The sequence below is a fragment of the Hippoglossus stenolepis genome, chromosome 14 (genome assembly GCF_022539355.2).
Source record: "Hippoglossus stenolepis isolate QCI-W04-F060 chromosome 14, HSTE1.2, whole genome shotgun sequence".
Taxonomy (NCBI): Eukaryota; Metazoa; Chordata; class Actinopteri; order Pleuronectiformes; family Pleuronectidae; genus Hippoglossus; species Hippoglossus stenolepis.
The window spans coordinates 7,779,722-8,051,551 of NC_061496.1; the positions used below are offsets into that span (position 1 = coordinate 7,779,722).

Here is a 271,830-nt window from a genome sequence, read left to right on the forward strand (position 1 = left end):
TTAAAGAAGATAAGACGTTTAGTTTTGGATTGATGTAATAGAAGATAAGTTGGTCTACATACGTTTTTTACATATATTCAAGTCTGATTCTGGGGGCCATTTTGATTTCCCATGTGTATCGTTTAACATTTACACTGTGTATTAACATTAAGGATCGAATAGAAAGGTTTTGCAGGTTCTGTTTCTTTCTTGTTTTTAAAGCAAAGGCTCCTGCGAGGAACACGAACAAGGAATTCTTTCTGTCTGTGCTGAATTTAGTCATGGGTCTGTGTCTAACTGAAAGTCAGCTGTTCACTCACGGGCATAGGAAATAACAGAGACATTTGTACTTCATTTGCTCAAAGTATAAGACTAAGCACAGTACTTGTGGATTTGGGGGTTGTGGAGGTCACACAGATCATCAGACCAGATCAGCATCGTGACTGCACGCAGGAGGGAAGACGACACTAATTCAAACAGGGCAATTTAATCCAATGAGATACTGGCTCGGCATGCGTCACACTAGCTGCTGGTCCAGTGGCCGGAGACACTGACATATAGAATAAACATACATTCACCTTTTACACTAGTTTTTCCATGCATTAATTACACTGTACACAGTAAATATATAATTTTAATCAAACCATCCACATTGTTATTATTATTCACTGTCTTACGTATGATTTGGCTTTAAAATGTACCAGTAAACAGTAACTGAGGGTTCACAGCAAACTTAAACAGATCTCTTGCAGTGCACTAATCCTCTTAGACTGCATTAATTTAATTAAATATCATGGGACTCACTTTGTGTCCAGCAGCTAAGTCACAGTGCAAAGACCAAAATCTGCACCGACGCTATTGTCTGCCGGAGAACAACAAAAATTGTAGGACCTTAATGGCGTTGTTGTTTTTTTATTTTAGAACTCATTATGCAAATCATGTCCAACTCCTTTAACTAATTCTCACCTTTGTCTAACAGGTAGCTAACCAGAAAAAATGACTGACAGGATGAGTGATTTGGATGCGAACGTGACCCACACAGGTGAGAAGAGGCTGCTCTTTTTAAATATCTCACAGCAACACAACCTGGTTTCTGTCGTCTGTGCTTGTTGGTCAGATCTGTTTTTCAGTTATTCAGGAGTGATTTGAAGCTTAAGTCAAAATGTGTTTATGAAAAGATATTTTTACTAGGAACAAAGCGCTGTTCACGGAGCAAACAGCTCTGAACAGATATCTGAAGAACCTAAACTGAGCAGAGAACAGACCTGATCTGTTTAACTGATGCTTTAATCTTCTTTCTCTTACGCAACACTGGTGCAGTTAGTGAACTTCTTAGAAGGTTGAGATTACGCTTTAATCCCCACAACAGGTCACTCAGTTTGAAGTCACATATACCTCTGACCAGTTTGTTTCTTAAGAGTAAAGTTTGAGAACTACGACCGACATGTCTCCATTAGTCTTTACTGTGACTTACTAAATCATTTGAGATATGAACTAACAATAAACCAATAAAAATAACCTTCTTTAGAGCTTTTACAGATTTAGAAATTGCTAATTTATTTTTGAATATTAGAAGAAGAATAGGAGTAAAATGATGAGGAACTTATGCAAATAAAAAAAAAAATGTAAATGCCTTTCAATGAATAAGTGCAAATTGCTTTTTACCTTTTGTCTATAGGTCCGAAAGGAGTCATCAATGACTGGAGGAGGTTTAAGCTGGAAAGTATGGACCAGGACAACTTGCCACCTGCAAAAAGGGAACTGCTCAGACAGATGTCTTCTCCTCACAAGGCAAGCGACGACACCAGATCAAATGTCAACCGCAAGGTAGAGCCCACACAAAGATAGACCTTTACTTTGAAGGGGAACAAATACTCTTCGATTCTGATCTGAGGACAGTGTGTTTGTGATACTGATGTGCAGTGTAGTGCTACTACAGATTCATACAAGAAAGAAGTCTGCTGATGAGCTTCTCCACCAACATTTGAAGTGAAAAATATTGTAGTTTCATCCCCATAAAGGATGGTGACAATTGGTCTAATTCTATTTTTATGTTTCCAGATGAGTGTCCAAGAGTACGAGCTGCTTAAGGAGGAGGATGAAGGCTGTCTAAAGAAATACAGACGGAGGTGCATGCAGGAGATGCACGATAAGCTCAGCTTTGGGCCCAGGTTTGAAGGTGTGCACGATCTGGACAGTGGAGAGGCCTTCCTAGAGGTCATCGAAAAGGAGCATCACACTACAGTTGTGGTTGTCCACATCTACAAGGTCGGGGTCAAAGGTTGTGAGGAGCTCAACAACTGCCTCGACTGCCTGGCCACCGAGTACCCCACTGTGAAGTTCTGCAGGATCGATGCTGTTTCGTCCGGTGCTGCCGAGCGGTTCTCAGACGAGGTTTTGCCTACCCTGCTGGTTTACAAGGCGGGAGAACTACTGGGGAACTTCCTGGCCTGCATGCAGCACCTAAGCGAGGAGTTCTTCGCCACTGATGTGGAGGCTTTCCTCAACAGCTATGGCCTGTTGCCAGAGAAAGAGATGCCTGGTGCGGAAGATGAAGAGGAAAACGATGTCGAATAAACAACGGGTTTTGGCTGCGGAGGAGGAAAGGAAACTGTCTGGGATAGAGAGCTATGACAGACAAGTTATTATCTCTACTAGTTCAATAGACTTTATATAAAAATGGACGACACTGCTACACACACACTGGCTCCAAATGTGCAAGATGGCAGAATTCAATATTTGGGATATTTTGGCTTCTTGGAGAAGTGGAGACACATCATCCATCTTCATACACAGTCTATGGCTCACTGGTGTTTTAGGGCTGTTCATTAAAGGAGACATTTTACATCCAGTTTATGATGGTGCTCTCAAATGTGGGTGTGGATAAGGTGAGGAGATTCAGAATTTATTTGTAAAAGAAACACAGTATATCACAAATCCCCCTCATCAGCACCAAAACAAAAACCAAACCAGCTGTAACTATAACAGAGATGTTTTATTTTGTAATGTTAGGAAACGTTGCCTGCTGTATGTACTTGTAAAAATTGTTTCATGGACTTTTTTTGTAGCGTTTGATTGGATCTGTACACAAGTTATTTACAAATGCAGAATTCGTATAAAGTGACAATGTCCTCGTGTGATAGAATATTAAAACATATGTATACTTAAGGTTATTTGCCAAAGTTTTAAGAAGTCGGTTAAAGAGGTTAATAGAACAGGGACTCGTAGGAGTGAAGAGGCCGAAACATCTGGAAACAATTTTGTGTAAACACATCTTCCAGCTGTTCGGTCCAACATAACCAACTCTAGCTTCCTCAGCCAATGTGGAAAAAAAACACTATTGAGCCTCTGCTATTTAAACATCATCAGAGAGAAGAGTTCAATAGACAGAAATGAAAACACGTGTTTTCTTAGTGTGATGTGACTCAGCAACAATTCCATGATGCTGCACAATGGTCAATATTGTTGTTATAAGGGTGGGTTACTATTAAACACTGTGTACTGGAATATGATGAATCATAGCCTAATATACATGTTGTCCACAATAGAAAAATAATAAAATTGTACAAAATAGATAAGTGTTGCATTGCATTTACTTAATTTACTAGAAGATCTGCTGATGAAACAAGGTGGCCAAGAAAGAACCCATTACATTGTGGTGCAGATCCAGATCCACGGGGCGGATCAAGGATTATTTTTTTTATCCTTTAACATCTCCAGATGGGGCCTTTTTTCAAATTCATGGGTCTTGATTTTAAAAAATCAGGCATGTTTAGGGGACTGGTATTTATGATAAGAATAAATATCTAGATCTAGTGTATTTAGAGGTAGTTTCATAAGGGAACTGTTGGGCCTTGGTACACACTCTACACTCTATAAAACTACAATGGCACATTTTTGTTTTATACAAGATGTAACGTGTTAATCCGTTTGAGATCCCTTTAACCACATTTTTGTCTATGGGCCTAAACAGGTGTAAAAGCACTCAGTCTATAATTTAGACTAAAAGTAAATAGTTTCTACCACCGAATTACCCTCATCTCCCCTTTGACCCCAGTGAGCTGCAGGCATGCCTTAACCACAATGTTAAAGTCAGCTAAGTTAAGACTTGTAGCCCTAATCCATAATTTGATATGTCATAAATTAAGTTGTGTAGAAACAGCCAAACACATTACCACACGAACACAACCACTGCTACGGGAATTACTACCAGCCTACCAGCAGCGATAAAGGTGCAGGTAGGTGGATTTTATTTTTGCCTGTCGAGTCACATAACTTTGCAATAAAGCTAATTTAGTTTATAGACACTTTTAATGTCGTTGCTTAATCTGTGATCCCCATATGGAGTGTGGAAAAATGTACCTTCTCCTCAATCAACACCACTGTGTCACCATTTATATCTTCAGAGGGTCTCAAATGACGGAGGCCCCACTATCTACATTTCACCAGCACCACCAGCATCCGGGTCCAGATGTAGGAATCCAAACACAAACACCCAAACTGCAAACATTCCCACATGCAGGGCTTCATACCATCGCAGAGGACTTCCCTCCTCTCTCCTGCTGGAGCAGGCTGTCACACGTTAAATAACCTCAACTGTTCGTCTTGTGGAATAGACTTGACTCCCCCGTGACCCCAGTTGGCTGCAGGCATTCCAAAACCACAACACAAAAGCCGATTCAGATTTTAAAGTGAAGACTTGCGGCACTAATCCACAATTTGATATGTCATGAATTAAATTAATTTCTGTAGAAACGGTCCAAAACAGATTACCACACAAACACAACCACCGCTACAGGGAACAGAGGCTCATAATTGTCTCTTACTAATTCTTATGAAGGTATGTGAACTTTTGCCATATTACTTTTCAACTTTTTTTAAAATTAAGTGTTTAGTCTCTTGAAAGTTCAGACAGCAACTGTTTAAGGGTTTGCTTTATGCTTTTATTTTGTTGTCAACTGAAAAACAGTCCCTACAGGAAGCAGCACCTTTTCTGTTTGAATACTCATAATATATAACCTTTGCATGTAATGCTGGATCATGAATATAACGAAGATGCATAGTCCACATATCTACTGTTTGATGAAGCCAGCTCTCCTACAAGATTAATGTTGTAGCAGCAGCAGTGTTTCAGAAAGGCTCAGTTTTATGGACTCTAAAAGTTTGTGAACGTTACTGTGGATGTAAATAGAAATGTTAGATTGAGTAATTTTACACTTTTCTAATTCCATTGACAAACAGGGCTATAATCATCTTGACTGTTAGATTGGTTAATATGGGATCACACACACCATGCCAGCTTTATACCTTTTCAAATGCAACTCTGAACATGTTTTCAGGTGATTACTTAATGGTTTCATATAAATAAGCCCCAATAATTTCTGACATATTGCCTGCAAAGGAGGCTCTTGACTTCTAATTAATCCAAATTCAAAAGCGGGTGAACTGTGATACGCTAACATATTTCTCTGAGGATATACATGTGTTTGTGTTTCCACAGTACCGCATCTGGCATGGTTTGCATAGCCTCTAGCAGGCAACACCTCGTTTTCACACGGTAGCGTGTCTAAGATTTATCAAAACATTTTTCTGAGACCTCCCACCGGAGCCTTCTGAGCAGCGAGAAGTTTTCACGAGGTGCCCAAACACGACCCGTGAGCTCAGCACAATGTGAGAAAGTGACAGCCAGCGTTTGCACCCCTCACACACTGCATGCGTGCCACTGCTGGCACACAAAGTTCACGCCGACTAAAGAAGCCTCCACATAGGAAAATGCCTCTGAGCTGCAGCCACCCATCATGTATATAATGTACATGTGGCATTATTCCAATATTATTCCAGCAGAGACCATGAGGGTTCAGCGAGTTCAGCTGAGGCCACTGAGAAGATTCACACACAATATGACTCAACTGTAAACTCAGAATTAAGAATAATAAACAGCTTGTAGTTGTATATGTGTATTTTCCACAATATTCTGCAGAAGCCATTTACTAAGTTGTCTGGTTAACTTTCTTGAGTAAGATACTGAGCAGCTTTTGATCAGTTTCTAATTTTGGGGGGTGTTGCAAAGTTGCGTCAGAAAAAGCAGTGAACTTGCTTGTTGGAACAGGCCCCAGCTCTTGATCTGACTCATCCCTCCCCTCAAACAAATGTTTACCTCAGTGTTTACCCCTTGTGATGGCCACCTGATCCCACCCCCGTTTCTGACGTTCTGATTCCGCTCTCCTCGTTTACACTGCCCCGCTAATTGGAGAACCTTTGTACTAATTGGCGTTTGGACTCTTGGAAAGCTCGGCTGCCATGCTCTAGTTCACCCACACAAAACAACAACAACTGAGGTGATGTCATGGACATGGCAGTGGAGACCTGGTTTGAGGCACTTTGGCCCTTCTGACCAAATATGGACAGCGGATGTAAGGGGTAGTGGGTGCACTATCTGGCTGTCATCATAAAACAAGGTTTATTTTAGTCCCTTTGTGTGGATATTTGTGACACAAGGTCCCCATGACTCACTATTTTCAGTAATGAAGTGATGAAGTAAATGTTATTGTATGAAGTATTTACTCGTGGTGAGATTTAACTTGCACGCACGTTGACAAAACAAACTACTACTGAATGGAAACACTGGAGATGAGGCAACCACTATTAACACCAACAACCAATGAGTTATTGCTAAAATAATAGATGACAGAATTATGTTAATGAGGAGGGAAGAAAAGCGAAGGATGACTGATATGAGGATGTGAAGATGGAGAAAAGCTGCAGATTAAAATACACATGCACCCCACATAACACAAGCCTTGGGTTGGTCTTACTGGTGTTTCTCACACTGGGCTGACTTCAGAAGGCCTTTGATGAATGGGAGATGCGAAGTGGAAGTAGGGGTGTGTGAATGGATAAAAGCACCTGAATCATTGCAACTTCAAAGCGCTTGTGAATTCCTTTCAAACTGAGAGAGAGACAAATCACCGTTGTATTTGTTCAGAGTTATGGAGGGCTTAGAATAGGAAATCGTTTTTTAAGACGAACCACACCTCACCTTGAAACACCTAAGATTGCAGGGTCCGTGCTCCCGGGTTTCACTCCCATGACAAGTGCTGACAACAACGAACACGGCTGACTCACATTAAAAAGTTTGTACGGCGAGGTTGCTGTAGGTTACTGTACATTGGTATCCAGGCGTGACAGATGAATGTGAATAAATATCTGCCGCCTGAGGGGAGCCTCATGCCTTACCTTGTGTACATGCCAAAAGTCTTTTGTTTCCCAGCATCACCTTGGTTATTAATCAATAAACCTCTGAAGTGTTTTTTAAAACTGGTCCAGACAGAATATACCTTCCAGGCATATGTCACAGGGGTCAGAGTTAATAAATAACTGAGATTGACACTGTTCAAAACAATACAAGCTAATAAAAACTTAATCCTGATTAAAGTTGCAGTACATTTAAAAGGAAACACGTTGTAACATTTCACACAGTCTGCTGCTACAAGCCATAAAGTAAAATGCGTATATATATATATATATATATATATATATATATATATATATATATATATATATATATATATATATATACGCATTTTACTTTACTATATATATTACTTTACTATATATATATATATATATATAGGGTTAGGGTTATATAAATATATAAAATATATTTATAGTTATATATAAATATATAAAACACAATTTTATACAATATAAATAGTAGGGGGTCCCTGCTCCATCTCTCCATCAGTTTGGGGGTCCTTGGCCTGAAGACCGTTGAAGACCCCTGCTCTAGAACATGACACAGGTGATGAACACATTGTCAATTGTTATTGAATATATATAATTCAAATATATATAGATAGCAAAAACTCTTTTTTTATTTTATTTTTTATTTCCTATCGTAAATATTCGTTAATTTTTATAAAAATGTTCTTCCTAAATCTCATTACAAAGCTTCCTCCATGTATTAAACCAGTATGTATTTCTGGTAGAGAACATTAAAGGCATTTTTATATATTTCATTTTAGCCTGAAATACATTTTAGGAAATTTTGCCTGAACAATATATGTGTGATTGTAAAACTAGTGTAAATTCGTCGTTATGTTGTTAAACCCTCACACATTCCCAGTACTGTTATAAAGAACAGGACATTGATGAGTGTGTTACTGTATACGATGCAGTCAGAGCGCCCCCTGCTGGACAAATGTGAAAACACAGTTTCTAACCTAACCTAGCAAATAATTCCTTGTTGTCAGTTTGCTTTAAAGTCACAGTGTCAGTGGTCATTGATTCATCTGATGTATTTGACTGTTGAAAGTTTTATACGAGCTGAAGTCAAAACAAGAGTGTTTTTGACCTGAACAGATCCATTAGTCTGTATGTTGTGACAGTGATAGCACCACCTGCTGCCAACAACTTTTACAACTTTAATTCGATTTACTTTACATTCTCACCGTGAAATGAATCTGTTTACCATTGTCACGTGACTTTATCATCAGCCCTCGACAGAAAACATCTTGAATCTTTTTTTTTGGTTCCAAACCTGAAGTCCACGTGAAAAGACAAAACTACATTTCCCACAATGCTCTCCGGGAGCCTTGGAAAACACAAATCCCAGACCGCGCATGCTCGCAGTTGCTGTCCGGGGTAAAAAAAATGGCGGCACTGTTGCTGCAGGAGCTGGGCGACTCGGAGATTTGTAAAATACCCAAACCCGTTCAGAACAAGCTCGAGAGGATTCTGTCCGATCAGCAATACGAGATCGACTCTCTGAAAGCGCAGCAGGAGCAGTTTCGAGTCGACAACGGTGAGTGGGTTCACGTTATTCCAGCTTGTTAGCGCCGGTCGGTGCTAACGCGTTCCACTCGCCGTGCCAGCGTGTTGTTGGACCGGACCAAAGTTTGAGTAAATATTTAGATTTTGAACGCACGTACACATCAACCCCACGTGTGCGATAGTTTCACACGTCTCTTAATGACAGTGTTACGCGTCTATTAGCGGCTCTGGCTGCGTTTAACTGCCGGTTGTCAGTTAACAACGACGTGAAGCTAGCTGATGCTAACGTGAAAGTGCAATCATCTACTGAGCTACTTTAACACGATTTAGTTTAGCTTTATTTTTGTCAGGGTAAAAACCCACGAATAACAAACTTAGTATAACACTTATAAGATTTTGATCAAGTAAATCACCAAAGTATGAGACTGTTGTTTCGGCCTCATGGACTCGGATGACACACCGAACGATAACTAATGCAAGTGAGCGTCCAAATGTGATATTCATGTCTTTGTTGACCTTCCTCCTTCAGAGCAACATTTCTTTGAAAAAGTGAAGCAGCTTGCCCAGTGTCAGGAGGAGTTTCGGTCCCAGACTCAAGACCATCTTAAACTCAAAGATGTGTTTACTAAGCTTGGTAAGAGTGAACTCATTGCAATGTCAAAACTGACTTAACCATAACTTACTCTAGAGTGAATTCAATCTACTTCATAATATTGTGTCTCTCTCTTGCAGAGGAGGATCTCAAAACTGTGCGTGAGAAGAACAGTGAATATGAGACTGTCCAAGAGAAGCTGTCGTCCGAGCAGGTGAAATAGTGACACAAACGAGAACATTAAGAATGGATCGTGTTTTTAATTGAACTGGGCTTGTCAGCACACCATTTGTAAACCGGCAATCGATATGGTTGTATGAATGTGGTTTTCATTTCAGACTCTGCTGTCAAAAGCCAAAGAGGAACTTGAGGCAGAAAAGCGAGATCTTGTGCGAACTCTGGAAAGGAGGTCGTTGGAAGTGGAGCATGTAAATGGTACCGACATTGTTTCAGTCTTTTGTTTGTATAAACTAACTTTTACTTTGACAGGGCACTTGAGTTATTTTCTGTTGCTCCACCAGATGACTTGAGGCAGCTCAATGATAAGCTGGTGGAAGTCAACACCTCTAAGATGGCCTTGCAGATGAAGCTAGATGAGCTCGAAGCTGCCGAAGTCAACATTAAAGTGAGACACACGTATATATCTTTATCTCACATTGATCGTATATCTTAAAAACACCTTTGTCTGCAGAGGAGGTGACACTGTAAACAATGATTGCCATTAATTGTACTTGGTTTGTCGTTACAGTACAAGGAAAAGCGAATGGAACAAGAGAAGGAGCTTCTGCATGGTCAGACATCTTGGCTGAATGAGGAGTTGAAGGCAAAGAGTGAGGAGCTTCTGTCTCTCTCCAGACAGAAGGGAAACAAGATCCTGGACTTGAAATGCTCCCTGGAGAACAAAGAAGATGAGGCAAGTCTCTTTTCTTTATTTACATATTGTTTACTTTATCTTGATCTCAATAGTTAATTTGTGAAACTGCATTACGTTATAGAGCTAGCATGCTTATAGCAGCTACATGTCAGTACAAGAGTAACAACACACATGAACAGAGCTGGTGTGTGTGGAAACTAGTTTACTCTGGTTTACTGTCATTGTCATCTCTTAAAAGCATAATTAATACCCTTTGTTTTTTGTTTTTTTTCCAGTTGAACCGCCTCCAAGACCAAATGGTTAGTTTGAAGACTTCAAATGAAAATCTTCAGAGACAGAGTGAGGACATGATCAGCAAACTGAAAGACGTATGTGGTATTTCTTACAGCCTACCTTGATTCTTGGCTGAATTTAAATTTGGCGTGTTTTGCATTTATTGTTTCTCTCTGTGGTAAGTTTAATAATGAATCTTTACTTATTTTAGGCCAAGGAACAACAAGCCAACATGGAGGAAAAGTTCAGAAATGAGTTGAATGCCAACATTAAGCTCTCCAATTTATATAAGGTATGTTCACGTGCGTCACAATGAGCCTGGATGGTCCAGTAATGTAGACAAACACAACATGTACTCCCAGCTCAGCACACTTTGCTTATTTGGGCTTTTATTTGCTCTGAATGTAGTTATACACATTTATTTATTCTGTGGTTTTAATATCAATGTTAATATTCAGAATAACTTGTACTTGCAGGGTGCAGCTGCAGATGCTGAGGCAAAAAGTGAAGAGTTGAGTCTGGCTGTGGAGGAGCTACATAAACTGTTAAAGGAGGCTGGAGAAGGTGTGAGGCCTCCACAGAATATCCACAACCACTAAGCAGAAATCATCACATAATACTTTAATTCTTCCTGGTTTGAATATGCTTTGTTTAGCATTGGGGTCCAACTACGATTTCCTTTGTTTCTCCCACAGCCAACAAGGTCCTTGAGGAGAAGTTACAGGAGAGTAATGGTGCCACAGACAAGACTGTCGCTGAACTAAATGAGAGGATCCAGAGTCTAGAGAAAGAGCTGGATAACGCCAATGATCTGCTGTCGAGCTCTAAACTTAGAGGTCTGTTTTTCTGACAGTTTTACAGTCTGGACATGTAACAAGTCCATGACAGAAATTCAATCTTGACTTTAAAATAAGCCAACCCAAAGAGACTTTCTAGGAAATAATGACCTGCGATGTGTCCTCTCCTTTTTCTCTCCAGGCCCACTTGGAACATCATCTGTGCTGACAGAAGAGCAAATGACAACAATGTCTCCAACAGCTGCTACTGTGTCCAAGATCAAACCTGGTGTGAAGCTCACTGAGGTATGTGCAGCGTAATTTCACTATTTATTAAAGATGTAAATTTCAGCAATAGCTGTAGTAGAACTTGGAAATGGGCTGGAGAGGATGGTTTGTAAGAAATAGATTGAAGGTCCTGTGAAGTGCCACAAACAGATTCCCAGTATCATGGTTAAAGGTGTTACTTCTGAATTTGGATATACCTCTGTTCTTGGACTGTGGTATGCATTCTCACACTGGTTGCTCCACTATGTGCTAATTGCCCAATAAATTTGTTTTTCCTTAAGAACTATCTTATTTTCTTATGATATGTAATCTGTGTTTTCAGTTGTATACTGCCTATGTGGAGAGCCAGGAGCAGCTGCAGTTGGAGCGCCTGGAGAACAAACGAGTCAACAAGTACCTGGATGACATAGTGCAGGAAGTGGAGGCAAAAGGCCCCATTCTTAAACGGCAACGTGATGAGCATGAGCGCATGCAGAAGTCAGTGGCCAGTCTTTCTGCCAAGCTGGAGCAGGCTTTCAAGGTGCATAATCCATGGATAATCTATTTTGCACTACATCAACACAATTTTTGAATTTTAAGTTACTAATCAATGTTTACATGTGCGTGTTTTTTTTAATTCAGGAGGTGCACCGCCTGCAGAGGGAGGCTGATGAGGCCAACAAGCATTCCTCAGTCTTAGAACGGGACAATCAGAGATGTGAACTGCAGCTGTCCGATATGGCTCAGCAGGTGGGTTCATTTTCTTCTTCCACCTTTTTACTTGTTTTTTTTTTATATTGAACATGTAAGCTATCTAATTTCTCCAAATGTATTGTTTTTTTAATTCATGTTTTTCTTTTCTTCCAGGTACGAGTGCTGCTCATCGAGCTTGAAGAGGCTCGTGGAAACCATATTGTTCTCGAGGAGGATGTGAGCTCAGCCGACATCAGCAGCACATCGGAGGTGATCAGCCAACATCTGGTGACCTTCCGCGGTGTGGAGGAGCTTCAGAAGCAAAACCAACGTCTCCTGGTGGCCCTCAGGGAGCTCAGTGAGGCCCAAGAGAAAGAGGAGTTTGAGGGCACTGTCAGCAGGTGTGTACAAATTAGTTTTCTTTTTGGTCCAACCAAATACATTAAGCTTACAGAGAGGGAAACGTTTAAACAAATGACATACTGTCTTTAACATTTGGTACAAAACACAAATATATGTTTTTCTGTCTCTAGCATCAGATTCTTGATGCACTCATTATCTCCCTCATAACATTACAGACATGGTGAGCTGGAGCAGAGTTTGGGGAAGGCTCAGGTGGAGCTGGAGTCCCTGAAGGAGCAGCGCAGTCAGCACAATAAAATGACCGAGTCCATCGTGAGGCAGAGGGACATGTACCGTGTGCTGCTGGCTCAGGCAACCGGAGTGAGCTTTCCTCAGCAAGGTAACACTGACAAGATATAAATGGGCTGCTCTGTAATGGACACAGCACAGGGACATCAGGAACATCCACATGTAGCAGCTTCTGTTATGATGCCAAGAAATTCAAAGTAGTTGGGAATTTCTAAGCATTTTTCCCCCCTCTTAAGATGCACTACCCGATGACTTCTCCCTGACCTCCACGCCTCGACGCTCACCTGCAGCCACTCCCACCACAGGAACGCCCACTGCTCTTGTCTCCATGGCAACAGAGTCTACTGAAGCTCTGGAGGCCAAGGCTGCCTTGCGACAGGTCAGTGCTACATTTAAACCATGTGTTCACAATTATAACTGGTTTAAATTTTCTGAAGCCCACGTCTGTTCCTCCAAAATATATGTAGTTTTATTATTTTCTCTATTCTTCCAAACCTGATTGTTATTGTTGAATAGTTTACTGTGAAGCAAAAGTACAGATTTGTTGTAGATTAGTATTTATAAAAATGTCCCCCATTGCCACCACCTCCTACACCCTGAGCTTTCTCATGACTGCCACTAGAGGGCAATATGTCTATATTGAGAAATCTGCATTTATTTAAATGGCCCTGACATGATTCTTGGCCTTTTTATTTTGTTTAATGATAAGAGAATAAGGGTGAAGGCAGGGTGAATGTAAACATTTATGTTGTCACCTAGTTAGTCTAGAAAATAGCACAAAAAAATGGGAAAGCAATTAAAGGGAAAAGTGACTCTTCCTAGTGGAAATAAATCAGAATGTGTATTTCAGTGTTCAGCCACGGTGTGAAAGGCCCTAAAGTTACAGATTTATTTTTCATTGATGACTGACTATTAACCTTTGGTATGACGCAGAAACGGCTCTTGCTGTGTTGATAGAAAATAATAATATCTCTTTGGATCTGCAGTTGCAGGAGGTGTTTACCACTTATAAAAAGGAGCGTTTGGAGGGTGACAAGGTGTCGACTGTGCAGAGCGAGAAGTTCCAAGAGCAGCTCTCTGACCTCCGCTCCCAGAATGCCAAAATATCCACCCAGTTGGAGTTTGCCTCCAAAAGGTAAGTTTGAAAAACATGAGCAGGAACAACACTGATGTAAATTGCTTTGGGGAAGAAAAGCAAAAGTTTGTCATCTCCGAGAGATGCATAGATCACTAAAAGTGACTTCCATCTCTACAACGCCAGGTATGAGATGCTTCAGGACAACGTTGAGGGCTACAGGAAGGAGATTGCCTCCCTAAGAGAGAAAGAACAGAAGATGATTGCTGCTACACAGAAGCAGGAGCAAACTATCCACACTTTGAATGAGGATCTGAGAGCTGCCAAAGAGAAACTCTCCATGGCGGAGGTTTGTCTTTATTCCACCATCCTTTTGCCTTTTCAAGTTGTCTTTTGTGGCTGTGTCTGTTTTTCTTGGAATTTTATCATCCCTCCGGGGAATTGTAGCAGTAGATTTGAGACCGTTCAAAAACAACCCGTCAGAGGGAATTGCTTATCTGCTCCTGTGTCTTAGGGCTGCGCTGAGGGCCTGCGTAAGGAGAGAGACTTGCTGAAGTTGGTGGAGTCCAGATTGATGCAGGAGAAAGAATCAATCCAGAGTCAACAACAGAGCCAGAACATGCTGCTGACCAACCTCCAGACAATTCAGGTAATCTTGAAGTGTAAATTCTGGTTTCTTGGACATCATGCAAGAACCTTTTAATAATCTTCCCCTGAAGCTCTCTTTCTGAGGCCTGTATGAAGTGTACCTTTTCTGATTCACTTTTTTTTTTATTTACTACACTAGTCCAACATAACTCTTTTCCAACACATGTTCACGAGGAAGTGTGTATTTGTGGAGTTTATTCATTGGTATAATCAATGCCCCTAACATTGTCATTTAAGGCTGTCTGTCTGTTTTGCTTGATTTGTGGGAAAGATTCAGTCACATAAATGTCATAAGAGCAAGCTTTAAGTCTTTTGTCTGCAGTCAGCAAATATAACACAACATTTAAGAAAAAGTTGGTTTTAGAGGACCCAAAACAAGTACAAAATATAAATAGTACACCTGACAGGGAATGGAATAAGAGGGAATGGTTTGGGCTACATGAAGTTTCATGCAGCTCATTCTCTCATACACACAAACATAGTTCATGCTGTTAACTGATGTGTTGTTCTAGGCGACTCTTGAGCGTTCAGAGACCGACACACGCCAGCGTCTTAACAACCAATTGGAGAAGCAGGAACGGGAGATCTCCCAGCTGCAGAAGCGGCTGGAGAACGAGGTGGAACAGCGCCACCTGCTCAGCAGAAACCAAGAAGTAAGCCTAGATTTCCTGATTTAATGTAACGGATTTTGGTGATTTTGGTGCAACTTAAAAACTGTAGGTCTTGTAGTACCTTCAGACAAGGGATATTTTATCTTTTACTCTTAGTTTCATTTTTTAATTGGTATGGGCGCGGTGGTCAAACATCATCTAAAGAAGTTTATCCTTAACATCACAGTCATAGCCTTTTAATAAGTTTCCGTTTGCCCTGTTCAGGCATCAGCAGAAGATGAACATTTCAGATGTTTCCACGGAGGACTTAAACCTATTTTATGAGTGATGGAAGTCTCCCCAGATATCCACACTCCATCTTCCTTAAAGCAAATAAACACGGATATCAAAGGGGGTAGAGAATTCAAATGTCTGGTTAGGGGATTTCTCAATGTCCCTGATTTCTCACGCACAGATCCAGTTAATGGAGACAAAGAGGCAAGTGGAGACGCAGGTGGCTTTATACCAGAAGACCAAAGAGCTGCTGAGTGCTGCTGAGTTGGAGCTCAACTCCCTCCGGCTGCAGCAAGGCAGCAGCGAAGCACATCATACCCTGAGTTGCCCCTCCACACCCACCACCAGAGGTTGGCACAAACACACACCCACTCACTAAAGAAAATATAACCACACAATGCACATATGAATCCATACATGTATTCGCTCCAAAATATTTTGTAATTCTCAGGGTTATGTCTTTGAAAGCTAAATCCTTTATTACTGCTGGTAAATGTATTGTCTGTGTTTTATAATTGTTCACTATAATGACCATTTACGAGCTAGTTTGTAGTTTAGGGAAGATAATACAACTCATGGAAATTGTACAGGTCCTGTCTTATTGCATTTTAGTAACCCAGATTTAAAATTGGCCCACATTTTTTCATGTATTCTTTATACTCATTAACTCGTGTTTTTCACAACAGTTTATATAAATCAAGATTCAGTAAAAAAAAAAGCCCAAATTAGGTCATTCTTTCTTTGGGTTTTCAGCCCAGCCTCATAACTATGTAATGGTATTTTATTAGTGCGTCCTTTCTCTGTAATGATAACACATTCATTGCACTGTTGTCAAGCTGCATCACTCACGTATGCTGCTGATTGTTTCCAGGCCTGCAGGTATCAGATCAAGACAGAGAGCACCTTCAGGGCCGCCTGAGGTTGGCTGAGACCCGCGTAGAGGAGCTGGCAGAGAGCCTGAAGGCAGTAACCTCCAGCATGGAGCAGTACAGAGCCATGGCTCAGAGCCTGGAGGAGTCCCTGGATAAAGAGAAGAAGGTGCAAAACAAACGCTGTCTGTCATTGTTTGACCTCGTAAATCCAATTGACTGCAAGCACATAAAAAGTAGATTTAAAAGTTGTATGCGCGCTGTAGGAGGCTGGTAAATATGTGTTGCACACCAGGTATTGGTCTGACAGTAAAGTTTTTCCTGCACAAAGTCAGCGTTAAGATTGTTGCCTCTTTAAGTAAATGTAATCCAGTATGTTAATGAAATGTTTATCAGTTAGTCATGAATGATTTTAGCATTTTAAAAAGTTAGTATTGCACATTGGGAAATTTTGCTGGTGATTATTGTTTTTTAAAAATTTGCAAATGTCCAGGTAACGGAGCAGGCACGCTCATCCATTGAAGCCCATATGAAGGAGGCTGAGATTCAGCACCGAAAGATTGAGGAGAAGCTTCTGGAAGCAGAGAAAGAGAAGCAAGGCCTAGAAGAGCAGAAGAAGATAGCTCTAGCTTCACTGGAGGAACAGGTAAAGTGATGTCCCATATTTAGTCATTCCAAACATTTGTTAAAAGTTTTCTTAAAGGTTTGTGACATTTTTCCATCACCACATTTGAATTTTGAGCCTTTTTGTTGTTGATTAAAAATATAAAATGTTACTTTCCATTGAAAATGGTTAATCTTTGTGTGTGTGTGTATCTCTTGTTAGATAAACAATCTAAGGAGAGGTTTATGCAACGCTCAGGCATCTCAACAGGCGGCACTACAGCAGGTAGCACTGGCTGAGGCTCAGCAGCAGAAAGCGGTTCAGGACAGCCAGGAGCATGTAAGCGCCTTTATAATAATGTGATGTGTATTGTCATGGAAACAAATCATTTTTGATATAAAGTTTCCTTTCCCATTTCCAAGGCTAAGCTGGCAGCAGAAGCACAGGATAAATATGAGCGGGAGATGATGCTGCATGCAGCAGATGTGGAGACTCTGCAGGCTGCAAAGGCTCAGGCGCGGCAGGCCGTCGAGCTCAAACACCAGTTGGAAGAGAAAGTACAGAGGGTCAACACTGAGCTCCTGGAGGCCAGAATCTCCTGGGAGGAGCAGGAAAAGATCCTCATGGTTGGTAGAGTGTATAATGTGATTTTAGTGAGGTTAACTTTGAGTTGGCACCGTGCAATCCTAACAATCATTTGTTTCGGGGCCAAATAAATCATCACCTTTTAATGTGCGACCGCTTATTTTATCATATTTCCCATTTGCCTATTTTTGATGGAAGTTTATTTCTTTCCTTATCATATAGGAGGAAATGACCAAGATTGAGAGTCGCTTTGAGGAATTGCAGAGACAGAATGTTCTCCTGCATGAGCAGATCCAGACAATGAGCAGCAAGATGGCCGAAAGCTTGCAGCGTGCCGCCAGCGAGAGTACTACGAACATTTACCTGAGTGAAGAGGGCAAATCTCAAGACCAAGTGCTTGAGATTCTCAGGTAATGCAGCCTAAATCACACTTGTGAATGAACCTGTCGGACAAAATGTATCCAACTTCATTACAGAACAAACATCCTGTAGAAATTTAGCAGCGTTTGACAACTGGTCACATTGCTGGTCTATTTTCTTCTATATTTTTTTTCAAATTTTGGCACCTTGATTTGTTCTCAATCTCAGGTTTGTGCGTCGGGAGAAGGAGATAGCAGAATCCCGTTATGAGGTTGCCCAAGGTGAGACTTTGCGTCATCGGCTGAGGGTGGCGCACCTGGAACGAGAGCTGAAGGAGATGCAGGACAGCTTGAGTGCTGCAAGGGAGAGGATGCAGGTGTGTTTTTATTCTTGTCAACACTCATTTCACAACACACATTTACCAGTAATGATGCTTATAACAGCTGCTTGTCTTAAACAAGGTTACATTGCTGCATTGCAGATTGGCAGACTCAGTTTGGTATGCACTTCACTCTTGTCAACTAAGAATTTATTCTGTTTGTTTTCTTCACTCGTTTATTTTATTAGAATTCTTTTCTTATGTTTTTTTATTAATGTGTGCAGCAAAATAGTCTTTTCTTATGTTTTTTTATTAATGTGTGCAGCAAAATAGTCTTCTTTTTTTTTTTTTACTCCATTTCCAACAACAAGAAGGTCAAAGAAATCTTACCTAAAGATTAACACTAATATAATTATATCTATCCTGGCCACTATAATTAATACCTAGATTTACCCTATATGACTAAAAGCCCAATGATGATATGACTCAGGTGACAGCAAAGACTCTGGCTCAGCACGACGAGCTGATGACCAAGACAGAAACTATGAGCATCCTGATGGAGACCAACAAGATGCTGAGAGGGGAAAAGGAAAATATGGAGCAGGAGCTGCAGCAAACCCAAGCTAAGGTATCAGTTCCATTTTATTCAGAAATTCCTTTAGAAGGCTGTTTTCCAATAATATACTCAGTGAACCTCCAAATAGACTTGGTTTCAGCTCCTCTTCTGTGTTTCAGTTGCAGAAGCTGGAGTCAGACCTCATGCCAATGCAGCAGGCCAACTCTGAGCTGAGTGAGAAGAGCGGCATGCTGCAGGCGGAGAAGAAGATCCTGGAAGAGGAGATCAAGCGCTGGAAAGCTCGAACGCAGGTCAGTGAAAATACTAAACTGATAGTGAGGCCTGTGTGCAAGGTGAAATTTACCATTCTCCATTAGAAAAGCATTTAATCTCATTAATGAAAATTCTACGACAACTTATTTTCTCATTACCACTAAATCCACTTTTTGTTCTTCTAGCATTTGGTGAGTCAACAGAAAGATTCAGACCCAGAGGAGTACAAGCGTCTGCACTCTGAGAAGGAGGCACATCTCAAACGCATCCAGCAGCTCTCTGAGGAGACGAACAGACTTAAAGCAGATGTGTCCAGGTATGGGAGAATGAATGTCACAACAACATGTCACATAATATTTCTGTTCCACCTTTCTTATTAATTTTCCAACTCTTCCCAATTTCTCTCAACAGGAGCAGTAACTTAACAACTACCCTACAAGGCCAGATACAGAACTTGCGTGACAGTATGAGTAAGATAACTGATGAGCGAAATTCACTGAAGAAGGAAGTGGAAATCAAGAACCAGGAAATCCTGGACAAGGTTCGAACTATCACGCAGGTCAAGAAGATCGGGCGTCGCTACAAGACTCAATATGATGAACTCAAGGTGGATCATGACAAGGTGAGAGTAGCTGTTGTCAGCACAGCCTTTAGACCAAAGCAATTTAAAAGCCCATGTATCTTTTAGTCCATCTTGAACTGTTGACCAACAGCATCTTTTCTGTGCTAGTTTAAACATGTCAATCCTTCATGCTGTTTCCTCCAGATGGTGGCTGAGGCCGCAGCAGGTCCCTCCCAAGAAGAAGAGGCTCGTCAGGCGTCAGTTCAGGAACTCCAGAGCCTCAGAGATTCTCTAAACCAGGCTGAAGCCAAGACCAAAGAGCTGGAAGGACAGCTGGAGAACATAAACAAGGTTAAACCTAACACACATGTTTTTCTTAGTCCTCCACAAGTTCCACCGTGAGCACACTGGCCTTTTTTACATTCATATAATTATTTGTATCCCATCTTTTTTGGCTTGCCACAGGTGGTCACAGAGCGGGAGACTGAAGTGCGTAACACCCAGGAACAGTCCTCCAGGCTGCAGACAGAGCTGACCAGGCTGAGGCAGGATTTGCAGGATAAGTCTTCACAGGAGGACACACTGAGGCAGCAGATGACCAACAAAGAGGAGAAGACCCGAAAGGCTCTTGTTTATGCCAGACAGAGGATCAACCAGCTCACTAGTGAGACTTTGTCCTTTAACCATTGGTCCTTCTGATATTGTGCCGTTGCTTGCTTTTTGGGGGTTGAGATCTCACAACTGAGAAATTTCTGTCCAGGCTCCAAAGACGCGCTGCAGAAGGAAAATGATGAGCTAAAGCAGCAGCGTGAGGAGCTGGAGGTTCGAGTGAGCGCTCTCAAGTCCCAATACGAGGGCCGCCTGAGTCGGCAGGAGAGAGAACTGAGAGACCTGCGAGGTCAACAGGAGCGACAAGAGCAAAGAGATGAGCCACCTGAGGCAGGTCCTAGCAAGGTGAGAGCCCGCTTCAAAGTTTTCACATAACAGACATTTTGTAATTAACCTCCCCATAAGCTTTCTGCCACTTTCAAATCTACCTGAACTTTCAAGGTTGTTTATAGAGCCATAGTAACTTGTAACTTTTATTCTTATATTTTATTTGAGCTGATGTTTGAAGCATTAAGAGTTTGGTGGTATAATGACTTTGCAGCTCGACCATAATGACTCCATCCTGATTTTCAGACCCAGGAGCAGCAGAGGAGCACAGAACAGAGGCAGATCAGTCTGAAGACAACTCCAGCTGCAGACAGGGGCAGGTAAGACTCAACCACTGAAACTACTGCAGTGAAACATGGACATAAAGAAATGAATCTACCACATGTTTCGTACAGTTCTGTGATGTTCGCGAGTACATTTCCTTTGACTTGTTCAAGTTTTACCTAAATAAATTGTGCATTAGAGGAATCTGTATTCATTGATCTTTATGTGTGTCAGTGCCAGCACCTCCGAACCTCCAACTGCCAACATTAAGCCAACGCCTGTAGTCGCAACAGCCGGCAAGCAGCCGGTCAACCCGGGGAACAAACCCACTCCAAGAGCAAGCATCCGGCCTATGATCACTCCAGCGACTGTACCCACACCAACGCCCACAGCTACAGTCATGCCCACCACTCAGGTGGAGACCCAGGAAGGTAAGTCAACAGCTCTAATCAGTCAAATTACTGTTGTTCCGAGATATTTGTCTCAGTTCGATTAAGAGCACGGCCAATTAGTTCCCACACAGGGAAGAAAGTTTGATACATTTTTCTGTATTTCTAACTTTTCTTTAGCTTTATGTGAATCTCCTTTCCACTAACTTGAATTTCTCTACAGCCATTCAGTCTACTGAAGGCCCACCAGTGGAGCATGTGACCGTGTATGGCAGCGCCAGTGGCTCTGTGCGCTCGTCCAGCCCCAATGTCCAGGCCTCTTTAGCCAGCCCCATGTTGACCGTTCAGCAGACCCAGACACAGACGACGGCATTTGTTCAACCAACGCAGCAACAGAGCGTGAGCCATGCAGAGCCAGCCAATCAGGAGCCACCACCTCTGGTCATTGAGGCCACACCCAGTTCACAGGTGGAATGGCCTTCGACTTCCTCCACCTCTATGTTTGCCACTGGTGAGAAGCTTTACGAATTGAAGATGAGTTAATCCATTTGCAAGTCATAGTGCTGTGTTTTTGGTTGGTACAAGGAGAAGAGATAAACATTTAAAAATAGTTTTAAATCCACAAAATGCCAGTTTTTTTAGAGATAATTTTTGAGCCACATTTATTTAGTTGCTCAGTTTTAAAATATATTCTTAATCTCTTTTTATTTTGGGCATTTCGAGTATCACTGTGAGGGAGAAGACTGAATAATCTCAATAATCTACAGTTTCAGGAACTTCCTCCATGTCCAAGAGGCCTCGAGAGGAGGAGGAAAGCAGCAGCATGGTCACTGACACAGAAGCCCCCCCGGAGGACACCTCCAGGGCTCCTATACCCAAGAAGCTACGCATCATCCAGAGAGTGGGTCCAGAGGTGAGGGAGCAGGTTACACAGAAACCTGTTGGACAACAGACATTTTCCTTGTTGTTAATGATGTGAAAAGAATTGGTGCAGCTCTGACAGTTTTCTCCTCAGGAGGAGGTGCTGGCTGAGGACAGTGCTGAGGCTGAGGGCGTCGTGCCAACAGACAGTCAAGACAGTGCAGAGGCAAGTCAGGTTGGTCATAGAGAGAATACGATTTTCCAAGATGTTATATGTATTTTAATCCGTCATCATCATATCATATTTTGATGCTATGAAAGCAAGCAGATAAGGACAGTGTTATCAACAACAGTCTTTGCAGTAATAAAACTGTCAAACCTACATTATCATCCTCACGGCTCCTGTTGTTTCTAGATGGAAAATGGATCATCAGTCACAATTGGCAGTTTTATTTTTATTTTCTAGAGGATAAATATGGTGCAAGTTTTTCCATGTGTTTTGCTCATGCTGGTCCTGGCCCACTGCAAGTTTTTTACCATAAGGCGATCTCTATAGCTAATGCTCATGGTAAACTCTTGTTACCACATATATTAGACGTTAGTCAACAATTACAATCAGAAAGAGTTTTAAATATTCATGATAAATGATGTAAATGTCTGTTGCGCACTCTGCAGACGGAGGAGTTTCAAGCACTGGAGGAAGGAGAGGACAGTGCCGCCTCACAGTCCATGACTTTGGACCAAGAGATGACGCTGACGCAGAGTGACGCCCCCGAACAACTGTCACAGGAAGTTATCGTCATAATAACAGACACTGAGAGTGAGGAGGAGCAGGAAGAGGAGGATGAGGAGGAAGACGAGCAGGTAGAAAGTGTTTTTTTTAAGGGCAAAGCTGCATTAGACACTAGCCACAGAATTTGTCTTTTAAAAATGTCCCTGTCTCTTGCCTAATGATTTGTTCACTGCTCATTGGTAGGAATGCGATGAGGAGGAAGAGGAGGAAGATGAAGACGAGGAGGAAGAAGAGGAAGAGGATGAAGAGGAAGATGAGGGAGGGATGGGGGAGGAAGGAGAGGAAAGCAATGAGGGGAGCGGAGATGGCAACGAGGCCTATGAAGAAGATGACACAGAGGTTTGATTGCTTATGACATATACAGACCTCTGTTACAACTTTGACCTTTTTATACGTCCTCACCCACACAGGCCTTAAGCACATTAACCCTTCCCCCTAATTGAACCCCCTTCCCACACAGAGATTTACGTTCCCATTCCAGCTCACACACTCAGTTTTTCCACAGCGCCCCTTAACTGTAACTTGAATTTTATCCCCGTGTCGTAACTCTCTGTCTGCGTGCAAGCTGTGAGTGTTGACTCTGATTGTTTACTTGTTCACACTGCACGTGGTTGCACATGTTGTGTGGGATGAGACAGTGTCTGCAAAGTGCAGTTAACAGTCTGTCACTTGTAATCTGCCCCAGTGAGAGATGTTCGAAGTTGGGAATCTGCAAAACACTGTTGTCCAGTGTGTTTATCTGTTTTTAACATGAAATAATAAATTGATTACTTGAGACGGCATTTACCAGCTGCAACATTCCCTCAAGTTTAAAGCCAAGGGATAAAAAAAATGCTTCATAATAAATATATATATATATATATATATATTATGAAGCATAATTTTCAGAGCATGACATTATTGTGCTTTTATTCTATATAAACAAACGTAACTCCAACCATACTTAATAAATAGTTCTTTCTTATTTAATTTATGTAGCTATAAAGTTTCAGTGTTTGCAGGATTCTGTACAGTTACTCACATACTTGTATATATGGATAGAATTAGTTTTTTTTAACTGTCCTTTTTGAAGCGCATCTTTGTTCCATATAGAGAGAAAATTAATCTGTATCTGGTTTTCTGCCATTTTATTCCTCGCATCTTTACTGTGTTTGGAAAGATCTCATAACGCATTTTCTCATTTTAACCAGCTTGTGTTCTGTACATTTTTATTTGACCCAATTAAACTTATAAAAATTCACTAGTGGTCTTGTTTCTTTTACCGTCCGTTTTCGTTTATTATTCCCCTTTGTCCTCTCCTTTCTCAGGGAGCTGACGTCACAGACCCGGGCACGGAGACTGAGGAGAGTTTGGGGGCGTTTGACTCCACCCAGAGACCAGCGGATTCCCAGACACCCTGCTGTAAGATCCAGGAAACGCTGTTAAACGCACATACGTACATCCACATGTTACTCACAAGATGTCCAGACATCCAATTAGTTATCTGACACTCGACACGATGACTGGGAAAGATGTAATATGTTGTCGTCTGTCTAAAAGGAAGCGTTGGTGCAACTGTTTGCCAAAATACAGGTCATTTTCATGACGGCTACAAAAGTGAAACTCATGATTCAAATCCTTTGGGTGTGTGTGTTGTAAGCCTGTATAGCTAATACATTGAAATTGATTTAATCCTAATTTAATAATATAATATAACAAAATCTGGATTAAATAAAGGAAAACTCAGAAGCACTTTTACTTGGCTAACAATAGATTTTATAGACTGAATAGATGAAGGCTGGAGATGCATCTTATAACACTTACTCTCTTCATTAATCTACCTATTTGATGTCAAACTAAAAATCTTTCATCATCCCAACATGTCAATCTGATTGTATCTTGTTATATTAGTCCATAATATATTTTCGAAATTTTGAGATTAAAATCTAACTGATGTTCTCTCATTTCAAAAATGTAATCATAATGTTATGAAATGGTAAATTTTTGACCTTCAACATGATTTGTGCTGTTAAAATCTAAGAAGATTGTTCGTTTAGGCTAGAATTTAATTAATAGATGATGCGTGTTTTCATTGGTCTTTGATAAGTAGCCTTAGTGTTTACATTTCTGATCCAGTGTCTGTGCTCCAAGTCAGATTGACCTCTGTTCCTCTGAACTCTTCTAGTCGAAAGCAGCGCGATGGAGATGTTTTCCTCCGATCAACCTATCACAAGCTCTGGTTCACGCATGCCCCAGTCGCCACGGAGACCAACGCAACAGCTGCAAACCCGCCCGAACATCCACCCTGCCCCATCATCAGAACTGGGACAGGTATGAAGGACGAGTAATCTATTCTGTAATAATAACGTTGATGAGATTAGTTACAATAAAGATCATTATATTGTGATATTTTGCATATTTTCACATACATTTTTTTGTATGTTTGTTTTTCCTCCTGTTTTCCAAATATAAATCAGACCTGTAAATTAATCGGTCAACAGAAAATTGATTACTTACCTTAATCAACTCATTTCTGTGATCAAATAATCGTTCATTTTTAAAAACAGTCTTTTAATGTCTGCATTTACAGCGCATGCCTGCTCGTCGTCAGACAGTGGGCAGAGTCCCTCAGCTCACTCCCGGGCTGCCGGTAAGAGCTTTAAGTCTCATCTATATTCTGAGAACATCATCAGACCTCGGTGTGAAACTTTTACTGTGTTCGTATCCCAACACTTCTTCACCGTCTGTTCCTCTGCAGCAGCACTTCTTCGACGACGACGACAGGATGGTTCCCAACGCTCCCACTCTGGTGGTGCCGCACCGCGACGGGTTCGACCAGGCCGTCCAGTACGTCTCACACACATGAACACAGACCTGGAAGTCAGAACTCTCAGGAGACATTTAATGTATCATGAATTATTTGTAACAGAAACATTGATTTAATATGGCTTCTGATCATATTCAACACATTTTTAACATTGATTTACTGTCTTAAAAAATTCTTTTAATATTTTTAATTTAATGAATTACTTTTATTTTATACTTTGAAGTATAATAAAGCTTAACATTTTTGCATCTTATCTTTTCCTATAAATAATAATACATTATTTTATCAAATGTATGCCCTTTGAAATGTATGAATAAGTTGTCAGATCTATATTTTGATATTTTTATTTGAGAAAAAAAAAGGGAGAGAAGTTAAAATTCCATGTAACCGTATTGCACTGAACGACTTCTGTGTGTCTGTGTGTTCCTCAGTTCTCCGCAGGTGGCCGGTGTGCCTCGCTTTCGGTTCGGCCCTTCGGACGACATGCCCCAGACCAGCTCGTCTTCACACTCTGATCTGGGACAACTGGCATCACAAGGAGGTACCTCACCGCTTTGTGTTGTAATAAGTAAAACAACGATAAGCTAACTGCAACAGAAAAAAGATATGATACTTGTTTTTAAAGCAAAACAATTCTTGTCTTCAGGTCTTGGGATATATGAAAGCCCCTTGTTCCTCACAACTCATGAAGAAGAGTCTGGTGGACGCAGTGTTCCTACCACCCCACTGCAAGTTACAGCCCCAGGTATCTGTCTGTCTGTCTGATATGAAGGGAGCAGCTCTCTCTTTATTAACATACTCAGCATATTTCAGTCTCTGTAAACTGTTTGGACATTTTTTTATCAGGTGCCAAGAACCCAAATCATTGAGTGAATCCACATCTTGTTTTTATGTCCTGTGCTTCCAGTAACCATCTTCTCAGAGGCGGCTCAGTCTGACAGCAGTGAGCACGCCTCGCAGTCGGTTCCCATGGTGAGCACGTCCACGCCAGGCCTGCTGGTGCCAGGAGCAGCCGGCACAGGGGAGGACAGAGATGATGTCTTCCTGGAGCCTGACACTGATAGGTGAGACTCACTCCTCTTTACTGTCTGTCAGTCGGTTTAAGTCTTTCACAGCTGTCGGAGCTCACAGACACTGACCAGAGACTGCAGCATCAAGTGTCTCATCATTTGTCATCAGTTTCCTTTTCCACTGCCCCTGTCCGTAGCTGCATCAACAATAAAACTTTCTGTAAAACTATAAAAGATGCGTTTCAGGATTGTTTTGTTCACGGAGGTTTTTGCAAATTGCATTGCTACGTATTTTTATATATTTATTGATTTTTTTCTCTGTTTTCTCTGTTTGTTCCAGGCCCAGTGCTGAAGCGTCGTCGGATCAGGTCGTGTCTCAGGGAGACATGGAGGAGCAAAGTCAGCTGTCTGACAAGGCCAGCCTCCCCTCCACCAGCCAGGAGCCCTCCTCCAGCTCCGCAGGTACACTGGAGCTTCATGACTGTGCAGCTTTTTTCCAGATGTGAATCTCTGTCATGTAATCTCCTTTTTTATGTAACTGTGATGTTCAGCTCTGATTGACACGTTGTGTTTTTGTGTGTAGATACAAGCAGCGTGCCGCCTAAACCCTCCAGACCTGGAACGAGCAGACAGCTGCAGCGCTGGCCGGAGAGCCGCGGCGGCCGGATGAAGAGAGGAGGTAACACCTTCAAAAGTAAACACACCTGATTGGTTATTTAGGACTTAACTGGTGTAGCTCCAGTATATAATATGTGGAACTGGGGGGGGGAAATGTTTCAGTATTAACAACAAATCCTAACTATTTTTATCTCCAAGAAAACATATCACAAATGTAATATAAACATTTGATAATGTCAATGATATTCTGACTGAAAAGTGAATGTGGTAGTTTAACTAAACTGTTCCCAGACCTGTGTATTGGTAAAGAAATTCCCAGGTTTACTACAGTGCAGAAAACTAAGCTGCTGCAGCATCTCACACTTTGTCCAGTCAGGGCTCAGCCGTGTGATTTGCAAAGCTCTGAGTACTCATGTTCATCAGCTTGTCTTCAAATGCCAGTATCCGTCGTATGTACGCTGCTTCAGTGGCTCAGGATGTTCCCATGAACCACAGGGTTCATTGTTCAAGTGTGATGAGGGATCTTTGTAAGTTAGAAAATCCAGAATCTGGTTGTATCACACTTGTCTGATTCTAACAAACAGGAGGCTTCCACACAGACTTTTACAACAACACTGATCTTTATTGTAAGTCAGAAATTAAGTCCCAGATTTTCTAGAAGTTCTTGCATGACTGAAAAGTGCGACTAAAGTAATTTAAACTAATCTCTCTGTCCCTCATTCTCTTATTTCTAATGCACATTAATTGCAGTGTAACATGTTTTTGGCTTTTATACATGTGCGTGTTCACAAGATTAACTTCCTGCATCATGACTAACTGTGCACACTAACCCTGTTTCATTTTAATTACAAGTCATAGCCTTTAATACACGTTGGGGTGTGTTGTTGAGTTTTTAATGTAGATTTAAAAAACACAGTACGTTCATTACAATGCAAATACAGAAGTTTTTCATCGGTGTTACAGGCTTTGTTTGAAATAATGTTTCATGTCAACAGGTCAGGCGTTTCCTTCTCGGGGAATACACGGGAGACGATTCGCCAGATGAAGCACTCATCCAGGAAACTTGACGACCACGACCGGACGACTTGTCATTCCCTCCAGAAGCATCCCACGTCCGTGTTCAGATTCTCGACTCAGTCCTGATAGTCGTTCACGTGCTCTGAAGCCTGTTGTTTTTATGTTCTGCTTTTGTTTTTAATGTACTTGCAAAAGTACCTTTTTTGTAATCACGCTCCATGCTGATGCAGTGGGTTTTAATAGGGATGTAATAAACGATAAGAAAATTGGTGAGAAAAAACAAACAGTCTCTGCTTTTCATGTCCTTGGGCATTTGATGAAGCTGCTGCTCTGAGGGGACACGCTGGCGGGCGCAGCAGCCATGACGGGACGTTCACCATCCAGCCTCACGTTGTAGGATTTGGCTGCAAAAGAAGCAAAATGGTTATTAGATGAGTTCATTGTGAATTTTAAATTCATGAAGGGCATTTTGGATGTTTTTTAAAATACATGTGCCAGTTTCAATTTCAGTGATGAATATCAAACAGTCCTGGCGATGGCGTTTTCGGGACATTAACTTGGGACAGTTTCTGGCGAATGCAGGGTTTGAATTTTAAGGTGTGTGTGATGTATCAGGAATGATTTAAAACACTAGACGGTAAAGTCGTCCAGACATAACGCAAACATAACACTTTAAACTCTTTATAAGGAACTATAGGATTGTTTAAAATAAAGGGGACATCGTGGAAACAGAACCTTTTCTTGTGGTTTCTCCGTGATAAACTTTTAGATGAATGGACACCTCCCTCAATGACCTTTACATCTGTCTAATCCTCCACTCCACCCTAACACACACCCACACACACATGGTTTCTGTTAGACGTCCCAGACATGATGGGAATGAAGTTAAATGTCTTTCAGGCTGAAACATGAAACATGATATTTAAATATAATGAACTCGGGAGAGATTTTAACAATAAAACAGTTTCTACTTCATTTCTGTAAATTGATAGGCTTATATTGAAAGCAGTGTTTTGAGGTTTTAATCTGAAGTACAAAGAGCTAAACTAACATTTTCCACTACGTTTTCCTTAACTCCAACAAGGAGGATCTATTTTTTCACCCCTGTCTGTCTGTTGGTTTGTAAAAACTACTTGATGGATGAGCATGAAACTGGGTGGAAGGATAAGAACCCATTAAATGTTGAAGTTACTTTAACTTTGTTAGAGAAGGTGTTTTGCAACATTTTTGTTGATTTTCTCAGAATAATTATTGGATCTTGCTGAAAAAAAGGCTGATATTTATGTGCAATTTTTTGCAGATCCAAATAAGAATCTATATCCAGTGAATTCTAATGTGGTTTCAAAAGGGGACTGTTGGTATTTGTATGCCTTCTCTTTCTCTGATGATTTTACAGAACGTATCTGTTGAGATGGGACCCACTGGCTCCTTTACTGGTGTTGACTGTATGTATTGTCTTACATTTGGAGAAGACGTAGTATTTGTATCCTTCTGGTTCCCTGGTGCTGGGCACGGACACAGCGGCTGTGACGGCGGTGGGGAAACCTCTCCAGGTCCGGATGGTGATGACTGGGCCGAGAGGAGACACTGGAAACACATCAGTGTAAAACGAGTGAGGAAACCACAATGGGTGTCAGTGTTTTCCTCATCCCAAGTGTTTTGGCATTGACAAAATCCTAACCCTGAAAATGTTACACATGCTGTTTGTTATTTACCACACTATTTGCAACATGGACCTTTCTGCCCTTTTCACCTTGTAAAAGCATGACTCACTCTTTCAGGGAACTGCACGTGCTGCAACACGGTCAACATGTTGATATACTCAGCAGAACACCCAGTGAGTCACCACAGCTACTGTTCTACAGATGAATTTTTATACCTGCTTGTCGAACCACCCGGTTGCGGACATTGTACACGGCGTATTGGACTTTCTTGCCACATGATGGACTGGTGCCAAACTGGTATGAGTATTTCTGGACCAGTCCCCCTGAAAGAACCAATAATAATCTCAGAATCGATTCAATAAAAAAGGGTTTTGTACAAATAATAAGTGTTTTGGTTAAATTAGGATGAAACACAGCGACAGTCATCACCTCTCTTGAAGAAGTAGACGGACTCTCTCCTCCTGTTGTACTGAGGCACAGACAGAGCAGCAGTGATGTGGCCCCGCAGCCCGCCGAAGCCTGTTTCAATTACTTGAGGATAACCAGGGTCCAAAACATCATTGTCAAATCTCCAGTACTGAGATCCCTGCAAACACCACAACATCATGTGAGCACAAACGAAAATGTTAGACCTTGAGGGTGTTCCTTGAATTTGAAGCAGCAGAATAAATTTATGACATCCATTAAATTCCTCAAATCCAGCAAAAGCCCACGTTAACTCCGATTAGGGGAAAAAGTTGACCTTGAACATGTATGTTTTGCCCTGACAGCTGCAGCGTGTGAACACAGTGTCAATGGGGGATGGGACTCCCCACACTTGTGTGATGCCTCTAGCCGGACCTGGCTCCCTGTGTCTGTTCAGGAGCCAGAAGTAGTGTCCTGTAAAAAAAAAAAGTGTGAATAAAACACATGAACACATCATTTGATATTGTGTAAATCAGGGGTCAGCAGTGAGGACCTTGGCACTGACCTCTGAAAACCACCACCGTGCCGTTCCTCAGGGTGGTAACTGCACCCACCGGCCGCCCGCTACACAGGTTTGTATCGTTGCTGTCATCTGGAAAAAAGGATTGATTGGATTGACGAGTAATAAGACTGAGAAAACATTTTTTGTTTCAGACTGCAAATAGTTGTGTAAAAGGAGCATCTTTGCATTTCTATCAAATTCATGTAAAACAGATTCCACACTGGAAACAGGAAACTGGAACTGGAGTCTAATGGTGAGAACAGTTCTCACCTGCCTGGTAGTCTCGTGGATTGTCTATGTTCAGAGTTTGTGCAGCGTCCACAGGTTTAGTCTCTGGGTCTTTGGGGGGGTCTTTGACCAGAATTGGTTTAGCTGGCAATGGCAAAGGTTTGCGCTGGGGTTGCTCTGTGGGTTTGGACGGTTGGGGTTGCTCGGTGGGTTTGGACGGTTGGGGTTGCTCGGTGGGTTTGGACGGTTGGGGTTGCTCGGTGGGTTTGGACGGTTGGGGTTCCTCGGTGGGTTTGGATTGGGGTTCCTCGGTGGGTTTGGACGGTTGGGGTTCCTCGATGGGTTTGGACGGTTGGGGTTCCTCGATGGGTTTGGACGGTTGGGGTTCCTCGATGGGTTTGGACGGTTGGGGTTCCTCGGTGGGTTTGGACGGTTGGGGTTCCTCGATGGGTTTGGACGGATCTGCAGTGGTTACTTGTGGTGTAACCTCATCTGTGGTATCGTCCTGTGCTTCAGATGTGGATGAGGGAACATGAGTCGTCGGGGCATCGAGCTCTGGGGAAACACTGGTGGACAGATCTTGAAGGCCTGTTGTTGAATCCTCTGAGCTGCTCTCAGTATTTAGGAGATCAGGGTTGGAAGTGGTTTCGTCAGGGATGGTTGTTAAGTCCAGCGTGGTGAACTGTGACGTATCCACGGTTGTGTCGTCCTGTGTGAGTTCTGTCGATGCTGAAGCTGCTGTGGTGAAGGGAAGTGTTGTGACCTCTGGATTATCAGTGGTGGCTTCCGGCAGAGCTGTCATCTGTGCTGCAGGAGAAACGTTGTCCTCCGGTTGGACGGTTCCCTGCCCTGCTGTCTCCGGCTCTGGGCTGCTGGCTGTAGCAGAAACCTCTGTCTGGGCTGCAGAGGTTGGTGTCGGCTGGTCGGAGACCTGCTCTGTCGTGGCCTGAGGGAGGGTTGTTCCTGGATCACTGGAATCTGGAGGTGAACATGATTATCAAATGTTAGGTTTGAATTAGATTAGAATTACCCAGTTGTATCAAGACTTATGTCTCCCCATCAGAGAATATCATGTGAAAGAGTGGTGTTCATCCTTCAGCAGAGTTCAGAGACATGGAGCATTGAGATGTGTTTCCTCTCCCTACCTGTGCTCTCTATGGGGGCTTCTCCACTGGCCATAGAAAGGGTGGTGAGGCTGTCGTCAGCCTGCGTGGGTTCATCGTCTGTCTGAGTGGTTTCTGTCTGAGAAATGACTGTGACCGTCTCTGTGCTGAACTCCAGAGTGTCCGGCTGCAGGGTGGGTTCAGTGGAGACATGATCCAGGGGATCAGCTGTGGACGACCCATAACCACTGGTGCCTTCTGGGACTGGACTGGTCTCCTCTTGTCCAGTGTTGGTGAATTCCTCGTCCGTAGGGAGCTGGTTGTTTGTATCTAGAGAGATGAAAAGCTGTGTGAACCCACAGTCATAAAAACAACTGGAGAAAGAGCTTTGATAGATTTATCATCACTGCCCACCATCACTGTAGTCATCTGGTAGATATGAGGTTAGACCAACCAGAGGAGTTGAATCTTCATCTGTGACAAAACAAATCAATGTTCAGTTTCAACACCACTATCTTTATTTCCCCTGTACTTGTTGGTTGCACATCACTGAGGCTGTGACTCTCCACATGGAAACATCACAACATGTCTTCCTCCTGAGAAGGAAGGTGACGAGGATGAAAGAAACTCCACCCTCTTGACTATTCCAGGCCAGCTCCTGAATTAAACCTATGGAGAAAGTGTTCTGTCTTGGTTTCTTGGCTTGGTTTGGTGCTTTCCTCTCTTGGGACTGAGCCTGTGCCGGTAACCCTCCCACACACTCATCACAACACTGCTGCCTTGTGTTTCTCTTGGCCGGAGCGCCTTGTTCTCTTGGCTTGTCCTGCTGAGACTTGGCCCCTCGAACGAACCACAACGACAGAGGTGTGGTGGTCAACGGTAAATGTCGTAAATCCTGTTAAATGAATCAGGTTCAGCTCATAATAATCAGTGATGATAATGTCACATGGGAAAGTAGAAAGGCAGTAGAGCACACACTGTACCTCCAACTAGAACCAATAATCCCCTTAAACTCAATCCAGCTCCACCAAATTGCTCACACTTATAGATATCAGTTCCCCAAACGTGCCTGACTTTTTCCATCAAGATCCATGAATCGTTCTGTGTGAAACGCATCGCAAAAGGTTAAAGAAAGGGAAAAGAAAGTCCTGGATCTGCCCCCTGATCCAGATCCACACCAACATTTGAATCCCTGACCCAGACTGCATCCTTCTGCCAAGTTTCACGATAATCAGTTCTGTAGTTTTTGTGTTATTTAGATTACAAACAAACAGAGATACAAAAGGTAATAGGTGATGAGCTAAATGAGTACATTTCAAATTGTCACCTGCTTTGTTTCCCTCACTGGATGTAGAAGGCAGCTCCTCTGGTCCCGTGAGAGGCGGCTCTGTGGGAATGTTTCATGAATAATAAAGATTAGCGAGTCCTAAAAATATTTTCTCTTGAATCCTAAAAAACTGAAAACGTACAAAAAATTAAACCTGTTGCCAAGAGATGTATACCTGTGGGTTTGTTATTGTTTACACTATCGCATGAACTAGTCTTCACTGGTGCTGTTGCACTGGCTGCTCCACTGATTTCCTCTGCACGAATTACCAGGACAGAAAATATGGTCAAATGGAAACCAATGCATCGGTGCAGATATCATTGCACGCTTCTCCATGCACGTGTACTAATCTCATGGTGCAGGTGAGAGAGGTGAGGGCTGATTTTAACATGCAGCCATGCTTTCACACAAGCATCCCTGTATTTGCTGGTCACGTATCAAAACGACCACCCAATGTCAACAGACGACACCAGACCAGACGATGAATGACCACTTAGTAATGACAGAAAATATTACGGTGATACCACAGAGTATGAAACGGCGAAAGGGGATGTGTGGACGTGAACATGCAGAAAATCACACGTGATGACGATCATGCTGAACGAGCTGGACGAGGCTCACCCTCTGCATCACACTGGCTCGTGTAATCTGGACAACACTGCTTGAACTTGAAGCAGTCAGAGTCGCAGGTGCACCGCCGGCCTCTCTTGAAGGATTCTCCACATCGACCTTTACATGAGCTTTCTGTCGCACACAAACAAAGCAGGGCTCAACACACTGTACAATAAGACTACACAATGCTGAATACGTTCATCACATTAATGAGTTTATGACACATTGCTCTCTTAGTAAAACATGAAAATCACAATTAAACATCTGATCAGTAAAAGCTTGCACAAACAATAAAAATATAGTTTTAATTATATCAGGAGAATAAAGACTCACTTGTGGTGCATTGAGATTCGTAGTCTTCGCAGCACTCTCCATAAAGCAGGCAGGTGTAATCACACTGGCACATGTAACCCCTGTAGTACTCACCACCGCATCGTCCTTTACAGCTCGCTGCAGAAAATCCATTGAAAGTCAAACGACACCCAGACTTTTAAATGTTCCATTATTTTTTCTCCAATAACAAAGTCTCTGCGAGGGAACAGGCTATTATTCCACCGGAGTGGGTCGACCCTCTGCTCTATCATTATTTGCAGGGTAAACATGAACGAGTGACAGCTCAGCAAACACACAACACCAGGAAATTGCTTCATCAAAAACAACTTGCTTCGTGTTTGTGACTCTCAGAACACAAGAAAATACACTTTTGGTCAAATATTCCCAGTGCCACACAAGTTATACTCACACTGAGCTGCACTAAGTGTCAAGGCACATGCCAACACAATACCAGCACAAAGCAAAGTGGAAGACATCTTCATTTCAACCTGTGAAATGAGACACAAAAATAATAAATGCATCAGATCTTTGTGTCAGTGGCAGATTTATGTAAATCCTGTGAGATCATATATAGAACTTTACTTTCAGGTTAAGAGAGAACATGAAAAGTATCTTACCTCTGTCTGCTGCTGCTGCTGCTGAAGTTCAGTCTCCTGCTGCTTTTAAAAGCCTTTGAAAGACCGGCCCGGCTGGACGTCCCTTTAATGGGCGAATCCGGTCTAATTAAAAGTCGTGGTGAGCTCACAGGCTGTGTAGGGAGGATCCTCCCGTCCAGACCGTATAGGTCCAGACATCATGATTCCCCGCAAACAGCTGGAGGCACGTCAACACACATCTGTGCCAGACAGGCGGCTGACCTCACACACGTCTGGGCGAAAGCAAAAGTGTGTGTGACCTGTTAGTCACACGTGGGTGGACGAGACACATGAAAATCATCATAAACGAATCAGGACCATGTCAAACAACTTAGATACAGTCAGTGGTCGAGAGCCATTTAATCCACAGCAGCCTCATTCTAATGTGATACATCATCATACATGAGAGCAACCAGTGGTGGAAAAAGTATTTTCTTAAGTAAAATTGGCAATACCACACTATAGAACCACAATTACACAATTAAATCTTGTATTCAAAATGTTATTTGTATAAAAGTACATATTTCAGCAAAATGTAATTAAATAATCAAAATTCAGTTGTCTATCTGGGTCATAAAATTTTCTGATATCTTATAAACTGTTCATGTAAATACAATCTTAGTCTCTAAAGTTGGAGCTGTGAAATAAATGTGTGAGAGTTAAATTATTGTACCTGAAATGTTGTGAAGTAGAAATGTAAAAAATATAGCCTGTACATAAATGTCCCCGTTTTTCCACCACTGTGAAGGACATTGTTTGTAAAGAGCCATAAATGTGGGTTTAACTATATTTGAGGTTTCTCTGAATGAGTATTTTCCATGGTGGTATATAGTCAGTGAGTTTACATGCACTGAGGTAACCTGCTCACTGTTCCCTCAGCACAGTGACAACTTGTTCGAGGACCGTTTGTCCTTGAATGCACCAACAACTACACTGTTTTAACTTTTAACTTCATAACAATAAATCAAATGGGACATTATTACTTATATATTTGAGCCTGTCTGGTATCCAGGGCTCAAAGCAAATACCATCTGTAATCTGTTTTATTTTTCTTACCATCGTAAAACACTTTGTAATGTGGATTTGTAAAATTTCTCTATAAATAAAGATTAGTATTATCATATTATCGTATACATTATTATTGTCATATTGTATTATAGTTTATTTATGTTATTATTATTATTATTATAGTTTAGTTTAGTTAATAATTTCCTAAATGGCATGCCATCTATCTATGTTTGAGGCGTTGATGGACCATATCAGGTCTGTGGTATTTTACAATCATGTCATGGTCCAATTAGAGGAGAAGGCCTCATTAGTGCACTAGTGTCAAGGAGATAATGACGACAGGGTCTGGACTCGGCCTCCTGGACACTCACGTCAACACAGAGAGACACAGTTCATCCACTGCAGCACCGTGAAAAGAGGAAGTATCGAGCCCCTGTCACATTCAGATGAATATCAATGACCTTCACACATCAACATCATGCCACTCTGAGAAGTGCACTGGGTTGGGTTGAAGTTTTAAAAGTAAAGTCAATGCGCCCCCTTGTGGATACAAGGTTGTCTGAGTGTATTTTCTGCTCTGCTCACGGTTCAAGGTGCAAAACTTTGCAGGTTCGCTGTCCTAATTAAAGTCTAGTAATTAAAGGTTTTGCAGTGTTGTCTCATTTTACTAGATTATTGCCTTCAGCCATTCATCCACCATCCATCCACACTGGAGGCACTGGGCAAGAGATGAGGTAAATCTATCACAGGACTATTTTTGTGTAATAATAATTAAGCAACAACAACAAGAAAAATACAAAGACATTGGATTGTATTGCTTTAATACGAACAACAACAGCACGGATGTTTTGCTTTGATTAAGATGTTTACAATATTTGTTCAATACTGCAGATAGCAGACTTAGCATTGATCAACATGTATGATATGTTTGATCGTCAGGGATTTTCTACTTGTCTTTACAGTACAAGGTGGCTGCTGCGACTTCCAGCCCACGGAGAGGCAGAGACCTGGCCCACAGTGACTGTCTCAATAAAAGCTGGTGACAGTGCAGACCGTCACAACAACACTCTCATTTCCACAGTTGGGTGTCGAACACAGGATCTCCTTGAGAATAGAAAGAGCCTGCCGAGAGGAAAGTCTGGATCCAAAGCGGTTCCTGTGTTCATGAACAGCGGAGGCCATCTTTTGTCTCGGCAGCTTTAATCCGCCGGTCTGTTATGTGGATGTGAAAGAAGCAGAAACGTGGAGACACACAGGAGCCGAGCGACAGGGTGAACACGTTAGTTCTCAGTTGAAAGAACCCCAATAATAGAAGCTCAGGAAATCCCTGGTTGCCTGCAAAATTAATATAATAATGTTTGACTTCTAAACAGGAAATAACACAACAATCTATCATTAGATTAAAAGCACAGTACTTTGTCGGGTACAAATTTGTACCTAGAAATCCATGATCTGGATCTGACAGCAGTGAAATGGCCTCCCCGACGACAGCTCTTCATCTGGCACCTGCAAAATCCAGCAGAAATAATGACACCGCCTGTCACGGTGTGTTTGTTTACAGTGTATTGATATGGAGATGAATGAGATCGTGATCAGAAAGGACCTTTAGAGGGAGACAAATGAGCGCGTTGGGCCGTCTGAAGCAACGCGTCTGGATAAGAATAGAAACGCCAACAGGTGGCAGGGGCTGATGATACATAATTAAATTCATCAGCTCGTTTCATTTTATTCGGGAGATTTCACTGCGGATTTAAACGCTCAAAAGATTATCTTCAATTTCATTTGTGTGCGCAGATGGAAGTGAAGGGAAGGGACACGGCCAACGAGACTGTTTACGAAGATTCAGGGTTTGTGTGTGACCACAGCTTTTCTATCTGTCGCACACTTGTCTGTCATCTCACACTGAACATATGGATAAGCTACATTACATGAGCTAAATCTTATGTGTTTTACGTCCAATGTCCTCACAGATATCTGAGATAACACGTTCTCCTCTCGGCTGCAGCTCAGTGTCAGTCTGAAGGGGGAAGTGATCTCAGTCACTGCACAGGAAATAGAAATTAACTCTAACCCTTTGACATTAAGTTGTGCTCCAGCCTGTATTGATTTGAACATCACGGAGCATCAGCAGCTCCAGCAGAGGAGTCTCACAGCTCTGGTGTTTGATGTGTAAGAGCACCTGAAAGGTCGTGTGGACTTTAGTCACAACAGCGTTGCATGTGGCAGGAGTCGCACTGTCAACCAAAACACTAAATAAATATAAATTATATATATTATCTCAGTCCCTCAAATATGCCTGAATGCCAAAACTGAATATCTTTTGGTTTTGCACTGTTGGTCAGACAAAACAAGATGTAAAAAGACATTTTATAGAGAAATTGTATCAGCTTAGAATGTAAAATACAATCTGCGGCTTAATCAGTAATGGAAATAATTGCTATTTTCAGCCTTATGAGTAATTTTTCAAGTTTCAAGACAAATTTCATTCATCTCTCTTATTCTGAAAAGATAAAAAACACTAATGGCACTCAGCAAACCTCTTCCAAGGCCCAACAGTCCCCTTGAAATCAATTAAGATGCAATATCACTTTAGATTTTTCATCAAGATTCATGTATTATTCCCTCGGAGTTGATGAAAAGGCCAAAACACGCCCCATCTTGCAAAGTTTAAGAATGTGATAAAAAGAATCTCGGATCCACCCCAAAATTTATTTTTTTTTAGATCAATGTCCCATCCTTCTACCTAATTGTGTGGAAATCTGTTTAGTAACTCTTTTACATATATGGTCCCACTGGTCCGTGTTACTTAGTCTACGAGATCCGCAGCAGTAACCTAGATGACAATCATATGAAGTGCCATTTTATTTTTTCATCACTATTCTCTATTTAACAACATATTGGCGAAGTGGACGGTTCTAGAATTAGGCTACAGCTGCAGGGTTGATGAGACCCTTCTGCTGCAAGAGCGATATGAAGCCAAATGTGTGGCATGACACTAGAGCATCAGTGGTTAGTTTCCCTTAACTGCCCCCACATCAGTACAAGCTGAGCTTTACATTTCAGACTCAAGGTTAAACTGCACTATATGTTACAGGCCTGACTGAGGACGGTTCTCCTATCTACAACCAGCATCTCACCAGAGCTACAGCCGTTGCTTCCCCAGGACGACTGTCACCAGCCCAGCCATGTTATCTGACATTGATAAGGAGGTTGACATAGAGATAAATATATTCCTGTCACTCAAACATATCCTGCACCGGCACGATAGACGTGATGTCTCATTACCCTTCAAGCTGAACTGCTGTCACACGCAGACGTTTGGTAATGTAGGTTGAACCTGTGCTAAAATTACATGTCAAAAGTCTAATCACAAGATAAGTTGATCTGTATTCCACCAAATCAGTCCTCATCAATATATTTATTTTGTAATATAATTTCTGCATGTAAACAACTGGGCACAAGAGAATGCTTATTTACTTGGCCAGTAAAATCAAGCTGTTCCTTCTCCATCTCTTATAATTAACTGTGCTGTGCAATTTAGATCATTCACTCTGATACTGATGCTAGAAAAGAAATTGATGCTGCAGCTGAATTCTAAAAACTTGAAAGATTCCGAATTAAAACATATTCCTACCGAGCCAGAAAAGGAGAAATGGATCAGTATCACTTTATGATATGATAAATTATTATTAAAACATAAAACTTTTCATGTTATAACATGATAACTCTCATTGATATGAGTGTAAGTTTTATGATTTCACAATAATTTATCAAGGTCAACACATTATGTCATAACATGATACTGATTAATATTTGCCTTTTCGATGCAAAGTGGCAGCAGTAGACTTCCATAAGGCCGTGTGGCACATGTCTTACACTGGACGCCTTGAAGCTATGATGGTTTGTTGACTGAAGGACGTCCGTCCCAAAGACACAAAACAACACAACCAAGAGTTTGTGTTTTGGCTCTGACTTGCACTTGTTGTGACTGTATGCAAAAGACAGTTTACGTGTACTGCTTTCCGTGTTGATGATAAATAACAGGAATCTAAATGACTCAACAGGCCTGACCACACTGGCTTTTGGAGGTCAATATAATAGATTAGTTTGAGGAGAACAAAGTTGAGGCTTGGTTTCTTCCGTGTGTTTCCCCTTATCTTAGACTCTCCTGACACTGTCTTTTTTTTAGCCTCTTAAACCTCCCAAACTGCTGCCAGTGCTGCTCATTACCTAAAGAGCTTTATGTTAAATTCCAGTAGATATCCCAGGTACTAAAAACAAGGTATCAGACAAACTTGTAGGCGTTATTATAAAACAAACCAACTGTATCATTTCAATTTGATTAAAGAAATGATGAACAAATGGAGTCTTCATGCATTTTATACACACTTACACATTGCACAAGTTTACCAGTTACCAGTTACTTCACCAGTTACTTCAATTGTATTGGATTTGGCTGCACTGCTGTTTACCCCTGAAACTCCAGAAGTGTTTTGTGGACTCAAACACTTCACCCACCACCTCCATCTGCACAGTGGTGAGTAGATAATGAGTGAATTTACATTTTTTGGGTGAACTATCCCTTTCATGCTACAGTATCTTAGTGTCCTAATCTTCAAATAAGTATTTATTATATTCAAAATGCTGCTGTAAAGCGGATCAAACGAGTTATCAAACCACCAAACCTTATTTTATCCCTTATTTTTAATTTTTGCAGCACAAACGTCCTTTACATTGAATTTCTGCAGCCTGCACTTTGTGGGCGTTCCCTCCGAGACAGCTACCCAATGGGCTGCGCGCACACACTCGTAAGACCCTCCTTTTTTTTTACGGTTGCTATGCCTACTACGCGTTTCTCCCTGAGTGACGGGCCGGGCCGGCCAATCGGCGCGGGGCCGGGGGTGGTGGGGGAACACGGTGCTGGATCTTCTACTACTGAGATCAAACCGCTGCGGGAGCACGCGAGCGGCTGCGGGCGGAAAATGTTGAAGAAACGTCCGAGCAGGTAACGACATCTTTCTTTCACGTCCCCCCTCCGGCTCTTCCCGGTGACTCGAGCCGCCGCCGAGCGGAGTCCTGCGGCGGTGGAGGCGCGGAGAGTCGCTCGGGACGCGGCTGTGACATTGTTGAATTCAAACTGGCGGCGGCTGGACGCGTTGTGTTTTGAAATGTGAACGGAGGGAAACGCAGATTAAAAAAAAAAAAACTTGTGTGAGAAGGAACCCGAGCGTGAGAGATATATAACGTAAGTTGTGTCTCTGAATTAGCTTCAGCGCAGCACAGCCCAGGGAATGTAGTTTTCCTTTCTGGGGAAGGGTCCGTAGTTTATCATCTTCTGGGGGCTGGAGGGTGTCGGTGGGGATCTGTCAGTCACTCATTCACGTCACTGGATTTCAACATGTGGTCTCTGGTTGTTTGAGGTACTAAGTTTATATACAGCGATGTAAACCTGGGATCGAGCTCTTTACAGGGCTTTTTATTAGGATTTTGAAAATAGGTTGATCAGACAATATCAGTATTTATCAGTATATCATTTTTGTCATAGCAATATAACAATATATATATCAGTATGTTGCTGATGCATGGAGCAAGGACAGTGAGGAGGTGGAAGAGAAAATGTATCTAAACCCCAGATTTGTACAATTTTTTACGAGTTTCGAACCACAACCTTCACCGAGGAGCAGAAACAAGTCTTTAAACTTAAAAGAAACAATAATGTGACATATATCGTGAGGATTATTAATATCGACTGATTTGAACATGTTTATCTTGATATCATTTTGGGTGATACCTTAGCCCTACCTTAGTTTTTAAATAGTTGTGACCGAGACAATCTGACAAAAACTTGTATATTTCCACTGTTTCTAAACTATCTCTAATATAAACCAACCTCAAATTGAGCCTGGCCGGTATTTCGTTTAGCTGATAATATTGGTGGATGTAATCCTTCCACAGCTATATCACTATATTCGCCAATTTGAAAACTTTCATTTCATAGAATAAACAATGCAGAGAAGATGTACATTACATTATACATAATTATTTTCTTAAATCAGGCTCTATTTATGGTTTTTACAATTTAGTTTAATGCTGTCTTGAATTTGAAACGTAGTATGTTTCTGTGTTTGTTTCAACTGAAAACACTTCATATCTTTCTTTAATATAACCACAGAAAGAATCTTCCTTTATCAGTTGTTTCTTTATAACTTTAAAGATGCATTCTATGTTCCTGTGTCTGCCTGGTTTTTTTCTCCAGGTTGTCTGGATTACTTCACAATCCAAAGACATGCAGCTTAGGTTGACTGGAGGCGCCTGCAGGTGTGGATGTGGATGAATGTGAATATGCCTCAAACCTTTGTGGCCAGCATTTACAAATTTGTTTTTTTTACTGGTGGCCTTGAATGCACATTTCCTGTCACTCGCTCCTGTTTGCTATCACACGTGTTTGAACGTGATATATGAATCATACAGATTGTCTAACGTGTGATTCTGCTTTGTTGGATTTTACCAATAATCTGTGGGGTGAAAAGCCTTCAAAAGTGAAAGTAAGATGATTGTTTTTCGGTGAGTTTTGGTGGCAGTTTGCTTCACTACATCATTTTAAGAAGGTTACTGTGTCAGGTTGCACCAACGCTATATCAGACTGGAGTTCCCCTTTGACTGCCTGATAGATTTTTCTCGGTGACGTTCAACTTCATTTCCTCACAGCTGTAGCATAAAGCCACTGTAGTTGTACATCGTCAGACCAAACGCAGCTGTTTGCTCGCAGTGTTTTTCTCTCTACGTCTCAGAAAGCAAATGGCTTGAGTTGAGTCGTGGCTGCTGCCGGGTCTTATGATATCAATGAAGTAAACAACATGCTCCCTGGTGCCTTGACTTCAACAGGAGAGAGACCTTCTCCCTGCTGAATGCTGAGAAACAGTCAGGGTGTGTGGGAAGGAGATAAAAGTCACTGAGCAAAGGGAGGGGGGTGGTTTCACTATCAGTATCACTGGATGAAATAAATATATACCCACGTTGGAACGCCTGTCTTCTTGGCAGATCGTGTTTGATGCTGGGCAGGGCTTGACTATCAGTATTCATTTTCTTTTTAGATCTGCAAGTTGTGTGCAGTCGTGCATTTGTCGATCAATCAAAGTAGTGAATTGTCACCTTACTCCTGAACCCTTCCCTGGGTCATTTACAGTCATCGTTATAGTTTGTGAAGTGATGTGTGCCATCTAGTAAAATGATGAAATACTCCTAGGTTTGCAAGATGAATGGCTTATCAATATACTTGTCATCCGCAGCTCTATATGTGAGGACAGGTTGGAATTAGAGTCCGGTCCAAGCCGCAATTTTCTGTCCGAACCCGAGAGGGATTCTGTTTTTTGCATCCAAACCCGTCCCGCTGGAATCCGTCCGGAGATATGAGACATGCAACAGGTCATTATGAAGCCACAGGAAGTGAGGAGGCTGGCCACCTGAGAGGATAATACATGCAGGGAAAAATTGCCCACACCTCTAGTCTCACCCTCAGGGGGGTTTTGCTGATTGTCTGACGGTTGACTGCTTCTTTCCTCACAGCCTTGCAGCAGCCATTTACTGAAAAACGACACACTTTGGTGAAACCCTCCACACGTGTGATGGAGGAGGAAGCAAAAGAAAGTAGCAGAGGAAGAGTTATCTGCTTTTGCATTTCGATTTGAATGGACTCGATGTTTGTGCTGAGCTGACGCCTAATCTGACAACAACCTGCTGAGCGGCGCCTCGGCTCAAATATTCAAATACTCGACAACGCTCATGTGCACACGCTTGCAGAAATGCATAGTTAATGAGCTGTACTCTTCAGCCTCCCTGATGACTCCTCTTTCTCTCTCTTTGACCCATAAGGATCTTCTTACTATTACTTATTGCTTTATTGTGCCTTCCCTCTTTCTCTGTGTTGGCTCTCCTGCCACACATCATGTGGTGCCCATGACAATATTAATTATACATGTGACTCCTCTCGGATGTAGGCTACAGTGCTGCAAGGCCTCCCCTCATTTTTTTGCCAAGCAGGGCAGGACCCATAGGCAGGAAATCTCAAGCAGGAAACAGTGAAGCCAACCTGTTACGTAATAATCCATGAACAAAACTCTTCGTACTTTTAATTCAGACATACTCGATTAACTGTGTATTTAGTTTTATGTAATACACACAGAGAGGTGACAACAGGTGACATGCTGAAGGGAAATCGTTATAATAGCCCGTCATACAAACCCATGAACTTAGCCTGAGGTTGTGAATGGTCCCAGCCAAGGTCCCCTAATGGCAGATGGGAAGATCCTGGGGCAGGATGGAGGAGCAGGCCTAACCCACATCCACCCACCCACCTTGGCTCCTGTCCTGGGTCTATTTCTGGGTTACTGGTTCATCTCATACTGTGCTGTGCTCGAGAGGCAAGAGTGATGATAAAGAGAGGCGACTGATTTAGATCATTTTGTGGATTTGCTTAATAGCAGCATGAAGAGCTGCGTTTTACTTTGAGATTATTTCTACTACCTCACAACTAAAAAGGGATCAATTCATCCCATTCATATTTAATGATTAATCAACTCATCAAGAAAACAACTGGCACATTATTCACAAAGGAAAACATACTTAAGTATCAGCCCTCATCACTTCCTGTCTCATATTTAGTTGGTTAGTGACCCAAAGATGTTTTCCTTGGCTTTTGGAAATTGTCATGGGCACTTTTTTATATTTCATAGACTAAACAAATAATTGATTATTGTAAAACGAATTGATTGACAATATAAATTGAGCTTATGGATGAATCCACAACTTTACAGATTGATTAGTTATACAAAATTACCAACTTTTCTCCTGCTTCTTAATTGCTTGATTTGTTGAGTCTCTGCAATAGTATTGAGAACATCTTCTCAAGCAAATTGTTAATGCTATCTTTAGCTTCATGAAATTGTGACTGGCATTCTTTTTGAACAATATCCTGACATCTTATAGACCAAATGAGTAAATAGGAAAATAATCAACCAATTAATTGATGATTAAGTTGCAGAAATACTCAGCAAGTCATTTAGCATGTGAACTGTCAAGGTGACCTCTTCAGATATCTTGTTTTATTTGACTCCCAATACAAAACCTAAATATGATGAAGATAAACATTAAATATGAACATTTGAGAGGCTATAACCGGCACATATTTGGCATGTTTGCATAAAAATGCAGATTAATTAGCTGGGGGGGGGTTGTTAATGAACCACTAAGCTGGAAAGAGTCCTCGGCCTCATCACTGTCTTAATTCACCGAGTTGAACACACATGCTCCTCTCAAGCCTCTGCATGGACCTCCACATGCATCGTGAGAGTGTTTGCCGTCTCGCCGTGCGCTCGCTGCTCTCACACAGCTGCTGATGCCAGGGGCTGGGGGGGTGATGCCCGCCTGGCACGTTGTCATAGACTGAGCTGGACTGAGGGCAGTGTGCTGCTGTGACAAAAGCACATTCAGGTCTGGACAATGGGGAGCTGACAGCCTGGGTTGTGTTTATCACTCTTGCTTTCTCTCTCCCTCACAGCCTCCTGTCTATTGTGTTTGCTGCCTCACTGTTTCTCTTTCTGTCGCGGTCGCCGAAGCCTCGACTACACACTCACCGAAGCAGCTTGTTTATCGCTCTGAGAGAACGGCTCTGTGCTGTATCGCTTTAGTCATTAAATGCAGGCTGTAATTCTGTCATCAAGTCGGCGCTGATGTGATTGTTGGTTTCAGTGAGTCATCGTTAAAGTGTGGGCTGTAGTTTAACTGTGCTTTTTGTCGACTCATTTGGCTCTGAGAGGTGAGCTGACAATTTAAGAGTGGTGAAGTTGTCGTCGGTAATTGCAGCAATCATCATCCTGTTATAATAGACAAACAATGAGTCACGTCCAGGATACTGTGTAAGGTCAGTGGCTCTGTTGTAAACAGTCGTTCTGATCGTTATATCATCTTGAAGCTTCAAAACATCAGTTTACTGACGTCACTTTATTTCCAGCCAATGTATTAATCTTTTTTGTGAATGAAATGTCAGAAATGGACGCTCATCTAAATTTGTCAGAGCCCAAGCAAACGTGTTCTTGATTTGCTCGGCGACCAGTCCAGAATCCCAAAACATTACATTTACAAGTCATTGTAAAACTCACATTTGGAAAACATGAACAACATAAGGCTCACCATGTTTGTTTGAGAAATTATCGATTATCAAAATAGTTTTGAGACTAAATGATTGGTTGATCAATCCAGTATTTTTTTCCAAGCAAAAAAGCTAAAACATATTCAGCCTTTGTTTTGCTATTTTATTACATTTTATCAACTATAAAGTAATCGATTCATCGAGAAAATGATCTGTCATTTATTTGATAATCCATTTAGACAGTAGTTGTGACCCCCTACCCAAGAATGACCACTTGTAAACATGTGACCAAAAGCTCACATTTAGGCCATATGATAAGTCTTGAGACAGCGCCATTCACTCAATATAGAGCATGAGTCATCGTAGTTTGAATTTCACTAACATGTTTGCTTTGAGCAACTGTGCAGACAGATGCAGTCTTGAGCTGTGGAAACGTTAAAATACTGATTGCCTGCAGACGTAAACTCTTTGTGGTGCCACTACTGGAAAAAATAAACTAAATTGAACGACATCAGAGCTCATATTGAAGCTTGACCAATCAATCAACCCACACAGGTTTCATATATCAATAAAAGAAAATGCTAAACCTCCACGGTGAAGTCTCAGAATTACCAGTCACAGCAATGACTCATCCCACGCTGCTCGATGTGGCAGAAGACTGTCGGTGGGGGTCAGGGCGGAAATAAGGCGTCACATGAAATGATCTCTCCTCCACGCTTCGCCAAATCAGGTTTGAAAGTAAAGCTGAAGGACAGAAGATCGACTGTGAAGCAGACCTCACATCAAGGCTGCAGCTGCTGCATAAATTCAGCCTGTTTGTCGTTGTCCTACCTCTCAGTGTGTCACACCTGTGCTGACAAAACAAAAACCTGACTGCATTGCTGTTGTGTTTAATGGTTCGGAAATGCACTGCGAGTTGGAAGCTACTCCCTGCTATTATTATCTTTACTTATGATGTGTTAAGTCTTTTTTCCCGATAATTGACTATAGACTGTATATTGAAGATGGACGGCTTGACAACAAGTGAAGACATGTTTTAGAAAACAATTTTTCTCTTCTCTGTCGTACTTGTCACTCAACTATTTGTCTCATCTTGTCCTTCACCTGTTTGGAGGCTTGTTTATTTGTACGATATGAATTCCTGGGTTTAACAATCCAACCACCTCGTCCCTTCTCTCTGTTTTTCACCTCTACTTCTCCTTTCTCCTCTCTCTGTTCTTTCTCCCTTTTTGTCATATTCTGTCTCCCTGCTGCACGGCTCCCTGAGCTCGTGACAAATGAGCCTGTGCGGAGGTTACTGAAGCATCTTTACACCACACTTGAATGTGTCATTACATTTAACCCAATTCCATTTTTATTTGGTCTTTGAGCCGGAGGAGGCGGCTGCGCTCCAGTGTTTTCACAGACGGTGTGAGTAGAGAGACACAGGGAGTATTGCCTGTCCATCCTCTCTCATCTCCTTTCCCACCCAGAGGAGGGAGAGAGGCAGGTAGAGGAGGTGAGGAGGCGTGAGTTTGTGTTGACCTTCCCTCCCTTCCTTCAGAGAGACATCTGTTCATAGACCCCTCTCTCTGCGAAAGAATGATGAAAACAGAAATGCTGAAAATGCGGGCGGAGAGGACACACCATTTATTTCCTGCAGGAATGAAATGGGTTGTGGATACTTATTGTCTGTGTATGAGAATTTCTTTCACTCCGCCCCATCTGCTTTTGTAAGTCCTAATATCTCATGGCAGCCATCTGTGTTGTCAGAGCAGAAGAAGAGGTTGGTGTGGGCTCATTAATAACGCTGGTAGCCTTGTCTCCCTGCTTGTCTTACAATGATATGATCCTCCCCTCAAACCTGCTGTTTATTTATGAATTCCTTTGCTTTACTATCGATTGATTGTGCTGCTCCTCCATCTCTGCACTCTCTCTCTCTCTCTCTCTCTTTGACGGGTCACACATAATCATCGAGCATCGAATTGAATGTGATCAGGATCACAAGGCATGGGTAGTAGGCATTTTACATTATGCTTGTACTCAGTGGGGAACAAGGGCCAGAATGGCTGTTTCTGAACCTCAGAACGGGAGATTTAAAATAAATTGTTTATGTCCCTTGACTTATGACTTGGCTCGTATATCTGTCTCACTTGGCATGTGTATGGATAAGGGCCCAGTGAAGTGCCGTGTCTATTTTGGTGCCGTTTGCAAATCCAACAAGTTCAATATTAATTCATTTTGAATTAACAGGCAACCAGGGCTCTGTAGCAGCGACGGCTGAGACTCATCAACTTTAGGGTCGCTGTCTATCACAACAACAGCACATTTATGGCAACTGCAACCACTCATCCTCTAGTTTGGGGCTCTGAGTCGAGCTTCTCTGAGCTTTAAATAAACAGCAGTTTTTTCGGCAACAGTGGTTCTGTGGACTGTGTCCCGCAGCCAGTCTTCACCAGCCGCCGCTCAATTACTGCAGGTCACTTTTACATTTTCTGAATTTTAAGAGTACCCTCTGTTCCAAAGAAAACGACTTCAAATGGTCCGATTCGCTTATAAATTATGAATTTCTTGTATCTGTAAAGTATTTGTGCCTGCATTTGGTTGTTGTATATGGTTGAACCATGTGTGCTTGGGGACACTTACAAAGCCGTTGCACTTGGCATTTAATCTCTGAATATAAAATGATCTTGAGCGAGGACGGAATCAAGGTCGCAGCGTGTCCCACTTCTTCTCTGGGGTTTTGTTTGCCTGAGAGCTGATTTCAGCTAAACATGTAGTTGGAACCAGATGGAGAATGCTGGATGTCAGCTACTTCTATACATCCCACCGTGGCTGGTGTCCATATGGGGTCCCCGGTGCATCGCTCTCCCTGTCTTTTGTGTGTCTGGATCATGCTGCTGCGGGAGGATTATTACAAAACGGTTAATCATCTCAGATCTACAGGATGCTTCAACAAGGTGAACCAGGCTGTCGCAAGAGGAAAACAAGCGGCTTCTGATACCTCACCGTCATGCTCTTACGTCTGTCCCCCTCTTTTCTCTTTGCCTGAAAACCATCTGATGGTTTAGTCAGAATCACTGTCCCACTGCATTGGCATTTTACCATAAAATATCTGCCCACTCAGCATTACTTGGGAGTCACTTCACTAATTGGCTGTTTACTTTTGGTTTGCTTGGTTTAAATCTATATTTTCTGTACTTAATTTATCAGGCAGAAATGAATATTACACAGTTAAATACTGAAACCTGAGTCTAAAGTACAGTACAGAATTGGTGCGTATGGTCTGCTGAGCAGTGGTGGTTGTACAGTCTGATCCTGGTTCACCCATGTTGCTGACTTCACTGAATAAATTATTTAAATTCTTATATTTAACTTACATTTATTTATTTATGTAAATCTTGTTCTATAGTTGGAGCCTTAATTGTACCTTGGACTCAGTGTAGGGATGTTGTATTAGGCTGCATTGAACTCTGTGAATCTGCTGCACTGGCAGATAACTGTATAACATTGTGTTCAACCAATCATTCAAACTACAGTTCAGTGCAGAGCTCCAGAATCTGCAGGTAAGGACTGAGAAATCATAAATGAACCAGAATGAGAAATAAAACATGTGCTGGATGTACTGGACGACTCGTGCTTTACGTCAGACAGATGATTTCATGGTAACTAATGCATAATATGATCATTCTGTCAAATCGTGACTCCACTGAAAATGAAAAAAAAAAGGTAGCATTGAATTTTTGCCTCGTCCTGCTCTATAATATTCCTCTTCATCTCTGCCAAACAGAATGCCCTCTGCAGGGGCTCCCAGTCCCACTGCTGAGCTAATTAACAAGGTGTGAGGTGTGCGTACATATGGGTACGCGTGCGGACACGTGTGTGTGTGTGTGTGTGTGTGTGTGTGTGTGTGTGTGTGTGTGTGTGTGTGTGTGTGTGTGTGTGTGTGTGTGTGTGTGTGTGTGTGTGTGTGTGTGTGTGTGCGCACACTGGCATGTAAAGTAGGTCTTGCAGTTTATTGTTGCTGCCTGATGCCAGGTCACCAGACCTGAGCCGAGTCTGTGCCAATACAGAGAAAGGGCTGTTGTCAGCACACACACACACACACACACACACACACACGCTCACACACACACAGTCAGCAGAATAACCTGTGTGTGAGCAGCCCTGGGGACATACTCTCACATTATAGATTCTCTAAAAAAAGGGCACAACCAAATTCCAATGATTTTGCGCGTGTGTGTTTCTGTAGTGTGTGTGTGTGAGAGAGAGTAGAGGGTCATAGGTGTGTGCTGAGCAGCTACTATTGAATTCCCTCCTGCCCTCAGCCAATTAAAATCTGTCAGAAGAACAATGCTGTCGTGACTCCAGCTTAAAAGTTGTGGAGACATGTTTTGCCTGTTAGTGAATCGTTCAACCCAGTGCATGTCTCAAAGCCGCTTAAGTTATCGATGGTGTATAGTTAAAAAGATCTTCAATGCAAATATGAGTGGTCAATATTCAACTCTTGGAAAGAAAGCTAATGAGCGTATCCCGAAAAAATTTCAAAATATTCTTGCTGTATTTATTTACTGTACAATAGGTTTTAGATTTTATGTGACCCACCCATCCTTGTTTTCTGAACAGTTACTGAAACAACACATCACACTACTTAAATAATAATTGCAGGCTACCTTTTTTTTTAACCATACATTGCCTTTTTTAACATTAGATGTCTGATAGTCATTAAACACGTGTGGAGGATTTTTTTGCGAGCAGCCGCAGATGTGAACTGCATCATCTGACTGAATGTGACTCAACCAGCGAGGATCGCATCCACCACTTTCACCAGCTGTGATCTTGTCCTTGGTGGCTGCCTCCATCGATTCATCTCGTCTCCCCCGTATTCCCTCCCTCTCCTTCCCCATCCCTCCTGTCAGTCCTCCTCCCCTCTTCCCTCCTTTTGAAGTCATCCGTTAAGCGCTCCTCGGCTCTCTCCTCCTACACTGAAGGTGTCTCTGGAGTTTTTACAAAGCCAGCGCTTTCTGGAAGCTTGTTTAAGTGCAATTTACAGAGACGTTAATACTGCCGTTTATTATCAGAGAGCAGAGAGAAACAACATTTTACAGATTGTTACAAAGAGCCCATGACGCAGCCTCCTGCTCTGTCTCACCCGCTCTGAGACTGTGATGTGGAGAAAAAAAAAGTGTCTTAACGTCAGCTTTTCCTCTAATGCAGCTCTTCCTCTTTTACAGGTTGCTGTGAATCTCCGAGTGAAGATGGCCTTCTTTCAGAACAACTTCTGGGTAAGTGTCTTGAAAAAGCAGAAGGGCACTCGCAGAGACCTTCACCACAGCCCAACAGGCCCCTTATGAAACCACATTTATGTTCACTAGATCGATTTTTATTTGGATCCGCACCAGATTGCAAACACTAACAGATATGCTCGTGATATGAACCTTGCTTGGCTCATGTCCCATCCTTCCACCTAGTTTTGTGGAAAGAGGATCTTCGTTTTTGCAAAGTCCTGCTGGCAAATAAACAAAGGGACAAGATTAAAAACGTAACCTCCTTGGTGGAGGTAATGACTCAATATAATAATGGAGATAATGCAGGAGAACACTTGTCTATATGGGTTATATTGATCACACCTTAAAGCTTTAACTGCCATATATTACTTGTTTACTTATCGTTATTATCATTGATATTATAGTTGATTCACAACTTTGAGCCACTGAGCTTTTCGTTCATATTCTCAGTGGACAGCTGAGCTTCTGGCTCCCTGCTGCTCGTCAGGTACTCACTGGAAGCGGTTGTTGTCTCCCTCCTCCGCTCGCTTGCAAACAATAGAGATCGATCCTGTATTCATCCCTCTGCCTCATGGGAAGAAATCTCATTCACATTATTCTGCTTCTTTTGCAGAAATAATGTCTCTTTCTTTCTGCAGCGTTACATAGAAGTAAACAGTTATTTTCTACAGCAATTACAAAGACTGTAACTTGCTATTACTATATACCTTTGAAGGTTAAGCACACAATCCTTTTTTATTTTGTTAGTTCCCTTTAGTTTATAGTTTCAGGGTTTTCCTCTTGTCTCTGTTACCCTACACGATACCTACTGATACTCAAAGCTTTGGACACTTCACGTTCACAGCCCATCGACTATCTTCTATCTGATGACGAATTAGCCTTGTGAGGAACGGCCAATATATTGGAGCTTCTGGTGTAGACGATGGATTATCTGGCCAAGACTCCATCTTCGCCGTACACTGTTTACAGTCCAACTAGTTTATTCTATCACACTCGTTTCTCCACACAAAGCACAAACAGTGATGCCCTTTGCAGACGTTTTAGGTCCAGACAGCATTTAAGCTAAGTTCTATTAACAGCTATTTGCATAGAAATGCAGATTAATTACATTTTGGTCGATGTGTTGCTCCTCTATTGCTCTCCACACGGACTGTTTGTTTACCCGCGGGCAACCAAAGCTGTTCAAACGTAATTGGTAAAACTAGAAATGAAAACCCGAAAGGCTTCCGGCCCCTAAATCTTGTCCCTCATCTACAGATTCTGCATATTCACATGCAGAATCTGTTTGTAAAGCTTATGGACATCTCAAAAGTAATGAGGTTCAAATCCCTGCTGTAGTCGCCTGTTGTCCGTGTGAGGTAATAATTTATAAACATAACAACTCAGAAGCACAAGTTGACAGAAATGAAATGATGACTCTGCCTTTTCACAGGCGTCTCTTGTGATTTCCTCTGTACAAGAATGTTCTTATAGCTTATTAGAGACACATGTGAGCATGAGGCAGTCCAGCTCACCACCACGGACTGTATAATAAAAATAAGACTGATTTGTATCAACACCGCTCTATTGTTGTTTCACCAATATGAGCTGGTTATTACAAACATCACATAGATTTATGAAAATGTCATATTAATTGACTAAATGTGGGCAGTAATTAATGGCTTCATAAGCAACTTTTGACAAATGTGCAAAGTGGAGGAGAGAAAAACTCTATTTACCCCCCCCAAACATCTAACTCTTCCTCCTGCTGTGACTCTGCCTGCTCTCTCCCTCATTTTCTCCTTTATCCTCACATTCTCCTCTCCACGCTGTCCCTGCACACCTGGTGCATCTATTTCAGGTGTGGCCTACTTCTCCCCCCCCCCTCCTCCTGTCAGACTACGAAACCTCCTCAGTAATATTTTAGCAGTCCAACCAAAGCGAGCTGTTAAGATACAGAAATAAGATTTGTACGATTACTGATCCTGTCGAGAGACTTTTTCCTGAATGCAGAAAAGATGAGGAGATGTTGTCTGTGGTTTATTTGTGTGATCTCAACATGCATCTCTGATCCATGGATAGTGTCGTGGTGCAGACTTAGAGCTGCGGGCACAGAAGCATGGTCGAAATGAAGGGAGACAATTAGAAGAAGCACCAAAAAAAAAAAGGGAATTTCATCCAGGCACTATTACTCTGTATTTCAGATTAAATGTCTTGGCTGCGTTACAGTGCTTGCCTCCGAAATACATAAAAAAAGGCTTCATTTTAATTCAAACCAACATTTAGAGAAACGTGTGCGCCTGCATGTGTGTTTACGTGGATAAAGCAGTGCTCCACACCCAGCCTGCTGTCAGACACAAATAGCTGTGTAATACAAATCAGCCCTTTAGTTCATTATCCAGCAGCCTCTTGGGAGCTCGTCACACACGGGGAGCCTCGACTTGTTTGGCTGAAGAACATTCACGACCGCTCACAAAGCCTCCTCATCACAAACACACGGTCCTCTCCCATTGACTAAATAAGAGCTGGGCTCACAGTTACCAGGGTGAAGTCCCGTCAGCTGTAATCATGCACATCCTCAGTAAATCCAGGTGCCGTGCAGCGGGAATAGAACTTATTTCTGTTAGGATTGGTGTTTTCTATTTTCCCCAGAAAGTCTGACAACACACCAGAACATATTAAAGCTGCAATAATTTGTCAATCAATCAGTTAGTGGATCAACAGAAAATGGATCAGATATAAGTGAGTCTGTGGAAACCCAGCAGGTTTGTACCTGGACTGTTTCTCTGCAGACAGTTGCCTCGTGCTGGTTTTAGGTGAGAGAACTAACTCTACATTAAAATGGGTGTATTCATTATTAAGGAGACACGTTGAAGGATCTTCAGTAATATTCCCGTCTCTGCTCTCTGAACAGACCATGTTTTGTCTCTGCAGTGATAAGTAGAGGACAAAAAGCCCTGCACATTATCCAGGGGGGATTCAAACGGACTGTTTGAAAGACGACCAGTAAAGAGCAGCAAGCTGTTCTGGTTTGGGGCTGTACAGTTGCTGTCTTGTGTCTTTTCTTAGAAACAGCTTCTTCTCTGCGCCTGCAGTTACAAGAGTGTGTTCGTGGAAATGCACACAAACGACGCCCAGTAGGTTTCCATTATTGCCTGCCTCTCCGCACGATGATGCCGGCGTAGCTATGATCCTGTCACTTTAAGTCATGGGGTTTTCTCTCGGGGTGAAGAACAGTAAACACACAGTGTGAAACTCTTTGTCCTCTCCATGTTTCCCTTCCTCTCGTCTTCCTCCCCTGGTCATTACTTCCAACCTCTTCACTGCTTTCATTCACTCTCAGTCATGGATCTTTTCTTTCTCTGATTAGATTAAGAACCAAGATAGATCAATAGAAGAGTCTCTATATTTGTGTTCATGTTCCAATGCGTTTCGGGAAACACTTGAACCTCAGAGATCTTGCTTGATGTTTGGAATATTATTAAATTCACAGGATCAGCCAATAACAGGTTGTTTCTCATTTAAATTGTCATGATATATATACAGTAGTATATGTATATAGCTTCCCCAACACAACACATGAATCCTTTGTGCTATACTGTATATAAAGATGGATGATATGACCCAAAAGGTTCCCAAAAAAGAAGCCATCATCAGCCTATCTTGACTGCCCCCTGGTGGCTGGCTGCAGTTTAGTTCCTCCATGTGAGCAGATGGGACATGGAAAAAACTAAAATGTCAAACGTACACATCGATTAGATTTTTCTCAAAGATGTTTTCTGTAATTTCAGTTAGTTCTTATCTCACTGATGTTTGTTCAAGTTTGAATTTATCTGATGTGGTTTTATTTAGTTTTTAAATAAGATAAAAAATGGGATGAAACCTCATGATTGACAGCTGAGACTGACTCTATACTGCAGCTCCGATGCACGATCACTATACTGCACAGATGTCAAAAGCACAAGATGGCAGCGTTCGTATCCATTTGACTTTAATTTAAACAGCCTTTATTTTTATTTGAGCAAAAAAGGATGATTACACAACAACAATTGCTAGAACTAATGTTGTCTATTGGAAAAAAAACTGATCCACTCATCAGCGCAAACAACATAATTATTAAATATAGTGAGTTTAAAGCACAAATGTACTTTTCAGTATGCACTACAAAGTTTTCAAGCTTAGGATCATGCAGCATCCCAGACTAGCAGAGGGGAATTTTGTCAGAGCAGCCGAGTCTACTAATTAGTTTGGCGCCATCAGTGATGACGGGCTGCTGCTACCTGCTCCTGATGTTATTGACGCCTCTCTGCTGTGGGACGGTTCCTTCTGCTCAACCCACCTGCTCAGCAGAAAAACTCTCCGTGAGTCAGCAAAACTCGCAGCAGCACCGACAGGCTGGTCAGTCGGATGCATGGGGTGGAATGTTTTACAGCTGCCTGAAAGAGACAGCTACAGTATGTTGTGCACAGAACTGGACCGTATGGAAGTTATTAAAAGTTTCTGTGGCAGAAAGTAAATTCAATGTCATTTAGACATTTACTTATAGAAACTTGTCCACCTGAGTAAAAACTTTGGAATTAACAATTAAATAGTCAGAGGTTTTTATATTTGTCTATTCATTGCATACTTCCACTTTATCTATAAGATGCAAATAATATCTGTACGTGTGTTTGAACAGTCTCTCAAATAATATTTAGTATAGAAATGGAATTAATCCTGCCCGAGCTGAAAGTAACCTGGTAGTATTCAGGAGAAACCAGTTTTATTTTTGTATTATATTCTTATTTCTGCAGATTAGAGACTTAAGAGAAATATTGTATATATCGCATGTAGAACCTGAAATGTCAGATGTGCAGCTAGATGTTAACAGATGTTAACAACAGTCCTTAAAATACATTTAATAGTGTTCATGTGACCCTCTAGTAGTTACAGTCCCTCCCTGATAGATCTGCTGCCAGTGTTGTGCCTTTGTACAACCTGGAGGTGGATTTATGATTCCTTTCAGGGCTTTGTATAAACCTGCACATATGAGGTTACAGGTGTAGGTTGCAGAGAAATATGCACAGCCCTGCTCCATCTGTTATTTTACCTTTTAAGCAAGTTGCTTTGTTTCGGGGACTGGTTCAGAGACAGAAAACACCTTCAGCATACAAGTTGTACACTGAATCTGAATATGTCCCCCACGCTCTCAGCACCATAATCCCGGCTTTTGTTCTGGTCGGTTCTGCTGCGTTCTCCTCAGTGTCCTGGTTTCATTTGACTGAAGGGCCGTGTTACACTGCAGGAATGCCCTCAGACATCAGATCCTCTCACACCGACCATAAAGGCAGATTTGACCATTTGCCAGAACTAAAGGCAGCACTTTAGACAGTGCCAGAGAGCGAATAAGTGTATTAGACAGCCAAAGCCCGACAGTATCAGACAGCTGAGAAGCACCATGCGTTCCTGCTTGTGTTTATGTTGAAATTCTAGCAAAGAAAATCAGATGTCTGGAGGAAGCAGCTTGAAAACGGTTGTAAATTAACTTCTCCTTATAATGCTGAACTGGTGTGACATCGTCTCATCGAATGATTTCCTCTTCTGATACGATTCAAAGATGTCACCCGGCTCCGTGCTCCTGTAACCACACACAGGTCTCACAGGTTTAACAACCTTTATTCCCCAAGGATGTTACGGTTATACAACCTGTTTAATAATTTGACTGGGATATGTTTGTACTCGTCTTACACGCGTTGGCATCACGCTATGTGTTCTGTTTGCTCAGTTGGCAAGCACATACAGGCTTAACACAGAATCTATAAAGCAAAGTTATTCTAGTCTGCTCCTATTGAACAATTAAACAGTTTTTTAGCAACCCTCTCTTTTTAAAAAATCGGATATTTGGTTGATATTTTGGGGAGAAATGCCAGAATATATTTTTCAAGTTTGAAGTCCTTAACAAGGACCATGGGCAGTCCAGTGAGGAGCGCACTCATCCAGTCGAGTGAAAGAGACAGCTGCCAGTCATCCATTATTCAGCCTCCCTTAGAAGCAAATGCCCATTGTGTCTGTCCAGGAAAGAGGAATGTGACAATTGAACTGTGATGTTGGTCAGACGTTAGGCCTAACCAAGACAGTTTGTTGTGTTGTGGATTAAATGTTGCAGATAAGATTTTGGGGTCTTGTTCATGAGAAGCGATAGAAAAGCATTGACACTTTATGCCCTTCTGTGATATTACTGTTTGTTGCAGTGAAGCAGAGCCTGCAGCACAGAGGTAAACCAAGGCCAGGGTTTCCTCACCGTTTGTAATTAGTCTGAAGAATTAGAATCAGCAGTGAGAGCAGTTACATAGACCAAACTCTGGAAATACATAATGTAAAACACACAAAGTTTCACACAGGCACACACACAGACACACACTAGTGAAACCATTGTACAAACAGGAAATGTCTGTTGGTGTGTTCTTGTTTTTTTTTTTATTTGATCAGTTATCTAAAGGACGGTCTGTTGATGATTCAGTCGTAGTATAAATCTGAGGAAAGCTTGCTAAGTCCACATTTCCAACTGAAAGCCTTTGAAACTCTGTAAACTCCCAGGATCAGCCTCATCTCACCTGTGGCACATTAGTCTTGTGTTTTTATAACACCGGTTCTGAGCCTCTGAGAACGTTTGAGCAGCAGTAGAGACAAGTTAATGTTGGAGATCAACAAATCTGGATTTACAACCAAATTATATAGTAGATTCCAACTGATTTATCCGTGGTCTGATATAGTATCTGTGTTTACGTTTGCCACTATGAGAACTTTTATTTTACAGGATAAACGATGCATAAAAGATGTGGATTTTACATTTCAATTTTTATTTAATTTCCTTAATACATACAGGTTCTATATAGTTCTAGTTAAACATCGTTCTATATATTATTAATCTGTCATTCAAATCCAAATTATAGCTAATCGGTCAAAACACTGAAAAAGTAAAATAGAGAGGCATGCAAACAAATATCTCTAGTCAGTAGGTTAGATGAGGCTCTCCTATCAAAGTAATGATGTGTGATTCATCTGCATCTGTCATCACTTAAGTCTTCAAGGTTTGAATTAGTTTACAGTTCTGGTCATCTGGTAATTTCATGTAAAAACAATTAATGGCTAATATTCAACAAATTTGTACAAATACTTCAAAACCTGTAGATCTGAGTCTCCACTGCACAAGTACATGTGTGTTGTCTCTTTCTGATGAACAGAAACTTCAACTGAAATGTTGACATCTGCTAATATGTTTTTCCCGAAGAGCTTCATTGAGGTCTTGGATTTGCATGTTTCAGTGTTTTGAGTTGGAAACGCTTGGAGAGGTTTGTTGGCATTTGTTTTGCTTTGAGAAGTGAATTTTCACTGAGTGTGAGGTTTAGCACAACTAATCTTCAAGTTAAATGGTCCTGACTGTAACATTGACTGGTTTAAACAAGAGGCTTAAACTCTGGATCCCAACTTCTTACCAGACCGATGGTGACATGGATTTACTGCGTTGAAATGATAATTTCTCTGCTGCTCACCTTCCTCCTCTTCATGAGAAAGTTGTCCACATACAGATTTTATACTTCTGGTCTCCACAACCACCCCCCTCCCTCATCCCTCTCTTCTTCTCTCCCATCATCCCGCTCATTGTCATGGTAATGTGCTCCATCGTGCGTGACCAAACCAGTCAACTTAATTGATGAAAAAAATCAGTTCAGTAGAGAGGAAAAGGGGGTTTGCATATATCAGACGTGAAGAGTTTAATTCTAAAGGCATAAGGAATACATAACCGCACTTGAAGAAGACTGTGAGTGGGTTTGCAGCGCTCATGTTATGTGCTAGATTCCTTGGCATGACTCAACATCTATAAGTGCCCCCTCACATCTGCCTGTTCAATCAAGAACCTGCACACTTACACACACCGGAGTGTAGTTCAGTGTCAGTGTGGTCACACTTTGACAACGAGGTGAGCTCAGGTGCATTGATGTTTTATTGTTGCCTTAATACAAAGTGTTTGATCAACAAAAAACCTGGTCTGACGTCAGTGGCATAGTAATTTACCGAGGGCATTATCAAGCTATATGCTCCTTCTTAGGTGAGTGCAGAAAGTGCGTGCACTCTTTGTTACACACCATAGACTATTTATAAAGATGGACATCGCGTCTCCACTTCCTTCCGTTAATGCTTTTTACATCCTTTGAAGCCAGAGTCTGCAAGTAGTGATCAACATCCTGCAGATATACACGCGTGACCGACCATATACACGCGTGACCGACCGTGAGCCAATCTTGAGGTTTAATCTTGTTTTTCAGCATCAGATTACCTGTTAAAACCAAGTGGGCCATCAAGATTATTTGGCTTCACTTTAGGAAAGCTGTCGTGTCTATTACTCACAGACAGTCTGCTCATGTGCAAAGTAAAAGTTTCCTCTGCAAGTTTTCTGTTTTACTCTTTGGAAAATCTGCCATTATAACAACAACGGGCCAAGGTGAGTTGCTTTTAAAGGAAAGTGAAGTTAACGCGATGATTTGTTTATTGAAGGTTTCACTTGAAACACACCCATAATAAGAGAGAGACAACCCTTTTGAACCATGTGTCTGGAAGAGCCACCTTTTATTAACAATGTTTTACTAGTAAAAGTGACATTGGAAACGCCCTAAACACACTTGCGCTGTGATTAGAGGATTAAAATAAAACATTCAGTCTTTCACATCCATTGTTTAAGCTACAAGACAACAAAAGGCTGCCAACTTATCAAAAACATTAATGAAAGACAAGACAACAGATTCTGAAAAGGAGGCGAAAACTGCCACAACTAAAAGGGCACTGGCAGAGTGCACACATCCACCAAGGCTTAAATGAATCCTCTCCAGAAGTTAATGGGTTCTAACCATCCTTGGCCCACACCCCCCACTCTTCCACAAAGTTTCAATAACCTTGGTTCAGTAGTTTTTGCATAATCCTGCTAAAAGTCAGACAGTCAGCAATGAAAACATAAGCTCCTTGGCAGAGGTGATAACAGCAGTGAGCCGTCCATTAGAAATTATTCACTGTCAGGTTACGAGGATCCAGTCTGTGTCTGCAAAAGTCAATATGATATGCTGAGCAGATAAAACACTTTAACATATAATACCATAACATTATGGGATATCCCTCCTGGCACCAGTGCTATTCAACAAGTCTTACTGACGGATATCATTATCAAATACTGGTTATAAAACCATTTGAGCTCATCAATCATCTGTGGACATGCTCTGTTTACATACAGCCAACACACAAGTCTGCAGCAGTGGTGGACAGGTGCTGTGTCAAGCTGTGGAGAGGTGTGTGTGGTGTGTGTGTGGTGTGTGTGGTGTGTGTGTGTGTGGGCTCAGAATGGCAGCTCGTCTTTCTGTAGCGAGGGTAGAGTTTCAACAAAAGGCGTCTGCCAACTGCATGAAAGGGACAAAACCAAGAGAGACTATTGGTCGCACTTCAGAATGGAGCGGACCACAGCCAGTTTGAGCCGGCTTCCACCTCCACCCTTCCACTGTTTATATAAAGCTAATGTCAAAACATTCGACTATTGTGTAATAATACAAAATCCTATTCTTGCGCTGTTTATAAAAAGGTCTCTCACCTCTATCATCAAGCATCGCAAAACAGCTGTTTCCCCTCTTGACCACTTGAGAGTCGAGGGCTTGATACGCCTCTCCAGTCGGTTTCTGCTTTGTATTCTCACTGTGGTGTGTGTGTGTGTGTGGGGGGTGGGTGTTTGGGTGACCCTTCCTTAGCATTCCAGCCATTCCCCTGGTACCTGGGAACTGGTCTGTTCTCCTGCGACGGTGTATTTTTAGGTCCTGAGAGGCAGCTGTCTGTGGTCTGTGTCTCTGCACCGACAGCCCAGCTGTTGACTGAAAAAATGTAGAGCGCCTCAAGAAACCAGCTCTTAGTAAAAACACCGCGTCTGTCAGCCACTTTTTGGGATTATGGAGACTAGAGCTAAAACAGGTGCAGGTTTGTGTAATTATGACAGTGGCGGGGGTGAGGTGGTGCTGTAGTCTGTGGTAAATCTGCATACCTGCAAGGTCGGCATCTCTCCTCTCCACAGCAAACCCAGCTCTGTGGCTTCCTCACAACTGAATCATACTGAGTTGTGGCCCCTGCAGCTTTGATGGTTAAGCAAATGAGAAGCAAACAGTGAGAGATGTTCCAGTGGAGTGCAGAAGCAAAAAAAAAAAAGAAGAATGAATTAAAATAAATCCCTTTAAATGTCACAACATCTCTTGTTTGAACCAAAAGCAACAAAATGCCAAAAGCTCCAAAGAGAGACGAGTATAATTAGTCTCGGTCTAAACTGACCTTCAGACAGTGAAGTTAAACTTCTGTGCTGTTGTCCGACATGACAGGATTTCCAGAGGGTCTGAATGCGAGAAAGCAAACGTCCAGGTCAGCTGCTCCTGACATTTTTCCGGAACCTTTCCCGCCAGCCCTCCAGTAAAAGTCTGAGTGAGCAGCTCAAGTGAGAACAAAGCTGAAAAATTGTGGAAAATTCACAGCAAGCGGGCGTGTTGGTGAACTCTCCAACATGCAATGGACACAAAACTGAAACTGACACACAGGATCTATGCTGCCCGATTCATCGGTTAAATCTGCAGGCATTCGTTGAGGTGGTGGAGAGAAGTCTTTGACAACAGAGAGCACGCTGTCATGACTTTCCAAGTTGAGCTGCTAGTTACTGTCAATTCTTCTGCGGGGGTGTGATGCACCTTCAGGGCTAATGACAATTCCTTCCATAACTTCGTATTTTCACTGGACATACGTTAATAGGCTGAGAAAAATGTGATTTTCTTTCTGGGGATTTCTCCTTTATTGACAGGACAGTAAGTGTAAATTGGAGAGAGAGAGAGAATGGGGGAAGACACACTCTTTTCACATAAAAATGTTTACAGTGCTATGTGTTTTTGTTCGATCTTCCTTTTTATGAGTGTATCTGTTGAGCCTCTGAGACCTTTAGAGGACTATCGGTGGCAAAATGAAATATTTCCGAAACCCAAACAAGTGTGATACTGGTAACACCAAAGCATCAGCTGACATCTCTATCTTTAACTCCTTCATGTTGGTTAGCTGTTCTCGTTTGGGTGCTAACAGACGGTGTGTGTGTGTGTGTGTGTGTGTGTGTGTGTGTGTGTGTGTGTGTGTGCGTGTGCGTGTGCGTGTGTTTTATTTGTACCTCGACAGGGGGAGAAGAATGCCGGCTTTGACGTGCTCTACCACAACATGAAGCATGGCCAGCTGGCAACCAAGGAGCTGGCGGAGTTTGTCCGTGAGAGGTAAGGTTCTTGTGTATTTGTGAATGTGTGTGTGGGAGGTGGAGATGGAACTTGATTTTTAAAAAAAATTGTGCCAAGGTTTGGTGAAACGCTCAGAAATTAAAGATGTTCGGTTTTTTATTTCAAGTCTGAACTATCGGAATTTTGCCGACATTTTAACAAACCTTTCTTTGTTAAGACGGCATCAGTCAGCTTTGACCTCTGACCCCTGTCCACACTACAGTGCTACATTTTGACTTTTGCTATCTGTCAAACACACTCGTACACAAACCCTGAATTATCCCTTAACCTCCAGCAGTGTAGAAGTATCCATCAATCCTCGATTACCAAACGCCCTCTGTAAATTCTCTGAATTCTTTTAATGAGTTCCATCGCCTCAATTACCGCTAATTAAACACTTCTTAAATCCAATTGCCTTTGTAAATCAGCATGACAGCCCTGTGAGTTATCTCCATAGGTTCGGCCAATGCTAACCCAGATAGGATATGTTTGTGGAATACATCCAAAGTTGTCGTAATTCAAAAGACATACGTTTCGAAAATGTATATGTAAGCTACACAGCCAAGCATATTTTTCAATGCACAAACAATACTATTTTTAAATGGACAATCAAATGCTGAGGAGGAGGATTTTACCTGGGACATGCAGATTTAGCCTCCAGGTTGTAGCATGGTACTGTAAAGCCATCAGTTGCATATTTATGTTCAATTAAATCTGAAGTAAATCTGCCAATAAAACCACAGTAAACTGCCTGACAGGCCCAACAACAGTAACTAAGTGGGCCGGTCAATTACCCAATTAAAACTCTCCCAAAGTGCCCAGTTTGTTATATTAAATACTCTTGTTTTCCAATTAGCGATTATCAGTGAGTAAATTGTGTGGAGTAATGAGGTTCCCACAGGAGTTTGTCCTCTCACAGCTGAAGTGAACACACAGCGCACACTGTCAGTCCACTGATAGAATCCTGACATTGATTCACAGTGCGCATTCCTCGCAGGGGGAAATGTAGTTATCTGCTTGGACTGCAGCACACAACAAATCAGCAGCCAGGAAATGAAATATGTGGCACTGTGGGTAAAATGGAGTCTGATCCCACAGGGGACTGGGAAGCTGCAATTGTGTTGATACATTTCCCCCATTTTTCCTCTCACTCCACTTTCTTGATGGGTCGTTCTAATGTAAGAGGCCAAATGAATCAGTTCAAGTACTGTAACAACTCTAACCTCAAGGTTTCAGTTATTTCATGTGAGCACTTCTCTGCTCTTGTCCCCGTGCTCAGTCTAATACAGATGTATTGCTGTTTCTTATTATTGAGCGACCATTGATGTCGGGGACACAATAGACACAATCAGGTTTTTACCAGCGCTGCCGACTCAAACAATGAGTTGATCAATGAACCGCTGTATTGATAGAAAATCAATAATTCGACAGATATTGCACAGTTTGTCTTCAAGCTACGTAATTGTGAGAATTTGCTGCTTTTCAAACTCACCTTTGGCCGAAAGTAAATTATAATCTGGATCTATGGATCTTACAGACCAAACAATATATCTTAAAAGATAAGATAATTCAAAATGAATATATTTATTTATTTAGACCTTAAATCCAGTCTTTTAACATTATGGTGCTTTTTACGATTGACTGTTTTAATGATTAATTAGTTGTTTGAGGGTTACAGTATCTCAATAATTTGCAGCATAGAAGTGTAAAATGTTTATACACAGAAAAATAGAGCGAGATTGTCTGTCAAAGTACAACTTGAGTAAAACATGAAAACATTGAAACAATATATAAAAATGTGAAGAGTAAATCTCTCATGCTGATGATCCATCTTCAGCAGCACGTTGTTCTGTGTGTTCACCTTCAGGGAATCTGGATCAATGCTCACTCTTTCCTTCGCTTCAGATGCTTATTAAAGTTTCATGTCCAGCCTCACAAAATGAGTTCATTCATCATTTAAATGAAGCTTTTTGCAACATTTTCCCAACACTAATGGAAATAAATCTTTATCTCAATGACTGCGGAGGTGGTGGAGGCTCCGCATTTGGGCCAAATGAAGCTCTAGATGGTGAAAGTAACATATGAGGCCATTAGAAGAAGCAATAGCTTGGCGAGGAAGTGATTTTAAAGTACATTACAATTGCATTTACCAGAAAGCAAGAACTTCTGCAAACATTAGTCTTCATGTTGTGTTTCTGCAAACTTTAGCAAAGAAATCACACACACACACACACACACACACACACACACACACACACACACACACACACACACACACACACACACACACACACACACACACACACAGAGAGACACTCTCACCAGGACAAGTTAATATAATGTTAGAGCAACAACGATCAGTCAATCAAAAAATTATCTGTCCAGCGGTTGACGTTGATCGTAACAACAGCTCATTCATGACAGCAGCGGAATCTCAAGGTCAGAGTTTCACCGAACTTTTACTAAACAGATGAGAAGCTCTTTGTGCATCAGTGGTGGTGCAGCTTCAGGGTTCTATGGACTGAGTCTTGCAGTCGGTCTTTACTCACCACTGCTCAATTACTGCAGGCCGCTTAAACAGTTCACAGTACGTCAATTGTACTGTGTGCGCTCAACAGGTTAAATATCAGGTTAATACCTAGTTACCTAAATTTGTTTGAGTGTCAGTTATTTAGCTCATATATCTTTGCGTTTGTTTCGACAGGGCTGCCATCGAGGAGACTTACTCCAAGTCGATGAGCAAACTGGCAAAGATCGCCAGCAATGGGAGTCCACAGGGGTGAGTGGTGACATGTGAACACAGGATGGTGTAACATCTTCTCCTGTTAACTCTTCATCCTGTTCAACACCGTTCAGTTTTAAGTTTCAAGCCTCATGCGTGTGTTTGATTGTGTTTCCCAGGACGTTTGCTCCCATGTGGGATGTGTTCAGGGTGTCTTCAGACAAACTGGCCCTCTGCCACCTCGAGCTGATGAGAAAGATGAACGACCTCATCCGGGACATTAACAAGTACGGAGACGAGCAGGTCAAAGTTCACCGCAAGGTATGAATCTGGGATGAGGAGGAATATTTGACCACTGTTCTGCCCGAACGCTGGATGTTATCTGTGTCTGTGCGAACATAGACTTTTGTATTTTCTCATTACTTGACCTGGACCGAACTTCTTGTCATCCTGATCTAATTAATCTCACAGAAAATCCAATAAGTGTCGTCTCCCTCCCTTGTAATTGCTGCAGTTGCCCTTTAAACATCAAGTACAATGAGGATGTGCACAGACTGTGTGTTTGTGTGTGTTGCACTCAGACGAAGGAGGAGATGGTGGGGACCGTGGAGGCGGTGCAGGCGCTGCAGGTTCACAGTGGTCACCTTCAGAAGTCGAAGGAGGGTTATCACGGAAAGTGTTTTGAGCTGGACCGGCTCAGGAAGGACGGGGCTCCACAGAAAGAGCTGGAGAAGGTTAGTCACTACTCTCTCTGTGTTCTAGACGGACTCTGCAGGCGATTCTGATCCGTGAAGCTGACGGAAGCTTCTCATGAGATCAAATTAAAGGGTCTGATCATTTACACATTTGCAGATAGTTCTTAATATCAGTGAATGGAGTTTGTCAAGGATGTTAACAGAGAGCGGTTTTGATTGAAATTCCTCTTGACTTCAGAAATAGTCTTTTTTATCCTCTGTTCAAACCTGCAAATTATCCAGTCCCCTGCTGAGACGACTGATTTTCTCTTGATTCTATAAAAGCCTTTTGAAGTTCACCTCGCTGTGCCTTTAGTCTTTTTGTGATTAGGAATAACAAAGCTCTTAAGTGAGTGCAAAACTGTGTAACTTCAGCTAAATATCACCAGATAACATTGCTATGACAACTCTTTGCAGCAGTTTGGGAGGATTGATGCTTTACAGCGTTTTCACAACTGAAATTCATGTCGTTGTTTCATTGTTTACATTCGATCAGATTAGTTTTGGTTTCACATTATAAATTATGGAGCGCACTAAAGTCTTTTGTATGTCATACATACGTCCTGTCGTCATCACCTACATGGGCTGAGTCTACCTATACTTGATATTGATTGGTTTGTAGAGTGGCGAGTGTCTCACGTCATTGGGTAGTAATCTTTTACTGTGAAAACTGGAGGTGTCTTTATAGTCTGTCCCTAACTGAGGTTTTCATTTCCTTTCAATGTTTGTGAATGAGAGTCAGTAGATGAAGGCCGTCGTTTTCCTTTTCCTTTTCTCTCACACTAGGCGGAGCTGAAGTCTAAGAAAGCGGCTGAGTCATTTGCGCTGAGCATCGAGAAGTACAACCGAGTGGGAGGAGAGTTTGAGCAGAAGATGAGCGAGTCTGCCCAGGTCAGCCCTGAGTCCAGCTGAGCCCCGGAGCCACTTCTTTATCCGTCTCTCTCACCCTCTGATGTGGTGTTTTTCTGTATTTCCTCTCCTCTCTGGGGCTTTATCTTTCAATTTATCTCTGTGAATCACTCGCTTCGTAACCTCTCACCACACAAACACTCCACTCCGTCCTTTTATTTATTATCCCACATCATGCCCTCCCCAAAAATGGAAACCTCAACCCCAGGCTCCTAAAAAACCCATCTGCCTGCACTTCCTGCCCCCCCGCTCATTACCTTTAATCACTGCCTCCACACATCCATGGTTACTGCTGCTGTTTCCATGGACATTTTCAACGAACTCCAATGAGCGCTTCTGATTTTTGCATTTGAATTGATAACTAAATTCCTTCTGACCAAGTATCTCTTGTAAAAACTTTGAAGGGTAGAGTCTGGAAAATATCATCCTGGGAAAAAAATTGTGAAAAGATTGAAGACGATAAAGAGGGAGATCAAATAAATCATATATATAAAAGATTTCAGATGCTACAAAGAAGAATTTTTTTTTATGTTTTGGGTTGTCACAACACAATATCTCAAATACACCATAAAGGGATGGTTCACCAAAAAATGAAACTTCACTCATCATCTCCTCACCACTGTGCCGATGGAGGTGGTGGGTGAAGTGTTTGAGTCCACAAAACACTTCTGGAGTTTCAGGGGTAAACAGCGTTGCAGCCAAATCCAATACAATTAAAGTAACTGGTGACAGATTCTTCAAACGTCGTCACGTGCCCCTTGTGCGAGAGCTTAGAGGCTACGTGCACTTATCCAGATGTGAGAGTTTGCAGTTAAACCTGTAGCAGTGGGGCAGCAGAGACTGAAGTGTTCTCTTGAAGGTTTACTGCAGTCGAGAATAGAGCAGTGTTTTATGTTTCCTCTGTCTGCCCAGATTCTGCACGGCTAATTGGAGTAAAGCAGCTGGCAAAACTCTCTTCTCTAACACGAGCCAAATCCACTATATCAAGACAATTCCCCTGAAACAGACAGCAGCAAATGAGCTGTCTGAATAAAGACCAGGATCAAACTTAAATCCTCTCAAATTATCGCTGGTTTTAACACCCTGGCAACCCACGGCCTCCTCTGCTGGCTGAGTGCCTCTTGTGAGTGAAGTCCATTAAAAGGCTACTTTCACTGTATTGTAGAGAAGTGGGGTTTTAAATTTCTGGTTTATTAGATTCTGGTTGGGAGTTGTCGCGAAACTCACACCATCGCGCGGAGATGGAGAACGGAGAAAGTTGTGTTTTAAAAGAATGAAGCAACAGAAACTAATTCTGAGCAAGAAAAATCATTTGATCTTTTCAGCAAATTGAAGTGTAGGTTTAATGATATTCAGAGAGAAGTAGATGAATCCAATAGAGAGAAGTAGATGAACCAGCGGTAGAGTTTTAAAGGTTTCACATGTTTTTCTTTTGTTTTCTTATATATGATTGTGTTTGTTTGAGAAGAAGTTTCAGGGAATCGAGGAGGCTAACCTACGGCAGATGAAACAGCTGATCAAAGGTTACTCCCACTCCATTGAAGACACTCACGTCCAGGTGGGACAGGTACGTCCACTGACTCCTGCTCTGCTTTACGAGAAGAAAACACTTCGCAAATCTTTGTATCCTCCCTTTGTAAATCTTGTGAAAAGATATTACTATTTTAAGGATATTTCAAATTAATATACAATCAAAGCTCTGTTGGATAACTGTGGAGGATTTCATCTCCTCGGTCAGTTGATTGTTTATTTCTTTGAAACCACAGTAAATGGAGAAACACAAGTGTATATTGTTTATTAATTTCCAATAATGAATTAATAATTACAAACAATATTTCCAAAAATTTAGAGTTAGCATCCCCCAAAGCACTATTATCTACCGCAGGTCAATAGAAAATATGTAAAACATCTAATTTATTGTGCGGCTTTATATATATCATATTGTGTTTTAATACTACCACTAGAGGGCACTAAAAGCAGAAATGTAAAAAATAATTACACTAATTTATGCACAAGCTTGAAGGTTTATCTAACGTTTAACCATACTTTTTTATTTTAACACATACAGCTTCAATAACAAATCACATATTTTGAATACCACCTTTATATGTCATGCTTTAGAAAGGACCAAGTAATCACTCTCTTCTTCTCTGCTGCAGGTGCACGAGGAATTCAAGCAGAATGTGGAAAACATCGGCATCGATAACCTCATTCAGAAATATGCAGAGCAGAAGGGAACAGGCAAAGAGAGGCCAGGTAGTGTGATGAACTCCGGCTCGTTTCCAGTCAAAGGGAAATAAAAGAAGCTTATGTAGCAATAAAAATATAAAGACACTGACAACAACAAAGAGGAGGCAGTCATCCATAGTGACATGATGATACACGTGCCTACATGGAGACTGCACTCTGTGTGTGGATGTTTCTTATTTTATCGAATCGCTTGTTGTCTGCAGCTCTTGCTGGTTTTGAGGAGTACATGACGGGCTTGGTACCTGAAGGTGTAAAGAAGAGTCGAGCAAAAGCCTTCAGGATCCCCGGCTTAGGCAAGAGGGACAAGGAGCCAGACTCTACGTGAGTGCACACACACACACACACACACACACACACACACACACACACACACACACACACACACACACACACACACACACACACACACACACACACACACACACACACACACACACACACACACACACACACCTTTAAGTTGCCCCTCAGCAGCTCTGTTCAGCTGAGGTGAAGTGAAACAACATCATTACACAACCCAAATATTTCAATATAACCAGAAGCTGTGGAAACACTAGAAATGATTTCCAAATTGTAATGTACGGACAAGGCTGTTAGTGAATTATGATATTTCTTTAGTATCGAGAATTTTCTTGCTTCTTTTTGTCTGATGATGAGCAAAAATGTATTTTTTTACTATCACAAGTTCCTTGTGTTATTCTGAGCTGCAGTGATGGAACAAAAGTGTAGAAGCACAGACATGATCAAGAATCCTGTCCGGAGATGCAGTTAGTTTAGTCAAATCGTTCAATATTTACTTTAGTAAATCTGTTTGTTTGAATATCTGTTTTAAAACTAGAGTAGACATTTGGAAAGCCAGGACCAGCAAAATGATCTTTACTCTTATTTGTCACTTTATTGTAAAACACTTTGTGTTACAGGTCACAGATCTTTTGAAATTTTATATTACGATCCTCATTCTCTAGTATTCGCTTCAATCTGAGTTACAACTGAATAATGAACACAAAAATACAATAATGTGTTCTTTTATATTTGCAGGGATTCCGCAGTGCCAGAGACGGTGAGTACCTGCAGAACTTACACCAAAACAATGCAGCTCCTCTCAGTCAGACTGACACCTAAAGCTGCACAACTGTGTGTGTGTGTGTGTGTGTGTGTGTGTGTGTGTGTGTGTGTGTGTGTGTGTGTGTGTGTGTGTGTGTGTGTGTGTGTGTGTGTGTGTGTGTGTGTGTGTGTGTGTGTGTGTGTGTGTGTATTTGGAAAGAAGGTGAGCAGGGGATCATAAGTGTGTGATAGTGACGGTGTGGAGTTTCCCAGGTTTATTCCCGTACTTCCGAGAAGATGTGTAGGAGATAATCTGGCTGCCAGAGAGGAAATACGTGATAGTGTGTGTGTGTGTGTAAATGTCAGCCTGTGTGTAAGTGTGTGTGCAGACTGATGTGGAAGCAGAGAGTAAACTGCAGATCACAGAGCTACCGGAGCTGCTATGTTACCCTTTGAAGGGCGTCATGTTTCCAACGATGTGAACAGACGTAATTTCAAAGCTTGTTACATAAGATAAAAGATCCTCTGAAACTGTCACATCACATTCAAGATGGAACGTTCTAGAATTTGTTTTAAAGTATTAGTGTTTTTTCGATGTTTGCAGTTGTGTTGAGAAAACATTTGAATCAGTGTCCTGATGAACTTTAAATAGAAACTTTAGACAAAGTGTCAACCTGTTCAATTTAAAGCTGGATTTATTATAGTGCATAAGACAGTGTGTGTATCAATGTTGATATAAAAAGATATTCATCCATACAGTCACACTATAATCTTCCGTTATAGCCTGATCACACCATGAAGCATTGCTCAGACTTGTTGGAGTTTTCCTAAATCAGATTGTGATCTAATGAAAAACAAAAACATCAGTGGTCCCAGTTTCACTCGTCATGTCAACTTGACCTATTGAGATGTGTTTACTGAAATCTGATAGAATGAAATAAGATCTTTATATGTCCCCACTCTGTCTAAAAATAACTGCTCCTACGCTGCTGCTGCTGCTGCTGCTGCAGTACGAGTCACTATGGTTTTCATCAGGTTCTGTTTTGAAGCCAAACACAGCTTGATGTTCAGATGTCCTAATCACAGGATTTAAATCAAACTGACAGCACAAGCAGCTTCATTTCACCTGTTTGTGATAACGTGTACAAGAGTATTAATCACAGACTCACAGACTCACACCTACTACTAAGGGGTAGTAGTTGTACTAGTCTAGTCTTGTATCGCTCTATCCTTGACAATGTCTGTTAGGTTTTTAGTATTTTTGTAGAAGCACTGGAGCATCATCTAGATGAGCATTTATTTAAAAAATTCGATGGATTAGAAAGTCTTAAAGTTTAGTATATTTATTTTCCTGTCATAGATTGGTAACTTGCTGGGATGTTCATTGACCATTGTGTGTATGTGTGTGTGTGTGTGCTTCCATTCACATAGAATTCACCTCTGGAAGTAGATGATGAAGGATTTGTCATCCGAGCCGACAGCACCCAGAATGATATCCTTTTTCTGCTCACGCAGGCTCAGTCTGCAATCTGTCATCTTCTTTTCCTGTTTTGTTTCTTTACCTTTTATTTCCTATGTTTGAACAAACAAACGTACACAGAGCCCCTCCTCCATCACATCATTCTTGATCAAATGAAATTTAAAAAGCATAATATTCAATCATCTGATTGATTTTCTGTTGATTTATTGATAAATGAACCGAACATTAATTACATCTGCACCGGAACAAACCATCTGTTGAATAATAATGATTCAGCAACTGTGAAAACAAGGACTCAAACTCAACATAGTTCAGTTGTGACACCGACAAGTTTTAAATTCATAAAGCAGATTCTCATTTCTGAGATATGTCCCAGACTTTTCTGCCTTGCGAGACACAGGGTCTCTAATTAAACCTCGTGAAGCCACTGAACAGACTCTAATAAGACCCCGAACTTAGACTGGGACGTTTTAAATGAAGCGTGATGAGAAGGTCGGAGGTGAGAGGTGGGGTCTAACCAATTTGTTCGCCCAATCGCCTGCTTTCATGGCCTCATTAACTCAAGCCAGACAATTATAAAGATTTTAATCCCGTTTGTCGTCTAAGTGTAACACGAGTGCAAAGTCTGCCTGTAGGATAACCTGATACTTCACGTCCCGGCTCTTCGGCCCCTGATCCACTTATCGGCGGTGGCTCTCGGCCCTGACAGAGGCTGAGATAACAACTCGTGCTGCCTTCGTCATCCCCCTATCGGGTCCCCTGGCTGCTCAGGGGAGACGGCACACATTCATCAAAGACCCGTTTCAGTAAACACATGACATCACACGACACAGACAGTGAGAGTCCAAAGACAAGAGGAAGGAGAGGTGTCTTTCGTTGGGGGTGATGTTGTGACAGGAAGTGGCGGTTTGGGCTGTTTGGCAGCTCTGCAGTCGTCACCTCTGCTGCTGCAGCTGTTTGTGTTTTTGCACGTGTTCATCTCTCACTGCTGCTCTGCATCGTTTCCCTGTTGTCCGGATGTCTTTTCACTCCTCTTAAAGGGAATCACAGGGTTTGTCCAAACAGTGATATTCACCAATGAGCAGAGGTAATAAAACTCTGGTGCTTGCTGGTTTCTAATCTACACCCATGGTTTTTTATTAGTTTTATTTTTGAACCCCCTGTTTTTCTTTTTCAACTCACCAAACCAACACCGTCACTTCTCATCCCTCTTCCAGTAAAAAGCTTGTTCTCCTTGACCCTCCGCTCTCTGTTTACGCTGCTCTGAGGAGAAGGAGAACAACTTCTACTCCAGTGACTCAGACTTTGACGACGAGGAGCCCAAAAAGTTCCACATCCAGATCCGACCGGTCGCCACCAGCAATCGCAGCAACTCTGCCGCCACCGAGAAGGAGCTGAAAGCCACCGTGGGGTCGCTCACCCTGCCGCCCAACCGAGGAGTACGGCAGCAGGTTGGGTTTGCTTTGGATTTTCCCACAAGGATCTAAGATTGTTTCCTACTTGACTTTATAGTTTGTTTAGTTTGCTAGAACAAATTGATGTGACTCATTTGCTCTCGTCAGATTTAGTTGTGTCGGATATGGGAGCAAATTAGAGCCAACAGCGGCATGTTTGCATAAAATATTAATGTTGATTAATGTGCACATTAAATTAATATTTATTTGTATATGAATACGGTTAATCACATCCCACAAAAAACAACAATGGCTAACAAATTGTTATTCCGTGCCAAATCAGTGAACCATGTTATTACACTGGGTGACATATTCCATCATTATAGTGTGAACATGTGCTCTGCAGTTTATTCTGAGTCAATCCCACACACAACACACTGCTGCTGCACATAATCACTAGTGCATCAAATGGACTTGAGAGGATTATTATTAAGGGACAGACTAGTGCATTGTTGGTTAAGTGATTTCACTCTATTGATCAGATCTGTCTCTCTCTGATTTTCAGGTGTCAATCAAGCGTCATTTTTCCAGTAAGTTCTGCTTTTGGAGAATTCCTGTTCCTGTCACAGCGAAGAACAAATCTATTTGAAATGTACACTCCAGTGCGTTTTACTCGTGTCGTACTTTGGTGTCTTTGAGTACAGACGTCTGAGAGCTTCTGTTGTGTCTCTGCAGGAAACTCGAGCACCGCAGGAGGCCGATTGGAGGAAGGTGATGCTGCCTCCCACAGGGGTGAGGCCAACCTTATTCCCTCTCTCATTCTGTTTGTTTGCTCATCAGTTAGTTTCCTTTTATTTATAGAAAAAAATGTCATCTGAAAAGGATGGACACTATTTGTCACACACACAATCGCTCAGGGCCACCTCTGTATCCCCGGTGAAGCGATGATGCATCAGTACAGCGTCCCGCCACCTCCGGCCTGTTTCCCCCAGACTGCAAATCTCTTAGCTGGCTGACCTTGCGTGAACAACCACCCTCCATTAGTCAACAGGCGGCTCCTCTGCTCGTGCTCCAGAACATGTTTTATCACCGGCAGGTTCATTAGCTGCCCGAAGGTTACGCTGGAGTGGGAGGCTCCGACCTGCTGCTTCACATCAGCGGGGGAATCTCTCTCTTTCTCTCTCTCTCAAATCCAGAGTTGACAGATTAACAAAGAGCGTCTGATTAAAGCGGCTGCTCCGCAGTGACAGCACTGGTGGCTGGTGATGAGCGAGACCATATTAATTGCTGGTATTTAATCATGGAGAGACTAATGGCTGATGGGTTAACTCGCATGTCATCTGGTCTCAGCCTGTCCCGGCCTCATGCAGCGCTTTGACGAAGAACATCGGGCTTCTGATTAGGGAGCATCCTCTGCAGTGACTCACTGTGTGTGTGTGTGTGTGTGTGTGTGTGTGTGTGTGTGTGTGTGTGTGTGTGTGTGTGTGTGTGTGTGTGTGTGTGTGTGTGTGTGTGTGTGTGTGTGTGTGTGTGTGTGTGTGTGTGTGTGTGTGTGTGTGTGTGTGTGTGTCAGATGGCGAGCAGGAGGGAATGCGCAGGTCCACCTCCAGCCCCGATCACAGCAGGTGAGGTGTTATCCTTTCTTTTTTCTTCCCTCTTCTTCAGATTTGTCTGCACGAGACGCATGTTGAGGTTGAACTGCATCATCTGTGGCCTTTTCACCAGTTTTAACCTCGCCAGGTTTCCACCTCGTGGCTTTTTCAGAATCATCATCTTGATTTCATCAATCTTTTAATCTATTTATTACTTATAGTTTATCTTAAGTGTCTATGTCTTTGAGGGATACTACACTTTTTTAAAATTCTTAAGTGTAATACATACATACTACCTATGCTACCCATATACATATAGATACTGTCTAAAAATGTCATTAGCATTAGAGCCCAACTGTTATCTTGGTTTCCCAATAAAAGCGTCCGATGAGACTTCCATGGACATATTGGTATATTGGCCTTTATGTTTTCAGATATGCAGGAATATAACAGCTTTTATTCTGCAGAATAAACAATGCAGAAAACATAATTTGTTTAAAAAATTAAAAAAAGAACTTGATTTCTCTCTTCCTCCGTCCTCCACAATCTCCTCTCACTTACACCCACTCATCCGTTCTCCCTTTGCCTTCCCTTTTATTAGCCCGCCCTCTCATCAGTCCTCCGCTCTGTCTGATTTTCTCTTGTTTCTTTTCTTCCCTTCTCTCCGTCAGGTTGAGCTCGACGGCGTCGGGCTCAGACAGTCTGTTCGGGCCTCCGCTGGAGTCGGCCCTCAAGTCCAAGAGCTTTGACAGTCGGGAGCAGCTCAGAGAGCAGAGCACATTCGGCGCCTCTGAATGTAAGAGAAGTTGCAGTGTTAATATTATATTTTGTTTAATTATTCATAGACCCTATTGGCTCAGTGCAAATGGACTGTGTTGGTTCATTTAGATGAAGATCCTTTTCTCTATTTTATATTGTACATTAAGGCAGATTATTCTAAAGCCTTGATTTAATGTGTAGTTTAAATAAACTGCACATCCAGCTTCTCTCTATGGAAACACATAAATCAACATAACATAGTCACAGCCGAGTTAATTTGCTCACTATAATATAAATATATATCAATAAAGACACACATGATAAACAAATTTACATTTTGAATTAATCTCTGTTAAGTAAAGGCAGGAAATCATATCATTAGGATGTCACCAACATTAATAAACTGAGAGGAAGATCATATTGAGTCTGGTCTTGATAAATGAGAACTGAACTAGCTGGTCTGGTATTAATGGAGCAGTGTTCGAGTCTGTTTGTCCCCTCAACCCAAACATCCTCAGAACCAGTTTGTCCCCTGAAATGAGTCGAGGAGATGAGCTGTTAGGACGTGTTTACATGTTGAAGTATATGACGATTAGACTCAGGTGTCAAACTGAACAATAGGCTGGTTTATGACATTTATAACCTGCAGGTTAATGAAAGAAATGACTGACAGGGATCAAGTTGAGACTGTAGCTGACTGGCAGCGGTGAAGTTCATGTTGATGTCGAGGTCGCTTCTTTCAAACTATTTTGAAAGCAACTCGATGCAACCTGTTACAAAATCTTCACTGAATTGGAATAGGGAGATTCAAGAGCAGGTTCAAGAGTTTAATGCTGAACTGTAGATCAGTTTAAAAGATTTAGAGGTAACAAAAAAAAATATGTTTATCTCCAACATTCAGCCAGGAAACTTAAAATATGAAAAATTCTAAACAGAGTTTAGTGTATTTGTTACAGCGGCAGTGGTTCAGGAAGCCGGGGATCGTGGGTAATATCCACCGCTCAGTTGTGTTTCAGTTCAGTGAGCGGGACTAATGCAGTCAGAGATTGATGGATCGTCTTTGCTCAGAGCCCAAACTACATTAATCATCTTTGCGCTGTTGCACAGTAAAAGTTACACAGTGTCGCTTTTTGCACCTGCTCCGTTAAAAAATAAAACCTACATTTTGTGTCTCCTTAAATAAAATACAGTCCTCACTTTTTCAAATGTAATATCCAGACAATAATGTGGCCTTATATTTGAGCCAATATGGTTATTTATCAGGTTGATTTATTTCTTTGTCCTGAAAATCTTATATTTTCACAGATCAGTAAAGTCTAACTGAGTTTGATAATCTCCACTGAAATCCTGTATTTTGTGTGTGTCAGATGCTGCCTTCTCGTCTGACTCCTCCTCTCCTGAGAACGTTGAGGACTCTGGTCTGGACTCGCCTTCCCATCAGCCCCTTGGGCCCTCCCCAGAGCCGGTGGGTTGGGCAGCATGGCCTCCTGTGTCCCAGAGTAAAGACCAAACTCAAACTCAAACGCTGGGACGACCCGTGGACCCTTTCCTCTCTGCCTTCCGTGACCCCTCCCCTGGTGGCAGCCCTTACCCCAAAGAAGACCCTTCCAGCGTCTGGTCTGTTGCCGCATCACGTCCTTCTCGTGTGCCCCCAGACATGGAACCCTCAGCGATGCAGTTTCCTTCCTTTTCTCAGTCCCTCCCCCCGCCTGAGAGGGAGTCGTCGGTGTGGAACTGTAAACACATCCCTCCCGAGGACCCCTTCCTCGCTGCTTTTGAGAGGACCGTCACCCAGGAGACCATAAACCTGTCTGACGCCTGGGCACGCCCGCCGCCTCGCCAGACCCAGGAGAGCAGGGGGGTGGAGGTGCGAGGGGACCCGTTTTCCATGAACCTCACTGACACTAAGAAACACCCAACCTCCTCCTCCTCCTCGTCATCCTCCTCCAATCGTAGAGACAGAGACAGGAAACGAGACCGCAGCCTTCCTCCTCCCGTTTCCTCCGATGACCCGTTTGCAATCACGATGATCGGCAGCCCAACGCACCAGTCGTCCCTGGCTGCAGCAGCTGGATTAATCCCTCCGCACAGCACCAGCAGCAGCAGCAGCAACATGGGAAGCAGCTCTGTCAGCAGCAGTAGACTGGGACTTGACTCTAATTCAAGCTCTTTACCCACAGCTCAGACAAAGAAGGAGCTGATGCACTGGAACTCTGTCCACAACCCATTCAGCGAGAGCGTCTCCAAAACACAGGAGGGGGGGGGGAAAGGAGAGGGAGGAGCAGGAGGGGACAGGAGAAAACACCGGTCATCAGAGAACGAGCCACGCAGGAACGCCCCCCCACTCACCAGGCATTCAGGGCCACAGGAGGACCTGTGTTTCTCAACTGACAAGGACCAAGACTGCCTGGATCTCAACACTCAGACAACCTGCAGCCTCAGCTCCCACAAGGGTATTAAGGGATCACTTTATAGAAGTTTAATTCTCATATAAAAGCAAATAATGACTCTGGGGGCAGGGCCAACACAATCAAATAAAACATTCAAGCACTTAAGTTCCGTTTTCAAGTACTTAACTTGAGTATTTCTATTTTATGTTAGTTTATACTCCTCTAAATTTGTTTTGTTTTTTTTACTATGTGGGGATTCACTTTTAGTAACCGGGCATCTACTGGACGATGAAAATGTAGGACTGCAAATCAAACTATTACGAGAAGTCACCTCCACCACGGTCAAATGTTCCTCTTACATTCAATTTGGCTGCACCAAATTTCACACACTCATAGAAATCAGTCCCATTTTTGGGAATAAGAACTATGAATTATTCCTGGGAAATGTATGAAAATGTCAAAAAACACCCCATCTCACTATGGTTATGAAACGGTAAATCACAACTGGCAGTCGTCACTATCATCAGGTTCAGGTTCACGTTAAATGATGTCATGTCGTCATATTTACATAAGAACTTAACTTGTCTGAGGGCTTAAACATTATGAGTAATACAAGAGAAAAATATCCTGAATATTCCGACACCAGCAGGAAACTAATTCCCTCAAATAAACCAACAAATATGAGAATGTTTCCAGGTGCCAGCTCGTTCTGGCAGCGCGGCGTTTTCAGCTTGTCTCCTTCTGTTCTGACACCGATTCAGGCTGTTTTTCTTCCTTTGTGTGATTCAGATTAAGCTTTGGGTCATTTTCTTTCATTTTCTGTCTTTGTCTTTGGAAGGGTCCAAGCACAACTTCAGACAGGACACAGCTGAAGCGGTTGCAGCTGCTCCTCAGAGAGCGACCCGGGCCAAGAGGACCTCGGGCCGAATCAGCAGCTATGAGAGAGTGAGTATGAAGCACAGAGGGAACAGCTAATGTGATGAATTCATTTATATAAATATCTCACTACTTTGTTCTTGAGCCAGAGTGGCCGTGGTATCCAGCTGAATTATTTAGATCACAGTCACTACAAACAGATACAAAGAGCATCAAGATTTACTGAGAACAAGCAAAAAATTATAACTCAAGAAATACTCTGTTAAATCTCACCCACTCTAATTTGATGCATCTTTTAATTATTTTTCTGCTGGTCTCTAAATTGTTAATATTATCAGTCAATTCATATGAACTATAAATGATAACTCTTCCTACTTGATGTAAATATTTGATCAAGTATGTGACAGTATGAATATTAAACCGTCTCTATCCCTGTTCGTCTCAGTCGCGCTCCCTGTGCTCGTCCCCGCTGCCGGAGCCCAGCCCTTCCCTCACCTCCTCCTCCTCCTCCAGTCCCAGTGAGTGGGGCCCTCAGGCCAGAGACACTGAGTGGGGGGGTCCCAACCGACCTCCCAGTCCTGCCAGGGCGGGGCAGGCCTCGCCGCTGCCCTACCAGCACCAGGACCACCAGCAGAGGCCGTGTAAGTCTCAGCCCCAAAATGAAGTCACATTAACCAGAAAGAAATATGTTAAGAAAGAAACATGTAAAATAATGTGTCTGTGAAAGGCTCATATCGGTCAATTTGATAAAGTATTTGATCCAAAATGTCACACTGTTCCTTTTAAAGTGCCTGTTTCATTAATACCATCAACATTTGTTCCTCCCAGTGCACCTGTCCAGAGGCCCCAGTCCCATTTCCCTCAGCACACAGGAGGCCTGGCCAGTGGCAGCAGCCATAACTGAGTATATCAACGCCTACTTCAAAGGTGGACAGCATAACCGGTGAGTATCAGCAGCTTTCTACAGAAACAGTCGAGTTCTGGTCTATTCTTTGTTGTTACTGTTGTTATTATCTGCCGGGGGCTTGTTGAACCGTGTCTGTGTCTCTCCGTCTTCCGGCAGCTGTCTGGTGAAGATCACCGGCGACCTGACGATGTCCTTCCCAGCAGGCATCACCAGGATTTTCACGGCCAACCCCAACGTCCCCGTTCTCAGCTTCCGACTGGTCAACATGTCGAGGATCGATCACTTCCTGCCAAATCAGAAGCTGCTCTTCAGGTCCATAGGCTTTATCTGCGGTTTGCATCCCAAACTGGTTTATTCCTGTAGTATGAAATCTAAACGGTCTCTGCTGTGTTCTGCACAGTGATCCGTCTCAGAGCGACCCGGACACCAGAGACTTCTGGTTCAACATGCAGGCTCTGCAGATCTACCTGCAGAGAGAGGCTGAGCTCAACCCTCAGGCCTCTTATTACAACGTGGGCCTGCTGAAGTATCAGGTCAGTAACGCCTTCTGCTTCTTTTACCCTTTGAACTATTTCTTACTCGTCACAGCCACAATTTTCCTCATCTAACTTTGATGGTGTCAAACTGATTTTTTAACTTGTTTTTTATATATATATATACACCATATTTATACTTTATTTTACAGGTCTCTCATTAATAATAATAATAATTATTTATTAGGTTTCTCTATTGATTATTACAGAAAACCTTATTCTTCATATCTGTAGAATTAGTTTTCTATAAGAAATTTGACATTTCTGCATATTCACCTCAGCTTCTTTGCCTTTTTTTTTAAACAAAACTTTTGGGGCAACTGTAAAGAAGTTATTCAAATGTTAGTGACAGATCAAATGAAGCTAAGAGTAGAAATCATCTTAAGTGAGTTTACGTGAACTAAAGAGGAAAACAAACCTGCCCTGGACTCTTCATTTGTTCGTCCTATCTTCATTAAAAGTGTCCGTCGTCCCTCAGGTGTCCTCTCAGGATCCGGGTCGGGCTCCTCTCCTGCTGTCGGCCGAGTGTCAGCGGAGCGGCACCGTGACCCGAGTGTCTCTGGATTATCACTGCTGCCCCGCCACCGCCCCCTCCACCCAGCTCACCGCCGTCCAGGTGCTGCTTCCGCTAGACCACACGGCCACCGACCTGCAGTGTCAGCCGCCGGCCTCCTGGTGAGCAGAGAAGAACTGTTGACTGTCGGCCTTCTGTAACTTATTTCTCTGATAAATGTGAACAAGTGGATGATTGAAATGCACAAACGGATCCTTGTGATCATTATATCAGAGGTTGTGAGTCTGGGATGGAGAACAAAGCGTTTTTAAAGGTCAGCTGGCAGAAACAAATGAGGTATCACAGAGACAAAGGTTTATCATCATCATCTTGAGTCTGATGGATTTCACAGTGACATTTCTGCCAAGGGAATGAATTCTCCTACGTTTTTTTAAATGATGTATGAAAACCTCCATTTGTGGGTTTGAGAGAAGTTTAAAAACAAAAGTTTTAGTAGATTGTCAGACCTGCTCTCACTAGCGATGATGTCATCCAGTCTCGCTCAAATATATTTAGTTTTTTGCGATTTCGGAGCGAAATGTTTGGGAAAATGTCTTAGAAAAGTCATAGCACACTATTGGTGTGTTACACCATCAGACACCCATCATAATAAATAACAGGATAAGGAATGAACAATGAATTGTTATAATATGAAGTTGAGGGGCTCTAATTTGATTAAAATTAACCAGACAACTGTTGACGGCAAATTGACTCAGCTTGAGTAAATAATTAAATATATAATCTTGATTCTGTGATTCAAACTAACGTCAAACAACATGTGTTCAAAGTCAGGACTGTATTTAAACAATATTCATTCTCTAACAATTCGTTTTTTAAAGAAACTTAGTTTGACTTTGTATTATTTTCATAGTTCTGGTATAACGTCCATTTTTCCTGTTTTCCTCCAACTTGAGCTGCTTGTTCTTTAAGATTATGTCCATTAACAATATTTCTCGATCCTGCCTAAGTAAAAGAAAATGAAGGACGACTGAGATGGATTAACAGGAGAGGTTTTTATAGGAAGTCAAAGGATGGAGATTAAGGAGCAGCTCAGGCCTCACGACTCGTTTATTTCCCTCGACAGGAACGCAGAAGAAAGACGGCTGCTGTGGAAACTCCCCAACCTGTCGCCGACCAATCACAGTAAAGGTCAGAGCCTCTCTGCTTTTATCTTCTGTCACTCATTGTTGAAGGAACCTCGTCCACACCGCGTCCCACATCTCAACGTTCTCAGCTCGTCTCACGTCATCCGCAGACGTCTGATTCTTCAAAATCGTGCCAGAGTTGTCATCCTCTCGGCCTCCGGGGCGGTTTCACACTCGCTGCATCGTGTCAGACAAATGTTGAAACGAGTAATTAAGAGTAAAGAAATCCTCTTTTTTTTAAAAAAGCTGAAATCTGGAGGCGTATCATTACCTTTTTAACTGCAGCATTAGCATTGGAACGTGGCAGCTGCTCTCATCCGCCCGGTGGAGGAGCCTCTGAATGCAGCACTGATATAAAGACGAGCATGAGATATTCCTCTTTTATCACGTGTCGAGTTGATCGTCGCTCGTATTTCAGGAACTAAATGGGGCGCGGAGAAGAGGCGGAATGTCAGAGAAGAGTTTTATGGCCCCGAATTTAGAGAAAAGCCTCAAATGAACTCCGCTGTGAGCTCACCTGTGTTTCTTTGTTCCACACACCCACATTTCTCCGTTTTTTATTTTCCACTTAATGATATATTATTAGCTCGGTGTGAAGCTCCTGGGCTGAAAGGAAAACTATTCACAGGCGTCGGTGATGGATGGGAAGTTAAAGCCTGAAAACATTCACGTCTCTGGTTTATAAGCCGCTGACAAAAGCACTAAAAGGTCACCATAACTCCTCCCTGTCCCTTTTCAAAATACTGTTCTCCTGCTCGCCTCTCTCCTCAATACTCAAGTGTCCAAGTGCAGTTTTCTGTAATGAATCACTTCTGACAGCTTTGAGTCAAATATTACTTCTTTTTTTACTGGACGTCTTGTAAACAGAAGCAGACGTGCTGGAGGGTTTTCACTCTGAACGTTTGTGTTACTCATTAACTTGTGTTAATTTACTCACAGATGTCGTGTATAAGGACTTTCAAACGAATCTTCCTCCACTGGTTTGATGCTTTAAACTAATGAAAGCAGCAGTGGGAAGATCAGCAGCGTCCCAGTTCTTAAGCTTTTCATTTTTCACCTTTTCATCAGACTCTCACTGTTTGATAAATTGTTATAAACAGTTTGTGGTGCAAAGTTAAAAGAAAGAGAAAACATCCACTGTGTTGTCACTGCTGTGAATCAATCTGTCTCTCTGTCTCTGTCTCTCTGTGTCTCTGTCCGTCTGCCTCGTCTCAGGCTCAGGGACCCTGTGTGCCAGCTGGCAGTGCCTGGAGGTTCCCCGCGGCCCCCCACCCAGCCTGGCCGTGCAGTTTGTGGGCTCCGGGGCGTCGCTGTCGGGCATGGACGTGGAGCTGGTGGGCAGCCGCTACCGCATGTCGCTGGTCAAGAAGAGATTCGCCACAGGTGACGATCTGATGAGTGGAGGAGGAGCTTTCATGACACATCAGGAAAAATACTGTTTTTTTTAAAGGAGAGATTATTTTACTTCCCCTATATATAGAGTTTTACATTATAATATACATTTAAAAAAAGGGTTTGACAGTTAAAATGATGATAAATGATAGTAGAAGTGGGTTCGTTCTTCCTCAGTTGTTATATTATTCTTATTATAAAATTTGTGATCGATTAATGGATTGACAGAAAGTCAAAGTCGAGTTCAGCCGAATAACAATATAAATAACATAATAATAATAATAATATGTTAAATGTAGTTGTTTTTTATCAGAGATTCATTGTTTTAATTCTCAGGAAGAAGAAAATGAACAACTCAACAAAATGTCAAATATTCCTTTTAAAATGGTGTCAGTAGCATCCTCGTTTATCAAATGATTATTCACGTGATGAAGTTTCTCTTCTCTCTCGCTCCCTCCACTTGGTGACACATTTCCTGGTTCTATCGTTTCCTCAGGGAAGTACATGGCCGGCTGCTCCTTGTGAATCACGCACCCTCGCTGGCGGATGAGAGAACTGCGTCTGAGTCGATGAGAGATGATCGGTGGTGAGAGAGGAATCGGGATAAGGAGGCTCCGGCTCAGCCTCAAGGACAATGTGCACTTAACTTCTGATGGTGTCCTGCAGCTTTAGGACCAAGCCTTTTCCCTTTCCTTCCTCTTCTTCCCTTTATTTAAGTTGTGTGTTGTAACTCGCTCCTCCTTCCTCTCCCCGGAGGGAAAGTCTTTATTCTCTCCCTCGACGCTCCTCTGCTCACATCCTGTTCTGTGTGTGCCTTTGTAGGTAGAGACTGCAAACTCCACTAGATGTCACAACTTTTCTTGACTTACAGAGGACAGTAAAAAAAATTCAAAGTGTGTGAATAAAGTTAAGCATATTACTGTGTTGCCATGGGAACTAGGATTTTTTAAAATTATGTAAATACGGAGAGATGGAGTCCTTTGTGATCGAAACCTGAGTCAAAAAGAACCGTTTGTGAATCTGCCGTTTGTTTCGATTAGAAGTTTTGTGATGTTGACATTTGATTAAAAAAATAAATAAATGTGCTCAATGGTTTTGGTTTACACCAATTTATTACACATCGTGACCAAGTACAAAATACAGCTGAACTATGCAGTTTATTACAGACCATCCTCCGTCCTTGGGCTAGCTAAAGTGTAGTCAAGAACAGGTTTAAAAATACACAAAAATAAGGGTTCAGTATACTTGTGAGAGGAACCAAATCTAGTTCAATAAAAAATAATCCTCCGCCCAAAATCTAAAACAGCCTTACAAAACATTACAATGTACACATAGAAATAACTTTTTTTTTTTTTGTTGTTTAAATCCCCAAAGCACTTGAAGGCAAATGACTGTGACGAGAGGCACGAGTTACAATAAAGTCAAGCTCAAGGTTTCTCATCGCTACGACAAAATCATCTGAGGGGGGATGGGGGTGGTCAACCAAACACAAAGCTTCTGTGGATCAAAGCAGAAGATTTCATATAAATAGAGATTTCTCTTGTGACAGTTTAACAGGTTTACTCGGGTGCACGTCACCACAAGTAAAAACCGAATCTCACACATTGAACAATCGAGATTGGAAACCGATTTTTCACACACGCACACACACATCAGTCTAATCAATTACACGTCTGGTACAGTTTGAGGAGAGAGATTAGGCGAAGACCGAAGGCCACAGAGCACACACACTTTCTACATGATATAAAGATATATATATATATTTATATATAATTTATCATTATGGACAAATTCCCCCAATCACGCACTGAATTTTTTTCTTCTATCTAATCCAAACGGAGTATAAGACTTTATCTGAGTAACAGCATGAGGTTTAAGTATCGGGGTGGGGGTGGGGCGTGTGCCGGTTCAGATGCCAACCACGTCCTTTTCCTTGGATCAGGGTTTTGGTTTTACAGGCCCAGAGCTTCATCTTCCCTTTGAAATGTACGACCAGTTATCAGGAAAATCCGACCTGATTCCAGTTTAACATCCCATCTCCGTTAAGATTACTGATCTGGATTTGTTCCCAACTCTGTGGCGATGGAGTAAAACCACCACAGGTCTGCACACATCAGTCACTGGATCGTGACTTCAGGTTCCGGGAGGACTTATTTACATGGGAGACACAAACAGTGGCTACATCTTTTTCTTTTTTAATACTTGCCTCGTGTCATCTGAGCCGAACGGAGCACAGCATAGAAATCTATTGAGGTAAACAAACTATCAATGTACACAGCCCAGGTAATAGACTGTTCCCTGCCTGACAGACGGAGCTGGTGGGATGGACTGAAGGAAAAGGTCCTGTGGGTCATTAGGTTGCATGTTCAGGATTTTATTCTCTCGTTTTCTTCCGTGTTTGCCGCGAGCTGCAGCGGAGGCAACAAGGAGCACACGCCCAACACCCGACCAATGTTAAAGGTGCTTCGAATGTCTGAGGTTTGGAGACGATACATTCATACTGCGGTAGAGGCACAGCTGAGGGACAGATGGACAGCATCTGCAGTGGTGGTTTCAAAGTTGGCGATCTAAGGCACTCAAATGACACTATGGCACAGCTAGTTTGAAATTTGAGAGAGAGAAAAAAAGAGTCACATAAACACCACACACCAGCACTCGAAGATACACGTCCAATAGAAAGGTACTGCACAAAGTCATTCACAGTTGCAACAACAACAAAAAAAAAAAGGAAACAGAATCCGACCTGTGTTAACGCCCCTGTGAGGAAAGAAAAGACGAGAGCTTCCTGGGACAAAGATCACCAACTTTACAAACTAGTGAGGGGGGGGGACTGACATTGCTACTCTCTATGTACACTGCACACACCGACTGCAGAGGGACGCGTTGTGCTCGGCTAAAAAAAGCCACTTGTGTCCCTAAAGGCCTCAAAAGGCCCCTTCAGGGTCACCTTTTAGAGCCGGTGATGCTGGTCCTCGTGGCTTCCTGTCCGGACTGGACTCACATCTCCTGCAGAGGGTGGCTCATGTCAATCCTCTCTCTCTTTACAGCCGGCTCAGTGGGTCCTCTGGAGGTGTCGGCATCGCTGCCCAGGTCGCTCATCTCGTCAGAGAAGGAGGCGTCTAGAGGCAAAGGGAGGGAGGGATGTGTTACAGGAGAAATCGTTGGCCACTGTAAAACCAGATAACGTGGGACAGGAACTAAAGAACAAATGTGCAAAATACAAAACTTTTCTCCACAATATTTAAGTCTGTAAAATGAGTAATTTCTGGTTGTGTGTGAAAGAGCAACTCTGATCAATCTTTAAAACATATTCTGAGGGATAGACACTTTGCTGGTTATCTCATCTGAGCTGTGTTTTACTAACGCTGTGACGATGCTAACCTTGTTTTTATAATGTGGGAAGAGTTATGGATTGTAAACACTAACATAAAAACAAGCACTGTGAAACAGTAGCTTACCTTTCTCCAGGAGTGAAGGCATCATGGAGCTCAGGTCACTGAACTGTAATCAAAGAGATTATGAGTCAACAAAACCATTTTCAAGGTCTTTTTCATTTCAGTGTTTTGAGCAGTTTCAAACTTCCTCTCTTACCTCGCCCATAACAGCGATGGGAGTTTCTCCGGTGGCCTGAGCCACTCGATGCTCCACCAGGTAAAACATGTACTCGTCATACAGGAGACGGATCAGGTGGAAGGAGCCAAAACTGGCTGCACTCCGCAGAGTAAGGTCTCTGATCACCATGGAGCTACGGGACGGACAGAGAGAGAGAGTCACAGATAAGACGTAGAGTCTCCTGTCGTATAGCGCTTACCTAAAAATCGGAGCAGTGAAGGAAACTGAAGAATGTGATCCAGTATTTGCGTTACCTGTAGAAAGACCACTTGAGCAGGAACTGCCGAGCAGCTTTGGGGAAGCTCGGGCTGCCCTGGTGTGGCTTCAGGACCTGAGAGACCACGTTGTCGAGCCAGGTCGCCCACTGATCCAGGGAGCTCTGCTGCTGCAGGGTGACTTTAAAGTCCTGCTCCAGACGCTGGACCACGCTCTCGTCACACTGACACACCCACGACGCCTGCTCCTGTGGGACGCAACAGAACACGACCGCACACGTTCAGCGAAAGAGAACCGCACAAAGTGAGAGTGTCGACAAACACGTGACAGACATGAAGATTTGACCTGAGATGAAGGGACAGACAAGTTTACCTGGACGTTAGCGAAGTCCACCCTGTTGAGGTCGGACAGCATCTGGTTGATCTGGGAGGTGTTCTGCAGGACGGCCCGAGCTGCCTGGGCCAAGTGGTTCAAACTGGTGTAACGTCTCAGAGTCTGAGCGAAGGCACTGACCACGGCCACCTGAGGAGCAGAGCGCACACTCGTGTTTACATATCGATCGAGTCGAACACTTCAATTCAAATATCCAAGGCTCCCCTGTTTCTCAGGCTCAGACTGAAGATAAGCGATAGATTTAAAAGTCTGAAAACATTTGATAACTTTTCAGTTGAACACAATCGAACAGACAGAGAGAGGATCAGTTGTTCCCGTTACCTTGGTGCGGATGATCTCCTGAGGGAAGCTGGTCATGGCGTTGGTCAGCCAGCCCTCCAGACTCTTGGCGAAGTTACGAATGGCCTGAGTGAGAGTGCCTGAAGAAGCAAAACGCTCTGGATCACAAACTGAATTTACTGCATCGCCACTAAGCTTGAAGCAAAAGTCAAATTCAAAAGCTTCCAGTTCTGTCACAGAATAAACATTGAAATCTCTTGAACCTTAAGGTAGACGGAATGAGGAAGATACAGGGACAATCACATTCTGCTGTTTCTGTGTTACTTCATTAGTTTGTATTCCTTTGAGTGAGATCATTCCAGCTCAATCCAGCTCATTCCAGCTCATTTCAGGAGCGTTGGGACCAAAGACAACACACATGATGTTGATGGTTTTAAAAAAGAGCTGAGAAGTCAAAAAATCAATTGATTGATCTGCAGGAAATAATTTAGATAATTGACAAAAAATAGCCTTAAATAAACAAGTTGTTTTCTCAGTCTTCTGTGAAATGAAGGTTTTTGGATTTGGGACTATTTGTAGGATAAAACTTAAAAAACTTGGCTGTGGGACTATGGGAAACTGTGCTGAACATTTTTCTCCATTTTCTGATATTTTAGAGAACAAACAATCAAATAAAAAGCTGGCTGATACTAACAATGATTGGCTGAAAATGCAGAGTCCCACACTTTCTGTATTTCATGGTCTCTTAACAAAATAAAAAAGTAGCACTGACTGGGAACAGGACGCAGGACGTCAGGGATGAGGATCTCCACGAGAGCCTGGTAGAGGATGTGATCACAGCTTCTCATCCATAGTCTGATCGGTTCATATTTACACAGAGACACCAGCTTGTCCCTGGGGATCACACCTTCTGGGTCCTCGTCACTACAGACAACAACGAGACAAGCTGTAAATAAAACAATCCTCGAAACTAAACTGAATTACTTATATATACTTTTCTGATCTGACCTGTTGGCGATGCTTGTGTTTCCGTCACTAGATGGCGGTGTTGAATACCAAAAGGTCTGCCAGAGTTTCTCTATGTAGTGGAACTGGAGGTTCATCACCACGTCCAGAGTAGCCTGCAGGAGGGAGGGAGGAAGGGGGGGAAGTGAGGAGGAGGAGGCGGGGACAAAACATACAGAGCTGAACCATGGCAACCAGACACACAACAAAGTTTCTGCAGGCAGCCTCTCGCTCACTCTGGGCCCTCCTGGTTAGACAATGAGCCAGCTTAAACACAGCTCCCCACACATTAATCATCAGGAGGTTCCTGAACACCACGTTTAGGCTTCGGCTGCAATTTGATCTGCACAAGTTGGTTTCACTCTTCTTTTTTCATAAAGAAACTTGATTGTCTTTATAAAGCAGATTAGTCTTGTAGGTTTACTCATGCATGTGCCTCATTTTAGCGGCGAGGTGCTGACCAGATCTAACCCACGTGACTTCCTCTTTCCTCTTCATATGTATGAGGCCCTTTGAAAAGCAGAGTACACTGCGAGAGCACAAAGGAAGCGGAGGCGAGCCAGTGTTTTTCAACAATTACACAGTTAGGGCTTTAATTGTTGGAGAAAGAGCCGCCACCTGTTTCTAAAAAGTATGAGCAGATAAATCCTAAAACTCGACGCGCAGATATGAAAGGAAAACACAAGAAAGCAGCGCTGCAGAAGTTTGGGAGTTCTTGGCCAGAGGAAACGTCAGCCTGACTCCTCATGACGCAGAGGTCAAACTCATTGTGTTTGCCACCTCAGTTTATCTCCACACCGAGAGTTAGTATTAGAATGAGAACATGATTTACACTGTGCCCGGAGATTCTCCCCTTTCTCTATCTGGCAGGACGTGCACTTGCCGCTGGATCCTGTTACAACAGCAGTGTAGGCTTCAATCACATGATATGTTTTTTGCTTCCTCTCCAGCTGTCGCCATGGCAACCTTGTTTACGGTTGCCCCCAGCAACAGGTCAAACACAGAACTCCAAAACAAAAAGGAGAATTCCCCATACCCTCTAAACAAGAGTGTTTTACCCCCACAGTTTTTCATCGTGCAGGAAAAACAGCGTGCCTTTAAAAAAAAAGGAAGAAAGAAAGAAAGAAAGTGTGGGGGAGAAATAACACGTGTTCAACTGCACCATCATCTGCAGACAAGCGCCTGCAGCAGAGATTCCCAAGTCTTAACCGACAAATACAGTGTGATTTATCACTTTCATACTTTGATAAAACACTTAATTATTTGAGCTTAAACAATAACTTAACTGTGCAGCAGATTCAATATTCCACTGTTGTTATGACCTTAATAAATACTGACCCAACAGTGGATACAAATCTATTTACAGCCTCAATCAAAAGAAACTCTTATAACTACATGAAAGTAAAGAAAGAAAGAAATCATTTCTTCGCCTGCAGCTTTGAGCGCCCTCGATGAAAGTGCTGGCTAACGCGTTAACAGGTCACCGCTGGCTCCCAGAAACAGGCAAAAAAAGTGAGATGCATAATCATTAAACACGCGGAGGCAACGGGAGCTGTGAGAGTGACAGAAATACGCCGGCAGACAAAGACAGGAGCCCATGTGCCTGTCCGCAGACAAGGCAACACAAAGGCCCAAGGGGAGGCCACCACAAAGACACCAAGATGTCCACCCAGCGCGCTGAAAGGTTAATTGGCATGTCTTGAAAGCAGCACAGAGATGAAAAGACGGCTGGAACAAAGGGAGCGTGGTGAGGCTGGACAAGAGGAGGGCAGGGATAATATGATAAAGCCGGAGCTTCACCGCCACCACCACCTCATAGCCCCCCCCACCTGCCTGTAAAACCCCCCAAAATGTAATGTCGGGGGGGGTTCTTCTGCCTCCTCAAATTCATTATCCTACCAAGAGATTATGAAATCTATGAAATGTCGTTATGTAATAATTCTCTTTAGATCTTTCTTCACACGTTCATATCTTCTTTGGATGGTTGTTGACTGCAGTTTGTTTTCCTTGTGACTCCTGTTGCAGCTTGTGTATCTGCCCTAAGGCGCTATTCTATATTTTTCCTATTGTAAAGGAATCCCACACAGCCAGGGAGGTGTTGATTTATTGCTCAATACTTTTTTTACTTTTCTGAAACCTGTCAGTCTTTAAAAAGTGGTTCACACATCTGGGGTTTGATTTTCTAAAACAGCTAGTTACCTCCAGCGAGGGGGTTATTTTGTGTCTGTTTGTTAGTTAGCAGGGTTACTCACCATCTACTGGACGGATTAACACGACACCTGGTGAAAGGTTCAGGGGGGAGATCTAGGAATTTTCCTTTTTTCCCCCAGAAAAATTACTTTTTTACTCTGAGCAGCATATTAATGGACATTTGTTGCTTCAGTGAGGATTTATATGGCAGCAGGACGGTGTATGTGGGATTGACTCATAATAAAAGACACTGCCAATGATCACGGTGATGGAGAAACACGTCTGCCAGAGTAATGGTGTGGTTCACTGACGGGCTTTATTATGGTTTTTGGACAACGGTGGGAGATTTATGACACAGAGGAATAAACTTTAATAGGCTTTGGATACACCAAAAATACTTATTCATCATATAAATACGCTGTTGGCTTAGTTATTCTCATGGGATTTGTTGACAATAATCAAACTAGAAAAAGATGAATCTCTGTCTTTCTTTCTCTCCTTTTAAATTGTTCCACCACCGACTGACGGACTTCAAACTTGGCGGGTGTGTTGCTGATGAACAGTTGTCGAGACAATGGTCACAGACACACAGAGATTCCTTCATTCACTTATTAACCGTAAACGGCACTCGCTGTTGCCATGGTAACAATGTTTAAGACACAACCCTCCGATGATGTCACTGAAGGTCAGGCTCCAGCTTGACGGGCGCTGCGCTGGTGATATAAAACTTCTGACTATTTTGACTCATTTAACTCACAGCTAGCGACTCAGTATGGGAAAGATATCCATCAGCAGGTCAAGCGTTCAATATGAGATAATTAAGAGTTTATCTCGAAGCACAATTCATTATCAGAGCCGTTAGAAATTAATTAGTGCAGAAATAGCATTGTTCATTGTTCCCATGTCCTTATTTTCACCCAGTTAAAACAATCATATAACATACAGTCAAAATTTAAGTTATATTTTTGTAGCTTTAGTTGATTTTGCACACTTACACTTACTGAACTTAAATACTCCTCCAGTAAATAGTCACATATCATTGTGACTTCAACTGGAACAATCGTCACAGAGCCGAAGCAGACAGTGACGTGAGGAGAATATAATGCCAAAATAGAAATATTCTATATTTGCTGGTTATATGTTTATATATCAGGGGCCATTAACCATAAATAGGTAAATTATGCCACACAATTGCCATATTGTATATTTCAGTGTTCTTGTCTTCTTCAGTTTACCTCCAACCAGGAGATTAGGTTTTTATTGCCGTCAGTCTCCCTGTCAGCAGAAACTACTGAAATAATTTTCATGAAATTGTGTGGAAGGGTGGGTCATGACCCAAGGAAGAACCCATCAAATCTTTGGAGCAGATGCCGAAATAGAGCATAATTGGGATGCACTTTCTAGTTCTCCCTGTCATGCAGGTAAAGTCTATCAGTCAGCAGCAGGGTTCCTGCATCAGATATATGCAGCCATGTTTTCATTATCTCCACCATTGACTGTGAGTGGCTGAACAGGACCAACAGGCACGAGGGCAGGAAGACGTGCTGAGGTCTGTTTGCACATTTGAATGTGAGGAACTACAAAACTACTAAATCTCAATAGTGGTTTAAACAAAAGAGTAACACTGTGATCTAACTCACCTCACAGTGGTCTCTGTAGAGCGTCTGCAGCTTCTTGATATCATTCAAGTTGATGCGCTCAGGCAGAGGCTGAGTGCCCAAGTCAGGGGTGGGAAACTGAGGCAAGGTGTGGGATGTATCTGCATAAACCCAAAAGATTTAGACAGGTGTCACTCACTCATACAGACGTGTGTGTTTACACACAACACACACAAATATACACAAAAACACAGGCTAATCTACTTAGAAACCATAGAAAAGTTGTATAAAAAGATCTTAGTGTATGTAAACATGAGTAACATGTGTTTGCTCTAAATGAAGCTAAGATGCGATGGTAGTTGTGCAAAATATTGATTCTACTTTGCGACGACACTGAAGAAAAATATCTAATGCCATAGTATGAAAATCCGAACATAGAGGTGGTGGATTTTAAAAGCAGTTGTGTCATCCTGGAAACGTAGTCGAGGCAGCTGCCAACCAGCTCTTGTCCCTTACCTATGTACTGCTGGTGATGTTGGCTCTGAGCAGCCACCGACTGCTCTGGAGTGCTGCTACAATTCTGAGAGCTCCCACACAGGCTGTCAGACATACCATCCACCTTCTGCAGGGGTTTAAACCTGAGGAGAGAGGAGAGAGCAGGACATGCACATAAGTTAGCTGATTGTTAAAGGAGAGAGAAGGCACGAATATGGAAAGTAGGACTGAGAAAGGTAGAAATGTTAGATTGCAGGGAGAGAGCTCTGACCTCTGTTTCTGGTGGACAGGCTGCTGCCTCATGGCCATGTACTGGGTGTCCTCCTGCAGCCGGTTGAGCGGTGAGTCTGGCTTCACCCTGATGCCATAGTAATGATACTTAGAGTTGCCTCTGGCCGAGGAGAGAGTGAGAGAAAAAACAGAAACAGTGAGGAGGAGAAGTCTTGTCATCAGTGTAATCACTATCATTATCCTCTTCCATCAGCAGGTCTCCGATGCCTATAAGCATCATCATACTCATCACATCTATAATGGTAACTTGATTACTATTATCAGCCTCTTCAATATTGGCAACAGCCTCTTCCTGTTTGTACCTGGTGCCGAGGCGGCGGGTCCTCAGGCCCATGAAGACCGAGCGGATGAGTTTGCCGAAGGAGGCCGCGTTGACCGGATCCAGTTTCTGTTCCTGACAGTGCCGCAGGTAGTGGTTGTACAGGGAGCACCGGGGCAGACTGACTCCCTCTGCTGTCTCATAGTTGTCCAGGAGCCACTGCAGCTAAAAATACACAGAGGAAGCAACAGTCGCACAATCAGTGAGCCAAACAGACAAACTCTGTGAAAGTCCCCTGGGTGTTATTGGAAGGGAGCAGTGCATCTTCATCAATTCAAAAGGCAGATCGCACACAAACACACAAATAACAAAACGTATTTTAGAAAGTGAAACACCAGATAAACCATTACACTCCTGCTAAGCTCAGGCTTGACTGAAGCAGTGAGTGAACGTAAGGAATGGCTGATTGAGTGAACACTCAAACATCTGGAGATCTATTTGCTCTATCAAACAAACCTCCAAGACAGTCAGTTACTGAGGAGAACACAGTCATGGCTCTGTCTGTCACAACCTAATCAAAACAATTTACATGAAGAGCTCATATAGCCAATTTACAAATCAGTTTCAAAGCAAATACTGTTCAAATGATGTTGACATTGGGAGGTGATGGCTGAGGTTAGGAGCTGGAAGTTAAGGAAAGCATCTAAACCACAAATTTGCCCCATGTGAGTGAAGGCAGAAGGATAGAAAAACTATTAGAATCAAATTTGAATGTCATTAGACTTGAGTGACGGCCTCTCAAGAGAAAAGTTAGGCCCCATTCACACAGACACAAGTTCTTCCCACTCATCTCCATTCATTTGAAAAGCAGAAGTGCGCTGATGTGTCATCGTCTTCCGGGGTGCAGCATTGACTAATTGTAAGCAAGCATGCATGCAAGCTCATTCCCCCTTCTGGATTTCCTGGATCTTTTTTCACTGTCTCGCGGCTACATGAACCGATACCCCCACCAATGCAGCCCCCTGTGTTTAAAACGTAGGCCAAACGTCTGTCAGAATGTGGGCTTACACTGTAAAAAGATATGCAGGCATGCATGTATTGGTGTATTTAAGTGTGAAAATACACAAATCAATCAGCTATCCACAGATACAAGGGGCATTCTTTAGGAAAACAAATGCAAGTTCAGCTCATTTGTGTCAGTGTGATGTTGCAGAGAAAGTAAAGCTAGCAGTGGGTTACTGTGTTCAACTGAGCAGAACGGGAGAAGAACACACGGCCTTCAGGTTCAGCCTCCGATGTCTTTTTCTCTTTTTATCATTTTCTCTCATATCCTTCTCAAAGAAAGTTCCTTGTTGACTTACATGGCTGTTGAGCAGGCTGCTTTTGTGACTCGCAATTCCTTCAGACTTTTGGAGGTTTTCAATCGCCATTTCAAGCTAAAGAAAGAAGAAGCATGCAAAAAAATAGTGGATAAAGAAGGGAGAGGAGGCAAAAGAGTGAGAGGGACAGAAAAAGAGAAGGGGACAGAAATAAGCAGGGTATATGGAGGAAAAAAAACATAACAAAAGGAAATAAGACTGTTAGCGAGCAGCCAGATCTCTGCATTTCCATTAAAAATCAGTCAGTGTTGCAGCCAAATCCATTATTGGCTGACAAAAGCATGCAAATCAAGGGTCTTATGGGGTTAAGCTGCTCAGTGAAGGGTTGCAGTCAGACACTCTAATGTATGCAAATAGGAACCACAAACAGGGGCACAGGTCACGTCAAGCTCAGAGACAATAGGTCAACAATGCCCCTACAAGTGAAACAGTGTCACAATGAGAAATACACTGGCATATTATTCTGTCTTTGGACATCAAAAAATGATGGAGTCCTACTGGTGCCAAGCAAAGTGAATGACAAAACCAGGGACGTTCTGTTGAGCTGCAGAAGGAAAATCAAGTTAAAAAGAAAAGATATGTGCTATTGCAGCCAAACTGGAGACATAGAAGAAAAAGGGAAAAGAAGCAGGCGGCATTCCAAGCCTTAAGAAGGCTCCAGAGGGCTCTTGGCCAAATGGTAATGAGCCCCAGGGGTTGCTTTGTTTTGCAGGGCGCTCAAGTGCCTGTGAAAACCTCTGAAACAAGGCAGTGCTGAATTATTTAAGCCAGCGTCCTGATTCTACAAGCTCTCTGCCCTGTACTGCTCTGCTCTCTGTGTGCTACTGCAGAGCCAGGAGGCCCCGACTCAGGTTGCCGTAAACCCCGCGTCTCTCTCCCTGCCTTTCAGGCTTGGTCTGGGAGCCTGCCCAGTCTGGACAAAGCCTCGGCAATGGTGACAGTTAGCACCAGCATGCATCTGATGACATCATACAGTATGGTAGTGAGGATCTCCACTAGTTGAGGGAACAAAACTATAATTTCAATCATTCTGTGTTGGTTGGGTGTAAACCTCTGACTTGCAGGGTTTTTGGTCATTGATGTTTTTCTAATGTAAAATATGCTTTTGAGTTCCACTGTGTGAGTGTTACTCACCATAGCTGAGGAGGAGCGTGACGAGTGTGAAATGTGGTTGCGGCTTCCCTCCATGCTTCCTCCATGGATCAGGTAGGTGCTGCCACTGGAGATGATGTGGCTGCTGCCCACATCCATGGCGATGCCCACCATGCCATGAGAGGGCACCCCACTGCTGGCGGAGGAGACCACCGTGGTGACGTGAGCTCCGCCGGCCTGCGAATCAAAATAGGTTCCCCCGCTGCTCTGCCCGTAGAGCTGGGCGTCGGGGTTGTAGGAGTAGGCCGTTCGGCTAGGGAGAGGATTGTTGTGATTAACATGCAGCGATGACTAAATATTATGCAAAGTGCTGTGTAACACTTTAATATGAATTGAAATTCAAAAATTTGTTTACTGGCTCATGTTGCACTTTGTTTCATGCATCATTGCTTTGCCGTGTTGAAACATCACTTACATGGTTCCATTGGTGTAAACAGTGTCTCCACTTTCTCCTACATATTGAACCTGGGACGGGTAAACATGTTGCACCTGCTGCACCTACAGAGAAACAACAAGAGTATTAAAGAAGCGGAGCTCACAGGTAACAGACCTGAGAATAAAGACATATCTCACTTTATTTGACTGTTGAGACATAAAAATGTCAGTGAGGATAAACTGAGCTAAATATCTGAACACTGCAAATTTAAATATATTGTGTAGGTGTGTATATGAAGTGTCAACACTATGGTATTTAGACCTACCCGGGCATTTGGTGTAGCTTTTCTGTACCATATTAGTACATAATAAACACCTTATATTGACAGCAGATCAAGTTGTACTGAATTGATTGAGACATATATGAGGTTTGATAAAAAACAAGCTTGATCTGACAAACATCACAACTGGAAATGGAAGATATAGTGAGGGGGGAAAAGGAAAAGGCAGGTAATGCACTGTCCATCTGCTATTTGCTGATCATTAGGTATTATACAGAAAATAAAGACTGACACCTAAGACCAGCTAATAGTAGACAGTAGTTTTCACCATTAGATGTTAGACATGACACAGATTTTGTCCTGGGATTTGGTTCAAGCCCCCAGGAACATTGCAGGGCTTCACAGCAAGGTCCCATTATGCCCCGAGACTCAGAGAAGACTTTCTGACATACACATCATCATAAAAAGACATGATATGTATTATTATGTTATTCATGTATGCAAGCAGTGGGCCAGGCTCAGCCAGAGAAAAGACAAACAGTGAGGGGGCAGAGCAAGCAGGAGAAGCATTTCACCTCTGGATGAGCAGATGTGCAGCCATGTTTGGGATCTTTATCACACGTTTAAGACAAACATGGTTTGGTTACTGTTTAGTTTGTTTACTATATAACCAACGAGACACAAAGAGATGATCAAATGTTTGGAAGTGACACAAATATAACCTGGTGGCTATACATAGGGTAGAATTTAGTTTTATTTCATATCACTAAAATTAATTTGATCATCTTTTACTTTATTGGTCACGAAAGTCAAAATAATGTTTGTTTTTTATTGTTAAAAAAATCAAGGGATGCACAGATACGTTCACAGCACTGTATATGTATGTACAGTACTGTGTACCTGCTGAGGGACCTGTTGAACCCTGGGTACTGAAAGCTGCTGTACTTGTCCTCCCTTCTGAGCTGAGCCTGTGGCTTGAACCAGCACCCTCTGTGTGGATACAAGACAGCTCAATTACATAGGTATGTATGTACAATCACACACACGTCACTGTAAACATGAAGTCAACACAACATCCACAAACATGTCAACAAACGCTCCCCCTAAAGACTTATTTTGGTAAGTGCTGAGAGATGAATGATTATTACGGCATAAATAAATGGAAGCTAATATGTCTAACTACAACACTCAGTGTCAGACTGTGTTTTATATGGTTTATTAACAATTTTGAACTTTTTCTGTAGCCTCAAATAGACCATGATGCAACTGATGGCAAAGTGGAGGCAGCTTTATTTTTGATAAGTGACTTATTGAAACCACCATTTTAAAATGTTTTATTCATTGCAGGAGGTGAATTAAACATTAAGCCATAAGTGTATCCAGGAGAGATTCTGTTGTCAAGATATTATCGCAATTATTTGATCATTTCAGGCACCACAGGCAAAGCACTAACACAGCAAGCAGGTCCTGGTTTGGTTTCCAAAATAACTATTCTTTTAAACGTAACATTTGGGGGAAAAAATAGAATGGAACAGTTTTGTCATCACAGACTTTCCCCATTCGTCCTGTCAGAGGTAGTGTCCTACCTGCTGTGAGGCCGGGACAGGCTGTACCACAGGAGCCTGGGCTGATGACGACGTGCGCAGCGCTGCCACGCTGGTCGTGGTGTCTGACCCTCCCTCGGAGCTCTGCATGCTGGGTAGCAAGGGAGAAAGACAAGAAATTTATACCAGACTGAAGAAATACTCTTACAGGTAACAATTAAAACTAAAAGGAAAGAATAAGAGACTTTAAAGCCTATACACATGGACAGCCATAAAAAAAGTAAATGTGCTTCCACCTTACCCCTTCTTTCTTGGAGCCACTAGAGCATTCATTAGGCCCCAGGGGGTCTCTGGCTTTGCCAAGTCAAGCTGAGTCACTAAAGCTCGGAGCCCCAGAGGCTGCCCACCTTTGGCCTTAATCAATGGCTAAATAAGCAGCACAACAGTATTACACAGTCTCTCTGTGCTGCTGACAGAACGGACCCAGGTTACAAAGTTACAGTACAGGAGTTCAAGTTACCAACAGGACTCAAGTGCTTCCTGGGGACCTAACCCACTGCTGCCACTGGTCTTTCCACTGGGTGACTGTGCACAGCATAGCAAAGGGGAGCTAAAAATGGAGTAATACAAAGGCTCTCTTTAAAATAAAAAAAAAGGACAGAGGGGGAATGAGCGGGAGTAAGGCAGGGACACGAGAAGAATAGAGCAAGGGGGAGTAAGCAGATAAAAAACAACTTGTCCACTCTCTCAAAAAAGAAAAAAAAACGAAGGGAGAGAAGATGAAAATGGCAGTGGGGCTCCAGCCTCTGCCAGGGTCCTGTTGATATCCAGCGTTTGTTTCTAACGAGGGCCATTCTCCGAGGGCTCCAATAATCCAGCTGATATGAGGAAATTCCTCAATGCTTTGTAAACGTTTGTCGGTTGCCATGGTGAGGAATCCATGACGACCACCCCCAACTCAACCCCCGTCTCTGTCCCCCCTTCATTTCGCTCCTCCCCCACCCTCTTTATAAAGCTCTTGCGCAGGAACTTTCGAGTGCGACCGCAAAGAGGAGAGGGGGAGGAGGATTAGAATAAGGGAGAGGGAGATACAGCACGGTTGGGGGGTGGGCTGAATTGATGAGCAGTCTTTGGTTTCAGGCAGAAACGCACGGAGCAGCAGTCTGAAAAGTCAGTCTGCAGACAGGAGAGGTGTTCACTGGGAACATTCACTGCATGACACAACCTGCTCGAGACACACTTCATTATGCTAGTCATAACACACGACATGCACTACGGTGTTATTATATTTTAGTGGAGGAGACCTGCGAACAGGCTGCAGTAATCTGCAGACTAACTGCAACAGGTGCAGCTACACATGTCTAGTCTGACCCAAACTTCCTGATGGTGCTGCACGATTAAACCGATTAGACATGTGATTTTTCTCATTCTTCCACATTGGCATGATCAAGGAGATCCACTTCCTCAAACCACTGCTCCCAAAGGCTCTTCTATACCAAGCAATAAATTGAACTCGGACAGAGGGAACATTAATGCGAAAAGAATCTAATATGTGACCCACAGAAGAGCAGAAAAAAAACTGCTTTAAAAAGGAACAAAAACAAGGACAAAATGAGTCAGAATCAAGGGAACTTTGCTGGTGATGGCAGAGAAGGGGAAATAAATTCAACCAAACCACCGTTCCAACCAAAACGTCATGCTCACACCAAGCTAGGAGTCACATCCGCTTTTGTGAAACATTTTCACAGTATGATCATATAGGATAACACCACTGAATTATACACCTAAAATGCTGCCACTCAATACAACATAATGAAAGTATCACAGACTCAAACACAAAATCCACAAATCCACAAAATCCCTAGCATCCAAAACTAAAATGTTCCCACAGGCAATAGGAAACTGTGAGGGCGCAATTTATTTAGTTTAGTTTTTCCGGATGCATCGCACGACTACTTGTTGACTCTCGGGAGGACTCTGGCAACTTTCACTCCTCATCTCTGAATCAAACGTTAATTATAGAATCAGTCTTCCCATTGCAGCTCTCTATGGTGAGATGATCTAAACACAAAATACAGAGAAATACAAACCCGGCCGTGAAAAGAACCAAAGAGAACACTTGTGATCTGAAAGAAATGAATCAGACCTCAAGCAGACTGACCTTGCTGAAAGAGACACTACCTGAATCTTTTCATATCCAACATGCAATTTAAAAGATGAGTTTAACTGTCAACTGTGTGAAGTTTATGATATCAGCAGTAGTTTTGGGGCAAATCCAGAGTTCGGAGGAACTACTGGAAGCCTAAATAAGAATCAGAGAGCACCTTTGACAGGAAAATAACAACGGATCTGGGTGTGCCTACACTGGCATTTTCCATGCACAGTGATTTTGCCACAGGCAGAAACTACTCAGCCTGCATCACTGTGAGGTGTGGAGAAGGCCTATGATGAAATTCCTGATATTTGTCAATCTTCAAACACACACACACACACAATGCTGTAATGAGCGACTCCCTGAGCAGCCCATCTGCTGTGTATTTGTTCAGGGCACAATTAGCACTAACATGTGAAAGCTCTCATATTGCATTACTATTTTTCTTCACATGTCTTTCTTGTATGTTATTTTAGTGCCAAAAGTCTATTATCAGAAAGATGTTAACAAGGACCGTGCCATCTAAAAGCTGCTGCAATCATCAAGCATATTTGTAAAGCAAGGAATTTGTTCAAGGGGTGTCAGATGAGTTATAAATATACCCGCAAGATTTCCATCATTTATCTTTAGACTTGTCATTTTCACCAGAGGAAGTGACACTGGCCTGAGGTCTTCTCTGTGGCCATTAAACAGTGGGTGGCATGGCACGATGCAGAGGGATCAAGAAGCAGAGCCCTGACCTTCACGTTTTCATCCATTAAAGTTCAATTATGGCACTGGCTTTAGCACTGGGTGAAGTGTGTCAAATCATTGCACTGGAAGCAGAGAACGAGGGCGACTGCAGGCAGAGAGGAGTCTTTCTGCTTACATGGTCAAGGAAGGTTAAAAGACGCAGAAATTCCGAACCAGCGGCTCTGAAAAACACAAAAGGTAAGACCACAGCAGGAGATACGGCACTCTGCTGCAAAAAAAGCTGCTCCAGATGGGCTGCTGTTTAGCGCCAAACCTTTCTGCCTTAAACCCAGAGACAACTTCATACGTGAAAGTCCCTTTCCATGTCAGGTCTGAGCCTGGTTTCAGTCAGACAGATCCCAGATGAGCTCTTAACAACATTACAAAAACAGTCCCTCCTTTCAAGAGTTACCTGAGTTTTAAAAGCTACACAGAAACAATAAAAGACACTTTTAAAAGAAACCCCAAAGCCTTACAAAGTGTCATTAATGCTACAGTCTTTAATGTTAATAGTGCGGACAAGATTTGAACATCTGTCACTGACAGCTCTAACTTAAACACGGCTCAATCAGAGAAAAACACATACAGATGTTCAATTAAAAGCAGGAGCCCACAGTCTTGGCTCGTGTTTGCACTGGCCCACATTGTTTGCAGAGCAACAACGGTTGCTAGTGGCAACACCGTCCACTCCCGTTTCCAGGAGCCTGTTGCTAGGCAACCAACAGAATACTTCCCAAACCAAACAATGCCATCCCCCACCTGATCCCTCTATCTCACGCTAAGTAGAAACTTACAACAATAAATACTATGTAAGCTATTAATTTCAGACACCAGGAGACACGGAGGCAGAGTTATTCCTGTGCTGCAGTTATAGAAAAATGTACAGACTTGACACTGGTTATAACCTAAAGGGACAGGATGAAGTGCTCTGTTTTTGTAACTACTTGGTGGTCAACAGAGGGAGGAATGTTTAAGTCATCAGGGAGACAACAATCTATTCTTCAGGGCTGCTTTATACTCATGCCACCCAAAAACAACACTTTCCAACCCAAGCAGAGTCTTTCCAAAGTTTCCTGGGCAGATGAGATGGTGAAAGAGGGACTTTTTTTTAATACTATGCAGTTTTCCTGTGACACCTTTTATGTATCCACCAACTAAAGCAACAGGTCCATGATGAGGCTTTAACATGTGTTTCCTAATTTGAGAATTAATTAAGTCCATTATAGTTTGACACAAAAATAATTAATTGCCGTTTGGGGTTTTGAAAAAAACAACTTGCTTTTCTTTGATTTCATTTAAAGAACCTATAAGATCACACAGGCACACGCGCTCACACAAAGAGTGGATTAAGATATGATAAGAGATTTCCACAACAGAGGCTGTTCTTCCAGCCTGTCTCATTAATTCATGGCTAATCCAATCAAAGCAGCTCTTGGGGTCTGCAGATGGCAGAGTAAGAGAGAGGAGGGGGGGAGAGAGGGGGCAGAAATTGGAGGCACCGACCACCGTCTCTGATCCAAGCACCCCCATCCCCCCCACAGCTCACCTCCCCACCTCTGGTCATCAGCACAACCTGTCCACTCCGTCACCATGTGCACTGCAGGCCTGACAGCCTCAGAGAGAAAGATCAAACCGTTGCCATGGAGATTGTGTGTTCGCCCATGCTCTGCACTCGCAACTTCCTCCCCCCCCCCAATGTCCTACCTCTTCGAACCCTTTCCAGATTTCCACTAGCCCTCCTCCCAACCCTCATCCATCCTTAACATTTAACATCTAAAGAGATGAAGGATGAGGGTCTGAAACTGCACATGTTGCGAAGTTAAAGTGGAAAACACAGAGAGGACAAACGGAGGTGGTCAGAACTGGGAAGGTAATCAGTCTGTACTCATACATGTGGGCGTCTCTCTGCCGTGAGTATTTATCTAATGTGTTTCAAGGCTGCCGAACTGATGACATAAAGGAGAACCTTCACTTGAGTCACCTGCCTGCTTAAGGACACGGTGGAGATGCAGTCCTTACACAGCCTCTGTATTATTTCCCAACATAATATTAATGTGTGTAACAATAAGATTGTGCAATAATTCTTTACAATCATGTCTGCACATGTGGAGCATATAAAATAGATCTGAAGCACATAATATGGGCCCCTATTAAAACTATTACATCACCAAACTTACGAGCAAAACCAAAAACTATCCACAGAGCACATACCCCTGCCGGGCTGCATGATGCTTTGTTATTCTATTAATAATAATAATAATAATAATAATAAAGTTTATACTTCAGTAATTACAAAGTCTTTTTTAATAAATTACTCAGTAAAATGAATATTTAAAATAGCTGGACAAACAAACATTTGCCAAAACAAAATATTATCCTTAAGACTATAAGAAGAGTCGTGATATAAAAGTGTTTTTAAGAGTGACTCAAACATTCAATGAAACCTGTCAACAGGTTATGTATCAGACAAACTAAAACTTAAATTATGACCTGCTTGCTTGAGGTAATGTTGCTGCCTCCTCACAGCATGAACGCATTAAATCAAAATGAACCAATAAGACTGACAACTTGGAGCAGCTATGTACAGTATCCTCATGCTTCAGTCAAGCCCAGACTTGATTCCTTTTCTGTGGAATTACACTCACTCCAGACGCAAAATAAATTTCACACTAATGTTATATTTATCTGCCTTTGCTTTCTCTCTTCAACAGGTGTGTTTCCAACCTGTGGAGTTTTATTTCCCAGGAGCCACATTCTGCGAGGACGACCTCAGAGGCTGGCAGAGCACGAGCTGCCTTGATCTTGACCGATGAATCTGAGATAAGCGCCGCGTTGCCCCGGAGGAGTCTGCCTTCTCGGTGGGCGTTCATTCCACACAGATATGACACTGAAAGTCATCATCACACTGTACAGTATGTTTTCTCAGGAACCACTTGACACAAACAACGAGTCATCGGTTAATGCTTTAAATCTCACGACAGATCCAGGTGTCCAATGAACACTTGCCTGATCTCTGATTTAAGTACTTAATGTCTCTTACACACACAACCTGTGCAAGACAAAAGACATTTAACATACGTTCAATCTGCCATTGACAATAAATATAAAGTATACAGTGTTTTTGAGACCCTGCAGGCCTATAACAGACTGGAGGGATTATATATCTCCTCTGACCTCAGAACACCCCAGGAAACTGCAGGAGGGGCAGGAGAAGGTTGCTGGGGAGACATCAGGGCTTCCTTGCTTTAACCCACAATCATGGATAAATGGAACTTGCTGACTACAGCTTCCACATATCAGTGTCATTACAAACAGTTGTTTTAACACTAAGAAATGTACATGCATAGGTAATACACAATTAACAAAGCACATTACAGTCAATATTTATGCTCAGGCATCGTTTTAGTCGACAGCCTGCAAACTACATCTAGTGCATTGAGAAGCTGAGCAGTGTCTGATCCAATTTGCAGGCAAACTTCATCCATGGCACACCAGTTTAACATGTGGGTTGGGTGCTGGACCAGTGATTCCTGTGTAAAAACATTACCAAGACAGGGTCTGGATTTTAAATCATCTTTTCTGTAGCCAGAAGTCAGATCCAGGGATGTGCTTTTAGTATTAAAAACGATGTCTTACATAATCTAAGATTATACACAGTCATTGCAGAGCATTAACCATCTAATTACCTGAGAATCTAAGGCCCTGTTCATACATGGTATTAACATTTGTCTCTAGAGCTGATCAGTTCAAACCTGGCATTAGAATGCGTCTCCATGTGTGTCATGATTGATCACCTGTGATCGGATCTCACTTCCCTGTTCTATGCAAATGATTTGTGTTTGCAAAATAACAAATTATGTTATTATAGCAAGTCAGATGAGTTAGTTGTCAATGTGTGTGGGTGGCAATCGGTGTATATATTGAGGCAGTGGCCATAAATAAATCAATGTATGGAAAACATGTGTCAAAAATATTTCCCCTTCATTATGAAACTGTAGCAGGTCAGAGGATGTCAGCTGAGTAGGTGGCCATCCTGGGCCACATTGAAGGACCACCGCGGAATGTGGCCACATGCGTCCCAGACCACCTCAGATTACACTCCGAGTGTTCGGACCTCAAATGGGTCCTCCATATGTTTTGGGTGCGTTCACACCTGCACATGCAAGTGCTGATAGGATCGCGCAAGATGGACGTCAATACCAGGTCTGAGGAGGAGGCGGTTTGCTGCCAGATCTACTACCCAGGCTACAGTTTACAACATTGATCAGTCACTAATGGCTGACTGGACAATGCTGATATGAAAATAATTATTCATTACAAAGCTACTTTTAAATTACTTTGTCTTGGTTCTGGTAATTACTTTGCAGCAGGTTTACACTGACAGATCTCTTCTTTTAAGTCAAACAAACACCTCATAGCTATCTATTCAAAAGAAGGGAAAACTAAGGGAGAGGATGGGGGGGGCTGCTACTATCCCTGCCTTAAATAGTGAGGGAGGGGGGGGTCTGACATTGTAATGCAAATGTCACTGCCTTGTCTGCTGTTTGTGGCAGGAAATTTAATTAGCAGTTGTGTAGCTATGATACAAACAGGTGGAATGCTAAGAATGCTCCTGATGACACACGCACAGACAGCAGAGACAGACAGAAAAACATTTCATTTCACGAGTTTCAACTTGTTGCCATCGTGCAAGGGCCAATCAGTGGCCACATTTTTTTGGTGTGTGACAAGATTTGTTTCTTTGTATCCTAGCAGCATAAGCCTACAATGATTTCCAAAATGTTTGGAGCTGGAAGACTTGATGTGAGAGTCACGAGGACACTTAAACTGTTTTCCTTTCAGCAGATTCTTACAAAACTATTACAGCAGGCCACTTAAGAAGAAAAGCTATTACCAAATAAATTAAATATGAAGATTGCGAAACTTGACACATTTCACATGTACAAAAGGCACTATTAAATTCCACTTAACAAGCCCCACAAGGCGTTCTCTCAGTTCTGCTTTGCTCTGTGATTTCCTGACACGCTTTTGACTGGAGTTGGGGGATAACCCATTAAAATTGTGTTAATATCAGACAGTGACATTAGCACAAAAATCCAAGCACAGCAGGAGGCATATGCAACTCTAAGAATATGATCAACTGTAAACAGCAGAGACAAAAGGTGATGGCAGTGACTGGGTCCATGTCTATATCTGTTGCCGGCTATTGGATTGAGCACTTCTCCCCGGGGCAGCAGTCGGCCTCATCAAGATAAGCTAAATACAGCATGAGTGAGCAAACACACATACGTGAGCCCATTCGCCGAGCACACTCGTGTATGCGCACACGCACACACACACACACACACACACACACACACACACACACACACACACACACACACACACACACACACACACACACACACACACACACACACACACAGGACATGTGACCAAAAGCTGTGTCAGATCACCCACTGCCCAAGAGACCACTGCAGCTGTCCTATTGGTAGCTGAACTGTACCACACACACAGGTCTATTTAACACTCAAAATGGCACACGCATAAGAGTGGACGGTATATACAAGCATGCAGACACTTCCAGAGATCGCATAAAATAAAGCTAGAGGAGGTTATGCTTCAGAAAGGAGCATATTCATCTGTTAATCACAGGCCAGTCTTTGCTGAAAAGGACCAAAGTATGACCACAACCGGAGGCTGCAGGCCATGCCAATAAAAAAAAATCAGCATGGTCACTGAAATTGTGGATACAGACACATAAAAAGTCACCTGAAGTGCTAAATAATAATCTGACCTCAATTTTTTAGACGGACGTTACACCTAATAATTTTCTCTACCATGCAAGCCAGTAAGAAATGTATTAATAACCCTCCAACCACCAGTTGCTTTGCACTGTAAGTCTCCTTCTCTGTGCACCTTTTCCTTTCTGACCTGCCTCCTCAAGCCAAAGCTATGCACTCTTACCACAAAGAGGGAGATGAAAATAACCTGATTAAAAACACTGACTTTTAAAAAGAATAACATTTTGCCCCCCTGGCTCACTCCATCCCTTTTTCTTTCCATGACTTGGGCGTATTTGTATATCAAGTTGCCATGTAAACATAACAGTGTCATGCTCAAATTGGGGGGTGGGGTTGCTGGGGGTTACACACAAGATTTTTCGGCCCAGTCATCTCTTTATTTTTTCTTTGTAGCTGCGGAGAGATGTCCGACCAATCGCAGTCAAGTTTCTCGGTCTCTGACACTTCAAAGCAAGTCAGGTTTTCTCTCAATGCACAAGGCCACAGAGGAGTAAAAACCACGGGGGAAGTAAACATTCATGAACATTGACCTTTAACATATAACACCGCCTACATATTAATTAATAATATCACACTCAGACCTACTTTTTGACCCTTTTTCCCTTAAAGAGGAAATAGATATTGGGCTGCATCAATAACACAACTCCTTAAATGAGTCATTTAAGCTCTATTCCTTATGAAGATGAATACTTTCAAATGTAAATACACATTTGAAAGTTTACAGCTCAATTCATTAGTAGCGAGACGAGAGGGGCATTAATTAGACGATTTTTCATGCTGCAGAGATTCTTCCTGATGCTTCAACAGTGAACATCTCAAATGACCGAGCACCTGACAGCTGTCTCCGAAAAGATACTTCATTAGAATTAATGCATCTCGTGGGGGTGTGGAGGAGAGAGAGAAGGGGGAAAAGTATGCAAAGAGATGGAGAGCAGCCAAAGCCACACTGTAAAACCAATGTAAGCGGGAACCTAAAATCATGGCAGGGTGGAGTGGGGGGTTTACTTTCCCTTGGTTTCTCCCTATAGATGTGGCGCAGATTGATAAGAGCATTAAACTCTGCAGAGGTGAAACAGATAAAAAGCCCAAGGAGACCTGCTGCTTGCAAACAATTCGCTTTCAACAGGTAGAGCTTCAGGTCAACTTGGGAGGAGCTAAATGACTTGTGATGAAACCAGACTAATGAATTCCCTGAGCTTTGTGTGACGTGCAGCACTGTGTGTGTGTTATCTGATTCCTGCTTTTACAGCTCGTATGAAAACAGCACTTTAAAAACACTTCATCTCTCATCCAAGACTGTAAAAGCAAAGTATTAAAAGAACCAGCACAGCACCACCTAGCTGCAGCAGACCAAGTTATTAAAGTTATTGTTTAATATTAAAGAACTTCTTCACTTTGCAAAGTGCCTCGTGTGTTAAAAATCAGACGGCCCACGTTGTAAAATGGGATTAACAGAGGTGGAGCTCGTTTTGACAGATCAACACACTTCTGGGGGAGAGGCGTCGGGTTTGATAACGTTGGTGTCGTAACGCAAGTTCACAGGTTCGATTTCGGGCTGTGCAACATTTTTCCAATCCTTTCACTCCTTTCACGAACAAGGTGTAAAAGTGTAAACCGCCACAACCGAGCTGAAAGTGAAGTTGTCCTCCCCGAGTATCACTCCTGCCTGCAGCGGACGTTTGTTGCCGTTTTTGAGCCCCACAACCACCGCTGCTAACACCAGCTAGCCTCCATTTACCACCTGCTCCAATGTGCGGTTCCCCGAGACAGAGACGACCGGGGAAGAAGGCGAAGTTTGTCCGGTCACACACCGACAACACCGAGCTGCCGCCAACGACGACAACAACAACACCAACAAACTCTGCGAACCGAACTCACGCTCGGTCTCTAACGGGAGTTCTCGGTTAGCATTAGCCGTAGCTCGCTCGCTAGCCTTGGAGCGTCCACCTCAGCTGCTGGGACCGAGCCGGAGGTGCGTCCCCGGTCTCGACGCCTCGCAACACGGGCAGCAAGTGCAGGAAAGGGACGCATCGGTCGCTGTTTCGCACGGAGGAGCAAAGTGAAGCAGAAAGCAAAGCGGCACAAGTGAAACAGATCAGAGCCGCGGCAGGTGAACGTGAATTAACGAAGAGCGGAGCGTTGTCAACTTGGGGCGGACGCTACAAACAAGGGGGGAAAGTTGTGTTGTGGAGAAGAACCACGGCTGTTAGCGACACGGGCTCCCGGGGCTCGCGCTCCCTCTCCCCCCGCCCCGCGCGGACTGAGACCAACTCCGGCTGCGGACGGTGCAAAGAAAAATATTCACCTTCGTGTTGAGGAAAAACTTCCGCTCGGCTCTTTCTCCTCCACTCGCTCGCTGACTTCCAGATGCTGCGGCCGCTGTTGCTGAGTGTTGCGCCCGTTGGCAAGTAACTGTCTCCACGGCTACAGTCACTATGGCGCGGCGGGGTCTCGAGGCAACTGTTGCTACCCTCCAATGGCGACGTCAGGGCCCTCACTACGCGGGGGAGGGGCCGGAGGAGCCGCCGGCCCCGCCCACTTCCGCCCAGCTGTGGGTTGGAGCGGAACCACCAGGAGGCGCTCTTAGCCAGGAAGTGGTGGCAAAAGCTTTCATTCGCTTATAGTATTTTTTTTATAAATATATATTTAATTTTGTGTTTCATATTTATATATTTATAGTTGCACAAACACACCGCAGCAAATCCATTGTATGTGTAAACCTGCTTGGCAAGAAAAACCCGATTTTGATTCTCATTATTTTGTTATGATTTGGTGCTTAAAATTAAACTGAATTAAATACCTTTTATTTTGTTCATTTATGTTTTGCCATGGATTTTTTTGAAGCACTTTGTAACCTTGTTTAGATGAGTGCTATACAAATAAAGTTATTATACTATAATAGTAGCAGTAGTAGTAACAGTAGTAGTAGTGGGAACTGTTGGGTTTCTCTATGAATATTAAGATCTTGACCTTATAATGTTATGATTTTAATTTTAAAATTGAACTGAATTCAATAACTTTTATTTTTATAAATCTTTTTTTGCCATGGATTTTGTGAAGCACTCTGTAACCTTGTTTAGATGAGTGCTATACAAATACACGTATTATATAATTATAGTAGTAATAGTAGTAGTATGTCACTATATAAATAAATATTAAATATACTAAAACTGAATATGTACCATCATGACCCCACTAACCTGTCAGGAGGCCCGAGGGACAAAACTGTGTTGTTTGTGTTGTTGCTGTACAATGTGGTCACAATATAAACCAATCAATAGTCTTACACATATTGATTTATTTCTAGTGTTTTTTTTTCCAAATTTTCAAATTGAATCACCTACGATTCTTAAAAACTTAAAACAAGCCTATTATATGTATATTTTCTTTTAAAATACTACAAGTCTTGCATCTGGCCTTGTTTCCTACATTTCAGATCTTTAACACACGGTGGCAGTATGTGTCTGTATTGTCACACAACATAGTCTTTATCACATTAATTTTAAAACAACTTAAATCATATCTTCCTCTCTTACCAGATTCAAATACTCTATAAAGTTTAATTGTGGAAATTGTAGGATCCAGGTCTTGATTTTGTTTTTGTTTTGGTGGAGTATTAGTTTAAACCAACATAAAATATAAGATCAAAATTGATTTCTGCCTGGCTTTGGGTTGAGGGGATGGTTGTATTGATTGTTTATATTCATTATAGACTTTGGCCTCAAATTGTTGAATTGTATTATTCTACCTTGTAGCTAATATATGTTTATTCATGATTTAGTCTGTGGTAAAAATATTTCCTGCAGACATCATCTTTTACTTGTCTTAGATTAGATCAATTTGAATATCTTTGAATTTTGGACAGAACATGATGCCACCTAAGGTTCAGACAACCCTTTTTACTGGGTAAAAGATTCATTGACCAAAAAAATGTTTAAATAAGGTAAATGGTTGAGTTGAGTCAATCTAATGTGTCAAATAAAACCAACAGGTGGCTGCAGCGGTTGTGACAGAGCTCCGCCCATAAATGAGTTTGAGAGTCCGCCAGTTAAGGAAGAACTCACACGTTTATCTCTCGTCACCTCTCACACAGGTAATGGAAATACGATTGTAATACATGTTACCTTTCTATTTAATCACAGTTATTATTCAGGGGAATCTTGTCTTATACTCTATTGTGACTTTGGTTGTAACTCTTGATGGTTTTGTTTGTGGTGATGCATTAAAGTAAATTATTGTTCCTGTTGAAGGGAATTTAAAAAAAAGAAAACTCACTTTCTCTGAATGAAAAGTTACACATGTTGATATTTTAAAGGATGTTACTGCTCAGTATTTTAACAACGACAGTGATAACGACGACAGCTCAACACTTTGTTTCCAGTTCTTTGATAGCAAATTTTTCATTCATCCATACATGCTTGTGTCTACAGCAGATCAGAACAGTGAGCTCCTGCCTCTCAACTAGCTTCCTCTCTAAAGTCTATATAGAAAATTACAGACATTCTCTATCCATAATCTGCGTGGAATAGGTTTGTAATACGGTACTGGGTGGTTACATTTAAACAAATCTTAATTTTTCTCAATTTAAAACCACTACAAGATTTATCGACAGCATTTTCCATGAGTCTTTGAGGAGTCAAAGCCTTTTGGGAGCTGTAGTTTTTGAATGCTAAAAAAAAAAAAAGTACTCAAGTAGTCAACTTGTACTTAACAAATGGATTTCAGTAAATGTACTACAAGACATTGAATTCAGTATTCAAATTATGATAATAGTATTTTGATTGACTTTGATTTTTCATTAGTCATCAGAGTACAGATTTTTTTAATGTATTCATCTACTAAGCTTAATCACATAGCAGGTTGGCCACAGACAAGAACTGGGCAAATATGACTGGGTTGTATGACAGGGTTTATGTACACACTGTGGAACTGTGTCTTTCATCAAATCATTCATATTTTAACAATCAATATTTGCCTGTAGTATTTATTTTTTAGATATCTGTATTTGTGAAATATTTATTCATTTTTTTTGTCAATTTCATGTTTAATATGCAGACAGACAATAAGTGACATTACACAGTAAGTCTTTTATTATTTTGGCCAAACATAATCCACTTTTGTCATTAATAATATTTAACACCAAGACATTTGTTAAAAGACTACCTCTATATTTGAGTCGAATGTGTAATTAGTAACATCCCATGTGTAAACATCAAGTAATTTAATCGATTAAACTCAATATTTCACCAAAAGGTACTGCATTACAGCTCCGCCTCAGCCGAGCATGGTACAGGAGAGGAAGTCATTGAACGGCAGTAACCTCAGTGCAGCATGCATCAGCACTAAACACATTCTGCAGCAGCAGCTCAGCGTGTGCGCATGAGCACGGCGCATCAGCCGACCTCTGGTGGTCATGTGATGCTGTGGTGTGGTGGCTCTGCGTTTTCATCTCTCGTGGCAATTGGCTGAGAGAAATCTTTCTATAGAAGCAGTGATGGCTCACATTTGGAGAGGTCATGTGTACACACGTGAGCTAAGCTGCATGATAATAAGAATATGATCATGACTAAAAATGATCACAGGCACATTTATTTCACCATCCTCAAGCATAAGTGGAATATATTCTTCTCTGAATATATTCTTGTCTGAAAAATGTGTGTGCACTTCCTGTTTCCTCTACTTGAACTACCTGACCTCTTGAGCGGTCGCAGCAGCAGATACAGTGTGATGGAAATTTCCTAATGCGTAATTCACAAGTGAGACTTTTTTTAAACTTCAGGTGTTAGTATATATATATATATATATATAAATGCCAACTGAATCTCATTTACAGCAGGTTAAAGCTCAGAAGGAAATATGCTCATACTTCCCTCACATTTATATGCACATTTACAACAGGTCCTAACAGCCTTGTCTTGTCCGTTTTTATTACTTTATAGTTGTATACATGTACAATGTTTGCACACTGCAACCTTTTTTTGTTATGGGTTGAGTTTAAAGTTCCTACTGCATTTGTTCCCTCTCCAGAGCTTCTGTGTTTGTGTCTGCACCCTGTATATCAGGTCCCTGTTCAGAAGAACTAGAAGTACGGGCTTGTCAGGCTGTGTGTGGTTTGGCTGACAACCTATTTTTCACTTGACTGGGCTTAAAATAAGTTTGCAAGCAATGTTATGAGCTTTTAAGAAACTCTGACCATCAGCAGTAGCTTGTTTGGATATTTTAATATTTCTGTGATGCAGTCAGCAATACTTTTGTATTTTTCATGAGCTTCAGCATCCATTATACAAGGATATTATTTTGCAGTGTTTATGAAGTATTCAGTACAGCACTGAACAACAAATGAAGTCAAACCTACAGTATTGTACATAATATTGTACAGTGTAAGTGTCATGAAACTGAAATATAACAGTATAAACGAGCTGCAACAATTAATATATTGGGTAAATATATCGCAGCTGCACTTGTAATCTTGCCTCAGAAACCTTGTCCGATAGTAACCTCAGTCGGAATAGCTGTGTGTGTGTGTGTGTGCACGGACGAGTATCTCTGTAGGGGGATGGGCTTGAGCATCATCTGTCAAGAGTGACTGTGTGTCTCCTGGTGTTGCCTGAGAAAGAACGAAGCAATCTGTACTGGTTCTTTGCTAGCTCGACACATGTCATATTTACATCGGTTTGTACTGCCTCACCCCAGGAGTCCAACATGGTTGCCAGCTTTCATCTTCTCCCTCCTACTCAGCCTTTATATGTTATCCAAGTGAATGCCAACCATATTAAATCAGAGGTGGGGGACCACCGCCCTCGAGGTCTGATACATCCCACAAGACAAATCTGTTCCAGCTCGCGATGCAAATCACAAATACAAAAACAAGAGACTCAGCAATACAAATTGTACATAAATTCTTTTGACTGAGGTCATTTTTTCATTGATAAAAGAAAATTACATAATTTTGACTGCCTGTAAAAGAAAAATATATGCAGAATGTCATGCTTTCCAAAATAAATGGACAAAGTATTATTTATTTGTAATAATATTAAGTAATATATTACTATAACAATTTGCATGGACAAATGTGCCTGGATAACGCTCTTTAGTTGAGTTTCTCTACCTAAGGCATTGCTTTAACAAGACCACATTCTGTCAGACACAATGTCACACAAGTATGTTTTGTGCTAAGAAGCTGAAACCTCCTTTAGAGGGAGAATTTGTGAAGGAGTGCTGTGTGTTGAATGCATACAGTGCATTTTGGCCTTAACCCTTTCATACACAAGCTATGCAAACCCCTTCTAATGCACAACACATGTCAAAAATGACCCATATTCATTTCCTGTGTTATTTCATGCATGGCTGGGTTTTTCATTGCTATATTTTTTTATAGCTTATTCTCTGTTCTTCATTTAGGAGAAGGCTTCTTGATGACTTAGAATACTCATCTACAATATCATTATAGCCTCATTTGATGACATAGAGGACCCATCTTGTCATCAAAGGAGCCTTCTACATTTAGGAGAGCTAGATTCCAAGACACACTCACAACTCCGGCTTGATTCTGTAGAACATCGTCTTCGTCCTCAGCATCAGAGATTTTTTACTTAAAATCAAGACCAAGAATTGCTCCTCATTTTCCTCATCATGTTCACCATGCAGCATCTTTATGACCCTGTCAACCGTAAGTTTGAAGTGATTCCAAACAGCCATACTAACAGTCTGGATAAAGAAAATCAAAAGCATATTTTGACACCGTCATGCTAAATGTAATGTAATGTAATGTAAATACAACCAGATTGTCGAGTAGAACCTTAAAATAGTCCACTGACACACACTTCCATGTTCAGTATTAGTCCGCGGAGTTTTGAGGGATATAAATTCCAGTGAGCGTGTATGATGATGAAGAGATGTGAGATAATTATACTTTGTTATTGTAACTTTGGAGCAATATCTGGCACAGGAATTTCCTTTGGGAGTTTTACTCTTGCACTGTTTTTACTTTCTTTTTAAATACAGTTACATCTGCTGTACCAACCTTTTTTCCAGGCTACGTTAGTCTAATGCACAACTTTGTACAGCTTCAGGTTTTTTACTTAATCTGTATTTATATTTGGCTTCAATACTCTGCCTCCGTTAATTGTGTCTGTCAATCACCTTGTACTTAAAATATTTGTATTGTCAACATCTCCATTAGCACATCTCACTGCAGTGAACTTCCTCATGACTCATTTTGACCTTTTGTTATTCTTACGCTCTTGTGTTTGACTATTTTGTGTGATACTGGATGCCTACATTTCCCTCGGGATCTATCTATCTATCTATCTGATCTGTCTGTCTATCTATCTATCTATCTGTCTGTCTGTCTGTCTGTCTACCCATCCATCCATCCATCCGTCTATCTGTCTGTCTGTCTATCCATCTATCTATCTATCTATCTATCTATCTATCTATCTATCTATCTATCTATCTATCTATCTATCTATCTATCTATCTATCTATCTATCTATCTAATGATCTCTACTGTTTAACACCAACACAACATGTCAGCGTCTTTGTGACTCTTCAGCCTTAAAGGTGTGTAACGACCAAAACTACAAAACTCGAAATACTCGACGATCTTCGATTGAAAGAATCAGCCGAGCAGCGCGAGCGACTCCGTCAGAGCCACTTCCGCATTCCACGCCACTCCCTTATATGGAAGACGTTTCTTGTGGTGTGAGCGATTTCAGCCAATCAGGCGTCTCCAGGACGGCAGTGGGGAGGCGGGGGGGGAGTCTGGGTGTGGTCTTTTTTGAAGGGGCGGGGCTACGCGAGCCGGCTGCTGTTTGAAAAATGAATGACACGCATCCGGAGTAGTATCTCTACACGCACACAGAGGGTTAGTGTGCGCGCGCGAGGTTAAACTGAAGGCACCACGTCAAACAGCCACGCGAGACAAGTGGACGAGCGAAAAACTATACCGAGAAAATTAAGGAAAAGCGTCCAGGCAGCGATGCAGTGTGAGTACTTCACCTCCATTTTTAAAGTCTCTCTGTTTCTGGATGCAATTCATTCAACTTTCACTTAGATCTCGTTGAGTGGGGATTCCCGAAAACCTCTAAGCGTAGGTTAGTTAATATCAGCTATTTCCTCTGGTCCTGATCCCATAGTCTGATTTCCAAGGTTACTATTTGTCTCCACAGCTGCCTGCCCGTGGATTTATTCCATAATACAAAGCTCATTATCCAGCTTCGTGATGATGAGTTCAGATTTCGAATGATGATGATGATTCAGTTTGATTTCAACAGATTGTGTAATGTTTGTAATGTGGAGGCTCAAGTCAGCTTCATAGCCCACGGAGAGCTGGTGTCTTGGGTGGAACCCACCCCCTTCCAGCAGATGCTGAATTGGCCAGATGTGATCTAATGTTACACAGATGCTTTAAACCCCCCCCACGATCTGGTTCTAAAGAGCTGAATGGACTGATACGTGTTGTGTCTGCACGGTGAGGAGGCTCCACTGGGTGATGGAGCTGCAGACTACAGGGATCATGCAGGGGATTGATTGATTTTGTAGATTGATGAGATTCAGGTGATCTCACTTGGTTTTGGGTGGAAATGTTACGCAGGAGCAGTGAAGAGGAGCAGGTTGTTGGACGTGAAGAGAACGAGAACAGTGAGAACTGAAAGCAGGGGTGGGGTTCTGTGTGTTTTACCAGAGGATTAACCTCACACAAGTTTGCAGGCATGGGGCTTTTGTTTTGGGGAGAGTCCCCACTGCATTTTATTCTCTGGTCTGGCGTTGTGATCATTCCTCTGGTTTATTTATTCACAGGACACGTCTGTCTCCTTCAGTAATAATCAGCCGTGAAGCACGAGAAGGTTGTTAAGTGTCATGTTTCCAACCGTTTGCCTGTGTGAATGGAGCAGCTGTTGCTATGCCCAACTCTGCTCCACTTTCATAATCCCCTCCCGATTGCATGAAGGCAGTAGTGATGTCAGTTTGCGCAGTGCTGCCGAGTCCATCAGATAAATCCTCCCTGGCACTAGTTGTGTGGCCACATTACAAGGTAGGCTAATGAAAGCAGGCGAGGAAAGGTGCAAACACTGCGTCCTGTCTTTTGGGGGCTGAAGGGAATATCAGAGAATTGCTCTGGAGCAGAGCATGAAATGATGAGTGAGTTTTTGGATAAAAGATTGTTCTGTAATTTTTCAAGCAATAATTGTGGAGAAAAATCCAAATATTCTCCTCATCGTCCAGTTTCTCAAATGAGAGAATTGGCCCGTGTTCTGCGTCATATTGTTTCTCAATTTCTTTATGTTTTGTACTTTAAAATCACCTTTTGCTTTGGGGAGTTGTCATGGTAACCTTTTCCCAATTGATTTGGACATTTCATTGGCTGAATAATTAAAGGTCCAGTGTGTACGATTTTAGGTGAAAGGGATCTATTGGCAGAAATTAATAATATAAAACAATCCTAGTGATGTTTCCTCCCCTAAATTGTACAAATTGTTGTTTTCTTTACCTTAGAATGAGCCCTTAATATTTACATCTGTAGCGGGTGTTCTCTACGGAGGCCACCATGTTTTTTATAGTAGCCCAGACTGGACAAAGTAAACACCTTTTGTGTTTTACGACAACTGAAGGCTACCATAGGTTCTCTTTCATTGTTAGGCGGGGGAAGTGAGGGGTATTCAGCTGCGTCACACTAGATCTAAATCCTAAACACTGAACCCTTTAATTACTGAAATAATCTTTGGATATAGCTCCACAGAGCTTTAACAACTGGTCAATTAATCCATCAGTCACTCAACAGAAAAAATTACTTGATGGAGAGAAATTAGACATTTAAAGACCTCATCTGTGAGTGCGATTTCTCAAATTTTATGGACAGAACAAATATTGATGATCTGAAAAAAATAATTGGTTGGTTAATGAAAATAATTGTTTGACACTGCCCCTACTTCCGAGAGACCTGCTTTCAGTTGTTCAGCTATAAGGGGGAAACCCACAATTATATCCTATGAGTGATCTCAGCATTGGAAGAAATTAAATCTGAAAGTGATAGGGTACTTTCCATACATGTTATTTTTAGGCGGTGGGTGAAAAGAGCAATAAGACTCAATGACCAACGACTGATGTTGCAAGGCATTCATCACTGGCTGACAAGAAGTGGGGGGTTGCCACACCAGAGCTAAATCAGTGGTGTGCATCTCTCACCCCTTTTTTTTATTTTGAGATCCAAACGTGATGGATTCATGTGCTGTTTGCTTATCAGAACAAAATGGACACTGTTTGAAAGGAAGACGAGACAAAGTGAAAATGGGACAGGCAAGAAATAGCCTCGGGGCTTTTTATAGTCTGATGCCGAAGACCATGCACATCCTTGGAGCGAACGAGTGACTGAACCTTTTCTCAGGCTCAGCGACACGCCCCGCGCGCCCCCCCCCCACCCCCCCACCATCCTGAGACCAAAACAATGACACAGCCCAAACCAGTAAAGCAGCGGGGGATGTTTAATGTCCACCCATCAGACCCCAGTTCGTACCAGATCTGCACCCCCCCTCCACCCTCAACTCATCTTCCATTTAATACTATTAGTGTAACCACGTCCACCAACAGCTGTCTCACTGAGGAATCTGCAGCTGCATTGGAAAGCTGAGGCAAAATAAAATGGCAGCGTGTCCATGTGAGCAGCGCTGAGCTCACCCTGTGACATCTGTCTTCTCGGCTGAGAGACCTCTCAGGCCTCTGTTGTAATCAGCAACGAGCTGAAGCCTCCTCAGGGTCAGCTGGCCGCTCGCCACATGACTAGAGAAGAATTGATTTTCTTTTACAGCAGTGACGACGGGTTGGGGTGAGCTTTGAGAGGATGACTGCCGATTCCCGTGAGTCCAGAACGTCAGAAATGCTCATAATTCCACTCCTGCCACTTTAAAAACACATGGAGTCGTCCATTCAACCTGTTTTTGTAACTATATTGTAATGTTTTTCAGTAAATTCCCGGCAAACTCTAAAGCGTGACGTGGAAATATTTCCCTTCCTGCTCTCTGACCTCTTTGGAGCCTGTTTCTTTTTACTTGTCCGATTGTCCCCTGACATGTGGGACACGATATGCTGCTGCTGCTGCTACAATAGGCAGACGAAGCTGCTGGTATGTGTTTTCAGCACCCTTAAATAAACAGGCCAGACCAAAGAGGAGGGTGGAGGCAACAACAGAGGCTGTAATGAGAGGGGGAGCGAGGGAGTGTCATGGAGGTGTGGGTTTGACGGTGGTCGGGTTGGTGATGGTTTATCGTTCAGGAGGCTTTGACGTGGTTCCTGTGATGAGGTAATGGAAACGCAGAGGTGGACTCTGATGTGTGCTGATCGTCTTTTATGTGCTGACGGAAATTTATAGATATAATATATATGAGAAATCTTCATTGAAATGTCAAAAAAACGACCAGACCTTTTGTTACATATTGTGTTGACTTGTGTACTTACATTATCCAAAATGTTTCCGACAAAACCCGGAGAAATCCCCAATTTTATTCAAGGTAACGAGACGTTTCATTTGACTGCTTCTTATCTGTTTCACCCGTGGCTTTGCTCCGTTTAGAGCCGTCTGTGCAAACAACATACGAGGAGGGGAAAACACACTTCTAGCCTGTCGACTGTTCAATGATCATCATTGGTCATTGCTGTTTGCTTGGTAACAGGAATAAATCTTTAATCTATTTCCTCATTTCTATGCTCTTATACCAAAGCTTTGGTGTCACAATCGGATTCATTTCTCTTTATCCTCATGGCTCTATTTCAATTTCAAGAGCGTGGAGCAATGGACCCATTTTATTTCAAAGCACTGATATAAAATTCAGTCCGGTCCTATTCATAGAGAAACTGTTATCTGTAAACGTCCCAGCTCTCCAGCTCCTATCCCCACTCTGTTGCCACACAACCACATTTAGTCAACAGAGCAGCTGTATTATTGGCCAACACAAATATTTATCCAACAGCTGATAAAGTAAGCTGTAATAGATAAATAAGAATCAGTAACAGGGGACGGATGTGTAACCCCAAACTACTGATGCTAAAAAAAAGTCCTGTGACCTGTGGCCTAGAACACTCATGTGTGAGTAGTACAAGCTGCTGGCTGTCACACACTGGTGCAACTTACCGTCTCACAATTAGGCCAGTAAACCTATCCTCACTTTTCTTTTTTTAAGTCAGAGGGTATCTTCTCAAACCAGGCTCGAATCGAACTCTAAAAGTGTGTCAAGTTTTCAATATACAACTTTCAATATTACATCCATATATAGAAACCATCGGATGTCAGCCTGATGCAGTGTTTTCTTCTTGACAAGGCTCCTGACGAGATGCTCTCGTCCAATGTAGCTAACGAACCCCCGTCGCTCTCTTTCTTTCAGTGACCGTGTGTGAGCCCACCACCGAAGCCGTGGTGATGGAGCCTCCCAGAGCGGACGGCTTCCTGGAGTCGCCCTGTGGCGTAGGAGACTGCGCGGCCTCTCTTGATGACGTCATTGGAGATACAACCAAGTACGTCCCGCACAAAGACGCAAAAGCACCTCGACCCCACAAAACGTTCATGCTTTTTTTCCTTGTATAATATTGGTCGCTTTACCTCTTCAGGCAATTAGAAATTAATCAATTAAACATTGTAAGAAGACGAAAATGTACCTCCATTAGATGTTAGTTATCTAGTGCAGTTTCTTTTTTGTATGTGATAATATTCCTGCCAATGTCATTCTAATGTTGTTGTTTTTTTTATCACTTCTGTGTTATCCGTGAGGCTTACATTTTATATTATAACAATATAAACTTTATTTTCAAACTCTTGATTGTTTACAAGATCTACATTGAAGCTGAGGACATAATATGAACTGTCAGAAGGATCAAGATGAGTTAAACAATGTGGTGAAAGTCACTTTTCCCTTTATAACCTACTGCAAAGTCAGGTTGTTGTTTTTTCTTGCCTCTGATTCTTCCCGAGGACGTGGCAGGAAACCTTGGGGGATTCATTCTCCAATGTTGTTAAATGACATGTCCCCCTAATGTTTTTAGTGAGTCTTCAGAGGAAGAGTCCACAGGGGAAAGGGACGAGGAGGTTGGTGCCGGTAATGAAGTCACCAGCAGCACTAAGACGACAGAGGTCCCTGCTGAACAGGCCACAAACACACAAACAGGTGAAGGAAACATATATAATAGAATTAAGTGTCTGTTGCTGGTTGAGATCCAGCATCTAGCGTTAGGTAAAGTCTGTGTCGGCTCTAGTTGCTGAACTCAGCACTAGTGATCATGTTCTTCCTGAGGAAACCGCCCAAACAGAAGCGAAACAACTCCACATTCTCTGGCAGAAAAAGCTTGACTTTCCTTTTCCTGCCATTAAACTCCACTTTGACATTCCTTCCTGCCTCCGTCACTGAAAGAAAAGTCCCTGGTTCACATCACAAGTTTTCTGTCATGTTGGTGAAAAGTTCAGCGTGGAGTATGGCCACGTAATTACAAAGTCAAATAGGATAAAATTAAAATACCGCTGCACATGTCTGCTGCTGGTTTTCCATATTAAACATTAACCAGCCGTTCTGCTCTCATAACAACTCTCTGTGCTGATAATGAGCTTCTTGTGTTTGATAATAAATCTGCTATCATATAATTCCTCTGTCCACAATATGACCCCATCGTATTTTAATATCCTGTTTGGTTAGTGGCACATCCTCCTTTCCGTTTTTAAAAACACGACATGAACAATGAGACTCGACAAACATTCTCCCATTTATTACAAATTTTATCTTTGTAACTCTGGACGTAGATACTCATTGTGTGTTTGTACTCGTCAAAAATGAGATAGGATAAGGAGAGAAACAACATTGCAGACAATCAGAAAGATGTGAGTAGTTACGGCGAGTGGTTGAACTTTAGTTTATCTAGTCAACCTGTGGGTCGGACACTGGATCTGCTGTCTGGGCTCAGATTAGACACATCTGCTCATTGGTCCCTGGTCTTGAATAAAACCAAGAGACCACTATTATTTACAGATATGAGATAAAATGAAAACTTTTGTTCTATTCTTTACACTACTGACAACATTCTCCTCCCAAAATCCAAATTCAACAGACACTGGAAAATAGTTGCCACACAAATCTGACTCTACAAATATAAGACAAATCTGGGGTGGTGTCCACTCTAATGTGACTAATGCAGGGTGTTAGTGGAGATGAGGAGACTCTAACAGATGCAGAGGAGTGAAAAGATGAGTCACGAAGCTTTTGAACAAACATTTGCTAATTTCTCTGAATTTGTTTTAATCACATATTGCAGTGAGCGCTCAGCGCCCAACCTCCCTGTCGGTGGCAGCAGCAGCAGAGCTCGGCCTGTGGACCACACAGGGGGATGCAGAGGTCAAGCTGAGGATGGGCGACTCAGGCCTGGCTGCTGAGACCCCGCTGACCGTGGACCAGATGTTCACCTCGGCTGTGGAGCGTTTCGGTGACAACGCGGCTCTGAGCTGGAAGGAGGGCGACCAGAAGAAGAGCCTGAACTACAAAGACTACTACCAGTCCTGCCGCGTCGCTGCCAAGAGCTTCCTCAAGGTAGATTCTTTTTATTCAGTAATCTAGTATTCATGAAAGGATCCAAGGACATATTATTAATAGCAATATTTAATATTTCTGTTATTTGTTTCTATCATTCCGAACATTTCAACATCAAGTATGGAGACATTTTCCACATGATGTTGCTCAGTCAGAGAAATTACTCACTTAAATACATGAAACTTTTGAATTTCACAACATTTAAAGTGAAGGGACGAGTATCTGCTCAGTGTATTATCTCTATTATCATGACAGATCTCCATCAGCTCAATAAGATTTCAGTTTGGTCTGAAACAATCGACTTCTCTTGTCCTGCAACTGGTTTTGATTCCACATCAGTCCAGACAACACGCGGCGCGGCGTGAAGGCGTCAGGCTGAACTTCAGTGTGCAGCCAGACAGTGAGCAGCTCGGGACAGGCTCCTCATACAGGACAGAGGAGCTCATTGTTTATTGTGAAACTCAGTTTGCCAGCACACAGACGGAGTCATGTACACACACACACATACAGACTCTCACTCGCACGTGTCTCTTTGTATAAACTTATCCGAGCCCGACTCTGTGAGATGAACTTGTGGCCTTTTACTCGTCAGGAGCCAGAAGGTCATTACGGAAGGTCGTCGTAATAAAATCTGTTTCACATTCGCAAACCTCAACAAAGTCTCATATTAGATTCCAACCACTGTTTATAAAGATTGATGGGAAAGTTAAACCGCTCCCTGTTTTTAACTCTGTATCAGTTCATCTCGTGTACGTTTGCCTGTGTATCCGCTGACACAGTAACAGCTGCTGGGGCGACGTGCTCGAGGCCTCGCAGAGCTCTGATCTCTCCGTGGATTGACTTCAGTGATTGTATAAAAAAATACCTCAGTTTCATAAGGCAAGGGAATTATTTAAAATTTTAAGGTTAATGTAAAAACATAAAAATAACACATTTAAGGATCAGCAATATGTACACGATATATTTCTCTGAACACTGTGGCTTGTATAAACCTGGTAGCATCAAAAAAATATTAAAACACTGCGGAAATGAGTTGAAATGGAGCTCTGATATTGGATGTGTGTTATTTATCAGAGTGTTTTTAAAAACTTGTTATTGTGTCTGTGCTGAAGTAGTGTGTTTATGATTTGTTTTTTTTTTTCTAGCTTGGTTTGGAGCGTTACCATGGCGTTGGCATCCTGGGCTTCAACTCGGCCGAGTGGTTCATTGCTGACATTGGAGCCATTTTGGCAGGGTGAGTTTCAGCTCTGTGAGTTTATGTAATCTGCGTGTGCGCGTGCATGTGCGTGCGCGTGTGCAATCCAACACTCTAAATATGAGGTCGACAGACGGAACACAATCTTAAGTGTCATCCAGTTTCGCACGTAGCCTCTTTGATTGATCACGTCTGTTTCTTCACTAAGCTGAGGGACAGCGGTGGTGGAAACTAAGCAACCAAGTGTCTTCACTCAACAACGGAACTTCCCACTTGACTTATTTACTTGAGTCGAGGCTTGAGCTTCAAACTGTGCACTGATCACATAACCGTGATCACAAGCCTCTCTGTGTTTGCGATTGCGTGAATATTCCGAGGGGAAATGAATCGTTAGCGCTGCTTCATTCAGCTGAAAGTCACCATGAGGTCAGGTCCATCAGAGAAACCAGAATCCTGCTTACATCAGGAAGCATCTGTGGTGTGGCAGCAGGTTTCTCACCATGTCTGACCACTTTGAGCTTATTCTGTTCACAGCAATTCTTTAAAAAAAAAAAGAGTGAGAGTACTTTAGTGAGACAGACGATCATCCCTCTCGTGAAACTCCTCATGGAAGTGGAACACACACATTGATACTGTATGTGGATTGTGTGGACGCTCCCACGCCTTCTGACGCATGACAATCAGAATGTTTCTCAAACCACTGTCAGCTTGACAAACTGGTCCTGATGATCCACTTGACTTTGATGCTCTTAAAGTGTGGTCCAGTTCAACTTTGATCAACTCCGTAACAGGCTCACATCTCCCTGCAGTTTCTGGGAAGCGAAAGCAAAACTGAACCGGGTCTTGCTCGTCTCACTCCCACTGAGAAGTCAATGCGAGGTCAAGTAGTTTCTGTTGTTGCGTCATAACCAGGAATGAGAAACTAGAAAAAAAAGGGAGACAATATGAAAGGTTAGAGGACCGACTTTACCTGTTTTACCTAAAGTTTCCTGTCATTGGAGGTTATTAAAAACAGTGCCACTCAGTAGAGCACATACTTGGCCCAGGCCCAACATTCCCCTTAAAGTCAATCAAGCTCTACTATATTTCACACACTCCTTTTTCCAGATCCATGCCAAAGTTATACGAGTTCTTTCTTCTTCCTTTCAAAATAAAAGTCTGGAAATCCATTCCATAGTTTCTGCATAAACCTGCTAAGTGGTGAAAACATAATGGGGATGTAAAACTCATTTTGAGATCTATTTAAAAAAAAAAAGAGGACGTATGATGGAGGTGGCTGTTTGACACCAGCTCTCACTGTTCTGCGGATTTAACCATACATTTCCTGCTTCATCTGAGTGGCTGTAAAAGCTGAGGGGAAACGGTGAATTTGAACTTTTGACCCTGTATTCTGTTTCAGTGGGTTCGCTGTGGGAGTCTACACCACCAACAGCCCTGAAGCATGTCAGTACGTAGCAGACAACTGCAAGGCCAATGTTATTGTGGTGGAGAACCACAAACAGCTGCAGAAGATCCTCCAGGTAAAATGAAATACTGTCGTCAAAGGCAAATGGGCCTTGTTGATTAATCCCTGGCAGTGTGCTCTAAGATCATTTTCTGTTTGACAGGTTGAAGACCAGCTCCCTCACTTGAAAGCCATTGTCCAGTACAAAGACGCACTTAAAGAGAAGAGACCAAATCTGTACACAGTGAGTAGAGAGCACTCGGTCTATGACCTGCACACAGTGGTTACACTCTATTAATGGCGAGACCAAGCTAGGAAAGGATTTTGGTTCAAGCAGCATCATTGGAGTGATTTCTCTTCTTCCCTTGTTCATCACAGTGGGAGGAGTTCATGGCGCTGGGACGCGATGAGCCCGACGCTCCCCTCGACGCCATCATCTCCAGCCAGAAGCCGAACCAATGCTGCACGCTCATCTACACCTCAGGAACCACAGGCACACCCAAAGGAGTCATGCTGAGCCATGACAATGTAAGTTAAACGGGTGTTTTTAAAAAAAAAAAAAAATCTCTGTAGATACTGAAGTGTCACGAGTTTGGATCCTGGTACTGAGAACCGGAGGAAAGTGGAGACGCAGCAGGAGGATGAGCACAATTCAATATATTAAACTGCTCGCCATGAATTATATATTAGAAAATACCCTAAGGACATAAAACGACTTTACCTTTAGAACTATGCTCAGTTCACACAATAAAAACCAACGTGTTTAACCATTAACATTAAACTAAACAAGTCGATTCACTCGAGCTTATCGTTGACTTTGACTCCACCGTACTTAAGAGGGAAACATTGTACTTTTTACTCATTTTTACATTCACCTGACAACTTGAGTTACTTTTCACATTAATATTTATATTAAAAATAAACAACACAAAAATACAATTATTTGACAAAATGCTTAATTAATGATCTGGCTTGTGTCCTTGTGTTTGAACATATCACATAGTTGAATTTAAAGTTCAAAATGAACATTTAAGAGATCCAAAAAACACAAGCGTGTATCAGAAATAAATGTATTGATTTTCTTGGTCCTTGGTCCTTCTTGGAAACACTGAAATTAACCAAATGTATATAAAGTAGTTAAACCAGCAATTAGGACCCAGCGTATTAACCGCTTTCTCTTCTCCCCCCCAGGTGACATGGACCGCGCTCTCCACCAGCCGTCACGTGCGCCTGGTGGACGCCGACTACGCCCAGGAGGAGGTGGTCAGCTACCTGCCGCTCAGCCACATCGCAGCTCAGATGGTGGACATCTGGGTCACCATGAGGGTCGGAGGGTTGACGCACTTCGCTCAGCCAGATGCCCTCAAGGTGAGAGGCAGCATTTTGTGTTTTTACATGAACAACAACACTCAGGAGTTTCTAATATTCTTCTGTTTGTAAATAGTGAGGATCAAATGTTATAAACACCTCGATAATTTAAATAATTGAATTTGCACTGACAAAGTGAGGGTTCCCTTCATCAAATCATCAGTTTGGTGACGTCGTGACGCAACATGGGATCATTGGAGTTGTTAGGATCTTTCCCGGGACCCTCATTCAAAGTGTTCTTTTATTAGAATGACAAGATTTTCTATCTGATGTAAAAACACGTTTGCTTTTCTGAGCTGCTGCTTGTCAGGGGTGTTTACTTTCTAAGGGTTTCTTTATTTCAATCATCACCATCACTGCTTCACGCTCACTAACATGTATGTAAGTGTATAAGTTTGTTGTTGTTGGTGATTAGAGGCGGATTATCGAGTGTTCCAGTTAAAGTTGCGTCCTGAGGGGAGACACATGTGAACATGTTACACAAGTTGAAAAAGCTCCATTGTTTCAAACACATGTTCATGTCATATCTCTCTGAGATCCTAATGTTTCCTTATGGTCGCAGCTTTTAATTGAATTTCTCTGTGAGCTGCAAACTGAATGTGGTTTTGAGTATAAAATAAACTTTTCTTTTATTGTCTTTTTCTCAGGGCTCTCTGGTGGACACCTTAAAGGAAGTGCGTCCCACAGCCTTCATGGGCGTCCCTCGTGTCTGGGAAAAGATGCAAGAGAAGATGAAATCTGTCGGAGCAAAGTCGTCGACCGTGCGCAGGAAAGTGGCGGCGTGGGCCAAAGATGTTGGTCTGCAGGCGAACATCACCAAGATGAGCCAGTACGTGCCTGTTGGGAAATCACAGCTGTATCATGACTCTATCTAGAGGGAGTTCCTGTTTCCATGCTTTTGCTTTATTTTTACTGGAACTTGTTTTTTTTTTTTGTGTAATGTCATTTTCTAACAGAGTCTCATAGAAAGGATTTATTCCATGAAATGTAAAAGGAAAAACTGACAAAAACGAAACACTGAGTCAGTTTATCTAAATATCAATGACTCTTTTGAGACTGGGTTTTGTTTTGTTATTCTTCACATGGCTGGAAATTTCCAAAGCAACTGAAAAGTAGAAGCATGCAATGAATGAAAATTCAAGTATTATTTACTGTTAACCAAGCAGACCTTTTATATTTTCTCTGTGTTGTAACTTTTAAATGTTTATTATAACCTTCTTTCTTATTAGTTTCCTTAAAAAAACAGCTACTTTTGGGGGAAATAATGAGAACAGATTTGTTTCCATGTGATTTTTGGCTTTGTTGCCCCACAGATTTCAAATGAGTGTCTGACAGAGTGCATCTCATTTACGCTCTTTTTTTATATATACCTGTCACTCAAACCCTTTGTGTCTCTTCAGAAACGGAGCAGTCGCCCGCGCACCGATCAGCTACCACATCGCCAAAAAGCTTGTGTTCAAAAAGGTGCGCAAGGCCCTGGGCTTGGACCGCTGCAAGAAGTGTTACACGGGCGCCGCACCCATCACCAAAGACACGCTTGAGTTCTTCCTCAGTCTGGATATCCCTCTGTACGAGCTGTACGGCATGAGCGAGAGCTCCGGGCCTCACACCATCTCCGGCTCCAATGCCTTCAGGCTCACCAGGTACGCTTTTTCCTTTCCACACGATAGGAAATGATAGACACAGAATCCGAGGCAGTTTAGGAACACGTGCTTGAGAAATGTGAATGACCAAAGAATGTTTTTATCCCACAGCTGTGGCAAAGAGATCCCAGGGTGCAAGACGAAGCTGCACAAAATCGACGAGGAGGGAAATACCGAGATCTGCTTCTGGGGTCGCCACGTCTTCATGGGTTACCTCAACAAGCCCGAGGCGACGGAGGAGGCTCTGGATGCAGAGGGCTGGCTGCACTCAGGCGACCTGGGCAGACATGACCAGAACGGATTCCTCTTCATCACCGGAAGAATCAAAGGTACTTGTTTTATAATCCCTGCGAAGTCCGATGAAACTCTTAGGGGCTTATGCTTCATTTATTTTGATTCTCTCTCTATTGAGACACTTCTCTTTATTTGTGATCATCATTTAAAACCTTGCCTGTTGTGTCTGTGTTTGATTTTCAGAGCTGATCATCACAGCAGGGGGCGAGAACATCCCTCCCGTTCCCATCGAGGATGCGGTGAAAAGGGCTGTGCCGCTGATCAGCAACGCCATGCTGATCGGAGACAAGAAGAAGTTTCTGTCCATGCTAATCACCATTAAGGTAAAACTGCAGAAACAGACCTGCTCAGACCACATGTCTGTTTGTCCACTTTAAAACCAGGAGGGAGGTTAAGTAGAGGGCAGGGGCATGACAGTAGCAATAATACCAAATATACATATATTAATATATCTATATATTAATATACAAAACACTTAAAAAATGTTTTGTATATTAAATTTTGATTTGTAAAATGTATATAGTCGTCATAATGATAGTTGAGTAAAAAGCACATTTACTCAGATTTATCCTCAAGTAAAAATACATTTTAAATTCTCTTGAACTCTTAAATTTCTGATTGTTTCTTTTTGTGTTGTCTAGCGCTGCTGTTATAGTTTATCATGTTGCATTTTATATCTTATCTGACTTTAAATTTCCCTCCTCTTTAAGTGTTTTATAAAGATAAACCGTGCGCTACATTGCACCTGATTAGAAAAGGAAGAAGTTTATCAGATGTAACTTGTCAGCATCTGTGTTGTAGATTTCAAAACACGATGGAGCGTTCTTTACCTTTTTATCTGCTTGTAAACGTCACGACTGTTAACATTGCAGAAGGAGATTTGCATCAGTGGGGGGGAAAGAGCATAGAGTTGTTTTCTGTAGATGTTAAGACGCTGCCATCTGGTGGGCTTTGACTGTAGTTACATGTAAATTCAGCTTTCATCCAAAAACAAAAAGTATAATTTTAACACTTGAAATTGGACAAAACGAAAATGTAATTTGAATTTTAAATTAAACCTTTTGAACCTTTTTGTCCCTGCAGTGCCAGGTGAACGCTGAAACAGGAGATCCAGAGGACGAGATGTCATCCGAGGCCGTGGAGTTCTGCGGGAACCTGGGCAGCAACGCCACGCTGGTCTCTGAGGTCGCAGGCGGCCAAGACCGGCGAATTCACACCGCCATCCAGGAGGGAATCAACCGAGTCAACGAGAAGGCCCCCTCCAACGCTCAGCGCGTCCAGAAGTGGATCATTCTGGATCGAGACTTCTCCGTCCCTGGGGGAGAGCTGGGTGAGTGGGACGAATGAGGTCTTAATCAGGTTGAGAACACTTCAAAATGTGTTTGTCGTGTCTCTGTGTTTTGTAGTTTTACTCAGCGATACAGATATTAGCACGTTGTAATTAAACTACAAATATAAACTTAACATGATGTTTCGAGGGTTATTCTCTCCTCCACCTAATCTTTAATTATGGGCAAGTTTAAGTAATTCTAGGACTTTTATATTCCTTCATATCTGTCGTACTGGGCGTTGGTCTTACATTTCCTTCATTATGGTCTTAAAAAGTCTTGAATTTAAAGGTTCAGTGTGTAGAATTTAGTGACATCTAGTGGTGAAGTGTCATGTTGCAGCTGAGTACCCCTCCCTTCACCCTCCCCTTCCAAACATGAACCTGTGGTAGCCTTCAGTTGTCATAAAAACTCAAAAGGTTTAGTTTGTCCAGTTTGGACGACTGTAAAAAAAACATGGCTGCCTCCGTGAAGAGGACCCGCTCCTGATGTCAATATAAAGTATTTGAATATAAAGGGCCCATTCTAGGGTAAAGAAAACAACAATTTGTACAATTTAGATGAAACACACTAGTGAAAACTTAAAATAAAAAAATATTTTATATTCAGTTTCTGCCAATAGATCCCTTTCACCTAAATCTTACACACTGGACCTTGGGGTGAAACTGTAGAAACCCAGCACATAAAACTAAAAGTGTTTAAGAATATGAATCCTTTGCTCCACAGGTCCCACCATGAAGCTGAAGCGCCCGGTGGTGGTGAAGATGTACAAGGAGCAGATCGAGAACTTTTACAAGGAGCTGGCGTCTCCGACGACTCCCGACAACGCTGTGCCTCCCAAGTAGAGCCGCTCCTCCGCCCGCAGGGAGACGCGCTGACACTCTCCACCTCATCCACACAACTTCTCCCTGTCGCCATCTTTGTTTGTTAAGTTTTCCTCTTGTGTTCATGTTTCGATTGCCTTAAGTTCTGCTCGGTTTACATTTGTGGGTGTTGTACAAAGAGAAATGAGAAGAAGCCATTTTAAATATTAATAATTTTTTTTTTTTTTGAAGGTTCAATAAGCTGAATTCAACTATTTATTTGATTTGCTGATGCGATCAGCGGTGACATCCGATAGATGAAGTGGCAGCAGCTGTTTGTAGGAAGAGTTTACGGTGCTCCGAGACTTGACGAGGAAAAAAAAAACAACAACTTTGTTTTCGAGGAAGTCATTTGTGTTTCTTACGTGTTTTATTTATTTTTCAGTTTGCCAAAGTTTACACGGGCCAAAAAAAAATGAAGGAACATTTCTAGAAAGTACTTCATGTTAAAATTCAACAATCAAATCAAAATGTTTACAGCCTGTTGCATGTACTCAGTGGGGGTTTCCTCTTTCTTTGTCCGCCTGGATTTTCCCAGGAAATCAGCATTTATTTTGTATGTGAGTTCAAAGAGGTTTTCCTGAAATCTGACAACTCAGCATCCACGTTGTGTTTTTCATGCTGTAAAATGTCATCTAAGCCATATATATCTTTCTTATCGCAGCTGTGGAGTCAAAGCGACTCATCACAGCTCTCACGCTGCCTGGTCCAGTCGAAGTGTGTTTGTGTGTCGACCTTCTTTCTGGATTTCGTTTGATTGTAAATACCCTGCGGCCTTCATCGCCTGCATTCTCTCGCTTACCGTTATTTATTTCAGTTTTCTACTCGGTTTCTTTTCCTCCGGTTTTTGCACTTGAGCTCCGATAAAGTGTGAGAGAAGTTGAAGATGTACAGAAATTTAGGTGATTTTAGGTGTATTGGAAAAAGATGAATAAATATAGTGCATCAGTTACATTAAACTGCCCTTATTGGTCTGTTCTAATACTCAATGCATACAAATATATAAACGTTCAAACGCTCCAGGTTTTAACACCCTGAACACGTCTCTGATTCATGTCTATGAAGTAACTAGTATATTACAGGTATTTGTAGCAGTCTCATGGTTGATAATGAAGGCGAGTGTGGAGGTAACGTTTCGCTCAAAGCAATTAAAAGTTCAGGGTAAATGTCGAGAAATGTCGGCGTGTGTGTATAAACTTCTAAACGAGGGAATGACGGTGATTCAGTTCCTCTGGGTGAGTGAGTTTCTTACTGTCTTTCAGCTTAATGGACATTTTCAGTGTGTAATTTGAGGTTTGTTATCATTATAAAAAAAAGAACCAAAGGACTTGTGTTAATGTAAAACCTTCTGATTATTACGAGTCGTTCAGCGAGAAACCACAAGAGCCCCGGCAATGAGAACTGGATTCACCTGAACCTGAAGAGACGTCTGTGTTAGAAGTATCAGGGGTGAACGATGAAGACGAGTGCGACACGGAGCCGTTTGTGTACACGCTCGACAGAAATGTGAATGTTTGTGTGATCACATATGAAATAAACTTTGATTACGCTGATGAGTTTCTTGACTGTCTGACAACCTGTTTAATGTGAATTGTAATAAAAACAATGATAGTAATCTTTTTTTATTGAGCACTTCTGAAAATCCAGATAAGGTGCTTTAAAGAAAAGCAATTTAAACAAATCAGAATTAATACAGTAATTGGAAATGTTAGAGAAGTTAAATCAGGAAAGTATCAATTTAGAAATAATTAAAGATATTTTTCAGTATATTTAAATTTTAGGTTTATCACTACTGGTTCAGATTTAACAAATAAATATTTGGAAATTTCATATTGAGGCTGCCCTCTTTTATTTACAATAAAAATATCGTGATCACTTTCTTAGTTCATTGATAAATTTACCTATAAACTTTCATAAATTGTCTAAAAATAGTTTTCCCGAGGCCCAATAAACTTAAATTGCATGTTTTGTCTGATCAACAATATGAAACTCGTATATTTTTCCATTCAGACAACTAAGGAAATATTCACTTTTAAAGATATAATTTTTTACATTCTGACTCAACTATTCACATCTGAAATGTGAATTTCAACTATCCAGGTCTTTTTTTTTTTTAATGTGTGATTATCTGTGACCTCAGTGAAGTCGTACTTCTTCCTCCACTGATAGAACTTCAGCAGCTAAATGGATTTTATCATCCGCACCATTCTCCTTCTTAGACAATATGTGAGAAAAGACTTGTATGTTTTCTGTGCAGTCAAACTCAGTTCATTGATCGTCCTTTGCCAATCACGTCCCTCCCTGAAGTGACATTTCCTCGATAGATGGTCAATGCATCATGAAGGTTATTGCTCGGCCCGCTGCTTGTCCTTTTCACCCCCGCGCCGCACTGACCGGCACATGAACTTTCCACGAACCCTTCACCCGCGGCCATGACCGGGTCACACAGCGGTCAAATGATGAGACGACACTGGGGCAACAGTACTTAATGACTTTATTAATAATATGATTTCAAAATAAAAAATAACATTAAAATAACATGTTGTCCTTGTTAACAACTTGCATCAAATGGCCACATGGTGGCATTTATGCCAAGTCTTTACTTTTAAAAATACCAAATTGTTCTTCTGCCATCCAGTTCATTTGTTCTGCCAGTTGTTTGCAGCCTCGACCACATATATGGACACAGTTCAGACCCCCCCTCCCCAGTTAAAAAAACAAATCAAACCTTTATAAATACAGGCAAACCCTGTCCCCTTGTCACAGACACATTATGACAACCACTGACACAGGAAACACCCCGTCTGCACATGCCCCCTCCCTCCCCCCTCCACATATTTGCAACGAACCATTTGCTCAATATTTTTGCTTTTTCCTCGTCCTCTTTAAGATCCACACAGTAGATAATATTCTACCTTTGCTGTATTATACACGTATTATATATAATAGTCGCAGCTGAAAGGCTCCACTCCCACAGACCTGCTCATAGAGTTGCAAAGTGGGAGTGTTTTTTTTTCCTCCATTCTGTTTTTTAAATTTTTCACTTTCATGAACATCGTCAGTGTCGCTCAGCACAGAAACACGGGACTCTCCTGGATGATCCAACTATCGTACGGGTTCATGTTGTGACGACCATCGTGGACGGCTCGAAAATACGACCACAACCGTGAGCCTCAGCTGCCGTTGCCATGGAGAAGATACCAGGCGGAGGTGCGAGTCAGAGCAGCAGCAGTGAATTTGAAATTGAATCTACAGAGTTTGCAGAAATGCATCCTGGGAGCCGTAGTTAAGTGTCCTGATAATTATTTTTAATGCAGGTGCTCGTAAAAAGCGCAGGTGAAACTGGAACTTGTGGGTATTTGTAGCTATGCTAACAACACATCCAGCATTAGAAGAGATGTCAGATGTCATTAGCATTTTACTATTATCTCGTTTTTGTTATGTTTTGCAGCCTTTACTGAAAACCATTTCCCATAAGCCTCAGACATTTGTGGGCTAAAAGCACAACCGATGAAAGGTGAGCCGAGAGGCCGTGGTTTCAGCAGGACAGAGGGGAAACGAGCATTAAGACAGCAGAGGATACAAGTGGAAAGAAATGAAACTACCTGCGCTGTTGTGCTTGTAGTTTTAAGGAGAGCAGTAGTTTTTTGTTTCCTGTGATCAAGAGGTAAAACTCTGGAAACATGACTTCCTTCTTTCAGAAACATTGATGTGAGAAATACTAGATGAGAGAGAGACTGTCGCGTGACGGGAGTTAACGGAACAGAGTCTAACCTGGACGGGACGTCATGACTTCGAGTTTCGGTTTCATACGGTTCCGGCTGTGAAAGAGCCACAAAGTGTGAGTCACGTGATGTCGCGTACGGAAGAACTGAGCGGCTCCACACAGATCCCCACAACTTCGCAAACTACCGTTTCCTATTGCTGTGTTGCTTCAGGTTCACTTTATCAGAGCAGTAACGTGAGGGTGTCAGTTTGTTGTTCATTCTATTAATGAGGAGGGTTTAAAACTAAAATAAAAACACTCAAATCATAACTGGACAAGAGACAGAAAATAAAGGGTTTTCAGTTCACTGAACTGAAGCATGGACTCCTCACGTCCCCGTTCAGGTCCAGCTCTTTGTTACTGGAAGCAGAGATATGATGAAGTTAAGCTCATCCAGCAAACGTTTGTCCAACACCTGCTTCTTGGTTTTCAGCTGTCATCAGAATCATGATACACAACATACAGGGAACATCCCCATAACAACATTTGATGCCTAAAATAGATTTGACGGACATGTTTGTTTGTGAATAATAGTGACCAAACATGCCAAAGGTAAAGACAATTAAATAAGAAAGAAAGAAATAAAGTTGGCAAAGGAAAAAAAAAAAAAAATCAATTCATATTGTATTGCATGTAAATATTGTATAAAATCCTTAAAAATACAGTTCAGGTAACTACGTTAAGTACTGAAGTCATCACAGCCAAAAGTGCAGAGGTCCATAAATAAAACATTGACTGTGGGTAGACAGTGGGTCTTCTCCAGTCCCTGTTTAACTCCCCCTCTTCTCCTCCACCACAAGGGACTGAATGAGTGCCTGGTCAAAGGTCAGAGTTCATGAACGAGGACTTAAAAGTTCCCACATCGATGAACAGAGGAGGGCGACAGCAAGAAGAGTGTTTTTTTTTCTCTAATTCCCTCCTTTCGCTAACAAATACACTCGCAGATGCACAAACGTCACTCACACAGTTGCAAAGTTCATTCTCAGTTAATCACGGCCTGAAGTTCGGAGGCACACCTCGAGAAAATGAAGGGGAAGGAGCGAGGGCAATGAGAGGAGGAGGAGGAGGGGGGGTTACTGCAGGGCACGTAAGGCGGCAGGGATCCAGGGTATTTTTTAAAACTTTGTATTTGAGACACACTTTCCATGCTCAGGCGGAGGTTACAGTAAGGACAGAGGGAGTGTGAACATGTCGCTGAGCCAGGCAGGCAACAGAGGACGAGAGGGGGAGAATTAAAGCTATCGAAGCGTCAGAATAAAAACACTGTCGGCAGGAAGAGAACTGAAGACGAGGGGAGGAGGGCGGGGAGGGAATTATTCATTGAAGGTCTGTACCACAGTGGTTTGGTGTGTGTGTGTGTGTGTGTGGGTGTGTACATGTGTGTGAAGCCTAAAGGGGCCACAGGAACTAACACACCAGGGGCCTGAATCACGAAGCGAGTTAACCTCCCTCCCTCTTTCTTTTAAGTTTTCTGGCTTCGGTCTCATGAAGCCGGTTTCTGGTTTTCTTAAAAGCCGCACACGTGTTTGTTTAGATGAAACAAGTGTAACAAGAAAACGATCACGTGTCACATTAACAGATTATAAAGATATGAGATAAAACTGTCCACGCCTGCGGAGATATCCGGTCGTCGGAGCAGCTGCAGTTGATATATTCAGACTTGAAAAGTTAGAGATACATTGTAAACATGATGGAAATATAAATAGAAAATAACTGAATAATCAAAAGAGTGAGAATTATAGAACAGTTTACTACTGCAGCCTGTGACAAAGCACTGGGTCCTGCTGATATTAAAAAGAATGGACTGAGCAGTGGAAACAGCGCTGCACAAATTTTACTTGAAGTTAATTTGCCAGACTGATAAAATGACACTAGTGAACTCCAGTAATGGATCATTAACGCAGCAAACAGACCAAACTGGACAAATCTGAGAATTGTGGAGAAAATTCATCAACTGTAAATGTTAAGTATTGAAAACCGGCCTGAAGAGGGACTGATTTTATCGAATGAGGATTCAGTATCAAATCCTCTAATAAAAATCTCCTTGAAACTCCTTATTTAATCTCACTCAGAACAGTTTTCATCACTTAGCATGTAGCTAAAGTTAGAACTAATTACAACTCTTAAGATTCAGTTCAGATCTGTGAGCACCTGCTGTTGAATGTCGTGGTTTTTAGACCAGGAGCTTCTGACAATGAGGTGAAATGTTGTTAGTTCAAGCTGATAAATCGCCCTGGCACTGCAGGTGTATTTATATTTTGGTATCAGTGTATCTTGTAAAAAAGAAATGAGTTTAGTTTTCAACTGTAAATCAATATCCACCTCAGAAGTCATATTACTCAGGCTGTAAGCTCTACTGTCGTCTACATTAAAAGGCATAAACATATTAAAAAGAGAAACTGTTGTGCTACAAACATTTAACCTCTGTCTGATATACAGTATTTAGCATGTAAAGCCAAGTGAATCCACTAATGTGACAATGTGTTGCCTTGTGCTCATTAGTCCTTCATAGGTTTTTGATCGAACCGTCAGTCAGATCCGTCTCTGGGTAAAGTGAACCAGCTTCATGAGACCAGTCAGCCTCTGTCACAGTTTCATCATGTTTCAGGCCCCTGAGGAATACATTTGAAATATTCAGGGATAAGAAAAACACAAGGAGTGCTTTGCTTAGCTTATGTTTCTGCTCATGTGTCCTGTTGTAAGATCAAGTGCTGCTTAACTTGGTATCAAACTCTCAGTTCAAATACTTCAATCCGCTTGAAGAGGGAACCCCCCCACCCTGATCAACAACAACCGTCTCACAAAACACACACACACACGCACAAAACACAGCTGAACGCAACTGTTACTAGAGCTAATTAATGTAACTACCACAGTAACCTGATGCTCCCTCTTTAAAAAACACCGAATCTAATCTCAGAAAGCAGGAACACAAAAACATGACCACCATCAATGAAAAATAGTCATCTTCGAAATTTCTACAGGGCTCAATTAACAGAAATATCACCGGTAAGAGGACGACAGCCTACAAAGACACTGGAGAAGGAGACGCAGGGATGAACGCCATTAAGACAATACTGGATATTCAGGCATCCCACTTAACACTTGTTTCCCCCGCGGAGGGGGGCGTTTTGAGGGGGGTGGGTTCAATCTGTGTGACCATGGCTAAGAGAGCGCACACCACCCCCTCACACTGCAAGGTGCAGGAAAAAGGCACTAGAGTGGGGCTGTTGCTAGCCGTAGAAAAGTAAAAGCGATATACATTCATAGCTCACAGGTTTTCCTTAACCGCAGTGTGGGAATAAATACACAAAAATGCACTTGTAGAAAAATAAAATGTAAAAAAGCGTGGCCCCTATTTTTTGTTTTCGTATTTTTGGATTCTGGGAGACAAGTATGGCTACTTTTTCACGGCTTATTATTTCTTTAAACCCTCCCACCACTTAGAAGGCAATTCCGGAGTGATCCTCCACTGCTCTGGCCACGAGCAGTCGAGCCCTTTCATGCACGCCAATATGGGAATAAGAGGAGGAGGAGGAGGAGGAGGGAGAGACGAAGGGATGGAGTGAGGGAGCTTCTGAAGGAAAGAAGGGGGTGGGGGTCTGTTGGTAGGAGGTCAAGGCTCAGCTTTCAGTGCGAGGAAGTAGAGGAGGGGGGGGGGGACTCAACAGAGGAGACGTTTTCAGATGTTCAGACAACAGAGAAACCTCATCTGAAACACACACACGCACGCACACACACATCTCAGTATCTTCATGTACAGTGTTAAGTGTAAGGACCTGGGAGACAAACGTGCATGAATCTGGCAGACACTTTCCTTTCACCCCCCCCGTGTAGCATTGAAAGCACTAAACATATAATAAACACTCTATAATGCAGTTGTTTGAAGGTATAAGAACATTTAAGTGTTTACTAATGTACCATATAATATATATCATTACTAGAGCCTTAACCAGAAGTTGACACAAAATGAACCAGCAACTGTTTTTAGAATCTTTTCAAAAAACAATTTTCAGGCAAAAATTCACAATTTAATTTACTTTCATCTTCCTCAGGAAGAAGATTTGTTCAATGTGTTTGAAGTTTTTAACTGTTGGTCAAATAAAAACAAGCTAGTTGAGGAAGATTATGATTTTCACTTAGAAATATTTTACAGTAATTGATTGAGAAAATACATCAGCAGCTAATCGACAATGCAATAATTATTTTCTATGACAAATACCATATTAATCCAAATATAAGACTTTATTCTTTCTAAAAATAAAGTTTCAAAAGTGTGGTTTGTCCTTTATTTAAGAACAAGACAATTGTGTCTTTATAACATCAGATATTCTTTACAAATAGAGAGCACCGCTGATACAGCAGCTCCCACAGAAGGATGAATTGTGGGTTCTGAAGTGTCTTCACGTCTGTTAAGAGTAAGTCAGCGAATAAAGGGTTTATTTAGACTTTCTGCTTCTGGTGGATGGGTTTTAATAAATTCATCACGAGTCAGAACGAGTATTTCATGCTAAACGAACCAGGAAGAAAGATGTGTCCAGCAGCCAAGAATTAACGCTGTCACAGAAGCTGGGCAGCTCGAAGAGAGAAGAAGAAATTCATTATGTCTGCTCACGAGGCCCTGACACAAAAATTATCTGACTGACATTCCGCTTGAATATTAATTTCTGTTTAACTTTTCAGAGAAAAGGCTTCAAGGATGTGGACTTCTTGGACGAATGTTTCATCAAAAAGTCAGTGTTGTCTTATATCTACATAATTACACTAAACATTCATAGCTACTTACAACTGCATTACAGTGTGCTATAAACCGTTTACTTAATATTAGTGTAGTGCCTGTAGTCATAAATGCTCAATCGGAGGGTGGGGGGGGGGGGGTTAAAGTAAAGGTTACCTGTATGTAAATTTTTTCCACGTGTGTTCATGGGAAGGAGGGAAACTGGCTGTTGTTTGTACTTGGGCATCACGAACAAAGAGAAGTCAGTAACAACAAACACAACTTGTCCTGTTAAACCTCAGCAGTGCTCGCATGCACACACGTGCACAGACAAAAAACACACACACACACAAACGCACACACACTCACTCACACCACACACGCACTCAACAGTATGTCGGGAGAGAAATGAGCTCCAGCTGACAGCAGGGGGAGGGGAACTGGAGTGCTCTGCTGGGTAAGAAGTGTGCGTGTGAAGAGGAGGAGGAGGAGTATTGGCTTCGCTAAGGCGGGAGCAATATGAGTGCAGTGCAGGAGGGTGGGGGTGGGGGTGTGTGTGTGTGTGTGGGGTGCATTCCACAGCTCTGCACGGACTCAAAAAAAAAGAGACGTGTGATGAAAATCCTGACTGTAGACGGAGATCATCGGCTCCAGCGCTCCCTTCATCACCTCCGCCACCTCCTCCCGTTTCCTCCCCAGCGTCACGTGAAAGTGGTGTGTCTTCATGTGTGCTCGTGTTTGACCGTGTGTTTCTGTCCGTGTGGTAGTTGTTCAATGTTTCAGTCAGACCTGTGAAACAGCTGCGGCAGATGTGACCACTCGTCACCTCGCCTGCGAGAGGAGAATAGGTGGCGAGTCGACTCCCGCCGCTGCTGCCATCCACACGCCGGCGTCCACTTCCTGTCACGTGGCCGTCGCCTCCAGGTAGCTCTGTAGTTTGCGGACAGTGGACTCGTCCAGTGAAAAGAGGTCAAAGTCAAAGGTGGTGTTGGTCACGTTGAAGTGGCCCGTTTCCTCGATCAGGTTGACAATCTGACAGATGACGAGGAGGAGAGGTCAATTATCATCGGTTATCGTACACACATGTTCGATGACGCCTTATTAAATATCAAAAACTGCAATATCACAGTTTTGTTTTGGTACAGATGCCATGCAGATGTATCGAGCAAAACAGAAGCATGAACACACACCTGCTGTAGAACATTACGCTCTCTTAAAGCCATCAGTCTGCGATGGAGGTCCACCAGTTCCTCTGTGTAGGCCTGCAGCACGTTTTAGATTTAGATTACAGAGGAGAGTGTACATGGTCAGTTCAGTATTAAGAGACTAGGTTAGCGTAGGTTTGACTGTGAAGATTAGAATGTCAAGATTCAGTGCAGGAACTCGATGCTTTTGTAATTCTTAGTCTTCCATGATTGGATTTTTGATTTGCCTACCTTTTCTAAGTTGACAGGTGACTAATGACTAGCGATGGAAATAGTTGTGTAAGAAATGTGGTCTGAGTCATTGGTTTTGGGAAAGTTAAAGAAAGGGCCTGACGCAGATCCCCAAATCTGATGTTGGGTAATTGTGGGAGGACTTCGCCATTTTCTGACAGGCAGATGTGATGGCATTTACAGCCTCTTACGGGTAAAACCCAGGTTAACCACAGTGTCTTGTATCACAGAAACCCAACCTCACCACTGTCTTAACTGTTTACAATGCACACTCCAATACAATGACAGCGATGATGGGATGTGGTGCATCAGGATTTTCCATTGAGTCATAATCAGGCGTCAATCACCTGAGCAAACCATAACCTTTCATGGCATGAATTTTGAAAACTTCCTCATTTTAGTTTTACTGGAAAACATTTGCACAATAAAGTTTTAGCTTCTAGTTTCTGTGCCGGAAATAGTTAAACTGTTTTGTTTTGAAGCTACATACTGAAGAACACTTCCTTTGTATTTAGTCAGAATGAGTTAATGTCTCAGAAAAATCCATCTGCATTAAATTCAGCAGATGTTTTAATATGACTTAAATCATCTCATTACCAGGGTTCATAGGTCAGAGTCTGTCTGCACATCTGGATCAATTCATTGTCCATTACTGCATCTTGAGTTCATGAATGACTTGTGTGTGTGTGAAAGTTAAAAGTATAAAAAAAGTTTGATTTACCCTTCCTACCTTGTCGTATCCCTTCTTCAACACCTTCTCTGAGCGGAAGGAGGAATCTGGACTCTTTCTGCCAGACACCTGCAGAACAGAGACCAGAGAAAGTACAGAGAGACACACACAAGAGACAGAGAGAGAGAGAGAGAGAGAGAGAGAGAGAGAGAGAGAGAGAGAGGACGTGATGTGAGACCATGAGACTATCAAGGACACCAGTGACAGTGAAAGCAGCTGAAATGGAAGTGGGGGGTTAAAGGGCTGAAACACAGAGGATTCCATGTCAGTTCGCTGAATGGCTTCAGGCTATTTTGAATTAAGCAATGAGCCAAATAAAAAATGCAGCAAGTATTTAAATGTAAGAGTCATGTCTGTCTAAAAATGGCTTGGTGTGTTGTTTGTCATTGTTTTGATTGTGTTACTCGTACGTGACTTTCTCAAACGCACAAAACAAATCTCCCTTGTTCATTTTAATCACAAAATCAAAGAGTTAAACCACACAACACTTTTACTCGAGTCCCGTTCACATTGAACACGGAAGAAGGCACAAAATGAATAAAAGAAACAATCTAACACTATAATATTAAGAATATTATATTATATTATTATAGAACCAGGATTGTTAGTGGTAGGTCTGACTGAGTCTGTTGGTCAACAACTGTAAAAGCCCATGCTTGGTTTGAATACATATTTTCTAGTCAAATCATTTCAGCTCCTGTCAATATGTCAATTAAAGCAGAGCGTAGAACGAGAGGCCCATGTGACTCACTTTGTTGTTGGAGGAGCTGTGTTTCTGTGGGGGCGGGGCGGGGTCTCGACTGGGGCGGTGCGAGCCGTCACTGCTGTCACTCTCGCTGTCCAAGCTGAGTCTGGGAGGGGGATAAGAGGAGGTCAGAGGTCAATGGCGCACACACAGACTGACAGCCAGAACACATTGTCAACACCAGTTCTTTCTGGCTAAGGCCTGTAATCTCTCAGTGGAGGAGACTAAAATAAAAAATAAAAATCTACAAGAGTAGACAAGAATGATGTAGGACATAAAGTGAGGCTGGCAGAGAATATTTAAGGCTCGTGCACAGGGCTCCAGAGTGTGACTGTTCCGTCTGCGTGTTCCGTATAGATCATAGATTGATGTAACTTCAGAAAAAAGTGAAGTGAGCAGATGAGGGAGACTGACCGAGAGTCACGGTTTGGGGGGTTCGTCTTGATGGGGGTCTCCTCCTCCGAGCTGCTGTCATCATCATCCGACTCTTCTGACTGGATCTCCTCCACCATGGATCTTAATGGGCCTGGGGCAGAATCACACAAACTATAAAACTATTGACCTGAACACTCATTTCCCTCTGACGATTCTCAGACACAGAGACTCTCAGCAGGGGGACGTACCATCGTAGTGGAACACAAGCTTATTCAATCAGCCAAGCAATTGTACATGTCTGATAACGGACTGTACCTTGCCCTTGTTTCTGTCCCGGCTCAAAGTCTGAGTCTGAACTGGAGTCAGAACTAGAACTGGAGTTGGAAGGACTGGAAGGGGCCGATTGCTGTGGGAGGAGAAGAAGAAAACGATTTATCAAAAAGAGGAAGGAAATGGGATAAGACTAAAATTACCAGTTTCCATGTTTGTCCAGACACGTAATATATGTAGTGAAGACCATGAGGGGAATAAAAGGAAGTAAGTGGATCTTATCATAATGAGTGTATGAATACTTAAGTCACGGCCAAAAACATATTTAGTGAGGTCACAGTGCCCTTGACCTTTGACCATCAAATTCTTTTCAGATCATCCTCGGGTCAAAGTGGACGTTTGCACAATATATAATGAAAATCGCTCCTGGATTTCCTGATACATCACATTCACGGGGAATGGGACATATGGGAGGTCACAGTGAACTTGACCTTTGACTAGACAAGGACGTACGTATGTAGTGAAGCACAGATGAACAACTTCAAAACTAAAACATTAATGTAAATGAAGTAAATTGACTCGTCTCTACCTCTCGTACCTCTGACTTTGAAGAGGCTTCATCTTCTGAATTCGACTCCTCTGACTCTGGAAGTTTCTTGGGCTCCTTCAGCTCCTGTGTGTCATTTTTGCCTCTGGCCCAGCGACCTTTTTCCTTGGAGGGTTTCTTCTCAGCGTAGGACTGGTTAGCTGCAGACGATGAGGAGACACGAGGAGAGGTTCCTGTGAAAGCTCCACTTCCTGGCCCCTTCGGCCCCTCAGAGCTGGCCTTCTTCTGCTTCTTCGCACTGGGTTTGGGAGACTCCACAGTGGAGGGTCGTTTCCCTGGTGCTTTGGATTCTGCCGGGCCTCCCCCGCCTCCTCCTCCCCCACCACCGCCTCCTCCCCCACCACCCCCTCCACTCCCAGCCCCCCCTCCTTTAGGGGACATGCCCTCCATCTTTGACTCCTTCAGGGTGAGCTTAGGCTCCTTGAATGCCGCCTTGGGTAGGACCTTCACTTCCTCTTTCACTTTGATCTCTGGCGGCTTTTTTGAAGACGTGGATGAGGAAGAGGAAGGATCTCGGCCACTCTTGCTGCTTCCATCTCTGTCGTTGTCTCCTTTTGACGTGGCTTTGCTCTCTGAGTCTTTTCGGGGTCGTTCGCGATGCTCCTTGGTCAGCTTGTGTGGTTTCGGTCCCTTGCTTCCACCGCTTCCTTCTTTGCTGGGTTCCTGGAGAGAGAAAACAGCAACAGTGTCATAGATAGGTAGTTAACTCTTAATGCATTCAGCTCAAGGCCCCATTAAAGGAAACAGGCTCAGCCGCTCGAAGACCTGGTCAGGAGGTTTAAGGAAATTGCTCTCTCCTCAGTAACGAAATCAGGCCTTGCCAATAAAGTCTAATCACATTATTTACTGTGAATGACATGTTATACCAAAGTGTTTTGGTCAGTATGAACTTCAGCCAAAATAACAATTTTCTCAAATTAGTAAAAAAAAAAATAATAAAATTGATCTATACCGATCATGCTTTGTAATGATAGGATAGTTACAAGTAGGACAATCAGTCTATTGTGACACAACAGATATGTAAAGCACTCAGCACTCTGAGCTACAGCATGGACAGTATTTAGACGCTGATCCCGACAACCTGCTTAACTGACAACCAAGGACAAACAAGGAAGTAGCCAAACAAGTTAAGGACTGAACTGGTTGTATTTCTGAAGTTACATGAGATTAGACTCTTGGCTCCAGTGCAGACAGTCAACAAGCAAATTCAAAGTGGTGGTAAATGTGCAGAGAAACACAGCAGGTCCACAGGAGTGGCTTTTAACAGAGTTCTCTGGCACAACGATACAGGAGGAAAGGATGGAGTTTCCACACTGTCCACCCACATATCAGCAAAAAGATTTACGAGTTCTCAAACTTACACTATTAAACTTGAAATGCATATAAGAGATTTAATGTATTTTCAATATACTCAAGGACTGGAGGAAGTGGTCATGTGTCTTCAAAAGTGGCTCGCATTGACTTTTTCTGTCCACAAGACAAAGACCGGTTTTCTTATTTCTCCTGATATGTCCCCTCACCTGGCAAAGAACCATCAGGGCCCCAGACTAACTTTTTAAACTTTTTTACCATTTACATGGCGCCTGTGTGTCAAATAAATTGTCAATGAAGTTGTGATTTCCAGGTTAAACATTCTGAACGAGAAAGCTGAGATTGCTGCTGAGACGGCTCAGATGATTTTAACAGGATCACTTTGTAGTTGTCGTGTTAACCAACCTTTGACACGTGAGAGGTCTTGGTCTTCTTGGGGTCTGAAAAGGCAGAGAGGGGGATGGTGGGGAGCATTGGGTAATCTGGATTGGGTCTTGCTTCAGCCCCCTCTGGAACCACCAATACCTGAAATTAAAGAGACAGCAGTTAAAAATATCAGCATCAACTTATAAAGACACCGTCTGTTTTGTATGTAGTTTCCAAATAGTGCTAACAGCTTTTTAATTTACTTCAACTGAGGACACAGCAAGATTTCTACAGATCTGTCAAGTGTACAGAGACTTTAATCAATATAATGTTGGTCTTTTTTATACATTCTAGGGCCTTTTACACCAGGACACTAAATTCATTGCTTTTAAATAAAAAATTGGAATATGTTTAAAGACATTCGTATATATATATATATATATATATATATATATATATTATATATATATATATATTTTGGGGAAACAGAGTACTTTAAAACTAGACAGAGTCAACCATAGTTGACTGATACTATCTCCTTCTGACTACACGTAGTTATTCAGTAGTCAGTCCAGTCAGCGCCTCACCCCTCCAGCTTTGATCAGCTTTCTCCTGAATTCTTTGGTGGGGTTGTTGAAGGTGAGCTTCTCACAGCGCAGGTGGTTAACTGGGGGGTTGCCCTCCAGGTTAAGGAACAGGTCGTAGTTGAAACACACCTTTTTGGGCTCCTCCTGCAAAACAAACACAACATTAAGTTCATGTTACATTTTTAAGTTAATCTGTGTCATTTTAACATTCTTGTCAAAGCATGTGTGACAGAAAGTCATTTGCCTTTCTGCCCCACATACAATCACCTCCCAGTAACTTTACATTTCACAACAAAAGATAAAGCTGAATGAATGAACTATCACCCGGGTCAATAAAACAGACATATGTCTGGTGCACTGATAAAACACCACTAACATTCCTGAGAGAAGCCGTGGAGATGTACACTGGGGACAAGTACAGCTGAGGACATTTTATGAGAGATTTTATTAAGAAAAGAAAACTTTTTATAAATGTGAAGGTAACTCAGATTTCTTTCAGCTATGTTCTTGATCAGATTTGTCCACAGTGTAAAAGTTAACTGCACATAAAAAGAGGATGTAACAGTTTTTTGGATGCAGTCCACAAGTCTGATATTAAGAAGACCTGCAGGACAGGATGGAGCACCGGAGTTCACATAACTGAGTGTCATCTTGAAGTGAAAGGTTAAGTGGTTATTTTTTCATGATTCAAAATTACTAACAGAGAAATAACGTTAGGAAATAACGCATATTAGTTTTATACTACATCCTCAATGTCACACATTGACCATCAGGCCGTTTACTAGGGTTTTCTTTCTATCGGAACATTATCTACAACCACACAGAATCTAAACTTGTCAGCAATTTAAACTCTATCCAGTCAAGCTTACCTTGTTCTTGAAGTAGACCTCAATAGGCATGAGGAAGCCTGCGTAGCCCGACTCCTCCACTTTGTATGGAGGCTCCTTGCATACTGTGGACACACAAAGACGTGTCACTGGCATCATGAAATAATAGAGTAGAGAAGTAATAGGAGAAATACATGTGTTAGTTTATTACCTCTGTTCTTCAAAAAGCATTAATATGATACAAACAGAAAATATGAACTGGATTTATCGACTAGCTAATTTCCATCTGCAGTCCATGGGCAGCTAAGCATAAACACTAACATAACAAATGACAAGACCAAATTATTTTTTAGAATCACAGGACAAAGTATGGAAATCTACTTATGTTTTCAAAGCATCAGGGAGCAGATCCATTCATCAATGGTCTTAAATAAAAGTAGGATTGTGCAAAGGCCGAGTTTCTTTTGAGGATTCAACAGGCTCTCGAAACAGCTGACCTTTGAGCTCCTATCATTTCATTCACTAAATGAACTCCAACAAGTAAACGAAAGAAAAAAACCAAAACATCTCGCACAAAATGAGACATTATTAGACAAATGTAGTCCTGTCTAACTTTATACTCCAATTATTAATATGGATTAGAATCATACAGAAACATTATATCGACTAGAAACTGTTAATGGAGACTCTACAGTATATCTTGGCTATTTGGCTTTTATCAGACACCTTTTATTATTTTATTTCAATTTATTGACAAATTAATCAAAACGGAAGTAGGCAGATTAATAGATAATCAAATAATCATCACATAAAGCTTCAATTGTCGTTTGCTCGTTTTTTTATTTTGTATTTATCCCAGACAAGGTTATGTTTGCACTGCCGTTTGTCGGGTTGACTCAAAAACTACTGAACTATGTCAAAGACATTTTGTGGAGGGATGGGGCAAGACCCAAGGAGGAACCCATTCAATTGTTTTGTTTTCCACTTTCTTTAACATGGCAAAATGGGACGTTAGCTTTGGTGGAGGATTGTGTTTTCATGTGTTTAAGATGTCTCAATCTGTATGTATTTAATGCAGTTTCTGCAGCACAATTAATCCCCCATGTTAATTAACTATGCTACATTAATAAACCAGACATATCTTGTAGGATTAGTGAGCCTGAGAACATGTGTCTGTGTTCACACATTGATATCTCTTTGTTTTACCTCTTTTGGGTTTGGGGAAGCTCTCGTGCAGGCGGAAGACAACCTTCTCTACAAAGTGCTGGATGTCGCCGGTCTCTGGCCCTCGGACAAACACCATCCAGTCGTGGGTGAAACCTTCCGATGTCACTTTCTTCCTTAGCTGGGCTCTGTGGCCCAACTCCAGCTTCACCTGCACTGTGCACTGTAAAAAGATAAGTAGAAATAAAAGGTCACAAACTCAGCCTGTAGGCTAGAGGACATTCAAACACGAGAACAAGCAAGCACTATACGAACTACAAGGGCAGGATGTTGGGCAACAGATTTACTCAGATCAGGAAACTAATTATTCTACCATTATCAACACATAGCACATTCTGTGGCGAGCAAAGGAAGGACAGATAAAAGCCGAAAGATTGTCTGCTTGTGTTTAGAAATTCCCCCACAATGAAACCGTCTGGCAACCCTGGTCAATATTTCTACTTGAGTTATATACACGCCAGTTTCCAAAAAGGTATTAAGTTGAAGATGACACATTTATTTAATCTTTTAATCAAGATAGCAAGACTAAAATGGCCTGAAACAAAAGTTTAGCCGCCCTAGTAGTTACTGATTCTTTGGCAAATATCATAGTTTGTAGATGCTTTTTGTAGACATATAAAAGTCTTTTGATTATTGTGTAAGGAAATTTCACCCTTTCTCCCTTGAAAAATCATCTCATTCAGTGTGATTTATTGACACTGATCTTTAGAGACAGATTTTCTATTATTTCTAGGACAAGCGGCTGTGAGGGCCATGGCTTGTGCCTCTTGAGGTTTGGGGTCATCATCCTGTTGTAAAGGTTGTCCTCTAAAGCTTTTCTCTCTTATTTTATTTACATGTGTATTATTTGCTGGCATTTAATTGAATCCATTCTTCTCTCTACCAATGAAATGTCCGCAGTTCCACTCACAACAAAAGAAGCCCAAACCATCATCGATCCACCTCAGCACTTTAACGATTTGAGAGGTGGTCTTTTTATCAAATTCTGCTCGTTTTTGCTCCAAACACACTTTGGCTCATTGAAGCCAAAAGTTATTTTTTTTACCTCATCATTAAAAGGATGGATGACTACTTCAAGGCCATGGTAGTACTGAGGATTTTCCAGAAATCCTTTCATATTACTGCCTATAGCAGGCAAAACAAATATTTTAAGACTTAATGATCCCCTAAAACCTTTGCTGGAGAAACTGCTTTGTAATCAAGACTTTAAGACCGGCAGAAACCGTAAAACAAAAGCAAACACAGTAGTGATATCAATCCAAAGCGCCCATTATTCATTGGTTTCTGATTCCGTCTTAAACAAAGCCTCTGAATCTCTCCTGTGAGTGTGTGGACTTTATACTGAAGAGGAGAGGTTGGACAAACACAAAGCTGAACTAATGACGGGACGCTCCCTGTGGAATGGGAGTGATTAGCTGCCCGAGCCGACCGATCTCAAAAGGTTTGTCCAGAAGAAGGGCACATTGCTGAGCCACCTTGCCCGGCCAACAACAATGACCGCGACAGGACGCGCAGATGACACGGCGCTGGTGATTGGCATAGCAAGTGAAGAGGCTATGGAGATGGGAGTGCAGAAGGGAATGAGGGATGGGTGGGTGACGGGGACGGGGACGGGGACAGGACAGAAAGGCACTTCATGTCCAGGGGACGACTGAAGAATGTGGGGATTTGGCCCCGGCACTGAGCAGCTCGTGAGCTGGGCCTGAGTGGGGGGATTAGAGGGGACTGGATTGAGATGAGCTGGTCTAGCACTCTCCAACTCACACACACACACACACACACACACACACACACACACACACACACTCCCCTGCCTGGCATTCTGCCCGGCCATTCTGTGGCAGTAATGCCCTTAAACTCCAGACTCCACCACACCCACAGTGAGCAGCCATGGAGCCCCCCACCCGACCACCATATCAACACCCCCTCCCCCAAGGCGTTCGTAAAATCAGGAATGTGATAAGGACAACACAAAAAATTGGGAAGATAATGAGCCACAGAGGAAAACAGTCATTCTACAACAAAAAATAAACAATAACCATTAAATAAATACTTCAAACATGTAATTCATACCAAACACTAACAGCCCAGGAGGCAGAGAAAACATTGGGCCTACAACAAAGAATATTATTATTATTTAATCATATGATAATTGTTTTAATTAATTGATTACTAGATTAATATTGACCAAGATGATGCCTTCACCTAATTACTTCCAAAACAGATATAAGATACTATAATACAGGATAAAGAAAATACAATTTTAAACAATTTGAATAAGTTATTTGGTCACTTGGGGGATAGTTTTTTTTTTTTAATAGATCATCAAGTAGTTGCCGATCAATTTTTTTTGCAGATCAATTAGAAAATATATTACATTTTTGCATTTCCAAGAAAGTCAAAAATATTGAATTTACTTTTATACATGAAACAGACAAGTAAATAACCCTTTTGTTTTAGAAGCTGGAGAAAGTTAATCTCTGGCATTTTAGTAATAAAAGTATCATTAATCACATAATTAGTTGCTGTTTAATCTCCTATCAAACGACTACACTGCCTATTATTATTATTATTATTACTTACTTTATTTCAGACATTGCTGAAATAAAGCCCATTGTAATGTCTTCTAATGTTGTTTTTTCTGAAAAAAACTGTTCAAAACCCCCAAAAAGAAAATGATATGAAACTAACGAGAAATAGTTCTGTATTTTCACTCCAATTACAGATTCATTTTCTGTCAATCTGCTAATTACTGAACTGACTAAGATTTCAGCTTGAAAAAATACAGACAAGCAAAGAAAACTATACTGAGAGAGACTGAATCAACTGAGTCAAACTGTCAAAGCAAGATGTCAGAAACACCTGAGAGGTTTAGAAACGTGTACATATCTGACAATAATTTCTACCTATAACCACATTGATGGAGACGGCTTTTAATTGAACTGCCTGAAAGGATGAAATCCATAAAACAATGGTGTTAGCTCTCAAACGTTACGATCTTCCCGCATCAGATGGACAAAAAGACAAGTAGTGGTACTTATTTAACCATCCCTGAGTAAAGGCAATGCAGGAGATACAAAAACAAATCACACACAAAGCGACTAACACTGAGATGATCTCTGTTTCTCATACACAGAGCTCCAATTGAGGGGAAATACAAATTTTGGCAGACACAGCGGCTCCCATGAAAACAATGAACTCCCAGCTGCCATGTAAATACCACCCCTCATGACCATATTAATCTCTTCCAGCTAATAAATGACTGAAATGAAAAGTCAGAAAGCTTCCCCGGAAGAGGACACACATACACAAACCACCACGAGAGCAGTTGTGCTAAATCCTTCATCATACCCACCCAACCTTAAATACCTGGAAGATGATGTGAACAGAGATCAAAAAGTTACGGGTATTGGAAAACGATCAAACCTGGAGGGTCACAGTGGAATCGTAATCGGCCTATCTGCAGCGACCAAGGAAAACAGAGTCTTGCAAATAGGGTGTGTGTGCGCGTGAGTAAATAACATGAAGGTGATCGTTAAGTTGAGACTAACATCATTCCAACATCACAGTTGTGCAAATAAAATCAGTTATATAAGTGACAAACTACTACAGTATATCTTGTATTATTACACTTAATAATTCCTCTTACAACAAAGCTATTTAATTCAATGCCATTAACCATGGGGCTGAATCAAAGACTCTCATAACAGTTTAAGAGGATAGTAAACATCACAACAGTTATGGAGGTAGGTTTCAGTGCAAGGCTGACGCATTAGACTGGATTGTTTTACCGACATGTAAACTAATGTAAATCTTTTACATGCAACATAGGTGACGATCTGACAACCTGGTTTTCACTTGAAGTAGAAGAGTTCCACTGGGATCACATCCACAGAACTAGTTAAAACTTCAAAAAGGGACCCAAGCTGAATGGAGACTAGTTTCAGGAAAGTGGCTGAGCTCCTTCCCATGGGTGTGTGTGGTCTAACCATCTGAAATATAGTCCTGAATAACCTCAGGCACTTAGAGAGCAACCCATTCGGAGGCAGTGTCTCCCCTGGAGTTAGCAGATATGCAATTCGTGGGTTTACCAACTTTCCTGTTTTCTGAAAAATAAATGATGTGGCTTTTTCACGATGACATAAATCTTAAGTGGGCACATCTGTACATGCACGAGTATTCAATGCAAATGCACGATCTTGCCATACACAATGAGTTACAGCCCTTAAAAGTACACCTTTCAGGGATCTTTCCTATATAATGATCAGCCCATGCATGGGTGGTCATCATGACTGGATTCAAGTTCAACGTTTGCACGCACACACACACACATCAGCTTGCTCCACCATGCTACATGCATGTTGCCCTGCAATCAGAAATGTTCTGCGCAAGAATTACACACAAGGTTTGCAAATAACACTAATATTGACTGCAGAGGGTTTTGAGGTGGCTGCTGTTTGAATGAGCCTCGTAATGTGCTGGGATCCCAGGCCCCTTGGCAGTGGAGGCACCACCCCGCCTCTCCAGCCGACCTGGGGAGGACAAATCTTTTCCCCGGCGCCTTGTAGCGGCTCCTTAGCCTTTAGCCAACGGCCGACACTCTCCTGGAAGGTAGACTAGCTAGCCACGTTAGCTTAGCTGCACAAGAAGCTCGCCCCGGGTGGCTTGTAGTGCGAAACCGGGAGCACCCGCTCGTGGTTAAAAACACAACACGGGGGATCGAACACAAGGTGTGGGTCTCTTTGTGTGGCTACAGCCATGGAGCCGAGCGGTGCGGTGCACGGCGGCTACGGCTAGCGGTAAATACCGATGTATGAGTGGCCAGCTAGCATAGCTCCAGAGCCAAACAACTACGAGTTCATTAGCAGCGGGTTTTTTCTCTGCTGGCGACCAGAACACAGGACCGATTCCCTGCCCCGCCGCCGGGCTGCCCGCTGCCGTTCCCCCCGGGGAAAGTTCGCATTCCCCCGGGAGACGGAAAAGCCACAGTACCTGGTTCTCCATGTCGCTCCGGCCTCAGTGATTGTAGTATTTATTTACAGCGGTGTTCGCAGCGCGTCTCTCCAGCCTCGGCTCCTCATTGTGTGTCAATCCAGCCCAGAAGCGGAAGCCACACGCGGCCCCGCCCCTTCCCCACGGCCGCTGGCAGGCGACCCAAACAGAAAGCTCCCGTGGCCAATCACAGCGCGGGAGGTTTGAGCACTCTTGAAAGCGGCCAATGGGGAGTCCCCGGGGGCGGGCCGTCCCCCCGAGCTGCAAATACAATTAAAGCATTGACTGGAGGTTTTCTCGAGTGACAGCGGCTCTGTCCCAATGGCTGCAGCTCGGTTTCAATTGTAAAATGCACATGACGCTAATTGATTAATCAGGTTATGGCTTTCACGTTGTAAGCATCACTAACAGCTAAATGCAATATCAATAACATGGATGAATGAGGATTATGTCTGATTGCGATCTGTCCCACGTGCAGTGTTTTTATGTTAGAGCACAAGTACAAGAATGATTCATCAAAAGTTAAAGTCAAGTATTTTAAGTCTACAATTTAAATTTAAATGAGAGAAAAGCATTTTGTGGCATTAAACAATTTTTTTTGTATCACTGAATTTTTTGAATATTTAATTATCTGGTATTGTATTGGTGATACATCCCTGTAAAGCACTTTGCAACTTTTTATTGAAAAAAAGAAAGTGTACAATTATTATACAATTGTATCATTTATTTATTTTCTTGTATTTTCCCACCCTGTCTAAACTGAGTCAAACATGCTTGCTATTTGCCACAAATCCTTCATATTTTCCTTGGTCACATGGTGAGCAGTGGGAAGTTCCATGTTCTAAGTTCACAAGCAATTATAGATAGCATTTTATAACACATACATAACATTTATGTAAAATTACAACAACATCACATATCAAATGCACTAGAGCTGCACCAATGGGTCTATTAACAAGTTAGTCAAAGTAAATTAACTGGCAAATCAAATGTCTCATTTTCTGGTTTTAGCCTGACTCCTGCTTTTCTGAGTCATGCACGAGTCTCTAGGTTATGACACATTATTGAGTTTTGACTGATAAACAGACAAATCAAAAGACATTTCATTAACATTGTTTAACTGCCTTGTATAGAGTCAGGTAGTTTAGTCCAGAGGTTCCCAAACTACAGGTCAGGCCACTTTAAAGGGTCACCGGATAAATCTCAGGTGTCGTGAGATGATGAATAGAAAAAGTCAAGGGGAAAAAACAAAGTTCTAATCTAAATACATATATCTGTTTGCACCTTTCTCTAATTTATGATTATTTATGTAAAACATTGGATCATTTTACCAATTTGGGTCATAAACATGATTAGAAGAGAAATGGCAAAACAGCTCAAATTAAACTGTATTTTATATAATTCATGGCACATGTGTTTATTTTGTTTTAAGTAAACTCTTGTACAAAACTGTACATATAACACTATACACAAAATTAATATACTTCATTGTTCTCCCTCCATACTCTTGAGTCAATCTATTTCAGGAACTCTGCACCACTGTTTATGACTCATTATCCTCTGTATTTACAAAAGATATAATTTATCTCATTCCATAGAATTTCTCTGAGAAGTTCACAGTTTCCTATTTTTCATGAACACATTGTGTGGCACTCCCAGTCATTCACAGGTCTTATAAAACCATAATACAATCAGTGAAAAGCAGTGCTGGAGAATAACTTCCTATATTAACTCATTTCCATTTTATATTACATTTGACTTCTACACCAACACAAGTCTCACATAAATACTGTAATTTATCTCCACAATGGCTTAAAAAACATTGGATCAGTTTATTAAATATGATGTCTCTGCAGCAGTGCGTCCCCTTGTTGAAGACGTCTCTTTACTTCAGAGTCAGGGAGTGAGGGCCTTTTGCGGTATAAAGTCTCTGCAGAGCTCGGACTTTGATGTGAGATTATCGGGCCTCAGCTCACAAGGTCACCGCTCTCTCACTGGCTTTGGAGCCTCCCAAGATTGATCCAGTCTTCCTCTTAGTCAAATCTGAGTGAAAGGTTCCACCTGGCTGTCAGACACGATGATGTCCCACTTGTAAAGAGACGTCGACCTTTAAATCCTCCTTTTCAGTCTGTGGATAGAGACATATAAACAAAACAAAGACATGTCCCATAGGTTTCACGCACACAAACATACAAGTTTATAACGATCAACAGCAAATGTGTGATTTATTAAGATGTAAAACGATTGAGAATGTTCAGCAGATGTTATCGTACTTAAATATCATTTAATTTATTTAAAAAACGACATTAACTACGTCCAAACTTAAATCCAGTGAGTGGGACTTCACAGTCCATGTTTATTCTACACGAAAACCACTTGATCCTATAGCAACCAAAGGAATAAATCACCACATGTGGCTCCAGGGGGCGCTGTTACCCAGTAAAAGTTACATATTGTGGCTTTAAGGTTGTTGACATGTGTTCCCAACTTGTTTCTACTGCCTTCAAGTGGCCCAAAATGTGTAATTTCAGTAAAGTAGAGAATCTGAAAACCTCCTGCTCTGTGTATTCATCTATATGTATTGTTATGTTACAGTTTAAAGCAATTTAACTGACAGGCTGATACATTTCTCATTTAATGATGAAAAATTCATCATTAAATTGTTACAGAATTGTTTACAGAATCTGAAATACCATAAAGATTAATAAGTATGTATAGTTTGCCATAATAAAACATAGGATCAGTTTACATAATATGACACATTGTTACTGATTGAATAATCAAACAAACCACCAAAAATCTAATAATCTAATCTAATATTTATACATGATATAAATATAATTTATATATGTTCAGCTTTTTACAAAACCTGAACATAAATTTTGATATTTCTCTGACTATAAGAATAATCAATCAGTTCTCAACCTTTTTCACTTGTTTTTCGGTTTTGTCTGACCACTTGTTAAATCCTTAGAATGGACAAGAGTTGTTTTCAAAAGTCAATCTCGTTGCAGTGCGAGAGGAAAAATCAGGGAATCAAACAATTCGTATTGATTTATCATCACAGGGGAATGAATATCTTTATATAGATACAGATTTTTCTCCAGTGTCTCTGAACAAAGAAATCAGTTTTCTGTAAAAAAAAACATGACAGGGCACTGAAAAGTTACAGATGATTTCATTCTTCTCACTCATTCTGATCATCAGTTATCTGGCTTTTTAATACATCATCTTTCTGGAGGAACAGCGTTGGCTGCTGTTCAACATACCCACGGCCACAGGAGGTCACTGTTGAACACTGAGGCTCAGGGAAAGGGAACGAGTGCATTTCTTTGTGTAGTGGATCTATTGTTGTATGTATTGTGTCCTTCAGGAATGATCATGTGAATGGAGGCACGGTTTACCTGAATATTCTCAAAACACAACCAATTTATTCAACAAAAAGGTTGTTTTGGTGAATTAGGGTCAGTCGTACAAAAGAAACACGAGATTGTTGTGGAACGCTCAGTCACACAAATGCACTTTAGACTCATATTTCACAGGTCCTGAATGAGACTGTACCATTTTTTTTTACAGAGAAATAGATGAATACATTATTTGATATAGAAAAATCTGTGTTACTGAAATGTTACAAGAGTCGAAACTACAACTTTGTGAAACTACAGCCTTCCAACATGTAACCATACAGACAATTCAACTTTTGCATAGCTGATGATAGTTTAGTTGAGGTTACAGCTCTGACTCCGATTTTACAAGGTTTTATAAGAGTCCATGTAAACACATTTCACCGACAAACTCCCGCACAGAGGAATGACAGCAAAGTTTCATCATAATAAATCATGAACAGTGCGTTAACATATAATTTGTCATGAGCAGGATCAATTGTGCATTGATATCTTGAGAATAAATATCCGCAATGGATTGATTTATAAATACAAAAACACGTGTTTAACTGTCAGACTCAGACACATCTTCAAAAAGAGACGTAAACAGACATCTTATGAAAACTGTTCATGATTTGTAAATTCATAATATTTAACAGTTATTGTCTTAAAATCTGAAAAACGTCATAAAACCACATCTCATTTCACACTTGCCTGTAGAAAATCAAAATCAGTCAACTGCTGTAGCCACTGTCTCTCTATCATTGATTAACACTTTCCGAAAAATGATTCTGAAAACAAAGTCATGGCTTGAAAGAGAGACGACAGTGAAGGTTATGGTTACTACAGCGATAATAGCTCTTAATTTGCTAGTGTGTCAGAAATGTGAATCTATAGGATAACAATTAAATGTAATACTTTTTAACCATATGGTTTTATTTAAGTATGGATATGAAGTTGGATCTGTGGATGATAAATTAGGGCGGAGCAATAAAACAATAAAAATAATCCTTGCAATATAATTCTCATCAATAGACAAAAGCTCAAAATATATATTATGCATAAGCATTGTGCAACCACAGTAAGGATGTAAATTGGTTTTAATGATCTCCCTCAGATTTGAAAATGTTCATGTCCTGGTCATTCTCTGCTCATAAAGACTTTAAAAACCACAACCTTCACTCAGGAGCAAAAATCTGTCTTAAAAATTGTATGTGACATTTGTGGTGATTATTATCGATAATGACGGATATGAACATTTTTATCTTTATATACTTTTTAGCGGTATCGCTCAGCCCTATGACAACTAATTATTTTGTGTACATGAACTAACAGTAGGTCTATTTGGCAACACAGGTGTAAACAATCCTTTGAAAGGATCAGAAGAGTGACATAACTTCGATTTTGTGGTAGTTTGGTATTAATCTGTGTATTAAGAGTCGATATGTCAGTAAGTTTGTATTCCTGCGTTCTGAATTCTGGGATAGAACACAGATTGTGTCGTTGGGGTTTAAAAACCTGCCAGTGATGAAATGACTCTGGTGACTTATCATTAATGAAATACTGTACAAATGGAGTGCACCGATTGAAATGTTCTGAAGGTAGAAACGACCTTGTTAGCACTGTTTGCGTGTTTTGGTTGTGCCTCTCAGGACGATGTGAGGTAATCCAACAGGCCATTCAGCAAAGGGCCAGAACTGCAGTCCAGGCAGTGAGTACGGTATCTCATAGCTGGCGTCCAGGTAAGCTATCAGGGTGCTGCCATAAGCCACCGACATCACAATGAGAATGTGCCTGGAGGAGACATAGAATAAAGATCAATATACAGAACGTCATCATGTTGATAAGGAACATAAGTCAGTGGGTGTTACGTTAAGCAAAGCACAGGAACGGAAAGGGACACATCTAAGGAAGCACTTACCAGAAACCGTGCAGGTAGCAGAAGTTCAGCTCCTGCCAGAAGCTGCAGCCAAAGCGGTCACTAATCCAGCAGGAGATGGCGAGCACCCACAGAGCCACCGACATCTTGGCCAGTCGCAGAACCTTCTGGTCAGTGCAGCTGAGGCACAGAGAAAAGAGTTCATTTTTAAATACAGTGAAACTGCACCAAACACACTCACAGGAGCCCGAGAGGCCACAGTTTTCATACCATCTCATCTCCACAGCCAGAGTGTAAAGTAGGTGGAGGCCAAAACTGTTTAAAACGTAGGCGTTGGCTGTAGGTTTGACGAATGATGACACCGTGGTGACGGCAGTAATCAACAGGACAAGCCGGGAAAATGTGGACCTGTGGTGGAAAAGACACAGAGAGAAAGAAGTTTATGGGCTACCAACAGAAAGTCCAATATTCACTCTAAAGCTGTTTTTAGACTTCGGAGAATGTCCAGACTTTTGGGTCAGGACATTTCTTCTCCAATATGAAGAACGCAGCAGGAGATAATCTGGGTCAGATGTGTTCACAGCAACAGGAAAATGTCCAGAACATTCAGGCAATGGGTGGCGCCTGGGTAGAGCAGCTGAGGACAGGATATGACGCATAGATTTCAGGGTTTTTTTGCCCTTTTCACCAAAAGCTTTTTCGAATCTCTTTGTTTTTCTAAGTTGACATTTTCATCTGCAACGTCTACGTGTTCATCCTGAGGTATTTGTTTTCTTCCAGTTTCACGTCTTTGTATTAGAAACGTCATCAATCTATTCTAACATGGGCTCAGTCACACATTTTCCAAACACTTTACTAGGGGGCTGGAAAAGTTCTGGAGCAACTGACATTTGTGTTTTCACACACTGCCCCTCCAGAAATTTCAAGAAAATGTCTAATGTTGGACTCTACCAACTCCTGGTGGAAATATCTGGCTCTTCAGTAGCTAAATGCTCCACTGTGTTCACCTGCTGAGCCGGCAGTGTACAGTGGGTTATTGTGAGTGAATCAAAACAGTAAAGCTGTGGCTGGGAGACCTAAAGGATGATCTGAACGAGGGATAATTCTCCTCATGTTGATCACTACAAGTGACCTCTTTCATCTGGATGTTTTGATATTGTCAATTAATTAGTTTTATTGTAAAAAAAATCCATCATAGGCACTGAAAAGAGGAACTATTCAACTGTTCTGCCTTTACTGCATTTTAATTAAATGTTTCTGTTGCCTTAATATTTCATGCAGCGTTAAAATAAACAATCTGGACAACCTGTCACGTTCAGGTGAAGGCGGCAGCACGTTGTGTCTTTGTGACTCTCGTTGGGGCTGTCGGGCTGGTTCCTCCGCCAGCACAGGTAAGGTTTCAGAGTGGCGTCCCTTTTAAATGCTCTCTCATTGTTCTTTTTAACTTGTTTCATTAAAGGATTAGTGAGCTGTGTTTTGAGTCCTTAGTAACACATGGAGATGTGGAGTATATTTTACAATTTGCTGAATAAAAACATAAACAAACTTGGAGTTAATCAGTCGTCTGTTGTTGTGTTGATTTTCACGAGGTTATCTTACCTGTCTTTTATAAAAGAAGGAAACATCCTGCGGGGGAACCACATTGAATATCCCGCCGCCAACACCCACAGGATTGACAGCTCATCCAACATCTGGCCAACGAAACTAAGAGTCATGTGGAAGTAGGCTGAGAAGAGTCCTGCAAGAAGAGAAAACTCTCATGTGTAAAAAAGAATAATTGAGAAGCTTGTAGCCTGAAACAAACACATTCACATAAAACAATTGACGAATCAACTGGTGAATGATACAAAACTACATGAAATACGCCCAAAAAAGAAACGAGCAACTGACCTACAAAAATCATCATGATCCAAACCATGTGGATGGCCAGGTTCCTCTCTTTGGCGTAAGGATGAAGGAGGTAGAGCATGACAGGAGATACAATGAAGAAACTGAAGCTGCTAATCTGTAGGAGAAACAGCAATCATTCAAAAAAAGATATGACGATAACTAGAAGTTAATGATCAGTTTTTATAGAGATGAATCTGAAAACATAAATCTTTGTTTTGACATAAACGCTGAAGTATATATAGAACGTACAGTGTTGAAATATTCCACCACGTGTTCAGAGTGTTTGTAGTTGTCTTCACACCAGTCGAGATCTGAACTCTCGTAGGAGAAAACTCCTGCCATCCTTTCACTGGAGTAGACGCCTGTCAGGCACAGAGATGGGAAACAATAATCACTGCTTTCTAATTGATGAATAACCCAGAGTGCATCTGGATCAGAGTTTTACTTCATGTCAGTCGTCCTGACAGATTGTGTATGTCTGGGCTGAGCATTTGGTTTATGTAAATCAGTTTCCTCTCCCTCTTGGTCTTTAGTCCTACTTTATTCAAATGTTGCTTTGTACCCTCTCACAGAATCACGTCTTTTAAATAGACATTTAAATGAACTCTTGCTTGTCTGTTTTCCAGAAGATTAGTTGTCAAACCGAACTTTCCTGATAAAATAAAGAGCTAACTCGAAGAGACAAGTAAAAAACTATGCCGTCAGAGGACTTTCCCAAAACCTGATTAGCCTGTTATGATGTTGACTAATAATTGATCTATAATATTAACAGTCAATGAGGCCATTAATAACAACTTTTAAACTGTACTTGTATAAAAGGTTTAGTAGGTTTTTGATACATAAATACAGATGTTATAACAGGGATGTTGTATTGATTGATTAGAACAGGTTCTACTCGTGTACCTAATATTGTGACTACAGTGGAAATTGAGTCATATAAACACAGTAAATAGAACTTGGTTGAATACAGATTATTATATTGAGCCATAGTTAATCAAAAAGCCATTATATGAGGAACATCACAGTGAATAAGCTCAGTATTAATCCCCACATACACTCTCTCAGTCCTGTGGGTAAAACAACAGGAATATCTTGGTGATTTTTGTCAAAGGTCCGGTAGTTTCACACCTTTTCTGATCCATAAAAGTTGAATTATCTCTCAATATAAAAGGTCTGAATCCATAAGAAGCGAGTGGAACTTACCCCCCATGTTGCTGCTGCTGCTGCCTCAGCCTCAGGTCTGTCAGTGTTGCTCTGCTGCTGGTGGAGCAACAGGTGCTTCTCTCTGGGTGGAGCCTCCAACCGCTCCCTCCTGGTCCTTTGTCATCGAGGGAAAATGTCTGGAATGGACTCAATGTTTTTTCCGCTGGATCTTCACAGGTAGCATGTTTCACTTCGGAGGAATTCGCATCTTTGATTTTTTCATCGAATATGACCAGATGAATACGTTATGAGCCCGTTATTAGATTTGACATATGTTTAAAGTGTCAGAAATTATTATATATAGAGAAGTAAGCTGTGTACAGACTGATAAAAGAGCAGCGGGTGTTACAGTCAGCTCGGTGCCCGTCTGTATAATCTCAGGTCTTCTCTGAACAGGAGGCTCATCCCTCATCCCTCAGCCCTCAGCCTGTCCATCTGCCAACGCTGCACCAGGCCAACAACACCAAGCTTCTTTTCAAAATAAAAGCAGGAGCGTTCTCAGAGGGCAAAGGGCATGTGTGCGATGAAAAGTAAAGTACAAAAAAATAAAAGGTTTTAAATGATAATTTATTCACATTTCACACTACAGTAGACTTTATATACTTAGAGCTGAGGAACAGGAAAAATAAATCTTCCCCTACTTTTTGATTTATAATGTATTTATTATTGATTATATAATAATAATAATGTTTTTATTATCTTTGAATAAAACATGTTTAAAGTTCCATCTCTATATCATCTTTATAAAAAAAAGAAAGTTTAAAGTTCTTAATAATGATAATAATGATATAAAATAATAATAAGTAATAGTGTTAATTGGGGATATCAACACATGAAGAATTGGTTTAGATAGATTTATATTCAAAAAAAGATATTTATTGACTGTGAGGGAGTGACATCATTTTACAAAAATCAACCAAACTTGAACAAAATGCAAAACTGGCAGAAATACCTGTTAGTAATTGATAAACACTTACTAAATGTTCAGTCACCTCTTTCTGTTTTATTATCTTATAACTTACTGATGACACAATCTGGACCAGTGAAAAAGTCATTGAGGTGAAATACTAAAATATATTTCTTTATTGTATTGAAGTGACAAAACAACTGGAAATGCATTATACTATTAATAATCAATGACTAGAAAATCTAGAAGTTTGCTTCAGTGACATCAGCAGTATTGTCTCTAGGAATGGCTTTGATTCATCTGATGCAGGTTCATCATGGTGCAAATGTACAGTCAAGTTCACATATTTAACACGTTATCTAATACAGAACCGATTACTACTTAATGGACTTAATCTAGAATACTGATCAGGATCTGGCGTTGCTCTAGAAAAGCTTCAGGCAGATACAAACACTGTAGACAGTAAAAAAAAAAGCGACGCAGCATTTTCAGGTCACTCTGCTCCTGAGTGTGTGTAACTGAAGCTTTGAGACGTTTTCAGTGGAGTAACAGCTCAAAGGAAGCTGTGAAGTGCGGGCCCAGTCAGAGATCTTGTTGCTCAGTCATTGTGTCGTCCGGGACAACAGGAGACATGAAACCTGAGCAGCTCTTTGCACTGGATGTGCATTTTAAGGATCGTGGCCATAATGATGATGTTTCCTCTTCTTGCTGATATGTCAGAGGGTTCTGGCCTTCAGCAGCCCTGTTCTCCGTCATGGATGCAGATCTACAACCATGAACTATTCACTGGCAGTTTCCTTCTCAAGCAGAATGTGCTGTTTTCATAAAATTACACATATTTCAGAACAAACATAGACACGTCTACGAGGAAGACATCAGGTCTTGATCAAATCTTTTCGACATAGTTGCCAGGAAAGAGGCCTTCACTTCCTCGAATCCTGCCCCTCCACCATCCCGATGGATCTGCAGAGAAACACACTTTGTTAGAGACTGTGGAACATGTGAAATCTAATAATAGATCCAATTATTTCCTCTGATCTTTATTAACGTGTCGTCTTTCTTCTCATCCTCACCTTCTTTGACCAGGTCGAAGACGTCGTTGACCTCGAAGCTGATCTCGTCCGTGTCCTGGCCGACATACTGATGCAGCGCCCGGCAGCGAGGCCCCTGGGGTCGAGGCTGATGTTTGGGAGCAGGAGGAGGTCGGTGATTGATGCTCCTTCTCCTCTGCTTCCTGTGACAGAGAGAAAGAAATGACAACAGGGATGAAAGAAGGAGGAGATGACAGGAACTCGCCAAAGGGAGAGTAACGCTACAGAAAAACAGAGCTGGGGTGTAGGTCCTCTTGAGTTACTACTTTATAGATCCATTATAGATGTAATGTAATAGGATAAATATGTTTTTATTAAAATTTAAACAAACGCTGATAAGAATGGTAATAAACTTTGATTTAGGAGCTTTGTATAGAAACGTTTTCAGTCTGTTCAAACAGGGACTACAATGATGTCTACCCATAATACCTTTAATCAAGGACTGACTCAGCCAATAGGAGGCCACCTGAAGGGTTGCATTAATCAATTAATTGTGTCAAATGTTATACTTAAATATCATTGTAATATGTAATATATATTTAAGAATAAGTGCATGTAATGTACCAAAGAACAAAATTTTGATTTCATATATATTAATGAGCCATTAATAAGAACACGTTGTGGGTTTCTAGATGGGAGGAAATAGTTGTGACTGATGCTGATTTTCTTATAATAAATATAAATAAATATAATAATAATCTTATAATATAAGTTAAAAAGTTAAGACTGGTAATGGGTTGTGATTAGTTGTAATACATTTTGGTCCATATCCTCAGCAGCACTTTTCCTTTTCCATATAAAACTTTAGTAAATTAGTAACAAACCCTTAATGAAGCTATTAGCCAGAATTTATTGTTATTTAATATTACTCTTAATGGTTGATTGTTAAGGAGGTGCACCCCGAAGATGTCTGAATGCTTTGTTTCCTACAGCACATGTGGAAATAAACAGGTTTATCTTTCCTGTCTCTCCATTTGGTTTGGTTTGGGCTCACTGGGTGTTGAGCCCCACCTTGACAAACCCTGGAACACAACAAACCTGTATGCGCTAATTTAAAGTGACTAAACAAGTCCACCCACACATTCCACATTCATAGATTCTTTAGTTTTCAGTGACTCTCTCACCCTGACATGCCCTGGTCAGGCACATTCAGGAAGTCCATGTTGCCTTGGCTGTGCTGGCTGTGGGCCGGGGCTTTTGGGGCCCTCTGGGAACCCAGTTTGGGCAGAGCGGCGCTGGGTGGCCGGCCCTGTTTGTGCGCGGTGGAATAATGGGTTTCTGACGGTTGAGGCTGAGGAGCTCTGGAAAACTTGGCTGCTCCATTCTGTTGAGCTGAGGAGAGGAACAGTGGAGTCAAAGTAAAATGAACCCCCTGAAACTAAAGCACAAGACCCGAGTACAACTACTGCTGATTGAAAACGGAGCTGCTCAGGTATTTCTTTAAACATCCACCTCTAAAGCTATGTTGGGGATTCATGGTCAGGGAAGAAGAAGTATTAATTTATTCACCAGTCTGAAAAAATATACTTGACTGCACTTGACTACTATACTGCACTCAAAAAACTACCAGAGCAGCAAGGTGTACTTAAAATGTCAAAAGTAAAAGTACTCATAATTCACTGAGAGTTACTCCAATCACTTTTATATTATAAAAGTGATTATAATATAAAAGTGATTTTATTAAAAAGTGATTGGTTATTTATATTATACTTGTACTTTATACTTTATATAAAATGTTTTGTTAAAGTTGGTCAAGTAAAGCTTGTTTTTTACTTCTTTATATCCTCTTGGTTCTTCGATCTTTACTTTAGTTTTGATGTAACTGAAAAAAATGATTTAAATAAAATACTCGAGTACATCTACTTAGCTATCTTCCACCATCTCTATGTAATAATAGAAAAGAATACCTCTGCTGGATATATCATTTCTCCCTCCACCATGAGACTGTGGGAAACTCTTCCTGGTCGGCTCTGATGAAATGAATGTTCAGTTAAAACAATATCTGCACATACAAGAGTCATTTTCATACTTAGTAGCTTCCCTTAAGTATAACTAAACTTTACCTCAGCTTTCCTTATTTCAATAGTCTGCATCTTTATTTTGTTTTAACTCACTGGAGGACTTGGGTAGACCGTCTCCTACTGTGATTGTGAGGGTCTTCCCTCCAGGTTTGAGCTGGGTTAGGTCTCCTTGCCCCCTCTGGAAGATGACCATCCTGGAGCCTCCTCCACCCCAGCCCTCCTTCTTCACCCTGAACTCCAATCTGAGTTGTGAGGAAAGCGCGTCAGTGGTTTCAGTTTTTCAGATTTTCAGATTATCTATGCAAAATGCAGGAGGTCTGAGTGTGAGTGTGTTCCTCTACTTGTCAGTGAAGGAGATGGTCAGTTTTCTCTTGGCCACGTCCTCGTAGCGTTTGGAGAGCAGGCTGAGGAACTCCGTCTTGAAGTTGGACTCCAGCAGGCTGTCGTACTGAGCCTCGTGCAGGATGAAGTAATCATCCTGTCTCGTACTGAAAAGATAAACAAGACCATTGAGAGCTTTTCTCAGGCAAAATTGTTAAACTGAACTTTTCTGAAGAAATGTATGTGTCCACCATTGAAAAGAGGCCAATAGTCACAACTGATCTCATGTAGCTGCTTCACTTGTCTCTTGTGAAAAGGTCTATTTGCTCTGTTACATGACCGCTCACTTCATTTAAAAAATGTAACTATAGGGAACTATATGTAACTATGAGTATAACCATTTCAGTATCTTAATAAGGGCTGTTTAATGTGGAGCACTGAAAAAGCAGGGACAAGAAAAGGTCAATAATTTTTCAAGTCTGTCAAAAACCAAAAGTCAAGCACCCATATGAACACTGAAATAGTTTACTCACTGTAACTCTTCCCTTATTTGTGTTTAAAGTGATAGGGGACAAAATCCACAGTCCTAATTCCTGGCTTTAATATTTAAAATTATTTCGTTAAAACTTCTGTGTCAACCTGAAACTTATTTCCCTGTAGCAAAGGGATAGTAACAAAAAGAGAGAAGTTTGTATTTAAAAGGACAGAAACTTTTCGACTTATTTTTCTGAATTTTCTTCTTCTCTCTCTTCAGACTTGTAGCTAAATGAGGGAAACTGCTCTTGCACAGACGGAGGACTGTGAAGTTTGTCCTCAGTGTATCTTCTGCGAACGACAGCTCTACCTGAGGGAGACGCCGCTGATGCTTTCAAACTCCATTTTCCGTTTCAGCACCTCCTTTATGTGCCCCTTCTCGGGCCCTTTCTTCACCTTCTCTCGGCCAATCAGATAGATGCCCTTCGGGGTCAAGATCAAATCTCTCTTGATGGACTGGGTTGTGAAAAAAAAATACAGAAGTGAGAACTGTGAGCAAAACCAGAAAGAAAGGAGAAGAGGTAAACTTTGACCTTTCTGTAAAGAGCATGTGGTAAATTTGTCATCTCTCATCTCTAACACAGCTTTCCCATGATTCTTTGAGGGATAACAACACACACGTGCTTTCGCAAAGCTTCACCTTGAACCTGCGATCAAACTTATTGACTGAATCAGCGAAGTCGACGCGCTCCCTCTTGGCCAGAAACTGCCGCAGCTCGGGCCTCTGCTCCAGGCCGAGGTAGTCGCCGACGAAGTTCCTGTTGATGCTGTTCTTCCTCCGCTCCTTGGAGTTGTACAGGATGTCCGAGGCTGAGAGTCGCAGGGGGGAACACACAGTATATTCAGAGCGGTGACTTTAAGCTTGTGTTAGGGTGGAATCAGTATGAGGAGTGTTTGTCTTTTACTCACCCTCCTCTCTCATTTGTTCATACTTCTTCCTGGAGATGAAGCGTCTCCAGGCTTTCTGGATGATCCTGGCGAACGTGTCAAACTTCCTCTCCCTCATCTCCTCCAGAAGAAACAGCTGAGGAACACGGAGCATGTTAAAGTATATATGTACAATTTTTTCAAGAATATATTTACATTTCACTATACACATTCTAATGGCTTCAGTCATATTTCACCATATTGTTTCTGGGAATTTGATGGATTTATGTCCAATATTGAATCTCTTTTAGCTCTGTTTTTGGTCACTACCAACTACCAAAGGAAACATCAGGCTCTTTAACTGGACAACAAATAAGATAAAAAAGTGTTCTAAAAAGTAAAAGTACTTATTATGTGAAAAATGGCCCCCGTTATTTATATATTTTATTAACTGATTATTATTCCTTTTGCTATTATTTCTGTATTAATGTTTGAGTAGCATTTTACTGTAGTTAGATATCAACTACATTCAACTGTAGGGTGTTAAGTAGCCTTATCTATAACAAAGTCATATTTTATTAGTCTACTATAAGTCAGATAAATGTAATAGAGCAAGAAACTACAATACAAAACTACACTCATGACATGAAACTATCCAAGTGATCCTAACCCGTACCTCAAATTTGTGAGACCCCGGAATAAAACATAAAAAGTTTGTTACCGATTCAGGGTTCTTGACGAAGACTTTGGTGCGTCCCATCTGATACTGGTCATTGTCCATGTTGACAGAGCGGAGGAGGTGAAGGACCCCCTGCTGCTCCGGACCCCTCCAGCCCGGCCATGTCTCCGATGTCAGAATGGCATACCTGGACAGAGCGCAAACACACCAAAGGTTCCTTCAGTTATAACAAACACACAGAAAATGATGAACCCTTTCAAAAACACGCGCAGGATGACACTCACCTTGTCAGAAACTTGTTGAAGGCCCTGCGGTATGCGTATCCAGCTCTTCTCACTCGTATGTTTTCCCGCAGTCCCAGGTATTCAACCTGATGTCGCGCCCTACAAACAGAGAACCACTCATTCAGAAGTGTGTTTCCTATACGTTCTCATATGTTTGACAGTGATGCTGCTGACCTGCTCTCCTCCCAGTCTTTGGGTCTTTTTGTCTCATTGGGTTTGATACAGCGGATGTAGTGCGGAGTGCACTTCATCAGGGTTTTCACCAAGTCATTGGCTTGTTTCTGTGGGAAACATCAATGTGAAATCAGAACAGTGTTGGGAAAACTTAATTTTATGGTTATTTCAGGGGCGGATCCAGGGCTGGGGCTAGGGGGGCGCTGGCCCCCGCTGAAATCTGATTGGCCCCTGAACTGCCCCCTCTCCTTTCAGTATCCTCTTTTTAAAAAAAAAAATGAACTAGTCACTTAGTTACAAAACTAATGATAAATATAACAACGTGTTAAGAATCTTTTATTTTCTAAGCCATTTTGAAGTACACAAACAATTTTTCTAAATATATTCAATGACATGTGGCTTTCCTCAAGGCTATAGAATAGAACTGAATCAGGTATAATGCATGGATGTTAGACATATAATTGGCCCCTCTGTGTAAATTGTGGCCCGCTTTATGGCCCCTGATATACCAGCCACTGGGTTACTCTCAGGTTCACCTCTCACCTTGATCTTGGAGCTGGCTGTGGTCGGCCTGCTTTTCTTATCAGTGCTTAGGTTTTCAGGGAACAAGCTACGGATGAAGTCACTAAAGAGAGAAATTCAGGAGAGAGTTTATTTTCACATTGCTCTTTACTTATAAATACACCACAACTGAGAACATCAGAAAAATGAGACTCACTACTCGCTGCTCTGCATGAGCTCTATGAGGTCAGGGAAAAGCACATCCCGGTTTCTCTCACAGAAGCCCATGATATCATAAGACACCTGAGATCACCAAAGGTTACGTTTAAGTTTCATGTTCAGGTCATTCGCTTCACAATTTTGAATTCAAATGTTTTCATGCCAAAAATCGGACCCGAAACCGGAGCCATGCATCTACAAACAAGAAACCGCACCAAGTGAGTCAGTTTACCTTGCCGGCGTAGTGATGAATGACGAAGCCAGAGTTCCAGTTGTTGAAATGTTCATGCGTCCCCACAGCGGCCGACAGTTTCTGCAGCAGAGTGCTGTCTGCACCCTCTCCTTTGGCATGCATAGTGGCACACACATCATCCAGCACACTCATTATACCTGGAGGGTTCTGCAAGGAGAGGATGATGAAGAAGAAGATGAAGTTTATTGAAACTAGAATGTCACTCAGTAGAGCACAAAACTCCACACACTCTAAATATCAGTCTCCTAAACATGTTTGATAATTTTCATCAAGATCCATGAATTATTCTCTGAGAAATCAAGGAAAATGTTGAAAATCGCTCAATGTTAAAGAAAGAAGAACAATTCCTGGATCCGCCCCCTGATCCGGATCAACACCAAATTTGAATGAGATACCACATCCAAGATTCGTGATAATCCATCCTTGAGTTTTTGCATAATCTTGCTTACAAATCAATTTTAAAGATTTGGGAAGAATACAAAAAACAAATACTGATGTTAAGTCATTAATGTACGAGCACGATCTGAAAATCAATTATTTATGGTAGTGGGAAGTTTCTGTTTCCTCTTCTGAACAGTTTCAAAAATAGTTTGCATTTGCCAGTAAAGGAAGTGCAAGTTAGGAGCTTACCAGTTTATTTTCAATGAGGTCACACACAATCTTGTTGTTGAAGTAATCGATAGGTGTCCACTTGATGCCCTCCTGAACATACTCTTCCTATAGGACAGAGATGAGAGGCCACACAGAGAAAACGGCTCAAACATAAAACTTTTTGAATTAAATTATAAGAAAGTTAAATTAAAATATTCACCAAATGAAAACGAAAAGAAACTAAATTCTTGCCTCCAACAAACAGATGCTCATATAGAGAGCATATGTCATGCAGAGATTTACATCAGTGATAAATGTGTGGTAGCTACCTGCTCAGCCTTCAGAGTGAGTTCAATAAAGATTTGCTGCAGTTTTTCGTTCACAAAGTTGATGCAGAACTGCTCAAAGCCGTTTCTCTGCAGAAGGAGAACAACAAATGTCAGAGAATCACCGCATTCAAAACAAACCTGCTGTGTTGTACCATCTGTAAAGCTAACATCTTATTTCAATACTATTAGTAGTGTACAAACCTTGAATATCTCAAAGCCATAAATGTCGAGAACGCCAATACTGAATTCTTCATGTGGTTTCTGAATGGCTTTATTTATGGCCTGGAGGAGACAGACAACGACGTGAATTTAAAATACAAACGCATTTATTTCAGGAAGATAAATCTAGGAATTTCTCATCGGTGCACCTCAACCAGGTAGTCGAAGAGTCGTGCGTAGAGGGCCTTGGCCAGGGCGTCTCGTGTGTAGGTGGCCTGCTCCTGGTTCAGTGTCACGTTGATGGACTCTTCCTTCCCTCCCCACTTTGAGTCCATCTTCCTGCCGGTCAGCTTGTCCTGCAGGCGGCTGGAGTCGATGCCCAGCAGGTAGGCGGGGAAGGCGAGCACTGGAGAAAACGTGGGGATTTAAAAGAACATAAATACGTGAATTGTGTCAAACGTGTTTTGAAACAACTTAAATTGAGCCACTCCTAAAAGAGATTGGCTGCTGGTCAAATGTCCACCCTGTAAACGCTAATTATTTGTTGAGCAGGGACTCAGTAGGCTCCAAATGCATAAGATAAACAAGGCTGTACTGATGCTCACAGATTCTCTCAATTAGCAGGGTGACTGTCATGGGACTGCTTTTGTCATGGTGAGCTCTAATTTACTCATATTCCTCAGGGGGAACATGGGTAATTACACACTACTGTGCGTGCCCGGTGGGAATGTGTACATGCATGTGTGAATCCCTGTGTGTCTGGTGAATGCATGTGTAAGGACATTAATGTGTGTGTGTGTGTGTGTGTGTGTGTGTGTGTGTGTGTGTGTGTGTGTGTGTGTGTGTGTGTGTGTGTGTGTGTGTGTGTGTGTGTGTGTGTTTGACTCACAGTCCGTGCTCTCCACCTTGCCGTAGTTGCCTGCCTCTATGAAGCTGATGTTTCCCAGGTGGAGGATGCCTGCGATGATCTGCAGCGCCTGAGCCTGGATGTCGCCTGGGATCCCGATCACCTGCATGGCCTCCTGGAGACCAGGAAATAAAAGGGGCGGAGCAACAGGTTGAGGCAGGTGTACCACTGCAGAGGTGTGTGGATCAATAAAGTTTTATCTTATCTGATCTTAAAATCAAGCAGCAAGATCTACATTGATTCCTAAATCAGTTTTTTGTTAAATCCTATAACTGCACAACAAATCGATAGTGAAGAAGTGTGGTGTCGGAACATTTTTGGCTTGTGACTTGTACAACTGAATCTCGGGCTACTTTGAAAACCCCACATCTATGATTCTGATCAGTTCCAGCAGACATCGATATTCTCCTTCAAACATCTCAAACTCTCAGAGGCAAAAAGAAGTAACACTGTCTGGTAATTCAACAAAAGTTAAGATTATGGAGAAGTCAGAACAAACAGTATAAATCTGTGTAGCAGAGCAACGTTTTTTCGTCTTTCTAACATGTTTGGATCTCTCTAATCCAGATGATCCCACTCCCAGGGTCCACCCACAAGTTAATCCAGCCATGTGTGCATGCTGGTTCTGTTATGGACTGAAGTAAAATACATCATACTGAGGATAAACGACTGGATATGTACCATCGTCTCTTGGAAGTCTTTGCAATCATTGGTCCCATCCACCTTGTAGGTCCCAGACTGGTTGAGGTAGTAGTAGTAGTCTGGGGTCATGATGCCCAGGCCCTCTTTCTGCTGAGCGTTGGTGCCCTCTATCAGCTGAAGGACAACAGTGCAGGCGGAGGATGTGGTTACACATGTAGTGTTGCCCACAGTGGGCTACACATGAACAGTGATGCCCACAGTGGGCACCAAAATAAGGAAGTTTGACATGAGACTGTAGCATCTGCGATTGATCAGTGACCTTGTACGTCTCTCAACAGCCTCTGACCTGATAGTAGATGTGGAAGTTCCTCTCGTTCTCGTTCTGGCTCACCACCCTCGACTTCTCCAGCAGGAAGTTGGAGATTTTGCCTCCATCTGGCTCTCCTCCTCTGCTGAACTGAATCTCAAAGTATTTCCCCTGGTAGATGGGAAATCAGAGCCAACAATATCAGGTGAGATTCTAAAGTCAGATGATAAATCGGTCAAATCTGATTAAACTAAACTCAACGATTTCCGATCATTGAGCATTTCCCCCCTGACACAAAAAACCCACCATCTGTTGTGCTCCGCAAACAGGAAACTCACACGTTTTGCACGACATCGACCACATCAACATATCGTGTTCGCGTGGTTTATAGATGTGAAATTAAATGGCAACCAACCACTGATGAGAAACAACTGAGGTTTGAATTAAATGCCCTTGTGCCAACACTGTTAGCTGAAACTGGGGTGTTTCTGTGGTGCATGGTGAATCCTCAATTAATGACTAATTGTTTTTGGCTATAGTTAATAGTTAATTAGGATAAGATTGTCAGAAAATAAATCTGCAACTATTTTAAAATCAGTTAATTTTCATTTTTAAGAGTAGGAGTCTATAGATGTGCTGTTTGCTCTGTGAGTGCGATATTAACACATTCATGTTAAGCAGGTATAATATTTACCTTAGATTATGGTTTTGTTAGGGGGCTTATACCAGACTTCCTGCTGGTCACTATATTTGCATAATATATTTACTGGATGACGCTTGTGATGTCAAGTGACCACACGACGACCAATGATGTGATTCAGGAACTTCAGAAGTGTTTCCTGGGAGAGAAGCTCCCTCTATCGCCGACTTTGGGCTTTTTAATTTTGCAGAACTTTCAATACACAAAACTATATAACACACCAGAGGAAAGAGAAACTGAAAAAGCAAAATTCATCATCTGGGAACCACGAATCTCTGCACAAAACTTCATTAACCTCCGCCACAGAGGTTATGTTTATTCTGTTTGTTGGTGGGTTTGTTTGATAGTTTGCAGGATTACTCGAAAACTATTTGTCTCATTTGCCATGAAATTTGGTGGAAGGACGCTGTATGAATCAGGGAAGAACTCCTTAAGCTTAGGTGCTAAACCGGATAATTTTTTTAATTTTTTTGACATTTTCACCAATTCATTCAATTCATGGATCTTGATGAAGGAAATCAGGCACATTTAGGGAAGTGATTTTTACGAGTATATTCTGTTTGGTGCAGCTGGATTGAAAGTAAAGGCCTTGGTGGAGGCAAGCGCTCTATTGACTGCTGCTGTTGTTCGGTCTGGCTTTGCTACCTGAAACTGAAATTTACTGAAAGCGAGAGAGCAAGAGACTTTGGTGAACACAACCACAACTACACGTCTTACTGTAATACATATGAAGTCCATGAACAACAGCAGCTGCAGTAGATGCTGAAGATCTTACTCACAAAACGACTGGAGTTGTTGTTGCGTACAGTCTTGGCGTTACCGAAGGCTTCCAGCAAAGGATTGGACTGTAGGATGATGTCTTTGACATGCTGCAACACACACACACACACAAATAGTACGTCAGTGTGCATGTAAATGTCTTGGTTCATATAGATAAGCAGCAGTGTTGCGTGCTGTCTGTCTCTACCTGCACTTTGGTTCCTCCTCCAGATACTTTGGAAATGTAGCCCATGATGTATTTGGCAGCCACTGTCTTTCCGGCACCGCTCTCACCACTACAACAACACAAACAATAAGACACAACACGGCCACAAAAACGACACATCGTTACACAAACTGCACCAGCGCACACGGCAAAGGATAACGCACCTGATGATGACACACTGGTTTTCTCCATCGATCATCATGTTTCTGTACGAGTTATCGGTCAAGGCGTAGATGTGAGGGGGATTCTCATACTGGGCCTGAGGAGAGAAAACAGGTCTGGGGTCAGTTCGGGGGAAATGGAGGACGGACTCTATAGATCTACAGGAGGTGGTGAGAAAATGAGGAGGAATTGGACTCACGGCTCCTTGATAAAGTTCGATTTCTCTGTCGGTGAAATAGGGCATCTGCTTGAACGGGTTCACTGAGATCAACACGGGGCCGATATAAGTCTGAGCAGTGAAGTTAAGGAACATGATGGAGAAATATTCACCTCTTACCAAGAGCATAGAGCTTTAATCACACTGACCTTTTGAGATCAAATATGGTTATTAATATTTGATACTTTAAAGGGTTGATGACAATATACATGTTAATGATATTCCTACATAAATACATGAACAAACATTTTCTTGTAAGCTTTAATTAATCTGTTTAAATAAAGAACTGACTATACTGATATTTTACAGTTAAAAACAATGGCACTATAGAGTGTAGATAAAGATGGACGACATGACTGCTCCCCAAGTGAAGCCAAAGCATCTTGATCGCCCCCTGGTGGATGGCTGAAACATACGTCATAAATGCCTCCTCTTCCATATTAATGGATGGGATATGAGTCCAACTAAAGAAGTACACGTGAAATAAACTTTTTTCAAAGATGATTTCTGATATTCTAGGTACTTCTCACCTCTCCTAGTTTTCATTTTTCTTGTAAGTTTGGTCTGAATTAGTTATTTGATGCTATAGAAACATCCTGATTGACAGCTGAGACTGATTCGTGATTGGTCAAGCGGGTGCACTGACGGGACCTCGCTACCACAGCTCGATTCAATGTAAGGGAATATTTTAGCTTGAATTCTGAACAGTTGGAGGAAATGGAGACGCGATCAGTAGGTCCCCTTAAATCGAATCAACCGCACCCACTCATATAGTTATCGCTCCCATAAATGTGCCAAGCATAGATGTTTTTCATCAAGATCAATGAACTATTTCCTTTAAATACCTCTAAACTTTAATCCTAGAGATGCAAACATTTGCTGATTAGCACTAAAAACAAAACAACTGGGATTGCCAATAGTCTGGCAGGTATTTTATCATACATTTTGACATGAGTTTAAAGCAATCCAGCCAACATTTCACTAAAAATACATAAATATCAGCCTGTGGTGTTTCGAGAAGAAAAGTCAGAGGATCACCAACATCCTAAGAATGAATCCTCCATTAACTTTGATCATCTAAACAGAATGTATTACAGGTGGAGTTAATGGGGTAATGAGACGGTGAAAAGAAGACCAATGTGGAGGTTAAACAGTTAATGTACTTCCTGTTAAAAGAGACAACACGTCAGCAGATCAACATTACTGTCACAGATCCTCCCCTTTACTAAGCAGTTTTTAACCTCATGGCTCATCATGATCAGTAATGAGCCAACAGTTAAGTCATCAGTTATAAATCCAACTTGTCCTGCTGTGACGACAGCTGTTCTTGTTTGCAGATTTATTTCCATACTCTAAATATGGGTTTGAAGTTCAGCAGAGCTCCACCAAGAAGGAAGTGAGATGTTGAGTCACTCAGCGAATGCAGAAGAGGAAGAGTGGATTCCTTGTTTCTATGCCCATATATGATTTTGGCCTGTTTAATTAAATGTTTATACATAATCAGGACACTTTCTTTCTTGTTTGTGGAAACATTCATTGAGTGTATTCATATTATGACTCCCCTGGGGTCTAAACAAGAATTTACATTTGTCTGTTCATCTACAGGCAAAATAAAGTCCACTGTGGTGGACCAATCCTCCTGAGGTGTAGCTAAAAGTATTTTTAAGTAAGTAGTGACTTGTGAGAATTAAAAAGAGCAGTAAAATAATGCCGACAGCCTGTAGGATACGAAGATGTAGTCGTCCATGTATCTCTTCTTCAGGTTGTCCACGATGGCGTCCTCTGTGATCTTGGACAACAGGACCATGTCGTCCACGCCGCTCTGCTTCACATTCTGACTCTGCCAGTGATACTTGGCCTGAATCACACACAAGAGAGACCAACAAAGACATTTCAGCCTGTTCATTCATCTGTGTTTATCATTCAACATTTTAACCATTTGTTAAGTTGAATAATTGATCAAAAAAATATTACACTCCACTGATTTTAAATTCTGGAGATGGTTCAGAAGTCTAAAAAGAAATGCTGATAATGTCCCAGGGTTATTTGTGCCTGTGAGCTACATGTTTTGGAGTTTGACAGACAAAGGCATGTTCTAAATGTAGGCTCCATCTTTTTAGGGACTAAAAGGCTAAAAGTCAGTATATCAGTCTCTGTAGGACACACAGACGTATCTGGTGAAAAAGACAAACAGCATTAGTGCTGACATTAGTACAGATGGGTTTTTAAAAAGTATACTAGCGTGGTTTCTATTACAGGAAGCCAGGTCAGGTTGCTAGGCAACAGGTTACAGATTAGGTGAACTCATTTTCTATATTGGACATTTTAGAGAAGCAACACTAAACCAGCGAACCAGTCTAAACATGCACCTGATGATAAATGACATGGCGATGACACAGCAGCCTCTGCTTTAATGTGATGTTTTTCTTGTTAAATGAGTTCTGTGTGTTTCTGAGTCACAGTCTCACACTTCATATTCTTACAGTCAGCTTGCTATAGAGTAATATACTCTATACTCTATACTCTATATATTAATATACTTGTCTCCTGTGTCTTGGTTTTCCCTTAAGGATGCTGGTCTGTTTGATGTGTGCAGTCTGACAGGTCTTTCCATGAGCAGAGTGGTTGTGCTGTGGTCTGGGGCTTTTACATGCATCCACTGCTTCACTACAAGGTTACACACACACGCCTCACACGCTGCGTCTCAGGCCGACGCCGACCAGAAAACAAACCATTCAATTAAAATTCATACTGAAGTAAAGAGGTGAAGGTCCATGACAAACCTATCAACATCGGTTTCAGTGCAGCAGCGTGTAGACGAGGCCTATGTTCAGATGTTGTCCTGAGAACAACAATTTCTATGAGGTTACTGGGACAACAACTGCCTCAGCCAATCAGCGGCTGTGATATCATCACAGAGAGCAAACCCTGACCCTAACACGATACAAAAAGTTGGTCTCAGGACAGAAAACATTAGGTTAAATCAGGAGAGCCAAATGACCAACCAGAAGAGGGCAACTACCAAATAGCCACAAAAGGTCCCGTTTTACATTATTTCCTTCTCTGTTATTTGATTAGTAAAAAAGTAGAAGTAGAAATACTGAAGTAGAATATTGATGGTGACACTTTACTTCAGGGTCTGGGAATTTCCATTTAGTTTCCTGGAAACGTTTATACTTTACTGAAGAACCTTCTCATTATAGTTTTAGTAAGTTTTAAATTGGTTCATAAACTCCACCAAGGCCCAACAGTCCAAAATCCATCAATTATTCTCTGAGAAATCAAGGATTAAGTTGCATAACGCCAAAAATCTCCCGTTCCACAGTGCTGGATCTGCCCCCTGATCTGGACCTGCAGCAAAATAGAACGGCTTCTGTCCTGACTCATACTGTGTCCTTCAACCCAGTTTCATGGTCTTCCATAGTAGTATTTGCATAATCCTGCCAATTGACAAACAAACAAACAAATGCAGACGAAAAACATAACCTCCTTGGCGTTGGTAAAACATTTCTGAATCAAACCCTTTGTCCGAATATGCACCAAAATCGAATGGGTTCATTCTTGATCTGTACCGCATCCTTCCACAAAGTTTCAAGAAATTGGGCTCAGTAGTTTATGCGTAATCCTGCTCAGTGTCAGATGAACAGCACTGAAAACAAGATGCATCAAAGATGAACAAAAACTTGTGAATTCTTGGTGAGAATTGCAAAGCTGACCTCATCAAACCAGAGCTTTCTGTTCAGTGTTGGTAGAATAGAAATTGAGTAAGTTGACCCTTTAACGCATTCACTCTTCAGATGTTATTCCTCTCAAAGATGTTTTAGAAATTGCTTGTTCTTAGATTTGCTTGTGTGGACAAACTTATGGACTTTTAAAGACTTTCCCCTCTATGGTACGACTAAAGAATTGACTATAATAACCCTGTGTGCTGTTGATCGTGTGATTTGGATGTAGGAGTCAGACTCTTCTGAGCTCGAGGAGGAAGTGTTGTGACAGAAGCTGCAGGCCTCTGCTGCAGTCCACTTCCTCCTCTCACACCTTATTGCTGCCTCTTGTGAAACCTTTGAAACTTTGAACATATGCTAGCCGTTCTCTTCCTGCAACAGGCTGCAGCTCGTCATTGTCACCTTCCCTAACACATACAACACATTTTTTTATACAGATTTCTTGGTTTGAGTACACTGAACTTTTTATGAGTGTCATGAGTCCACGTGTAGGATTTTATAGGAGATGGTCACAAATCAAAGTATGCAGATGTGGAATAATAATGTATTTTTGCTGCTTTGAGCCGCTCTCAGTGAAAAGGTTTGACTCGAAAAAGAGGAAACTCGCTCTGCTGCCACTGAGATGGAGCTTGCTCTCCCAGAAGTGATGGCACATGACATTATCATCGTGTCAAAACTGACTTCACAGCATGAAATCTCCTCATTTTGTTTGTGGAAATGAATAAACTGACATAGATTAAAATTCATCATGAGCTATTTTCAACTTCGAAACTAGAGCATTTGTTTAAAATGTCGTTTCTGACAGAAAAACATCCAGTTTCTAACTTTCTAATGTTGGTGTTTGTTAAAATATCAGCAGGCAGATTCAGGAGATACACAAGTTTACTAAGTTTTAGGTTTGTACACACATTATAGCTGTTTGGGAGAGAAAAAAAATAAAGGTGTGGTACCGTACCATTCTTCCTGTCCTGTGGGCCTCTCCTCCTCAGGTATTCACTGTCCAGACAGTGTGTGTTCGTTTAAATCCACAGGTTGACCTCCTCACACAGCAGCCATCACACAGCGGCACACAGCAGCCAGCGACCTACAAGACACCCACTGCAAGATTCAAAAACCTTCTTCCTCATACTCCGACAGGCCAATTGTGTGAAACAAGCGAAACAAGAACTGCTCTCAGATCACACACACACACACACACACACACACACACACACACACCCCCACACACACACAGAGAGAGAGAGAGACACACACACACTGATGGACTTACCGTGCAATGTTAAGCTGCTACTTCTGTATTTTTGTCACATTCACAGTCTTCAGACAAAGGACGAAAATCATGATCTGACAGCGTCTGTATCAGCAGACCCTGAAGTGAAAGTCAGACGACCCACTTCATTGTGCACACAGGTGTCGACGGCAATAACAACCACAACTGCACTATAGTAATTACAAAAATCTGTTGCCAAATGATGGTGTTCAGTTGTGAGCTGCCAGCTCCACCCAGGCTGCGGTTGCCTCACGTTGTGTTTGTGTCGTCAGAGCGGCTGCTGCTTCCAACGCCCATAATAACTGATGCAGGTTCACACAGGGTGTACACCGGGCTGATAGCACTGTGTGTGAGTGCAGGTTTCAAACTGTGTTGCTGTTTGCTGTTCTAAGTCATTTTGAGTGGGAATGTTTTCAGGTGACAGCACAGCAACTAAATTAATGTGGATCAGGTCTCATACGATCAGAGACAGGTGTAGAAATGTTTGTTTGGAGGGTGGAGGCAGATCAGAGTTTTAAAGAAGAGGAGCACTTTTAGTAAATTAATAAGTTTGAGATGTGACTCACATTTGAAGCTTCTTCATAACTACGAACTGCATTTTATTAGGGCTGCCAGACGTCAAAGTTTGACATTTCAACTTGAAACAGGAAGTCCTTCCAACTTGACTATATTCATCCAATCTGCACAAAACTTCTCCAGATCCAGCTGAAATTGGGTCCAAAGACCTTTGAGAAAGTGATGAAGACATCTTGTAAGTGTTGTCCATTTCCGTTGAACGCTGTTGCCGATGGCAAATGTTGATGTGTATTTTTTACAGTTGATCGCATTTTTGGGAGGCTAAACATGCATGACAAGTTATGAAACAAGTAATATATAACAATACATGTTTTGCATATGGTCGGAGACAAATGGCTCGATAGCGCCCCCTTACAAAATTTCTACAAACCTTCAACCTACATGTATAAAAATTGGTAGGTATATGTATCATGGCCAGACTTACAATGAAGCGTCTTGGACCTATACCCTGAATTGAACAGGAAGTTGGCCATTTTTCCAAAGGCCCACCTTTAATGGTGCCACGTTTAGGGTATAATCACCCCAACAACTGTAACGTGTCATATATCAGATGGTTATTCATTAAAATGTTCGCACACACACTAAATGATGTAGAACTTGCAATGAGCGGTTTGCTTTGTTCACATGCTACTTTGCTAACGTTGCTAATGTCTGTGAAAAACAGCCTGACAGTCTGGTTGATTTGCGACTTTATGTGAGATAAACCGTGGAGATGTCATCAGCCCAGTCTACACAAAGAGTGACTTTAAAAAAATCAAATAATCACAGATCAACATTTTCTACCGTACTTACATTCAAAGGCACAAAGGATTGTGACTGCTTTGATCTTTTTCTCCTCTTTCACCTTTAACTTAGCCTGAGATGCCTTGATCTCTCTCAGAATCAGAGAGCTCCTCCAGGAACGGTGCACCAACACAGTAGTTGGTGGTAATCCCACCAGCCAATAGACTGAGCAAAGCAGAGGAAGAAGAAGAAGAGGAGAAAAAAACCTCTGTCTGACTACAATGCAGAGAATGTAGTTATTATCAACTTACTGTGGGGAGAAAAAACACTTAATCCAAGATGGTTTGCTCTCACTGGCTCTGCCCTGTTGCTGGGTTAATCCTCGAATCAGTCCCTGCTCTTCTACGATCGAATCAGTCGGACACCCAGGAAAGTAACTCGTCACCTGCCCGGCCTCAATACTGTCTATACCGGACCGAACCAAAATATGTTCTACCAACAAACCAGGAAATGACTATCAGTCACTGGGGGCATACTTTTGCTGGATATATCCTCAAATCAGTCAGTACTGGTAAGCGATCGGATGAGCATGATTATCTCTACCCAGGCCTGAACTGTATCTCTGAACTGAGCTTGTCAAATACAGATAGAATTTACCACAGAACAGATCTTTCTCAACCACCTCATGATAGCAGAAAAACCCAGGACGGCAGGTCATCAAAGAAATGTGGAATTATCCTCAATAGACTGAGAGGAACCCTGATGATCCGTTTATTGTCTGATCTGCCAGCATACCAGGATGATTATTTCTACCAAGGACATGCCTGTATTTCTGCACCAAGCTTGCAAAATACGAATGGAATAAACCACAGAATGGATGATTCTGAACAACGTCATTATAGCAGAGAAACCCAGAACAGACAATCAACTGCTCTATCAACAAACCTGAGTGACTCTCTGGACACAAGTCATGGCCGGAACCCTGAACAGAGCTCGTCACACGTGGCAGAGAAGATCAAAAGATTGGAAGCTGTTAAGAAAAGACTCGAGTTTTTGGAATTCGTTTTAAACTATTTTGATTTTTGAACTATTACTAAAATTACAAGCTTGGAAGGTAAACAAGCCCATTACCCAGAACATTTGTAGAGATGGTGCTGGTTTCCACTTCTTTCGACAAACCAGAACATGAAAAATGCATCAGATGACTTGTAATATTTGTCTCGGGGAAAAAACGTGTGGATTTACTCCTGGTGCTCAGGTTTCCACCCAGTCTTCACGAAGTCATGCATCAGTTGAGTTACTGTGCATCCCTGCTTTAATTATTTATTAAACAAAAATAATAATGAAATTATTCTGCTGAATTTTTGTATTACACCTTTCAAAACCAAAGTTACAACGTGCTTTACAATAACAAACAATTCAAGATTCAGAAACTACAAACATTTGAATGATGTGAAATTTATCCCAACTGTTAAAAATATGCCATTTGATTAAAGTGAAGGAGTTCCAGAGTTTAGGAGCCTGGACAGCGAAGGACCGGTCACATATGACCAGTCGAGATTTTGGATCCACTAGTAGGGCCCTGTTTGAGGATCTCAGGCAGTGCTCAAACTAATTATGTCGTAATTATGATGACTTCTGATTTAGCCTCATCAGATGGTATTTGGACATCCAATATTTAATGTCAGCAATGCAGGACATAGTGCGAGCAACATCAGTGGAGCCAGGCTTTAACAGGACATACAGCTGGGTGTTATCTGCATAGCAATGGTAATCAATTTCATAGCCATGCATGATTTTCCCCAGTGGTAGCATGTATATAGTAAACAGTAGGGGACCCAAGATAGAGTCCTGGGGGACTCCAAAAGAGAGAGAAGCACATGAAGAGGAAGCATCTCCCAGCATCACAGAGAAGGACCTTTTTTTGTTGTTGACAAATACGAGATGATGATCCAACGCTACATCCCTGACACCAACAACATTCTTCATATGGCTGATCAGGACATTATGATCCAAAGGCTGAGCTTTGGTCAATTAGAATTAAAACTGTGTTAAAGTGTAAAGTAAAAAGTGAAATAAAAACTGTTGAATGAAAATCACTAATATTCATACTACAGTCATGACCTAAAACAGTTCATAGGTGAAGTAAGTCTTTCAAACAAAGGAAACATTTGTGGATAAAAAAAAACGACAATGCTTGAACATAAAGGATGTTATACAAATACATCATATAAAAGTACAGAGCCCATTATAAAAAAATGATATCAAGAAAAAAACTAAAATATAAAATGTATTGTTGTTTCACTTATCAGTAGTTAATAATAATTACATCAGAAAAATGGTAAAACATTTTTGCGCTGTAGAAACCAGATACTTAATCATGTATATTCGATCATTTCGGAAGCTGCAGCGATTTCCTTAGATGTATTTTTTACAGTTGATCATATATTTGGGAGGCTAAATATGCGCAAGATCTCATGAAACTTGGCAAACACATTGGAAATGACAAACATTTACTTCTAATTTATGTTATATATATGATCGAGGAAAAAATGGCTCGAAAGCGCCCCCTACAAAATTTCAACGAAGCAGCCCCGGCAGCACCATTCACCGACACGTATGAAAATCAGTGACGTTTTCTCTTGGTTTTTGCTATTTGCAGGTATTCTTTAATGAACTCTTCCTACAGAACCATATCAACTCCAAATTTGGTTTGTGCAATGAAAAGACATGGAAGATGACATTATGTGGAATTTTAAGTTTTGCTGTGAAATAGGAAGTTGTAATTTGAGTGTACATGGTCAAATGTTGTTAAAAGTTTAGACTTCATAACATAAATATTTCATTGGTAAAAGTTGGGCTAATCGAAGCTTTCTTTCAACAGCATGCCTGTGGCCATATCGCCATGAAACAGGAAGTTCCACTAAGACTAAGACTATACTTTGTCCAATCTGCTTACACCTTCTTAACATTAGTGGTATATCCTTCTCCTCTCAGTTTTTACCCCTTTGACCCCTTGTTTTAGTCTGTTATGAAGATTCACACTGAAGACGGACGTCTTTTTGTCCCTCACTGAGACAAAAAGAAGAACCTCTTGCTTGAGCTCAGCCTTGAAAGTTGTCTGATCCAGAAATAGACCATCCCTGATGATCTCATCCTCCGTCTGGATGCTGAAGCTATTTCAACACAAGTACAGACAAACACTTTTAAATGTATGAAAATGTAAAAAAAAGGACTCAAATGATTAAACCCCGTTTTTTTTTTAAATCAACAATGCACTATGTTTAATCGCTTTAATATTTCCTTTTGAAAAAGATGTACATAGGGGACAAATGGTTTCATCTTCTATAACAACGTACAGTACATATCATGTTATAATTAGCATGTGAAAAACAAAAGTCTACTGTCCCTCTCATTTAGTCTGACAACAGGTTCACCGCTCAGTGTGAACATTTATTATAGGCCCAGGTAGATAGAGAGAAAAACACTGAAACAGGAGGATCTCTGGCAATTACTCTTTGAAATATCTTCTGAAACTGTAAATGTGCAACTGAAAACGTTATAAATAGTATTTCCACCTTTTTCAGTCCTGAATAACAGCAGGGGGCGGCTGTACACTCTGATGACACGACTTGACTGAACATTTCATTGGATTGGCTCGGCTGGCCAAAGCTAAACATATCCAAAAGACTGTTGGAGCACTTGGAAATCATTTTGTATAATGAACACCAAGAACATTGCAGTAATGGAGCACGTTTCTGCCCCTTTAACGGAGTCACGGAATGGAAATTATGATAAAAATGAGCAGACAATCCCAGGGGGGCCCCTGGTGAGTGTGTGGGGGCCCCGAGCAGCTGCACTCTCCCACCTCAGTCCAGCTCTGGTTTCATTACAACAGGCTCAAACAGATTTCTGAACAATTAAACTGTTAAAACTACAACTCGGAAACAATGACAACAACAGTGAAGTAGTAGCACCAAACCAAACCAAAGCACCAAAAGAAAAAAAAGGAACAAGATTGCAGCTCATCCCCACAAAGACATGCTGTAGCCTTCTCCCTTTACAATGAAATGATGTGACACTAAGTGATCAGTGTGAGTGTCTGCGGCCGCAGCTCAGACTTCAGGGCACAGTGGACATGGGAGCAGTGATGTCATCGGATGTCAGACATTTCTAAGAATACTCTCTGCAGGATGGAGAAACGGCTGAAACAGCAACTTTAAATGTGTCACTACTCCTGAATGAAATCTGTGCAACACAGCACTGGGTCAGGTGACGTCCGTCCTGCTCAAGAGCATGGAAACCTTATTAGTCACTGTCTTTGAAATGATTTTCAGATTATTGTTTTTATAAATCCAGCATCCACCAATGTGCTAAATGTGTAAATCTTGTAAAGCACATGAAAAGCAATATTTACCTCCACCAAGGAATCTGCATTAGTTTGATTTTTTTACGCCAAAATTACTCATGCGATTTCCATGAAACTTGGTGGAAGGATGCGTTATGGGTCTGGAAAGAAACACTTAAGTTGTGGTGCTGCTCTGGATTATGGATCTTGATGGAAAAAAAATCAGCCATGTTTAGTTAACTGATGTCTATAAGTGTGTGGAATCTGAAAATCAGGATCTAGTGAATTAAAATGGGGGTTGATAAGGGGACTGTTGGGCCCAGGCGGGGGTGTGCACTCCACTGAGTGACATTGTAGTTTAATATATCAAATGACAATGTGAAAGTGGTCAATGTAATGGGCGGTTTAGATCGAGTTTCACGTTGTTCTTTGACTGTCCACGCCACATCTTTTGTGTTTTGCTTCACTCTCACTGTGCCCAAACAGCTGATTTCAGAAAAATAAAACTCTAAAAACCAACTGTAAACTACCTGCTCGGCACCAAACAGCAGACGGACATAACTAGTCACTGGCTTGTGAACACAATGTAGCATTTAGCAGCTGAAAACAGATAATTCCCCTGAGGAGTTGATGGTTATTGGACTTTAGATTCACCAACAGGAATTTAAATGAAAGATAAAGTTGCTCGGTAACTGCTGGATGTGGAAATAAGGAACTTTTTGTATGATATGTTATCAAATTTAAAGTCAGTGTGGCAGTAAAATCCAGTTATTACAGGTTTAACATTAACATGAAGGACGATCAGTTTAAATAAGCTCTGATTTAAAGGTTCAGTGTGTAAGACTCATGTGAAATTGATCTATTGGCAGAAATTTTATATAAAATAATCCTAGTGATGTTTTCAATAGTGTGTTTCATCTAAATTGTACAAATTGTTGTTTTGTTTACCCTTTACATTTTAATTTTTTATATTTACATCGGGTCCTCTCTACGGAGGCCGCCATGTTTTTTACAACAGCCCAAACTGGACAAACTAAACAACTTTTGTTGAGTTTTTAGAACAACTGAAGGCTGCCACAGGTTCTCGTTCATGTTTGGAAGGGGAGGGGTATTCAGCTGCAACATGCAACTTCACCACTAGGTGTCACTAAATTCTACACACTGAACCTTTAAAAACTGCGTGTCCCAGCATTCTGAATGTTTTCATGCAGCCATGATCTGTGCCACTAAGAAATCTGATGTTTTATGTGAGTGTAAATCCATCCTCAGATCCACCCTCTGTCGATTAAAGGCTGTTTGAAATCAGTGCGGTCAGAGGTGGTCACTCCTCCACACTGGGCCTGTTCCTGCTGGCAGAGACTGGCTCGCTGTGTCTCACTGTGCTCTGAATTTCCACTCATGGTAAGAGTTACAGGAGCTGGCGAGTAAGGGGTTACATGTGGCAAAAATACACTCACTTCCAATAAAAACAAAAAAAATCAACAGCACTGATTGGACCGCTGAAGGATTTTCAGATAATGACACTAAGCCGAGCTGTTAAAGTTCCTTTTTAAAGCCACCGTCTGCAGCCACAACACAATATAAAATCCTATAACGTAAAAAAAAAGTCCAGGTGATGTGAGCACTGGCTCTGCTCACATTACTGAAGGTAGTGTTGACATGTGAACAAATTAAACCCCAAAACGGCAAGAGTACGGCAGGTTCACCGCAGTGAGACGGTTGTAGCTTCCATGTAGACGTCAAGTCGAGAACAGACATAAATTCACACGTCCTCTCACTGCTGACACTGTGCAAATCAAACTCATACTTCAGCTGACTGACAGTGAGGACGTGGTGAATACGATGATACACAACAAAGCAATAGCACAAAACAACGAGCTCAAGTAACAACTATCAGATAACATGGAGAAATCGTACATTTCATCATATAGCATATTCCTTTTCATGGGCAAATATATTTGGAAAATCATTTTCTTTACAAAGTGGATTTTTTTTTTTTTATATAATTCATAACTATTCAGATATCACCTGTAAACGTACAGGTTTAAGAAAATTGGGCCACTGAGTCAAAGACAACCTGCAACCAGTCCTGTGGCCAAAGAGAAATATAAGTAGCACCAAAATATTACAAGAGAGACGGTTTAGAGAGACAGAGAGAGAGGGTTCATCCTAAAAGACGACGGAGGAAGGTCTCTCCCTCTCTCTGCCTCTCCAGCTCTCAGCAGCCCTGCCTCCAGTGGAATGTTTTAACTCCGCTCAGGCTGTTTTGGCCCGGCTCGGCCCAGAGAGGCGTCTGGTTCTGGATTCTGGCTGGAAAAGGTCCCGTCTGACCAGACCCAGGACCAGGTCAGTCTGACAGCACCGCGGTTAGGTCTGTCTCTCACTCCTCTGACAGAGGTAGCGTGAGGGCTGCTGCTACACGGCTCAGTGGGAGGTTCTCAGGCGTACTGTGTGTGAGTGTGTACACGGCCCAGAGACGGATGCTGCGTGTTTTCGTGGTGTCAGTGTCCCTGGCACGTCTTGCAGCACATTTGTCTGAAATATGGCCGGCTGCAGAACTTGAACCTGAGCACCAGGGGGCAGTAGGCCACAGTGTTCACATCTTTACACTCTGTAGGGAGGAAAGACACACACACACACACACACACACACACACACACACACACACACACACACACACACACACACACACACACACACACACACACACACACACACACACACACACACACACACACACACACACACACACAAGCAGACACACACACACGCAAGCACACACACACACATGAAACGTTTAATTGACAGCACCAGAGTAACAGATTTTTTTTACAGCAGATCTTACAGAAACAGCAGGATTTCAAATAAAAATATCAAGAAATTAGTCGCTTTTATCAACCTTGATTGTTCAAAGACTCCCTGAGATCCTCTGACATACGGCCTGTGGATTAAAACATTTATTAATTAACTTCTTGACGCTTGAGAACATCAGATAATTCACATTTGAATAAAAATGTGCAAAGCAATATTTAAAAAATGTCTTAATATCCTGTCTGTAAACTGCTCTTTCTACTTTCACTTCATATTGTTTTGTATATATGTGTATGTATATATTTATATATACGTGTGTGTGTGTGTATGGTATTTAGTCACATCCTCTTTTATTGCATTTTATCTTATATGATAAATACAATGATGTGAAGCACTTTGTGTGTATGAAAGGTGCATCATATGTAGATGTATACACATATATGTATGTATATAGTTAAAGAGATTTGCCTATCATTATACAAGTATACAGTGTAACTGGGTTAGAGTTCCACTGGAGTTTAGTGAAAATTGTCCAAAACATTAAATGATTTGATTATTACAGTTGTAAACAATAAAAAAGCTGGCTACAGAATTACTGCTTTATCTTTACTACCTTGTGACTCTGAAGTTAGATATCTGGAAGTATAAATTTAATGAAATCCAGTTCATTTTAACGTTTTCAACTAAAAATTTAATTAAAATCTTAATTTGAGCAAAGAACATGTTGTTCAAATTCATCGTCTAAGTTGGAAATCTTCCTACATTATTCTTTCATCTAAACATGACACTAGAGTGAGTGGTGTTTGACCTCTGACCTTCCGGGTTGTCTGTACTGACGGGCAGACTGAGGTCACATTTGCTCTTGCACTGCTGCATGGCTGCTGGTCTCTGATGCTCCAGACAGTCCATGGACAGCTGACTGGTGTGAGCAAGACACTGAACTGAACGCATCTCCTGACCCAGGCCACACTTAGCGGAGCACTGAAACACAACAACACACAACATTGTATATATCAACAGAACAGACACTGATTTGTAATAAAAATGCCGCACTAGACCCATAAATAAGACCAATAATAAACCAAAAGCATGTCTCACCTCTCCCCAGGGACCCGTCACCCACTGAGGGGGAGGGCAGCGCTGCAGGTTACAGCGCACCCTGGAGGTGGGCCGGCCATGCTTGGGACACTTAGACTCTGGCAGCGTGTCCCCGCTCTCCCCGCTCTTACACAAGACCACACGGTGCCTGAAGCCAGGACCACAACTGGGCGTGCACTGCAGACGGAGAGGGAGATGAAAAAAAAGGAGGGAGAAAGAAAAAAAAAAAGAAGGGAAAACATCAGGTGGGAGGGAGGGCAGGGAGATGGAGGCGATGGGAGGGTGCAGCAGAGGGTCACTGCGGTCACAAGCATGCAAGAAGAAATCTTCTTAATCCATTCAGCAGAGGTCAGCAGCTGTATAAGAAACAAAGTCGAGAGCCCGCTCAGTTCCTGTAAATAAGCTGCACATAATTCCTCGCCTGCGTGCGTGTGCCATTGCTACAGAGAGAAGTTGAACACTGGAGCGCTGCGGACAACATTTCATTTGGTTTCTATTCGTCCTGAACTGTGAAAACAAGATTTAGATCCAGGAACATAATAAGGTATCAAGTGAGAGACTTTTGAGTTGTAGTTTTAGCAAAGTTCAGCGACACTGGAGGTGGAAAAACTCCCCGAGGCTGCTCAAACTAAAGACTCAATTAAACTTGTGTGTGAACGTGCACAACTAACAGTTACTGACACCACTGACTTGTAGTTGTTCCTATTAAACTTCTCTTTTAGTCTGCTTGGAGGATGCATATGCAGTTGTAGCCCACAGTACGCTCTCTGTTGATAAAATCTAGATCATGCAGACCCTCTCGACACAAGCTTAATGGTGAGAATAAAAACCAGCCCGGGGGATTCCCACTTGACAAGTGTAACAGTATGTATTCATGACTGAATCAACATGTTCATCGTGATGTATTTGTCTGCTCCGTGCCTCTGTTTTTTATTTCATGGTTTAAGTTTCTCTCTCTCTCTCCTGGCAGATGTTTGGGTTTGTAAGGTTCATCTGGAAGAGAAACGACTCCTCCATTTGAAAGGCATTTTTCAAAACTCCAGTGTTGGTTCAAGTTTTTCCTCCCCAGAGTTGACTGAAAACATTGCAGGAGCGCATGCAGAACACATGCGTGATGGGAGACCATTCGACGTCTGCCTACCTCTGACCAGTCCAGGGCCAGCCATTCGGGGGGGCAGCTGTGGTTGCTGCAGGGCTCAGTGAGCGAGGGGCGAGTGGGGGTGCAGGCTGAGTCATCCAGGACTTTCTCCTCTGTTGCAGAGATTCTCCTTTTACATAAAACCTCCCGACTCCGCAGGCCTCCGTTACAGCTGCGGCTGCAATCCGACCACTCTCCTGTCGACCAGCTGGAAGCAGAGAGGAGCTGGACCCTTAGTTTGTGTGCAATGCATTAGTTTGAATACATTGCATTCTACAGTATAATATATATAGTATATTATACAGAAGGTAATTACACTGCACAAACAGGAAACTCAGGTAGAAACTGTTGTGCTCACACAAGGGCAATGATAACTGCAATAAACACACAATTGCATATGTGCCCCAAAAAAAAAGACTTAATAAAGAAAAGTGAATGTGCATAAATGTGAATTATACAGTTTGCATAAGACTAATGTCTCCTAATCAAATATGAAAATACAAAAATCCATCTAAAAGTAAAGAAAAGGTTAAAATTAAAGCTGTAAGTGAGATAAAAAACATATTATCAACAAGAAAGGTACAAAACCATTAGAAAATCGAATCTGTGAGAGAGAACTCACCTTGGGGAGCACGGCTCAGTGTTGCAGGATCTCCTCTTCTCTTTGGGTTTGTTCTTCTTGTCACAGAAGTGGTTGTAGACGACTGAATGATCCGAATGCTTCCTGCACACCACCTGCTGGATCTGAGCACCTGACAGGGGAGACAACACAAGAGCCATGTTAATTAAGCCTGGATATGGGGAAGACCACTAACCTATAGCCCCGGAACATATATGTCAACCAACACCTCCACAGCTCACTGGTTCTGGTTCTGTTGCATTGTGTGGGTAAGTCTCCAGGGACCTAATCAAAGTCTATGCAGTGACCTAGTCAATGACAACAGCTTGTAGGAGTGTTGTTGTGTTTCTACCTCCGGCGCAGACAGACGAGCAGCGGGACCAGGAGTTGTGGTGCCAGGCAAAACCGCTCAGCGGATCCCTGTTGAGCGGAGGGTTGAAACGATAGTGGATCCCTGGGTTCTCCTCCCTCACCAGCACCTGCACACATATACGACCGTACACGACCAAAGATTTAACACAACAACAAGACAAAACTTGTTATTATATTGGGGTTTCTTATTACCATGACAATAAGGGTTATGTTTGTTGGCCCCAGAGCTTCAAGAGTTTCTGGTCCGTCAGTGGGCCGCCTGTAGTGAAAGGTGGTACCGGCGATATCGAACCTGCGCGGTGTGTCGATGGTCAGCTTCCCATTGATGAAATACTGTTCACCCTTACTCTTCAGCACTATGACACAGAGGAAAGTGACATTAAATAAAGACAGTAAATGGAAAATATACAAGATACATTTGAGTTTTGTCTCATTTGTTCTGATCACAGGCCCAAACTGTTCTGAATCTCGACCTTAAACATGAGTCAACACCCCTCTGAGAATTATCTAGCCCAGCTGCCACAACCACTGCAAACAGGGGAAACAAATATCCGGCACTCTCCAGTATCCTGAGAAAAAAAACTGCACAAAGCTCCAGTTAAATGAACTAAATCGACTGCATTTTATTTAGATGTAACTGTGGGAAATAGCAGCCACAAGGTAAAAAAGCAGCGTTTCCTGATATCTCAGATTCATAATCAAAATAGAGAGAAGGTGACGTCAACGGTTTTTCCAACTTGGCAGCTCATTACAGATTTCTTTTTCACTGTAGACGATTTAACTTGTCATAGCCAGAAAAGCACAGGTGAAACACATTTAGTTCCATCAGGCATCCCAGTAAACCATGAGCGTGAGCCAGCGTGCAGAACACCAGGATGCTGAAAGTAGCTGATCTAAATGAAATGCCAGTTTCCAGTTTTGACAAGCCAAAATGTCTGCTGCGAGAGAGGTCGATTAAGGTCTGATTGACATGACATGAACGCACCATCGGCGAGACTATGATCTGCTGTACAGACATTTTATCAGGCAGATGTTCGATATTAACAATAAAAATAGCTGCAATGGTTCCACTTTATAGGTTCTGATATGATGAATGCTGGCTCACTGGGAAGTTTCCTACATATTCGAAACACCAAATCCAGAGGACGGCTTCCCATGGGTCCAGCTACTTCCTGCTGGGGTCTAAGCTCTTTTGTCCTTTGTGCCTTTATAAGTCTCTCCTGATTGAAATGTTATTAGAGGAGCTTGTGCTCTTCCTGCACTCACAGACCAAAAAAAACCTGTTGTTTAAATACAAAAGCGTGCAAAAGTTTTAGATACTTTCAACGTTAAGTTCTGCAGCAGGTCAACGACCCCGAGCAAACAGCCAGAGCCATCAAGAACTGTCTTCAGGGACAAGAAGAACATGGAGTGAATGTGAACCCGAACAGGCACAATAGCACTATTGCTATAAATGATGAAAAAGAATGGAAAAGATGAGTTAGTATTGCTCACATCTGTGAAGATTCACATCATCCGGGTCATGGTATCTTCAGGAGTTGTACTTGTGTAGTCGCTTGTGTTTCCATTTCACCTCTTATCCAAATCACTTCTTCAGTTCAGAACTGAAGTTCGATCCATTTCAAGCTCCTTCAAAAGTGTCCTTCTATTCCCGAGCAAGGGAATCTAATGGGTGGATCTTTCTCAGGCCAACATATCCCAGGATTCATTAGTAGCTAACGATAACAAGCTGGGGACTGTAGGAAATCCTCTTTAGACCAGACCACAGCTGTAAAGACGACATTCGATTCTCAACTGAAGAAGCCTTTCGGATCAGAGGTGAAATATCTTCAAGAAACACCAGCAAGTCCAACTGCCTATGTGCACATGCACAATTCTAGAAGATTGGTCATTATAGCAGCAGTTTTGAGGTTCCTGTCATAGTTTTCATATTTCTTTCCCTAGTTCCCTTGAAAGGCTATTACACTCAAAGTTATCGTGAATATCATCTTACCAAGGTAGTTGAGGGAGATGTTGAGCTCTTGTATGTGGAGGAACACTGATCCTTTGGGGATTCGGACCACTTCTTCGTAACCTGAGACACACACACACACACACAAACACAGACCAACACAAACTCAAAAAAATGAAAACAAAGCGATTGAGGTTTATTCGCTGGGGATCAGGGGAGCGACTTATAAGTGTTTAGCTCTGTGGGACAACGATGGACTAAGCAGAGGCTTGAGGTTCCAGTTGCATTCCTGGGCAGCCGGCCGCAGCCGCTCGGCTCTTTGTTAGAGAGTGAGAACTACGCCAAGAGCCGGCTCGTCCCCTCTTCTCTTCTTCTTCTCTCCATCTGTTTAAGTAACTTTTCTTTTTACGCTCATCTCACCTCCACCCTGCCTCGCTCTGCTTTTCTAAGCTCTGCCCTGTAAATAACTTAGGCCTCACTGGACGAAGAGGAAGACTAAGATAATTCCTTCCAGTGCTTTGACCACAAGAGGAAAGGAGAGGTTTGGCTTATGACCTCTTTGTGGAGCTTGGAGAGGTCACACTGACTCTGCTCTGGGTTTCAAGATGGAGGCGCGGAAGATCACAGGGACCGAGTTTGAGGGGTTTTTTTTGGCTTCACAGACCGACACACACGGAGCGAGGGTGTGAGGTTCTTCTGTTAACAATCAGAGGAGCTGTGTTGTTAACAGTGCCGAGGAGCTGTAAAGCCCTGGCCCATGACACTGCAGTTACCCCTCACCGCCTACTACGGCCACAGGCTGGACAGATGGAAAGAGAGTTAAAGGGACATTTTTGCATCTAAGCTGAGATCACAAAGTAAGAACACAGCATCTTTAAGAAACTTCAACTTTCACTTTTCTGCGATGGGGAAACTGGGATGATGGTATGATGTATATCAGGATATTGTGCCTCGCTGCATGAGCTTTTACTCACGTTTACTCTGCAGCCCTCTCTGCCAGGAGACAGACCATATTTAAATCACTGGAGCAGAGACGAGAGGTGCTTTAGGAGTTCAGAGAAATAAAAACGTTTGCTGTAGACATGAGTGATTCTGCCAGTTATGAATCTGCGTGAGGTCAGAACTAGCCTTCAGTCCCTGAGGCCTGGAGTTTGAATTTGGTTAGAGATGAGATCAGGCTGTACTGTAGCTTGTGACCAAGTCATCTGAGTGTTGGTAAGAGAGTATTTAGGATATTAAACACTTGAGCTGCATCAATCAGTCAACTGTTTTTTTTAATTTTAGATTGAGAAGTTTGACCCCTACTAGGAAATTGAAGTCCATAAATATCGACCTATATCTCATGTCTTTTGACAATTCCTTTTTAACTAGATTCTCGCAATCCCCCCAAACTTATGACTAAAATAAGTACAACAGCCTTCTATACTATAACAGCCCTGACCACAGACACCCTTCTCAGACCACCAAGACCAAACAACCTACGACTTCAGCCTTACTCACTGACTTTTTTCAACCCAGTGACAATGTCAGATATTTTGAGGGTGGTTGAGACTTCAGCTGGGGTTGACATACTGGCCTGGTCACTGTGGTCCAAAGTAAGGCTGCTTGCTCAGGGTGTGTCCCCCATGAGGAATCCTGGAAGGGGGTGAGTGGTGTTGACAGTTGGGTGAGAGACTCTGGAGTTTGGTGTTGTGGTGAGAAATGTAACCCAGAATAGAAATGGCGGCTGACGGACCTCAAGCCACACTGGTTGGACCTCACCTAAATCTGTCTTCCACGTGTCTCTGGGTGGCTGCTGGAGATATATATATATACACATATATATATATATAAACTTACATACTATGGTATGTATATATTCATGTGTGCTTGTTAATGTGCTCTGGGTATTATTTTTGTTGTGTTCTTAGAGGTCTTGGGTTGGCTTGGAAATTAATGATGTACATCTGTGTATGATATCAATTATAATCTTTGATTTATAATTATCTCTGTATAATCAGTGGTTTGTCTGTAAAGTGGCCTCTTTGACAGACAACATTTGCGGTGTACCTCAAGGGTTGATTCTGGGCCCTATTCTTTTCTCTATTTAGTTGCTCTCTCTAAGTCCCATAAGTAGAAGTCAAAACATTGAATTTATATGCAGAGGATACATAAGTATATCTCCATGACAAATCTACAAAAAAACTGACTGATGCTTTTCCAAGGCCTGCCAACAAGACGTTAAAGGACTAGCCAGGAATTTATAGACTTTATCTGTAATACCAATTAAATCTGGGCTGCAATAACTCAACTGCTGTATATACACATTGTGTATCTCTAAGCATTCATTAGTGTAAAACAGCGGATGTAATTGCTTGTGCAGCTATGTGCTCAATCAAATAAATAACTGTGCCGGCACGCTGCTTCACATGTGAACAGACAATCATATGATACACTCTGAATATTTGGGGTATCCCAACTCATTGGGTAAGGCAGCTTTCCAAGATGCATTCACAATCCAAAGCATCAGAGTCCAAAGGTTGGATATGCACATGTTTGGCAAAGGAGAATTATGTTGCATAACTTCTCAAGGTAAATGCCTCATGTTAACGTAATCTGATTCTCAGAAAAAGGGGAAACCATTCCAAAGCTGAAGTCAAAAAGTGAACCATGTTTCCCCACTGCTTATGAAGGACACATCAAAATCTTCATCTACATGAGCAGCAATGTCTGTGGAAACCACTCCCAAAAGTTAAATTAATGTGATTACAGGGAGAGTAAGAAAAGGTCCAGGGTGTGTTTTATGTCTCTACCTCCTTCGGGCAGCGAGTCGTTGAAGAGTCCCTCCACAGTCGTGCAGCTGCTCCCGTCACCTCCACAGATCCGGCAGCGGTCCTCGCGAACGTCAGAGCCGAGGATGCGATCGCAGCCTACGTGCTGTGAGAGGGGAGAGGGGAGTGAGCGGGTAAGGGGGGTCACTCGGGGCCATGGGTGAAGGGGCACAGTCAGTAAGTCGAGAGGTGTCAGAGGCCGGGCTGAGGGATTACATCTAATGTCTTCCAGACCACTTTTCCCAAACACAGAAATATCAGATGGTAAGTCCAGATGTGTTTTGTGATCCTGTGCAGACATAATGCTCTTCGGTTGCTAAACTCATAGCTGTCGACATAAATAAGTTTCATGATGAGCAAAGCAGGTGGTTTCACTCAAACTCTTTAACAGTGAACCAAACCTAAACAAAAGGGCAGAAAATGAATGGCAACAGCTCTCATACTCATATATTCATATGACAGTTGCTTATTGTAGAAAGGGATAATGAGGCTTAAGTTTATTATTACTTTTATGTTGATTAGATCATAATTCAAGACTAAATCCGGCGTTGAAACTGTGATTAACCCCTTGTTGCATTTGTGACATTAAAGATTAAAATGATTAAAGGTCAAACCTCATCTTTACAGGCAAAATACATAATCTTTATTGAACAGTTAGAATATGAAGTGAGGTGACAGATCGCTGCTTTAAAAACTGACTTTCAAACTACACCTTCATCAATCTTGAGTTGATTGAGAGAAAATGTCAACCCCACGTTTCCAGCTTTTAAATGTTCAGATTTCATGCTCTTTGGTTCTCATACATTACAGTAAACCAAATATTTTTTGCGTTTTCCAAATTGAAGGAAAGAGACTTGTCATAATCTTAAATAACTTCTCAAGCTGACAAGAATAAATCTATTTTTGTATTTGGTTAAAAGGAATCAGAATGTACTGTTGCCCCAATAGAGATTCAAGGACTTGGTTTAATAATCGCTCCACGGCCAGTGAAGAAGAAAGTCAAGAGCCTCTGACATTTTAAGCAACATGGAAAATGTGCAAGCCAAAACTATGATTAGAGTATATGTGCACACAAGATGCTGAGCCAGGGACACCGTAAAAGATATTTGAAGCTTTATTGTGCCTGTAAGAAACTCCTTTTAAAAACGACAGACCAGCAGCAGGAAAAGCTTTTTTCAACGAAGTCTAGGTTTCACTTTTTCTTATCTGTCCCTTACACTGTACAGCTGAGAAAGATCAGCAGGTGAAATCCTTGTGAGAGCGCAACCTTCACCTGGATTTACATGGTGCATGAACAGGTGTTCCTAACGTTTTGTACACTCTACATTTTGTCCGACAGATCCAGGAAAAAGTGACTGGAGCCGACGAGCCTTTTGTCTGCAGCGGCATGTTGTGTTCAACCGGACCATCTGTTCCTCGGCCCCTTTTTCTACCACCCTCATTTCTCCCTCTCTCCTTCAGTTTCTCTCTTCTCTCTCATTGGCAGACACCACCTCCTGAACAAATGCCAGCATGAGGCTGCAAACACAAGAGATAGAGATTTCTCCACAGCGCGTTTGAAGTATTGTGTGTGAATAAAACACATGAGAGGTGAGACGATAGAGGAGAAGAGAAGAGAAGAGAGGGTGAGGAAGAGGCACTGAATAGATGGCAGGCAGAGAAACGGGATGAGGGAGGAAGGGGGAAAAGTTGAGGGACAGAGTAAGAAAATGGGAGGAACGGAGAGATGTGGAGTCAGAGAGGGAAAGAGACAGAGATAATAAGAGTGCAGTGAATGAGAGCCAGTCTGCAATGCAGACAGAGGAACAGTTGAGCTTGAGGGTCACTGAGTTCTTGAAGACCAGAACAGAGCAGAGGACAGAGAAGGAAGAGCAGGGAAGGAGTGAAGGAGAGAGGAGGAAAGAGAGAGGGGAGGAAAGAGAGAGGGGATGTTGATAAACAAAATCCTCTCTTTGGATGAGCCCAGGATCTCCAGTCGCCTTTAGCTTCTCAGTCTAAGTTAAATTAAGTGAGGGGGCTGAAAATAACATCTTTTGACATTCAACAAATCAGAAAGTTGACTGAAATTTAAGCTGATTTGTTTTTTATGGGAAAGCTTCAACTTATTGTTTTTTTAGATATAAAACAACAGATTTCAAATCAAGAGCGACCACGTAAACAGAGCCCTATTAATATGAGGTGTTTCTTTTTTTTATCAACATCCCTGAATTGAGTCATGCTGCTGTCACAGTAAGTTCCAGGGATGTGTTGTAGCTCCAGGTGGTCTCTGCTTCCACTGTGAGACGATTTGTTTTCATTATCATTTAGGATTAAAGAGCGAACATCGGTTAATGGGAATCTGAGATCGCCGCCAGAGTTAAGATCATTTTTCATTTCAGCAGCTGATCATGATGATCGTCAGCAGCCCGCGTGTAAAGTCGACGGTGGCGACTGTCCAGAGTCTGGAGAGCGAGAGCAAGCAATGCTAGCTCGTGTTGATTCTTTTATTCTGCTACTTCAGCTATTTGGCTTGTCAGCTCACATGTGGACGTTTCAATTAAAGCTTTGCATGGATGTGCTGAACAAGAAACAAAGAAAAACAAAAGCTAGAATTACCGCCCTGCTGTTGAATGCCTCTGCCTCTGCAGTTTCAGTCTACATACTTTTTTTCCAGACTCATATGAGATCACCGTGACCTTTGACCACTGAACTCTAATCAGTTCATCTTTTGAGTCCAAGTGACAACTGGTCAACACTTTAAAGTAATTGCCTGAATGCAGATTTGAGATATTATGTTCAAGAAGCCAAAAACCTGTTGTGAGTCCACTGTGACCTTTGACCCTCTACCACCAAAATCTCATCAGTTAATTTATGAGTTCACTTTACAATATTATAGTGAACATTTGTGCCAAATTTGAAATGATTCTCTCGAGGTGTTCTTGTCACTGTGACCTTGACCTTAAAATACTAAATTCTTATAAGTTCATCCATGACTCCAACTATACGCTCGTACCAAATTTAAAGGATTTCCCTGAAGGAATGATTGAGATATCGCGTTCACAAGAATGGGCTGAACTGAGGGACAACCCAAAACCATAAAGCCTCCGACCTCTGGCTGTAAAAGGCATAAAAAACAACAAGAGTATTCAATCTTCATATCTCACCTTACACTCCCCATTTACGCACACGTCCAGGGAGTCATCTCGGCAGGGCGTGCCGTCCACCACAGCTGGAGCACGCTCCGTGTAGAAGTTGTAACCTTCGGCCAGGCAGTTGAGAGAACACGACTTCACTCCACCTGGACACACAGACACAAGTGAATGAAGCGTGTTTCATATTGACACATTAACTGGTTTTGGGTCTTTGTTCTGCCGAATGTGTCACAATGAATAATAATGAAGAGAGCAGTGAAAAGACAGAGTGAGAGAGAGAGAGACAGAGTCTGCAGGGGAGTGGGAAATGTTTCTCAGTGCTGACAAATGAAGAACAAGCAGCTGAATGTGATTAGGCCCCGGCTTCTCTTGAACATACGCACACAGACACAAAACTACTGTTAACTGCCACTGCTAAATACATACTGTACAAGAGAGTGGCTGGAATCCCACACTAACCTAACAAAAAGACGTATAAACACATGAAACTAAACTGGCAACAATGACAACCTAAAACTAAATAATAATAAACTAAACTGCAAGTGTAAAAAAACATTCATAAAATTACAAAACTTGCCACCCACCAACAGAGAGTTTATGGCAGTGTCCCGGAGTAAAAATGATATTCATCACTAATCGACACTCATATTCCAAACTCACTGACATTTTCTACAAGGGACTATTGATTAGTTCATCAATAAAGGTCTCTCTGAGAAGCAGTGGTGATAAAGAACTCAACAACACAATCGTGTCATATAAAGCACATTATAAGCTGCACAATAATTTACAACAGGGACAACTGATTATAGGTTTTATAAAGATGTGCACATGCATCTTTTTGTCCTTTCACTCTTATATTTTCTTTGTCCTCACCATGACACACACACACACACACACACAAAGGTTTTCTCGAGCCAAATGGTATATATCCTTCATTCATCTGTACAGCTCGCCAGCAGCTCCACTATTTGAGAGGCTGTTGACATCAGTCTGGGCTGTGTTTGTTTGTGCTGGCAGCACTGAGGCAGGTACAATGTGTACTGGGAAGGGGGAGAGGGAGAAAAAGAAAGTGTGACAGAGAGAGAGAGAGTATGCACTGGCAGGGCTCGAAAACGATAAAGTGGTCAGACCATGGAAAAATACAATTCCCATGGTGCCTAGCTTTGGCAGGGCAGCCATGGCTTGCAGCACGGTTTGTGTGTGTATGTGTGTGAGTGAGTAATAACTTGCAGGGTATGTTGTATGGAGTGAGGGTTGAATGTGAAGGCCGTTAGACAGAGAACAGCAATGCCAAGCAGCTTGTTTAAAAAAACAAAACAATTTTTTAATGAGAGTGAAAGACTGTTTCTGTTCTGGTGTCTCAGGGCAGAAAGTAGACAAATGGAGAAAGAGATTGCATAATGGTGAACAAAAGTCAGGAGTCAAGAGGGGGAGAAAGGTTTGGAGAGGCGTCCTGAGGAAAGAGGACAGGGGGGTAGAAGAGAAGGAGGCTGCTTTTCCCTGAGAGAGAAGGTACAAGTGAAGGGAGGAATGAGACTTTGAGGACAGAGAGAGAGGGCTGCAGAGGACAGAAAAGGGGCTGGGCGCTGTGATCTGGCCTTAACGCAGGGCAGAGTCACTGGCACGGTTCCTATTTTAACAGCTGCAAGGGATTTCCATTGTAAAATCAGCTGACTTGATGAAAGGAGCACTTGTTGCCTGAAGTTGGAATTGGCTGGCCGGCCATCTCTGTAAGCCATTATGTTATTGGAGGGCTAGATTAAAGGCAGTTATGTCGTTGAAACTATTTATCTTTCACGTCCAGTGTAGTGCTCATCAGCAGCAAGGAATTCTTGCAAGGCATTGTGGGATGCGTGGCTGTCTGCAGCCAGCATCTGTGAGCCAGACTGGAGAGAGGCTGCAGCTTTGCTTCACTTTCTCCTCGCGCTGCGCACGCATGGACACATACACACAGAGAGAGAGAGAGAGAGAGAGAGACAGAGGGAGAAGAAGAGGGAGACAGAAAAAGAAAGAGAGAGAAGTACAACGAAACATGTAATGGAAATAATTTAAAATTGGAATGACCCTCAGTAGAGCGCATTCCTCCACCAAGGTCCAACAGTCTTATGACCTTATGAAGCCACATTTTAATTCACTAGATCTGGATTTTTATTTGGATCTGCACCAAATTGCACACAGGAATAAATAGCAGTCTCCTTAACCTACCTGACTTTGTATGTATGCTTGTTGTGTGAATGCACACAGGGAAAACAGTATATATCTATCTTTATGCTGGATCCTACCGGCTGAGGATCGTAACATCTTTATGGATGTTTTAATGGTCACTCACAGACGTAGGTAGGATTTCTCCTTGTGCTGCTAAAGTTCAATCTGGCTGTGACAGACGGTTATTGTGTTTGTTTGTGTGTGAGAGAGAGAGAGAAAGAAAGAAAGAAAGAGGGAGGGAGCGCTGTTCTTTTTGATGCCCTTCGGTTTCAACGCTCACTTAATGGGGGATCCCGAGGTGTTCCCGGGCCAGATGGGATAAGCAGTCCTTCCAGTGAGTTCTGGGTCTACCCCTGGTTCACATCCCAATTAGGAGTCTTGTAAACCTCCATTGGAGGCCAACATTTCCAAATCACAGCAATTAATTCAGGGAGTTCAGAGCTGTAACTACAGACAGAGCCAATAAAACCGATGGTTGACAGTGATCCAGAGGTCAAAGAGGCCATTTGTAGTAGACAGTAGACAAACACACATGTGCAAGCGCACACACACACGCACACACACACACACACACAGTAGGTTTACTAACTCACCTCCTCTGTATGGCTTCCAGGTGTAAAATTTTCCCCGGAAAGGAACGCTGTCAAAGTCGGAGCACTGCATCTCCCTGAAATCCCGCGAGCCTGCGGGGCACTCCTGTAACGCAACCACACACGTACACACAGTCATATACACACAGAAAATGCATCACAAACACATACTAGCAGAGGCCAGTGCAATGACCATCGTGCTGACTAATTAATGATAATGACGATAAAAAGGATGAAGAGCAGTGATACTCACATCAATATTGCAGGACCTGAAACGCTTTCTCTCCCCCAGACAATACTTTCCACCGATGGTTGGCCTGCACCCAAACAAAGAGAGAATCAGGCCAGTCCGTCACATCTGATCACAATTTAAGAAGATCTACCCTCCATCACATCAGCACACAGCGCTGGCTCCCGATCGCTGCTTTGTCTGCCTTTGTCTGTCTAATGTTTGTTGCTTTATTGTGTATCATAAACCGTCGCGAAAACAACTTTTTTTTTAAAAACAGCTGAGAAGGTAGCCAGAGCCAGACACCATCAAATGGCTGCTCCTGCTAAACTTTCAACAAATTTAAACATCACGGAGCCAAATGACGCAAAGAAATGATACAAGAAAAGACCACAGGCCTCAGATTTGGGTCAATTCATTCTTAGTTTTAATCAGTTCAAGATGAGGAATCTGGTGACTGTGATTCAACAGCAAGTCTGTTAGTAATTTTGTGATGACTCAGATATCAGACATTTTGATATATATTATACATATTTATATATATATATATATATACAGAGAGAGAGAGAGAGTGTTTCAATTGGAATAAGATTAGCGACAGAATTAAATGTAAATACGTCACTTATTGTAGCTCCTATCTAGAATATTGTATCACTTTCTAGATAGGACGTTTAAAAAAAAATTAATTTTCATATATTTCTCAGGGAAAAATTAATGGATCTTGAAAAAAAAAAATCCGACATATTTAGAGGCTGGATATTTATGAGTCTGTGTCATTTTGTGATTGAAGTATATGCTCTACTGAGCGCAATTCTAGGTTTAGGATTGATTTGATATAACCTCAGCGATGTAGCACAATGACACAGCGGTAAGATGACTGACAGAAAGAAGGGAGCAACACTCAAAAACCTATCGTACTTGCTGATCCTCACTTTTAAGTTACTTAAGTTTGACATAAGTGTAAATAAGCTGAGTTGTATGAGTCGATCCACCAGGTCGAGTTTTTCACCACAATAATATTACCACAGTTCAGACTGGTCCCAGCTGAGATGTGTACCTGGGGCTGTCACAGTGTCTGATAGAAGAGGAGACTCCGCCTCCACACGTCCTGCTGCACTCCTCCCAGGGCGACCACAAGCCCCAGCCTCCGTCCACGCCCTCCGGACGAGTCCCATACACCACACACAACCTCTTGTAGCACCACTGTGGTAAAATACACTCATGAACACACAGCACCAATAACAGCTTCACATCTAAGAAAGGATGAGTTTCATTTTTAATAATGGAAAACGCTGACCCAAAAGGTTATGGAAAGCAAATATCCTAATATCAGTCCTAATCTCGAAGGGAAAACAAAACTAACAAAGAATAAGAGCAAAGCTCACAGCTCACAGCTCCAGGAACAGAACTTTGTTTTCAAGGGTGATCTTTTTTTTTTCTTCCTTTTACAACAGTTCATCTTACAAATATTTTCATTGGAAAACATTTGATCCAAACAAAACAACAGCCAAGATGAGTCAGGATGAGGACATTAGCAGTGGGACTGGAGCCTCCAGATCCTCCATCCTACCTCCACCACTGACAACCCTTAAAAAGACTAATGCATTAAACAAGTTGTTTTTCAGAGTTCACTCACCCCTTTCTCTATTGTGTTGGTCTGACAGATGGTTCCCTCTGCAGCAGGAATGCTACTGGTGATGCAACGGTTGCTTTTACTCATGCACCATAGTTCACTGCAGACTTCCTGCGTGTGTGTGTGTGTGTCAGTGAAAGGAGAATAAAATACAGACGATAGAGACAGAAAAATAAAAAAGGGAAAGAACAAAGACAATGGTCAGACAACCTGTCAGAGTGTTTCTACATACACTAAGAGACACGGGGCGGATTTGCTGACTCCTCTCTTCTGCCTCTACAGCAATGTCTATAACACATGGGGTTACGTTTTATTGGGTACATATGCTCTGACCACATAGTATCCATAATAATGAGTCTATAAAGCCGTGTGCTGTTCCAGATGTCCATTCACTCTGAGCCATCACTCGAGTTGACGCTGTTCAGCGAAGGTACTGCAAGGTCCTTCATATCTTTCACTCATTCATATCATTTACAATAAACACTTACTCTGAATTCCTATCTGCCAACTATTTTATGTATTTATTTATTAGAACCCTTTAAATACATTTTATATTTTTAAAGAAATTTACACTTTTAGCTCAACACAACTGAACAGCTTTTTTATTGTGTTATCATTTTCGTACATACATACTTGTTTGTCAGTGCATGTCTGTGTCTTGTTTTTTGATACTTCTTATTTCTTTTCAGTTAGATATGTATTTGAATATGGTAAAAAAAAAAAGTCACTATATGTTCATATACTGTTTATAACAGAATCAAATCAAATCTACCCACCACCAACCACTTCTGAAAAATAATTCAAACTCTTCAGACTATTTGTCATCAACTATCAGTTAGAGACGGCGGAGAGCAAGTCAATAGAGAACAAAGAAGCTGAAAGATGAATGAAAAGTGTGGACAGGTCACTCACCGCGTATTTACATTGTCGAGATCTCATGCCGTACTGGAAGCGGCACTGTTCGTCTGCATCGTATGCCTGACCTGGTGCCGTGGTGGGGTACACAAACTCCTGCTTGGGGGGGACGTTGTTCAGACAGGAGCCCATACCAGAGCTACACCAGAGGGGAAAGGGGAGGGAGAGTCAAATATAGAATACCTGGTAATGTTTTAATTGGTACAACGTTATTGTAACATTGAACAAGCAGGTGATTGAATCTAAGTTGATTTGCCTTCTGTCACGTTCAATCTGTAACTTCAATGTTTTCTCTCACCATCAAAAATGGTACATTGACGTCCAAGTGACTTCTTCTCTCTGAAACCTCTAATTACCAAATGATTTGTGGTGTTGCAGATTTCTGATAGGCTGACTCACTCCAGGAAGCTGGTGATGTAATCCCGGCTACAGGCCGACCAGATGAACGGGTTAGTTTTCATAGTAATGTGGTCGGCCATCAGCTTGGCGGTCTCCTGGCTGCGGGGGCCGCAGGCGTTCCCCATCCCGTCATGGTTCATCCCAAACCTAAAGCCCATGATGATACATCGACAACACTTTGAGGCTTTGTGGACGGGGACAGTGGGAAAAAAAGGATCCCTGTGGATAAACTGAGGGGGATCTGAAGCACAGACGAATTACAGAGTAACATCCACAGCTGTTACATGTGTTCATCTTTATCCATCAGAAATATATGATATATGACCAGATGTTCATTTTAGCATCATATTAGCATCATATTAGCATCATAGGACAGTTGTTCTTCAATAAACCGGGACTCAGAGTCCTGCTGGTTTTCAACTTGACATCAATTCAGGGACTGATTTACACATTGCGGTGACTTAAAGATTTCCCAGTCTTATCCACCGACCCTCAAAGTTCTTTACAGCACAAGTCACATTCACCCATTCACGCACACCTCCATGCTATACACTACACTTTTTCTAAATTGTCAATAAGGCTGTCGGGGGAAATTTGGGGTTCAGTATCTTCGGAATGCGGACAAGAGCATGGAACCACCGACCTTCTGGTTAGTGGACGACCCTCTCTACCTCCTGAGCCAAAATAACAAAACAAGACATTTGATGCCAGAGAGGACGATGAAAAAATGTTATTGATGTTTTATTTATACTATTTCTTCACCAAACAATTAATGCATCTCTTGAGAAATTAGTTGATCAAAAACATAATCATAGTCACAATCAGTACTGGCTCCAAATAACGTCAAAAGCACCAAATGGCAGCACCCATATGTGGGATATAGCTTCATCTTTGTTCAAGTGGAGACACACCGTCCATCTTGATATAGAGTCTATGTTAACATCCATGTCAGACAGTGATATCACTCAGTAGCTCTGCTCGAGGCTGAAATATAAATGTCCTGAGATTCCTCTGCTGAGTCATTACTGTCTTGTCTTTTCATGTGGGTGCTCTGCACCACAGACAGGCCTGTATTCAATCTAATCCTGCACTGAGATGTCAAAACAATTTATATGGCAATTATGAACGACTGTTCATTGTGTTGAGAGTCGGGAAGCGGACTAATACACACACACGAGCACACTATGTCCCGTCATGTTGGCTGGACAGCTTCGGGGTCACAGCACTCGAAAGCTACCTGCGTTAATCATTACGGAGGCAGGACCCTCTGATGGATCCACCATCTGACCTAATACTACTCACTGTTCTGTGGACAAACAATGAAAATGAGTTCTACTCAGTCACTCTGAGAAAGAAGAGTAAACAAACAGTGGTTTCACAGAAATCAAATCAGTGATCCTTGTTGATTTAATGTATTCATATCAGAAATAAAGCTTATAGGCAGCGACAAAGTGATCCAGAGCAGCTGCTTTAGGAAATCACCATCACCAAGGAGATCCAGATATGAAAAAAAACAGCTGCTGTTCCAACCACACATGTTACCAATTCCCCTGGCGAATAAATAGTGTGACTGAAAAGAAAATATACAACTATTAACACATTCACAACTGATGGAAATGACTCATGGTGCAGGATATTACATAAACTGTCTTTGGAGATGTGGAGGTGTAATCTGAGGACTGTCTCTCTGCGGAGGGAAGAGAGAACACGGGCACCGCACCACAACACCGGAGGACGTGTGTCACTTTGAAAGAAATGTTCAAGTTCATGCGTGTGTATGTGTGTAACTCACGTGTGTCCTATCTCGTGGGCGATAGTAAAGGCTGTTCCCAGACCAATGTCCTCATTGATGCTGCAGCTCCTCTCCGGCTCACACATCCCTCCTACAGGAGCCAGACCTGACACACACACAAACACACACACACACACACACACACACACACACACACACACACAAGAGGACATTACATTGACTATTATTGACTAATGAATACATTTCCTTGAGAATTACTCTAACCAAACCCATATCTGAAAACTTCACCACAAACTTTTATGAATACATTTTGGAGACTTGCAAACCCCCATAATGTGACAGATATTTACACAGAGTTAGGTTCAAAGTGTGTGTTTGTGTGTGTGTGTGTGTGTGTGTGTGTGTGTGTGTGTGTGTGTGTGTGTGTGTGTGTGTGTGTGTGTGTGTGTGTGTGTGTGTGTGTGTGTGTGTTACTTAGGGTTTCACATGGCTTGTTTTTTTGGATGCAGATGTCGTACCTGCAGACGAGAAGGAGAGGTGGTTTGGAAAGGCTTTTCTAAAACTAATACTTGAATCTCACACACATACAAAAAGCCTCATTAGCAGTAATCACACGTACACACTGTATGCCTACAAACACACACACTCGAAATGAATGCAGTGCATTCACAAATATACACGCAGACGTTGGGGACAGACAGTGGACGGCAGTGATAGTGGACAGATATCGTTTTTAAAAGAACAATAGCAGGAAGTCTTGGACGGCCACTGTGGTGTCGTCTGTCTGGACAGCTTCCATCCTCTGCTTGATGAATGCCATCGTAAAAAACCCAAACGTTCTCACAAAGCCACCACAGCCACAGCTAAAGAAACAGTAATGACATTTATCTGTTTGAATGTTCACCTCCTGCAACACGAGCTGGTCCCACATTCTGTTAGAAAGAAGAATAGGAAAGTATTTGTGGCAGCTCAGCCCAGCCCGATCAGATGACTCTGAGCAAACTGTGGCTGTGCTGTTTGCTGATGGACATTCCTCAGTCAATAGCACCAGTGTTTTATCTGTTTAATACGTGTCTGCCATTGTTGCGTGTGTTTCCCCTGCAACACAATCAGCAACAGAGTGGAGTTGGAGGAATGACTAGACGACTAAGGTTTAGCAGGGCTGTCACATTCAGGTTCAAGGAAGCTTTGATTTGATTTCTGCTCCATGTCTCATCCTCTCTCCGGGTGTCTCGCCATCTTCTTTAACCTGTTTTTAATTGTTTCTCGCTTCTTTCTTAGATCTCTCTCTCTTTTTCTCCAGATGCGGAGAAAAAAAATGGAGATGAGAGCTGGGCAGAGCGGTCCCAGCTATCGTCACCTCAGTCGGGACAAGACACAGCTCAACTCTCCGGGATACGACTAAATGCAGGCGTGTGAAGAGAAGAGCTGGGAAACCCTGTTTAATATATTAAACTAAACTAAAAATATTCTGATCTACAACGATGTGGAGGAGCTGCAGCGTCAGGTGGAGTTGTATATTTATAAAGCTCTCACAGAACTAAGGGCTACAGCAAACATAAAGACTCCTTTCTGGTTTGGGCCTAACGTGAGATAGGTGTTTGTTACCTGGTGATAAGCACAGCCGTGTCGTGGTGTGCGATCCCGTTGTCTGGAATGGCGTTCCCATAGCTGCTCCGGTGTTGGATGTTTTTCTGCCACTTGCAGAAGCTGTCTAAAGACTTCCCTGCATGGTGGTTGATCTCCAGTGTCGGCTGGAGGAGAAGACAAGAGAGGAATGGACTCAAGGCAAATCAGGAAAATTGCATTGCTTATTTAAACCTTAAAACACTACAGAGTGGAGATTACAACTGGGCTACAGCAATTTCATGTTTTCGCAAAGATACTTTAATAATGTGAGGTTATTCCAATGTCAACAAAGAGGAGATTTCGACTATCAGACGATAGGCCAACAATGCTATCTTAACCCAGCCCCAGTCTTCCTGTATTGCACTTTCAGGCTTGTTTTCCACCCCAGTATGTTAGTCTTTCTGTTCTGTGAAAACCATGCATCTCAGAAATGTTGAGGTTTCTTTTGATAATCTGATGGTTTTCTTTAATATAAGAATTAAATGAATTTACCCATTGGTCAATTTACATGAAATGGTAGTTTTCAGTCTCAAATATTTGGAGATAAATGGTTTTCAGTGGACTTTATCAGACCGTATGTCATACATGGTGAGACCACATTTCTAACATTTGGATTCCCTGACTTAAAAAGCTTGAAAAAAAAAGAACTTCCCTCCACTGTCTCAAAGAGGCTGAAGTGGAGGGAGGATTAGAGTGGAATTGCTTTCTAGTACTATGAGCGTGCCGAGAGAGGAAAGAGAGGAGGGAATGCACCGCTGGCCACAGCTGGCGAGAACTCGTAACCCAGGAATGCATGCGGTGACATAACTAGTAATTGCCTCATCCCACAGTCGCTCATTTCTGGGCCCACTGCTGGCCGGCTTTTCTTTTCTAGGGGCAGCTCGCCGTTTTCAGACCTGGAAAGCTAAAAGCACCACTCGACTCAGACTCCTCGCGATCGCGTCCCGACCTCAACCTCAACGCTCCACGGAGTAAGAATAACAACATTAATAGTGCCCACCACTAATGATCCTAACATTTACTTATTTACTCTCTCAGATGACGAAAACACATCCGAGTGGTGAATTACGGAGCTAAATCTGAGGCATGGCATGAGCTGTATGAATCATAAATGTTCCCTAATAGGATATCTGTGGAAGAAACCTCAAAGCCACAGTCCAGTTTGATTCTTCTGTCAGATTGCAGTAAAGGTCAACACGACGATGGAGGCAGCGGCACTGTCTCGCCACACGCTGTTAGTGGCAGGCTAATAAGGTCATGGTCTAGGTAGTCAGAAGGCTCCGTCATCTCCTGAGCTGTGCTGGTAAGGTCAGGCCCTTTTTATGAGCTGGACTCTCAGTCTCTGTCCTCTGTAACCTGCATTCACTCATTCATATCATCCAAAGACAGGAGACCACGGCCATGACAGCCCCTCTGTATTGGGACACAGCTGCACATTGGGCTAAATGCTTACATCAGCATGGTACAAATAAAACCAGAAATCTGTCTCTCTCTCTGTCTGTCCTATAAGTTTCTAGACAATTGCTAATCCGATCAACTTCAAACTTGACAGATGTGTCTCTGAGGACCCCAGGAAGCACAGTGTGGACTGTGAAGTGTCCCCCTAAGGGCACGGCCACACATACGCAAATAGGAAGGATTATCACCTGCAGAGGAGAATAACGAATCATCCCCTGCTGAATTCGGGCGGTGCAGGATGTGGTGCACACGCAAATTAGTTCTGTGGTCAATAGTCTGTTTGAGGTTGTGGTTGTTGTTGCACGAGGTAAAGTAACAGCTGTTCAACAGCTAATACCAGCCATCAACCATCTTGACTCACTATGAAAACACCCCCTCGCTCGCACAGAATAGAAGTGAACAGGAGATGAAATTCGCCACTGATATGCTCCTGTGCAGTCAGAAGTCTATCCTGAAGGTAACATGAACATGTTGACCAAATGTATTGCTCATCCATTCAACTGATCTCAAGGCATCTGACTCAGAAACAGAAAAGGAGACAGGAGAGAATTCATGGAATCGTCTACAGGAGGAACAAAGCCCCAGATTCTGTGCCAATCTATCCGTAGTAGATGTCGACACATTGCACTGGATAAGTGAAAAGTTTAACCTGCTGGTGGCGTTTGAGGTTTTATCAGGTGATCACCAAAATCATGGGGATTCATCCAATGAGCACCATGAATGTCTCTTTGATAATTCATGACAATCTGACAGTTTTTGAGAATTTTCCTATTTATATAGAGTCTTAGACATTCACATGAAAAAAATAAAAATGTCAACCTCATGGTGGCCCTTTTATTTCAGTCTATCCGAGGGTTGTTAGGAAATTTCTGTCTGGACAAAAGTGGTGGAACATCTGACAGTGTGGCAAGGACATATTAGTAAAATCACCAGACCTTGAGGAATCTGGTTAAAAAAGGAGGTGATGGTGTTCTCTTGTGCTATAAATGGTGAAGCAGATTTAGACGCTGATGTGTTTTACATCAGCGTCTGAATCTAAAGTCACAGCAGGTCAGAGAGGTTACTGTACACCACAGGAACCAGCCAGACAGTCACAAAGCAGTTCTGTCTGACAGGTACAAAACTCCCCTCATTCCCTGACTTTAACGCCTTCCCTCACCCATCACCTTCCTCCACGCCTCCCTACATCCTCTTTGTCCCTTTCATTACCACAAGACGCGTTTACTCACTCAGTCCACCGGGGAGTGGTGGAGGAAAAGACACTTAAGCCAATAATTTGACACAAACAAAGAGTGCATAGATGCTGCTCAGAAGGGGGAGAGAGAGGAGAGAGGAGGAGAGGAGGAGAGGAGAGGAGAGGAGAGGAGTATTTACCTGGTCTTCCATGAGCAGGATGAGCCGTGTCACCACTATGTTGACTGCATTCCCCAGGCTAGAATCCTGGAACAGTTTGGCAACCTGACCTCCAGGGAAACAAGAAAAGACCAGTCTTAAAAACAGCTGAGACACCAGGAGAGCACATTACACCAGAGTGGAGACAAGACGACAGGTTGACAGAAGAGTAACAGTTGCCTTTCAAAACTACATTTGCTCTGGATTTTTCGTATGCGTCTGTTTGTCTGTTTGTGATATTTATGAGTGGATTCAAATATAACTCCGGATCAAGTGAATTTAAATGTGGTTTCATAAGGGGACTGTTGGGCCTTGGCGGAGGTATGCCCTCTTCTGAGTGGCCTTGTAGTTTCCTGAGAAATCAATGAAAACGTTGAAAAACATACTAACTTGTAATGTTAAAGAAAGTGACAAATAATATTCCTGGATCTGCCCCCTGATCCGAATCTGCACACAAATTGAATGTGTTCTTTCCTGACCCGTACCGCATCCTTCCACCAAGTTTGGTGGCAATGCGTTGGGTAGTTTTTGCATAATCCTGCTAAATAACAGACAGACAGACAGACAGACAGACAGACAGACAGACAAACAAATGCAGACGAAAACATAACTTCCTTGGCGGAGGTAATAAAGATTCATACAGAGAAGTTAAAGAAAACATAATCCCAGTCTTGAAAATGGAATGAATAACGTCCACTGCATGCGTAATGGAAAACAGCCTGATTCAGCTGTGATTTTCCTGTTGAGAAAGCAAACATCCCTGTCTCGTGTCCCTGCTGAGATTGATTTTAAATGATAACCAAACACCGTATGAAACAGACTAGTGTGAGAGTCTGTATGCAAGCTGTAAAGTCAGAGCACCACCACAGCAGCAACAAGTGCCAGAGGTTATTAAAGAGTTTAAGCACCGAGAGTAATAAAAGGTAAAACCACTGCTCGCACTGAGGCTGCTTTCTGACACTTGTCATTACTGGTGTCTGGTGTAGTTTGGCTCCACTTTGCTGCAAACCGCTAAAGAGTTTGGTTTCTGTGATTCTGCACCAGTCTGGATGCAACCTGCTTTGTGACAATAGCAGCTGAACAACCCTTCATTAAATACATTCCTAACGTGTGTGAGTGTGTGTGTGTGTGTAGGTTTAAAGTGATTAACTGTGTGTGAAGTGATCTTCAGTGATAGAAATAGTGCAGATGATGACATACAACCTGAGCCTGTCTGACTAAAACATGCGGCCTCACATACACATTTGTTTTTCCTTCCTGTCTCGAACATTATTCATGAAAATAAATGAGCCTGGTTGTGATTTATTGATAAAAATTTGGTTTTTTGACATTTAAATGTACAAAGTTTATGTCCAACTAATCCTTGTGAGTAGAGACGCACTGAAACGTATTTTAATCCCAGGAGACGTTTCTGTTCTTCCCAACTGAGCCTTTAATCTCACATTGAAAATGTTTTTTAGTTCGACTCCAAGATGTTCATTTGTTTTGCACGACGCCAAGCCACCAAACCGTGACTGGGTGATGGAGGAAAATCTGCAAAAACAAATCATAATTTTTACCACATCTTCTCGTCCTGGCTTTGTTTTCGTGTGAAACTTGGCCCTAAGTTTTATGATAATTCCACCATGTGTGAGAAACTTCCACCACTGACTCCACTGACGCTGAAAAAAGTAACGTTTCAACTCATTTGTGCGTGTGAGTCTTTGTTGTGTTGTGAAACTTACAATATTCATGACAGCCAGGATGTACTGCTCGATGTCCCTGCGACCGTGGTAACCCACCATCATCTTATCGGCCACGACCAACGTCTCCACGTAGCGCTCCCGGCTGACCGAGCGCTTCAGAGGCAGCTGGCCGCGACCGACGTGGTGAGGGGGCGTCTTCAGCGTCCGCTGCCACCAGGACGCCCCCTTCATCGGCTTTTCATCTGAGAGAGATCCCAGACACACAGCCACACATTTTGAACACATGCAGAATGAAATAATGCACAACAGCAGAGCAGCCCTTCAGCCGAATCATTCACTGAATATTTTGTATTTGTCATCACTTGCCAAGAGATAAATGACCATATGAAACACTTTAACCAAGCGACCAATGACACATGAAGACAATTTCCGAGACTGCAGAGCGGAGCTAACGTACGACATTACAAGGTTGGATGTTTCGTTTGTTAAAAGTTCGTTTTCGGACCAAACATTTCTGCTGCTACTAAAAACCAGAATATCGCCCCCTCTCACCAATGACTCCGCAGGATAGGCCCTTGTACTGATGGCGAAGCGATGACCGCTTGTAAACCACATGGGGGCGCCCCTCTGCTCTCTCCCCCCTCTCCGTCCTGCTGGTCTGGTTATCTGATGAGACAAGGGGTTCAATCAGGTACTCCTCTCCCCCCGCAACAATCACCCCCTGCTGCAGAGAGACAGATTTGTAGAATAGAAAAGAATAGAATAGAATAACAGGAACAATTTCTATGATAAAAACGTCACAAATATTAAAGACAGTTCAAATCTTAACTAATTATCCCTGTGAAGTTAACGGCAATATGTGCAATATACATACATGTTCATACAATCACATCAGTCCATCAATGAAAAGGGCTAAAACCTGCTATCAATCACTTATACTCTGATTATTGACAAATATGGTTAAGTAAGCAGAGTGAAGGTCAGGTAAAGATAAATCAAATCTCCTCTGATGGGTCAGAAAACCTGCAGAAGAGATTTCATTAAAAACCTCTCGAGTTTTAGATGCATCAAATCTTGAAAACAGTAACAGTTACATGTGAGCTGTTAGATTCTCTTGACTTTGACAAAAGCTTTTTTTTTTCTCTACAGGGACTTAAGCCAATGACTTTTGATTGAAAGTGGTGATCCATTCGAAAAGGATTCTGAAAGAACCACATTTTAAATCTGATCTAAATATGATTTCAATCTCAAAAGAGAAGATTTGCTTCTTTTCTCTGTTTTCAGTTTTCTTGGGGAGGTTTTAGACTTTTGATCATCAAAACAAGACTTTACCTTCAACTCAGCAAATTCTTTTTTTTTATGTTTCATACACTAAACAATTCTGAAAAATAATATGCAAGTTAATCGATAAACATAAATTGCAGCCCTAATGTTTGCATTGACAAATTCTCTACAAAGTCTTTGGCACAGACACAGACTTAAATGCACAACAATATACACGTTGTTTGTTTATATTCATGTAATGACTATTCACCAAGTACAGATCAGTGTATTTAAAGATACAAGCCTAGCATGATCATCTATTGCTCTGTTTTCCCAATGCATCAACAAACAAAGACTGCGCCTCTTATTGAGCCCTCTGATGAACACACACACACACACACACACACACACACACACACACACACACACACACACACACACACACACACACACAAAGACATGAAAGAGTGAACGGGAGTGAGAAACATGAGAGGGTGAGGCAGAGAGCGATACACTAACACTCGCTTTGATTCCGCTCAGCTGTGTTGGCCTCGGTCAAAGCGAGTGTCTCCCCTCGACTCACTGCGGCGGCTTTCAAAGTGCCTCTAATCCCATAATAAAGTTAGTGATGCCCCTCTGGACACACAGCACGCTCGCTGGTGAATGTGCTCATGCTGGTTTGACCAACAGTAATTACGTGTGCTACTTATTAACGCTTTGTGAACACATCTAATCCTTCAGCTGTATATACAACTATTATTGCGGGGCCTGCTGTTTGGAGTGAGAGGACACACAGATACACGGTGTCGTGAGCGAAGGAAAAACGATGCATCAACAAAATGATGGATTGCGATTCAGAATATCCATTGAAGTGATTCAGACAGAACCAACTGAAGGACGAGGACACATGCGGTGTGCTGAGATGACTTTATTGGAAGTAGAACTGGAAGTAAATAAGACGTTTTGAAAAGCTGCTGAGACGGTTCAAATCAGATCCTTATTTCATTTTTTGCTGCCTCTTGGGACCTGCCTTGTTGACCACAGCTTCGGTTAATAATATCCTACATTTCCCAGACTGCCTTTGAACGTGCTAAAACTTGATGCACCGTGTGTTACAGGCAGATGTTAAAGTCTGCTTCAAAGGGAGTGATTGTTGTGTCGTCTCACAGTGTCAGGCTGTTTCCAGACACCCACTCAAGTCTGGACATTTTCCTGAAATTTTTCCAGAGGGGCTGTAAGTGAGAATGCAAATGAGTCAGGAAAATGTCGCAGCGAGACAGTGGGCGTGTCGATGACGTTTCTAACACGCGACAGACGAAGAAAGAAGAAGAAGACAAATATCTTATATACACGTAGAAGATGCAGTCAACTTTGAAAGATGACATATAAGAGCTTTTGGCGAGGAGGACCAACACAAAAATTCTCAAACAAGACTTTTGTTCTAAATTTATACAGTATGTCCTGGCTCCTGCAGGCTCCACCCCCAATTTTCTTCTAGTTGTGAACATGTTTGACTCTGACAATCTCCTGCTGCTTTCTTTACATGTGAAAGGCAAACTCCACAAAATGTCCAGAACCAATTTTCTGGGACATTTTCTGGAGTTCACGCAGTGTTCGCTTAAGCTCTCTTCTATCGTTTTTCATTGTTTTCCCAACTCCTTCTGTTACTTAAACTGTTTAGACTAAGGTTCCTTTGTCGGAGAATATAAACCGGCCACCCAATTTGTATGACTGTTTCTCATGACAGCAGCTTTGGGCATTGGTTATGCTAGAAAAGAGTTAGTTTAAACAATGCGCTGTCTGACCACATCGCAAGGCAGAAGTGTTTATAGCTATTTCAAAAGGGCCACACTCAAAGGTGGAGTGAAAAGCTGCTGACGGAGAGATGCGAGGCACGGAAATGATTTAAAATAGTCTCCACACACCTGACCAATCACTGAGAGACTAAAAAGCTGGTGCAACTTTTGCCTTTTTTACTATAAAAAGAAAAAAATCCATGAGAAATAAAACAGAGAGCCTCTTTCAGGGAGAATCTTTGCTTTAAGCTTCGCTCGAGAAGCACCTGAAGTTTTCATTCTGGATCATTTCACTTTGAGAACCACACGGGTTGACTTGGCCGAAGATGAAGACTGGCTTTAAGACTCAAGCTTTGTTAAAATGTTATGCTTTGATGTCGGAGTCAAGCGCATCTGATCCCTTATTTGCTGAGCCAGCACTCCTGCTGCTGACCTCACTCAGTGTGGATTAGACCAGGGGGGTTGAGTCTTACCAGGCCGTTACAGTTGCTCAGGGCCACTTTGCTGGAGTGCGGCTGGTCTTGCAGGTGTCCTATGTAGTGGCAGTGGGGAGAGTAAGGGTGACTCCAGGCTAATCTGCCCCTCTTCCAGTACTCGACCCTGAACTGCCGCGACAGCAGGCCTCCCTGCAGCGTCAGGTTGAGCATGAAGTTGTTACGTGATGTGGACAGCTGGTAGAAGAGCTTAGAGACAGAACAAGTGAGTTAATAACTGAGTAAGACAAACGGACAGAAAAGAAGAATTAAATCAAAAAATTCAAGCAAAGTACAGAGTCAGGAGGCCTTTCTTCAGTGCTGCGTCTTCTTCTTCGTTGGTGTTGATGCGTTTCTGCTTCCAGCGTCTCGCCATTAGGTCCTACACGTACTGGGATGGCGATTTCATACTGGCCCAGACTGGACAGGAAGGCAGCTAGAGAGAGAGAGAGAGAGGAGAGAGAGAGAGAGAGAGAGAGAGAAAGTGAGAAAGGAATGAAGAAGGCATTAAACCACAATCGCAGTTTAACTTAATAAAACGTAATTCAGCTTAATCCAATTGAATCTAATTAAACACAGATGAGGATTTTGGCGTCGCCCACTTTGAATAGAGCTCTTTTTATTGAGAGAGTAACCCAGTTGGCGAAAAGGGACTTGCTGACTTTTTGGCCGATCGCTGACGAGGCTCCAAGTCCTCCATGAGGCCAAAGGGACGTTGCCACGGTTACCCTGAAACTGTATACTTCCTGTCTGTCCCAGTCTGTGCCGGGGCCTGGGGGAGATTTATTGTCCAAACACACACAGCTAACTAATGGGGAAAGGTCACAGGCAAATGAGCTGTTTTTTTTTGTTTCTTTAATCAAACCTTTGGCCTCCGTTGGTGGAGAGGCAGCCCATTCCCACAGAGAGTAAATACCCAGAGATCAGAGTTCCCTGGTACAGACTCGGAGAGCTCTGCACCGGGACATACAAAAACACTCCGAGCTTTAAAAAACAAGAAACAGCAGGCACAATTAGAAAAGCTGCCTTCACGTGACTCAGGAGGCAATTTAGCAAAAAATACTCTCTGCATACAAACGGTTTCAGTTAAAAGACTGGAGAAGAAAAAAATGGACGGTGACGTGTTTGTGTTTAAGTTGCTATTTCTCACATGTTCATTTCACGCTAGATTTTCGAGCTGAACACGTACGTTTCCGGTTACGGTTCAAGAAGGTGGGAGAGCCCGAGTGGTTTTTATCTCGAGGCCGCACAGGTTTTCTGAAAAACACTGTTAAACAAACTAAGATAATTCAATGATAACGTATAAATGGGAAAAAAGTCACTCCGAGGATCTGGGCTAGCAGTGGCTACTATATAGCATCGGCATGTTCAGTCAACACAAACCTGTGATGTGTTGGCTAAAGTTAGTACTAACTGGTTTATGCTAACATGTTTTCACACACACCCAGAAGATATGGAGCAAATTATATTTGGTTTATAAATTAGGTTAAAGTGATTTAATATGATATAATACTTGCTTTTTATTTGTATTTATTATTAAGGCCCACAGGTAGAGTGGCTGTGGCCAATTTAGTTTTCCCCTGCAAGCGATCGGTTGGTTGAAGAGCAGATATAATTTCAGTCAACAAAATTATTCTCTTGGTTGACTACAGTCCTAAAAGAGGTGAGATTATCTTTATTGTCCCACAAGGGGAAATTAGTTGTGCAGCAATAGTTCACAAAGAAACAACAGCATCCACAATAAAAACACATTTTAAGCAAGTACAGTGAAATGGAAAATTCCTACCACTTACAAATATGGAAAACAGATGACAATTTTTAAGAATGTGCAATAGAGAACAAAATCTTTTTTAAGTGTTTTTTAAATGGACACCTGAAGGCAAGCTGTCAGCTCTAGTCCTTGGAAGCGTCACCTTCCTAATACCAACAACACATCCGTCCTCCTCTAATAAACCACACAAAGTGAATCCGACAGGTGGTTTTCATTACCTTTAAAGTACAGGAAAAACTCCTGGAGAGAAAATGAAGGGAGTGTTTTAATAAAGTAGATATGGAAGAAATTAATCAGACCTCACACAGAATAGACTAATAAAAAAAACTGTAAACTACAGGTTTAAATAGACGGTAAAAAGCCACATCCTCTCTGCAGGATTTCCAACTCGATCCTCTTGCTCCCACAGGAGAGAGGAGACACAAGTAGTAGTTCAAACTGATGACTCAAATACTACAAGTGTAAAATCATTATCAAGTCATTGTCCCTCTGATGGTTTACGTTGTTTCCCAGAGTAACAGATACACACCAGATGTTCGAGCACCAGTGTTCGGAGCAGCAGCGGGATGTTGATGCTGACAGATTTAAAGCGTCATGTAAACTGCTGTGTTAATCACATTTGGATGTGTACAGTTTATTGGAAGACAAGACAGGTTTTATAGCCTTGCTTGTAATTTTCACAAATAAAATCTCATCTTTATTGCGTTTTTTTTGTTTTACAACTTTTATTAAAGCAAAATGAGGAATGAGTTTGAAGAGTCGCTCCAACTGCTTTCTATCAAAATTCCTGTTTCTCGATTTATGTCTCGTAGAATAACTGTGTGTGGCCTGGGTCTTTTAAGAAAACAAATGAAACACAACATATGACAACATGTGTTATTGTTTACATCGCACCCTGCCAACTATTAGTCCTGTGTGGTCTGCTTGTAAACAGCACAACCTCAAATACATATCTGATATTTTACCTCTTAATGGTGGTAACTTGACACACACAGGGAACTTTGCAGTAGCCAACAGTGCAAAATACAGTGTGCTCAGTGAGTCTGAGTCAGAGGATCGAAGAATAACGCACAGAGAGACTGAGAATGGAAACATGTTTGCTTAATTAAGGGGGACACTCCCTGGCTAAAAGAAGAGTGAAGAGAAGCTGATACATCCACCCATGAACAGGGCATCACCCTGATTTCATTATCACCATATGAGAATAGTGGAAGGAAATACTCTGGATGGAAAAATGTCCCTCCCTCAGACCTCAGGCCAAACGCTGCCAGAAACAGTGGGTATCACAACCTTCACTCTGACTTTGTCTATACATACAGCTTTCGTTTTTCTAAATAGGTGTGAATGTGAGTGTGAATGCTCTCTGTGCGTTGGGCCTAGCGACAAACTGGCTAACTGTGCAGGATGTACCCCGCCTCTCAGCTGGGACTGGCTCTGGCCCCCCGTTACCCTACAGATACTGGAGTGGACTGTGTCTGTCTTTCAGTGCCACTAATGTCTGCAGTCAATGTATCATATAGGAGCCTGGAAACCAGACCAATCAGTGAGCTCATGTTATTTGCTCTTTTGGAGAGGTCTGCCCCGTCCCCACCCTGAAAGTAGACAAAGATGCTTGCTCAGAAAATCAATTTCATTGCCAACAAAGATGACTGTCGTTGCTATGGAGCAATCTTTTGACTCTGGTATCATTATTTTTGATTTGAAGTCACGTCTCTGGTCATCTGATGAATGTAAGTCCGATATTCACGTTCCTACAAGCTTTGTTTTGGTCTCCACCAACTCCTGAAGAAAATATCCAGATTTCAAGCTGCTTCATCATCATCACCCGTTGAGCCGTTCAGCTTTAAGTGTCTATATGAAATGTCCTTAGGTCTCCTTAGCTACGTGAGTGCTTGAGGGGTGGGTTATTTAAAGGAAGCAGTGTGACAGACTATTGGAGATAGATGGCAGTGAGGGGTCAAAGGTTAAGTTTAGGAAATACACAATCACTGCTTTGTTCTGGGTGACGAGACTCTGACACTCAGGGAATTTATGTCTTTGCCTTCAGGAGATTTCAGTCGCTTCAGCCTCAGTGCGTAAGTGAGACTGACACAGACACTGTGAGGTGAGGAGGGGGTGGGGGGGGGGGTCAGGCACGTGTCTGTGCCACAGCAACATAATTTGTGGAAGCAGAGTTCAAGTTCATGTGACCTGCAGACCTGCAGAGCAGCTCAGCCGGTCTGACACCTCGTTTCACCCAACTTTTTACCATCTGAGCTTTGTGCATGGGAATTACATATAAAAACAATTACACTAACCAAGGAACACATGGTGATCGTTAAGATTAATTTATAATCACATATTCTCATTAAACACAAATTTTAAAAAATGGTATTAAGAGAGGGTTTTTATTCCCCTTACAGAAATGAGGAACAGATTTCACACTGGGCACCTCGACCTTCAAATACATTTAAGTACTTTTCCTCGAACGACTGAAAGTAATTAAAGCAGCCAAGACAATCACAGACCGTAAACCAGAGGTGTTTCCCAATTACTTATACAGGCCTCAAAGAGCCAAGTAGTTTTACTCGTGCGTTTAATCCAAAAGGTCTCTGAAACTCTTCTCCCAACTAGAATTTGTGATTGGTTTGAAAAATTGAACCTGTGTTATGCAGCCTGGCTTTAGAATAAGGTGGGAAACCTGACACGGCTCAGAGTTTAGTGGGAAAGGGTGAACACACATTTCTATGACAGTAAGATCACATAATAGAAGATATTTTTACAACTATGATGAAGTATGTTGACTTGTATTAGTTTTTAGCCGGATTAGGCAAATTCAGCTATTATAGAGACAAGTCTCTCACTCTGTTTACTATACCACAATATTTTCCTCAAGTCCATTCATTTTCTTTCCTCTCCCCACCAACATCTACCCTGAGGCCTCCAACCAGTTGCACAAGCCCAGAAAACCTCCAAACCTCAAACCTCACATGTCCAAACCACCCAAACTGGCTCTTTTTCGACACAGAGGAGCACCGCCTCCACTCCGGGCTCCCTCCGGATGTCCGAGCTGAACCCAGTCACCTGGAGTAGGAAACCCATTTTGACCACTTGTATGTGCGCGTTTTAGCCACTACCCGGAGCTCATGATGGAAGTTTAAGTCGGGTGAATGTTGGAACGTACACTGACCCGTCAATCAAAAACTTGCTTTGAGGGTTTCATCCACTCTGTCCGATCCAAAATGAATCAAAGACGGGTTAAACACAGATTTATTATCTCGTTTCAAACAGGATTTCTTGGTCTAAGTCAGTCTTACAGAGCTGAACTCCTCACCAGAGTTGATGTTCTGGTATAGAAGCAGCAGTTATTACAGGGTTTGTCTGTTTTAGACATGTTTTTCCACTGCAGCCTCACAGCAGGGAACAGCCGCATCGAGCCCGGCTGCAGGGCCGACAGTGACCGACCTGTAACGCTCTCTTCCTGTGTCCTTTTACCTTGCAGTGATAAAACAGTTGCACATACACACGCACACGCAGTGGAAAATCACAATCACACACAGAAAAAACTACAAATCACAATCGCCTCCTCTCACCTTGAGATTGAGCAAACTCATCCCTGTGACCTCCTGCGACCTCGGTGGCAACCATGACGACGATGACAGTGCAGACCAGACCAGTCCTCCGTAGCATTTCCATGGTTACTACAGTAGTTGCTATAGTAACTGAATTCAGTGCAGTGGTTTCCGGGCCTCTGTCCCAACATGTCTCCTGCCCTCTCGGATTGCCCCGTCGCCTAGCAGTGGGACAGCTCAGCGCTCTGTTGGGCCATGGCTGCAGGAGGAGCTGAGAGTTCACACGGACATAGCAGCCTCTGCAGCGTGTCGATCAGTGAGTGGGGACGGAGTCCGGAGAAAAGTCCTCATAGACGTGGAAAAAGCCTTGACGGATCTCCCAAGGGGCTCTGGTGGGTTTAGTCTCCTCTCTTTGCCCTGCGGAGGAGAAACTGTTCAGTGAGGAGCAGTTCATCGAGGAAAGGGGGTAAAAGGGAGGAGAGAGACACAGTGAAACACAGGCAGAGAGAGAGAGAGCATGAGATCTCTTTGACCCATGCAGTTCCCAGTCTAACAAATACCCAGGTCACATTCGGGATCCAGTGAAGGGCCGCCCAGTCCTGCATTATTCCCTCAGCTAATCAATCTTGTCTTTGGCGGAGGGCAAACACCCTGTCTTTCACTCTGAAGACCAGAGACAACAGCAGGTCCCAACCTGGGGCCCCTGAGGCCCCCGCTCTCTAAGCTGCCTGCCCACCGGAAAGAGTTCAAACACAAAAGAAGCCATTGATCTTGTAAAGAGCTGCTGCTTAATGCCCAAACAGGGCTTGAAGTGAGTATTATGTCAGAGGCTCTGGGGGTAAAATGAGCCAATTTGAGAGGAGCAGCAGGTTGCCATCACCGCTACGCTGGCTGACTGTGATGGTTGGCTGTATGGCTGAGTGACTCGCTGGCCGGCTGCCTGACCGTACAGCTCTCTAATTGGCTGGTGTCCAGGGTCACAGACGGACAGTTTGAGTGTCTATATGAAGCTTGTTTACATCTGAGACTAAGTTTAGAGTCCTGTAATGATTATAGCCTGAATAATGCTGAGTAATTTTTGGTGAGTTTGTGCCAAAACATTTCTGAATAAGTCTTTTTTTTTTACTTATATAGATTATATATAAACAGTCTTGATATGATCCCTAAGATTTTATGTAACAGCGACACTGTTTCTAAATTACCGGAAAATCACAAACCTAAAGTTGAAATGAGATAAGATGATCATTAAAAACAATAAAAACAGTTAACTGTCAGTGACGAGAAACCAATGAGGATCTCAAGCAGTGACTTAGCTCTGTATCAACAGTAGCTGATCGTGCAAGACTTCCAACAATGAGCAGGAAAACCTCAATATCAAATCTAAACAACCAAACATCCATTATCTAAACCGCTTAGGGTCGCCGAGGGGGGGTGGATCCATCCCAGCTGACATTGGGCGAGAGTACACCCTGGACAGGTCGCCAGCCTATGGTCAATTTAGAGTCTCCAATTAACCGCAGACTGCAGGTCTTTGGACGTGGGAGCAAGCCAGAGCACCAGGAGGAAACCCAGGCAGACACAGGGAGAACATGCAAACTCAGAACACACAGAACCTTCTGGCTGTGAGATTGGTGAACAGATTGGTGCAATTCATTCTCTAAAGACGTGTTAAAATCCTGCTGCCAGAGGTGCTTTTGAATAACAAGAGATGAGGATGATCATTTAGAGGCAACAGTCAACTACACATCAAAGGTTTAGATCCTGGAAAGAGGAACTTTGATCATTTCCCAGACTACTTGTTAGACTGGCCTTGATGTAAATAAACCTTAGGTTACATTTAACTGAGCTCTTTTCCTTCCTTTTCATTTTTTTATACTTAGAGACCAACATAGAACGAGTCTGCTTCATAATAACAACGGAAAATGACTTCCTCTGACCCACAGCGCCCATTATAACAACAGAGCAGAGCCAGGATCAGGAGTCACGGTTTCATGGGTGAACTTCTTGAGTTTCCTGGCTTTGGGTTGCAGTGTCAATGAGAAGAGAAAAAAAAGGGCCCTCACTATCCTCCAGTAAAGTCTGCCCACCCAGCTCACTCCTGTCCCTGGCTCCCCTCTCTCCCCTGCATCCCTCCCTCAGAGCAGTCTGGGGCGAGGGGAGCGAGAGCGGAGGAGACGCCACACTGGCCCAGATGGCTGGCGGCAAACCAACTGCAGCCAAAGGTAATCGGAAGCAGATGGGAAACTTTTTTCGGTGACGAGAGCAGGGGGGGGGGGACAAGTTGCCTCCTGAAAAGAGGAGGAAGAAAGAAAAGAAAAAGACGAGTGCAAAGCCCAGAGGGGAATGAAAGAGAGATGGCAAGAGTGTGAGCTGCTCGAGTGTTAATACCCTGAACCGAGTTTGGGGTAATGAAGTTGAAAAAAAAGCCCTAACGTGCCTCTAATTTCATTTCAAACAGCAAAGGGACGGTACAGTAAAAAGAGAAGTTGCTTTAAAAGCACTGAGGGGTCTTTGTACTGTTGCAGCTCCGACGTGGAACAACCCAAAGTCTTTCTCTCTTCCCCCTCCCTCAGGCTTTCTCCCAGTCATTTCCTGCACAGGCCAAACTCCCCCCCCCTCACCTCCTTCATTACCCCTGCTCCCGCTCGCGATTTATTGTGGGGTTATTAAACTTGCATATTGATTGCTTTTCATTAGCACTAACTCCCCCCGTGTTTATTTAAACAAGAGAACCAAGGGGAGGCTGGACCCCACCCCCCCACCCCAATGCCATCCCTCTGTGCTTTCCAAGTAAAGCTGCTTAAAAAGATTTGTGGACAGTGTTCGAGGAAAGATTCCCACAACAACGTGTGTGCACTGCTTTCTGGGTAAATTATTGCTCCATTATAAATCGCACATGAATGCAGGTAAATTGAGAGTCGACCGTCTCTCAGAGGCGATGGTGTCGTACATCTTCCACGACGTGTGTGTGTGTGTGTGTGTGTTGTGAAAAACTTTCCCCTCTGGGCTGTATAACTTTTTGGGGGGCGAAAATAGAATACGTATGTTTGTCAGCAGGCCAAGTGAGCACATACGCTGAATCTCTCCACGGTGTTCTGCTTGGATGAACCGCGATTATCCACCATGTAGCTGCAGAAAGAAAGAGAGAGAGAGCGAGAGCGAGAGAGAGCGAGAGCGAGAGCGAGAGAGAGCGGTCCGAGCTGCAGACAGGTCGCACAGTTTCCAGCGCAATCACAATCTGCAAAATAGAAAAAGGAGGAGAGCAGAAAGAAAGAGGTCGTTGTTGCAACAAGGGACAGAGAAATTGCACCGCTCGGGATAATTAGGTGGGAATTTAAGGGTGGGCCAAATTTGCAATGTAATCAAGCCAGTGGAGCCAGAAGTGTTTTGACACATCTTCTTTTTTTTTGCTTGTTATCTACTAGTGGTGCTCTGCATGAAAAAGATGCACAGTGAGGGTTTTTTTCTTCTTTTCCTCTAAAGACTGGAGCTAACTATGCTGTCCTTGTCTCTGACTGTTGCCAGGGAAAGTGGAGGCTATCCGAAAACTAGCACACTAATCAAAGCCATATGACCGGCTCAAAGTAAAGTCTGTGTGGAGCAAACAGATGCTAAGTGTCCCTCAGCTTAGCTTCGAGTCTAGCTCTCTCTCTCTCTCTCTCTCTCTCTCTCTCTCTCTCTCTCTCTCTCTCTCTCTCTCTCTCTCTCTCTCTCTCTCTCTCTCTCTCTCTCTCTCTACTTTGATCAGGGAGTAGCTCATGAATCAGCTTTAGGTTCAGTTTATTATTTCATTAAAGCTCCGGTGCGGCCTCTCTTTCCTAATAGGACCACGAGGCCGTGGGATCAAATGGCCCACGAGACGAATGTGACGAGTCAGACGCAGCCTTTCTGTCGGCCTCAGCAGCAGAACGCTTCACACAGATCTCCAGATGAAACAGGTGACAGAAATAATACAGAGAAGTTGAGGGGGGGGGATATATCTCAGACTAAACTCTCTGTCTGGTACAAAGGCAGAGAGAAAGAGAGAGAGAGAGAGAGAGAGGCAGGCATTCCTTTCTCTATTTCCCCAAATAAACAGTGTGCAGATGAAAAGTGGGAACGTAAACAGGCCGGAGAACCTCGGATGTGCTCCCCTAACTCCGAAAATGTGCCTCTCAAGTCTGAAACAATATTTAGTGAGGCAGAGAGCTGACTCGACACGAAAGTGAGTCAGCCAGCAGCACTGGGAACACAGCACAGATGGCGGTGGACGCTTTTCTCTTTTCTGTCTGCTATCATATTCGTTTCTCTGCAGTTTTTAATTTGGTTTCGAGCTTCCAGGCGTCCAAAACACTAAAAACACACCACACCAGACACAGAGAAGTAGCAAGTATCCACATCTGAGAAGAGAGAGTAAGAATGTTTGGCTTTTTTCTCGGGAAACTGACTTGATGATTGATGATCAATAGTTGCAATCTGACTCTCTGTCGAATTAACTTGTTTTAGTTCTGAACTTTTCTGAAATTGTCATCGCCGTTTTGGCCCTAAGGGGTCATGATGCCGTCTATCCAGTTTAAACGTACAATATGTAACTTTGGCCACTAGGGGTCTCTCAATCAAAACAATAACAAAAGACCTAGTTTGATGATGTCATGACGCAGCATGGTATCATGGGAGTTGTCTTTACCGCCACTGCCGTAGAAAACCTATCTGACACGACATATGCGCAAATCAAATTCACGTATTAGGTGATTTTTATTCACGTTATACACTGGTCACGCGATTGCTTACGAGTGACCAATACAAACAGCGGAAAGAAAAAACTGCACAAATGGGATAGTTGTGTATTTTTCCTTCTTCGTACGCAGTTTGCGTTAAAATGTGACCAAAAAGAAACGTCCAGTTACCTTGAATAGAATTGGGGATTTCTTTGGGTTTGAACATTGTTGGAAACATTTTGGATAACTAGAGTCCGAAATATAAAAAAGGTCTATTTGTTTTTAGACATTTTTAAGAAGAATTGTTACATTTTATATCTTTAAACACAGTTAGCAATGAAATTCTGTGTTTTTTGCTTGAACTGTCGGTTCTAACGGCCTCCTAATATGTTCCATTAAGATTGTGCCAATGAGTGAGGTCTGGTGAGAATGATTAAACTCACTCAAGTATAATACAGTGTGTTGTTAGAGAATATGTTTTGTCTTGTTGATGACGGTGTCTGGTTTCTCCACACGGCCAAATAAAAAGATGTATTTATATGGATTCTACAAAAAAATCAAGAATACAACATATCAACCTGCAGAATTGTGTCCAGTCAGCAGAAGAGCAGCAGGGACCACAGACATGTCACACATCTGATTAAAACACATCTGTAAAACTAAAAAGTGACTTTTAAACATCATCTTTGTATATTTGTAATCCCCATAGTAGGTTACACACACTATAAATGATACTGTAGTTGTTTAAAAGTACTGTACATACTCATACTAGTGAATGTGGCTGTTACTACAGTTTCTTCTGCATCTGAGAGAAACTGCAAGTTGCTCCCCCATCCGGTGAAGGACTCAATGCCACCCTTCACTCACATACCTGATGTCTGCTGTCGGCCACATCATCCCTGCACACACACACACACTAAACACACACACACACACACACACACACACACACACACACACACACACACTAAACACACACACACACACACACACTGCCCTGTCATCAGCCAATGAGGAGCTCCCAGCAGTGAGAGCTCTTGAGGAGAAGAGAATATCAGGATAATGTCCAGTGGCAGTTAAAGAAATTTTAAAAAAAGAGGAGGAATTGTGCAAATACTATGAGATGGAATAAAATCCACATACGTGCAAAAACATGAGCCACAATGAAAAAACATAAAAAGACTAAATCAGAGGCGACATTCAAAGTCTGTGCAGAACTACTTGCAGAGAAAAGAGTGTGAGAGCAGAGAAGCAGCATCAGGTCTCCTCCAGGGTTTGTGCATGAAGAGGCAGAGAGTGTGGCCGGGCTCGGTGACCTACCTTCCCGTGTCCCCGTGCACAAGTGTCCGCTGCGAGGCCCGGTCCTCTGCAGGAGCAGTGGAGGAGCAGTGGAGGAGCAGTGGAGGAGCAGTGGAGGAGCTGAGAGGAGCTGAGAGGAGGAGGCTCCGGCGGGAGACTGAGGAGACTCAACTCCTTCCACAACCTCAGAGCTGCAGAGAGCTGTCAAGTCCCCTGTACTACAGCCATCACACTTCCTGTCATGGCTTTCAAATTAAAAGGTGCACTGGAAAAGAAGAGTCATTATCATAGATGGCTGCAAAAGACAAATTCGTTTCCACATTTCTGCATATTAAAGGTACAGTAAAGGTACTAATCTGCAATATTTTCATTACTGTCTGGATTGTAATGATATTCTAACAAATTCCTACGATTGAATGTGTCTCTCCAGGATTTCCAGGAGTCTGACCCTGTTACTGTTTAAAGGTCCAGTGTGTAAGATTTAGGTGAAAGGGATCTATTGGCAGATATTGAATATAAAATAATAATCCTAGTTTTAACTAGTGTGTTTCATCAAAATTGTACAAATTGTTGCTTTCTTTACCCTAGAATGGGCCCTTTATATTGAAATACTTAATATTTACATCGGGAGCGGGTCCTCTTTACTGAGGCCGCCATGTTTTTTACAGTAGCCCAGACTGGACAAACTAAACACCCTTTGAGTTTTTATGATAACTGAAGGCCACAGGTTCTCTTAATGTTTGGAAGGAGAGGATGAGGTGAGGGGGTATTCAGCTGCAACATGCAACTTCACCACTAGATGTTGCTAAATTCTACACACTGAACCTTTAAAGTAAAAATGACTCAGGATCAAAACTTTGACCTATGCAACAACCTTATGTTTAAAAAGTTTATGCTAACACTTTATTTCTAATTGGAAAAGTGTTAAATGTGAACAAATTAGTCATTCCGATGACAGATGAATCCGTTTTACTTTCTCCATATAGACACAGCAATGGATCTGAAATAAAAATGCACATAGACAAGTTCTGTCCCTGCACCAGATCAATGTGGTGGATGTACACTCAGTAATAGAATAAAAGCGAAACAATTAGAACCTCGTTGTGCTTTCCACAGTTTTTTAGGTGAACTAATCATTTTTTCTAAGCTCAACAAAGTTAATGGTTATATACATGACATCCATCGCCACTAGATGATGCACTAACACCAGCATCTTGCAGCAAAACAATTGCAGACTAGAATAAAATGGATGTGTTGTGTCTGGTGCTGCGATCTGTGTTAACTCTTGCAGCCCCGAGCTCATCACACTGTCATCAGGCCTGCGTGGCGGCAAAAGCTAAAGACTGTATTCAACCAAGGGGTGAAAATTTGTGTAATAATTGATTGTCATGTTTACGTCACCGCTTATTGGAGCTGGAGCTTTATAAACATGGAGAGAGCCAGTGGTTTCCCAGGGAGGAATTAGTTATTAGCTACTTTGTAAATGTTTTGAATATCCTGTCTTTATAAAAAACCTTTTACAGAAAAGTGCAAATTTCGATTTACTGACAAAACACCACTGTGTGTGTGTGGTTCCATAGACTAATGTTAAAATGTGTCTGTGAAACTCTTTCTCCACAACCAAAGCTTGAATTGAAGTCTGTCTGGAGACCCGTTGCTGGACTAGACTCAAGATTCCTCAAACTCTGACTGAGCCATTGAAAATACACTGAAAAGTGTTTATTTTATTTTGAAGGAGCACATTTTCCTCTCTGGTTTTGTCTCATCTTATTTTATCCGACTTTATTTAGACGGTTCCTGCTGATTGGCTGCTTGATCGGAGACTGTGAGGAAGCAGCTTCAGCCGGTGTGTGTGTGTGTGTGTGTGTGTGTGTGTGTGTGTGTGTGTGTGTGTGTGTGTGTGTGTGTGTGTGTGTGTGTGTGTGTGTGTGTGTGTGTGTGTGTGTCTGCGTGTGTTTTATATTATATTATAGTCCGTAATAAAGAAGTATTACACACATCAAATAGAAATTAAGACCAAAAAGTATTTTACCATTATAAGGTCACTAATTTCTATCCCAAACACATATAGATGTGTATATATATTTATATGTGATACATACACATGGTAGGGAATTAGAGTTGAAACTGTAAAATAATTGATGAATCAGTCTGACATAGTCTGAAACTATTTTGGTTTCTGATTCATTGTTAATGCTATTTTTTTTGCAGTATTATATTTTGGTCTGTTTTGGATTATTGGTCTTATGCACAAACATATATGAAAACATCTCTTTTTCCAGAGAAATGATCAATAAACATGTTCAATGTTTTCTGATGTTTTACAGAACAAACAATATTGATTCAATCCTTGTGTTATACATTCTGCAATAAGGATTCAGTCAATTACTGTGTATTTATTTTCTTATATGAATGCAGCATGTGTGTGTGTGTGTGTGTGTGTGTGTGTGTGTGTGTGTGTGTGTGTGTGTGTGTGTGTGTGTGTGTGTGTGTGTGTGTGTGTGTGTGGTTCATTGGCACTTACCCACACTTGACAGCACGTTACACCACCATCAGATGAGCAGATATCCCTTTGTCTGTAAAGCAGCAGCATCGCAGTTCAACGTGAGTCGATTCTCTTCTTATATCTGATTTAACACAACACATTTAACACAAAAACTTATCACAGTAGGTGACTATACAAGTAGGTCACAAATAATCCTAGGGGGGGAAATTGTATTTAAATAATTGAATAATTCAACCAAAACAGTTTGAAATCTTCATTTCTCTCTTAAATACTATGTTTCGATACATGGTTTATTGTGCAGTAGTTTGATGGTAGCAGTTACCCATCATGTTCATGTAAGTGTATTCTAACATTTATTGTAACCTAACCCTAACCCTATTGTTTATTAACATCCACTTAGGAAAACTCAACCACAGCTTTAAAAAGACTATAGATTTGTTTTAATTTAATCGAAACTGAGTCTGTAAACATACAATAATCTGTGATATTTATTTATATACTTGCTGATCTGTTAAAGTTATGAAACTTTCCCCTCAATATCCACAGCTGTGTCCGGGCTGTAAAGAACGTGTGTGCACCACAGTCAGGCTGAGCCATTGTTGCTCTGGTTCACAAAATTAGAGATTACTTGTACAATATAAAAATAGCTGCTTTCATTTAGCCTAGGAATAGAAAACCTAAAATGGGTAGGTTTTTTAACACACCCAGGAGCTGTGTGTGCGCGTGTGTGTGTGTGTGTCTTTTATCGCTTGTGACTTTTCTTGAAACGACTGGATGTATTTTGGGTTCTGGGCTGAAGCATATCTGTGCAATGTTCCAGCCCCAGTCGGACAACACTGGTCTGTTCAACACAAAGAGGGATTCTTATGGGCCGAAATGTGCTTGTTAATTTTCAGCAGGCGTTTTTTTTTCTTCGTTTTATTAACGGAGATAAAAACAACCCGAGGCTGCGCTGCTTGTGTTGTTTTAGGTCTGAAAGAAAGAGATTCAAAAGTGATAACAGAAATGGCATCGAACAAAATTCATTGATTGTGTGTAAACCTCAACAGTTTGATTCGAATGATTCAACAGGGAATCAAAACTGAGAGTTTGTCTGAATGTCACTGGTTTCCAATGATGCAGGAAATTATTGTGCAGTTTGGGGCATTCGTGGCCTCGATCTGACCCCCCCGCCTTCACTTGTATGTTGTTTAAAAGATGTTGTATCTGCTGGTGGATGCCAACACACACTCAAGTGTTCATGCTGTACTCTGTTGTACTCTGTGTACATTCTGTTTCTGATAGCGCAACCAAAACGATCATGACCTCAGAACAAAAAATCTACAGAAAACAACTTGTACCAGTCAGAGAATCAAATCACTTCCGTCATTGGTGGGACTTTCAAGTGTGTGATTCAGTAAAGTGTGAAATGTCTACGTGGAGGAGGTGCGGCATCGGAAAGACTTCAGTCTGACTTGTTTTTTTGTGATTACTCAAGTCTGCTTGTGTGGGGGGGTATATCACCATGATGATTAACATTAGCAGTTGATAGGTTAAAGGTCAAGGGCAACAAAAATATATTCTGAGATATCTCCACAAATAATAAGGCTAGAGAGAAATTTAAAGCATAAAAAGATTCCCATCATTTGATATCGTATGAATAATCTGGGGAATTTATTTATCTATGCAAACAACATTATCTCTTTCACACGGTATCCCACAGGATTATAGAGACAAACCAAATCATATAAAGATCTAAAAACAATCCTGATCATAGGGTAAGAATATTATCATCATGAATTTAATATGAAATCACAAAATGGCTTCAATAATTTGTGTTAATATATGTCTTCCATGTGACTCACATATTCTACAGAAAACACCTTGTTAGTGGAATATATCTGAGCTCCTGAAATCAATCAGAGAGATTTTATTAGCACCATTTTTTAACATTTACTTCACGGCCAGAAGAGCAAAGTAATGCCAGAGAAAACTTCACCTCCTCTTCTCTGAGGAGAAGAAACACACGGGCCTGTAGATTTTGGCCTGTGTCTCTTCTCATGTGACTCACAGGACTTTATCCCACTGATCACTTGGTCTCCAGCCGCTCACTCTGCAGCATCTCATTTACAAAACTACATGTTTGCGCAGATTAGAGGGAGTCCCGCATTTTCGGCCTTCTTGACGGAAACGGTCGGTATGCGAAGTCGTTATGGAAGATACCACGCAGCACTGTGGGTTCAAAGTTGTCTTGTGTGTCACCTCATCATCTCGCTCCACTCCGAGCGTCTGTGGCTCGTGATATACAGCAAAGGAGAAAAGCCATAAAAATCATATTTGGAGAAGAACACGATCTGTGCTGAGACTTGGCTTCTGCGCGTTGTTGGATAAGGGAGAATATTTGGGTTAGTTCAGCCGTGTCATAAATAACACCAGGGTGGATAGTATTCTTGTCATGGTGTGTGGGGGGGGGGTTTGTTGATTTGTAATTAAATTCACTTTTCTCTCGCTGTTTAAGTTTTATCACAGACCTCGGTGGTGAATTCACAGTCGACAGGGAAAGTTCATCATCGTGGGAGCGTCGCTGCTTTATTTTTATAAAAGTGGAAAACGGAAACATAACTTCAATTAAGACGAAAACTTAAATGGACTTGAAGTAGTTTTAATGTCAGACATTTTATTATTAGACGAGGAGGTTATGTTTTCTCCCCAGATCTGAATAAATGGGCAGATCCAGGAATTTGTTGTCTCTTTATTTTTTTACATCGTGAGATCAGGCCTTTTATTTTTTGGGTTTTCTTTGACATTTACACCAGGGAATAATTCACAGATCTTAAACAGACATATTCAGGGGACTGATATCTATGAGTGTGTGCAATGTGGTGCGTCAGCCTGGTAGAGAGGGGTCTCCAATAACCACAGAGTCAGTGGTTCAATCCCCGTATCATCCAGTCTGCCTTCCGAAGTGTCTTTGGGCAAGAATGAGTGATTGCACCTTGTACTGTTGAGCGTTTTAAGTGGTCCATAAGACTGGAAAAGTGTAAATATATTCCATTTACCATCTTAGTTACTGGTGCATTAATGTGTAAATAGCATTTCACTGTTAAGTAAATATTTCACACACTGCTCGGTAGTTGAATCTGCAAATTATATCACATCATCATAGGTTTTGTACGTAGAATAATAATAAATTATTATTAGCTGATAAATGTGTTGAAATAAAAACATTTCTCTATGAATGGTTCCTTTACTCCCTCAGATTTTTACTTGATCCTGCATCCTACCAAAAACACCAGTGCAGTCAATATGTACAATCAAGTCAAACATCCAAACATTTAAAACATGAGAGGTTTCATATACACTTGATGTTGTATGGTAAACCAACACAAGCCGTAAATGGAGCACATGCATGAGCCTAAGCGTGTGTTTGGGATCCGGGGTCTTTGTTGTGGTGCGACGGGGGTCAAGTCACAGTGGAGACTCGTGTCTTGTGGCGTGTATGCGTCTCGGCTCAGTTGTCCACTGTGGGTTTGGGCAGCATCACAGGTGTGTGGCCAGGAAACTGAGGTTTTTACACTGTCAAAATATGCAGTTTTAATGTCTCGCTCATTAACGTGCATTTTCCATTCACACAGACATTGGAAATTAATGGAGGAGGATGACACGGTGAGGATTGGCTCAGGCAAATAAAATTCTCAAATATGTCTGCCTGCCCACATTATCTCTTCTCTGGGGGCTGACGTGTGTCAACGGTTCGTGATCGCTGTCGAATTCAAACAGATATTTTCCGTGTAACTTTTCCACCCTGCAGTCAAAACCTGCTTCATCTTATCTGTACATCTGCACTTCGGCTCAACTTAATTCTGAGTTATTCTATCAACCCCAGTGGGTTTTCCTCCAGTAAAAGATCAATGTGCAAACATGTGCTTCTGAAGCAGAGGGAATATTCTCGAACCAAAAAGCACCTGTTCAACGGAAGAGAGCGAGATGCTGGAGAAAGGAGGCTGTGAGGGCGGACTGCGACTTCCTGTTGTGGCTTCTGTCACCAGTGTGTTATTCTGCAAACTTCGTGCAGTCTCAGAGTGTGGGTGCTTTTCGTTTAAAATCTCATCCCGACGCATGGGACCTCACAGCTCGTCTGTGTAGAAGACAAAACATCATCCTCTAGTTTGTCCTGGTAAAAAACGTAGACGCAAAGAGGAGGAGGTGAGGATCTCAAGAGGTTTTTTGTTGGGGTATTTTGTCGCATTGGTTGTTGGTTGGTTTGTTTGATTGTTTGATTGTAAACAAGATTACACAAAAATAATAGAACGGATCTACGAGAAACTTGGTGGAAGGATATGAAAGAAATTGGCCAATAAAGAAACCACAAAACGTTGGTGGAGATCGGGACAAAGGGGGATTTATTTAGAATTTTTTTTAACAGTGTGAGGTAGTTTTCAACATTGTCCTTGATTTCTACAGATAATAATTCATTCATCTTGATTTATTTTAAATCAGGCATATTTATGGGACTGATATTTAGGAGTGTGTGCAATTTGGTGCAGATCCAAAATCAAGAACTAGTGAATTTAAATATGGTTTCAAAAGGGGACTGTTGGTGGATGTTTGTGCTCTCTGAGGGCCATTCTAGTTTTCTAACTGTTTCAATAATGGTAGTTTGCTAAAAGGCTGAAAGGTCAGCGGTCACAGACTGGATTCAAACCTGTGTACTTGTCACACACCGCTCTTCAGTATCAGCTTCCTTGAACCAACATTCTCACTTGGTTAAATTATTATTTCCATCTTGTTCTCTCTGGTTCTCTAGTTGCTCTCCACCATCTACATCCAGGACACTGAGCTTAAGTCCAGCTGAAGTCTCACCATGTCCACCGACCCTGCGGCCGAGCTGCCCTTCTACTACGGCAGCATCAGTCGCACGGATGCCGAGCAGCACCTGAAGCTGGCCGGGATGGTCGACGGCCTCTTCTTGCTCCGGCAGTGTCTCCGCAGCCTGGGAGGCTACGTCCTGTCTATTGCGTGTAACGTGGAGTTTAACCACTACACCATAGAGAAGCTGCTGAACGGGACGTACTGCATCGTAGGAGGGAAGCCTCACTGTGGGCCCGCAGAGCTCTGTGAGTTCTACAGCAAGGACGCTGACGGGCTGGTGTCCAACCTGAGGAAACCCTGTCTGCGAGCTCCAGACACGCCGATACAGCCCGGCGTGTTCGACAGCCTGAGGGAAAACATGCTGAGGGAGTATGTGAAGCAGACCTGGGCCCTGGAGGTGAGGCTCCACTTCACTTCACTCACCACTAACCCGAGGAGGTTGTGTTTCAGCCCCGGTCCATTGGTTTGTTTGTTTGTCAGTAAGATGACATAAAAACTATTTAATGGATATCCACAAATTTTGGTGGAAGGATGGGACATAGGCCAATAATTGTAGAACTTATTAAATCTTGGCGTGTGGCAAAGCGATGCATCCAGGAAGTTTTCATCACTTTATCTTTAACATAAAGAGATTTTTTGACATTCTGACCAATTCCACTGGGAATAATTTATGGATCTTGATGAATAAATCAGGCACATTCAGAGGATTTATATCTGAAAACTATTCACAGGGAGGTGAGCACAATATGTGATTATAATATGAGTGAAAGAGCTTTGACTGAGGAGACTGAACCCAAATATTTTGCAGATATTACTTAATTCATTTGTAAATATGGAAGTTACATCATGATGCATACACAGGGCACAATAATAATCGCATATAGTCCAAATGTGTGTCCTCTGTTTGTTTCTTTGTCTGATTGTCTGTTCAGGGAGAAGCCATGGAACAGGCCATCATCAGCCAAGCTCCTCAGCTCGAGAAGCTGATCGCCACCACGGCCCACGAGAGGATGCCTTGGTATCATGGTAAAGTCACCCGGCAGGAAGGAGAGAGGCGGCTTTACTCTGGAGCACAACCGGATGGAAAGTTTCTGTAAGATGCTGTGAGATGAAACTGTCGAACCACTTTTCGGCCTCCGATTGTTTTTTGTGTCACAGGTCTTCTCAAGTTTGTGTGTTTTGTGTTTGTCAGAGTGCGAGACAGAGATAAGTCTGGGACTTTTGCTCTCTCAATGATATATGGCAAAACAGTTTACCACTATCAGATTCTCCAAGAAAAATCTGGTAAATACTGCATGCCAGAGGGGACAAAGTTTGACACGATCTGGCAGGTAAATGCTCTATCGCTCCTTAGATGTTGCAGCAAAGCATGATGGTCTTTTCTGAATCAAAATGAAACTCCATCTCAATCTCACCAGCTGGTCGAGTACCTGAAGATGAAACCTGACGGCCTGGTGACGGTTCTCGTAGAGTCGTGCATGAATGGCAAAGCTGCCGCAAGTACATAACATTTTATTTTATTCTTAAATTATATATATATTGTATTATATAATTAAATATATTGTGTTATTGTTTTAAAAACCACTGAGTTTCCACTTCATTTGAAAGATTCAACAATTAACAACAAATAAATAATTTATAATTAAAAATGTTCATATAACTTTAATTTGTCTTGTAACTTTGCAGAGATGCCAAATCTTCCTGCATCAGTGAGTATGAACAACACCCTGCATCGTGATTATTATAATTATTGTCATTATTATAATTATTTATCTGACATTTATTGTACTGTCACACTTTCAGAGACGTGTAAATGTAAATGGATACACACCGCCACCTCGAGGTCAGTCTTGTGAAGTACAACCAGTAAAAATCACTTCCTGCATTTCTGAACACAAACAATGAGCTGCTCTGTTACATAAAAGTTTATAATATTATTTCTGCAACATTATTACATGAGCAGAAATTTAGCTGAAGGAGGTGACCTTAATTTTAACTTCTTTATTTATTCTTGGGGGGGGGGGGTGTAATTCAAAACAGTGCATCATATTTTACACAGTAATTATATGTTGTGTGTGTAAAGTACTGGAGGGATTAAAATGGGATTAAGTACAATAATCTTACAATTCTGAGTGCTGTGTTTGAGTAAATGTATTCAGTTTTATAATTCAAATTTTAAAAGGAGCTTAAAAGATGCCATCTGTTTAACAGGGCATGTGAAGACCTGCCAGCAGATTAACATCAAAACATGCTGGATTGTGCTTTTTCCCACATGTGGTTCCTACCTTCACCCCACAGTTGTTACAGAGGCCTCCGAACCAGCTGCTGAGCGGGATGTTCTGCCCATGGACTGCACTGGGTTCAACCCGTACCACAACCCCAACGAAGTGAAGAGGTTTAACATCAAGAGGACTCAGCTGCTGATAGACGAGGTGGAGCTCGGCTGTGGGAACTTTGGCAGCGTCAAGAAGGGAGTTCTCAAGACTGATGCGTGAGGACTGAAACATTATAAAACATAACGATAAGAAGATAGAACCTGTAACATGAACGAATAAGAAATAGGCTATTGTATGATGTATGCACGTTATATCATGTCTTCACCCAACCCAATGTTTGCTATGTTCATTATGTTTGTTTCCGTTCAGAGGTCAGATCGACGTGGCCATCAAAGTGCTGAAGAATGAAAATGAGAAGCTGGTGAAGGAGGAGATGATGAGGGAAGCCGAGATCATGCACCAGCTGAACAACCCCTTCATCGTCCGGATGCTCGGCCTCTGCAACGCTGAGAGCCTCATGCTGGTCATGGAGATGGCAGCTGCTGGACCCCTCAACAAATTCCTCAGCAGCAACAAGTGAGATCAGTCAGACTAGAATGTCACTCAGCAGAACACAGATATGTCAGATTGTTTTCTTACGTAAAGATTCAGACATTATTTTCTAAAAAACTTCCTGGATAAAAACGAAACCTCCTTTGCAGAGCTAACAAGATTTTTAGCAATCAAACATGATGAGCACGCGAGTAATATTTCTACACATTTGAATCTAATTTCAGTTTATTTAATTTTAATAATCAAACAAACAGCAGAGATGGATCACTGCTATGTACGATGTACAACATCCTACAGGATCATGATTTGTAAAATGTACTTCATCTTATTTTCATTGAATCCACAGGGATACTGTCACTGCAGAGAACATTGTCAACCTGATGCACCAGGTGTCGATGGGGATGAAGTATCTGGAGGAGAAGAACTTTGTGCACAGAGACCTGGCAGCTCGTAACGTCCTGCTGGTCACACAACAGTTTGCCAAAATCAGTGATTTTGGACTGTCCAAGGCCCTGGGAGCAGATGACAACTACTACAAGGTCCTCGTGATGTGACCAAATGTTCTTAAAGTAGTCTCACTGCACTGAAGTGACACAAATGCAGAATAACCAAAGGATGGGGGTGTGAGAGGACATCAGTGTTGCGGCTAACCCAAATAGATAGCGTATCTTAAATTGATTACTTTTCTGGGAATGACTGACCTCACACTGCACAAATACTAACTCGACATTATCATCCTAAAGCTCAGCACATGCTTCTCTGTGTGAACTAGAGTAAACACTGAATTGATTTCCTTTTTTCTGGTCTACTGACCCACACCTGGAGGGAATGCCGTTATCAGAAATCGTCCATGAATGTCTGTCTGTGTCCAGGTGTGGAGTCAAAGTCAGGATGCATTTCTCCTTACCTTGAACTGAACTCAGCCTTATACTGAAGCCAGCAGTAGAGAAGAGGGTGTGGATCAATTTGGTTTGAAAGCTCCACTGTCCTGGTAGTTTTTGTAGCCGCTGGTTGGACGTGATGATCTGTTCACCTGTTATGATTCTTATTGGTAGTTAGTGTTTTGTGACATCATAAATTCTCCCTCTAATCCCACCCACTTTCCACCTGAGCAGAGTTATTAAAAACACCAGGCGAGCAGATGCTTTATTCCTCTCATAGGAGCATTAAATAAACCGTATAAGGACACAGATGGGATATTTCTAAATCTTTATGCCGTGGGTCAATTAATTTACTTAAAGGATGTTGCATTGACCCATCTTGCGTCCCCCTCATTTGGAACCGTCCTCTTCCCCCTTTCGGCTCTAATCATTAATAGTGACGTAAGCTTCCTTTTGGTGACTCATTGACAAGCAGCTCACTGTCGCACATTTTGTGTTGCACAGGCTCGCACTGCAGGTAAATGGCCCCTGAAGTGGTACGCTCCAGAGTGTATAAACTTCCACAAATTCTCCAGTAAAAGTGACGTGTGGAGTTTTGGTATCACCATGTGGGAGGCCTTCTCCTACGGAGGGAAGCCTTACAAGGTACAATACTGTATACATTTACCTCATCACAGTATTCACACTAACGCAGGATCAGGATTGGTCCTGAATGTCACCCCACTGCTCTTCTCTTTTTTAACTTTGTCCAGAAAATGAAAGGACCGGACGTGACACGCTTCATTGAAAGTGGAAACCGGATGGAACGTCCAACGGCGTGTTCAGAGCGAATGTATGCGGTGATGAACGAGTGCTGGACGTACAAGTGAGAAACTCCTCCGACTGAATGTTGTGCATGTGTTAGATAGTTGATCTTGTGAGTCCCATTGAAATCCAAATCCCTTTTACGAGAGGACAAATAAGTCGCTGAGGACAAATTACACACATACCATACATGCTGTACTGGAACCTGTCCTGTGATCTGGTGTCATGTTTATTCATTTTTAAAGAGTATACATAATCTCATAATCCACAGTAGATATGGTGGATAGTATGATATAAATAAATAAATAGTATTAAATAATAGTTATTCTTGTTTTACGATTAACAAGCTATGCTCTGGTACAAGAAACCTATTAGATTTCTTTTGTTTTTGAGCAAGGTGTCAATTCAGCGGGAAAATCTGCTTTCAACAATCTGATAGATTTATTACAATATCATGATGAGTGTTACATTACTGAAAGAGGTCTGGATGCTGTAACAAGCAGACTGAAACCTGAAGAAGGTCTGGTTTGGACCTCGCCTAGTTATCGTCTGGGTAAAAATACACAATTACCAGTCAGCAAATAAGGGAGCTAATGGCAGGGGCCAGTATTTTACCAAACTTACTGTGCAGTCAATGCAGTGAGCCCGATGAGCAGCAAGGAGTGGTGCAACAAGCGCTTAGAAGACTAGTTGGAAAAAAATATATAAATATATATAATAACAATCTGTTATACGACTAATTTTTGCGTAACTACCGAACATAAGAAAGTAAAACAAAGTTCTTTGTAGTGGAGGTACAAATGCAACAATATCTATTGGAAAGTATTTGCATACACAGAAGTTTTTATAGCATTTCTATCTTTTAAAACCAAGATAATAACCAGTTTTTATTGTATTTATATATAATCATTCAAAAAAGTACTCTAATGCTGTCGAGTATTTTGTCATTGCATTGCGTCATCCCCACAAACTTACACCCGTGGAGTCGCAGCAGTAACTGTACATTTATTGCACTAACCAGTTCTCCTCTACCTTAGTCGGCCAGAAATATAAACAAAACCTTATATAATGTTTGACCAGCTTCAGGGGCCGACTGTGGCTCAGGAAGTAGAGCGGGTTGTCCACATACCAAAAGGTTGGTGGTTCAATCGCATTCTCCACCATTATGCGTGCCAAAGTGCCATTGGGCAAGATACTGAACCCCAAAGTGGCCCTGACGACTAGTATGTGATGATGTTTGGTAGAGAAATGAATGCGTGTAAATGGTAAAACTGTACTGTGAAGCGCTTTGAGTGATCATCAAGACTAAGATAAAATATGCATCTATATAAATAGAGACCATTTAGCATTTAGACAGCAAAGTGTCTTCAACTCTACAGCTCTTGTGACATTTTATCGTCCATTAGTCACAACCTTTCAAACGGCTGTTCTCCTCCTCACCAGGCATGAGGATCGTCCAGACTTCAAGAAGGTTGAGGAGTCCATGAGGTCGTACCATTACTCCATATCCAACAAGGCCAAGCCTGAGGGAGCCGCAGACGGAGCCGCAGCCGCTGCCGCTGCCGCTGCCGCTGCCGCTGCCGAGCCTGTCAAGTAGACAAGAAACAAGCCACATTCTGTTCCAGTGCTGCACAAAGCCTCCTTTCAGATGGCCATTAAACAACCAAGACAAAGAGCTTTTTATGAACGGGCCACACTGACCAGCTTCAACTACAGTACCCACACAGCCAAACAGGCCTCAGTGACAATAAATGTGCATTTGTAAATTAAACCTTAGTGTGTCGGCCATGTGAGGAGGGTCTCTGTCTGTCAGTGGTGGTTTGAATGTTAAGTGTTGACGTCTTCACGTTAACAAAGTCATTTTATATTCTGATATTTTTGAGTGTAATGAGAGGAAATGGAACAAGTTGTGTTTTTTCATTGTAACCTGCCACCACCTAAGAGAGATTGATTGTTTGTTTTTTCAATGCCAAATAAAGAGAAACTTTAATGCTGCGATTTCAACATTTCTGTGAAGTCTGTGATATGTAGTGAAAGATTGATTTACTTCCACACAAAGTTTTTCAATCTGAAAAAGGAACTAATCATGCCTGTTAATCATATAGGTCGACTGTGTGGGATGATTGTTTAGAGATACCGCAGAGTAACAACAATAGACTGTATATAACAATACAATGATATAATGATCAATTACTGGTGAGGTCACAGATGATACTTAAAGGAAGAAATGAAGCACTCAAATCTGTTTGTACAGAGTATTTGACAGAAATGTGTGGAGAATAATCATTGAAATCATCTACGTAAACTAGTCTTCTAAAATAAAATAGAATACATGGAACAGCAGCACAGTTTTTGGTGTGTTAGGGAGGGTTATCATAGACAATAACTTTTTTTTTTTTATAGCATCATGTAAACAAATAAGAAATCAGAAATAACCAGTAGTTTAAATTGGCATTATGTGTAGAATTACATATCATGTGAACGGCCTGTCAATAGATTTATGTGCATGTTCAGGAGCCAGATGTTGACTTTGGTTTTACTATCAGTAATTCAAACATGATATTGTGGTTCATAGTAACTGTGTTATAAAGTAAATGGGATTAGTCAGGCTGCCCCCTGCCAAAGGAAGTAACTCTGAGCTGCCAGGCAACACCGAGGGCCACACAACACAGGAAGTTCAAAAAGTAGTCTTCAAAGTAAAGGCCTCAAAGAGCTCACATAAACCAATTGACCCCTTTTTGTGGTACTGAAGAATAGGTGCTGTTGAATTTTATGGGCAGTGTTGGAATGAGTTTGCAAATCCTTTGTTTAGCGAAATTAGCACACGTAGCATGAAAAAAGACTTAATTGCAAATGTATCTGTATTTAATGTTTTTATAAAGTAAAAGTAAAGAAGTATAAGTATCACATCTCACATTTGGGAGATTTATAGAAACATTTAATCACAGTATTACACACTGGTCAATGCCAATCACCCTTTGGGATGCTCTGTATGAAGTGACAGTGCCCGTTGTTTTGATCATCCCTGCAGTTAATATTAGATAGATAGACAGACAGACAGACAGACAGACAGACAGATAGATAGATAGATAGATAGATAGATAGATAGATAGATAGATAGATAGATAGATAGATAGATAGATAGATAGATAGATAGATACTTTATTGATCCTCATATTCCTATTGATTGAAGAGTGCATCTTTTCTTTCTTTATCACAAACAGGGGCTCAGTGTCTTGCCCAAGGACACTTTGGCACGAGGAATGGCGCTGGCGGGAATTGAACCTACAACCGACCCCCTGGTTAGCGGACAATCCACTTTTTCCTCCTCAGCCACAGCCACCCCAATGGGATGTTGGCAGTTCTATACATGTGCATGATAAAAACGTATTATGTTATTGTGCGGTTTGTCCCTATTGTCTTCTATTGTAACCTATAGTACATGTTCAAAGTATAAAGTTGTATAACGTTTTTAAAGGATTCCAGGGAAATAAAAGCAGACACCTTGTTTGGATCAGATTTGAGTTTGATCCTATTTCTAATTTTCAGTGTGACGTTCATAGCAACACAAACTCGTCAGAAGCGGCAGATTATTTTGAAGGTTCCCACCGGAAGTGTGTGTCAGTGCCTGTAGAGATTGACCGTGGTTGTACTTTTCGTTCCGCAGGGAGGAGTCCGCCGTTAGTTTCTGTAGGAAAGTGGCGTGTTTCTTGAATTATATGTGCTCCCACGACATGTACGGCGCCATGTGTCCATAATGTAGTCCGTGTGAGCTGCCTGCGTGAAGCTATCGACCAGTGACCGGGCGATAATCGATCAAACACCGAAGGAAACTGACGGAACAGGAAGGCGGAACAAGTAAGTTCTCTGGAAAGTGGCTTTGATCTGAGCGGTTTGATCAGCGTCTGATGACCTGTCTGTTACACTGACGGGTTTATTTCACATAAACTGTGATTAAATATGAGTAACGTGGCTTTATTTCGTCCTGTTTGTGTGTTTTAAGTTCTCAGGAAGCAACAAGTCGGAGTTAGCTCGTCCCGTCCGCCCGTCACCAGTAAACTTACAGTCGTCATGTGCCCCCGCTCTTTTAATCTGCGGCTCTTCTTCTTCTGCAAAATGCGACCAAAGAAAACCACCTAAAAGTTCGCGTCGTGCTGAAGACGGAGGTGTGAGCGTTTGGGTGGAGGTGTGAGCGAACCGGGGGGTGGCGTTAACACCCGGTCACAGACGTTTTATTGTCATTCCGCAGATTCCTGGCGGTGAATGAGAGTCAGAAGTAGGAAGCGGGTGTGTGCTGTGTGACGGTGAATGAGGCCCTTTGTGTTGACACTGCTCAGACTTGTACCTGATCACGATCAAAGACATCAGCGTCCTCACACAATCATGGACTGATTCCACTGGGTCCATCATCTGATCTCTTATTCCACACGCATTCCTCCACTCAAACACCCATTTATGGTGTTTTACCTATTACATCTTTGACATTTTTTAAAAATGCCTCATAGGGCTTTACGATAAACATTAAATCAATTATTACATACACTGAAAACAGTAATACGGTAATCAATCGGTAATACACAAGTGAATTAGTTTACCTAACTCAAAGTCAACAAGTTATGGGCACAGTTGCAAACTTTCATTTGAAAGAACTAATTTAATTTGTGTATTAGGTCATTCTCGAAGTTCTCTGTGTATATCTGTTATGTTATAAATGTATCGTGCTAACACAGTGAGAAGGAAGGTTCACTCGGAGGCAACAGGCAAAATAATGCAATTTTTAATCAAAGAGAGCAAATGATTTGGTACAAAATCTCAAATCTAGGACACCAGATAAAATAATACAACGTAATTAAAATGTAACAGCAAAAAAACAATCAATTTAAAAGCATTTGGTAAAAGTACGTATGGAGACTAGAGTGACGTTTCACTGTGACTTTATAATGTGACATTTATCGTGATATTTATCAATATCTACTGATTGTATACATTTTTATCTTGAAGGTTTTGGCCACAGACCCCAGCAACTAATGCCATACCACAAGATGTATTCATTTGAATTCACATCAGCCTAAGAAGGTGGATAAGGAGCTTAAACGTCACCACATCCGTGCAAGTTTAGACCCAAGACAATATAAACTGGACCAAATCTGCTATTGTTGCTGCATCAAATGATTATTTTCTTTCATAATTAATTTGATGATGATTTTTTTTGTTGAGTCTAGAAAACCTAACATGTCAAAGATGAAGTGAAGTCTTCTGATGTCTTTTTCTAATATTTAGTTTGTAATGACATAAAACAGAGAAAAACATAAAATACTTTATTTATTTAAAGTTGAAGGAGCAATAATTTTTTTTCTATCTCAACAGTTCCAGTGATTAATCAATAATCAGAGTAATGGCAGATTCATCTTTTGTAAATAGAATAATTGATGATTTAGTTAATAATTGAAGTGAAGTTTAACTTCACAGTCAACTCAGATTTTCGTCTGTAAAATTGCGATAGGCATGTGTCGCTGTTGTTTTTATCTATAGAGACCATATAATTAATTTATTCAGCAATTAGAAAAACCTGAAAATTTATAGTTATTGAAAAATATTTTGTTGTTTTCAGCCCTAGATTGTAATATTTGGTTAAATGTTTTTTTCACAGAAACTGTACATTTCAAGGCAAGCGTACATTCATTAACCAAACTCTGTCCCTTTCTCTCTATCCACTTCTTTTATTCTACGCAGGATCACAGAACCACAAACTGACACCGTCCATAACAAAACTCTTCACTGGTCATTTACTCAACCCTTTGACTCTGAGAGTAAATAATTCACCTGAAGCGTTCAAACACATCACCAGCCGCTGTAGCCGCCAGCGCATACAACCATGTCCATGGCGCTGAAACAAGTCTTCAACAAAGACAGGACATTCCGGCCCAAGCGTAAGTTTGAGCCTGGGACGCAGCGCTTCGATCTGCACAAGAAGGCCCAGGCCTCACTGAATGCCGGGCTGGACCTGAAGCAGGCTGTGCAGCTGCCCCACGGCGAGGACCTCAACGACTGGGTGGCCGTCCACGTGGTCGACTTTTTCAACCGCATCAACCTCATCTACGGCACCATCAGCGACTCCTGCACCGACCAAACCTGCCCCAACATGTCCGGCGGGCCCAAGTACGAATACCGCTGGCAGGACGAGCACAAGTACAAGAAGCCAACCGCGCTGTCGGCCCCCAAGTACATGAGCCTGCTCATGGATTGGATCGAGGTACAGATCAACAATGAGAACATCTTCCCCACCAACGTCGGTAAGTGCTGCGATTAGACACAGACAGTTAAGACTTCGAATTAGGTCAGTAATTGTTTGGGTTTCGAGTTTTTCTTAGCTTTGCAGAAGTTCAAGAAATCCAAAGATCTACGTCAAAATGAGTGAGGTAGTGAAGAAACCAAGTCTCCACCCATTCACAGACTCAGTCCACATATGAACCAGGGCTGTGACCTGTCACACAGATGTTCTTCTTAAAAGGAAAGTAGATAGAAACATAATTGTGCTACACAGAGTTATGTTCATTTTTTTTGGGTCTTCTAAAATACTGAATTATTTTAGTTTTTGGAAACTCAATAAAGTATCCCCAAAACTTGTCTGGTCACACATTGACATAGTAGATATATGTAACAGATGAGTGTGGGTTGCAAGTAGAGTTAGTTTCGTTTTTGAGGAGTCATAACCTGCAACTCCTGCTGTAACATGCACTCGCGCTGTGTTTTTAATAAATGACCTGAAAGAGTTACTGTCCTTTCAGCATGAGTCACATGAAAAGCATGAAAGCGTCTAAAATCCAAAGCCGCTGTTTCTCAGCTACCAGACAACAAAGTGATGTGTTTTCGATGAAATCTGCAAGGCCACATTTCTCAGATCACCTTCAGTGCTGCACATTGTACACATTGTCAGTTTATCTCCTCTTGCTGTGGCATTCTGGGTAATCTTTCTATCATCTCAGGCTGTTGCATCGTCCATGTGTGGACTGGGTGCCCATGAGCCGCCGCTCGGCATCTGACTAACTACAGAAAAATCCCAGCAATGGATTTAAAAATGGGTCACATAATTTACAATGGGCTATGAATAGATATGACCTCTGCCACATGTGTCCTCTGGAACAGATTCCTGAAATATTATTGAATTAGTCAAAGCAAAACAAGACCGTAAATGAATCACATGAGCTCAGGATTATGCCCCCTCCCATTCAAGTTGTGTCGTGTTGGGTTTCCATTCACGTATGAAGGGCCTCCATCCTTAAGTACGCTGTTTTCCAACCTGAGGGTCTCCACGGCTCAGTAACACGTGGTGACTCGGGTGTTAAAGATCCATTTATAACTTTAACCTTGACTTGAACGTCTGTCGTCCGTGACATGTAGTCAACATATAGTTTTGTTCATGTGACTTTGTTTAAATTTGTGTTCCCACAACATTTCCAAAATGGCTGTGTGCATGATTGGCACATGTGACTGAACTAGCTAATAAAAAAAAGCTTGTTTTTGTCACTAAGTTTGAACCCATTTAACAATTTAAATGCTTCAATGAAAATGTCCTATATTACATTTAACATGTTCTGACCAATATCTAATTGATATGAAATAATCGAGACATATGTCACATGGAGCTTTTAACCTTAAAATAGTCACAGACAAAACATGTGAACTCTGTCTGAATAAGAAAAAATGGTAGTGAGCTACTTAATTTATTTAACGGATTCAATTATTTAGTATTAATATATTTCCCGTTTTTGAATCAAAGCATGTTAAAATTAATTGTACCTCATAAAATAACACAACCAAATCATCACGTTACCCTTGTGTTTCAAAAAAATCTAGTGTTTTAAACCTGTCTGTCGTCTAGACAGTGAAAGGTCAGAGTGGATTGACCGCCGTGTTCTCATGTGTCCATCTGTTTGACTCCCAGGTACTCCATTCCCTAAGACCTTCATGCAGGTGGCTAAGAAGATTTTGTCTCGTCTGTTCCGGGTGTTTGTCCACGTCTACATCCACCACTTTGACCGCGTGAGCCAGATGGGGGCGGAGGCTCATGTCAATACCTGCTACAAGCATTTCTATTACTTTGTCGTTGAGTTCAACCTGACTGACCACAAAGAGCTGGAGCCTCTGGTGAGTGGATGTTAAATACATGTGGAAATACAAGCGTTTAACCCTAAAGAGGAGACATTTTCTGGATCCAACAAAAGCTGATAGATATTTTACTGAAGAAATTAGTTGTGTCAGATAAAACTGTCTAAGACCCGACAGCGTGCATGAAAATGACCAAACTGAGCCACAGCGTTAAATAGAAGACTAATCTGAGAGGAGGAGCCTGAACCACACTGGATTACTGAGGCTGATATCGCTATTTGAAGGTTTACATTTTTGCGTTGTGGGTCTAACAAAAAGCACGCTTGTGACGCAGTGTGTTGCAAGAGGCCTTCCAGACGCACAATTTGTGAGTGACGGCCATTTATGAAACGGGATGCTGCCGCCATTCGTGCTCTGTACCCAAGAAGTGATCACACTCCAACTTTTTCATTTTAGGTCCGATTTCATGAGTAAAATCAGATTCAGGTTGATCTCATTAATCTAGATTAGATTATTATTTCTGTATCTCCAGAAATCATTATTTCACGACAACATCCCAATGAAATACAGCAGAGGGTCATTGAACCACTGCACAGCCCAGACTGATTGTTGCACTGACATCGATCGATGGTGCTGATTAATCGATTGTTAATTAGCTCTGAGAGACTGTGTGTCCTGTGTGTGTTTGGCATGTGTCATCCTCTGAAGTAGGTCAGTGTAAATGAAAGCCTGGACACACATCTGTGGAGGATTAAGATGATTTTTTTTTATTTTGCACCCAGAACCTTCCAGTCTGGAAACAGTACATAAAATACAGTTCTACAATATATGCTTCCGGTTTTATTTTCAAAGATGTGTCTGTTGCTGTGAGCATCGCTAATGCTAATGATGTTTGCTAATGATTACCAGTGTCGGAGCTTAGCACCCCCACCCACCCGATGTCACAATGCTTCACTGTGCACATCGGTTATATGCCAAGTCAGTAGACGTCGGCCAACACTAATGAGCACAAGTACCTCCTTCACTGCTGTAACCCGCTGTACTGTGTCTGTGTGTCTGCCGCAGAAAGAGATGACCTCTCGGATGTGCCACTGAGAGGAGCCCAGCGGAGCCGTAGACACACGCCGGACTCACACACACCCATCCGTCCATCTAGAGGACTGCAGCAGAGAACAAACAAATTCAGAAAAAGAGTCTATTTTTGTATTTAAGTACTGTAATCTATTTTAGCCACATACTGTAGGTTTTAACCAAGAGCCTTGTCATGTGAGTCGTTCTGTTCCTTTCAAACATTTTATCAGAGCACAGTATTAAGAGGTCTATGTTTGTGTTGACGTTTTTTTTTTTTGTTTTGGCTTGTTTTTCTATTTTATTTGAATCTCAATCATTCCATGATGCTTCGGTCTTTCTTTCCGTAAAAAAAATGATCTAAAATTAGTACGATTTCTTAATGTAAATCTATAAAATCACTATGTCGCTATATTAAAATGATTACTCTTACTGTTGATGTTATAATTTGAATTTATTAATCACTATTTGATTGACTTTCCTTTTCTTAAACTAAACTTAATGTGTTGATTTTACTATTCAGTTTTTCGGGGTCAGAAAAAGTATTATGTACAAACAGTCCCATAATGTAAAACCACAGTGAGGAAAATGCTTTTTCCTTTCTGTTTCATACTTTTATGCTTTGAATACAATTGTAGGCATTTAAATATATGTTTTGGGTTCGGTTGCATTCATGTAAAAGTCATGTGGAAACACAAGTACAGTGGTACAGTGCTGGCGATCCAGACATGATCACGTCTGTGTTATTGTACACTTTGGGCCTTGAGCCACCGCGCAGCTTCTCATATGTCAAACCTGCAGGTGTTTGTTGCGGATACTGTTGGCAGCTGAAGGTCACACGAGACTCGAAAAACCTCGCATGACAAAACCCTGCTGACGGTGGCGGCACAAAACAAAGCAAAACAACGTTTTATCCCGTCCACTGGGGGGCGTCAGACACCATACTTTTCTTTTTCTTCTGTGTTGATAAATAGTGTAAACCAAGTTAATGTCGCCCTTCTGAAATCTGCTCAATGTCCCAGTTGTGGTCGTGAAGAGGGGATGGCGGCACTCGATCAGGGTTAATGATTCGACTCAGCAGCAGGTTATGTAAGAAACAGGCCAGACTGTGCTGTGATGGTGAACACACACAGAGAGCTTTTGTTTTGAATGAGCCTGGCCGGGTCAACAGCATTCATGAACAGGCTCGAGGACAACATAGCTGGTGGGATTTAGAGGCAGTCATCAGTCACAATGGCTCAGATTATGAGGTTAATGAGCAGTAATCTTCCACACAAGAAACACCCATATAAACACACTTACAGGATTACCTGCTGGAGCTTATGCAGGTTGGGACAGTCATAAAATCAAGGGCATCTCTTTTTCCGTATTGACGCTGCAGGTTTACGGTTTGTCGAGACGGATGGGGCATTGGGGGAGGAAGTAATTCTATTTAAATACTTTATAAGGAGAAAAGATAAGTAAAGTACATAGCTATTATCAGGAAATGTTCTCTGAAGTACAAAAGGACTTTTATGCAGAATGAAGGTGGTAAACACACTCAGCAGCACCTTTAATAGGTTCATGTGTACAGTCTGATGCAATAATACAACATGCAATGCTGTGGCATGTGACTTTTCAGTAAGTTATTTACATTAAATTACATAGATTTAGAGGGGAAATCTGCTAACAACATTTAAATTTGACTAAGGGACCTAACTCAAGAAGCTAAAGAGGTCAGAGGTTATATTTTTATCTTTATTTGTTGTTCTGGTTGGATCTTCTTTAACATTAACATTGTGAGATAGGATGTTTTTCTACAGCTTCCTTGATTATTCAGAGAATAACTTGTGACTCTTAATGAAAAATCTGGCATGTATAGTTTATAGCTTGTAAGATGAAGTGTATAAACGTTATCTTTAGTATCTTGGAGGAAATGGTCAGACATGTACTTCTGAGATACTGTTGGGGAGGAGTATAAAGCAGCAGGAAGTGAAAGTACTCAAGTACAAGTGACTCAAAGTTTTACTCAAGTACAGTAGGGACTAAATGTACTTAGTTACTTTTCATTCCCATGTGAATGGCTGGGGATTATGTGATTTGTTCTATCAGCAATTAACCGGATGTTTCACCTTTTGATGTTTATCAGTATATTTAAAAGATTTCACGTTATTATAAAGTTCAATAGACCAACATGATGTAACTATCTGTCCCATAACATCAACCAATGACTGCTGCAACCTGATCCTCTTACAGGATTGTCCCTCCTCGGTCAGTGGAGTCACTTCCTGTAAAACACTGGCAACATGTGCTACGCGTGTTACGTGCTGTGCCCGCCTCCCGCTCCTCCCTCCCTCTGGTGTGTTTTTCTCTTCTCTGGAATGTATCAGCCCAACGGTCTCAGTGGTTGCAAGAGTCGAAGTGAAGGAACTGGAGGGAGGCCAAGAACAAGGGAGAAGAATATCAGGTTGCAGCCAATCAGATTGCACGTCCAACTGTGTCAGGGTTTACGCAGCAGTGTCGAGCGTGCTGCTTCCATGGCCAAGTCTGATTGTTTACATGGAGAGAAAGGGTTTTGGGACACAATGTGAATCAGCAGAAGTCGGATTGAGCCCACACCCTAACGGCTTTGTGGTTTGCCAGTGAGTTGCCTCATGTAGCCAGTAGCTACTGCAGCGATTATGAATTTCCGGGGCCCACAGTTAATGTGGAGCCCCAAAAGTTTCAGATGATGAATTAGTTATATGTTATCTCAGTTCAACAAACTTAGAGCAGCTCATCTTTTAAGAATGGCACTCAGTAGAGCTCATACCTCTGCCAAGGCCCCAAAGTACCCTGAAATTCAATCAAGCCTAATTGGACACACTCACGGATATCAGTCCTGTAAATATGCCGGATGTTTTTATCATGATCCTTGAATTATTACCTGGGTAATTGGTGAAAATGTCAAAAAAACTGCATATTTGTCAATGGTAAAGAAAGTGATAAAATATTCCTGGATCTGCCCCCTGATGTGGATCCGCCTCTAACTTGAATGGGTTCTTTCATGACCATGCCAGCCTTCTACCAGGTTTCGTGGAAATCTGTCCTGTAGTTTTCGAGGAATTTCCTCACGATCAAACAAACCAAACAAACAGGACAGGGGTGAAAACATAACCTTTTGAATTACATCACACTAAATTAAAAAACAAGTCAACTGGACTTGGTTGAATAAAAGCAGTTGACTTGTCTTTAACACTTGAATATACAATAACCTCGAAGACTGAGAATCTCCACAGACATCACATTCCATTTAAAATATGTGCATTATGGACTCATGGACACATTTTCGAGGTTTGCAACTATACAGTTAACAAGTTCATTTAAAAAAAGAATCAAAATAATAATCGACTAATCATTAGTTGCAGCCCTAACTGTTATAAAACTTTGCAGAACAATACAATAAAATCACAGCATCAGCTGTTGTGAAATCGACATTAAACAATAAAAAGCATGATTACTGAACTCAATGTTCTAAACTACCGGCTCATTCAGAGGTGAAGTCGCGACACAAACACAAAAACAGCTGAGCCTGAACATTTCAGCCTCTTGCAGACGACTCAGCGGTTGCAGCTTCTGGTGTGTTGTTGCTCCATCTGAGAGGAGATTGTAGGAATTCAAAGGCATGATCAATTTCAAATGCTTTTTTTATATGTGGTTATATAACAGAAACAACGTTCAGGGGGGAAACAAAGAATACAAGGTTTTCCTAAGCACAAATGGAACAAAGTGTGTTGCAAAATCCTTGTTAACTCCTCCTGTGTGAAAGGATTTTTCTGGATATTGGATTAATTCCAGTGCCTCTAGGTCTCCTGCAATACCTAGAGGCACTTACATTTTTGGCAGAGGTTCCGTCTGAGTCTTTTTCTCAACTCTAGGTTGCGTCCTTCTAGGAAGTTTGCCCTGGGAAGGTTTCTTGGAAAAGGTTCAATCATCGCCCTGGGGCCCAGCGACCTTCCAACCTGAGAAATGTACGCAACGCATTGTTAGAGTGGAAGACTGCGGGCTGCTTCCAGCACTCTTATCTTCTTGGCTCTTGATGAAGTTTTATTTTTACTTGCTCGGGCACGGTTTTCCTTAAATACAGTTGCAGGTGTATCCATATTTACTCACATGTAGAGATGCTATTGAGATTGTGCAGACTTTCTGGCTATCACAAATACAATAAGTGCTTTATTGGCTTGTTGCAGCTCTCAGTTAAAGTAGCAAAACGTTTACATAAAGCGATGTATTCACACCCAAGGCTTTTTTATCTTATTCTTTTCTATAGCAACATGGCAACAATATACAATTTTATTTAAACTAGAAAAAACACCCTGACATATGTGGGATCTTGGTAAAATGTGGAACCTGGGACTTTGTACAATGTGTAGAATGATGTGCTATTTTATTAAATAACTTTGTGCTGTAAGGTTTATATTTAGCGCTGAGGCCTCTAATAATGAATTTCGAAACATCTGCAAAAACTATTTACTTGCTGTAATATTATTGCACTTTGCTGTATTGCACAATCAAGGAGTAAAGGCGACGATGCAGATGCCAGAACCACGCAGCACAGTGGTGGATACCTGTGAAGCTGTGTATCCATACTGCATCGGGACAGTGTAGAAGAGCAGGGTCGGTAGTGTAGTTTTCTTTATGAAACACAACAACAACAACAGAGACACACCTCAGTTATATCATATTTCTCACTAAAATAACCTCCCTCTTGACTGTGTCCTGGTCGAGGGCCGTTCACATCAGAAATTGGGTTGTTGCCGCCTAAAGTTATTTATGATGGCCCATCCCTGTTCCTTTTGACCTGTAGTGACACAAGCCCACCCCCTGAGCTTTGACGTGTGATCTTGTTTTCCTATTAAAACCTGCAACTACACCATGTGCTTCTGGCTATAGGGATACTCAGTCTGCCAGCAGCTTGCGTAATGTTTGCTACCACTGGGCTTATGTTTGAGGGGCAGAAGGTGAGAGGAGGAGGAGGAGAGGCAGAAAGCCTCCAGTCACAAGACAGGAGCTCCTGAAAACAAACCCTACATGGTTTTAACCAAGACACCCTTGATAAACAATACATTAATATGATACATAGCAAGTCTGCTGACTCCGGCTCACTCTTCAAACAGTGATGACAGTAAAACATCACAAGAGGACGTAGATTAAAGCAAAGCACATGGCATAATAAAGCATGTGCACTTTACATTTAATGCAACACAATACATGCTATTTTTAACATCTGGATTTATTAAGGATGATGCATGTACAGCAGCAATAACAAAAGGGATCTAACACTCCTCTCTTGTGCCTCCGTCAGAAATACCTTTGCATTTAATCTCACAGAAGAAGCAGGGACATGTCACCTCTGTGGCATCTCACAATCAGCAGACGAGTTAAGAGAGTGCACATTTCCACCATCATCGCAGTTCTTGGATTTCTTTCATTATCACAACCATGAGACACTGTCCCCTCCCTCGTCGGAACATGCCTCCTCATCTGGCTTCAAAACGTGTCGTGAATGCCTGTCACATACAACAAAACGTGCAAATGAACACTAATTTCACTATAAAAATACTTATACATTTTATTTCATACAACTTTTAACAATGCTGAAACAGATTATTCATAGAAAAATGAATCAGCAACAACTATGTAGTGTCAGCATATAACTCTAACAGGAGTGAGTGTCTGCAGTAAGAGTAGCCTATACTTTTATTTTTTAGATTATAAATACATGTAGATGCCCATCAATCATTCACTTAAACCTAATTTTACCTTGATATACTGTTGCTTCTACTATGCAGCTCATTGCAACACTTCTTCCAACTGGTTCTATATCTACATTACATTGCACGACAGTGTATAAATAAAGTCATGTCACTGCCCCTGCGATGTGGGAGACAGACGATGCAGGCAGTGACTCAGACGGGGATTTTCTTTGAACACCCATCTGGCCACTGCAATCCATCACTGGGTGTGAAACTAAAGTTTAGGGCATTGTAAAATGCAATGGAAATGTGACAAGGGACCCAAACTTAAAATGGTCAAAAGGCGAGAAGTAACTTTTACCTGTGAAATACATTTTCAGGAGTAAAATGTAAATAGTTACATGCGAGATATAGTGGAGTAGGAATGTAAAGTGGCATAAAATGGAATTAAACCCATGTGAATATGACAGATTTACTTATTATTATTGTAGTTAATATGCAGGTATAGTTTGTATGGCAGCCTGAGTAAACCAATATGAATAACAACCATAAATTATATCATCACAAATAACAAAAATTATGTGCGAAAGATGTAAAATTTCTACTTCATAAATACTGATAAAAAAACCAAATGCAACATATTGCTAATAAAAACTAAGGTGCAAAAGTCCTATATTACACAAACTGACAAAGTTATAAAGAAGAAAACCTAATAATATCACTATTGTTGTTAATAAAAGTACAAGTAACTCAAACGTTGTAGTTCAGGGCAGTAATGGAGTAAATGTACTCAGTTACACTTGGATGCCTGGTGTATATTGTGACCTTCTCGGGTGATTAAACTGGATCTTTGTGTATCAATGACAGAACGTTTGTCCATGTGTGCCACACAGAGGTGAGGTGTGGTGCAGGTTGTGTCTTCTCACACTCTTTATATAACCGGATGCTGACCAGTAGATGTTTATGAATGGCTCTTGTTTGTACAGTGACGGCAGCAGCTCCACCACCACACAGTGAACTGGTGGATCTGGTCCGTCTGCATGTTGATGTGGGTCCGTCTCCATCTGCACCGACATGCTCTGGCATCAGAACAGCCTGGAGCTGCTGATTGTGCTGATGAGCACGTACTCGCCATTTCGCCCCTGCACGCGTCCTTCCGAAACAAAATAGAGCTCCGCGTCCGATTTCGGATCCTCAACACATTATGCTGCGTGGGGCTTGTTCAGAATAACAATCGATAACATATAAAAAACAGCCTCAATAAATGCATTGATAGTTGTAAGTTTTCTTCAGCACGTTGCGGGGGGGGACGTTTGCGTGTTTTTAACGTGTAGAAGCTTCGCAGAGGAGCGATGGAGCGAAACGGAACGCGTCCTTTCTAGAACCTACTTGACGCATCCAGTGGTGTGGACGCGACCCAGGGGCGGAGCCGACGGAGGGCGGATGACGAGGAGGAGGAGGCGGAGTCAGGGGCCGGGGAGGTTATAAAAGCCCCCACGCTGTTATTGCACCGCCACCTTCTCCTCCACGCACTTACGATCAGGCGGCTCCCTCCCCCCTCGGTGACCGTCCTCTGCGGCTGTTGAAGCAGCGGGTCAGACAACAACGCCAACACTGGAGCTGTAACATTAACAACGGGGTGAGTGGAGGAGAGTGAGACACGGAGTGAGACACCAAAAAGTGCGTTTATCTAGAAAGATTTTGCAATGGCGATTTTTCTCCCTTTGTTGGTGTCTGCGTGACGCAACGCGAACACGGTGACGTTACCGTTTAAAACCCGAGATAACGGCAGCCTTCTGACGGGGGGGTTAAAAGTTGGATTTCAGCTCGAGCACGCTATTGCTAGCTAATCAAGTGTTAGCCCCCCCCCCCCCCAAAAAAATGTGCGCATCTTACTCAAACCCGCTTTGTTTGACTGAGTTTTCTCTGCGCTAGCTTCTTAATTTGACGTCCTGCATACAGCTAAGCTAGCTATTAAGTGGGTGGTGTTGTGTTTAGCAGCTGTCCGTTGTTTTAATCACCACCGACGTGTGATATGTCACAGGTAGGAGCGTCTTCGTTTGCCTGGTCGGTTCGTTTTAAGCGTCGGTCGTTTTTTTTTTTTTAGATCATGTGAGTTTACAGACAACTGGCTCTTTCTATGTGTCAGTACTAAGTTGTATTTTTTTTGTGTATTGTCCACAGGGCTCCCGTTCAAAAGCTGACCAGCCAGCGCAGTGTGATCACTTGCGACTCTCTGAAGCCACCTTCTGTTTCGGAGAAGTGCAAATTGACACCCCCCCCCCCACAACCAAGAAATATCCCCCACCACCACCACCCACTGCTGCCGCTGCCGCCGACATCCGCCAGATAAACACCCAATCTCTCCCCCAAATCGAAGCCAACATGGTGCAGAACAAGATCACCGAAGTCACCGGGTTCCACCGCTCGTTCAAGGTGAGACGTGTGGGCATCCCTGCTGTCGGGCCTCTGGGAAGGGTCTATATCAGAGCACATTTGTCAGCGTGCAAGGGAGGGGGGGGTTCCACTTTGCTATATATAAACACATCTGTTGCTCTCTCACATCTTATGACTGATAAACCCACCATGTGGCTCATGGAAGCATGATTTGAGAAGACTATAGCATTGAAAAGCTCTGCACATATCCTGTTATAATTGACTTGTATAGCTGCTGTCGGTCTTAAGATAAACCAGGTAGCTGTGCATCACACATTCCAGTTTTAAAAGTTTCAGTCCCTCGGGTGTAGCTTTAGTTTACGGTTGCACGGTGGGAGATAAGAGTGCCTCTGTTATCTGTCATAACAACTAGTGCCTTCAGTGTCATTGATAAGATTGCAGACCTTAACAGGCACATTTGTTGTTGTTTCCTCTTAGGGTCAAAATCCCTTTGAATCGGACGACTTCACTAAAAATGGATCCCATCTAATTGATTCGTCCTTTAATTTTGATTCCTCCCCAAGACATGGTGAGTATTCCAACCTGCTGGGTGCAGTTTAAACGGTAACTTATCTGTGTGTTGATGCAATCCATAATACATTTGGTGCAACGTAGCCAACCTATCTATTCAGGCAGCTTTCTCCAAATGAAATGTACACTTATCTCAACAGAAGTGATTGCACTCAAATTGTTTTGTTTTACTTGCTCATAATAATGTGGGCACTCCTGTTTTCACAGACATGCCTTCCAGCCAGCCTATTGACATCCCCGATGCCAAGAAGAGAAACAAGAAGAAGAAGCGTTGCCGGGCAACTGACAGTTTCTCTGGAAGATTTGAGGGTAAAAAGCTTTTACGTCCAACTTATTATATTGCTATTCTTAACACTCATAATCAAATATTATCTGCAGCAACTTGTGACATTCTCCTTTCATCATGATTGAGTTATACATTTTTCTAACCGAGTCCACTTTCTGCCACAGATGTCTATAGGCTGCAAGAAGAGGTACTAGGGGAGGGCGCTTATGCCAGAGTGCAAACATGCATTAACCTCATCACCAACAAAGAGTATGCTGTCAAGGTAAGACATTTTTACACACTTATTGCAGGACTGGAGTATATTAAAAAAATATTCAAAATGCATGGGGTCTTTATTCCTGCAAATCTGCTCTCCTCTGTAAATGTTGTTGCCATTGTAATGCTTCCTGTCTGTCGGCACCTTGACGAGTAATCCGTATGATCTGAGTCGTGCAATTAAATGTCTATATACAAGGAGGAACCCGGTGTCTTTACATGCTGTTTGAGAGTTAAATGGAAGAGAACTAGGATGTGGGTCATTGTGTGCCAGCTGCCTTCTGTTCACTGGTAGTTCTTTAGAAATCTTGTCATGTGAAGTTCTAGTCCTGGGGCCTTGTACTTCTGTTTTTCCCCCACTAGTTCAGCTCTTTACTGGAAAGCTGCAGGCTCTCATCTGTGTTGTGATTTTTTCTTTTTTTCCCCCTGAGTGTGCAACACAAGCTGCTGCTTACAGGCTCTTCTCCTCACTGTTTTTATAATTTTTCAGCCAATCAGAGGACTGGGAGGGATATACCCACCCCCTTTCTTTACTCATTTTGCCTACAGAGGACGCTAGTGCTGAGAACATTGTGTACTGGCAACTGTGCCAAAACAAAACCCACAGAGAGGAAGGAGGGGGGGGGGGGTGCTGGGTGAGGGTTGTGACCCAGGGTGTTTACATTGCTTTGTTCTCCTTGCTCTGCACTTTTTTTACTTTTCCTCTCCAAATGGGGCGTGGATGCATATCTTGACTCTTAGTGACTTCCCTTTTTGCTTTTATACACTTAATGCTCATTTCCTCATTTTTAGGAACAACCTCACTTTCTCTGAAGTGCAACAAAGTGGGACAAGAGCTTTTTATAAAAGTTCTTGGCCTGTAACCTCTAATCCTATTGGGACACTGGACGTAAACAGTGATCGGTCTTTTCACTTCTAAATATTTCAAATTTTCTTGGGTAATTCTGCTTAAGTTGGAACAGTGACAGTTTAAGGCTTAATTGACCCGAGAGCAAGTGTCCATGTCATACCAATTAATATTTCAGAGGAATAGGAGACCTGATTCCATCATGTGACCATGATCTCTTGGTAATGTTTATCCTGAGATGGTGGGGTAGATCCCTTGGGACTTTGCGATTCTGGGGGTGGAGACACAGGGTTCTGCACTTATTGGAGGTCAGTCGGGAGTCGGAGGGGGCTCAGACTCTCCTGCCAGATGTCCCGTCTCTCCCCTCCCCCTTCAGACTAGGATGAGATGCATGTGTGAGCTCCTTGTGTTGCTATTGCAACAAAAGCGTCAGCACCAAGGGCTCACAGGAGGGTGCGCATTGCAAGCCCCAACTAAAGGTTGATGTTTAAGCCTGCAGTGTGGCTTCGTGACTTGTTTTGCAGCCGGCTGCTGTGCCTCTAATCTGTGCCCTTTTTTTGTTTTTAACGACCGTAAATGTACCACCTCGCAAATAACAGCCCACCCACTTATCATTTTGGTAAATAATTTGATAGAATTGTGTTGCAGATTCTAATTTATCTGCATGTTAGTATCAGTGTGGGAGATTTGTGTTGTGATTGGGAGAAAGTGAGTTGATCAGGGGCTGTTTGCTCTGCTGACTCAGACTGGAACATTGCAGCGGCTTTGGGCTACTCACAGGCCTCTTGTCTGTGCATTAATCCTAGACATACACTGTAGCCCTGGCCCCAACAGGCTTCAATAGCAGCTGTAATCCAGCAACCAGGAAGAGAAACACGCACAGCCTCCCAAGCAGACAATAACCGAGCAGGGCTGGAAAATTCGGGCCTTTTGCTCCGGTGTCAGCAGTCTATCATTCTGTCTCTTTTTGACCTTCTGTGTTTATTTCCAGGCAGCATAAAGGTTATTTTTAGGCAGGCTTTTTTTGATATCGTAAACACTTTTAGATTAGCAGATGGGATATACTAATGACTCCTTAGGTGCAATTTAGATTTACACATGACTGCTAAATATAGAGACTGTGACTGTTGCAATCTTATTCTGTTATATCTCTGCTATGGCAGCAAGCACTTGAAAGTAGGTTAGACTATCCTTGCAGCTGTGTCACAGGGTGGGATGAATGTTTGGTCTTTAAGGCGACCAGTTATAGGGCGCTCTATATGGAGTATGTAATCTGGGCTATACCGCCTGCTCTACAGTAAACATAGACACGGGTGGTGTTTTGCGGTGCAGTGTTAGGGGGTGGCCTTCGCCGGAATATAAACTCTCACAGATGAGCTAGATTCTTCTGTAGCAATCAAAGCGCTAACCTCATTTTCCTTCATTCAACCTCTGTGCAACACATGAATGTTATAGGCTCTCATGTTTAGTAGTCTATTTTTAGATAATGAAGCTCAGCCATTACATTGTTCTGTTTCAGATCATCGAGAAAAGACCAGGTCACAGCCGCAGCCGTGTCTTCCGTGAGGTTGAAATGCTCTACCAGTGCCAGGGCCACAGGTAATGTCATGTCCTGTTAAACATAATCCCACCTGATGATGAATGTATAGATATAGTGCTGCAGGCTGACCCAATTTGTGGTGACTGTAATTACCCAATACTGTAGAAATTGTATGAAAGTTTCCATTAGAGGACTCATGGTGCTTTTTTTCTACTCTAAAGTAACATCCTGGAGCTGGTGGAGTTTTTTGAAGAGGAAGACAAATTCTACCTGGTGTTTGAAAAGCTCAGAGGAGGTGAGTGAATTATTATAGCTGCTGCTGGATTTCTCCATCATTATCCCTTTGTTTATTTAGTAAGATTCCTCTAATGTATGTTTACAGTCTGTGTGTGGTAAGACATTGATTCTATGCTTTTCTGCTTGTAAACAAAGCTGATTTAGTCTTTCATTTCCCCCTGTTAGGGTCAGTCCTGGCACACATTCACAAGAGGCAGCACTTCAGTGAGCAGGAAGCCAGTGTTGTCGTGCAGGACATTGCCAGTGCGTTAGACTTCCTGCATAACAAGGGTAAGACCACTTACGCAAAATGGCGAGCAATTAAATTACTCCTATTAATCGCCAAATGTCCACAATTTGCCCCAGATTCGATTTAGGGATCCCATTCCTTACATTAGATAAATTGCTCACAACGTTATTTCTTGATCCGATTGACCAAGGGACACATTACCGTATTTGTACGTTTCTTTTAACAAGAAAATAGGACTTGCTACATCCTAACAGCTTGGCCAGATGTCGGTGAAAGGAAAATTGACTCATTGTTTTCATTTTTTTAGGAATGGCACATAGAGACCTGAAACCTGAAAACATTCTCTGTGAGAGAGCGGACAAGGTGAGTTTACTGCAACCATGTTTGAGTCCCAACAGTTCAAAGGGCAACTAATGTGGTGATAAGTTTGATAATTTGCTCATAGGTTGTGATAACAAACCACGGTGATGATAGAAGACAGTTCAAATATCTGCTCCCACGAGTAGTTTTTATACAAATATAGAAAATCCAGATGCATTTGAATAATCCTGAATTTGTATGTCTTTGCCAGATTTCCCCAGTCAAGATCTGTGATTTTGACTTGGGCAGTGGGATCAAGCTGAACAGCGACAGCTCACCCATCTCCACCCCTGAGCTCCTCACTCCTGTAAGTCCAGCTGCTCATTTTTCTTTTTTGCCATACAGTTTAACAACCCTAATAAACAGGAGAAAATTGCTGCTCAATGAAGCTAATCTGATTTACAGTCTGAGTCATGTTTCCCAGTTCACTCATAAATTCCTGTTTGTGGATAAGAAAGTTGTTTTCAGGCTGTAAAACCTCTATCAAGTCCAACTAGCTGGTTGTCTATTGGGCAGCCCTGAGTGGCGCTAGCTGCAGGACAGCTCGCTGATTGGAGAAGTAAATGTTGTGTTTACTTCAGTGTTAGGCTGTTTTCTCTGACGTGATGGCTAGGATTGGGTCCCGAATGTCCCGGTATGACAGCTTTTAACCTCCCTTATCGTACTGAAGTATCAGCAGCACTTGGGTATATATCTCTCAGTTTAACGTCCACGTCCTGTTGCTTATCAGAAACAAATATTTAGGCCCACGAGTTTTTGGGAGGGGGTCATGAGTGTTTAACCCTCCTGCTGTCGTCACAACACAAAGGTCTTCTAAAGGCACCCGGAAAAGCATGATGTTTGCAAACTCAGAGAATTGGTGAAGTTGAACTGGCGAGCTTTCTACTTTTGTCAACACAGGCTTGTCTGTTAGTTGTCTGGGGGGGATGGGGATAGATGGATGGGAGCAGGTGAAGTATAGTGGATTAGCCTGCAGGAGTGTGTGCCTGCATATGTGGGGGGTTTTCAACACTGGTAACTTCATCTTCCTTTAGCAGAACTAAAGGACCAAGAGCCCATCCCTGAACTATTTGAAGGGGGGATAGTTTTGGGGCCATGGGGCCTCATGTGTTTAGTCTACAAGGGGCCTCATAGCTGAGCCTGAGTGATAGTCTGTTTTGTGCAGTGCAATGCACCTTTTGGTTTGTCTTCATGTTTCTGTAATTATGTTATAACCTGTTATATGGGTTGTTTTGGTACATAACTACAAGACTTGAACTAGTCCAAGGATTTCCAGAGGAACAAAAGAGGATTCCTGAAGACGAGGCACAATATGGTAGCCTTGGAATGTAATAAGGCTGCAGGGAACACATTTTTACTTTACAAGGACAGTCGCATGGTTTGAAGAAGTTGCAATGAAAACAAAACATACACACTCCTGCTCATTTCCTTTCTCTCTGTGGTATGAGAGAAAAACATCCACCCTCTCTGTTTAGTCTCCGCCCAGTGGCCCCAACCACAGCTTGTGCTGCTCTGCGCTTTCTTTATGTTCTTCATACAAAGGCTGTGCATAAGGCTTGTTCTAGAAATTGTTAGTCTCTCCCCCCATACCTAGCAACTGAGATGTGATTGGCTGGGCAGTGGGAGGTGGGGGTGAGTGGGAGGGACGGACACCCAGTTTGCTCATGCGCACTGACTTGTTTTCTTTGCCTTGATCACAGGGACAATGTTATCAGATTTTCATCTCACTATTGGCATTCTCACCCTGCCCCCTTCTTTGCCTACATTCCTACAGTTGTTGTTGCACAATATATTATGTAATGTTACATTTATTGCAACTTGGCTAAAGTTTGCTGTTGAAGATATAAAAGTTTTCTGTGGATGTGTTCGTGCAGTCTATACACAAGGAACGCCCGGGAGAGGAGAGGGACCTTTCTAGGAAAAAGGCTAATTTTAGTTTATTGAGAATGCTGCACAAGTGACTGCCTTGCCCAAGTACTTGGCATGAACCAAATCTGACTGTTCAAATGTCCTCACACAAGTACCGCAGCTGTGAACTGGGCGCACTACACAGCTCCCCAGTCTGTAGTTGGTTCTCGTGACAGTTGCAGGTACAGCTGCATGACGACAGAACAGGTCCGCTCTCTGTAAGCTTCTTCAGCTAATCCTGCAGTTTGCAAACTGCAGAGTTGTGAGTCATCGCTGCTGTTAATATGGTCTCATTTGTCACATGCTCACTGGAAAGCCCCAGGTTACAATACAAAGAAATCCTGCGGCAACAGCAGCTGATTATATATCTGCAGCTCGCAGGGAGGTTTGCGGCGGTCGTGATTGTAAGTGCAGAAGACATTTTCAGGAAGAATAAACCTGAGGTTAGGTTTTCGACCAAAGAGTCGCGATTGCTTACACTCCCCTCGTTTTCAGCCCTTATCCGTGGCAGTTGCAGGCAGTGCTGGATTGGCTCTTTATCCTGACTTGTCTTGGATTGGCAGTGTGTCCGGGCAGCTTTTAAACAAGATTAGCCTCGATAACTGATTTCGATAGGACAGCTATCTTATTGCCTTTCTGTTTTAGGGTACCTTGGAAGGCATAGATGTTGTTTGTTTATGTGTGGGTGGGTGGGGGCTTCGATTGGCCTAAATCCTTGAGGCTTGTCTGTGGATGCAGCCGCTGCAGACATGTCGATGCAATCGTGGGGGTTGGGGTGTTCTCTCCCGACAAAAGCAGCTTTGTCTGACTCTAGATTCCTGTGCAGCAGATTTCATTACATAAGGGCGCAGTGGGGTGGAGGAGGAGTCCGGAGACAGCTGGGTTATGGTACTGGGACACAAAAGGGCGAACGATTCAATGTAAACGTGCGCCTCCACAGATGGAAGGAAGGATATAGGATTGGGGGAGTTTGCCAGGATGCAGTTTTTAACCGATATTTATACTGATGTGCTTGACCTTGTGCTACAGTTTTGGAAATAGCTGAGATATTCTGACCTTAGACCAGCAGTTGTCTATAGTAGGATCCTCTATAATTCTCAAAGAATCCAAACTTAACATTAATGTTTTTATTTTTAAGGATGTAAAAGTACTTGTTATGAGGTAATGGAATAAGTCTGCAATAAAACGTCCTGTCCACAAATATCTGCCCTGCTGAACTACCGACCTGCTCTTTTTTCAGTATCAAAACAGCATTTGGTGTTTCCAAGTTATGTAACCAGTGAAGTCTCAGCCCAGTCTCTGCTTCTGCAGGACAGCCAATCCTCTTTTCCCCGCTCAGTGTTTGGCCTAATTTCCTTCTTAGCTACATAACGAGGCACCGTCAGATTTCAGCCCATCCTTGCCATCAGCCTGTTTAGCCTGGCTTGTGTACAGTTGAATGGTTAAAGCAGTGACTCACTGCTGCTGCCTACCCACACTAACCTGCATCATTATAGCCCAGCTCTTCCCTTATCCACCCTTTTAAATGCAGCTGTACACAATGTTTCTACATCTGTTGTCAAGACATTAAGAAAAGCTGTAGAGCTAATTTTAAACGGCCAGCGCTGCAGATAAGCATGTGACTGTCACATAGGCTGCCCCCCTCCCTCCCCAACTGCACAAGCCAAGAGAAGGCATCAAGCTGAAAGACTTTGAATCATGAGGTATCAGCTGAATGAAGGAATGTGCAGAGGGGCCAGTGTTTCTCTTTGTACTATTTTTACTGTTTTTCATTTTTTGTCTCATCCCTGGGGCTGACAAACGTCTTCTCTTTTGTTCCATGTGTATTTTTACAGTGTGGCTCAGCAGAGTACATGGCACCTGAGGTGGTTGAGGCCTTCAGTGAGGAGGCTACAATTTACGACAAGCGCTGTGACCTGTGGAGCCTTGGAGTCATCCTTTATATCATGCTGAGTGGCTACCCACCATTTGTAGGTCGCTGTGGTGGTGACTGTGGCTGGGAATCGGGGGAACCCTGCCACACCTGCCAGGTAAAAATCTATCACTGCTTTTATATATATTTTACACGACATTAATGAAACTAGCTCAGTGTCATTCTTGCCCATTCAGGTGAAGTCAACTAATTGTAATTTGTCTCCACTTCCAGAACACTTTATTTGAAAGTATTCAGGAAGGGAAATACGAGTATCCAGAGAAGGACTGGGCTCATATCTCCTCAAGTGCCAAAGACCTAATATCCAAACTTCTGGTTCGGGATGCCAAAAACCGCCTGAGTGCCCGCCAGGTGCTGCAGCACCCCTGGGTGCAGGGGGTAAGTCTTTAACTAGGAGTCCATTTCTGCATATCTTTGACACACATTTTTGTTTTTTTTGCAGTGTGTTTCAAGGCACTAAAATGTCTTTTCCTTTTTCAGGGTGCATGTGACACTTTGCCAACATCCATTTTGCATCAAAGGTGAGAGGACTTTAAAATTACACTATTTTAAAATATTCTATTCATTTTGACACTGATTTAAAATATTTGCGGTTTATTCATAAATTTCACATTTTCTGTTCTTGTCCTTTTTAGAACCAGCAATGCCAGGGATCTGACTTTCTTTGCTGGAAAGGCCATGGCTGTGAACCGGCAGCTGGCTGAACAGGACGACATGGAAGACCAGCAGCAGCAGGAAGTCCCATTTGTTGTTACTGCTGCTGGCTCTTCTACGCACCTCTCGCCTCCTTCCAACTCCAAGCTGGCCAAGCGCAGGCAGCGAGGCAGCCAGCCCAAGGTAGGGCCTGTCTCTGCTGCGGAGCTCCGTCAGCTCTTGGCCCCTCTGGTTATCATGGGAGACTGTGCCTGAACGTCATCAACCCTGACCTCCGACCTTCCGTTAAGATTTAAGTCCAGATCTAAGACTGTCCTGAAACTCTCCCTCCCCAGTTCTGGCCACTCTCTCTGATTCTAGCTGGCCTTGATTCTTCTGCCATTCAGGCTTTATTGCCTCGCTGTAAAGGAAGATGCTGCTTGCAGCTATTCCTCTAAATGCCTTCTGCCCTTCTGCAGCACTTCTGAAGCACATAAGCCCAGGGCCTGCATATAGCAAATGTGCACGTCCAGGTAGGGGAGGAGGGCCAGGTAATGGTTTGGGAGAGAGAGAGAGATAGAAGTATTTTCTAAGTTCTGTTTTCTTTTCATACAACTCGGTTCAGATGAAATCAGAACACTTATCTTCAAAACTAAGCTCAGACACCAAAGGACAACCTGTTGTGCTGCTCCCACGTTACAACTGGATCCACTGTGAATTAAGTTATCTGGAATGTTCTCTTTGCCTGTATGTGTTTGCATGAATGGCCCATACGCAGATACATACAAGCTTATGCAATATGCCAAGATGAAGGCTGTTCCTGTCTTGAAGGGATTCAGTATACAGGGCTGGGAGGGCTGAAAGTCAATGCTGTCCGTGCCTGGTGCGGTTCATTGTGTGGCTGGGGTCTCTTCAAAGATTTTTCTTTCCTCCTTTATTTAGGATAAATTCCTTACAGCTGAGCCTCTTCTGTAGATGGCTGAGATGAAACACACCCTCATCCAGCACTTAATGCTCTGGAAGAATGTTTTTCTGTACCCAGCCAGCTCTGACTTACTGTTGCACCAATTCGTACAGTTTGTCATATGATAAGAAGCCAAATCATCAGGGGCCACATCGCTCAGTGTTTATGAGACAGTCAGGCAAGTCTGATAGTATTAAATTAAAACTATTTTTCTTGGGCCATGATGCTTGGCCACTGCAAAATAAAACCTGAGCGTGTGCTGAAGTTTACCTGGTATGTTGGTACACGCTGGTTATACAGTATGTTAAATTGCTAGACAGGTGAAAACAGGCAATTTACTTTACTCTGTAAAGAATTCATGAAATGTCCCCTTGCCACAACGAGAACTTTTTTTTTAAATTTTTGGGGTTATTTTTTGGTAAGATTTTTTTCTTTTTGTACAGATCAAATGATGCATTAGATTGAACCTCAGAACTTTTGGCAGTAAAGGTTAAAGCTCCTATCAGGGGTTTGAAAAAGCACATTTTGGCCAATGTGACAGATTCTCATTTGTTGATCAAATACATTTACCATCATCTTTTTCCATCGGTTCACTGTTGTCTTGTTTCTAAAGAGACTCACCCATTTCAAAATTAATGACATTTGACAAAATAAGAGGCAGATGAGATTTCTCCCAAAAAAATAAGAAACAGTTAAAAAAAGAAAAACATTCCATAAAAAGAAAAACAACAAAAAAAAGTCTTCCAAGGATGTGTAGCTGTATTAAGTTTACTTTATTTTTCATGTTTGAAAACTCCATGTCAATGTGCCACACTGATTTTTTTTTTTTTTTTTCCCCCTCCCATTTTTGTATGGCTGTCAATAAGCTTCTATTTTCTATATGGTGATTTCCATGCAGGTGCAGTTAAGTGAACACCAGATGTTTTTCCTTTTTTAAGTTTTCTTTTTTTTTTTATGTTTGTGTTTTTAATAGTTCGGAGTATGTGGTGTATGAGGTGAGAAGATGGAGTTTGTTTATTTGATCTGGAGCGTTCATGCCCAGTGAAGGCAAGTTTTTAAGTTGTTTTTTTTTGTAAGAGTTGGCAATAATCTTTTGGTTGTCGTTTGTTCAGATTAAGTTAAAGCTCATTCTGAAACTGACAGGTAATGGACTCGTGATGAGGTGGTCTCACAACACTGTAACCATTTCACCAAAGACGGTTCATTGAACTTGTGATCCATCACCTTGCAGTGACAAGTGGGAAACTTCTGATTGTCCATGTCCTGTTACCAGCACTGCGGCGATGGTACTCGGGAAATGGTGTCAAAGGACCCATTATGCTGATAATAGGACACTGTATTAGTTCTAAAAATACCTTTCTGCAGATGCATCGTTATGGGGTTTTATGTCTTATACTAAGACTTACTTGAATTTGTGTATGCAGCTGTTTTTTCTCCATTTGGGAAACTACTTGGCTATCGGTAATCTCAAAGCATTAAGCTAATGAACAAGGCAATCTTGGGTTTTTTGAAAATACCTGTACACTTCAGTATTCTGCCTTTTTCCCCCTTTTGAGCATCAGACAAGTTAGTCCCTACTTTTTTTTTTTGATAGGGTTGGATACTCAGAAACGCACAGACTTTGGCCATACTCTGTAATATCCTCAATGGTATATGGGAGTTTTCTTGGTCATGACCATTTCTACTTTTTCTTCAAGTGGCAGTAGCTTTTTTTTTTGACTGCCCCTTACTGGTGATACCGGGACAAAATGATATCCTAAAGCCTCACAACTTTTATATTGTATGTCATTTTGAAGAAGGAAGTGTTCACATTCATTCATTCATTCATTCAAATAACCATCATCATCCACCTCCCCATAATTTGAATGTAGCCCAAAGGCAAAAGCATTTAACAATCCAGCAACACTGATCAAAAGTTTTATAAACTGTTTGTTTCGTGGACGTGGTGTGGGGTTATTCTGTTTAAGTGGATCCAGTCCAACATTTTTCCTTTTTTTTTTTTTTTGGGACGTCTACACCTTTAACACTGTCTGAATCACCCATTGTGTTCATCGGGAAGAAATCTGAAATAAATACATCCTTTAAATACAAAAGATATTTTGATTTAAAATAAGCACTTTACTGTACCATCTGAATGATTGCAGTTCACTCAAGGCAACATTTATGACAGTTGCTACAGATTTTTGTATTGTTTTTCTAAAAAAAAAAATAAAAAAAAGCAATAAAGCGTTTTTGAACTACACACTTTGTCTGTTTGCTCTCTGTGGTCTCATGATGTTTAGCCTGAAACCAGAAAAGCTTCAGTGAAAACAACTGTACTTTCCCAGATAGGAGCTCTCTGTTGTATCACTAGTTTCGTATTAACCAGCCGTCTTATCTCTTGGCCAAGGTTGAGGTTGTTTCATCTGATTTCCGAGCTGTAAATCCTTCTATCAGTAACACTCCCTGATATCTGAGCTCACTCTGTCACATGTGTCCTTGGCAAGTATGAGATCAGTTGTTTCCTCACACACGGAAATGCGAGGGCCGTGTCACCTTGCATTACTCATGCAGAGAAAGCGCCGGTGGGGGGCGCTGCAGCCACGGGCCTCATCTGACGAGACTGATGCAACCTACTGCAAGAGCTCCAGCTCCAGCGCGACACCTCATGATCTCCCTGGTGATACACAATGACTTCTGCTTAGTAAAACGAGTTCCAGTGTATTACTTCAAAACCAATACCAGTCCTGATGCGTCATGCCTGTGGCAAAAAAACAGCTGAGTACACGGAAATAATGTCTGTAGAAAATTCACTGGTATTTAATGGATTGGTTATTACAGGGATAGTTCACCCAAAAATGAAAACTCACTATCTAGGGGTGGGTGAATTGTTTGAGTCCACAAAACACTTTTGGAGTTTCAATTCAATTGAAGTAACAGGTGACTTCTTCAAACCTAAAAAAACAGAAAAATATATAAAGTGCCTCAGTACTGCTCCTGTGGTGTCATTCAAGTGTCCGTAACCCCCGACATTCAACTTCGACTTAACGTCATTTCCACCATGTTTTCAGCCTAAAAGTCGGTTTGAAGAAGTGGTCCCCATTTGCTTCAATTATATTGGATTTGGCTGCAACTCTTTTTACCCCTGAAACTCAAAGTGTTTTGTGGATTCAAACTCTCCATCAGCATACTGGTGACTAGATGGACTTTTCTTCACTTTTTACAGAAACAAAGTTCAAGTTTCTCCACAAATCTAAAAGCCAAACAAAAACCTGTTTATTGCCCAACTTCTATTTCAATATTGCTAAAGTCATATGGCAGCAGGAAATGAAATGATGCAATCGCAGTGTTTTCTGTGCAGCCTCCAGAGAAACTTCACATACATTTGTCTCCCTCTACTGGAGAGTTTTCACATCTGCATGTGGCACTACACTGACAGGATTCTAATGGAAGTCTATCATCTCTGTATTTAGTAATAAATAACTGTCTGATACAGGTGGAGCTGATTGTGTCTTTAATAAGGAAATAAACACATTTTCTTTTCTACATCACTACATCGAACTTCACTGTTCAATGAGAAATCGATCTGGTGTGAGCCACAGATCATGGGATTCCAGGTCATGAGATTGAATTGTTTGAATTCTATTTCTGCACTGAACACTGGTTTAGAAAACAGAAGTCCTCTCTGTCTCAGTTATCTTTGCAGACTGAGATGAAAATGAATCTTAAACCCACCCCCTATGAAAACACATTTAAATCCACTAGAGTTGGATTTTTATTTGGATCCACAAACTTAAAGGTACCAGGCCCCTAAATATGCACGATTTTTGTCATTATTCCCTTAATGTAAATAGATGAAAATGTAAAAAAAAAAGGCCCTATCTCACAATGTTAAAGAAAGATGAAAAACATTTCTGAATCTGCCCCTTTATCCAGATCAAAGCCAAAATTGTATGGGTTATTTCTTGGCCCATATCTCATCCTTACATTAAGTTTCATGGAAATCCGTTGTGTAGTTTTAATTAGAATAGAATAGAAGTAAAACCCTGTACAGTAAAGCCTGTGTGTCAAAATAACAGAAACTATATGTGTGTGTGGGGGGAGCAGAGTGGTATGAAGTGAACTGAAAACAACAGTTGACCTGCTTTTGGAGCCTCGGTTCCTGTGTCTGTGATCATCTGATCAGCACCTGAGGAGGATGAAGGTGATTGGATCGCGTGTCTGTAATGGAGAGCACAAAAATCCTGAGCACATGTTAGTGTGAAGTTTGAGAGGCCAACTGTGTGGAGGTAGGCATCAAGAGGTGTTTGAGGAAGTGTTTGTTAAGGGATTTTCTAGAAGCTGTTAGATTGTGTGTGGTTTATTTTTAATAATTAAAACTTCGAATGTAGACATTTTGTCACTGGTTGCTTAAAATTTAGAAAAGTCACTGATCACATTCAGTAACTTTGATATAGGAATACACTTGGCAGATGTATTGTGGTAATGGTTCTTAAATGGAGTTACAGTACTAGCCTATGTCTACATGTTGTTTTCTATCTGGAATGAAATGTTTTTAAACTATCGTGACCTTCAGTCAATGTATTTTAAGGAAAACCAACAAATGTGTTCATCTCTAAATCCTGTAACTCCTCTCAAACATGTAACTGAGTTTAGCTTGTGTTCAGGCAAATGTGACTCAAATGAATTGATCAGATTAGCATTTAAAGCAATGGTTGGACATCTTAGGAAATGTATTTATTAACTTTATAGAGGGATTCAGCTCAATATTTGTAAACTGAATGGTATTGATATTCTTAAATGCTGCTTGGGAAACGATGCAAATAAAAGTGTTTTACCTTAATGTTGTAATTGTTCTTTAAATGTTTGAATTGCATGTGATATTTGGGCCATGGACTGTTCCAAGGGACTTTGAGAACCTTAATTTAAGTCTTCCCTCCCAAAAAAAAGCATGATGGCCATTCCAGTCTTCAAGCAAACCTCTAAAACCACCATTGGCAGACAGCTGGTGGCGTGGAGCCTTGTTGGTGGAATCTCCGGCGTCATTGCTGTGTCCAATGCACAGCCATCATGGACTTTAAGGGATTTTGTATTTTTGTTTCCTTTAGTCTCCGGTTGAGCAAAGCGGCGAAAACATGAAAGAACAAATTAGTCGCTGAAAACTGAAATGTTTGTTGTGTATATATTTGTGATATTAAATCAAATGATTATAAAGGTGTTCCCACAAAATTGTCATTGCTGTTGAAGCCATTTATTTTAGGGGCCCTCAGGGCTCGGTAACACTTCCTGCTTGGCCCTCCCTGTTGCAGCGGCCCTGCCATGTTTCCACAGCTGTCGACCAGAGGCCGAGACAAACCACCGCTGGACTCCTGAGAAATAAAACCTTTAA

The 271,830-nt window shown here is 42.0% G+C and overlaps 13 protein-coding genes across 34 annotated transcripts in view; 7 read left to right on the forward strand and 6 right to left on the reverse strand.

Annotated features, from left to right (window-relative positions):
- Positions 1-3,552, forward strand: part of pdcb (phosducin b) — a 3,780-nt gene extending 228 nt beyond the window's left edge. Inside the window, exons 2-4 of one of the 2 annotated variants that reach the window (XM_035176771.2) lie at positions 959-1,021; positions 1,658-1,770; positions 2,041-3,552. In XM_035176771.2, coding sequence (XP_035032662.1) covers positions 976-1,021; positions 1,658-1,770; positions 2,041-2,556 — 675 coding nt within the window. In that variant the 5' untranslated portion in view covers positions 959-975 and the 3' untranslated portion in view covers positions 2,557-3,552. Of the gene's footprint in view, positions 1-958; positions 1,022-1,657; positions 1,807-2,040 lie in introns of both variants that reach the window. The other variant, XM_035176770.2, reaches the window with a different exon arrangement.
- A 5,069-nt stretch (positions 3,553-8,621) lies between these two features.
- Positions 8,622-28,590, forward strand: tprb (translocated promoter region b, nuclear basket protein). 6 transcript variants are annotated; one of them, XM_047342904.1, is made up of 52 exons: positions 8,622-8,782; positions 9,281-9,385; positions 9,484-9,557; positions 9,682-9,778; positions 9,865-9,968; positions 10,092-10,256; positions 10,493-10,585; positions 10,702-10,782; positions 10,967-11,054; positions 11,186-11,326; positions 11,469-11,572; positions 11,877-12,074; positions 12,176-12,283; positions 12,401-12,627; positions 12,805-12,968; positions 13,114-13,256; positions 13,864-14,012; positions 14,139-14,301; positions 14,467-14,601; positions 15,113-15,253; positions 15,666-15,834; positions 16,356-16,522; positions 16,847-16,999; positions 17,180-17,296; positions 17,380-17,583; positions 17,765-17,952; positions 18,131-18,278; positions 18,712-18,849; positions 18,957-19,088; positions 19,236-19,366; positions 19,462-19,672; positions 19,817-19,963; positions 20,078-20,276; positions 20,373-20,566; positions 20,795-20,868; positions 21,047-21,243; positions 21,425-21,712; positions 21,969-22,114; positions 22,217-22,297; positions 22,738-22,926; positions 23,039-23,194; positions 24,163-24,256; positions 25,020-25,165; positions 25,425-25,484; positions 25,593-25,681; positions 26,093-26,202; positions 26,308-26,406; positions 26,569-26,725; positions 27,012-27,133; positions 27,255-27,365; positions 27,874-27,915; positions 28,285-28,590. In XM_047342904.1, the coding sequence occupies exons 1-52, from the start codon at positions 8,632-8,634 to the stop codon at positions 28,332-28,334; spliced, it is 7,140 nt and encodes a 2,379-aa protein (XP_047198860.1). In that variant the 5' UTR covers positions 8,622-8,631; the 3' UTR covers positions 28,335-28,590. The 6 variants fall into 6 exon arrangements, with proteins under 6 accessions (XP_047198860.1, XP_035032393.2, XP_047198861.1 ...); XM_035176502.2 differs by having other exon boundaries at positions 27,255-27,350; XM_047342905.1 differs by having other exon boundaries at positions 25,596-25,681.
- Positions 27,891-35,407, reverse strand: prg4b (proteoglycan 4b). Of its 2 annotated transcripts, XM_035176503.2 has the most exons (15): positions 35,158-35,407; positions 34,950-35,028; positions 34,541-34,657; positions 34,217-34,339; positions 33,771-33,851; positions 33,596-33,655; positions 32,683-32,742; positions 32,311-32,598; positions 31,208-32,143; positions 30,941-31,027; positions 30,713-30,849; positions 30,400-30,556; positions 30,186-30,293; positions 29,768-29,893; positions 27,891-28,710 (listed from the first exon to the last, which is right to left on the reverse strand). In XM_035176503.2, the coding sequence occupies exons 2-15, from the start codon at positions 35,020-35,022 to the stop codon at positions 28,604-28,606; spliced, it is 2,460 nt and encodes an 819-aa protein (XP_035032394.2). In that variant the 5' UTR covers positions 35,023-35,028; positions 35,158-35,407; the 3' UTR covers positions 27,891-28,603. The 2 variants fall into 2 exon arrangements, with proteins under 2 accessions (XP_035032394.2, XP_035032395.2); XM_035176504.2 differs by lacking the exon at positions 33,771-33,851.
- A 5,650-nt stretch (positions 35,408-41,057) lies between these two features.
- fcho1 (FCH and mu domain containing endocytic adaptor 1) lies at positions 41,058-84,654 on the forward strand. Its single transcript, XM_035176897.2, has 27 exons — positions 41,058-41,188; positions 51,544-51,594; positions 62,791-62,882; positions 65,587-65,661; positions 65,784-65,925; positions 66,186-66,338; positions 67,125-67,229; positions 68,716-68,814; positions 69,407-69,503; positions 69,701-69,818; positions 70,536-70,557; positions 71,973-72,033; positions 73,279-73,472; positions 73,981-74,005; positions 74,151-74,207; positions 74,989-75,040; positions 75,679-75,803; positions 77,134-78,219; positions 78,995-79,101; positions 79,478-79,673; positions 79,861-79,975; positions 80,096-80,251; positions 80,340-80,472; positions 80,951-81,147; positions 82,110-82,174; positions 83,386-83,553; positions 84,059-84,654. The coding sequence occupies exons 2-27, from the start codon at positions 51,568-51,570 to the stop codon at positions 84,085-84,087; spliced, it is 3,696 nt and encodes a 1,231-aa protein (XP_035032788.1). The 5' UTR covers positions 41,058-41,188; positions 51,544-51,567; the 3' UTR covers positions 84,088-84,654.
- Position 84,655: 1 nt separating this feature from the next.
- Positions 84,656-109,804, reverse strand: rfx2 (regulatory factor X, 2 (influences HLA class II expression)). Of its 5 annotated transcripts, none has more exons than XM_035176906.2 (18): positions 109,625-109,804; positions 98,674-98,782; positions 97,988-98,077; positions 96,847-96,929; positions 96,414-96,684; positions 95,262-95,336; positions 93,944-94,125; positions 93,622-93,741; positions 93,372-93,493; positions 92,898-93,016; positions 89,071-89,183; positions 88,835-88,986; positions 88,105-88,202; positions 87,763-87,912; positions 87,429-87,637; positions 87,154-87,307; positions 87,021-87,063; positions 84,656-86,681 (listed from the first exon to the last, which is right to left on the reverse strand). In XM_035176906.2, the coding sequence occupies exons 2-18, from the start codon at positions 98,779-98,781 to the stop codon at positions 86,560-86,562; spliced, it is 2,211 nt and encodes a 736-aa protein (XP_035032797.1). In that variant the 5' UTR covers position 98,782; positions 109,625-109,804; the 3' UTR covers positions 84,656-86,559. The 5 variants fall into 5 exon arrangements, with proteins under 5 accessions (XP_035032797.1, XP_035032795.1, XP_035032800.1 ...); XM_035176904.2 differs by lacking the exon at positions 109,625-109,804 and adding an exon at positions 98,933-99,554; XM_035176909.2 differs by lacking the exon at positions 97,988-98,077.
- Positions 109,805-110,863: 1,059 nt separating this feature from the next.
- On the forward strand, positions 110,864-132,567 carry acsbg2 (acyl-CoA synthetase bubblegum family member 2). 5 transcript variants are annotated; one of them, XM_035176898.2, is made up of 15 exons: positions 110,864-111,412; positions 120,696-120,825; positions 121,351-121,472; positions 122,608-122,879; positions 124,025-124,113; positions 125,474-125,594; positions 125,682-125,762; positions 125,897-126,046; positions 126,710-126,886; positions 127,534-127,715; positions 128,287-128,529; positions 128,641-128,858; positions 129,007-129,146; positions 129,907-130,153; positions 130,878-132,567. In XM_035176898.2, exons 1-15 carry the CDS (start codon positions 111,289-111,291, stop codon positions 130,994-130,996), a joined length of 2,415 nt encoding a protein of 804 aa, XP_035032789.2. In that variant the 5' UTR covers positions 110,864-111,288; the 3' UTR covers positions 130,997-132,567. The 5 variants fall into 5 exon arrangements, with proteins under 5 accessions (XP_035032789.2, XP_035032791.2, XP_035032794.2 ...); XM_035176900.2 differs by lacking the exon at positions 110,864-111,412 and adding an exon at positions 116,133-116,306; XM_035176903.2 differs by lacking the exon at positions 110,864-111,412 and adding an exon at positions 116,606-117,355.
- Positions 132,568-133,491: 924 nt separating this feature from the next.
- Positions 133,492-153,074, reverse strand: mllt1a (MLLT1 super elongation complex subunit a). Of its 2 annotated transcripts, XM_035176785.2 has the most exons (13): positions 152,968-153,074; positions 147,958-148,138; positions 146,794-146,876; positions 145,925-146,068; positions 145,377-145,496; positions 144,014-144,323; positions 143,652-143,959; positions 143,099-143,189; positions 142,823-142,934; positions 142,415-142,514; positions 141,664-141,732; positions 140,688-140,759; positions 133,492-140,529 (listed from the first exon to the last, which is right to left on the reverse strand). In XM_035176785.2, the coding sequence occupies exons 1-13, from the start codon at positions 152,977-152,979 to the stop codon at positions 140,401-140,403; spliced, it is 1,731 nt and encodes a 576-aa protein (XP_035032676.1). In that variant the 5' UTR covers positions 152,980-153,074; the 3' UTR covers positions 133,492-140,400. The 2 variants fall into 2 exon arrangements, with proteins under 2 accessions (XP_035032676.1, XP_047199035.1); XM_047343079.1 differs by having other exon boundaries at positions 141,655-141,732; positions 143,652-144,323.
- Positions 153,075-156,009: 2,935 nt separating this feature from the next.
- On the reverse strand, positions 156,010-161,732 carry acer1 (alkaline ceramidase 1). The gene is made up of 7 exons (XM_035175765.1): positions 161,323-161,732; positions 160,369-160,481; positions 160,120-160,234; positions 159,829-159,967; positions 158,500-158,637; positions 158,272-158,409; positions 156,010-158,144 (listed from the first exon to the last, which is right to left on the reverse strand). The coding sequence occupies exons 1-7, from the start codon at positions 161,327-161,329 to the stop codon at positions 157,967-157,969; spliced, it is 828 nt and encodes a 275-aa protein (XP_035031656.1). The 5' UTR covers positions 161,330-161,732; the 3' UTR covers positions 156,010-157,966.
- Positions 161,733-162,176: 444 nt separating this feature from the next.
- On the reverse strand, positions 162,177-179,379 carry myo1f (myosin IF). 2 transcript variants are annotated; one of them, XM_035177203.1, is made up of 29 exons: positions 179,168-179,379; positions 178,853-178,981; positions 175,902-176,030; positions 174,155-174,244; positions 173,958-174,052; positions 173,776-173,863; positions 173,588-173,677; positions 172,148-172,279; positions 171,841-171,975; positions 171,142-171,274; positions 170,462-170,658; positions 170,295-170,375; positions 170,094-170,180; positions 169,804-169,890; positions 169,153-169,320; positions 168,919-169,004; positions 168,744-168,825; positions 168,201-168,307; positions 168,027-168,125; positions 167,785-167,929; positions 167,106-167,220; positions 166,837-167,006; positions 166,507-166,652; positions 165,683-165,829; positions 165,435-165,583; positions 165,228-165,290; positions 164,445-164,652; positions 163,303-163,463; positions 162,177-163,192 (listed from the first exon to the last, which is right to left on the reverse strand). In XM_035177203.1, exons 2-29 carry the CDS (start codon positions 178,853-178,855, stop codon positions 163,116-163,118), a joined length of 3,270 nt encoding a protein of 1,089 aa, XP_035033094.1. In that variant the 5' UTR covers positions 178,856-178,981; positions 179,168-179,379; the 3' UTR covers positions 162,177-163,115. The 2 variants fall into 2 exon arrangements, with proteins under 2 accessions (XP_035033094.1, XP_047199146.1); XM_047343190.1 differs by lacking the exon at positions 179,168-179,379 and having other exon boundaries at positions 178,853-179,071.
- Positions 179,380-185,867: 6,488 nt separating this feature from the next.
- Positions 185,868-227,619, reverse strand: adamts10 (ADAM metallopeptidase with thrombospondin type 1 motif, 10). 3 transcript variants are annotated; one of them, XM_035176915.2, is made up of 27 exons: positions 227,504-227,619; positions 221,508-221,903; positions 216,461-216,600; positions 216,165-216,374; positions 213,185-213,356; positions 212,672-212,874; positions 210,930-211,013; positions 208,077-208,222; positions 206,943-206,986; positions 206,508-206,613; positions 204,716-204,862; positions 204,314-204,455; positions 203,405-203,512; positions 202,826-202,971; positions 201,793-201,856; positions 201,543-201,645; positions 198,757-198,890; positions 195,596-195,719; positions 192,846-192,926; positions 191,045-191,208; positions 190,833-190,959; positions 190,484-190,613; positions 189,865-190,069; positions 188,724-188,900; positions 188,441-188,606; positions 187,714-187,755; positions 185,868-187,425 (listed from the first exon to the last, which is right to left on the reverse strand). In XM_035176915.2, exons 2-27 carry the CDS (start codon positions 221,608-221,610, stop codon positions 187,316-187,318), a joined length of 3,378 nt encoding a protein of 1,125 aa, XP_035032806.2. In that variant the 5' UTR covers positions 221,611-221,903; positions 227,504-227,619; the 3' UTR covers positions 185,868-187,315. The 3 variants fall into 3 exon arrangements, with proteins under 3 accessions (XP_035032806.2, XP_035032807.2, XP_035032808.2); XM_035176916.2 differs by lacking the exon at positions 187,714-187,755; XM_035176917.2 differs by lacking the exons at positions 216,461-216,600; positions 221,508-221,903; positions 227,504-227,619 and having other exon boundaries at positions 213,185-213,298; positions 216,165-216,273.
- Positions 227,620-230,007: 2,388 nt separating this feature from the next.
- On the forward strand, positions 230,008-241,347 carry LOC118120606 (tyrosine-protein kinase ZAP-70). Of its 3 annotated transcripts, none has more exons than XM_035175703.2 (13): positions 230,008-230,086; positions 234,775-235,236; positions 235,772-235,932; positions 236,032-236,170; positions 236,258-236,339; positions 236,526-236,548; positions 236,643-236,682; positions 237,138-237,330; positions 237,485-237,691; positions 238,014-238,206; positions 239,053-239,193; positions 239,301-239,413; positions 240,796-241,347. In XM_035175703.2, the coding sequence occupies exons 2-13, from the start codon at positions 234,832-234,834 to the stop codon at positions 240,947-240,949; spliced, it is 1,851 nt and encodes a 616-aa protein (XP_035031594.1). In that variant the 5' UTR covers positions 230,008-230,086; positions 234,775-234,831; the 3' UTR covers positions 240,950-241,347. The 3 variants fall into 3 exon arrangements, with proteins under 3 accessions (XP_035031594.1, XP_035031595.1, XP_035031592.1); XM_035175704.2 differs by lacking the exon at positions 230,008-230,086 and adding an exon at positions 232,357-232,372; XM_035175701.2 differs by lacking the exon at positions 230,008-230,086 and adding an exon at positions 234,050-234,173.
- A 1,631-nt stretch (positions 241,348-242,978) lies between these two features.
- Positions 242,979-248,961, forward strand: mob3a (MOB kinase activator 3A). Its single transcript, XM_035177287.2, has 4 exons — positions 242,979-243,210; positions 245,086-245,645; positions 247,298-247,500; positions 248,527-248,961. Exons 2-4 carry the CDS (start codon positions 245,228-245,230, stop codon positions 248,554-248,556), a joined length of 651 nt encoding a protein of 216 aa, XP_035033178.1. The 5' UTR covers positions 242,979-243,210; positions 245,086-245,227; the 3' UTR covers positions 248,557-248,961.
- A 6,771-nt stretch (positions 248,962-255,732) lies between these two features.
- mknk2b (MAPK interacting serine/threonine kinase 2b) lies at positions 255,733-268,704 on the forward strand. The gene is made up of 14 exons (XM_035175901.2): positions 255,733-255,882; positions 256,428-256,679; positions 257,118-257,208; positions 257,418-257,519; positions 257,661-257,758; positions 260,118-260,197; positions 260,360-260,433; positions 260,601-260,705; positions 260,972-261,027; positions 261,236-261,331; positions 264,768-264,962; positions 265,079-265,243; positions 265,346-265,386; positions 265,501-268,704. The coding sequence occupies exons 2-14, from the start codon at positions 256,629-256,631 to the stop codon at positions 265,772-265,774; spliced, it is 1,428 nt and encodes a 475-aa protein (XP_035031792.1). The 5' UTR covers positions 255,733-255,882; positions 256,428-256,628; the 3' UTR covers positions 265,775-268,704.
- The last annotated feature ends 3,126 nt before the right edge of the window (positions 268,705-271,830 follow it).

Bases quoted from the DNA above. Each gene is read 5' to 3' on its own strand.
- tprb (XM_047342904.1), top strand. From the start codon at position 8,632: ATGGCGGCACTGTTGCTGCAGGAGCTGGGCGACTCGGAGATTTGTAAA. The intron at 11,573-11,876 runs GTATGTGCAGCG...CTGTGTTTTCAG, and splicing joins CTGGTGTGAAGCTCACTGAG to TTGTATACTGCCTATGTGGA. The intron at 19,089-19,235 runs GTCAGTGAAAAT...TTGTTCTTCTAG, and splicing joins GCTGGAAAGCTCGAACGCAG to CATTTGGTGAGTCAACAGAA.
- prg4b (XM_035176503.2), bottom strand. From the start codon at position 35,022: ATGAAGATGTCTTCCACTTTGCTTTGTGCTGGTATTGTGTTGGCATGT. The intron at 33,852-34,216 runs GTGAGCCTCGTC...TAATTCGTGCAG, and splicing joins GAGCCAGTGTGATGCAGAGG to AGGAAATCAGTGGAGCAGCC. The intron at 32,599-32,682 runs GTGGGCAGTGAT...TCATCTCTCTAG, and splicing joins ACCAGATGACTACAGTGATG to ATACAAACAACCAGCTCCCT.
- fcho1 (XM_035176897.2), top strand. From the start codon at position 51,568: ATGGCCTTCTTTCAGAACAACTTCTGG. The intron at 70,558-71,972 runs GTGAGTACCTGC...CCATTCACATAG, and splicing joins ATTCCGCAGTGCCAGAGACG to AATTCACCTCTGGAAGTAGA. The intron at 72,034-73,278 runs ATATCCTTTTTC...CTCTCTGTTTAC, and splicing joins AGCCGACAGCACCCAGAATG to GCTGCTCTGAGGAGAAGGAG.
- rfx2 (XM_035176904.2), bottom strand. From the start codon at position 98,964: ATGAATGCTCTAGTGGCTCCAAGAAAGAAGGG. The intron at 98,783-98,932 runs GTAAGGTGGAAG...CTTGCTACCCAG, and splicing joins GTGGCTCCAAGAAAGAAGGG to CATGCAGAGCTCCGAGGGAG. The intron at 88,203-88,834 runs GTCAGTGCTACT...TTGCTTCTTCAG, and splicing joins CGTCCTGCGTCCTGTTCCCA to GCACTCTCACTCAGGCCATT.
- acsbg2 (XM_035176898.2), top strand. From the start codon at position 111,289: ATGTGTCAAATAAAACCAACAGGTGGCTGCAGCGGTTGTGACAGAGCT. The intron at 126,047-126,709 runs GTAAGTTAAACG...TCTCCCCCCCAG, and splicing joins TCATGCTGAGCCATGACAAT to GTGACATGGACCGCGCTCTC. The intron at 126,887-127,533 runs GTGAGAGGCAGC...TCTTTTTCTCAG, and splicing joins CTCAGCCAGATGCCCTCAAG to GGCTCTCTGGTGGACACCTT.
- mllt1a (XM_047343079.1), bottom strand. The intron at 141,733-142,414 runs GTGAGTCACATG...TCTGTTCTGCAG, and splicing joins ACAGCTCCTCCAACAACAAA to GTGTCTGGCAGAAAGAGTCC. The intron at 140,760-141,654 runs GTAAATCAAACT...AACGTGCTGCAG, and splicing joins GATACGACAAGGTAGGAAGG to GCCTACACAGAGGAACTGGT.
- acer1 (XM_035175765.1), bottom strand. The intron at 160,235-160,368 runs GTACGTTCTATA...TTTCTCCTACAG, and splicing joins TGGTGGAATATTTCAACACT to ATTAGCAGCTTCAGTTTCTT. The intron at 159,968-160,119 runs GTCAGTTGCTCG...CTCTTCTTGCAG, and splicing joins GATCATGATGATTTTTGTAG to GACTCTTCTCAGCCTACTTC.
- myo1f (XM_035177203.1), bottom strand. The intron at 173,864-173,957 runs GTGCGTTATCCT...GTGTTGTTGTAG, and splicing joins AACCAGTGTGTCATCATCAG to TGGTGAGAGCGGTGCCGGAA. The intron at 165,584-165,682 runs GTAGAGGAACAC...CTCACAACTCAG, and splicing joins ACCATCTCCTTCACTGACAA to ATTGGAGTTCAGGGTGAAGA.
- adamts10 (XM_035176915.2), bottom strand. From the start codon at position 221,610: ATGGAAATGCTACGGAGGACTGGTCTGGTCTGCACTGTCATCGTCGTC. The intron at 208,223-210,929 runs GTAAATACTCCT...CTTCTCCTCCAG, and splicing joins TCCTGCTCATGGAAGACCAG to CCGACACTGGAGATCAACCA. The intron at 188,607-188,723 runs GTGAGACATGCT...GTTGTGTTTCAG, and splicing joins TGACGGGTCCCTGGGGAGAG to TGCTCCGCTAAGTGTGGCCT.
- LOC118120606 (XM_035175703.2), top strand. From the start codon at position 234,832: ATGTCCACCGACCCTGCGGCCGAGCTGCCCTTCTACTACGGCAGCATC. The intron at 236,549-236,642 runs GTGAGTATGAAC...TCACACTTTCAG, and splicing joins TGCCAAATCTTCCTGCATCA to AGACGTGTAAATGTAAATGG. The intron at 239,414-240,795 runs GTGAGAAACTCC...CCTCCTCACCAG, and splicing joins AACGAGTGCTGGACGTACAA to GCATGAGGATCGTCCAGACT.
- mob3a (XM_035177287.2), top strand. From the start codon at position 245,228: ATGTCCATGGCGCTGAAACAAGTCTTCAACAAAGACAGGACATTCCGG. The intron at 245,646-247,297 runs GTAAGTGCTGCG...TTTGACTCCCAG, and splicing joins CATCTTCCCCACCAACGTCG to GTACTCCATTCCCTAAGACC. The intron at 247,501-248,526 runs GTGAGTGGATGT...TGTCTGCCGCAG, and splicing joins ACAAAGAGCTGGAGCCTCTG to AAAGAGATGACCTCTCGGAT.
- mknk2b (XM_035175901.2), top strand. From the start codon at position 256,629: ATGGTGCAGAACAAGATCACCGAAGTCACCGGGTTCCACCGCTCGTTC. The intron at 257,209-257,417 runs GTGAGTATTCCA...CTGTTTTCACAG, and splicing joins TGATTCCTCCCCAAGACATG to ACATGCCTTCCAGCCAGCCT. The intron at 261,332-264,767 runs GTAAGTCCAGCT...GTATTTTTACAG, and splicing joins CCCCTGAGCTCCTCACTCCT to TGTGGCTCAGCAGAGTACAT.